Here is a 267546-nt window from a genome sequence, read left to right as displayed (position 1 = left end):
CTTACCATTCTCATCTGCCAATCTTTCTCTCCATTCACAAGATTCCGCCCGGCCGTGCCCCCACCACCACATACCTCCACTGAACAACTAAGGCCAGAGAGCCATCTGGCCTGCCCAGTACTCCCACCCATTTCTGGAGAGGAAGTCCACAATAGCCATCTGTGCCCCAGGCCTGTGGACCACCGCTAACTTAAATAGCTGAAGAGCCAGATACCAATGGGTGATCTGCTCGATGGTATCCTTCATGTGATGATCCACTGGAACGGGGCATGATCTGAACAGAGGGTGAAAGTCCATCCCAGGAGGTAGTACCGAATGGTGAGGCTCGCCCACTTGATGGCCAGACACTCCTTCTCAATGGTGCTGTACCTCGTCTCTCTCGCTGAAAGCTTCCGGCTGATGTATAGCACCAGGTGCTCCTCCCCCTCGAACACCTGGGACAACACGGCTCCCAAACGGGTCCAACGAGTCTGTCTGGAAAACAAAAGGGAGAGAAAAATCCGGAGCATGTAACAACGGTCTGCCGCAAAGCACTGCTTTCACCTGCAAAAAAGCCTGTTGGCACAGCTCTGACCACTGGACCAGGTCTGGGGCTCCCTTTTTAGTGAGATCAGTCAGCAGGCTGGTGATGTCCGAATAATTAGGCACAAACCTTTTATAATAGCAGCCCTCCATATTGGTCTCGGAATTGCAATCGCTGTGGTCTTATCAATTTGGGGTCGCTCTTGCCCACAATTGGAACACAAGAAACTGCCCCTCCATCTGTCCAATAGCTCACTTCTTGGGGTTTGCCGTGAGTGCCGTACAGTGGTCTCAGAACTGCCCTCAGATGCTGCAAATGCCGCTGCCAATCATTACTGTATAGAATGATGTCATCCAGACAGGCAGCAGCATACACAGAGGGCAGTTTGAGGACTCGGTCCATAAGGTTGTAGGGCCTTGACCCAATCAAAATGGCAGTGGAAACCGAATGGTCCTTTGTTCTATAATCAAAGGAGAGACATTGAACTCAGTTTCCTTCGCAGGGTCCTTCACAGTTTTACAGCTGGATGTGAAGTCCAACCATGGACCAAGTCTCAAACGCCATTGGTCGAAAGCGGCCTATGACAGATGACGTCATCTTGTCAATAAAACCAGCAGACAGATGTAGCTCACTCTCTCTCTGCTAACCTCCAGCTGGCTGTTAAAGAGACATCTGTATTTGTGCACATTCTGAAGGAGTTTTCCCTCCTTTTTGGACAAAGAACAAAGTTTTTCTAACTTCACTATTTGGCCACGGTAGAGTAAGAATAACTTTGTTCCAGTCTAGTATAATTAGAATAACCGGTTCATTCATTTTTCACTCGAAGACAACAGTAAAAGGTGACCAGCATCCCTTCTCCCTAATTTTCTTTCAACTTTGACTAACTCTCCATCACCAGACCCGAGAAATAAAGCAGAGATGCATCTTTTCGCTAATGAGCATAAGACAAAGGACCAATCCAGAAATTTCTCCTGACCACTCAACACTACAGGAATTTGAAAGGACAATCCTGCAGAAATCACACAGGATTTCCCAAGTAAGGATTGATATCTGGCCAGATTTAGTTTAGAAACTGTGACTTTTCTTGCGCAACTAAATCTTATATTTGATTCTAAATGCTGATGTTTGAGTATAATTTGCATGTTTAACTCTGATCACTGTTTGCGGTTTTGATTTATGAGATCGTAATTTTTGGGTGAAATGTTGTTTTGTTGAGTGATCTGAACTGTTAATTCAGTTCCGCTGTTACGAGTTTTGTTTGCTCTGTTTTGTTCACGCTCACTCTCTCTCACTCTCTGATATTCACAGAGTGAGTGGTGCCGTGGTTTATGTTAGACTCAGGCTGGTGTTTAATATTCTCCCACCTGTTTCGTCAGTTCCTTTGTGTGTCCGCTCAATCACATCCTCACGTGGTATTAGCTCCACTGCTCTGGAACTGATCTAACCATCTTTCCTTTCTCCTTCCCTCCCACACTTAAATGAACTTTGGCTCTACCATTTTGGATATAGTCTGCCATTTTGTTTCCTTTGTTACCATATCTAGACAACCAGTAGCACCTAAAAGATGCTGAAACGTAGCCGGGGCCCCAAACAACAGAACAGAATGGTAACGAATTGGTGTAAAACAATGTGAAGAAGACCGTTTTCTCACGGGACATTGGTGTTAAGGGGATCTGCCAATATCCCTTTGTCAAATCCAGTGTCAAGTAAAAGTGTGCCGCGCCCAACTGATCGAGCAGTTCATCTATACGAGGCATTGGATATGCATCAAATTTAGACACCATGTTGACCTTTCTATATTTCACACAGAACCGGACAGACCCGTAACTTTTTGGAATCAGCACAACCAGGCTGGACCAGTCACTGTGGGATTCTTCTATTACCCCTATATCGAGCATGGCCTTTAATTCTTCATGAACCATTTTTTTGTGCTTGGGCAATAGGTAGGGACGACTGCATACCACTAACCCTGGGTTTGTTTCAATATGGTGTTCTAAGTTGTTTGTATGACTGGGAAGGTGTGAGAAAATGTTGGAGAATTCTCTTTGCAGCCGGGCCATTTCCATGACTTACGATGGTGAGAGGTGGTCTCCGCAAGTGACCGGGATGCCTCGGTTTGCTTTTAAGGTCACCTCTGGCCTGAGCTCCTCCCTCTCCGGAATCACCATTGCCAAAGACATGGGGACCACCTCCCTCCATGGTTTTAAGGGTTTGAGGAGGTAGATTTGCCGTGCCCCACCCCATCCCTTCATTTAACCTCATAATCGACTTCCCTGACCACGTTGTGACCTCAAAGGGCCCTTGCAACGTAGTAATACAAGGACTTTATCTCCCTGTGTAAATTCCTGTAGCCGAGCTCCCGTTATACAGCTGGGACTGACGTTCTTGAGCCTGTAGCAAATTCTCCTGCTATAGCTGCCCCAATGTGTGGAGTTTTGCTCTCAGGTCAAGAACGTATTGAATTTAGTTTTTGCTGTTTGAAGGTCCCTCCTCCCGATTTTCCCTCACAACATCTAAGACACCATGAGGCTTACAGCAATACAATAATTCAAATGGGGATAACCCTGTTGAGGCTTGTGGGACTTCTTGAACTACGAATAACAGGGGTTCAAGCCACTTATCCCAATTCTGAGTATCTTTGTGCACAAACTTATGAATTATGTTTTTTAGGATTTGACTAAACCGTTCGACCAAGCCATCCGTTTGCGTATGTACATACTTGTCTGCATCAATTTAATGCTCAATAATTTGTACAGCTCACATAGTGTACATGACATAAAAGTAGTGCCTTCATCAGTGAGGATTACTGGGCTACCTCCATCACTGGGCATTGGTCCTGGAAATGCCCCAGCTCCCCGCAGCTCCAGCAAACTGGCCCAGTCTTCATGCCCGTGGCAGCAGATTTACCTACCTGGGAGTGACAGCGGAGAGGGACAGGGGAAACTGGGGCGTGGTGCAGCCCATAAGCCAGGGAGCTGGTTTGGGAAGGGGAACCCCCCGTTTCCGGGAAGATGGAACAGAATGGGAGGAAGGGGAGGGAAGAAAAGAAGGGGAGACATGAGAGAGAGAGAGAGAGAGAGAGAGAGAGAGAGAGAGAATGTCCAAGTGTCGTGGTCCTCTGCCAGCTGGATGGCCATATGGAGCAACGCCGGGTGATGGCACTGGACCCAATCCGCCATCCCTCTTGGAAGCCCAGCAATAAACTTCTCCAGTAACACCAGGTCGTTACCATCACCATCACCATCACAGCCCCGATGTTGTGTTGCTCAGCCAACAACCAACTACGGCAGGCATCCCGTAGCTACTGGGAGAAGGCAAACAGGTGGCTGTGCTGGCCAATTGTCAGCGAGTGGAAGCATTGGCGTTGTTGCTTGGGTGTCTGGCTTACACTTTGCTGGATGGATTTCAAGTCAGCATATACCAGGAGGTTCTCGGTTAGTAACTGCTGCGCCACGAGTTGGGCTTCCCTGGACAACAGTGGTATTAAACGGATCGCCCACTGGATGCTTGGCCATCTGCAGGTCCCTGCCGTCCACTCAAAGAGCTCCAGGATCCATCCGGATTGTCTTTGGGGTCCATCATGACGACGGAACATGGGGTAGGGCTGGGTAGCAGCGGCAGCCCTCTCCTGGGCCAGCAAACTCAGCAAACGCTTGGGTCTGGAGGAGCGCAATGAACCGCTGCTCCTGTTCTGCGTGCAGTTCGAGGAGGTTGTGCTAAGCACACACCCCTGGGCACTTCAGCAGCAGAAAAAAGTTCACGGAGTGAATAACTTCATTTATATATATTTTTATATTTATATATAGGTAGGTATATATATATATATATATACCTACCTATATACATATGTATATATAAAACACACAAAAAGAGTAATATTTCTCTAAAGGAGTGGCATAAACTCTTGTGGTCTTTTTCAAGATGTCTTTCTGTTTGTGTTTATTTCCTGGTTATGGTAGATGTCTCTCCCCGTCTGATGGCCACGATCACTGCCTTTCATGTCTGGGTGCCACCCATGCGGAGTCAGCATTCGTGGATGGTTCATATCCTCACTACGAGGACATGACCATGACTCGGTCCATCTACCTACGAGTATGAGGCAGGGTCGGTTAGCACTGGGGGCGATTTGGGGACCTCAGTGGGAGCCTCTCAGCCAGGTATTCCCCCACGGACCTCCCACTCCCAGTCACCAACTTCACCCTCCGGGCAACGAAGGTCACGGCGCAGGCTCTCGGGCAGGCAATGTCCACCCTGGTGGTCCAGGAACGCCACCACTGGCTCAACGTGGTCGAGTTGCGAGAGGCTGACAAGGTGCGTTTCCTTGATGCCCCCATCTCCCAGGTTGGGCTGTTTGGCGACAGCGTTGGAGACTTCGCCCAGCAGTTCTCAGCGGTGAGGAAGCACACGGAGGCCATACAGCACATCCTGCCCAGGTGGAGCCACAGACCCTGCACTCCGTCTGCTCGTCGCCCAGGGCATCCCTCTACAGTGCCAACACCGACACCAGCCCAGCCACAGCCCGCCCCTCGGGGCTGGCCCCGGCGCGGAGCTACTCGCAGGATTGCGATGTAGAACCCCAAGAAGGCTTCAAAGTGCCCCTGAGACGGGCAGCTCCAGGACTCAGGAAACTGCACTACGGGAGCTGGTAAGCATACCACTCCCTCCCCGCCGGAGGGTCGAGTGGAGAATCCTTATTTCTAGGATCTCTGCCAGCTTATGCAGGACCTGATCATGTCGCCACCTGTTCCGCCCTTGTTCTAAGGCTACAAATTTTAAATATTCAAATTAGGCACAGTCTGATTAAAAATTTACATATTTACATATTAAATAAAAAGTGGCAGATTGTACCAAAAATATGATCTATTTTTGTTTAAATCTGATCAACTAACTGGTTGGAAAAGGACAAGAACTTTTTTCCCCCTAAAGGTTTTTTTATTGAACATAAACTAAATGCAAATAAGGACTTTTTTTGCCATTTTTATACATAAAATGGCCAGTAAGAAAAAAAAAGGAGAAAGATAATAAAAACAAAATTCCCTCAGACAATAACCAGCAATATCATTTAAAGGGGCCATGACACGAGGAATGAAATATATAAGAGTTCAATGTACTATAAAAACCAATGCTGAAAGTATTATGTGTGCAGCATGTTTCACCATTGATTGTAATATACTGTATGTGTTCAGCACATTTCAGCATGGCGGCATCAGTCTTGCTGTTAAAATAAGGCCACCATTTAAATATATAGGCCTCTTGTTTTGGATGTTTTTTTAATGTTTCAAATATTGTCAAAGCTCAAATTTGTTAAAATGAACCAAAATCACCAGGTACGTATGTTTGTAATACCTTTGCTTAAATGACACAAATGCATTTAAAATGTCATTTGTTTCCGCAATAATACAGTGAATTTTTTCAACAGAAACCAAACTGCAAAATTATTTTTTATAATATATGTACTTTATTTCAGTAACAGTTCTCTAGGTGGAATGTTGCACTACACACGTGGCAGACTGTCAACAATAATTCAGGGAATGCCTCTCATTAAAAAAGAAAGAAAACACAACTATAAGACAGTGTAACCTCTCAAACATCAATGACAGCAGTACAAAAGAGAGAGGACAATAAACCACCAGTTGATTAATTGTTGAATGTACACTCTATAAATTAAATAAGGCATCTTCATAAATGAAGAAAAAATCAAAAAAACGACAGCAATTAACAGTGGCAGGACACACTATCACCTTGCTCTGTCCCATTGTTATGAACGGAATGTAGTATGTCACAGTAATGACATTCTGAAAAATAATCTACATAATTTCTTAAAGTTTAACTTTAACACACTGAAAACAATGTGTTTGTGTCAGATCTTTTTGAGTACCACCTCTCCATTAAATCAAAGCTAAAAAAAAATGGCTTTAATCCAACAAAATCAACAACAACATTAGGGCAATCAGTCAAAAACATAATTCTTTCAGGTCTCAACAGGAATATCTGGACTGGCAATTTGGTATTTCTGACTGAAATTGCAAATAAAGAAGGTACACATTTAATGCCAAGTACTGGCTATTTAAAGGCTTTCAAATGGTTCAACTTGAAGTATTTTAAAGTCAATATATGTACATCTTATTTTATACTGTAGGTCTATACCTTCAGTAATTAAGGCCAAAACCAAACCTCTCTTCTAAAAACGAAATCCGTATCGAAAACTGCCCCACAATCTCCATGGAGCCCATCAAAGTTAACATCGCAAAATCTTTATGGTATAGGATAATCATACGGTATTAAGATAAAAACCAAAGAATCATTCAGTCAAATGCACATAATTCAAGCAATTCTAAAACAAAGTATAACACAATATGAACTTGACATGAAGTTAAACTGAGTTTTGAACTTCCGTATGTTATTGGAGAAGCTGCAAACAAACTAACCACTCTTTCCACGTGCAATGTTCTTTAAGACTGAGGGGGAAAATCTAAAAGAAATAGTTCACAAAAAATAAAATTATGATTTATTCACCCTCATGTCATTCAAAACCTCAGTTTTATTTTCATCCGTTGAAATACAAAACGAGATTTTTTTGAAGAATGTTCAAGCTGCTCTTTTCCATACAAGTAAGGTAGACAGTGACCAGGAGTGTTTCAAAAAGTGTTTAAAAGAATTATAATAGTGAATTGTGCACAGTATTCCAAGTCTCGTGAAGACATACAATCACTTTGTGTGATGAACAGACTGAAATTTAAGTCCTTATTCAGTGAAAATCCCCTTCAGCGTAGCTCTCAAATCACATCAACACTTGTGCATATGCAAACCTGGAGATTTAAAACACATTGCACCATAATCACACAGCATATGTTCTAATGAGTGTTGTGACTAATTGTGACATACTTACATTTGAATACGTGCAAGCTCTAATGAAATTTGAGAGCTACTGTGGAGTGGAAGATTTAAAGGGACAGTTCACCCAAAAATTAACATTCTTTCATCCCAGATGTATATGACTTTCTTTCTTTTGCAGAACACAAACGGGTTTATAGAAGAATATCTCGCTCTGTAGGTGCTTGCAATCCAAGTGAATGATGACCAGATCTTTGAAGCTCCAAAAATCACTTGAAGGCCACACAAAAGTAATCCATAAGACACCCCAGTGGTGAAATCCATATGTTCACAAGCGATACGATAGGTGTGGGTGAGAAACAGAGCAATATTTTAGTCCTTTTTACTATAAATCTACACTTTCACATTCTTTCACATTTCAAATGTTCAGGTGGAGATTTATGGTAAAAAAGGACTTAAATATTAATTGATTTCTTGCCCACACCTATTATTTTAATATTTGAAATTACATTTTTGGGTGAACTATTCTTTAAAATTTCTGTACCTCACACAAAGCTGTAACACGGCTTAAAAAAACTTGGAATATAGCACACAAGTCAAATAGCACACGAGTTGCCGCTTATATACTTATGGTGATTTCTGTCCTTTCTAGAGCTTGACAGCATAAATCACCACCCACCTTTCATAACATATTTTTTTGGGATCCAAAGAAAAAATGAACATTATGAGGCTGAGTAAATGATGACAGAATTTTCACTTTTAGATGAACTATTCCTTTGTTGAAGAGTTGTATACATAAGATAACAAGCACACTGGGAGCTTTACCTTTGCAAATGGTGAAATTCAACTCTGATCTAAGATCATAAAAAGTCAGCCGCATTCAAATGACACAATACAATAAAGTCTGTCTGCTTTAGCAATGGAAAGTGGAAATCAGATTAAAACATTCAGGATCAAATTAGAGCTAGTAAAAATGCTGAGAAAGGAATTACATACAGCAGCAATCTAAACCTAAAATGGGTTATTTGATCTCTCTAAAGTTATACTACCACCTCTGATGCAACTCCCTGAAACACTTTTAGGGGGTGCTGAGAAGTTTAGCATAAGATAAAGGTTATATATTTTTAGTGGTTTTCAGGGCGTTATGTGATATAACACTTCAGCAGACTTGATCAAATTTAGCACAATATGGCAAATAATGTGTGACACAGACATGAAAATGCATCATTCACATACAGCAAGTAAACGTCTTTAGACAAACACACCATATGAAATTACAGTGAAAGCAAAGCAGTATGGATTTCCACTTTCACTAGGAACAAAACTAAAATTGTTCTTTGGCAAAAAGCAGTTTAAAATCAACTTTGTCTAGACAAAAATATGCCTATGATACCATAATACACAGGTCAGATGAGCAAACAGGGGCTATCACTGTCATAACTGCTGTTTAATAGCATTTAAATTAAATCACAATTGGGAAATATACTTTCATCCTTTCTGAAAGCACGTTCTTCCTGTGGGGGGTCACAGATGTAGCTCGGCACTTCCTGTGAGGTCACTATGAGAACGTGGATCTTCCTTTGTAGTCATCACAGATGGAGCCAAAACTTTTCTGTGAGGTCACAAAGAGGTGCTCCCAGTGGCAACACAGTGGTCAAATCTTCCATCCCAGAAGATGAGGAATCAGGCTTGTTGTAAACAGGGTATAAAGCACAGAAACACGAATAAGCATTGGATGGAGCCCTGATTGGCCCCTCGTCCCCTCAAGTTCAGCAAACAAATAAATAAAATGAGCCCGCATGGGCTGGTGTGGTGGTAGAGGAAAATAGATATCAGTTGGCCCAATCATTGGAGAACATAACCATTGGAGGACACTCTTAATGTTCTCCAACGTTCAGCCCAACTCTTCGTATAAATTTGAGCACATAAATAAAAAAAACAGTGCTTGAGAGCCCAAATTGTCATCGTTTTTGGCCAGGCTGATTTGTGCAAGAAAACTGGTGGCTGTGGATGTCTTCTGGCCGACGGTTCTACCACACTTCACAGCGGTGGCCTGAGTTCATGGGAGAGCCCAGCGGACACTGGAAGTGCTCTGCGAAGTCGGGCGAGTTGGACAGAGTGCCGATAACACGGTATTTGGGCGGGCTGTGAGGGTCTGTCATCAAGCCCTCGTGAGCGCTTTCTGGTGTTCGTACAGAACACCACACCTAAGAAGAAGAGCAAAAAGGAATGTGTGTCTAAGAGCAAATGTTTTCAGAATCATAGGACTGTTTTTTTGTTGTTGGAAGTGCAATGAGGTGCCTTGTCGTAAGTCATTACCTGTGCAAAGCCCACAAAGAAGAGCTGGTCGTTTGTCAGGTTCACAGCTGGGAGTCTTTTCTCTACTCCATTCTTTTTCACCCATGACTTATATGACTGTAAAACAAACAAATATCAAAATTTCTCATTTGCCTCTATGAAATAAAAAGTGTCTAGAGATAGTCCTTTGTAGAGTGGATCTCTCAAGACAACATAAGTGGTCTTAGACTTTATACCAAGAGTCTTGGTCTGGAATTGGGCCTTAAGGTGTTTAGACTTGGTCTGGAAAATGTGCAATTACCTGCAGCATCGTGCCTATGGCCGAATCACAGCCGTGCTGATATCCGGCCATAACATAATCTTGCTGTTATTATATTGCTTTAATTTATAAATAGTATGGGCCAAATTCTGTTCTATTTCTAAGACCCCATTTCCATCTGGAATTAAGATGCATTTTAGGTGATCCAATCACATGTGGCCAGATGTGGTCAAAAACATCCAAATGTGGTCAAAAACATATTGCATCTGAGGTGTAAACGCTCATCCGTCCTGAATACATGCCGGCAGCAGTGAAGCGCCACCCCTCAGCAACCGCTGTGCTAAAACAAGAGTTTAAACTTTGCAGTTTAAGAGCGGCTATAAAGGGAAATAACTGTCCAATTGGAAACATCTTTAAAAGTGGACACAATCATGAGAGCATCACGGATCTTCTTTAGTGTGTCTGATATCAACACAGATGATAAGCATGATCGCCAAGCTCCTTTAATACAGGTAATACACTAAACGGAAAAAAGTGCTTGACATGTTGTGTTTGTGTTTAGATTAAATTTCAACAGCATCAGGGAGAAACAGTGTGCTGTTTTTTTTTACTTTGTTGTGCTTAAAAAAACCTCTGAAGTCGACGGAGGCGTGATCTCTTGCCCTGTTGCCAACTTCTTTCAATGCAAAGTAGCTAAAGCCTGTTTGGAAAGTCGATAAATTTCGCTAATGTAACCGGTCCTACATGACCCACTCCGAGCAGGATTCAAATCGGGGTCTCCGGCATGCTTATACCTTTTCCGATTTTTCCAACAATCAACAACACTTGGCTCACCTGCTCCCAAACACACTTGTTCCAGCTCCAGTACAGGATACATTTTAAAATGAATATTATCTTTTATTGTTCCTTGATGTGAATTCAGACGTTATAAGTTATATAGTCTTCAAATGAGAGTGCAATAAACATTCTCTCTGAGTGATCATTTTACATGTAAATATAGCCGAAATCACAGATGTGTATGGTGATTTTGTCAGATGTCATTGCTGTTATAAAATCAGGATTTTAGCAGTGCAGAGCAGCATCTTGGATATGGTTTGGAAGTGACTGCTGGTTAATATGTTGTCTTAATGGGCCATGTTTCAGGCACTATGTCATACTCATATTTCATCCATTGTCTGACAACATAAACAGAAAATATGTAAATGACAACAGCTTTACTGGGAATTCGGCTGTGTTAAAATTCAGTATGTGAGCAAAGAGAGTAAGCAAACAGATGTAAAGGGCTGACACTAGGCAGAATGCAAATATGATGCAATGACATCATGAACATGCTAATTAGTGCATGTTGTCATCTAATGATGAAGATAGCCAGCTGGTAGGTAGCTGTGAAATGTGTAAACCTCACTCCCCTGGCATCAAGTGGCACACTAGCAACTGACGCTAGGGGATTTACCTTTTAGCCTCCTCATTAGCGTATATATCCTATTGACACAATGAAGCTGAATATATAAATAACCATATTAAAATAAATGCTTTTGTGAAACATCTTATGTGCCTAAGACTTTCGCACAGGTCCAGACAGCATTCCGGGCCGCATCATCAGAGCGTGCGCGAACCAACTGGCTATTGTTTTTACGGACATTTTCAACATTTCCCTCTCCTTGACTGTGGTCCCCACATGGTTTAAAACATCCACCATTGTGCCTGTACCAAAGCAACTCAAAATCACTTGCTTAAATGACTGTCGTCCAGTTTCTCTGACCACCATTATCAGCAAATGCTTTGAGAGGCTAATCTGAGATTACATCTGCTCTGTGTTGCCTGCCTCACTGGACTCACGGCAGTTTGCTTAATGCTCAACAACCACTCCACTGATGACGCTATTGCATATACACTACACACTGCTCTCTCCCACCTGGAAAATAGGAACACATATATGAGAATGCTGTTTGTAGACTACAGCTCAGCATTCAACACCATAGTGCCCTCCAAGCTTGATGTGAAACTCCGGGCTCTAGGCTTAAACAGCTCACTGTGCAGCTGGATCCTGGATTTCCTGTCAAGCAGATGCCAGGTAGTTAGAATAGGCAGCAACATCGCCTCATCACTGACCCACAACACTGGAGCCTCACAGAGCTGTGTTCTCAGCCCACTCCTGCATTCCTTGTACACACACTGTGTGGCAACACATAGCTCCATTGCCATCTTTATGTTTGCTGATGATACGATGGTGGTAGGTCTGATCACTGACAATGATGAAACAGCCTACAGAGAGGAGGTGCACACTCTGACATGCTGGTGTCAGGAGCACAACCTCTCCCTCAACGTAAGTAAGACCAAGGAGCTTTGTGGTGGAAAGATAGAGAACACAGCCCCATCATCATCAATGGAGCACTGGTGGAGAGAGCCAGCAGCTTCAAGTTCCTCAGTGTCCACATCACTGAGGAACTCACATGGTCCATCCACACTGAGGCCATTGTGAAGGTTCACCAGCGCCTCTTCTTCCTGAAATGGCTGAGGAAGTTTGGAATGAACCACCACATCCTCACACGGTTCTACAACAGCACTGTAGAGAGCATCCTGACTGGCTGCATCACTGCCTGGTATGGCAACAGCACCGCCATCAACCTCAAAGCCCTGTAAAGTGTGGTGCAAACTGCCAGACACATCATCATCACATGTATACCAGGCGGTGTGTGAAAAAAGCTTGGAGGATCAGGCAGGCGGTATCAGTGAGAGCATCAGGACCCGCACCAGCCGACTTCATGACAGCTTCTTCCCCCAAGCAATCAGACTTTTGAACTCTTGATTGCTCATGATACATACATCAGCACTGCACTTTATTAGCCTCAGACTGGACTCACATTTTATACTTCTCAAAATAACACACTGCCAACTGACTATCAACTGACAGCTGAATGTCAACACAACACTTCATATTTATTTCCACTGATTACATGAAGAAATGTTTAGTATGTGTTTTATGGCTTTACAACATTGTCCTTAACTTTTTATTAACTTTAAACTTGATTTTCTCAAAAGTACAAATGTGTACATACATGTTGCTCACAAATTATTGTAGCACAATTTGTGCTGAATACAGTGCAATGAGACTTTTGCAATGAATATGCTGTATGTAGCTGAAAGAAGCACAAATGTCAGGGCATGTCAGGATCCAAAAAAAACTCCAGAGGGTTAATATCATGCAGTAACACACTGACATAGTGATTAATGTATGTTGTCATGAAACAGAGACCCTACACTCCAAATCCGAACACAAGTGATCACAGGAGGCACATTTAAGTGACCAGGTGTAAACAGCCACATGTCTCAACTGACCACATGTGATCGAATCACCAGAAATGCATCTTAATACCAGGTGAAAACGGCCTAAAATTTCTCATGGGCCACATCAAGTCAAGTCAACAGTCAAGTGGCTTTTATTGTCATTTCAACCATATACAGCTAGTATAGTACACAGTGAAACAAAACAACGTTCCTCCAGGACCATGGTGCTAAATAAAACAACATAAAAACAAACACAGAACCATGTGAGACTACACAGAACTAAATAAGACCTACATATTACTACATAAAGTGCATTTGTGCAAACCGTGCAAGATGGTACAGAGCAGAGCAGAGAAGAGCAGAACAGTCGACGGGCCGCAGATAGTTTGGAAACCCCTGTCTTAGTGGGTCTGCTATTTGTCTGGGTCTTTGGAAATCTGGTTTGGTTAGAGATTGGTCTGGGTATTAGAGTTTGTGGTATTTGTGCATTGGTCTGGTTCTGAGGTGGTCCAGTATTTGGTCTGGGTCTTAATGGAGTAGTTCACCCAAAAAAAAAAATTCTCTCATCATTTACTTACCCTCATGCCAACCTAGATGTGCATGACTTTATTTTTTCTCTTTTTTTACAAATTAAGATTTTTAGAGGAATATCTCTACACTGAACATCCATACAATGCAAGAGAATGGTGACCAAAATTTTGGATATCTAATCAGTTTCGGGTGTGACCACACTAAAATATAACTCCTTTTTCCCTATAAATTTTGACATCAGCAGTTTCCTTGGCGATCATGTAACAAGTTTGATGACACTTCCAAGATGCATCTATCGCTCTGCACATGTGTCAAGTGTTAGGAAGAGTAATCAAGCTTGAAATCATGATTGTACCTAGAGACTGCCGTAGCAAGATGTAGAGTGAAATATGAGTTACATTTTGGTCTGTTTATACCCAAAACCGATTGGATCACTTCAGAAGTCATGGATTAAACCACTTGAGTCATATGAATTACTTTTATGCTGCCTTTTTGGAGCTTCAACATTTCACCATTCACTTGCATTGTTTAGACCAACAGAGCTGAGATATTCTTTTAAACATCTTCATTTGCATTCTGCAGAAGAAAGAAAGTCACACATCTGAGATGGCATGAGGGTGAGTAATTGATGAGAGAATTTGAATTTTTTCAGTGAACTGTTCCGTTAAGCAATCAGGAATTGGCATGGGTCTTGAAGAATCTGTATTTGTCTCCAACTCTTGACAATTCATTGGAGGATCTTCTTGTAACACTTTCTAAAAACTGTGGTTAGAGTTATTTATGAGACTTTACAACATATCGTTGTAAAGGTGGATTATGAGACATTATGAATGCCCTATAATGGGCTTTATCATGATAAAAATGTATCATGATTTCAAGATAAAAAAATGTTTTAAATTTTTCATATAGAGTGTTACCTATTTGTTTTAATAAGTAAAAGTACCTACAGTAATGTATATCCATCACCACAAGGTGGAGCCTTATCAAAAACATAGATCAAACCTAGCCTTAAAGTATGTGTTTGGGATGTGGTGAATGGTGTTATATTTATACAATGAATTACCAGCACTGCTACATCAGCATGCAGAGCTATGTGTATATGCTACAACATATTTAAGAAGCAATTTCCTCAGCGAAGTAACTTACATTATAGGCAGCCTTTAAACCGCCATTGTCAGCTATGTTTTCTCCCAGCGTCTGTTTTCCATTTATGTGTTCTCCGTTGATAGTGTATTGAGTGTACTGATCGACCATACACTCTGTGCGATTCTTAAATGCGTCCACCGAGGAGTTCTGCCACCATGGTCGAAGGTTCCCATCTTTGTCATACTCTCTTCCTGTGAAATTACATTAATGACAGTGTTAAAGGGATAGTTCACCCAAAATGAAAATTCTGTCATCATTTAATCACCCTCAAAACCTGTATGACTTTCTTTTTTTCATGGAATACAAAAGGAGATGTTAGGCAGAATATTAGCCTCAGTAACTTTCAGTGTATCCTTTTTACCATATATTGAAAGTAGGCCAACACTCTGCCTAAAATCTCCTTAGCATCACTCTCATCTCATTTTCATTTTAAAGTGAACAACATTGACAGCTAGTGTCTGTACTTGTGTGTGCTAACCTTGGTCATCAAAAGCGTGTGTTAACTCATGTCCCATGACCACGCCAATGCCACCGAAGTTTAAAGCTCTGTGAGAAGCATAAACATGTACACTCTGTCTTTAAGATGAAAATAGAAACATTTACAGGTACACAATAAAGATATTTTGTTCATTTCTAATGAACAATTAAAGGTATACTAAGCATTTTTTTTCCTCATTAAAAAAGTTTAACTTCTAAAGACATGAACTGTAATTTTGCAATATATGTAGGGTATCATGACCACTCACATTAAAATGAAGACTCCAGTCATATAATTCACCTTATAAAAGCTTTTTTATTCTACATGGAGAGGTTCCACCCATGGGGGCTGCCATATTAGAATCACATGACCAGCCGAATACTACTCACTTAATCTCAGTAACCACACTGTTATTTGACACTTTCACTCATTGATTAAAATAATCATGGCTACCTGTGAATACTACATTTCTACAATGGCATCTGAAACTGAAATCTATTGATTTTAAATGATGCTGCATCCAAGCTGTTAATTATCAGTGTAAGTCCAAGATGACACAAAGACAAAAGTTACTGACTGCACCTTCAAATTAGAAATCCTCTGTAGTGTACCTTTAAATTTGATGTATTTAAACATTTTTTTTACTTCAGCTAACTATTTCAGCCATTATTACTTACTTAGGGTGATCCTGGGCGTAGAATGGTGCCTGTAAGATTCCAGCGGGGAAGACAATTCCATTCTTGGTTGGCATGTAGTATGCATTCACCGTGGGTGGAGTCATACTCCATCTATAGATGCAAAGAGACCGTAATCAGGCGTTGGCAACTGTCTTACATTGATACAGTGCATCCGGAAAGTATTCACAGCGCTTCACTTTTTCCACATTTTGTTATGTTACAGCCTTATTCCAAAATGTATTAAATTTATTATTTTCCTCAAAATTCTACAAACAATACCCCATAATGACAAATCTTTGCAAATGTATTAAAAATAAAAAAATCACATGTACATAAGTATTCACAGCCTTTGCCATGACACGCATAATTGAGCTCAGGTGCATCCTGTTTCCACTGATCATCCTTGAGATGTTTCTACATCTGATTGGTGTCCACCTGTGGTAAATTCAGTTGATTGGAGATGATTTGGAAAGGCACAAACACCTGTATATATAAGGTCCCACAGTTAACAGTGTATGTCAGAGCACAAACCAAGCCATGAAGTCCGAGGAATTGTCTGTGGACCTCTGAGACAGGATTGTGTCGAGGCACAGATCTGGGGAAGGGAACAGAAAAATGTCTGCAGCATTGAAGGTCCCAATGAGCACAGTGGCCTCCATCATCTGTAAATGGAAGGAGTTTGGAACCATCAAAACTCTTCCTAGACCTGAGCGAAAACTGAGTCGATCGGGGGAGAAGGGCCTTAGTCAGGGAGGTGACCAAGAACCCTGACAGATGACAGAGCTCCAGCGATTCTCTGGGGACAGAGGAGAACCTTCCAGAAGAACAACCATCTCTGCAGCACTCAACCAATCAGGCCTGTATGGTAAAGTGGCCAGACGGAAGCCACTCCTTAGTAAAAGGCACATGACTGCCCACCTGGAGTTTGCCAAAAGGCACCTGAAGGACTCCCAGACCATAAGAAACAAAATTTAAACAAAGATTGAACACTTTGTCCTGAATGGCAAATGTCATGTCTGGAGGAAACCAGGCACCGCTCATCACCTGGCCAATACCATCCCTACAGTGAAGCATGGTGGTGGCAGCATCCAAGATAACAAAGGAGTGGCTACAGGACAACTCTGTGAATGTTCTTGAGTGGCCAAGCCAGAGCCCAGACTTGAACCTGATTGAACATCTCTGGAGAGATCTGAAAATGGCTGTGCACCGACGCTCCCCATCCAACCTGATGGAGCTTGAGAGGTCCTGCAAAGAAGAATGGGAGAAACTGCCCAAAAATAGGTGTGCCAAACTTGGTAGCATCATACACAAAAAGACTTGAGGCTGTAATTGGTGCCAAAGATGCTTCAACAAAGTATTGAGCAAAGGCTGTGAATACTTATGTACATGTGATTTCTTTTTTCTTTTTAATAAATTTGCAAAGATTTCAAACAAACTTATTTCACATTGTCATTATGGGGTTTTGTTTGTAGAATTTTGGGGAAAATAATGAATTTAATCCATTTTGGAATAAGGCTGTAACATAACAAAATGTGGAAAAAGAGAAGTGCTGTGAATACTTTCCGGATGCACTGTATGTCAAATCAAAATGGCAAATTCTTCTCTAGCACACAAACACTTAAACTCACTGGTCTCTGTTTGGTGGCTTGCGGAGCTGATCGGCCATCACTCGCGCTGAGAAGTTATAGAAGTTGATCATATTCTGGAAGAAGTTGTCCTCTGTGACCTCATACTAAAAACACAACACACTGAATGTGAACCCAAATATTTTAATCTATTGATACATTTAATACAATTGTAATACCATATAGTATTTCTGAAATGTTTAAAAAAACAAACATAATATATATTAAATTATCATAAATTCCTAATGTAATAAATATTTGAAATATTTATGCTGGCTCCACAATCAATATTAACCCTGCATCTTTGTTACTTTTAAAAGAAAGCACAACTTTACTGCTATTCTTGATATACAGTTGCCCCAAAAAGTATTTGGAAATACTTAAAGGGATAGTTCACACAAAAATTTTAATTCTCTTCATTTACTCACCCTCATGCCATCCCAGATGTGTATGACTTCACAAAGATTTTTAGAAGAATATTTCAGCTTTGCAGGTCCTCACAATGCAAGTGAATGGGTACCAACATTTTGAAGCTCCAAAAGCACATGAAGGCAGCATAAAAGTAATCCATCAAAGTCTAGTGGTTAAATACACATCTTCGGAAGCGATATAATAGGTGTGGGTGGTAAACAGATCAATATTTAAGTCTTTTTTTAGCCATAAATCTCCAACTATACTTTCACATTCTTCTTTTGTTCTTTTCTTCATGCGCATACTGGTCAGGGAAAATAATTTATGGTGAAAACAGAATTAAATATTGATCTGTTACTCACCCACACCTATTATATCGCTTCCGAAGATGTGTATTTAACCACTAGACTTTGATGGATTACTTTTATGCTGCCTTCATGTGCTTTTGGAGCTTCAAAATGTTGGTACCCATTCACTTGCATTGTGAGGACCTGCAAAGCTGAAATATTCTTCTAAAAATCTTTGTGAAGTCATACACATCTGGGATGGCATGAGGGTGAGTAAATGAAGAGAATTTAAATATATAAAACATTATAGATTGGTGTTTTATGGATTACTATTATGCTGCCTTTATGTGCAATTTGGAGCATAAAAAGTTTGGTCCCCTTTTGCTTCTAAAAATCTTTGTTTGTGTTCAGTAGAAGAAAGAAAGTCATACAAATCTGGGATGGCATTAGGGTGAGTACAAAATGAAGGAATTATCTGAACTATCCCTATAAAAATGAAAACAAGTCACCTTTAAAATTGTCTGAATGATGTTACATTAAATACAAAACAAAAAACATGAAAAGAAAAAAACATGTAGCATCTGTAAACAAATTATTATTATTATTATGCCAGACATTTTCCTCAGATATAACTTGTAGTGTATGTTCCCAATGGACTTTTTACACTAATCTTTGACAACCAGAAAGGTTGCCCATACTTTCTGTACTCTTTTTAAACAGTATGTCTATTGTATAAATGTTCAAAAATGTTTTAGGGCCCACGGAATCAGTGAAATATAAAAAAAAAGGAAACATTATTTAATGTATTTGCTGACTCACCCCATCGTACACATCATCAAGCTCTTTCGAGTCCAGAATGAAGTCTGGGAATCCAATCATGTCGTAAATGGCATCCGCCTAGAGCCAGAAAAGACACTTTATCCTGATTTTCTGGCAACCAACACAAACTGTTTACAGTTAAGTGGTTCTTACAATTTGAATCCCAGACAAATTCTCAAGTTTGGTTACCCAGTAATGCAGCTGACTCAATAATTCTCATCTGTTCTAACCTTGTCCTTGGCAGCTTGTCGGGTCTGTTCATCCATCCAGTTCAAATCGTCCAGAGCATCTTTGAAAGCTGTTCGGATTTCATTGATCATCCCCTCTGCCTGCATTATGGGAAAAAAAGAGACAGGGTTATATTCTCAAGATGCAATGAACACTGCTGCCACATGGTGGCAAACTCACACCATCACTGAGCTTCTAAATCTAACGTGCAGAACTAAACTTGGGTCTCATATTCAAAAACACAACATTTATAATTTTTTTAATACTTATACAGTTGAAATTATAACATTTGGATATTACATAAACATTTCATAGTGGTTTTTATTTTAGTCTTAAAAATGTAGTTTGCCATTTTTTTAATCATAAACTACTGAGCGCCTTTGGCAGACTAAGGAAGCATAATTTCTGCAATTTTGGTGCTGTAAGAGGTGCAGAAATTACACAATTCTCCTTTAATATGACTCACAGTGGCTTTGAGTGACTTACTATTTCTTTGCTTTGTTTGTCGAAGGTGGCTTTGACGAAAAGAGCACCCAACGCAAAACCAAGAGTGTCGTCTGCGTTCCCAATGCACGTCTGCCACCGTGGGGTACAGGACTGCATATAAAACACACAAATGTCCAAATTACACTCAAATGATCTAATCTGGTAACCTGAAACAAGTATTCATAAAAACACAAAATGGGACCATAATATTATATAATATTTGGTTTTCAGCATTAGTTGGTCATAAAACGTGATCTCATCTTCATCAAAGTCACAAGTAAAGACAAAGCACAATGTGCTTAAGCTGATAACACACAAACAATTATTATAATATTTCATGTCTTTCTTGAACACATTCCATTAAACATTTATGGTACTGTGGAAACGTAAGTGAACCCCCAGGCTAAAGACGTCAACAAAAGCTAATTAAAGTCAGGAGCTGGCAAACCTGGCATCCTGTGGGTTAGAGCTACTTTTCCTTATAAAAAGCACTCACAGTTTTGAGTTTGCTATTGTCATGATCCACTTTTTTGTTGCCTTGTATTTATCCTCAGTCTTCGGTTTTCCCCTGGCTACACTTCCCAACATGCACTGCCCTCATCTCTGTCAGCTGTTCCTGATTGTTCTCACCTGTGTTCCATTCTCTCGTTAGCCCTTGTTTATATAATGCCCTGATTTCTGCTCAGCCTTAGTCAGTTGTTGTTTCCTCCAGTTCATGTACCGGTGGTTATCTTGGATGTAACAGGTTTTTTTTTCCCCTAGTCTTACTCCGTTCCAGTGTTTACCTGTTTTTGTAATTTGATTTATTTTGTATTTAATTTAAGCTGCATCTAGATCCTGCTCTTGTGACTTCCTTAAAACGTTACAGCTATTCACAAGAAGCATCTGCTGACGTGGACCACGCCTGGTAAAAAAGAGATCTCAGAAGATCTACAATCAATAATTCTTTGCATAAAGATGGAAAGGGTTACAAAGTTGTCTGGAAGAGCTTAGATAGTCACCTAACCAGAGTAAGACAAATTGTCTATAAATGAAGATGATTTATTACTGTGGCTACGCTCCCTAGAAGTGGCCATCCAGCCAAGATGACTCAAAGGACACACCGCAGAATAGGTAAAAAAGAACCCTAGAGTGACAGGTAAAGACGAAGGAATCATTGGAACTCTTTAACATCTCTGTTCATGAGTTTACTACATGGAAAACATTAAACAGGCATATGAAGGAAGCCACTGCTTTCCAACAAAACCATTGCCGTGTGCCTGAAGCTTGCCAAAGACCACCTTGACAGTCCACTATGTTACTGGGAAAATGTTTTGTGGACTGATGAATCTAAGGTTGAAATTTTTGGGAAGAACAGGCAACACTACGTATGGCGTAAAAAGTACACTGCATACCAACATGAAAATATCATCCCAGCGGTGAAGTATGGTAGAGGAAGTTTTATGATTTGGGGCTGCTTTGCTTTATGCCTGAACCACTTGTCATCATTGATGGAAAAATTAATTCCCAAGTTTATCAAGATATCCTACAATATAATGTCAGGGTGGCACCAGCTGAAGCGCAGTAGAATTTCGGTGATGCAGCAGGACAATGACCCTAAATATCTAAGTAAATCCACTGTAGAAGTGGCCCAGTCAGAGGTCTGGCTCAGACCTTAACCCAATAGAGATGCTGTGGAATGACCTCAAGAGAGCCATTCACACCGGACATTCTAAAAATATGGCTGCACTGAAGCAGTTCAGAGGAAGAATGGTCCAAAATTCCTTCTGAACATTGTGCAGGTCTAATCCGCAGCTACCAGACATTTTTGGTTGAGGTTATTTCTGCCAAAAGAGGATCGATGAGTTATTAAATCCAAGGGTTCACTTACTTTTTCCACAGCACACTGAATGTTAAATGGGATGTGTTCAATAAAGACATGAAAGTTTATAATAATTGTTTTTGTGTTATTAGCTTAAGCACATTGTGTTTGTCTCTACTTGTTACTTGAAGATTACATTATATGACCAATGTATGCTGAAAACCAAAGGTTCACATACTATTTATCACCACTGCAATTGTTATACAAGCACATTAGCATTGTATAATATTTCAAAAAGTAGAGTAGAATCTCTCTTAAAAGAAATAATGGGGACCAGATTTTCTATTTGATTTGTGCCTCAATATTACAAATAATCAGATTGCACAATAAAAATACATGTGCAAAGTAGTTCACCATAACATTTACATTCTGTCATTGTTTACCCATCCTTGGGTTGTTCAGCAGGATGTTGAGATCCAAAAAAGAAAAAAAGAAAATGCATCATAGATGTAGTCCATACTACTCAAGCAACAAGATAGCTTTGTAAGAGGAACATATTGAAAGATAAGTTATTTACTGAAAAACTTGCCCTCAGACACAGAGCACATTCAAACTGGGCATCAGAAGACTTAAAATATAGTGCATGAGTTAAATGGACTTTTATGATAATTTAATTAACAATTATTTGTCATTTTGTCATCAACATCTTTACTCCCCCTAGATTTTATTGTATGACATTTTATTGTATAACCTTTCCTTTTGTGTTCCACAGAATGACTTTAGGGTGAGTAAATGCTCACTAAACTATCCCTTCAACTCACACATATACTCTACACACACCTTCTTGGTGCCATAAAGGCTCTCTAGTAGCTTATCCTGAGCATTTTCAAACCGCTGGTCTAGACTGGAGGCTCCTTTCTGCACCAGGTTCCAGATCATGTAATTATTCAAAAGACTGGAGAAGAGAGAGAGAGAATGTGTCAGAATATTTAAAAGAGGGACCATTCATGCTTGTCCTGTATATTCATTTATTTATCCATGTAGAGAGAGAGACAGTGTTACAGAAGTTGTAAGAGGAATAAAATCTATATTTTTGAACAGGAGGATAGACAGATAGAAAGAGAGTGAAAGAAAGAGAGACTGTTATTAGTACTGAACGTTCTGATCCACTATCTAAAGAAGCATTCTCAGAGGGGGGTTGCATTGTTTTCCTGAAATAACTATCGAGATGGTTGTACCTGCGGTCGGTCTTGTTGATGAGCTCTGAAACCTGTTGCAAGTATTCCTTTGCATAGACCACCACAGGCTCAGTGTCATTCAACTCCAGCGGTGAGAGGGCAGAGTTCAGATAATCCAGCCAATCAACTGCTGGAGCTAACATCTATAACCGAAACATAACATCAACATTAGCAGGATTAAACAGCAGAATATTCCTTAATACATTTCTTTCTAATACACTGTAATGTGTTCTTGCATTCCAAAACAACTAGATGGAGCACAACAGAAAGGAAGACTAAATATAAGAATGTGACCTGTATGAACGGCTGCTGTTAAGTGGCTGTTCACACAGGAGTCATTCTTGCATTCAGAAAGAGCAAGATAGCACACAATGGAAAGCAATGGTTTACTTGACACAGAATCTTGACATGTCATGTCAGTCATGGCACCAGGCACTGAAAAAAGTGAGATGCAACAACTTCCATTTGACACATGTACAGGCCAACAATTACAAACAAGCACAGACTGAACACAAGAACATATACTGAATGAATGACCCTTGTCACTGTTAAAAAGGATTTTTAGGATTATTTAGGAGATTTAGTTTCAGGCTTTTTACATTTACACAATTTTTTTAAATTCATACATCAAACACAGAAAAGCAAAACATATATACACAGAATCAAAATTTAACTCCCACTACCACCCCTTCCCCTCCCCATCCCCAATCCAACCCTCAACAAACACCCCTGTGGTCACACATGAAGGTGCTATATAAGTGCAGACCATTTAAAGTCTCCTCCCAATATTATTGCAACATCCCTTCAAGATCTATAAAAAGCCCTGATCATCAGCGTTAGGTACGTCAATATTAGCCAAAATCAACATTTGCCCCAGAATTTCTGCTAAAACAATAATGACTTTTCCTAATTTATCTTTAACCTGTTTGAAACATTTTAATTGTAGATACTTACTTATCAATGTAATTACCTCCCTGCTCTGAAGAAAATATATCCCCCCCCCATATCTTCCCAAATTGTTCAGCTTCATGCAGGGAAAGATGCGTTTCTTGAAGAAACACTATATCTTATTTCTTACATTTAAGAAAAGAAATAATAGGGGTGATATTCCACAAAGCAAACTCCAGCTGCCAGACAGAACCAGCACAAAAAGAAACAAAAAAGGTTCTCAGTTTCCTCGGACAGTCAAGTGAATATACAGTGAGTTAGGCCCACTCGGCTGCAAAGTCAGTATCACACAATGACTTACTCTATTGACTTTATGAAGGACATTGCTTGCCTTCATGCTTGCATGTAAATATTTTGCAGCCATCAAAATATTATCTATTCTCAATTTGGCCTGGAAATTGGTAAGTGTTTCTTTTATTCCTTGAATCGATCATGTTTCTCTCTTGTTGAATTCACAAAGTCTGGTAACAAGAAAATTCTGTGGTTCTTAATCCTTGCCTCGCGTAACAAAAGATATTTATCAGATGATCTCAGAAATTTGTCCAGAATTGATCGGGGCCTGTCTTGTTCCGTGGATCTTGGGCCAGAACCCTGTTATGTTGAGCAGACTTGGGAAGAACCTGTCTAGGATTTTCAACATATCTCTGCCTTCTTCGTCCTCATGAATTCCAACAATTCGGATGTTGTTTCACCGGTTTCGATTCTCCAAGTCTTCCAACTTTTCTCAGACAAGTCTGTCTTGGACACTAGTGGGTTAGCAGCTAATTCCCTCTCCGATGACTCCAGATAATCCATCCGTTTCTCTACATCCGCCACTCTTGTAACCATCGAATTTTGAACATCGTGGAGAGAGACAATCTGCTCATATTAACATTTGATATTTTGACATATTAGAAAAAAATGTATTGTGTGTAAAAAATTTAATTATAACGACCACATTCCAACATTAGTGCAACAATCAAACCCTGAACATCCCCACAAAAAAAAAGAAAAAAAAATCTCCCCACAGCGCCAACTGGCGTCCATTTATCTAAATTCAACTTTGCTGTCAGATTGCTCAAGTCCGGTGCTTCTATACAAATTTTGTGAGAGAAAACAGAAACAGAAAATAATCTATAAAACAAACTCCAGCCAATAGGAGGCATAAGCACAAAGAGCATGTATATGAATGTACATAAAAAAGAAGTGTTCTCCACAAAACAAGCTCCAGCTGCTAAAAAAACAAAAAACGTTCAGTTTCCTTGGGCAGTCAAACGAATGTTCAGTGAGCCGAAATACTCGGCAGCCACATGAGTACAACAGATGACCTAATCACTCCAATGACCTGCAAGAAATATTTCACAAAACAAAGTCCAGCCAATAGAAGGCATAAGCAAAAAGAATGTGCAGATTCATCAACACACTGTCCCGAAGAGGTGTTATTCCACAAAACTTCCAACTTTTTTTCAGACACGCTCCAAGTCTGTCTTTGTCGCTAGTGGGTTAGCAGCATATTGTCATCCTAGAATCAGGGTGTATTGAATTTCAACGGTTTATGACACAAAAAGTATTAAAACTAGCTGGGGGGGTTCTACACACCGGCCCCTTATCAGGCTAAGCCTCCGAGAGGGATAAAGGCCAACTGCGGATGGTGGTGTGAGAGAGAGTTTACGGGCAGCTGTCTGTCATATGTGTTTTTGCGTCTTTTGGTTTAAGTTTTTAATTAAATATAACTTATATTGTCAAGCCGGTTCTCACCTCCGCCTTTCCATTAATCCCTTTATACTGGTGCCGAAAACCGGGATGGAGGAGGGATATGCCGTAGTGGAGTTCTCGCTGCTTCCATCCACCCCAACGGAGCAGCTGCAGCCATCTGCCGCGGGACGGAGGAGCCCGGCCGTCTGGAAGCAGAGTTACGTCTGCTGACTGCAAGGAGAGAAGGGGCTCCTAGCCAACCGCCTGGAGCGGTCAGGGCCTCTGCCAGAGGCGGGGAAAGACCCCTACCAGCTGCTAAACACGGTGAGGTGTTCCATCCGCCAGGGGATGGAGGACTGCCTCCAATCCACCCGGGGAGGCGCGGCTGTCATCCGTTAGAGGGTGGAGGACCAAGCTATGGCGTATTGGAGAACCGGCGAGATCTCTCTCCTCTCTCTCTCTCACTGCCGCTCTGCATTGGCCTTTTCCCTCTCTATTAAATTTGACAGTGTTTTTGTTGTTGGGGGTACTACACTGTTACACGAAGTACCCACTATTTGAATCATTATTGTTTCCATTACTGTCCCTTCCCCAGGGAAAGAGGGGGGGGGGGTGTACATCATGCCGGGGGCTCCCCGGCCTGAGAGAATGAGGGAGGAATGTGACAGGGCGCAGGGCGGGGCTGGGTCGTGATTCTACACACATTTTAACATTTTCAACTACTGCCAAAAAAACAAGAATTGTAAATAGAAATTTTTGATGCAATGAGAATTGGCTGAAACTGAATGATGTAATTGACACTTTTTACTATTAATAAGTTCAATTGTAATCTTGATTATTTATTAGCTTACTTGTGCAACCAATACAGAATCATGCAAAAGCAAATGTTTTCCGTTAACGATGACATTATATGTATATTTGTGATTCCTTTATTTTGCAACCAAATGTGTCCAATAACAGGAGGGTTACCGAGATAAAATGAGTAGTATTTGTCTGGTCATCTGATATCAATATGGCAGCCACCACGAAGGGAAGCCCTCTAATCATTATAAACATATTGTCAAAAGTGTTATGCTTTAGGGGTAAAACGTTTTAGTGGAAAAGTTACATAGACTCTTTAAATGAATAGTTCACCCAAAAAAATAATAAATCTTTCATCATTTACTCACCCTTATGTCATTTCAAACATGTATGACTTTCTTTCCTCCGCAGAACACAAACAAAGATATTTTGATGAAGATATGATGTCTATATGTCCATACATGCAAGTGAATATTGAGTGAGCAAACGTTCAAGCACCAAAAAAGACATAAAAAGGCAGCATAAAGGTAATCCATAAGACTCCAGTGGTTTAATCCATGTCTTCTGAAGCGATCCGATCGATTTTGAGTAAGAGCAGATCAAAATATAACAAAATATAACTTATTCACTGTAACATCTTTCCATTGCAGTCCCTAGGCACAATAATGATTTTCAAGCTCGATTACACTTCCTAGTGCTTGACACATACACAGAGCTTAATTACACTAGGAAGTGTAATCAAGCCTAAAATAATGATTGCCAAGGAGACTGCAGATGTCAAGATCTATTGTGAAAAAGGAGTTATATTTTAAGAAAAGAAAGCATTATGAGTTGAGGATGGCATAATGGTGAGTAAATAATAGGAGAATTATCATTTTGGGTGATCTATAATATGTACATACAGTACATACAAAAAATGCTTGAGCATTTGATGCATTGTACTTATTGTGAACATATGTGTTAGGGGTGGGCGATATGACCAAAATCTTATATCACAATAACAAAATATACACTCACTGAGCACTTTTTCTATATATGCCCTCACTTTAACACCTTTACACCTACTTATTCATGCAATTATCTAATCAACCAATCGTGTGGCAGCAGTGCAATGCATAAAATCATGCAGATACGGGTCAGGAGCTTCAGTTAATGTTCACATAAAAAAATCAGAATGGGGAAAAAATTTGATCTCAGTAATTTGGACCGTGGCATGATTGTTGGTGCCAGATGGGCTGTTTGAATATTTGTGTAACTGCTGATCTCCTGGGATTTTCACACACAACAGATTCTAGAGTTTACTCAGAATGGTGCCAAAAACAAAAAACATCCAGTGAGTGGCAGTTCTGCGGACGGAAATGCCTTGTTGATGAGAGAAGCCAGACTGATTTGAGCTGACAGAAAGGCTACGATAACTCAGATATCCCATCTGTACAGCTGTAATGAGCAGAATAGCATCTCAGAACGCACAACACGTCAAACCTTAAAGCAGATGGGCTACAACAGCAGAAGACCACGTCGTGCACTTTATTAGGACCATAGTGTTCCTTATAAAGTGCTCGAAGAGTGTATATCATGATATAGTAAAAATGTTTCTGGAAAATGTATAAAGAAATATTTTTATTTGAAATAACCATATTGTAATGTCTGTTTTGGATAATCCAGTCAGTGAAAAAAATTCTTCATTGTATAATTATTGTTGTCAAATGCAAAATAGTAAATAATAGTAAATAATAAATAAATACAAATAAACCAATCAATTTGGTTTTAAATCAACCATACCAAAATGCTACATTTCACATTTCAGTTGTTCGCTGTCCTTTTCTGCATATCACGGCGCTGTCTTGTTGTCCATTCTGCATAACGTGATGGCTCATTTTAGCTTATCGCGGCCCTTTCAGCACATTCAGTGGCAGACCACCCGGCCCGCTTGGTTTTCCCCATGGCCATTCTGCCCCTGATTGGCCCCAAAGTGCATCGGCCCACCGGGAAAATGCCAGTATGACAGATTACCAGTCCAGCCATGCTTCAATCTGATATATTGTTGACCCATATTATTTTTATTATTATTATTATAAACTTTACTCAAGAAACTCAAGATATTCTTAAAGCAATGCAACAAAGAAAATAGGCTAACACATAAGCAGTACTGGGTAGTAACGTATTACATGTAATCTGGATTATGTAATCAGACAAATACAATTTTTAATTACATAAAATAACATTTTAAAATACTCTTAATCAGATAACTCTTAATGTTTTATTCTAATTCAGTCTGCAGCTACTTTACATTCTATAAATCTTCAAGTGTTTTCGAATTTTGGGGGTTACTTACCGTAAACACTTTTTTGACCAAATTAATGCACATCAAAAAGCATGTTTTCCTTTCATAATATTATTTTTGCTTGCTTCATTTTGAGGTGGTAAAACAGATTGCTTGTAAAACAAGTGAATATTGATGCGTAAAACTGTTTGCAAATTAAATATTTCTGCTCTGTGTCGGCTTTGGTGAAACAGTACCACCGATGTCGTACCTCTTTTAATAACAAGCTCTTCTTCATTTTCTTGACTTGTTTCATGGTCATCCCATTCTGTGTGTTCTCTGGAGATGTCTTTCTCCATGTTTCTTCAATTCTCTCAGTCTCATGTGAAGCCCTACCTCCTGTTAGACATGCTCATGCCATGCACGTGGATATTAACATATTGCCATATTTAACGATACAGCAAAATCTATTGATTTACACTTTATATAGTCACCACAATACATATCGTCCAGCCCTAATATGTGTTGTACATTTAAAGTACATAATTGTAATTACATAAGTAATTACACTGTAGACCCTACCCCTAAACCTACAGTACCCTTAAACCCAACCCAACCCTACCTATCCCAAACCCTACCAGTACCATAACCTTTGTAGCAGCAAATTAGTATCTTGCAAATGTTTCGCAGAACAACACATACGTGCATAATAGGCACATTGTATTAAATGCTTAATTTTCTAAAGTAATTAGTAATCCCAAAAATATAGTATTGTATTGTATCATATGATACAATGCTCATGATTCAATACCATATGTATCGTACGATACACAAACAAACAAATTATAGTGTAATTAAAACCAAGCAATGCAACACTGAAAGCTGCGAAACAATCTCCTCCCCAAAAAGGCGGTGCTGAGCGCTCAAAAGAAAACAGTACACACATAGGCGAGAAGATCGATGGCATAATGGCAAGTAGATTTTAGTTTTAAATCTTGTCAAATTTGCCAATCAACGGTATCATGTCCTGGCTCTACAGTACATCAAACACGTAATTTTATCTACTCCGACATCACCATGCAAATCGGTGGATTTGTGATGCAGAAACACAGCAACAGCAAAGTTGCATTATCAGCCAGCCTTTCCAGATGACATGGAGCATGACACTGAGCAAGATGACCATAAGTAACAAAAACAAGCTTATTAAAAAATCTGACAATATAAAAAACAGCAATTACACAATATTTATTAATCTCTGGTTTTAACATTGAAACGTAAACAGGTATGAGTACAACACTTGTGCACAATTTATAAGAGAGTAATAAAGCTGGTAAAGTTTATATGCAACGTGAAACCGAGGAAGAGGCCAAAACAATTATGTGTGCCAATTGGTTTTTGCTCAAGCCGTGAAATAATATTGGATTATGTACATATGTTGTAAAACCAGAGGTCAGGTTCCTCTCAAGCTTTTTTCACCACTAAAATAACATTGAAATGAGTTTTTCCTTGCTACATTCACTTTAGCTTGATCAAAGGGGGCTAATTTTAATCAGACAACAAGGTCTAATTTTCTTTAAAGCTGCTTTGAAACAACGTGTATTGTGAAAAGTGGTATACAAATATAATTACTTGAGTGTAGATAAACTAATGAAAATTGTTTCTTAAGAATTGAGTTCTTGATAGTTTTTCTCATTGCAATCAAACAAAATAAATGCAGTTCTATTGTTTAAGTTACTTTATTATAGAGCTCTACATTTTGTTGCCAATGTCAGACATTTATGATTTAAAAGACATTTATGTTGAATCCTTAAAATCATATCGTATCATGAGGCTTTGCATCATATCGTTTGTGTATCATTACATGCCTAAAGAGGGACCAATGTTACTTAGTTAAATACATCCTTAATAATGACCAGCATTCATTCTCTTCTGTTTTTTTCTATAACTGATGTTTGTTCTTTCACATTTTTGGATTTGCTGTTGCACAAAATCTTCAACTATGCAGCAGGATAGTGATAATAATCCACACATCTGCATTTCTGAATCCCAGATGCAATTTTATCCGCTCTGCCCTTGGGTCTAATACAGCAAAGACAACCATCATAAACACAGTTGAAAGCCCCCCCATCTACCAGAGCCTTCATCTTTACTGTGGGCATATGGAGAAAGAAAACAGATTAAATGACTAAAATGTACTATTTTCTCTCTCTTATGGTTTTGAGTTTCATAAGGATGCAGTGGAGCTGGGTTTTTTAAAAAAAAATAAACTCAAAAAGCAAGTAGACTCTTGTGGATGCTCTGCAAATAAACATTTTACTGTGAAGTGACTATTACATGCCTAGCATAATAGGAGGTAAGACATGAAAGACAGAAGACAAAACAAGAGAGAAATATCGTTCTAATTCAGGCAGACAAATGCCATGAAGCTAAAGTATGCAATTTTTTCATTATTATAAAGTTTCATCTGCAGAGATAACTACAAGTAAGCATTTGGTAGGTTGACTTAATATCTTAAAAAGTTAACCGCTTACTCATAGCTGGCTATGCACATCACAGTAAACTGGGATATGAGAAAAGTCATTTAAAAGTAAATTGCTAGTGCAATTGTATCTCTTTTATAAAAATATAAGGTATATATATTTTTAAAAGATGCACCCAAGCCTCCGTTACAAATTAGAAAACCTCACTTTAGAACTAGTAGTGACAGCTTGGGTTCTCTCCTCCACCATGTCTTTGCCCAACTCAGAAACTTGTCTCAGATAGGCGCCCTGAGCGTGTTTGATTACTTTGCCTGTCACGACTCACAGCTATGATCGGCAGTAGTGCTGAAGCTATTAGTTTGACTCTGACTAAGTTTTCAAGGACACCAGTAAGTGGCTTATTGCGAGAAAGTGGGTTATTGCGGGAAAGCAGCGTTCCCGTTTACATGCACTGTATAAGCGGTGTACTCTTTACTCCCTAAACATGAGGTCAGTAAGCAGCTTTCTCCACAGCAACTGAATTTTCCCACGACGCTTGTTTAAATAACAAACATAGTATCTGAGGAAGACTTCACTATTTTATTCCCAGGTGCTTTGCTTTATTTCAAGATATTCCAGAGTTGTTGCTGTGTTTGTTTCCTTAACTTTCCATCACAATATGCAGTGGAATTGCACTCTTACAATATATAAATGACTATAGAGCTTATATGTGCTTTTCCCACTGTAGTCTAAAAAATTATGAAATCTTTCTGCTGTGTTGACTTGTTGTTGTTTGTTATCCAGTCTGTTAATTCACATGCGCATTATTCAAAAACCTGTAACAACGGCGCTTATGTGTTTACATGGCCAAAGTAAGCCCCGCTCTCCGGGAGAAACCTAGGTGAGTTAAACAGCTTTCTCTTAATTCCTTAAATGACAAAAGGAAATTTACATGACATTTCAGAAATCTGCTTTCTGCAAAAAAAGTGCATGTATACGTGGTCTCTATTTCTCAGCTATAATGTAGTAGTAATCCGAGCAATTCTAAAGAGACAAGCCGATAACATCAATGAAACTCGCATACTGACTAACAATAACTTACTCATTAACACATAAAAGATGGTCTTTTGTCGATACCTGCTGGTTCAAATCTTTAATTTTACAGGGTTCTCTGTACCTCACTGTACAAAGGAGGAAATATATATTTTTAAATGATATTGCTGATACTCAGCAACTCTTTTCACAGAAATCACAGGTAACGTCACAAAAAAAAAGTCCCCTGAATGCAGGTGCATAAAGACTAAAATCTCTCAATAACTGAATGATGAAAACAAGCCACATGATACAAAAATAATTGAATATCAGTAAGCAGAGAAAGATGAACAGAGAAATAAGGCAAAAGAGAGGATGTGCTGTTGTATTCTATTACTTAATCAAGAGCCAGACAGACAGACAGACAGACAGACAGACAGACAGACAGACAGACAGACAGACAGATAGATAGATAGATAGATAGATAGATAGATAGATAGATAGATAGATAGATAGATAGATAGATAGATAGATAGATAGATAGATAGATAGATGGTAAACGCAAAAAGATGTTCGGAGAAATGGTTATTCTCGTCCTATTTTCTAATTCTACCCTCGTAAAGCATGTGCATACCCACTCACTCACGTATCTCAAAACACACTCACCACAAACACCTTTAATAAGCATTATGCTGAAACACAAACTCGGAACTGAACTCATCTTGCATCTACTTATTTGCACTTTCATCTATTTAACACACAACTATGCAAAACCATCCCGACTTTTATATAATTTTGTATAATTAAAACCTGAGCACACACCTGGAGCTCTGCTATCGTTATCTTGTGGTAGATCTTCTCCTCGTCTCTGCGTTCGTCCTGAGGCACGGTGATGTTGGCTAGCGCAGTCTCGAAATCCAAAATTTGCTGCATCTGACCCCGGGTGGAATTCTTGTCTCCTCCCAAAAACAAACCCAATTCCACCATGTAGTCCAGATATGCCTTCAACACCTAAACACACACAAATGATCACATTTCCAAATGCATTATGTTATATCATAAAAGCAATCATGAAAAATCACTCATGTTATTTTCATGTTGACTTTTAGCTCTGCCAAACCTTACCTTCTCATTTGTTTTATTGAGGTAATAATCTCGAGAAGGCAAGAAGAGTCCTGATTGGTCAACCTGAAGAAACAGGAAGTTTACATTGATGAACAAACACCAGAGACATTCTGTACGGTGGTAAAAACAGTAAATATAAAACAACAGGCAAATATCTTTGGAAATAAAAGAGCTCCTAACAGCAGAAACCTGACACAGTGACACCTATATGGGAGCATGGGAGCAGGCCGCGCCAGCCGTGCCTTTTCTCTCTCTATGTTTCTCGCATAGAGTTAAAGAGGCTGGGGCCATCTTAGCACTATCACACACATCGGGGAAGGAGTTCTTTTCCTACTCCTATTCTTTTAGGGGAAAAAAAAGAGGAGACCACCACCTGCCCAGGCTGCGGGGAGGTAAAGAGTGGCGAAATACATCACATGTGTTTTCAGGCCACATGTAGGAATGGCGCGGTGGTAGATCCTACCTGCTGCGAGGGAGGAGTTGCTACAAACACGGCGACCGGGGGGCAGCAGGGACTGCCGAAGGGAGAAAAACACACAGGGGGATTAATCCACACAAGGGCCCATCCTGTGGAGCACCTATTCCAATATAGAGTAATTTTAGCACCCGTAGTGGGTCTGATCAGGGAATTCCTCCGCGGACTAGAGGACTAGGAAGGAAGAACAGCCAGGGAGCGCAAATCTAGTGGACTCTCCTGGGGAAAGAGCACACGTGATCACCTCAGTGGAGGGGAAAGGTGCAATGTGCAAGCGGAACACCCGGTCAGACGTTCCCCATTCCCGAGTTCTACAGGCTCGGACCTGAGAGAACACAGGACGAGCCGACTCAAACCTGAGATTGTAATATCTCGTAAAGGTATTGGGTGTTGCCCAGCCCGCTGCTCTGCATATGTCTGCTAGGAAGGTGCCGTTGGCCAGGGCCCACGGGGATGCCACACTTCTTGTCAAGTGTGCTCGAACCCGCAAGGGGGCAGGCACAGCCTGGGTGTGATAGGCCAATGCGATGGCATCAACAACCCAGTGGGAAAGCCTTTGTTTTGAGACAGCGTTCCCTTTCCGCTGTCCACCAAAGCAGACAAAGAGCTGCTCAGAACATCTAAAGCTCTGCGTGCGGTCCACATAGGTACGCAAAGCAAGTACCGGACACAGCAACGAAAAGGCTGGGTCTGCCTCCTCCAGGGGCAGCGCTTGCAGGTTCACTACTTGGTCCCTATAGTGGGTCGTAGGAACCTTGGGCACATAACCCAGTCGTGGTCTTAGGACGACATAGGTGTCTGCCGGACCGAACTCCAGGTCAAGTAGTTTTTATTGTCATTCAACCATATACAGTTAGTACAGTACACAGTGAAATGAGACAACGTTCCTCCAGGACCATTAGGGGCTCTGAGCTCAACTGATTCTAGCGGCTCAAAGTGGGGTCTCTGAAGGCCTGAAAGGACCATGGAGAGATCCCAAGAGGGGAACAGGCATGGCCTGCGAGGGTTCAACCGGGCGCCTCTAAGGAAACTGATAATCAGATTGTGCTTCCCTAGGGACTTACCGTCCACTGCATTGTGGTGAGCTGATATGGCGGCTACATAAACCTTCAAGGTGGAGGGAGACAGCCTCCCCTCCATCCTCTCCTGCAGAAATGAGAGCACTGAACCAACTGTGCATATCAGCAGGTCTTCAGATTGGGAAGAACACCAATTCACAAACAAGCGCCACTTTAGGGCGTAAAGTTGCCTGGTAGAGGGAGCTCTGGCTTGGTTGATCATGTCTATGACAACAGGTGGTAGGTCACTTAGATCTTCCACATCACATCCAAGGGCCAGACGTGGAGGTTCCAGAGATCTGGGCGTGGATGCCAGAGGGTGCCCCGTCCATGAGAAAAAAGGTCCTTCCCCAGTGGAATTCGCCAGGGAGGGGCTGTTGCGATGAGCGTGATATCCGAGAACCAAGTCCGTGGGCCAGTAGGGGGCCACCAGAGTGACTTGTTCATCGTCCTCCCTGACCATGCACAGCACCCGTGCAAGTAGACTCACTGGGGGAAATGCATACTTGCGCAGCCTCCGGGGCCAGCTGTGTGCCAGCACGTCTGTCCCGAGGGGAGCCTCTGCTAGGGAGTACCAGAGCGTGCAATGGGAGGTCTCTTGGGAAGCGAACAGGTCTATCTGTGCTTTGCCGAACCGCTCCCAAATCAGCTGGACTGCCTGGGGGATGAGCCTCCACTCTCCACTGAGCGTACCTTGTCATGACAGTGCGTCCGCTACCGTATTGAGGTTGCACGGGATGTGAGTGGTGCGCAACGACTTGAGTCATCGATGGCTCCAAAGGAGGAGATGGCAGGCGAGTTATGACATATGACGAGAGCGCATGCCACCTTGGCGATTTATGTACGCTATCGTAGCAGTGCTGTCTGATCGAATCAAGATGTGTTTTCCCCGTATTAGCGGGAGAGACCTCCTCAGGGCAAGTAATACAGCCAGCAACTCTAGGCAGTTGATATGCCAACCCAGCCGGGGCCCCGCCCAGGAGCCAGCGGCTGCATGCTCGTTGCATACGGCGCCCCAACCCTGTTTTTGAGGCGTCTGTAATGACCAGAACGCATTGGGACACCTGCTGTATGGGGACTCCTGTCCACAGAAAACAGAGGTCTGTCCAGGTGTTTAAAGTCTGGCGGCAGACGGGGGTGATGAACACACGGTGCATGCCATTAATCGTATTTTAACTGAGTTCCCTCCACCGGGGGAAGGAGTGGTCTGCTTACCAGCTCTGGAGAAAACGTTTCATTTCCTGGGTCGTCCATCTCAGGAATGCTTGGGAGCCTTCTGGGTCCTCGAGGACGTTCGGGAGACAGGGGCGTGCGCTTCCTGCGGGGCACTAGGCGCTGAGAGCTGAGCCTAGGTTGAGGCGGAACTGCCTGTCATTTGGAAGCCACTCTCACCTCAAGCTTGGACGGAAGACAACGAGAGCGCCAGGGGGCGAGTGGTTCGTGGGGATCTACACGCGAAACCGGGCCCGCTGCCATCCCCAAATCGCCTCCATCGCCAGACGCGTCGTCCTCAATTCCGTGGGAAGAAGGAGCGAAGTGGGGGATGGCTGGAGTGGCGTTCCTTCTTAAGATGGAAAGCCGCAACCGCAATGTTGCCACGATAAGGTTCTCGCAGTGAGAACACGAACCATCCACAAACCCTGCCTTGGTGTGATCGCTACCCAGACACACGAGGCAGCGTCTGTGACCGTCAGGAGCGGAGAGAAATCGACCGCATCCAGGAACTACACAGGGGCGGAAGGGCAACTTTATGAAGACGCATCCTGAAAAGGATGTTCAACGCTCTACAGAGGTGAGTGGAACAGTAAGTTATCTCAGCTCGCTGATCGCACAACCACTCGGCTCCAAAGAAGAAATGTGAATGGACAGATGCATGATCCTTTTATACCCGTATGTCCGGGGGAGGGACATGCAAATTCTGTCTGCCAATCTCTCATTGGCCTTTTCTCAAGTTCAGAGGTAACCGAGGCCTTCAAGGAAGTCCCCTAGTGTCACTTAATTCGACACAACGTCGAAGTGAGCGACAGACGAGGAACAAGAGTTTAAACTTTGCCGGTTATAAGTGGCTTTAAAATAAATACATACTATAATGTAAAAGCACAAGAACTTCACAGACCTTCTTTAGTGTGTCTGATATCAACATGCATTGACACAGATGAGAAGCACACACATCTGATACTCAGGTTAATATAGGTTCTCCACTAAAGCAAGGGATAATTCTGCTCAAAATGTTGTGTTTGTGCTTAGATTAAATTTCTGGCAGAAACAGTGAGTCTGTTTTATAAGAGTGTTCTTTTTCTTTTATGGCAGTTTATAATCATGTGGTAACACACTGACATGGTGATTGACACTCCCTTCAAAATCTGAACTCAAGTGGTCACATGAGACACCAGGTGTAACAGCAATGTGACTCGCCTGACCTCATGTGATCAGATGACCAGAGATGCATCTTAATACCAGGTGTAAACTGAATCTAGAGTATATGTACCTGAATGATATTACTGTTGGAGTTTTTTGGGTCCACACTAACACCAACAGTGAAGAAGGGCTGAGCTCTGTAAGGTCCAGACACAGTCTTCAAAACATCCATAAAGTTATCTTTATCCCAGGACTCTGTGATGTTCCAACCCCCTGTCTGAACACACACACCATCAGTTTTTTAGTAACAAGATTGTTTGCACACACTGAAGACCTGCCAAACCTTGTTTAAGTCCTACAGGTTTTTTTTAACAAGCTCAAGTTTTACAGGCTTATCTAACCTGTTTAAGTCCTACAGGTTTAACTGGTCTACATAAAGTCAAAGTTGATTTAGTAGATATTTTAGACTTGATACCACCTAACAACCATGACCCTACATAGGACTAGTGGCTATAGTAGTTGGATGAATGGATGGACAACCTTGCAAATAGTACATGGAGTAATTCAGTTCAAAACGAAGCGTTACCATTTAGATAGGCAAGATGCTATTGTGGGTGAACTTGACTTTTACCCTCTGTCTTAGTTACTATCTTTGTTACCAGCTGGTGGAGGCTTAAATAAATAAAGGCAAAAGACAGAATTTCATCCTCTCCAAAATTGACAGCAAACTTACATTGAGGTCTTGCTCCATTCTGGTATGGAATCTAGCCCTGCGTTTTTTTTTCCCCATTGAATATTCTGTTTCACTCAAAAATACATCAAATCATGGAAGTAAAATGAGATGTGAATGCTATTTTGTGCTGACTTTTAGATCGAAGGTATTTCTCTGAGAGTGTGTGAAAAAAAGTCCTGAATATACTTCAGTTGTCCGTGATGCTGATCACCTGCCGTCGACTGTGCTAAAAGAGTATCACAAAACAGTCGTAGTGGGCATGCATCAAAAGGGTATACTTTGAAAGGCAACGTGGTCGAACGGGCGTGATCCGATCCAGAACACAGAAAAAAACAAAGTGGTACTTCCATTTGTTAACACTATTTAACAACATAAGTAACATGAATTAACAATGAACAATAATTTTACAGCATTTATTCATCTTGGTTAATGTTAATTATAACATACTGTATAGTAAAACATTTCTAAAATCAAAAGTTGTATATGTTAACATTAGCTAATGCACTATGAACTAACATAAACTAACAATTAACAATTTTATTCTTATTAACTAACAATAACAAAGATTAATGAATGCATAAAAAAATACAATGTTCACAGTTACTTCATGATACCCAATGCATTAACAAATGGAACCTCACTGTAAAGTGTTAGCAACAAGTTATACCAGGGCCTTAAAGCAGAAAGCAGTGATATCTTGCTCTCAGAGCTAAAGGAGCAAAGCTCAGACACCTAAGACACCTAATATCAAAGCAAATTAAATCTGTCTCAGTCTTCTCAGACATGTGAGAGAGAGAGAGCGGCAGATTGCAAGAGAGACAAATGGGAATCATCACATTTTTGTCTTACCCTCCAGTGAACAGCTGCATGTGGGCTTTAAATTAAGAAGACGAAGTGCTGTTTGACATCCCTGTTTTCTCTCTGGGATGGAATCATCTTCCAGCCTACGTACATTTAAAATTTCTTAGACATGCTCTTAAGAATAGTCTTAAACTTTGACTTAAAGGGATTAACCCAAAAATTAAAAACAAAATTCTGTCATTTACTCACCCTCATGCCATCCTAGATGTGTATGACTTTCCTTCTTCTGTTGAACACAAACAAAGATTTTTTGAAGAATATCTCAGTTCTGTAGATTCTCACAATGCAAGTCAATGGTACCCAAAATTTGAAGCTCCAAAAAACACATGAGGCAGTGTAAAAGTAATCCATAAGACTCTAGTGTTTAAATCCATGTCTTCAGAAGCTATACGATAAGTGTGGGTGAGAAACCTAAGTCATTTTTTCCTATAAATTCTGCTCCCTGCCCAGAAGGTGGCGATAATAATATTAATTTGCAAAAACAAATGAAAAATGTGTAAAGGAAAGTGGAGATTGATTGTAAAAAAGGACTGATATCTTTCTCACCCACACTTACCATATCATTTCTGAACATATGGTTTTAACCACTGGAGTCTTATGTATTACTTTTACGCTGCCTTTATATGCTTTTTGGGCCTTTAAAGTTCCAGCCACCATTCACTGGTATTGTATGGACCTACAGAGCTGAGATATTCTTCTAAAAATCTTAATTTGTATTCAGCAGAAGAAAATCATACACATCTGGGATGGCATGAGGGTGAGAAAATTATGAGAGAATGTTTTTTTGGGGGGGTGAACTATCCTTTTAAGTGTAAAAAAGTCAAATCCTTGGCAAAAAGTAGGACTTATGTAAAAGTAGGTGCTTTTTATAAACACGCTATAGCTACAAATTGAAGGCTACAAAAAAATCTACATTTATAAGTGTACACTATGCATTGTGCGCAAACAAATGTTACAATATAAATTGAATATGCTTTTCACATTATCAAAACAAAATAACAAGCGATTGTCCACAGTATTAATTCAAAAGGACAATTCAAATTACTAAAATAAATTATATTAAAACAAACTCTTTGTCTCATTACAGCTACTCTTCTTAATTTATTACTTGCACTACATGTAAGATTTCAGTTAAACATAGTTCAATTCAGAGGTAAATTTGACGTTCAACATATCAGGAATATTTTATCATATACATTTTGTTTTTTTGTCAAAATGGAAATACTCGTACTGACTTTGAGTTTATAATATTTACAAATAAGAATTAATACAGTAGGTAAAATGTCAAATAGAGTTGAGGTTAAACATCTCTCAAGCACATTAAACAGCAGAAGGAATCTGTCAAATCACCCCACATGAAACGATGAGCTAACCCTGCCAAGTGCCAAGGGTTTGTTTTGTAGATCTCATATTCAAAATGCCTGATTCAGACAGACAAAAGTGCATGACAATGTTCTCATTATTTGGAGATATCTGGGCTAAAATTAGATTGATGATTTTTAGGTGCAGAGAACTTGGCATTCAGATTAGCTCTTGAAATCATCCATAAACAGAAAATAATTAATTCTTTCAAATTCGATAATTTCAAGAGTTGCTGGTTTTAAATAGAGAACTGAATTGATATTATCATAGCCATTTTCAAGCCTATTTAATGCAAATAAAGGAAATTAGAATCATACTTTGAGGAGATACACAGCAAAACCAATCAATAAATTAAATGAGACATCAAATTAATTTAGGTTTCCATCACCTTCCTTTTCTGCACACTGTGATCCTCCACACCAGAGGGGGCACGGAAGAAACACCCACCTTTGCAATCAGGTCGATGAGTGGTTGGGCTCCGAGCTCTTCTATTCGCTGTTCATTCAGACAGGAGAGATAGTATGACTGCGTCTTCCTCTCTGCCTCACTGCTTGAGTTAAAGGTGCCGTTCTCTACAGAAAATAAAAACAAGAATCTTGAGTTGCATGTGAGTTGCATCACAATAGTGTTAAGTTTGAGTTCACCATAGTCAAGTCTGAGTATTTAACTAATCGAGAGGCCAAAGGGGGCTGAGTTGGACTCAAGATCGAGTTCATTGCACTCAAAATAACTCTGAACTTGATTCAATTATGAACAGTGTTAACTCATATGTTTGAAATTAGTTTTCTTACATTAAAATTAACATGTAATTTAAATTTATACACTGCAACTAGAGGGAACCTACCTGAATCAAGTAAACCCAACCAAATTTAACATGTCAAAATAACAAATGAAACTCTTTAAGCGATATGCTTGTTAGGACAGGGAATGTTAGCATGCTAAACAAATACTGGTGTGAAGCACTATTGAGCGCAACTTGGTCACTAAGCTATGGTTAGCACAGTAATGTGTAGAAAACTCAATATGTATCTGTCCTCTAAGTAGTCTCAAGCACTCTTCACCACAATGGAAACCCCCAAAACTACAACATAACAAATTCTTCTACAGCTCAACATAACAAAACATTAAACACTGATGAGTCTCCCCTTTATACTCATCTCGCACAATGACACATACATTTTATTTATTTATTTCACTTCATTTTAACATTTAATCTCTCTCTCTGTTGAGTCCCATGCAAAACATTCTGGGAACTAGAAATCCTCTGCTTAGTTTCAGTTAACCAAACAAAAAATATTTATGTTGTCCCAAAGCACATGGATTAAATAAAGCTGACAAGATGCTTTTTTAGTTAAATCAAATCAGTTAATTGAAGTACTCATGGTTACATACATTTTTGAGTAATATTAACATGGGAGGATTGAGTAAAACTGATGATAGGGAATTTTAGGGAAAAACAATGTTTCAATACAAATGTAACACATACTTACCTTTGTTGCATTTCGTATCAATATCTTATATAGAGGTCAACCAATATTGGATTTCGCCAATACTGATAACTAAGGTAGTCGGAAAAGGCCGAAAACTGATTAATCTACCAATAATTTTTAAAATTGATTAATAGAAATGAGATAATAAATTTTTTTAGTCCTTCCTTATTATGACAGGCACAGACATAGATGCTATAAGAGTATAAAATTAATAAAATCCCAGATGCAGTTTATAATAAGATTTGTTTCATAATGCGGGACTTTTAACTATTAAAAAAACCCATAACACTCTCAGGTAATTTTAAAATTACCGAGATATAGCTCCGTTACAATTACAATTTCAAAATGCGCATTGACGTAAGGATAAACATATGGATGAATGTGGGCAATGATGAAAGATTTAAATATAGCAAACACCCATATGATTGCTTTTATTTAACCTCTAGAGGCTGCTGTTAAATTGTAGAATCAAGCCGTTCTAATTGTAGAATCCTCTAGTGTCAGCCAAAGAGGAACACAAGGAATAATAATAATTAAAAAAAACTATCTGGAACTATCGGCACAGATTTTTGCAGATAACCAATAGTTCCAAATAGTTCCAAAAAAGAACTATTGCCACTGTTTAATTGGTAAAACCGATACATCGGCTACCTCTAATCTCACAATAAGTATCATGCTGTATCATGATACATAATCATACTTAATGAACAACTCTTTTTTTATATAGTTATGTTCTTCAACACACTTCTTATTGCATTCTTTTGCCATTTCAATAATTTGTTCCTTTTACCCCCTCCACTAAAAAATAGAATAAAGAAAGTGGAATTATATAGAAAAGAGAACAGCTGTGTCCTTATTAATTGAGTTATGTTTTATCTAAAATTATCCCTATCCAAAACAAATTGGCTATGCTAAGATTGGTTTTATGTCTCTATCTGCCGAGGTTTGGGAAAATACATTTAAATGATTAAAAATAATAATTAGCAGTCGCTGAGATGTTACATCTCACGATTTGACTGTAAATGCTACATCCAAAACACTGGAAAAGCCCACTGCTAACATTATTAGGGGATGCAGGAAATGGACAGCCTGGTGCGGAGCTGGAGCAGAGTGTTATAAAATGCTTTGAGCGAGGAGGAATGTTTTTTAAATTGAAAATATTAACAAAACATTTTGCTGTCCCTAAAGGACTAGTTCACCAAGCAAAGGTTTTTCTAGTTTCAAAGGGGGGCCTAACAAAAAAAATAATTAAAACCACTGCTTAAACGCTTTATATTAAAATGAAATTGCCCTTGACTGAGGTAAATAGACAGCGAGAAAGAAAGCAAACAACAATGAGGACATGAAGCATGAGAGAAAAGTAACAAAAACGTCACGTAGCAAGGGGGGGGCTCATATGGAGCAACATCGTAAAGGTAAACAAACATGACAGGGAGGGAGAATGACTTGCAGAGTGTCAAAACACAGGTCATGAAACAGCCAGCTGAGTTTCTCCAGCTGCCTGACAAACTGACATCACACTGCCCTCTGATTGGCCATGTTGCTTGGAATGCTGGGATGCAAGGAGAGGCAATGCAGTGGAGATGAACTGAGAAAGGCCCTGCCATCCATCTTTCTAATGTCATCTCTATGGCAGCTGCCCTCGTGCGACAAAACGTGACAAAATGCAGATGCCGTGCGCAAGCAGAATGAGCAGGGGTGGTTTTCATCCTCAATCACCTCTACCATCAGTCGCAGTCAAACACTGTGTGACGCAGCTGCCAGCGGCAAGACAAATGTGGAGGGGGAACGCATTGCCACTGTCATTGCTAACTTCATTCATATGAGAAATGGTGCACTTGAGCGGAAAGAACCGGAAGAGGTAACTGGCAGTGCAGAGTGCAACTGGACTCAAAAGAGAAACAAACAATCCATATGTATCCTGTGTGCATTCTAACTTTTTCTATGGTTTTTAAACCTCAGAGACCCAGCATAGCAGATTTGCAACGTTTGTTTAAAGTGATTAAATATTATCTAATAATCATGAAATACAGGTAAAAACTACACATAACAACAGCTGACACTGAACTGTATCACAATAACAGCTTTGGAGGGAAAGAATTTTTAATTAAAGCGAGCTTGCTAATGTCACACAAAAAATTCAAAGCTAGTTGACACAATCACTAACACTTACACAATTGTCCAAGTAAGTGTCTGACATTTAATATTTTTGTAATATTTTCTAAATTCCCCAACATGTTTCCAGAGTGAAATATTATTATATTATGGGGCTACAAAATTATTTAGGTAAAAGTACAAAAGATTAAAGGTAAAATAGGTGTTGATGTGTTGTTGCGGAGGTGGTCAGATGCAAATGTCTTCCACAGTGTGACATCACAATGTGGAGAAGGCAATGTGGAATGAGTCATTTTGGCAGCTTAGTTACATCAAATGGTCTTTTTGCAGTAAGGAGAATGTTTTGTTCTGAAACTTACAGAATGTTTTTATATTACAATGACCTCTTTATATGTCAAAATATTGAAGTCCATGTCTGTTATGGTGCGTACACTCTGCCAGTGACATCGCGCGCGACAGCGACTCCATACCATTCATTTTCAATGAGAGCACAGCGACTTCAAGCGACACGAGCTGTCGCGACCGTTGGCGCTAGATGTGGGCGTGTCCAGCGGCGCGACAAAGTTGAGACAAGTTCAACTTTATTCAAATGAAGAGCGACTAACGGAAGCGACAGCCAACAGGAGAGAAGATGGGAGAGCTCACGTGATCCTTCTCTCTATCTCTCTCAGCTCCTGCAGTAACGGAAAGATGGATGAAAGGATAATTCTTGCTATTTTCCAGTGCTCTATGATATGTCTCTTCCACGTACAAGGACATTTTTAAGAAAAATACTGCGTGGAAAGCTGTATCTGACATCGCGGGTATTTTATGGACCCAGACAGACCGGCATTTGCATTTTCGCCGCAGATAAACAGCCGCTATGGCAAACAGCACGCCTTGTTTCTCATTCATCTTTGATATAAAGCATTTTATGTACTGATTCCATTTATATTTAGTCTTTTCCATCCAAAAGGTTGTTTTTAGTGGCAAGAAAAGAGATTCGCTGTCAACAGCAATGGAATGACATCCGTGAATGTCATTTATAAACGTTACTAGGTAACCAGTAGTGGGAACGCCCACTAGCGACTTCAACGCCAGCCACTGGCGACCTGCAGCGACAAAGTCGCTGGCAGTGTGTACGCACCTTTAGCCTTGAGGTCTAGTGTATTTCTCAAAGATGACAAAATTAACTTTTAGCAGATACATGCATTTAAAACTTACAGGGGGGAATTCACTAAGAGCCGGTAATTTGTGTGTGCTGTCTGCGCTTGTTTAGCGCTCGATTCACTTAAGGAATTATGCAGATCAGGCAAAAACCAGGCCACAGCATTGACAACACCGCACGTCAAGAAATATGCTAGGTTATCACTCTTCTCCATCATTTGATCATTATTTGATGATTTACTTCTGATATGATCTATAGAAAATGTACAAAAAATATCTTTAAAAAAATTATAATTTTACCATCTGCTTTCATCTGAAGAAAACTGTGCAATGTAAATTGGGCTGTGCAATTTTTGTGAATGAAGAGCAATCTATAATGAGCTTAATTTACATTGAAAGGAGGTGTGTTTGCGCAGAAAGGAATGACAATGACTTCATATAAATACTCAAGGTGCAGCGCAATTTCTGCGCAGATTGCGCCTGCTTATACTAGATTGTGGGTGGTTAGTGAATAAGATGCAGGCTTTTTGAGAAGGGTCAGTCTGCTTCCTATAAGACTAGTACAAGACACGCCCACTACAAGTTATGCCCCCCCTTCAAATAACAAGTAAAATGCTTGAGTCTTGCAACAGTTGGATGTCACAATCACAAAGTGATTTTTGTGTTTATTTGAGCCCCTAATAACCCTACACCTACCCCTAAACTTAACCCGAACCACAAAGATAAAAAATACAAAAGTTTGTAAAAATGTTTAATATACTGCAACTAAAAAGTTTTATTAAATACAATATACCACCATATCATTAGGTCGCGACCATGAGGAGAAATGTGATGAAAATTAAGAGGAGAAGAAGCCATCAGAATGCTAAGCTAATAGGCTAACCAATTAGCTTGTGAGCTAATTGGAGAAAACAGAACAGACACATTTTTATTTCACCATTTATTTAGCAATTGCATAGGATTGTTATAGTTATTTTTATCTTTATGATCTAAGGGGGGCTTTACTTGAAGTGCACATGTAGTGAAGTGGGTTTTCCTTGTTGTCTTGCAGGATGCAAGGATACACCTGGGTATTTCTGCTGAAATACCACACGCAAAAGTGGTACTTTGAAAATGAATCGTTTAGTGAATTTGCCCCACAGACCTTCTCTTCCAAAAATATGGACCAAAAATATTGTTGACTCATCTTCCACTAACTCACTTTGTTCAAATCAAAATGCTCTCTAGAATGAGAATGTCCCTCCTCTAATGCCACCTTCTTCTGACTAGCATTAGCAAGTAGCAAATCATCGTAATGCCTGTGACGTAAACAAAAGAAAGAAAGAAATCTGTGCTTGTCAAGCCATTTCATGGTGTGAAGTGTGTACATTTTTATGTTTATGTTAAAATTAGCCATCCACTAATTTACTTCCTGAAGGGTGTAAACACCATGGCTATGTGGCGTTATCAAAACATTACCCTTAAAAATCGAGAATTCATTGCAAATTTGCCGCAAATTCGCCAATGATTATTTTCACATGCAAAAGCTTACAAGCAAACTACCAATGAAGAGCTGCAAACTTCTGTCAAACATTTGCATTCAATCAAAAGCTCATTTGCATGTGAATATAATGATTGGCAAATTTGCAGCTAGTTCGCTAGAATTCTATTTGTAGTTATTTTTTTATGCATTTGGCAGACACTTTTATCCAAAGCGACTGAGAGTGCACTTATTACAGGGACAATCCCCCCGGAGCAAACTGGAGTTAAGTGCCTTGCTCAAGGACACAATGGTGGTGGCCGTGGGGATCGAACCAGCAACCTTCTGATTAACAGTTATGTGCTTTAGCCCACTACGCCACCACTACTTACTTTATTTATTTGAGCTTCATGTCATTTATTGAACTTCTGGCTCAACCAATGGTGTGAGTAAGAGGGTTGACTACCAGTTTGTCAATAGTATAATAGAACAGTAGTTAATGGTAAATAGTAGATTTTTGTAACCACCCAGAACTCCCTAGCAACCACATAGCAACACCCTATCAACCATTCACAACATCATGACAGCAAGTTTTGGGCAAGCACCATTCACATATTCTGCCATAAATGCAAAAATCAAGAACATTTTGCACAGATATTGCACTTTTCTGTAAACATCTAAACCAAAAAAGGAGGGAAGAGTTCAAACAAACAGATAAAGGCGCACAAATGATAAATCGCAAATATAAATGCAGCCACACACTCTTAGACACACAATTAAACTAGTTCATGACCTTTGATTGGTGCTCTTAACTGTTGTCATGGCAATGCACCTGACACTTCTTTGAAGGAAGCAGGAATAATTTACTCTACACTATCTCTTTTCGTATGCACCTCTTTGTCGTGAGAAAGACAGATGCCTAATGAATAACCTACAATATAATTGTAGATCTGCCATCTGCAAATCCCTAGGCCACTTCTTCATTTAATGCACTCCCTTTATTTACCTGTTGGGTTGTCACGAAAACCAAATTTGTAGTTTTCTTTACCAATCTCAGTAAAATTTCACGATTATCTATATATCAATTGTTAGCTTTTGTTACTTGTCAGAAGTGGCTGTCATTCTGCCTACTATCACCTTTTGTATTCCACATTAGAAAAAGTCGTATGGGTTTTGAACAATTTAAGACGTTTTAGTTTGAAGTAACGAAGTAACAGAATCGAAGAACCAGTATTTTTGCAACCATATTTGCCTGCTTTACTTTACCATAGACTATCCTCCTCCTAACAGTGCCATCACATTAAGAGACAGGAGGTAGGAATATTCAGGTAATAAATTCTCAGGGGCCCCGAGGCAGTCCAATTACAGGTCAGCAGGTCTGGTCTTGATAGAGGGCACACGGTGAGAGAGGAATGAGCTTTGGCACGACTCGCTGCCTGTCGAGTGGAATACAACACTGATCTTTCCCCATTTCCAGCACTACTTGTGTTTATTTGTGTTTGCAGGGCAAAAGGTGACAATTGAGCGGTGCATTGGCACAAAGCAGTCATTTGTATTTTTCAGTGTCTCTCTGTCTGTAATAAAAATACATTGGATTATTTTTCTCTTAAAAACACATTAGATGTACTTTATGCTTCTTTTTTTTTGTTTAAACAAATATTTCAATTTCTAGCATTCTCAATCTGCTGTATCTTGTATGTATGTCCTTTATTTCATTTTCATTATTTTCCTTGTTCCATTTCTTTCTTTTGTATCATCTATCCTTTCGTTTTCTTCATTTCAAGTCAGTGGCTCTGTTTCAAAACCTAATGAGATGCATTAGTAGGCAGTATTTTAAGGTATCATAGGCATTTTTCCAACACGAAGGCTGTTTCAAAGGGTAGGCAGAATATGTATGACTTCTATATGCAAGTGTGCTCTTTAAAGTTGACAAAATAAACTTTTTGTAGACTTAGACTTATCTTACGGAGATCCTTAGAGGACAGGGAGGGAATTTATTTTCTTAAAAAGCTTTGCAATATGGTGGCTGCATTGATAATATTAGATCTAGATGGTTTGTAACCAAACATCATGACATCCTGTCACAACCTCATTAAAAAGGCACTGCAATAGAACAAACGTTAAAATGCATATTGTTACAAATGTACAGGGTTAGGCTGTAATGGAATACATGTAACAGGCATTGCGTATTTAGAATACATAAATTAATATTCTAATGAACTGTATTCAGAATACAGTTACTTTATAAAATTGTGTTAGAATACTTTTAGAATACTTCTTTCTTAATGACCACAATATTTAGCAAAAAGAAAAACAATTCTTGACAATCAAGTGAGGAACTTGTTGTTTAACTTATTGCCAAATTGGGCTAATTTGAAACACAATCACGGGTCAAAATAATAGGTTGTGGTTTTTGGTATAGTAAAAAAATATTCAGGGACTAAATATCTGGCAACTGCACAGGAATCTTGTTTTCTTAATCAGTGTTGCAGACACGCTGAGACAGCGTTCGTGGATGGTTCATGCCCGCACTATGAGAGCATGACCATGGCCACGTTGCAATCATGGCTTTTCTTCCTCAGAGGGAAAGCCACTCCTGCCGCTCCCCACCACCATGACGGTTAGGGCTGGGAGCGATTGGGGGACTTCAGTGGAAGTACTTAGATGCACCAGGAGGTTGAATCCTCCTAGGCCGCACCTCGATACCTCATGAGATCACTGTGTGGTCCTGCTGGGCCTACAGAGAGACCTTTCCGAACCCTTAGAGTCAGTTGAGCTGAAAACCCTCTCTTTGAAGACGTCCCTACTGACTGCGCTCACCTCCATCAACAGGGTTAGGGACCTGCAAGTATTCTCTGTCAGTGATACGTGCCTAGAGTTCGGCCCGGCGTACTCTCACGTGATCCTAAGACCCCGGCCGGGCTATGTGCCAAAGTTTCCCACTACCCCCTTTAAAGATCAGGTGGTGAACCTGCCAGCGCTGCCGCAGGAGGAGGCATTCTCAGCCTTGTTGTTGCTGTGTCCGGTATGCGCTTTTAATATCTATTTGGACCACACGGAGTAGATGCTTCGAGCAGCTCTTTGTCTGTTTCGGAGGACAGCAGAATGGGAACGCTGTCTCCAAACAGAGGATTGCCCACTGGATTGTGGATGCCATTTCATTGGCATACCAGGCCCAGGGTGCGCTGTCCCCTTTGGGACTATGAGTGCACTCTACCAGGAATGTAGTTGTACCCAATACATTTGCAAGATTTTATAATCTCCGTGTTGAGCCAGTTTTGTCGGCAGTGCGGCGACTGCGAAGGTGATGAGCTCTCGAGCGCAGCATCGGAGAGACTATCCTGCCCAGAAAGCGATGTGGTTCAAGACACCGCACCCTGTCTGCTCATCACCATGGGCGTCTCCCTGTGGTGGCTGCACCGGCTCCGCCTCGGCCCGCCCCGGCGTCGAGCCCCCTGCAGGAAGCAGATGCCACCCGTCTCAAAGCCAGCCGCCAAGAAGAAGGCTTCGAAATGCCCCGGAGACGGACGGCCCAGGGACCAGGAGACCGGCTGTTCCGGAGCTGGTGAACATACCTCTATGAGGTATGTTCATATGAGACCGCTTCAGCACAGGCTCCGGACTCGAGTCCCGAGATGGGCATGGCGCCACTGGACACATCGCTGTCCCTCCTGCCACAACACTCAACTATCTGCTGTGATCGGCGGAACCCTGTTTCGGCTCCTCAGCATAAACCTGAATGAGTGGTTGCACACCAGCTCCTTTTATACCCGTATGTCCGGGGGAGTGGCATGCAAATTCCACTCGCCAATTTTCATTGTCCTTTTCTAAAACATCAGAGGTATTTGTGCTCCCAAGGGTGACCCCTAATGTCACTACGTCGACACAATATCTTGTTCCCTCCATCAGGGAACGGGAGTTACAACAGTAACCTAGACATTATTTTTGTGTTCTCTCTCAATAGTTTTATCCATCCCTAGCAAATATTTACCATAGTTTTACTACACTAACTGTAGTTAAACAATGGTATTTGTAGTAACGAAGTAACCACAAAATGTATCATGGGTTTACTACAGTAACTATAGTTCAATTAAGGTATTTAAAATAACTCGGTTACCACATAATTTACCATGGTTTTACAACAGTAACCATATTTTAACCAAGACATTCATGATTAAAACCTTAAATTAAAATATAAAATCATAATCATTCAGCCAAAAAAAAAAACATTGTTAGTTTAATTATAGTAACACCATTATAATTTTTTTTGTGGTACATATGCCATGGTGTTTAAAATAGTTACATGGTAACTGCAGGTTTACGATAGTGAAACCATGGTTATTGTTCATAAGGACACTTTTTATTTTATTTTATTTTATTTAAAACACGGTTTAAAAAAAAAATACAATTGTGTTATAATAGTAAAACTGTAGCAGCCATGTTTTGATTTTGCAATAGTTTCAGTTTTCCTGTATTAATGCTATGGTTTTATTACGAATATGGTTCAAATATAATTACCATGGTAGTAAAACCATGGTAAATTTTTGAAGGGATTGATAAAGGTATTGTAATGGAACCCAAAATGATAAATAAAAAATAATGCAAGCTTACGTAAAACTAGTAAAATACATTTCCTCTGTGTCCTTCCCTGGGCTCTTCACGCACCTTTCGGAAAATTGACCAAAAATAGTGAAGACATATCTTGCACTCGCAGGTATATAAAAAAAAATTCTAGAGTGAGAATGTCTATTTCAATAGAAAACACTTCAACACAGTACAAGAAAATGACGCTCGTCGAGCCATTTCATGTTTTCTCTGTAGTCAACATAAACGTTTTCTGACAGGTATATTAGAGGAGATATTATAAAAATAATAACAATAAAGGGATTGTGATGTCAGCTGAAAAGAGAAGTAATTTTAGAGACAGAGCAAGTTATTACATTTTGATAAAAGATTACAAAGAAATAACAAGCACAATGCATGTTATATAAGACCAGGAACATGAAAGTAAATAGTGTCAAGTTTTGAATTCATGTTTACAGTTACACTGTAAAACAGTGTAACTCCCTTTTTCATCAACTTTCTTTTCTCCTCTTTTCTCTCTCGCTCTCTCTCTCTGTGAAGGTTTGCGTAGTTTTCTGTCACAGATCATTAGGGAATCCTTTTTATTTACTGTTCGCTCGAACATTGTGTTCACACACACACACACACACACACACACACACACACACGTGTTTGGGTTTCCATGTTTTATGGGGACTTTCCATAGACATAAATGATTTTTATACTGTACAAACTATATATTCTATCCCCTAACCCTACCCCTAAACCTAACCCTCACAGAAAACATTGGTCCACACAAAGTGATAAATACACACACACACACACACACCCTTCCCTAATCAAATTCTTGAACAAATAAAAACCTGAACCACAATCCACAAATGTAGTATTAAATACCCTATAGAATTAGATAAGATACTGTATACACTGTGTTCATGTTAGGCGAGAGTAATTAAATGTGCAGAGTGGTGCAAGCAGTGAGAGAACAGTGTCATGTGATTAGCTGTAGCTGGCTGAGGGGGTGATGCAGCACACAGAGTCAATTTAATTGACTGTCATTGGGGCATTACGCCCGCAGGGGCCCCAGTGTGAGAACGCACACATTAGACAGAGAGGGAACTTGTGATCAAAGCCACTGTTTTATTAAATGAACAGTCAGAGCCAAATAGGCCAACAATTAGAGGAGAGAATGGAGAAATGTGTTGAAAAACTAAATAAAATATACTTTTTTTGGATATCTGATTCTTATAAAATCTACATTTGATGGAGAGATTGACAGACTCTCAAATTACGGTTTACTTTTCGTTAAACTTTTGAATACAAGTCAAAACAAAAAGCTCTATGCTGTCAATTACTACAGAACATACTTTTGTAAAAACAAACAAAAATCGTGTTTACAGTAATGCACTTACAATGGAAAAGTGGCTTGTATTTTTGTTAAAATGCTTCTATTTATTGTTCCAAAAAAATTATGTTATTTTGAGCTGCAAAGTTGTCTAAATTGTCCTTTTTAGCATGTTCTAGGAGGAAAGACTGAGCTTTACACAGTTATGACAGGAGTTGAAAAATATTGCCAAAACAAGGTCAGTAAGTGATTGCATTAGTTTCATTTGAACACGTATAATATTTGAGTCTTGTGGCTCTACATTCGTAGGGTTGGGAAAAATACTTAAAGTAGTCTGGGCTGATTACTATGGTACCTGAGATGGGACGGGTTCGGTTCACTTAGTTTTGTCATGGCCACGTCATATTAACACATGGGAACATGATAATATGTTGTGGCCACTAAATAATATATTGCCAAGACTTCGTATGCCGAGGATTTCACCTCAGCATGCTGCACATCTACTGATCCGTTCACACACACACACACACACACACACACACACACACACACACACACACACACACACACACACACACACACACACGCACTAAATTGTCTAAATTGTCCTTTTTAGCATGTTCTAGGAGGAAAGACAGAAACCTTTCTAGTGTCCTTGTGCATGTTGTCTGAAGGTTACAAGGTTTATCAGCTTTACACATTTCTCGTGGCCACGAGAAAAGGATCTCATTCCCTCGACATAATATTTGGTGGCCATGAGAAAATAATCTTAACAGAATATTTTGCCACGACTTTTTTTACATTGATGTAAAGGGCTAAATAAAGACCTATATGACCGCAGCATGGACAAAAAGCAAAACTGGAGATGATAAATGAAATAACATTTTAGTCTGAATTATGAATTCCATACAAAGACTTGTGGTCGCTGGCATTTATGATTAAGTAAAAGCCATCTAAAACACATTCTGAATGTTATGGAATATGTGAATGAGACGGATTTGTCCCGGACACCTCCACATATAGAATACCGCTGGATCCCTACAAAATGTTTGGAAATGTCTGGGTCAAACTCTTTTAAAATTAATCGAACATCTTCTTTTCTTGCTTGTATTACATTTTCCAAACATTTTGTGTATCCAGCATTATCCGTAGGCATCCATTTAAATGATACATGATCAATTTGATAGTTTCATTCAAACTTGCAAATTTTCATCAGCAAAGCCCATAACTTTAAGAATGAGTTTTAGATGGCTTTCACTTAAGCATGTCTTAATTCCAGAGGCCACACTATTTAATTTATAATTCAAAATAAAATGTTATTTCATTAATCATTTCCATTTTTGCTGTTTGTCCACAACACGGTCATAGGTCAGTGTAAAAAAAGTTGTTCCCTCGACATGCAAAGTCGTGAGAAAAGGATTTTGTTCCCTCAACATAATATCTAGTGGCCACAACATATCACGTTCCTACGAGTTAATATGACGTTGCCACGACAAAACTAAGTGACCTGAATCCGTCCCTTCCTGGGCACCGTAGAATACAAAATACTCTCTCTTAAATGTATTCAGTAATTTATTCAGAATACAAAAATACTTTTAGGTAGAAATATTGGAAGAATTATATTTGATATGACATTATTATCTTATCTGGACTGCTACATATCCATTGTTTACATCTAAGTGAATCTAAACAGCCAGTTAGCTATTTGTCAGCAGAAAATCTATGTATTTCCCCAAAGTACATTTTTGACATAGATAATGTTTTCAGTGAACACTGAGATTTACTGAAAAAAATCCCACTTATCCCAAAAGGATAAGTGTGCGTGTGTGTGTGAGCGTGTGTTTCCAGCTCTTACCCAGCAGGTGTTTGAGCACAGCCTGGTTCTGGTCCCAGATGCTGTTAAATGTGCTCCAGCGGGACCTGCCATCTGGCAGGGGGTTTTTACGGACCCAGCCCCCACATGCATACTGGTAGAAATCCTGACAAGGGTCGGCGGAGCGGTCCAGAGCCTCCACAATCTTACTAGCCACGGTCACACATGCCTCTGTTAGACAGATACTACGGGCTGGATCTGCGAGGTAAAAAAAAGAAATTGCATTCACAAAACATTTAACTTCCATGTGGCGTATATCCAAGTAAAAAAGAATAAACAGTGGGAAACAATGTAGGGCAAGACTTGGTTTTATCTATCAGGAATTTATTGGACACAGCTGGATAGAGTGCAACTTGAAAGGTCACGAAAAGTGTACGTATGCATGTGTACGTAAATGCATCTTATAATAAGTCTACTTTGAAAAGATTGACGAATTCAATTGCAAAATTGATTTTTGTGGACCAATGTTAGGCTAGCTTATTTTTAATGATATAGAAAATGAACACTATATTGCCTTCTAAAGCCACTTTTTGTATTGCCTAATCAATGCTTAACTCATCTGGTACAATAATGTTTATTTTGGGCTTTTCCTGGCAAATATTGATATATGCAATTAATTAGATTATTTAATTGGCATATCATGTAATTATTAGAATATAAATGGCCAACCCTATTAATAATGCAACACAAGTATGCATTGCCTTCTCTGTGTTGCAACAAGGGGCACTAGAGCAGTATTACTCTAATCTTTTGAGTCTTCTCATACAGTCAGTTTTCTCTTTCAGGTCAACTACTGTCATGGCTGAGCAAAAGTCTGTTAAAGTTAGCAAGTTAATTAAGTTATAGCTACCTGAATAAAAACATCCTGTAATGGCAAAGGATATTTGAAGGTAACTCTAATACCTTGCGTTTGTTACCAACACAGTAATGCAAGAATGCACTTTAAAGGAATAGTTCATGCAAATATTATAATTAAATGATAATAAAACTCAATTGGTTTAACCCATGTGTTCTGAAGCTATACAATTGCTTTTGTGTGAGAAACGACCAAAATGTTACTCCATTTTCACTATAAATATTGACATCTGCAGTCTCCTTGGCACGATCATGATTTGAAGCTCAATTACACTGCATTGTGCGGGACGCATGCGCAGAGCCACTTGAAAGAAAGTCATATGAGTTTGACATGGTATAAGGGTGAGTAAATGATGAGAGAGTTCTATTTTTTGGGTGAACCATTTCTGTAAGTATATATAACGGACCACACACTTGCATCATGGACAATAAGTCTTGGGATATTAATTAAGAAGTTACTGTACATGATACACATATTTTACTGGATGTATATGTGTGTTTTACCTCTATTATAGCGAACTCCCAGTGTGATAGCACAGCCGAACAGTGCTAGAAGTGAACCGAGAAGCAAACCAGCCAAAACCACCTCCAGCTGAGTCCTTCTTCCCAGTGGACCAAATAACTGAATACCACCCTTACGGAAACCCACCTAAAAACAGGCAAACAATCATTATTGAATATTTTTTTATCCTTCGAAATTCAATATTACGTATTGCTAGTTAACATGCCAAACTTGCAACTGTATGTACACAAAAAATCAATCAATCAATCAATCAATCAATCAATCATATTAGCATTCAAATAAACTGTCTAATACCAAATGTCTGCCTCTATAGAGACAGCAGGAACACAGAGTAAGGTTTTGCCCAAAACATACTACATTCAGCACCCAAAGAATAAAGAATGTGTTGCCTGGGGATACTGTATCAAATGCATTCTTCATATCTGCTTGCATACCAAAACAACAGAAGAGGTGTCACAAGGTGAGCTGCAAATAAATTAGACCACATGAATCAATATGTTCCTATATCAAATGTCACTAACTATTCACTGCAGTAAAATCCCTTGAAATCCAACCTGCTATTTTAGTTAAAAGGCATCTCTAAAACAAATGTCAATATCAGAAATAATGCTGGAATAAATGATACAGGACACTTTTAGGAAACCCCCACTGTTACTGGGACTCTCTTTCCAATTGTATCTTATAACAGAACCTGCACTAAAAGGTAAAGCAGTATAGGGCCCATTTCCTAAAGCCTGTCCATAATTCACAACTTTAAAAGTTGGTCGATTTAAGTAGGTACACAATTTCCCAGGTTAAGACTATTCATTCATGGACTTTTGCACTTTTGGGATTGCTCAAATCCATCCTGCATTTCCACATATAATCTAAGATGCTTGCCAGTCTAGTCACCAAACATAACAAAATTAACACTTTTAAACAGAGAATATACAATAGGATCTAAACATTCAGACTATAATTACAATTTTATAATTGGACTAACCTATGTGTACCAGCATACTTCAAATTGTAATCTGAATAGGCATTAATAAGAAAATGTGGGCAGATAAATAGTAATGTGCTCATGATCATTGTGTCATAATCATCTGAATGTTTTTTTAAAAAAGCAATTTTTTGCAGTTTAATTTCCATAAATACTTAGTACATCAAACTCAAGCAGAAAGGAGCTCTTAAAAGAGTAAAATAGTAAATAAGTAAGTAAAGCTTTATTTAGCACCTTTTAAAAACAGTGTTTACAAAGGGCATTACAGACTAGATATACTGTACATGCACATACGTCTAGGAAAGAAAATAAATAGGAAAATAAAATCCTCAAGGAAAAATCCTTGTGAACAATTGTGTTTTTAAAGTGAGTCAACTGCACATAGGTTGTCAGGAGAGAGTTCCAAAGCTTGGGACCGTAATGACTGAATGCTGACACACCACTTTTTAACCATATTGTTGGTACAAGCAACAAGTTGCTGTTGGTTATTCTGAGTGGTCTTGCTGGAGTATATTTAGTAACCATATTACAAAGGTATGTACCATGAAGACATTTAAAAAATATTAAGAGGATCATGAACTTAATTCTGAAGGATACAGGCAGCCAATGATGGGATCTGTGTAGGAGTAATGTGATTTCTCATTACAGTGCAAGTCAGCATTCGTGCAGCTGCATTTGGAACTCTTTGTAAGTTTTTGATAGAGCTCTTTGTTAACCCAGCCAAAATATTATTGCAGTAGTCAAGTCTAGACATAACAAATGCATGAATGAGTTTCTCACTATCAGTGGGGGAGAGAATATCACATACTTTGGAAAGGTTTCTGAGGTGATAATATGTCATTTTACAATTATTGCTAATATGCTTTTTAAAACTGAGACAGCTGTCAAACGTGATTCCTAAATTCTTGACGTGATTACTGGCCTTAAGAGAAAATGAGTCAAGATATGATACAATAGATGTTCTCTATGCATCATTTCCGATAACAAGTACTTCTGTCTTATCTTTATTTAGCTGTAGAAAGTTCTGTGACATCAATATGCAATATGTTCTGCCAAATACATAAATGTAGGTTTTCTATGCAGTCCAGCAGGGTGTAAATTGAATTGTGGGCATTTGTTGCAAGTGAAAGATAAAGTTGCATGTCATCTGCATACTGGTGAAAGGTTATGTTGTACTGATTAATTACACCAGCTGAAGGAATCATGTATGCGTTAAGTAATAGAGAACCCAAAATTGAGCCTTAAGGGACACCACACGATATCGCTTGACGTCTGGAGGTGTGAGTACCCAGTGCAACATAGTAGTAAATGGACTGCCTTTGATGTCACAGCTCAGAATAGTCACAAGTAAAAAGCTTGAATCTGCGCATGATCCTGTAGTGGCATTAACCAATCAGATTTGTCATTAAGGGTTTGAGGAGTAACTGAAAACATGAAACAGAATTATGTATTTAAAATGACAAAATATTAGTAACTCTATTCCACTACAGTTTCAATTTAAATTGTTGCTAATCAGAATACAGTTACATTACAGTATTTTGATTACTCAAGAGATACATTTGCATTTTGTTGTCATTTGTTTCATTTAATATTTAGTCTTTTCTGTTGGGAAACATTTATCTATACAAACTATAAGATCCGAGGAGCGTTTGAACAGCGGTGAAACATAAAAGTTACTTAAATTGCGATGATTGAGTAAGGAATAATTGAATTGTTGAAATATAATTTTGGGTGTGCATTATTTTTAAACAATTTAATGGGTATGTCGGCCTAAGAGTGGGGCTTAACCGGTTCATAAATTATTGACCGATCAGCCGATCCTGGTGTCTGTTGAAAGATCTTGAGTTTATCACTAGCAACAACCTTTTCGTTGGAGTAGTAAAAAATCTTTGCCGAGAAGGACGTGACAAAACATCCCACCATCCTGCGTTAACGGAGGCAGACTTTCAGAAAATCAAGCAGCCTGCAGCACTGAATCCAAATACACCTGAGGGTCTAGTCAACAAAGTCTGGTTTGATGTACAGCTGCATATGGGATGCAGAGCTACAGAGGGCAATCGCCAACTGAGAACAGTCAGAAGTATGTAACACTGTCATTCAACGAATGCACAAAAAACCACAAAGACGGCAACGAAAGAAACAAAGAAAGCCTAAGGGGATTTATGTTTGAGCAGTTAGGGAATCCTCTGTGTCCTGTCGCCTCTTGTGTGTGTGCGAGCGTATGTGTGTGCGAGCGTATGCATGTATGTGTGAGCGTATGTATGTGTGTGTGTGCGAGCATGTGTGTGTGTGTGGCGCATGTGTGTGAGCGCATGTGTGTGAGCACATGTGTGTGAGCGTGATCGTGTGTGTGTGCGAGAATGTGTGTGTGTGCGAGCATGTGTATGTGTGCGAGCGTATGTGTGAGTGTATATGGGTGCGAGCGTATGTGTGTGAGTGCAAGCATGTGTGTGTGAGGGCGAGTGCGCAGAACAGTGATCATTAACAAAATTGCATAATTCAAATTGCGAACGTACAAGGCTGTATGCGCCAGCCAACTGCCTTTGAGATTAATGTAAATGATAATGTACAGATTTTGCCTGGTATTAAGACCTTGAAACACACCCACCTCCACACAGTCAGGAGAGATGGCTCCATCGTCAGGGACGTCTGTCCCGTCCTCCTCAAATGTTGCACGCTTGTAGTTAGACATCTGAAAACCAAGAGAGAGAGAGAGAGAGAGAGAGAGAGAGAGAGAGAGAGAGAGAGAGAGAGAGAGTAATGTTATAATGTGTGAATCAACGTTAACATAGTATTGGGTTTTTAATTTAGTTTCAATTTTTATTTTAGTTTCAATTTTTTTTTTGTTTAAATTTCAAATTATTATTAAGTTTAGTTTCAGTTATTTTATCAACAGTGTTTGTTAGTTTTAGTTTTTCAGTTCATTTTCATTTTCGTTTACGGTAGTTTTTGGCTTGGCAGGGAACAAATTTGTGTAATATTCTTTAAATTAAACAATTGTGGAATCCACAGTGTGGTGAGCAGGGCGGAGCTGAGCAGCATCTTGGCAGAGCGAGGCCGGGAAGATAAGTGCCGATTCCAGCGAGGGGAGGCGGGAGTATTTAAGGAGAAGAGACATCAGCAGATGGCAGAGGGTTGTACGAAGCTTATCCGCGTGTTTATGATTTGACGTAGCTGGCTGAAAAGCAGTGCATGTTTTTGCTTCTTTATATGCTTAAAAGTGTCATTAAATGTATGTGTTTGTCAAGCCAGTCCCAGCTTCATAATTCATACATACTTATTTTTATACTTAAGTAAAAGTACTGTAACTGAAGAAATAATTCACTTACAAGTACAAGTAGAATTACTGGATATATTATTACTCAAGTATGAGTAAATAAGTAGTTTACCGAAAAACTACTCAAGTAATTACGTTACAAGTTACTTTATGAAAATTATATTATATAAAGTGTATACGCTTCCAATTTTCGAACACAAAGACATTTTGACCAAGAAAATCTATTAAAAATTTAACTAAATCAATTTAATCAAAAATACTGCCAAAATAATTTATTGCAAATTATTATTACAGTTTGAAATAATTGTTTTATTTTGTATTTCTTACATTTTTTATTTACCCGTGAGGGAAAACATATACTGTTTCACCAATTCCTTACAAAAGCATTCTAAAGAAATAATTTAGTACTCAAGAAAATGTTCTTATTATTAGAACAATTGGAAATGGTTGTGCTACCATGTGGAAATCACAATACAGAGGGTTTTCCCCATTTGCTGAGGTATTGAGTTCTTACAAGTTGCTTTACACTTGCAAGTCAAATTCTGGGTTTAAAAATAGGCAAACAGAAACACAGTTCTCCTGAAATTCTATTTTCTCCTAAAGTTTATTTTTCTAGAGAGATCAAGGCTATTCAACATTAATGTTTTGAAAAATGAATATCTAATCAGCATAGAGAGTGAAGAGGACAGCCAGAAAAAAAAAAAAAAGGAAATCACAGGCTCTAGTTTGAGAAACAGACTCCTCACAGGTCCTAAACTAGCAGCTTCTAAATGCCAAAGGCCATTTGAAACATTCTAAATCATCTCAAAACTACATAATGTGCATTGTGACTAAAACACATTCCTATTTCAGGTTTATTCACATACACATATGTCAAAGTATTTTGGCTATAAAGTTAACATACTGTACACTACTAATATAATGCAATGTCATAGAAGAGGACATTTATCTTATATGATATTGCAGCTGTCACGATCCCTTGTTGTCTGCCCCGTGTTTTCTGTTTCACTTATCACATTCCATGTCACGTTTTCCTTGTTGTCCGCCCTGTGTTTTTCACTAGTCCTTGTCAAAGAAACTACACTTCCCATGTTTCCCGGCCCTCATCACTGCCTGCACTGTGTTTTGTCCACACCTGTTTGTTATTTTGTCATCATCGTGTCTGTCTATTTAAACCCTGTTGTTCCTCCTCTCGTTTGTCGATCGTTGTCGTTTAATGTTTCCTGATGTTCATTCATGTTTGCCCTTGATGTTTATTCGTGTTTGCCCTTGATGTTTATTCGTGTTCGTTCGCGGTAACCTTGCCCTTCGTGGATGTTTCCCAACCTGTGTACTCCTGGACTTTATTTTGTGTTTAGTTTGATTTTCCCATCGTGGACTTTTCATTTGTTCCTGTGTCTGTTTATCTGTTGTTGCAAAATAAACCGCACGTAGATCCAAACCTCCCGTCTGCCTTCTCCTGCATTTCCTACACTCATAACAGAACGATCGAACCACAAATGGATCTAGCGGTGCAACGTACGAATTACCAGCTGCTCTGCCTGAAGCAAGAGAACCGTCCGGTGGAAGACCACATCCGCGACTGCCTGAACCTGGCGAGTATCTCGAATTTCCCGGACTACTCTCTGGTGGTCTTCTTCAGGGACAACCTGCATAGTTCGCTGAAGGAGCGGTTGCCACCGGCGACACGCGGCTGGACTCTCCGTGACTTCATGGAGGCGGCGTTACTGGTCTGCGGCTCGCCGTTCGCTGTGGGCGTTGTTGAGGAGGACCCAACCTCACCTTCCACAGTGGTGACTCTCCAGTCGTCCATGGCTCTTCCTGTCACGCCAGCCCCACCTGTCAGCGAGCCAACCCCCACGCCTGTCGCCGTCAACAAGCCAGCACGGCCAACTTCGTCCGCCCGGAGGAGGAAGAGAAGAAGGGCTTCCGCCTCCCAGCCAACATCTGCAACGGTCAGCGAGCCTGAGCCCACGCCAGCCACGGTCAGCGAGCCTGAGCCCACGCCAGCCACGGTCAGTGAGCCTGAGCCCACGCCAGCCACGGCCAGCGAGCCTGAGGCCACGCCAACCACGAACAGTGTTCCAGCGTTGTCAGCCTCATCCGCCCGGAGGAAGAGGAGAAAGGGAAGGGTCTCTGCTCTCCAGCCTCCGTCTACCGCAGCTCCGTCCCCAGAACCCCCGTGGCTCTGCCCTCAGCGTCCAGCGAACCCAAGCTAGCGCACACCATGGTCTACCAGCCAATGCCCACAGGCTCAAACGTCAGTGAGCCAGAGTCTATAGCCCCAGACGCCAGTGAGCCAGTGCCTGTTGCTCCAGATGTCAGTGAGCCAGTGTCTGTAGCCTCGGACGTCAGAGAGCCAGTGTCTGTAGCCTCAGACATCGGAGAGCCATGGCCTGTAGCCTCGACCGTCCCTGAGCCAGCGCCTGTAGCCTCGACAGTCCCTGAGCCAGTGCCAGTGGCCTCGACCGTCCAAGAGCCAGCTCCTCCCCAGCCCTCCAGGGCTCCGCCCCCCCCGAGCCATCCAGGGCTCCTCCTCTCGAGCCACCCAGGCCACCCAGGGCTCCGCCTCTCGAGTCTCCCGAGCCTCCCAGGGCTCTGCCTCTCAAGTCTCTCGAGCCTCCCAGGGCTCCGCCTCTTGAGCCTTCCAGGGCTCCGCCTCTTGAGCCTTCCAGGGCTCCGCCTCCCGAGCATCCTATGGCTCTGCCTCCGGAGCCTCCCCCAGCTCCGCCTCCCGAGCCTCCCTCGGCTCTGCCTACGCCTTCCACAGCGCCTCCTCCCAAGCTTTCTACGGCTCCACCTCCGAAGTCCTCATTGACTCCGCCTACCACGGCTCCGTCTCTTGAGCCACCTTCGTACCCGTCTCCAGAGCCCACCACGGTTCCACCTCCTGACCCACCCAAGGCCTTCCCACCTGAGTCTGCCACGGCTCTGCCTGCCTCTGCTCTGCCCTCAGAGTCTCCCACGGCTCTGCCTGCCTCTGTGCTGCCCTCAGAGTCCGCCACGGCTCAGCCTGCCTCTGCTCCGCCCACAGTGTCTCCCACGGCTCTGCCTGCCTCTGCTCGGCCCCCAGGGTCTCCTGCGGCCCTGCCTACGCCTCCTTCGGCGCCGCCACCCAAGTCTTTGACTGCTCCGCCTCAGAAGTCCTCCTTGGCTCCGCCTCATACAGCTCCGCCAGCTCCCCCAGTGGCCACTCCTCCTCCCAGGTCCCCTGAACCGGCCCTTGCCCTGTGGCCAGCTCCCGGGCCACCTAAACCAGCCTCTGTCCTGTGGCCACCTCCCAGGTCCCCTGAACCGGCCCTTGCCCTGTGGCCAGCTCCTGGGCCATCTAAACCGGCCTCTGTTCTGTCACATTACAGAAGTAAAATGGCTTGCAAATGTGGTTGCCGTTTGACTGGAAACAGAGATAGAGAGAGATCAAAGGTTTCATTCACTAAATTCCATTTTCAAACAGTTTGATGCTAAGACTTAATAGGATCAATTTACTGAGAACAGAATACACCTTAAAAGTTGAGCTTGCTCAACTGAGCACACATATTCAGCCAAGAGATGTTGCAGTAGCATGTGAAATTGAGATGAATTTTGTGTGGGGGGATTCCTTGTTTCCTAGCCCCCTCTCAGTCATCAGAGAAACTTATACAAACACACATTCATAGTTGAAGAGGTAGCTAATCTACACCTCAAGACAGAATCACCATGTATTACAAGTAACAAACGTCCATTAAAAACTCAGAAACACTTTAAATATTAAATTTTCCCATTCACACCTAAAGAAATTCAAGAGAAAGAACAATTCCTCCATCATTCATTATTTTTTAACGCACACGCACACTCACACACTTATACAATGCAAATGCTGTTTTACGCAAAGTCCTTCACATACCTTTGTTTGCTAAAAGCCCTTGTCTAAAAGACAGATGACTCTATTGAAGGTTAAATGCACTAAGATTGTTTAGCGAAAGTGAGATACAACAAAGCCACAAGTGCCCTACGGAAGATGTTTTAAAGTACAAAAGAACGCTACTCTCAATCACCTCGACCAGATGAAAAATATAGATAGACATGAAATTGTTCTTTTAATTCTTTCAAATAAATAATATAAAATCAAATAAATTATTCTTGAACTGGCCAAAGAATTTAAGGGGGCTGCATTAAATTAGAAAACATACATTTTTAATATTAGACAATTGTTTTGATTTTAAATTCACTATTGTTTTAATTGTTCTATAGTCTATAAAGTATTTAACATAATTATATCAGAAGTAACTATAAATAAATTACTGAAAATTAAGAATAATTCCTTACTTCACTTTTTTCAATGACAAATTAATTTAATTACAGTAATTAATTACTTAGTAATGCATTAAACCCAACACTGACACATACATACAAAAAAAAAAAAAAAAAAAACAGTATTGTCAGTGGTCTGTTTTTATCTGTCTTTGACATATGGTCTATTTTATTTATTTATTTATTTGTTTTTATTTACCTGAAAATTGTATAAATCTATGCTATTCCATTTGTGTATGTAGCCTACACTAGATATCTTGATATATTTAAAAACATTTAAATAATTAAAAATGTGTTTTCATTGAAGTTACCCTTATAACCTGGGGTTGGGGAACATGTCCTTCTTACTTCTAGAAATATTTATAGGAAATTAAACATTATATTTATATATTTTTTAGGAAATTCTAAATGATTAGCCTATATTTTAAGTTTCAGCTGCCTGCAAGGAAATAGTAGGCGGCTGCCTAATTGATACCTTTAAGACCCAACAGAAGCCTCCGCCAACCGGTTGGTTCGGCAGTGAACATAACCAGCACACAAGCGGTTAACAGTACAGGCAAGTTGGTACAGCCATTGCCTATTGATTTTCTGGACTAGAGGGAAAACAATGTCTGGTTAGTGCAAGTTTTTTACTTTTAAAAATTATTGTGTTACTGAAAGGGCTGGACTGGTAATCTGGCATACCATGCATTTTCCCGGTGGGCTGACACACTTTGGGGCCGATCAGGGGAGGACTGGCCATCGGGAGAACCGAGTGGGCCGGTGGGTTGGCCGCGAAATGGGCTGAATGGGCCGCGATAAGCTAAAATGATTATGCATTATACAAAATGGACCACAAAACGGCGTCGCATTATGCAGAAAAGGACAGCGAACACCCCCAACTTTTGGGCCAGTTGCTATATAACATCCTGGGGCGATTTCTCTTCCCAGTCAAGCCCTGGTTACTGATAATGAATGCTACATCATAACTTTGTACGGCGAGTAGCGCATAATTTACTTTTGTATTAAAAATTACAATTTCTCACCACCAGTCCATTGCACGAGAGTGCGCACTCTCACTCTCTTTCTCTCACAGACACATATGCAGGGCGCAGAGAGAGAGAGAGAGAGAGAGAGAGAGAGAGAGAGAGAGAGAGAGAGAGAATGAGAGTGCGCTCTCCTAATTGATGGAAGAAAACTGCACTGAAGCCATAGACACAAGTTTGGTTTAAAGGAAAATTGACGCACTTGGTTTAAGATGTGTTCTTGTTTTTTATATTTGTTAAATGCTGGATAATGTTTGGAATCATCAGTTTTTAAAAATCAGTAAATGACGGACATATTTTCATACACAATCTCTACTCTTACAAACCCCCTGGAGTTCCCTCACGAACCCCCAAGGATTTGCGAACCCCCCTTTGGGAAACCCTGATCTAGGCTGTTTGTCTTCGTTAATAAATGTTGTGTCTCCACTGCGAGATTTGGAGTTTCAGTACATTGTTCCTTAATGGGCTTTTACAGGAAACCATAAATTAGATTACAAAGACAAATCTCTGACTCATTGTGATCTGAAACAAATGCAATGCACTTGCAACTCCCACACAATCACATACACAAACACAAGTCTCAAGAACTGCTAATCACTGGCTTGACATTTTCCCTTCATTCACTTGTTTTCCAGAGTCTGATGTTTCCTCATAATTGACATTTCAGTTGTTTGTCTTAATTTTCCATACTCCATTGCAATGCAATGACCATGACTGAGAGGGGGGATGTTGTTTTAGGAGGTTACACCCAAAAGAATTCCCTCCAGAGGTTTGGACAAGATTCACAAGATTCCTGGGTGGCTGGTCATGGAAGTTTTTTTAGAAAAGGAAAAACAATGTAGGACACCTTGACGTGAAAACCACCCACACATACTTGCAGCAAACTTCCTCATTCATTTCTACGTGACACATCTCTGAAGTGTTGTCATGTGAAATTCAGTTCTTTTAGTCTCTAAGGCTATGTTTGGAATGGCACACAACAGACCAATCACTACTGCTCTTATTGATGTTGTGTGATTTCTCGCCAAAACTCTGTCACCCTTGAAAAGAAGCTGGGATGCATTTGATGACATGGTAGAGGGAAGCAGTCGCCTTTTTCTCTCTATTAAATTATAACATCAAGAAAGACCCTTAGTTGGCTGAAACAATAAAACATATTCTCCGTAATGCAAGCTACACTATTCCGGACATGCAAAATTAACTGATCTGCATTATGAGTAAAGTCTGGACTGATGCCATTGTACCAGAGGTCGTGATATATTATTAAAGTGGATAGGACATGGAGCGGCTCTGGATGTGAGGGTACATATCTTCATTTGCTTCTTGTCTGCATTCAGTTAAACAACAGATCATCTTCTTACAATAGCCAGTACAGATACCAGTGATGCCAACATGCTGGCAGACAAAATAATAGAAGAGCTGACAAAAGCCGGGCTGAACACTTCAAAGGTTTTCATGACAAAGCTTTGATTACGGCTGGGAAGCACAGTAGTGTGCAGAAGCTACTGCAACAGAAACTGGGTTGAGATATCACACATGTTGATTGCTTGAACCTACAACTGCACCTGGTGGTTTTGAACACTTTGGCAGCAGAGAAAGCAGCCACTGATTTTTTTTTATTTTTATTTTTTATGTAGGTTACAACCTGTACAAATTATTTCTGAAGCCCAGTACAAAGTTTCAGCGCAGTACAAAGGCGAGCGATTAAAGCAACTACTTGAGCAAAGATGAACAAGAAATGTATCGTCCTTGTCAGCGATCATTAGGTCTTATAAGGATATTACATCCTTGCTTTCAGAGAGCAACGCAGAGCGGACATATGGTGCAGAGGTAAGGATGGAGGCCATTGGGCTTTTGAGGGAAACCTGCTCTCAACGCAACACACGTCTTGCTCAGTCGCTGATTGCTTTGAATCCAGAGAGCGACATGTTTTTGGATCCAAAGATACTCCAGCATATCATGACATGAACAAAATTGACCATCGTTGAGACAGAATTTGTTGTTGCCAAACAGTTTATTTTTTATAACAGTTTAAGGCAATAAATGAAATAAAAAGAGGCAAATGAGAAATGGACAACACAAAAACTCCTCTTAAAGTATCACAAAATATTGCAGGCAATGGCAAATGTACTGATTATGTGGAGACCGGATGAACACTAGACACTTCAACTGCCATGTGTGACCACGACGTTCTAAGCGGCACGCACTTAAGGCCTCTGAGAAAGACCTCACACGCAAGTGCCTACATGAGTGAAAAGATAAAGTTCTCAGGAGAATCCAATTGTACCAATTAATGTAATATAAATAATGTATTAATAATAAATATATTTCAAATATCATCCTATTAACTATCTATAATATTAGCCTATCTATTTTCCATAAATATTACTGATTTAACCGCAATTATTTAATGGGACTGCAAAATGTACAACATTAAAAAAAAACCTGGACTAAAATGCAAAACAACTGATTTTATTTCTGAGATGATAACTGGACGCAGAATTAAACATGCACATAATGAGGTAATATGGTCATGTGACAATGTAGCATACTAACTTTTTCAAATATTTATCATTGAATAGTTCATAATATTTCAGATGCTATTTTTAAAAACAATAGGGAGTATTCTGTATGCACAGCAAGAAGACATTTACGCAGTATTAAGTACAGTATTTGACAAATGTAATAAGGTCATGTGACAATGTATCAAACTACTGTTTGAAATGTTTATCGTTACATAGGTGGTACAGTTCCACATGCAGTTTTACAGTCAGTATGCTAGTATTCCATTCTGAACATAGCCAATGTCTTATATACTAAAAGATATAGTCATAACAGACTATAAATAAAGAGAACCCAAGTCAAAGCGGCACAAAAAACCATAGATGGATCTCTCGAGACTTACCGTGCATCAACATTCACTTTACGTAGAAAGACACCAATGATCCAAAAAGCAGAAGTGGACTGGTGCCACTGCTGTGGTGTAACTGGTAAAAACAATCCATTGAAGAACAGGTGGCAGAAAGCCAATGTTTTAGTAGCATAACCCAGAAAGGGCAGGTCGCTACCGAGGGAGTTAGGAACAGATAAACCTCACTTCCTAAAAGGAGACTCCTACCTCTGTTACATGGTAACAGTGAAACATGTGCATTTGGGGAAGATGTAAAAATTTTAATTTGTGGGGACAGTGATTTGGGATGCAATCCATGGGAAGCCAGAAACAGAATCTACCTACCAATGCAGACTGATTTCTTGTCATCGTGTCAGAATGATTTACGTGATGATGGAAATATTTACAGTACAAGATGAGCCCACATGAACTGCATCGTATTGTTTTTCTCAATTACCATTGAGAAACTGGATTTTATTTGAGCCAGACTTTTTTATAAAGAAGAATCATGAAGAAAAGAATCATTGTTAAAAACACAATTATTTGTCATAAAAAAAAATTATTTAAAGTTTTCATTGTGAATGTCGACTGTACAATAGTTTGTTTCTCTAAACATTATTATATACCTCGGGTCTTTTGTGACCCAGCACATAATCACAACGGGATCTACAAAAGACCATTAGAAAGTAATAGAGTTTAATATATTCTGTTATATTTTTCCATTTTAGATTTTAAATATCAAAGAGATGATAGAAATGGATTCAATACATTCTTGCTGAAATTATAAGAAATGAAATGAAAACACCTACTGAGGTTCATATAACACATAATCTACACGTGTATTTTCTCAGGAAGCCATTATTATTGAGTCTTAGATGTACAAGAATTTCCGTAGTATACCCAAATGTTAAAAGCCATATCATACTGTTCACGTGTTGTACTTGTTATTGTTTACTTCCATGCTGTTTCTTCATAAATGTCAAATATAAATAATTTGCCACCTTAAGTAATAATAAGCATCTATAATATGTATGTGTGCATGCATTTCACATATCGACATGAAATAGTAGGCTATACATATGTATGAATATAGTGCTCATTTGCCTATTAATAAACAAACAATATATATCCTGTTATAATAAACCTAAATAGATATGAAATAATCATAAAATATGATTTAGGAAGCATAAATATATATTGCAACACTATCACCAATGTCGGGTCACTAACGACCCTATACACTTTTGGTAATTAGGCAATTAGATTTCTTTTTATTTATTTATTTTTGCTATTTTGGCTTTTTTTGTTGTTTGAAGAATACTGAAGTGTTGGTGACGTAACTCCAAACAATAAATAAGGTAAAGGGGTAGAAAAGGTGCGGTGTTACTTAAGACATGAGATTAAAAGGTTAAATGAGATGGCAAAACCTTGCAAAAAAAACTACATTTCCCATCGTTCTCTATGGCAGCACGAGAATGATAAAATACATAAAGCATTATTATACACCTAGTGCAGATCCTTTGTTCTACACTTTATTGAGTTGGTGCTTCCAATCTTTGTGTAGCAAGTTTAGTTTCTGTCAGCAATTATAAAAAAAGAAAGAAATATGAAATTGCCCAATTAGTCCTTTTTTCTGACTAAAGTAAAATGCACAACACGATTATGTACTCCAAGCTGGAAATTCCCTAGAGGACTAGAAGGCAGCATATCACACAATCATAAATTGTGTGCAGCCATGACAACTCTCTGAAAGATTTAGCATGTTTATGTGGATGTGATACATACTGAGTTAAACATGTGGACATGCTGCTGCTGCTGCACAATTATACCAAATGCAAGACTTGCCGCATCGAGCATATAGGATATGCTGCTACACAAATAGACATACAAACAATCCCCCAACAATGCAGAGAAGCTGCACAAATGCATAACATAAAAACACAAAACACAACTCCACCTACCAAGCAGATCTATCGCCAAGACTTGTGTACTACTGCTGCTCCGAAAAGCCATGTGCACCAAGTGTTTGCTAGAAATTTCAAATGGCATAAAGCTAAATTTTAACTAAATGAACAAAATTTCTATGTGTGCCTGGGCCTGTTGACTGAATGGCTTAATTGGCTAATGACCTGACAAATAATGTGTACCTGGACCAGGAAAGCCCAGAGCTTTCTTTACTAGTGACTTAGACTAGCTATATGAATATATTATTTAATTTATTAACCTATGATAGCAATGTGTGCCAAGCCAGATTATTGAAGATGTGCTTTTATGTGCCAACACCTACTGTCTTTTTACAGTCTGTTAACCTTGCAAGTTGATAGAAGAAAAGCCCCAGCAACCACCCGAACAAATAGCATTTTCAATTGACTTATCATGTCACATGTGAACTAGCTAATTGGCTAACAGATAACAAGTTTAAAGAATCAAAGAGTATAATGGCTGAACCTTTTTCATTTTGACAATTAAGTGCTAAACTCAAGCTGTCTTCCAAGCTGTCTTGAAAGAATTGTATCTGTTTATCTTACTTTTATCTCTGTAAATCATCCTCATTCTAGCCCAACACCCTTCCTCTTATGAAACAGTCAGTGTGGCTCATTAATATGATCTTGTTTAGTAAATATTTCTCTTATACATTTATTTGGAGACACCACTGCATAGCTCATGAATATGCTTATAAAGGTTTATAAGCCACTGAAGTCACAAGTTTACCAGCAAATGTATTGTAAAGATGCTAAGGCAAGCATAAACATATCTAAAATGTAGGGTTGAGGAGAGGTGTGCTTTTACTTTTCTAAGCAATCAGACGCACAATTTTTGCATGGCAGATGATAAAACAGCTGTAAAATCCCATAGACTTACATTGAATGAGGGATCCAAACCATATCTAGAGACCACAATATCATACAGACTTGGTGCTTGGATCTTTTCGATTAGCTAGTCTAGGATTGTCATAGCAATGCCTGGCAATCACCCACCTTAGCATTGCGGCAGCAAGTTTTGAACAGGCAAGCACAACACACATTTTCTTCAGAAAGTGTAAAAATCTAGTTGGTGTTATGTTGTTTATGCTTTTGTTATGTGGCCTTTGTGAAGTTATGACATATTTTATGTGAAGTACCAGTCTGAGCACTTTTAAGTGCAAACTTATGAGAAACAAATACATACCTCTCTGTCACAGCCTTCTACTCTGCAGAGATTGAAAAAAGTATACTTCAGACAGAAACAATGTAATCCTGCCCTGAGGCTGCAGGACTGTTTAGTAGTCGCTGTGTGTTTGTGTGTGTTGTTTGGGCATTTGATATGTGCATGTGTGTGTGTGTACTTAGCTATAGTTTGGGGACAATTTTGTATCCCAGAAGTAAATCGGACAAAACATCCCTTTGTGGACAATTTTGGATGTCCTCATTTGAAAAACAATCCATACATAAATTAAATAATGTTGTTTTATTTTAATAATGCTAAAATGTTTCTGTTAAGGTTAGGTTTAGGATGTTGTTTAGGGTTAGTGTATAGTAATTATAGTTAGTTTATATAAAAACAATAGTCTATGGTATGTCCATTTAGATAGTTGAGCAAAAATGTGTGTGTGTGTGTGTGTGTGTGTGTGTGTGTGTGTGTGTGTTACAGCAATCACTAAAAGTCAAAACTCTGCTGTATGGCCTTCATACGCTCAATGCTGCTATTGACCTGTTTCAGTTACATTTTTCCCACAGCTGCCATATTTGTGACCATCGGCTGTACGAAACAATGGCGGTGAATGGAAAAACAGTCAAAAACAATATCAAGAAAACCCTAAAAAAACACTTTTGATCCATGCCATGTCCCAGGGAAGGTGTATTCAGGTGTGATGTCTGCACAAATATTTCTGACACTGAAATTTGATTTACGATTCATCTCTGAATCGCGAGTCTGATGTGTGACTGCCGAGTACACTCGCCTACCGGTGAACATCTCTCATTCAGAAGTTACAAATGTCTTTGCATTGTTTTCTGCTCTGATTTTACTACTATACTATCTATTACAAAACACAAACTATTACAAAACATCTGTGATGATCCCATCTGTATGAATGTAAGAGCTGCTTTTAACTCCCACAGAAAGAGGCATATTAGTGAATAAGTTTACATTGTGGTCTGGTGGTGTGAATAAAATCTGTGGTTTAAAATCCTAGAATATGGTTATTTTGGACTAACATTACTATATACACATTTTATATATATATATATATATATATATATATATATATATATATATATATATATACATACATATACACACACACACACACACTACCGGTCAAAAGTTTTGAATCACATGACTGAGATGTTTCTCATGATCTTAAAAACTTTTGATCTGAAGGCGTATGCTTAAATGTTTAAATGACAAAAATATAACTGTGCCACCATATTAATTATTTCATTATAAAACAAAAATTGTATTAAAACAATTATTTTTTTACGTTTTTCAAATTGATGACTTGGTCCAAATAATAAAGAAAAGAAGCCAGTAAGTGCTCAAAATAGATGGGAACTCCTTCAATACTGTTTAAAACGCATCCCAGGGTGATACCTCAAGAAGTTGGTTCAGAAAATATCAAGAGTACATGTCTGCAAATTCTAGACACAGTTTTGATTTATTTTGGATTTTGTTTAGTCACAGCATAATTCCCATAGTTCCATTTATGTTATTCCATAGTTTTTATATTTGTACTATTATTCTAAAATGTGAAAAAAAATATATAATAAAGAATGAGTGTGTTTCAAAACTTTTGACCGGTAGTCTATACATTCACATTATAGTGCTGTTTCATTCATGTGTTACAATTATCACATACCTTTACACTATCTGGATGTTAGTGCGCATTTCCATCCCACAGTGCAGCACATTGAAGAAATTTTGGTCACAAACATTGTGGCGCAGTCATACAGACAAGTCAAATGAAATAGGTCAATAGATTCTTGCTGTCCATCCTATCGCCATGGAAACAAGGCCCCCTTCACTCAGACTATCACTAATTCAATCAATGTTTTCCTGGATCCTTTTATGGGTCGATTAATTGGCTAAGGAACCACCCAATCAGAAGCCATTGGTGGGGAACAGCTGTGAGGTTATGTATTAATAGTATTAATGAATATTTATTAATTTGTATTAATTAATATTGAAACTGATGAATGAATAATGAATCTGAAAACAGATTTTGCAGCATTTTGGAGTTAATAGAGAGATAGCGAGGGAGAGATAAAAGACTTCTGGAGGAAAAGTGAAGGCCTCTTTAAATCAGCCAGGGTACTTTTAAAGGAGATACTTCATGATATATTATGTACTATTCTGTCTAGATATGAAGTCAATAAAAAAGTAAATATTAGGGCTGTCAAACGATTAAAATATGTAATCGCGATTAATCGCATAATGTTTTGTAGTTAATCGCGATTAATCACAATATCTTAATAAACATGAGTGGACAAAATATGCTTCATCAAGATTTATTGTTCAGTCATCCACACAAAACCTACCCCACCAACAGAGTTGAACAAGTTATATGTTATTCAAGGGCCCGGTAGCAGTCACAGAACACAGACGATCACCTCGCTCACACTTTCATTTTGCGCTCGCACCGCACCTCACAGTGCAAGGCTGGTGTTCAAATGGCAACTGTCTTGCTGCTGCAATGATGTCACAATGTTAGGAGCTCTATCTGTGCTTTGCGGGCATGTTCTAATGCTGTGCTACATTGATAAAATGCTTTGTGCGGGTCTCAGCATAATGTCTCCCACCATCTGTTTCCCGACGGTCAATGCATGTGACATTAGTGCCATTTTTGTGAACTGACTCGACTCGCTTCTCATGACCTACGGTTTATTCAAAGGGTCATATTAATTAAAGGGCATTAATAATTCCTTACATTTATATAGCACTTTTCTAGGCACTCAAAGCACAGGGATGATGATGCAACGGAAGACATATTGCACCAGAACACCCACCAGCTGGGGGTGAGAGTAGAGTGATGTAGCTGGGATGAAGGGATGGAGATTAATACAAGGAAATGGTAGATAGGGGCCAATGGGGGAAATTTGGGATTTTTAATGAGCACAGAGAGTCAGGACAGTGCCTTTTTTACAGTATAGTGTCCCTATCACTATACAGGGGCATTAGGACCCACACAGACCATAGGGTGAGCACCCCTTGCTGGCCTCCCTAATACCACTTCCAGTGGAACCTTGGTTTTCCCCAGGAGGTCTCCCATCCAGGTACTGGCCAAGCTCAACCCTGCTTAGCTTTAGTGGGCAACCAGGCAAGAGCTGCAGGGAGATATGGCTGCCGGTCATTAATAGAATAAAAATAAATTAGTGCCATTAAACATATTTTTTTACTCCGACAGCACTAGTAAATATACTAAATGCTGAATACAAAAAAAAATGCCCATTTATAATGCTTCCCAATAATGCATTTAACCCGTTAATTCAGTGTGATTACTCAAAAAAATCGATTAAATTAATTAAACATTTAAATGTTATTTAATTCATTTATTTTCATTTAAATTATTTTAATATACAATTATTTAATTTATTATGTAATTAACACAATTAATAATGTGCCCTGAACATATGTAAACATATATACACAGGTACATGATAAAAAGAGGTTGTTTATTCATCAAGTCAGAGTCAGAGAGAGAGTGGCAAATGTAAAATTATATTTTAACTAGGGCTGTCAATTTAACGTGTTAATTATGTGCGATTAATTATATACAATTTAAGATGCTAAAAAAATTATTAATTAATTAACACAATTAATCATGTCCCCAGACCATAATAAGGAAGATTGCTGAGCAATTCAAGCTTGAACAAGCTTTACCAGCTGTATTCTCCAGGGGGCAGTAAACAAAACTGCAGCTGTATAGGCAACATGCACCTTATACAGAGAACAGTGTTGCCATGTCTGCTTATTATAATGACTTTGGGCCTTTTTTTTCCATGAGTCGCTTATAAATATAGGAAGTTGAGGGATGCAGTTTTTTGGGCTTGTTTCCAGAGTACAGTTGCGTTTTTGAGCTTGCTAATGCTTAGGCGCTTAAAGAAAAATAAACTACAATCCACCACTAATAATAGCAGCTGCCAAATAACCCCATATACTGTTAGAGCCACACTCTACATCAGTGGTGTCAAACACACTGGAGTCATCTGACCTGCAAATCTCAACGCAATTTCAAGCTAAAAATATATTGAACAGAGAAAAACTACATATATATTCATTATAGACTTGTAATATTCCCTAATATTTTCAGGTTTTCCATGACAGTGGGAACCCTATAATGGGGGTTGCTTATTTTAGCTTGTTTTGGTGAGGCAAATCGCTTAATTTGTGCTTGTTTTTGCAGACCAGGTCGCTTGTTTTTCTTTCAAGATCTGGTGACACTGACAGAGAACAAACCAACCCTTCAGCAGATACAATATGAAGATACATTCTTGTGTTCAAAACACAGATTGAAGGAACTTGAATCCGTACTAAACTATATTTAACTTGTAACTTAACAGTAACCTAAACATTTGCCCCATTCTAGGAGACTCATTACAGATGTAAACAAAGTTGGACGTATGGGAGCGCTGCCATTAATGTTGCTGCTTCTCTGTTCCGAGTCTCAAAAGAAAGCGCATTTAGGTGCAGTCATGTGTGGAAAGACGGAGACTGTGACGCGAGTTGGAGGTGGCGTTTATTGTTTTCTCCACTCCGCTTGTTCGCCATCTTCAATTCTTCGTTGTCCAGTGTTGACCATCAATTTCCATTGGCTGCTCACCATATGACTTCAGTTTTGAGTCGTGGAGCATCATACACTATAAGTTTTCCTGAAAAAGGCTGTATGTGTGAAAGTGACAAGTGACTAACATTATAAGTGCACTCCATGTAGGGAAAAATTATAGTAAAGGGTAGAATATAGACCCCAGTTAGCCATTATGCTCCTTTCCTTCAGATTAAACAAGACTCAATAAACAGTTAGATGACAATGACTATATTTGATTGACTAAATGAGCAAGCAAATGTGTGTGTGTGTGTGTGTGTGTGTGTGTGTGTGTGTGTGTGTGTGTGTGTGTGTGTGTGTATTAATTGACAGCAAATGTGACAGAAACAGCAGTGAGAGATGAAGATTCGCTCATGAGAGCGAGATGGAGAAAAGGAGTAGCCTTGCGAAGGGAAGGGAGAGGTTTTCCCAAGTTCCAGGAGTGGTGTGGGCCTTTCTCTGCACAGAATGTGATTGTTTGAAGTGGTTTCCTGAGGAGTGTTTTCGAAAGGAAACAGCTCAGTGTGGGTAGGCTGGTATAACCCAACCTCTGCCCCTGACAGCTAGAAATACCCTCACACTCCTGCTCTGAGAAACCCACCCAAGCCAACCCAAAGCCACCTTGAAAGGAGTGAAGGCCAGCAACAGTGGTGCGATACACCCAAACAAACACACATACACACTCTGGGTGGTTATGAGGAGACTAGCGGGTGATGCACAGGGCCACACACGTTTGTGTTGGCCTTAAGAGACCATCCAGGGAAAAGATGAGGTAACAATGCCTGCTATAACGACAGCATTGCCATTACTTGATCTAAGAGAGAAAACAGAAAGATCAAAGAATGGGCTATCCTCACACTGCAGCCCCCAAATTAAGGTGCTCAGACATTCTGTTACTGGAGCTGTGGGTGAGGTCCAAGTCACCAAGTATAAATAATTACATACGCACATACACATACTTTATCACTCACACACATGCTCTGTTCCAAAACCTATTGGGCTGCCTACAAAGGCAATATTTTCAGGCATCATAGACATGCTACCAACATAAAGGTGGTCTAAAACGTAGGAATCATAACATAGGTATGCTGCCTCTTAAGATACCCTGTTTTGACCAAATTCTAAGTGAGCATTGCATGTATCCTTCAAAGAGAATACACTGCACTAAGCTCAGTGAAAAAATAAATATGGTTGAAAAAGCGAGAAATATTATTATATTTCATTCAATACTAAAAAGCACTGATAAAAATAGTTATGTGCAATTAAATATAACGATGCACCAATGTATTGGCCAATCATCTGTATTCGCACTCATCAAACATCACCCGATTGTTAAAAGCTAGCCAATGATCAGGGCTGAATACTTTCTGTCACTCAAACAGGGCCAGAAAAACACGTCAGGCAAGATAAGTGTGAAAGAAAATGTCTCTTGTGTGGAATTACTTTTAACTGGGTAACAATGAAAGCAGAGTTTTAATTTGTTATCTTTGCACAGCTAGAATTTCACAAGGTGGAACCACCGTTAAAACTTTAAAACAACTAATTTGATTACCCACCTTAAAACTCACAGCATGTGGAGTTTGTAAAAGCTAAAGCAGAGGCTACATCAGCTAAAAAGGGACAAGCTTCATCTATCAGAATTCAGTTAATGTGAGATAAGTTAAGAACATTCTATCTTTTCGGAAAAACAGAAATCATTAGAAATTAAGAAATCTTACCAGTTATATGTGAGTCTGACACAAGGCTATTCAGAATTCAGTTAATGTGATTAAAGAATGTTAATTATTAATAATGTAAACCACCTAAATAATGCTACCGGTATAGGCCGATTTTGTTCTGAATGATCGGATATCTGTATGCATCCCTATTCTAATAAATAATAATTGTACTTAGTATTTGTGTGTGCTATGTATTTTTATGCTTATCAGACTATTATCATATTAGCTTAGCAACATGCTAACGTCAAAGTCTATTAAAATCAATTACGAGTCAAGCCTCCAGGGTGGAGTGCTATTTGAATCCAAATCTGTCACTTACTGATGGCCAAGATGCTACCAAAGCAGCTGCCTATGTGCGCGCTCTGTGGGTAGCGAGATAGGTAGCTCACTTCTTGTCGGAACAGAGCTACAGTCTACATTGTTTGACTTGCTAAAATATGCTAAAATAGTATAAATTTGAATAAACTGACAGACAAAACTTTGCTAGAAATAATTTTAACACGTAGCACAGGACATGATTATTTTAGCGCACTAACCACACTTTTGTTGAGGAAGTAAGTGGCATTTTGAAAGAGACTGTTTGAGATGCAATGTCCCACACGCAATATGTAATATCTTAACAGTAAATGTCAGAACCTAAGTGGCCTTCCCTAATCATTGGAAAAAGTGGAATTCCTCTCAGGGTGTGGATTATACAAACACACTAACGTTCAGAAAAACATTGGCTTGCTGAAAGTGCATGGTGACCAGCTGGGAATGCTCTGATATATTGGCTGACACTAAATATGTAATTAGGCCAACACTCTCAAGAGTAGTGAGCTCACAGAAATGATCGACAAAGTGCCTTTTGAGAGAGAATGGTAGATAGCATATTATACCATGTTAATAGACATTATACGCTTCTGTTCTGTAAGAACTCAATACAATTTTATGTTTAAATTTATGTGACAATAGCTCAAAGCGACCTCAAATCAAAAGAGAGCCTACCCCAAAGTCTTTAGGATATTCTAGTCCTTATTTATGGCTTGGGTCCCTAAATCAATGTAAGTCTATAGGATTTTATCACCCAGTCCTTATTAAGCCTTCCAGCCCACCTATAAACAGTTAGTCCCACCTCAAACTCACGCCATTAATTGAGCCATAAGTTGACATTTTTAAAAAACAATACAATGTTTGAAAGCTCCACAAAACCCCATTGTTTACACTCTTCAGGAAGTCAACCTATGGATGACTTACTTATAGTCTCTGCACAAGATCCTTGCCATTTTTGGGGATTTCCGCCTGGATTTGGCCTACCCATTCCCACATACTTTGGCCTAAATACACAGTTTTGGTGTCATTTTACAGGAAACCCTTTGAAGTAGCATAAAACACTGCTAAAAATAAAAAAATAAATAAATATATGTTGTCTGAACAGTAATAACCCTCCTAAAAAAAGAAGCTTTTTGATTTTTTTATATAAATTCATTTTTGAAAGTGTATAACTCAAGCCCTGTAACCCTAGCAGCAAGCAGACAGTTTTGGCTGTTTCCACTAGATGTCAGCAAATACCTGAAAAAGGAATTTTGTCTGTATCATGTTCTATTTAATATCTATTTCAATTTATTTGAAGGGAGGAATATTACCTTTTTTTTGGTGTACTTTCCGCCTACCCAAATCTAAAGTCTCCCCATACCCATATACAGTGCTATAAATGCAAAATCCCAGTGTAATTTTACAGAAAACCCTTTGTCATTACATAAAACACTGTTGAAAGTGGTAAATATGCGGTCTGGTGTCTGGTGAGGCAGCGTCTGTGTGTTTTATGCACGTAACCTACCCAGTGATCACTTCACAGTCTGGATGCAATATCACAGCCCCTGATTGGTCTATTTGATCTTGAGAGACATTGCCGGAAAGCGGAGGGTCTAAGCTTTACGGCAATATATGCTTTATCCGGATCGGATGTTTACATATTTTCCTGGATTGTTGAATATCATATAACATTAGTTTGTGGTGTTTCTGCACTCGTGTGACATATCGAGGGATTACTTGGGCACACAACCACAGAAAACACTGAAAAATGGCTAATTTTGCAGAGAATAACCTAAGGTAAAGGATTATGTAGCATTTGTGGCTAACTGTGCTGTCTAGTGCGAGTAGCACGGCAAATATTCAATAATTTCACTTGTATGTTTACAAATGTTGATTGTATACTTCATGATTCATTCGAAGTGTATTAGATATGTGATTATACCTCAATAAAAAGACTTATTGGAACTTCTTACTGGCAATGAGAGCTTTCATTTGATACATGGTTTGTACATGTGCGTCATATTTGAGCGATATGAGACATATGTATTCAAAAACGCACATAATTATGACAGGACTTTTGATGGGTGGAACTATGTAATTTATTGTAAATAAGTTACTTAGTGTAAAACAAATGCCAAAGTGATGCATATCTCAAGAAAGTAGACATTCTAAGCTTTCAAATGGTACCAGATATGAGCTCATAACTCCTCCGCATACATTTAAAATTGGAAGTACATTATTACTGACGTAATTTTAAATCCCGGAACCGGGATCATGGATTTTAAGATGTTTAAACTGGGATAGAAGAGTGTTTTAACATTAGTCTTTCTCTAGATTAGTTATTAACTTATTGTAAAGTAATTGTTAGTAAATTCTACAGTTCTCATAAAGCAAAAGAAAAAGGGTGAAAGAGTGAATGAGGGGAGTGAGAGAGAGTCTGCTGGCCCGAGCTCTCAGTGGTGACACAAAACGGAAGTCAGGGTTCAGCAATCTCCTTTTCCTCTTTTCTTCAATTCATGACCTTTCTCCACACTCCAACAGCGAGACCCGCTAAATAACTCACACATTCACACACAAACACACACACACACATCTGTTCATGCTAACAGAGCAAACAACTAATTATCTCTGATTCATTCTCAGGGGGCACATGTCCTTAAGCTGTCACAGAAATAAAAACTAACAAAAGTACATATGAACATATTTCGTTATCTAAATTGAATATGAATAATCTATTAAAAATATGTGTAATCCAAAAGTAATTCACTTAATTGAAACTGCAACTGTAAAACTGATTACAAGTATTTCAAATGTAATGTGTCACACTACTTCTGACTTAAAAGTAATTAGATTACAGTAACAAACTATTTTTTAATCTGATTACTCCCAGCACTGCTTACAGGGGACCCAGTCGGATGGGTGAAATGTCCCGTATTGAAGGCTTTGTGTCTCTAACTGAACCAGCTAAATGCTTAAGGGGGGAACTGTTTAAAGATCAAATTACACTTATGCAGTGTTCCATTTTAACTCTGAAACCAACCTCCTGCTTAGAAAAGTGCAATGGAATGCCACTTGAAGTCCTATAGACAATCTAGAATTCTGTTTTTGCCAAGATGTAGGTGCATGACGTCATGCAACCATGTCGGCACACAAAAAGATGTACAAAGCCAAAGTAAAGGCATAAAGGCCATAAAAAGGCTTATGAATACCTGATGTTCTAACCGGCTCATTCAATGTGCAGACGTTTTGAGCGCATGCCTCTTCATGGTTTGACGTCAGAGAATTACCCGATTATTTCAAATGTCATGTAAACGTGGATTTCTTGCATTGTCAGATTAAAAAAAGCAAATTTTAGAGCGTAATCAGCATATTGTTGTGCATATCAATGGGCTCAATGATAAACATTCACTTTTTAAGACTTTAAAACACAAAGTGAGTCAAAGTTTCTACATTACATGATAATAAAACAAAAAAATCTAATTGCTATTATTTTAAACAAAAATTGCGATTTGAACTGTGATATGATACACATAAAACAAAAAACATGAATGATTCCTTTAACCAAATTAAACCATGCTTTGCCCATGCTTTACTGCCGACCAGAAGTACTGTTCTAGAAAGGTTGTTTACACTTGAGTCCTCTAAAAAGATCCAAACTAAATAAATACATTTAAAAAATGCAAAAATAATTTTGTCTGCTTTGTTAAAAACTATTTGTCCAGTTTGTGAAAGGGTCAGTTCACTTTTCATCATAATTTTTTTTTAAACCCAGAATACTTGAATATCATATTATTGCAATAATAATAATGCTCAGAAATTATTATAGAAATATATTATTGTATAATAATAATTATAATTATTACTATTATAATTTATTTTTTATTATTATTATCATTATTATTATTTAATAGTAATTTATTTATTTAATAATTTCTTAACTTACTATGCTGTCTCGGAAAAGCCTCAAATCTTTTTTCAAACCAAAATTGTAGTGGCCAAAAATAGACGTATGTGAAATTACACAAATGTGCAATTAAAGTAAATCTGGGGCGTTTTAAATAATGTGCTCAGATCATTATAGCACACCTAACCGAACTCAGAGCACAACTGTCACTCAGAGTTTTGTGTATGAAGCACAGAACAACTCTGAAACCACATGTGTCATACAGTGATCCCGTTGTATTTAAGAAAGCTCTACACAGGGAGCCTGGGAAGCTCAACGAGTATTGACGCTGACTACCACCCCGAATCCAGGGTGTGCTGAGTGACTCCAGCTAGGTCTCCTAAGCAACCAAAATGGCCCGGTTGCTAGGGAGGGTAGAGTCACATGGGGTAAACTCCTCATGGTCGTGATTAGGGGTTCTCGCTCTCAATGGGGTGTGTGGTAAGTTGTGCGTGGATCGTGGAGAGTAGAATGAGCCTCCCATGCAGTGAGTCTCCGCGGTGTTATGCAGAGCGAGCCACATGATAAGATACGCGGATTGACATCTCAGAAGTGGAGGCATCTGAGACTTGTCCTCCACCCCCCGGATTGAGGCGAGTAACCGCGTCACCACGAGAATCTACCAAGTAGTGGGAATTGTGCATTCCAAATTGGGAGAAAAAATAAAAGAAAGAAAGCACTACACAATTCACAAAGGGGCAGCACAGCAGACACCGCGTTGAGACTATTTATTTATTTATTTAATTAAATTGCAGCCCTCAAGGTTTGAGTCATTTAGTGATTTCGATTTTATTTTGGTTATCATTCAACCCCACAGGTGAGTAAAATAAGGTAAACTATATTCGTGTAATTGTTCACCTGTGGAACAAATGCTAGCATTGCACATTACATGGTTTGGAAACAGATGAGCTGTCATGCTAATGAAAAATGTAGTATGCAGTAGTAGCATTGTTACATTACACATAGACTATTCCTATTCCTATTCCATCATTCCTATTAAGTAAAGTCCCTATTAAGTCAACCAGCAACAGCTGTCAACAGTTTTGCACAACAGGTAAACAAAACGATAAAGCACGGCTTCGTTCAACACGCCACATCAAACAGAACAAGGAACAAGCATTTTACGTACCTCAAATGCTGCAAGTACACGAAAGACACTGCCTTCCCCCTCTCATTTCCTTTTCTCTCTCCCTTACTCTCTCTCTCTCTGGTGGCCTTGTCAGAAAGACCATAAACAGCTTACAGAATGCTCTCAGAGAGGGAGGGAAGAATGCAAGGGAAGACGGACAAAAAGACAAACATCAAGCAGGGTGGTAACACATTTCGGAACACATTTGTGAGAGTCTGTGAGGGAAGGAGGGGGTTTGGAACATGAAGAAAAGGGGGGATGAGAAAGAATTAACACAGGAGTTCTCAGATGGGGTGATGATAGTGAGAAAATAAACAAGCCTTCGAGAAGCATTTGGGGTGGGGGTGGGGAGGCTGCTTACTTCATGCAACATGACATAATAGAGGAGAGTTCCAAATAAACTAAAGTAACACCCAGAGAGAGAAAGACTGAGAGAGGCAAAGAGCCATGAGTCTGTGCCATTGCCCAGTGGTTAGCATATTTGACACACTGGGCATCTGCTTCCCCTTAATTTCAAGCCTTTTCGCTTTACATGGAAAATGCCTTAAAAATAACAAATAATTCACCCAAAAAATCATTTTGCACTGCTAGAATTTCACGAGGTGGAACTATCGTTAAAACTTTAAAACAACTAATCCTACGTGTTAAAATATAACCATTTTTTTATTATTATTAATTCATTTATTTAATTATTTTGTGGTGAGAAAAATGGTTTTAAAATGATGGCACATGTACCACAAATTAACCATGGTATTACTATAGTAAAAAATATCCATGTTTTGGGTAGAATTATTTTTATCACCATCGTTTTGGTTTAGTGTATTATTACTATGGTTACTGTAGTAAAACAATGGTTAATGTTGTGGTTATGGCTTTACTACAAATACCATAGTTATACCATACTTAGTGTAAAGGAAGTCAAAAGTACCAGCACCAAGTGGATACTAAAATTAAAAAAAAGATGTCACAATACCAGTGTGTACCATACCGAGCACTGACTCAATTCAAAAGTCACACACTGTCTGACTAGCACAAGACTCCTTTCAAATGCTCACACATTTTTGAGAAAAATGTCTGCACAATTAATATAAATAAAATCTTGATAGTGCTAGTGTGTCTATTAAACCGAAAAAATATGCGATTTAATGAAATAAAAATACTTTCCATATTTGCTGCACGCTTTACAGTCAATGTGTAAAACGACTCAAATGTTAAAATCGCTGCATTAAGAGTATGGATGACAGAACAGATGGCTTATATTTGGAATCCATTGTTAACATACAAAAGCTCGTTCGGAACGGACATTCATACCGAAAAATTAAAAAGGCCTTAAGGGGCTCTATACAACTTGGATTCATGAGAGAAGCACAACATCAATATTGTCATTGTTATATCTACTTTTGTGTTCCATGGAAAAAAGAAAATAATACAGTTTTATGAGCAAAATGAGGGTGAGTAAACAATGACAGAATTTGTATTTTTTGGCAATCCCAAAGAAAATGAAACTACAAAAAGAGAAAGCTTTTGCAATCTGAAGAAAACTCTAACTTTCAAACTCAACCATCTCACCACATTTAACCATACATTTAAGTCTTCATCAGGACACCCATATAAAAACAAACTGCAACCCTTTCTTTCCTGGGTACATATCTCCTTCACAGTAACTGCCATTCACAATCACCCCACCACCTCCCATTCCCACAGTCTCCTGTCCACTCATTCTTAAGGACTTTATTCAGGCTGCCTACTCAGAGTGTGCTAGCACTCTTGTACCAATAGAGGGGGCTTCCATTGAGGCCGGGCGAAGGGAGCCATACTGTTGTTGTACAAAACACCATTCTGTTCCATGCCGGCAGCCCAACATGCCCTGATGCAGTTAGACACTTGAGTGCATTTCACACAAGCTCGTCCCACGCTCTCTGTAAACAAGTAAGCACAACCTAAAGACCCGCTGAGGGCTGCTTTATAGGGATAGTTCACCCAAAGATTTTAATTCTGTCATTGTTTACTCAACTTAACGTCATTCCAAATCCATATGACTTTTGTTCTTCCATGAAACACAACAGGAGATGTTAGGCAGAATGTTATCAAAGGGTTGGAGTTAAAGGGCACAATGTTTTTTGATGTACATTCTCTTTTACATTTGCTATGCCAACCTTAGTTTCAGCATGTCATTGATTAAACAGAACAACACTGTGTGTGAGAGAAAAAGAGAAGTGTCTTCCCTAGGGAGGCTGAATGACGTCACTGATCTGCGCATCAAGGTTACCTCACTCTCTGCACGCAGACCGTCAAAGGAAAATTAGAGGAATGGAGGAAAGACAGAGGGAAGGAAGGAAAAGAAAAAGACTGTGGAAGGAGTGCATAGAGTTTTTGCAGGGCATTTCATTTCTTTTCTTTAAAATTCTTTAAAATTGTGCGTAAGAGAAACACAGTTTCTCTTACGCACACAAAGCTGTTGACACACATTTGAATGGAAAAGGTTGGACTCCAAGCATATAATAAGCAAATTATGCAATTACATACAGTTTTGCTCAGAGCTACACTGGAAGTGCACCAGAAGAGTCATGGGAGGGAGCCATCCTAACGTCATACTCTTCTTTGGAGCTGTTCCTCACAGCCTGTCGTCATCTGTTAACTGCTTACGTCCTGTCTTCCTTTGTATTTCAGATTGTGCAATCCTGACAGACTTCAAATAGCTTCCCTCCTGTTGTTTAAAGGTTCCACACAGGGGTGTGTGTGTGTGTGTGTGTGTGTGTGTGTGTGTGTGTGTGTGTGTGTGAGAGCGTGTATTTATCACTTTGTGGGGACCAAATGTCCCCATAAGGATAGTAAAACCCGAAATTTGTGACCTTGTGGGGACATTTTGTCAGTCCCCATGAGGAAAACAGCTTATAAATCATACTAAATTATGTTTTTTGAAAATGTAAAAATGCAGAAAGTTTTCTGTGAGGGTTAGGTTTAGGGGTAGGGTGGTTTAGGGGATAGAATATAACGTTTGTACAGTATAAAAACCATTATGTCTATGGAAAGTCCCCATAAAACATGGAAACACAACAAGTGTGTGTGTGTGTGTGTGTGTGTATGTGTGTGTGTGTGTGTGTGTGTGTGTGTGTGTGTGTATCCAGAAATCTTACAGTGCAAGAAAATATTTTCAAGTTGCACTCAGTAATTTTTTCCTCATTAAAAAAGTTTACCTCCTAAAGACATGAATTGTAACTTTGCAATATATGTAGGAAATCAGGACTGTAGTCATATCGGTAACCTTATAAAAGCTACATGGAGAGGGTCCGCACGTGGGGGCTGCCATTTCAGAATCACATGACCATCCGAATACAACTCGCTTAATTTTAGTAACTTATTTGACATTTTCACTCATTGATTAAAGTAATCATGGCTGACTGTGAATACTACATTTCTACAATGGCATCTGAAATGGAAAACTATTGATTTTAAATGATGCTGCATCCAAGTTGCTAGGTGTCAGTGTAAGTCCAAGATGACACAAAGACAAAAGTTACTAAGTGCACCTTTAAGTAAAAAACAATTTAAACTTTAAAAACGATTAATTTACTTAAGAATTGGAATTACTTAAAATTATAAGACATTTCAGAGAATAATATAAATAATTGTATTAAAACACTTCTTGTACTGCACTTCCATACATCAAATGCAACTCAAAGTGGTTCACATATGTCTTGAATTAATATGTCTTGAATTAAGTTTTATTTTCCTCGACACATTGGCATTTTATTTATTTAATTTTTTTATCTGGTTTAAGCATACACCTCACTACCTTTTGTTAGACTACTGCTTTAAACAATACAAATTGCCACTGGAGTGAAGAAGAAAAACAAGGTACATTCTTTGAAAACAATCATAACATTTTAAGCAATTCAGCTTTTTTAGGTAAATTTATTCCAACTGCAGTTACTCTCTCTCTCTCTCTCTCTCTCTCTCTCTCTCTCTCTCTCTCTCTCTCTCTCTCTTTCTCTCTCATGTTTTTCCAAACCTGTATAACTTATATTATTCCATGCAACACAAAAAAAGACATTTTGAAGACTGTGCTGGTTACGCTTTTCCATGCAATTATTGTGAATTGAAGCTTTCAAGCTTAAAACATTATCCAAATGCCATATAAATATGATGCATGTTCATAAATGAATCATTCAGACAGGTTTTGTGAACCGGATCAACCAGGCACGCCACTAGCTTACCGGGCTTCAGCCCCGGATGATTCAGAAAAAGTCCAGAATGTTTTTATAACCATGTAGTAATCGCAGAGTTTTCTTGCGTGCAGTAAATAAAATCCTTTAGAACTACTATTCTGCTCACTGCACATTAAATAGTGTCTCCTTTTACATTAATTCACTCTTGACAAGATCCGCCTGCTCAGACAAGAAGTTTTGACTGTCATGTAAACTGGCCAATCGTCTATAAGAATTTACATTTGATCCAGCCAATAATATTTGAACTTTTGGATGTAATTACCTTGATTCCGGACATATGGTTCGTGCATTGGTCTTGGTGAGGATATTTCTTAGAATACTGATATAACTAGAGGCCGACCGATATATCGGTTTTGCTGATTAATAGGCACCGATAAAAGATTTCTGGAACAAGTGGTTATCAACAAAAATCCACACCGATAGTTTTTCCACGTTGCGTCCAGTGCTGGAGCAGCTGGGAAGAGTCCACTGGTCATACAGTTATACAGTATGAGAGCGGCCTCTAGAGGCGAAATAAAAATTATCGCTTCACTGATGCGTCTTGCTCTCTTATTAGGTGTAATGATTTGTTTAAATGTTTTGTCAGGAAAGATGTTTAAATTGGAAATGTGTCTCGAGATCCTCGTGTTCGGTTCCAGTCTGTTGTGTTCCATCTGATTGAACAGCCCCTTGCCTGGGCTCATAGTCTGAGACGCTTCACCACCGAGTTCAGCCGAATACCACTGCTATCTTTGTATAGTTTTACTCTACATACAACTGTACTGAATAAAGAAACAATGTGGAATTTCGCTGTTATTATGAAGCTTGAGTTGAGTAGTAGGACTCAGTGCAAGTGTAACACCATGTGAACTGTCTATTGAAGCATTTTCCTCCCTTATTTTACTTTTGACTTAACATTTGAGAATATGAACCGACTAAAACTTTTACATTTATTTATTTTATGCACAGTAGATGCAATAATATAACGGTGCTGAATGGTTTATGTATTTATTCCGCCCTCTTGTGGACTATGGAAAAAACGTCAATTTAAAATTTTAATATTAGTTCAAATATATTAATATTTATATATTTATTTCATTTAAAAAATGAAATAAATATATGGTTCAGTCAGTACTGTTTATTTTTTAATAAAATTCATTCATACTTTTTTTAAGCAAGGCTTACTTTTTGTCGCTTAACAGCCCTGTAACTGTTAAGTATCAACTGTAGATTTTATCATTACATTATTTTCATTTTTGTGTAATGTTTTAATTATAATTTTATATATTACCGCTCCATTTCTGTTTCCGTGATAACCGCGTATGGTTTGCATAACAGGCCTTCACTTGATCTGATCTGAATACAATGTTATTTGTGCAAGAATTTTCTCTGTGTTTAATTATAATTGGCTTCAATTCGTGTGTGTGTGTGTGTGTGTGTGTGTGTGTGTGTGTGTGTGTGTGTGTGTGTGTGAGAGCGTGTATTTATCACTTTTTGTCCCCATAAGGATAGTAAAACCCGAAATGTTTGACCTTGTGTGGACATTTTGTTGGTCCCCATGAGGAAAACAGCTTATAAATCATACTAAATTATGTTTTTTGAAAATGTAAAAATGCAGAAAGTTTTCTGTGAGGGTTAGGTTTAGGGGTAGGGTTAGGTTTAGGGGATAGAATATAAAGTTTGTACAGAATAAAAACCATTATGTCTATGGAAAGTCCCCATAAAACATGGAAACACTACAAGTGTGTGTGTGTGTGTTCTATCTACATGTTTGTTTTGGAATAAAGCAGATGGTAGATCTGAAAAGATTTAAATCCAACAAATGTTTTGTTTAACAAACTATATTGAAAGATTTACTTAATTTAAAAATGGACTCTTTGTCGATGTATCTTATAAACTTATTTTAAAGAGTATTCCGTGCATTATGCATACATGGATGTCTCTCAGCTAAGCCCCGGATGTCCATTGACCCTAGAAATGCCCCTGGGATCAACTGGGATTCATTAAAAAGATCCAGCACTACTGAATGAATCAGACATTACTACTTCTCTCTTGAACACCACAAACAGCTACAAACTATGATGATTATTTTTAGCAGACTAAATCTAGCAAATATATATATATATATATATATATATATATATATATATATATATATATATATATATATATATATATATATATATATACTGTATATTCATTTTTTTAGTACTTAGTGTAATTTAATACAAATATAATGTGTTTTATATTACCCTGCCATTAATTACAAAAACAATCAGTGGGAGGGAGTGACAGCAAATTTGGCACCTTTCTCTCTTCGGACTGTCGTAATCCAGCTATCTCTATTTTTCCTTCATTTTAAAAGTCATTGAAATATAATATTGGATTCTTTCTTTAGCTGTTGGACCAAATGGGAGCACAACATTTATATTTGTTATTGTCCTGAACCCGGAAATGTAAAAAAGGTCATTTCAAATGTCAAGTTTGTTTTTAAAGTTTCATTCTATGTTCATTGTAATTACATGGAAAAGAGTGACCAGTATTCCAATTTTATTTATATATTCTCCTTTTGTGTTCCAATAAAAAAAAATATATATATATATATATATATATATATATATATATATATATATATATATATATATATAAATCTTTTTTTTTTTTTAATGAACTACTCATTTAAGGATATGTTTTTAGTGGAAAACACAACAAAATACTGAAGAAGAAAATGCCAGGTATGCAAATAAAAAAAGGGGGTAAAGATCAAAGCAATTTTGTTAAAATCTAATAAGAGTGATCAAACAATCCCTTACTTTACTGGGGGAGGATGTGATTAAAAGGATGAGGAATTGAAAGCTTCACAGTTGAGATGCTGCTAACAAACAAAAGAAGCAAACACAGCATGTAAATCTAAACCAAATCTCTCTCTCTCTCTCTCTCTCTCTCTCTCCTCTCTCTCTCTCTCTCTCTCTCTCTCTCTCTCTCTCTCTCTCTCCTCTGTTATTTTCATGCCAGCTCACAGGTACTGCAGTGCAGAGCTGGCAGAATGTTAAGCATCCAAACGATGGGAACAGATTATAATAAAGGAGACACGAAGAGATAAAAAAGAGATCGTAGAGAGGGTAAACAGAGGGTAAACATAACAAAAGGCAATGTTAAAAGAAGAAGAATATGGATGCATGAAAAGATGGGATGATAGTTGATCTTTATGGTCCTACACTAAAAGCCTCTATTCCCAGGAGATGTCATTCACAAAAGACCATCCTTAAGGAGCATCAGATGGTGACTGAGATTGTTGACTATTGCTGACCTTATCTTGGACCCTGAACACACTAGCACACATACAGCTGGAGTCTTGGCGTGGACAGGAAAGTGTGGCCATCTCCCTTCTCTAACACACCCAATGGCAGGATGTACCAGTGCTCTCAAGCCCTGAGCAGTGCTTCAGGGGTCACGCAGGGTTTGAGGAGAGTGCACTCCACCTCCAGAAATCTTTACAACCGGCTTTTCCCACAGCAAACTACACCCTGGAGTCTCCCTATCCTTCTGATCCAGAGCCAGTGTTGCGTTCGCTCCAATGATGGTTGTGGTTTGGATTTGGATTTGAGAAGTTGTTCCGAGAGTAGACCGAAACAGAAACTGCTACTGAGAAAATAATGTTTCTACTACTCCCACAAATGGCTTGAAAATGTATTATATATTCATAAAATATATCCGCAATCATTTCGGCGACAATGAGAATAATGCATTGATTATAATGACAGTAAGACATTAAATAAATTCCTGAAGTTTGATCCCATTGAAGTATAAGAGTGTTAAAGGAATAATACGCCCAAAAATAATAGTTCTCTCATCATTTACTTTGTCTCAAACTCTTAAGACTTTTCTTCTTCTGCAGAACACAAAGAGAGATTTTTTGATGGAGACACTGCACGAGATGTTTTTGTGCATATAATGCAAGTCAATGTGGTTCAAAATCTTAAAGCTCCAAAAAGGATATAAAAGCACCATAATGGTAATCCATATGACTCGAGTGGTTTAATCCATGTCTTCTAAAGTGATATGTTTCCGTTTTGGATGAGAAACAGACAAAAATGAACTTTTTATTCATTATACGGTCAAGCACAAGGAAGTGTAATGGAGCTAATCATATTGCTTCAGGAGACATGGATTAAACCGTTGAGTTGGAGGGATTATCTTTTATGCTGCATTTATGTCCTTTTTGGAGTTCATTTGTAGCTTTTGAAATATCTTCACTTGTTGTCCTGCAGAAAAAAGAAAGTCAAATTTGAATTTGAGATGGCATACAGGTGAGTAATCCGTGTATCCTCCGTTCATTCCATTTCCGTTTTGAAACGGAAAAATGGATAACCAAAAAACAGGCGTTTTCCTTTTTTTTTTTTCTGCACAAGTAAAAAAATTATATACACAAATTGATTCATTTTCAAAAAAGTAGAATTCTAGCCTTTTTCTATTTCTCTGTCTGTTTCTCATTATCCCTTCTCAAAACTAAAACTGAAGAGAAGAAAAACATAAATCTAAAAACTCCTATTTTTAATTTACATAACTCTTCTCATTAGCACTTACAAAAGTCACCAGCAGGGGAAGTAAAGATAATAGACCAAATCTACATTTTACGTGGGGTAAGAGGATGTGACTATTCAGATTATAGATAATAGGCAAAATATAACAGAATTGGTGATATTAGCAAGCCTGAAATCCTATATTACACTCTTGAATAAAAAATATGGACAATCCGTTCACATTATATTTGTCCCTGCAAAATATGCAAAATATGTTCAGAAACACACACACACACACACATATATATATATATATATATATATATATATATATATATATATATATATATATATATATGTGGCAGGGCGGAGGATGGGGCGGGTCGTGATCCTACGCACCCGGTCCCGTATTAGGCTAATTATGCCTCTGTGAGGGTTAAAGGGATAATTAGCCTAATACGGGACCGGGTGCGTAGGATCACAACCCGGCCCCGCCCTCCGCCCTTTTTTTTATACGCTTGAGAAAAACATGCATCAGTCCAAATGCAACAGCCAGCATTATCTGCAGTTGTTCTAGAGTGAAGTGCGTTTTATAGTTTCTGGTGTCTTCTCTTGGCCAACACCCACTTCAGACACGAAAGTTAAAGGGTTCACAGGTTCCACAGTGCAGATTCAGTGGCTTTTTACCAGCATGTCAGTTTACACGGTATTATAACAAGGGTTATTTTTACCAGGCGTTTTATAGAATGTAAAATAGTCTACGGGATAATCTTTATTTGCGCGTGAACGTACATTCCATAAAAATGATTGGCATGAAAGATTCGCACCGGATTAAAATCAGGGAGAAACTCTGGTAATTATTACCTTTTCCCACACCCCATATTAAACTAAGTTCCAGCATCTATGATCCTAACAGGAACAGCAGAATATAAAGTAGCTTATAAGTGTCAATCCTTGTTAGCTTTTACACAACCTTCTATGGACATTTCGGGAAATAACAGCCAACAGATTAGTTGCAGAAAATTGGAAAATCTAAATTTCAAAATCAGCATTAAGGTCATTTTTCCTCAAACATACTTTTCCGAATGCATAATGCATTTTTTAAAAAGGGAAAAAACCTGTTTTAATTAATCATTCTACCAAAGCAAATAATTACTAAATCAAAAGTTTTTATTTTCCCTTTTTGGATTTCAAAATTGATTTGGAATGAACGGAAGACACACTGATAAGATAATTATAATTTTTTGGTAACTATTCCTTAAGTTCTATTCCGAAACTTCAGTAGAAAAAAACAGCATACCAAAATAGAGTTGGTTTCATAAATATTCGTGAATCGGGTCCAAATGTCCTGTTTCAATTAATTGATTCAAAATTCGGACTCAACGATTTGTATGAATCCGCACTATATGTAGGATTATATGTATTAAACCAAAAAATGCAACAACAAAAAAAAAATTACTGTGTTACGGTAATGACAATCACTATTGAAAACAAAGGTAATAGCAAAAGTACAAAACTGGAATATGTTACGGTAATGAGAATTAAGGAGTCAAATGTGCTCAAGTGTCCTGAAAATAGCGCTACAAAATACTTTTTTTGGGGGGTGGGGGGTTTATTTAATTATGACCAGGACATTTTCTTGCCAGGGTTTGTGGCAATCACTCCAAAAGGCTGAAAAATATTGACTTTTTCTATATATTTCACCCAGTGCTACTACCACACCGCAATATGCACTTCTAAGCCTAAAATGGTATTAATTATGGTAAAGAGAACACTGTCTGAGACTGGTATGGGTAAATATTGCCCTCAATAAGTGTAAATGTGCATGCTAGTTGTGTAAAATCTTTATCTGCATAGCTACAATCTAATAACTGTCAGCATAATTCAGTACGTCTCCGGCCACATCAAACATCAGCAAAGCTCTGCAGAAAGTTCATGGTAAATTCCACGAAATGACTAAACAAAACAGCACTGTTATCTAAATGTGTGAAAACCCCAGGCAAATTGCATTGCTAGCTGCTTCTGCAAAATGTTAATGATTCCCAAAGTGCACATCTCTCAGCATCCTTACACAGTACATGTTTTGAGAACACTCAGATCAGGTAGAGGGTAAAAGCATATCAGTGGTTGCAATCCACTTTAATGGTTGCAGATCTGTTCAGCTATGTTTGCACCAAGGATACAACCTAATATTCAAGAGTTGGGTGACCAAGTGTAAAAGTTTTAGAATCATCATTAAAAGAACACATACTGGTCATCCACTCCACTCAAAGCTTCACTAAATATCTCTTGTGGTTAAAGGGATAGGTTACTCAAAAATGAAAATTCTGTCAATATTTACTCAGCCTCATGCCATCCTAGATGTGTATGACTTTCTTTCTTCAGCGCTGGCACTGACAATGACGAAGACGATGAATTGAAGAACCCAAGTGCAATTTTATTAACTAAAGTGAGAACCAATAAACCCTAACTATAAACATTAATGAAGCATAAACATGAACTTGACTTAAATTTGACATAAACTTGACTTAACATGAACACGTTACCAAACACAATAACTGACCAAGGACAATGGTAAACATGAGGGCTTAAACACATGACATGGGAGAACACATGACAAAGATAACCAATAAACACAAAGAACAAGATAACAAGACAATCATCCAATGAAAACTAGACACATGAACATGGAGGGAAACAAGAAATCACATGACAAGGGAATCACATGACATGAAACAGGAACTAAACTTTTCAAAATGTGTGTGTGTGTGTGTGTGTGTGTGTGTGTGTGTGTGTGTGTGTGTGTGTGTGTGTGTGTGTGTGTGTGTGTAAACTATCCCCTATAATTTTATCAATTCATAAACTCTATTGAAAATGGCGAAACATTCACTAAAATGCCTTTTCAGCGTAGCGCTGGAGCAGGTGCAGGTTTACAATTTCTGAGACCCCAAGCAACCGACCAAGCTTTGGCCACATTTTTATTTATTTATTTTTTTTGCTTAAATGACATAAAATGTAATTTAAATCATAATTTTAATTTCATCCTATCAACCATTTTAGTACAAGAACATTCAAAAATATTCAAAAATCTATTTAAAGATAATTAATGCATATTTTCCTGTTTTTCCACAATACACAATACAATAAAATAAAGCTATATTTACCAACATAAATTTATATAAAAAAAACAATAATAATTTTAAGAGGGTGTGCGAAACCCACTACTTCACCCAGTAACATTTTGGAATTCAGTTGTTACTTATTAATTTTATAACCCAACAATTATTTATTGTTGTCCAATTTGCCATTATAATATGATACAATATTATTATTATTATTACTTAGAGGATTTGTTGTATGCAGTAGTATATATATATATATATATATATATATATATATATATATATATATATATATATATATATATATATATATATATATATATATATATATCCTGTCTTATTTACTTTCACTTGGAGCTTATATTCTGATGCTGAGGCTGTATTTTATGTATGCATTTTGAAATTTGCTTGTTGCAGAACAATCTGGAATAATTGTAACAGTCCCCTCTTTGCAACCTGAACTTGTTCAGAACGTTAAATCTTTGTGACACCTGTGCTAAAAAAAAATCTATACATAGTTCAACGACTGATACAGAACACAGGTGTCTCTGCATGCATTTTTTAAACCTGAAGCTCTTATTATCTTGACACAGTGTCTAAAAGTGTGCCAGTCCTCTGTGAGACACTGAAGAAACAGCGAGACGCGGTGCAGCAGGTATGGACGTTCGTCCAGCATGTGTTTACATAGGAAAACAATGGCAAAACAGAGCAGACACAGGCAAAAACACATTCGGTGTGAACAGCCCCTAACTCATCCGTTCGCGCATATCACATATCTGTGAGTGAGAGAACATGCGCGAAACAATTTCAGATGGCCTATATATTTTTTCATAAATTACAAATCCTACTTAAAAAAAAAACTGTGCCAACCCCAGCTGCTTCCTCAAGCATTTTTTGCTGAGCTTTCCTACTGGGGCCCCCCGACATCTGGGGCCCCACACAATTGCATGGTTTGCATGGTGGTTAAAACCGCTAATGTCGTGGAGCAATTGCTTCCCTTCACAAGGACTACAGTATGGTGATGTAATTTTATGGTGAACATATACCATTAATACACCGACTTGGAACACAGTGTTTGAAATGCTTCAGTCGGTACATAAATTATCTTGCCAATGCAGATAACGAAATTGGGGAAATGGCCCTTGCTCTGCAAGCAGTAATTGATTTACAGCACATTGAACTGTGGCTAATTAGTGCAGCTCTATATCATGAACTCTGAGCACTACTTGCAAATGAGTGAAACAAAGTACAAGTTCACATGAGTGTGATCACAGCTGCTCTGAGCAAATTAAATATGCAAAAAAATAATTACTGTTATGAGTGGTGTTTGCTAAGGCAAGAATACCATAGAAACAAAATATCATTGAGACTTGGGGGTGGGCACTTCTGACTTACTTACTAGCTTAGCCCTAGTAACCACAAAGAACACCTTAGAAACCGGATAGCAGCTCCCTGGCAACTACCCAACACCCCAGTATTGTGTCACGAATTATTTGCAGTCAGACATTACATGGAAATTTCATTTTCTTCAGAAAAATGCAAACATTTTGTTAATTTTATGTAGTGGCTTGTCTCAAACCTCGTTAAAAAACGTAACTGAAGTTTAATCAAATAAAACATCAAATGAATATAAAAAATGTAAGCTTTATTAAAGACAAATTTTATTGTAGACATATTAGGCCTAATAGTTGTGATATGTAGCCTACTCGTGAAAAACCCAAATAAATAAATGTTTTAAAGATGCGCTTGCTGGAGGATGATTAACAGTGAACTCTCCTCGCGTGAACCCCCATTGCCATGGAAACGTACGCCAGTATATAAAGCGTTGTGCAAATCAAGATGCTCTCGTAGCCACTCCCTGTAAACAATCGTGCGAAACGTCGCGAATAAATTGTGAAATGAATAAAAACCAGTAACTAAAAACAGGACTGCCGAACGTTTCTACAGAAAGCAATCTGAGTGATTCCTCGAAAGAAACGGATTCTGTATGTGATGTTTCAACCTACGCATGTTTAAAGCAGAATAAACAGTTTGTTTGAGGAAAAGACAGCGATAAGGACTCGTGTTCGCTCGAGCGCAATGGCACATTTAAGCTCAGCGCACAATTTGATGATAGACTGATTATTTTCCTAATAGAGCTCGTCTAAAAAGCCTCTTAGTGCTCACATAAACGACTAGAAACCAGCAAACTAAACAGCTGGTAAAATAACAACAGCAGCTAAACATGTAAGTAAACAAATATTTGTCATGAGTGTTGCATCAATCCCCGCGAAACACGAGACTGACGCGCAACCGTAGAGTAGGTTAAACAGGAAAAACAAGCGCGCAGTTAACGTTGGTGTGGTTTATCCTGAAATCTGCAGAATGATTTCCTTACAAGCCTTTGACTTGCTTTTTGACGTGCCAAGAATTCATTTGAAGCAGATCACGCAGTCTCATACAGATCACAATATGTTCGCCCATTGAAATGAGTTGCAGATGTTTTTGATGTAATAAAAAAGCATCACTGCGACTCACGTTGTTTCGTAAATCTTGCAGCGCTACACTCATCGTGCAGCATCGGCGCTCCGCATGGGACTAAGCCATTCCTCGCGCCTGAAACAAACATGAGCAATTATAGTTAAAAGCATCGATCCATTTGCAGACGCATTTTGAGATGTACAAATGCTGAAAAGAAACACTGACAGGCGATTACCCGATCGCTGAACGTTTTCAGAATACGGCGCGCATGATGGTTTATGGCACTGCCAATGACCAGTACGTCCTCTGCTCTGAGTTTTGCTACATAGATGTCTGTAGGAGATAGATAGAGATCAGCCTGCACTCACTCTCTCTCTCTCTCTCTCTCTCTCTCTCTCTCTCTCTCTCTCTTGCTCCTGTATTCCCCGCCCCTTCGCTCTTGTGCGCGCTACCGCGCAGTCGGCTCCGTGATTTAATGCGCGCTCCTGCACGCCCTCTCCAACTCTTGACGCATCTGTGTGTGAGGTACATTGCTGAGGCTGTCATAACATATGCATCAAGTGGGATAAGCGCAAATATCCTCTTCATTTACGCTTAAAAGTGTTAGGGTTCTTGAGCTGGTATGGTTCTTTGGAGATTACAAAAGTTCTTGACGTTAGGTTCTTCAGATCAGCCATAAGATGCGTTCACACTGCCAGCTACTTTGTCGCTGCATGTCGCCAGTGGCTGGCGGTTAGGTCACTAGTGGTGTGTTTGGAGAGTCTAGACAGCAATGTTTCTTTACAATTAATATTATTATTAAAATATTAGGATTACGTGAGCTCTACCATCTTCTCTCATATTGGCTGTCGCTCCCTAAAGTCGCTCTTCATTTGCATAAAGTAAAACATTTCTCAACTTTGTCATGTCGCTGGACACACCCACATTCGGTCGCTGTCGCTCATGTTGCTGGAAGCCGCCAACTCTCATTGAAAATGAAAGAGATGAGGTTGTTTTGTCACTGTGTGTCGCTGGCAGTTTGAACGCAGCTATAGGTGTATTATGGACCAGGCCAAATTTGAAAACAAATGTTTAATATATACTTGAATATGTGGGCCCTCCTCAATAGGGCCCTGTGACTATGAGGGCCCCCAGTCCTGTTATAGGACCCTTTTGCCTTCCTGTTTCGAATGATATTTTTTGAGCCACTCTTTATTATGCCGTGTATATCATATTTGATACATGATTTTCGAAATCCAACAACTTCATCATCAACTTGCTGAAAAACCTGTTGTATGCAATGTTCTAGATTTCTACTGCCTCCTTGTGAAAGTTTCCATGCTCTTCTTGAAGTTGAAGACCTTGAAATATAATTTCAAAATGTCTACCTTCATATTGTGATTTAAAAAAATCTAACTATTATTTCATATGTTAGGCTTATAGGGTTAAGAAAAGTGCTGTTGAACAAAAACATTTATTATACTATTCATTGCTATAACTGCATGATACCCCAAATTACAAAAAGTACACTTAGATGTAAACTTAGGTGGTTAGGAACAAGATTATATTGATATTTTATTTTGTGTGGTACAAAAGTACTAAATAAACTAGATACAGTATGTCAAATTTGTTGAGCCAAACTGTAATGTTAGACATTTGTACAGAACTTATAGTAAGACAAAGAAAGAAAGAAAGAAAGATTTAAACCAGATTAAAGGGATTGTGTGCACGTTTTGACAGTTGAGGTTTGAATCACGAACATTCAAAGACAGACTTGAAGCTCATTTGAACATTCTGTCAATGTAATGCAGTCTGTTTGGGATAAATAATGACTTCACAGGGCTTTTGTAATAATGGTAGTAATTAATGGCTAAAAGACAATTGGCCCCAGGGCCTTTGCTAATCATAATCCCCCACTGAGATCAGTATACTGGTTTCTGAGTTCTTTAAAGCAGTGGTTCGGCACTGTTTTGACTGCAAGGCCCCCCATCAGGGCTGTTTCTAGCAATAAGAGGTACAAGTGGCTGCTAAGGGCCCACAAACCACCATATGCTTAGAAACAGCCCTGACCCCCATTGTCCAAGACAAAATCCGAAGCGCCCATTCTTCTATAACAGAGGTGCCCAAATTAGGGCCCGTGGGCCAAAGTTGGCCCATGATTACCTTTGATTTGGCCCGCCTTGCCATAGATGACAAGAGGGGAAAAAAAGATGGCATCGATGTAGCTCTAGAAATAAAAACATCAATGTTTTTAATTAATCTTTTTGTTTTAACATTTTGAACATATTTTTGCATAACAAAAAATATGGCTTATTTGAAAAGTATTATTATTTATTATTTATTTATTTATTTTAAATGTATATGCGTACTTCAATGACCTTTAAATAAGTGCTGTCTGATTGTTCTCTCCATTGGCCATCTCAGGTGCCACCCCAAAATCTTCACTATGATTGGCCAGCTCCAAAGTCGGAGGTGTGCCTTCAATACCACCAGACAGAACATATTTGGTTTAAAATGGATCGGGAACTGAAGCAGTGTCCAGAAATGGCAGGTGTGACAGGGAGGAGGGCGTGGCCTCATCTCTGTGCATCATAGTGTAATTCGTTAGTCAAACGTGAGGATATCTTGTTTACTTGCAACTATCTGCCTAAAACAGATTGCTGCTAGTTTTTTATTAACCATAACATACAATGCCATATTTTGGCAGGTTCTTAATCATAATCATATTTTGGAGTCAACTAAATGAATAGGCCTCTCAGTTTTTTCATTGGCAGAAATGTGCTTCATAGGTTTTATTTCCTTTCATAATGTAATGCATTCAGCCTTAATCCATCTCCTAGTCCGTCAAAAGTACAATTCAAGTTTTTGATATCACAATAGGAAAACAGTTTTAATGTCAAATAAAAGCAGGCAAAATACATTAACTATGCAAAAACATATTACAGCATTGCTTAATTAAATAATCATATTACATTTGGCAGTCACAATAAATTGTAATACTGAGTGAATGTGAATGTCCAGGACAATTTGTAGCCTAGGTCTATGATAAGAAATATCTTTAAAATCTTCTTTGCCGCAAAACAAAACAATATCCTACTTGATAGTATTACATCATGCCATTGTATCTTCATCTCTACAAAACTGCACATAACTACCATGTGTTCAATGTGAGACGTGCTGTTTTTAAAGAGACAGTAACCATATTTTAAGATATGCTTACAATTTGTCCTTTAGCAGACATTTTATCCAAAGTGACTTACAAATGAGAAAGACACACAACATACATAAAAAATGATATTGAAATCAGTTATGTGCATTGTGCATAGGACACTTGATTATTTTAATTTTAGAGATCTGTGTGTTTTGTAGCATAAATATTTATTTTTTAAATAATACAGTTTGATCAGTGGTGATTTCTCAGGGCCAGCAAAGCCTTCTCTGCTGGCGTAACATGCCTAATCATTCTCATTAATATTTTTGTCTATGTATTTTCCACTCCTAATTCATCTACAAACGAATAGCAAAAAACATAGTTTATCCAATCAGAGTTTATTCCTCGATGATTACAAGCAAAGTATGACAACTTTTTCACAAATCTCATGCCCAACGCCATGCTCCTTAGCCTAAGCAGCACGTTAGTTTGAGCTCCACCCCGTCAGGCCTTCAGAATTTCCACAGAATCCCTCAACGCTGCAATGAATAGGCATCTAAAGTGAAATTGTCATATTCATCAGCCAATCAGATTGATTTATTTGTTCTTGGTGGGTGTGGTCTTTAGGATATGTCCCAGTACAGGCCTTCAATCTGGCCTTGAGTGACGCAATCACGCTTTATGTGATGTGTATAATTTGAAAGCGAAGAGTGTGAGATCTTGCTGACGAGACGGCTGTTATCACTGCTGTTATTGTCGTTGAGAAAGAGATCCGTTTGGATTTAAAAACCATGAGATGTTCTGTATGATTGTGCGATTGATTAATTAAACAGGAAAGGAGTACTGATTTTCACTTCAAGCAAATTGGTAAGTGCTTTTTGCATTGTTATTGCAACATCAGTAGTTTTCTAAGTGTAAATTAGGCTGCTGGAGCGTTCAGTGTCAGATCAAATTTGGAAAGTAACCGTGTTACCCTCACAAAACAACATTTATTGCAAGCAAAATTAAATTGCAAATATTTGACCTCCTTGGTTCTAGCTTTCATGCGTGGACGTGTTTTAAAATATCAATTGGTATTATTTGTTGACTGCCACGTAATGTATGATCTTATGTGTGTCTTATTCATTGTGAATCTGTGTTTTCTTAATGGCATGAATCGCACTGAAGGCCAAGACTTAAAATGCATGGGCCACGGCTGAGTTTGATATATGTAACATTTACTTTTGGGGCACTACCCGCAATCAAGCCTGATTTTTGGCCCTGAATAGGAAAAAGTTTGGGCACCGCTGTTCTATAAGAATAGTTGTTGAAGGAAAATAAGAACTATGTCAATTTAAATATTGCATCTTGATTTTTAGCACTCCTAGATTTAGGATAGCCTGTTAGATGATTATATAATAATTTATTAATTTATTTCACATAATATTAAATCATCTTCAGGCCCCCTTGGAAGGTTGCTGAGGCCCCTATAATGAGACCTTGACCCCAGTTTGAGATCCATTGCTTTAAAGCACAGGCACTTGGATGCTTTTACAATGAACCTTGAGAAACAAGGACAAAACTATACAAGATAAAAAGAAATACAATCAAGACATAAAATATGGGTTCCAGATAAACATGGTTTGTGCAGACCAAAAAGAGGATTAAATTATTTAAATTCAAGAGACATTTAAAACCAAAATGTTTAATTTTCTTATTCATAATTGTTCATATTTTTGGCACTATACAGTTCGTGATAAAATTAATACATATTAAAGTTGAATTTTTAAGGGCATTTTTGTCTGGCACTGTGGCACTTGATGACTAATCTCACAGTGTGTCTCCATTATGTTTCCAAGGACTGTTGTCTGCCCTCTATTTTCCATGAACTACATTTCCCATGGTGCACTGCCTTCATCACAGCTATCTGTTCCCCATCATCCTCACCCATTCTCCATTCCCTCATTTATTCCTTTTTGGATAAATACCCTCTAGTTTTGTTCCCTCTTGGTCAGTTCTTGTTTGTTGCTATTTGAGTTCACGTTTGTTTGTTACACTTTCATCATCTTTATTAAAAGCCTGCAATTAGATCCAGCGTCTCCTTTTTCTACTCGTAACTACTCGTTACAGCAAATATAAAATCTGAGTTCTGAAGCAAAACCAGTTGAGAAGCACTTTATCCTACGCTTTAACCCTCAGCATAGCAGAATTGCACAATTTGTTTACAACAATTAAACAATACCTTGTTTTTATGAATAATTATGGGAAAAAATAACAGTATCTGAAAATCTGGACTGTATCACAACAACAGTTTTGGTCAGAAAAAAAAAACGTCACAGCTTGCTAATGTCACACAATAGTCTAACACAATCAAACAGGAATATGACCTATTGCTTTCGAATGTTCTAGTACCCTGACATCAACCCCACTATGCAGACAAGTACTATCTTCCATCTGCAGTGCTGGGGAGATGACTTCTGACTTTTAATGTGGTACTGATTACAAATGGCATTAATTCAATTGTAGCCAGAAACCTAATCTCTTGGATTACATTTTAAAGATGCACTCAGTGTTTTTTTTTTCTCCTAAAGACATGAATTATAATTTTGCAATATAAACAGAAGAACCAAAACTTTATGATAATGCCTAATATGATTTTGGTCTAAAAACAGCACCAATCCGCTGAGGCATGGACTCAACAAGACCCCTGAAAGTGTCCTGTGGTATCTGGCACCAAGACAATAGCAGCAGATCCTGTAAATTGCAAAGTTGAGCTGCCATGGATCGGACTTGTTGGTCTAGCACATCCCACAGATTCACAATCTGATTGAGATCTGGGGAATTTGGAGGTCAGGGCAACACCTTGATGTTCTTCAAACCATTCCCGAACAATGTGTGCAGTGAGGCAGGGTGCATTATCCCGCTAAAAGAGGTCACAGCTATCAGGAATACCTTGAAATGAAGGGGTGTACCTGGTCTGCAATGATGTTTAGGTAGGTGGCACATGTCAAATCGATGTCCACATGAATAGACGGAGCCAGGATTTCCCAGTAGAATATTGCCCAGAGCATCACACTCCCTCCTGTCGTCTTCCCACAGAGCATCCTGGTGCCATCACTTCCCCAGGTAAACGGTGCCAATGTACATTGCCGTCCAAGTGAGATAAAAGAAAATGGGACTAATCAGACCAGGCTACCTTCTTCCACTGCTCCAACGTCCAGTTCTGACGCTCATGTGTCCATTGAAGGCACTTTAGACTGTGTGTGTGTTGTAACATATTCCTCCTGTAAACATCATAAAATTTTCTGTGACTTGTTCCACAGTAGACCTTCTGTTAGTTCAGACCAGACGGGATAGCCTTCGTTGCCCTCACGCTTTGATGAGCCTTGGCTGCCCAACATCCTTTGTGGTTTGTCCCTCCTCAGACCACTGTTGGTAGGTACTCGCCACTGCTGACCTGGAGCGCCCCACAAGCCTTGTCGTTTCTGAGATTTTCTGACCCTGTCATTTGGCCATAACAATTTGGCCCTTGTCAAAGTCACTCAGGTCTTTATCCTGCACATTTCTCCTGCATTCAGCACATTCACTATGAGAACTGATTGTTCGCTTACCATCTAATCTACCCATACCTTGACATGTGGCCTTGTTAGGAGATGATCAATGTTATTCGCTTCATCTGTGAGTGGTCGTAATGATTTAGCTCATCAATGTATGTAGGAAGTCATGACCACTCAGATTTTGCATTGGTTCAGATGTGTTTACCTTCTCCTGTGGAGAAACTGGAAGTGTGTTTCATCAATGTGGGGAAACCTAGGTTCTTGTCCTTTGTTAAAATCAGGAAGTAATCACATTCACATAATCAGTGACAAGATTTGTCCTCTCAGATTACATGGTTGTGGTTTGGGGGTAGAGTTAATAAAATTCCTCTTCACTGCATCACATTCTTTACAGCTAAAACAACTTTCTATAATCTCACACATGCCATTAGTTTCAAAAACACTTCCCGCTTCGGCCACTGGTGTTAATGCTTCTAATTTCAGTAAGCACAGTCCGAAATTAGCTCAGTCAACCTACTTTTTCTGAATTCACTGTGAGACCAGAAAGAATAGTCACCTCAAAGCAAAATGTGTTTAAAAACAGACTATACTTCCCATAGACCACCATTGTTTTTGAAGTTACACAAAATGTAAGGCAAAACAAAATATGCTTAAAAAATTATAATTAGTAGAAAATCACATTAAAGGAGTGAAAAAGATAATACATCATTTGTCGGATTTCTGAGGGTTAAAGCACCAGTGCATAGCTGTATTTTTAATTAAACAATTACAAGGTCCATATTAAATTTTATTAGGTTCTCCTGTGGCATCAGGCAAACCATTTTTTATTCTAATTTGAACCTTGATTTTGAAGCATGTAATAAAAAATATATTACGGGATCAGCAGGTTCCCACATGAAGGAACTGACTCAACTAAACATTGGATCTCACGGCTTATTGAAAACATATGTTTTACATGATTTAAGCTCAAATCTCTTACATAACCCTACCCAAGCTTCTCTCTCTCTCTCTCTCTCTCTTTCTCTCTTTGTGTTTCGGAATGAATATAAAAACCGGGCCAGGTGTGGCACCAGCGAATTTTGATTGCTGGTGTTGAAGAGGTGCTAAATCATTGATGGGGGTGCTGAGCTTTGATCACTAAATATCTTTGCTGAAAGACTTATTCACACAGCACATCCACCACTATTTAAAGTTTCTCAAAATAAACTACCTTTAAAAACAATAGCCTGCTATGGCAGAATCATGTTAAAGTGATGGTATTAGATGGTAATACTGCAGTACATTGATGTACACCATGGTATTTACATAGGAGTAATATGTACATGTGAAAAAAAAACATGCAATAATACTTTTTGATACCTGTTTTGTTTGGAAAATGGCTTTATCTTGAGTCATTCAAAAGATGCAGACGCAGGTGTTGAACTTGTGGTGTGTTCTAGTCATGTTGGAATTACTGTAATTACGAGATGGCAACTCAGGCTTCTACTTGGAGCCGTTCATGTCCTCAGACCTCATATGTTATTCATGTCTATGGCATCACTTCTAATGCCAAAATGGCTTTGTTGTTGATAACAGTAAATTGTATCACTTCATTAATTCACCTCTATGTGTTTTTGCTAAATGTTTAAGAACAAAAATAAATTATCCAGGCATTAATGGCATAATATAATAGCACATTAAACAGGTATATTTAGCCTCTTGACACATCTCTTTCATGAACACCTAACCCATTCATACTAGCACAAAAAAAAATTATATCGTTGCCCCTTTTGTTGGATGAATCGCTTCTATTGTTCTCCTCATTTGTAAGTTCCTTTGGATAAAAGCATCTGCTAAATGAATAAATGTAAAATATATGTTCACTTCCTTCAACTGTTGAGGCCGCTCTGACGTCACGACAGTCAATTCGGAGCTTTCATAGAATTCAGAGTTTACAACTTGTAATTATGAGCTCTATGAAGCCGTGAACGCTTTTTACAAGTCTGAATCTTAGAATTATGGTAATTCCGACATGAGGTGAATGCATCATTAATAAAGATATTATTCATCGCTGTCAAACAAAGAATGCACTTACTAGTTTTGATAAAAAATATCACAAGGTGCGTCTCAGTCAGCTCACTAGTTTAGTAGTCAGGGCACTGATCAGTGAGTCGAACATTTCTTGGGCTGTTCCAGTGCACTGAAATGGTCGCTCCATAAAAAGTCCCACAATGCACTGTAAAAACCAGGGAGCATCGTTGCTCACTATGTTTCCTTACCGGAAATGTTGTCATGTCTTCAGAAGTCTCGTAGGTCATTAGAAGATGAGCATAAGTGAAAATATATGACTTCAAAGCCTTATTTTCTCTTTAAAAGAGATGTTGTTTGTAATGTCTTTCATCCATAATTACAATGAAAGGGAAACAATCTTTTTTTTATAGAGTTGTTAAAAGAAGGTTTAAAATGCATGCATTTATAGTTTTATTTCTTTATTTACATAATTTATCTGTTATAATAACAATGTACTTTTGAATATCTTCAACAAAATGAATGACTGTGTCTTTTATACAGCAATGGTGCTGATTAATAACAGATATGCTTGAATGTGCAAGCTCGTTATGGTGTCGCAGGTGATTGAGTCTTAAGTGTCCAAATGATCAGTGGATGAACACCCTTGCCAGTGCCCGAATTCGTGTCCACGATATACTGATTCACGACATAGGGAGCTAATTGAGACGCACCCTAAATAACTTTTTAATAAACTTTCAAAGTTTTGCTAACTTTGTAGGCTCATCTAGTTAGCGGAGTGTGGGCTGCTATGTTACGGGGCTTCTCCATCATTACTGAGAGAGAGTTGTAATGAGACATCCAGTTGGAGTGCGCATAAAGTTTCAACGGTTAAGTTTACCTCCTCATCTGCTCTGTGTATCATGACAATAAATAATCCACTACATTGTTTTCTCTTCTAGTAATTCAATTTCTGTTTTACGGAGTGAGAGACGCTCTGAACGATACAGCGCATGACCTGTCTGAACGATTCAGACCATCTTGTTAAACCGTTTGACTTATTCTTGGAAAGAATGTACTCAAATGAGTAATTCATTTGTAAATCAGGCATCTCTAGTTCTGATGCTTAACAGGCAACATGAATCTAATATGATTGTTAAAATATTGTCATGGAAAGTAATTCTTCACACAATCATCATACAGATTATAATCTGCTGGGTGCTGTTACAGACATTTACAGGGAGTGCTGCGGATGTGTTATGGACTTTCTTGGGAAGGCTGAAGCATACGCTAGCCCCTCTCCTAGTGCCACTGGGCTAATATATCTGCATCTTGGAACCCACCCAGACCCTGCATCATTTAAATGAAAAGGTAGCTGCAGTAAAGTGCTGGCCCAACATCAGAAACAAAATTCCACTGATTGGCTTGTATCAAAGGCAAAGAAACACTGATTGGACTTGATATTTCTCAAATGTATCAACCAACTGACTCGGTTGAAAAAGGTCTTCCTTGTCAGGATGTTCAGAATTCAATACTAGCGTAGTGCTTACTACATACTGCACAGTATATGTTGATTATTGCCTAATATTTTTTGACAGTAGTAGGCCTAAATGAAATAGTATTATGCACTATGAAACAATAAGTTTCTTCCTGCAAGACTTGCCAAATATTTGGGATTTTAGCTTGCATGTTATAAATGCTTTATAAATACACCTTTAATAAACGTAAAATGCACTAATTCATGATTTATCTCACAATGCAGCAAAAATAGATTATTATAGTGATTTTAAAAGAAGGCAGACTGTCATTGGGCTACAGTCCAATTGTGATAATATTAATTTCTGTAATGTCTTGATGTGTTTTCATGGTTCTTGTCAAGAGGATGTCAAAAGAATTGTGTCTCTCCAAGCATTGTCCCAACTTACCTAATTTTAGTTACCTGAAACATTTTTAGGGCTTCAAGCTTATTTATAGCATATATGGAGAAGCAATCTATCAGTAGGAGTCTGCAGTAGAGTGTAAGTGTGTGTTTATTGCGTTTCATTTTATTTTAGTATTATTCATTGCTAATTTAGTGTTGCGTTTCATTTTATTTTAGTATTATTCATTGCTAATTTAGTGTTGTTCGTTTACTGTGTGCTGAACTTGTGTTGTTTAAGTGTGTGTTTCAGTATATTCACTTGTTTTAGGGTATTACTCACTGCTAGGTTAAAGTTTTTTTTTACTGTGTACTGAACTTTTATTTGTTCCTGTGTTGTTATATCGCATAATCATCAGTATAAGTTATCCACATGCAGTAGCATCGTTGTGCTATACAGTAAGGTGTGGCCAGCATTTTTCACTCAACAACGCGATAGCAGCATATTTGATGTTGACGCTGACACGGAAGCGGCAGCAGAAGTGGCAGCCCTTGCTTGAAGCCCTCCTCGTGTGAAGACCTACTTATGTAAAAACCATCAAGTCTACCTGTGCACCAGTCCACCGTGCAAGGACATTGACAAGGCGCCACTCACCGATAGCTGTTAAGCATCTGTTCCTTTTGTTTTACATTTACATTTCCTTTTACATTCCCCTATGTCTACTTCTTGCATATCATGTGCCCTCAAGCACATCCCTGTTATCTGTTAAAGACAGTTACAATGCAGACACAGAATGCATCACAACCCACAAGTCACATGTCATGTCTAGACTGGTTTACTGTAATGCTCTTTTAGCCAACCTTCCTGCATGCACAATTAAGCCTCTGCAAATGATCCAGAATGCAGTAGCACATCAGGTCTTCAACAAACTCAAGAGAGCACATGTTTCACCCCTCATTGTCTCTATACAGTGGATGCCGTTTCCTGCACATAACAAGTTCAAGGCTCTTATGCTGGCACTCAGAACAGTAACTGGGTGAGCGCCAGCTTACCTAAAATCCTTTCTGCAGAGTAACTTTCCCACCAGAAGACTACAGTCAGCAAATGAGTGGCACCCTGTCGTACCACTAAAATCACTTTCAAAGACTTTTGACCATACACTCAGCCCAATTATGATCATTCAGACCAATTTTATCATCGCTACATTGGCTACCTGTTAAATGTTATATTCATTTTTAAATTCTGTTAATTACTTACAAAGCTTTGAAGGGTCTAGTTCCACAGAACTTAAAGCGGCCCTCTATCATGCTATACTCCACAACGTTCACTACGATTGTAAATGTCTGGCCTGTTAATAATACCTAGAATATCAAAATCCACAAAAGGAGGTAGATCCTTTTCCTTTTTGGCTCCTAAATTATGGAATAGTCTTCCTATCATTGTTCGGGACTCAGACACACTCTCTCAGTTTAAGTCTAGACTAAAGACTCATCTATTCAGCCAGGCATACACCTAATTTATCTATCAATTCATAGTTATGTGGCAGGTCTATCAGGCCTGCCAGAACCTGAAACACTTCTCATAGTCTATAATTCTGATATAAAGTCAGTGGCATCTATGCTTCTATTTGTTTCCCTGTCTCAGCCTTGGGAAATATATTCTGACGTTACCAAAGCCTGCCAGATCCAGCTTTGGTACTGCCTGATGTCCAACTCCCACTGCTATGCGTTGCTGAGTGATGATGACTAACTGCAGCCTGTGCTGGCAAGATATAACTTCAGTCTACTACAATGGACTTCACAGAGGATGTACTGATGCCAACTACAACCGTAAGACATGCAATACTTCACTGGTCACTACCTGAACCTTGGACTTAGGATGGACTTCACCGAAATGAACAGCCACAAGCTGCCAGTTGAACTTCCTGACTCACTGACCTCTCCCTGCATAACCTTGGTCAAAGTATGAACTACACTCTTGAAATGGAATACAAAGACAATGAATTGCCAACTAAAGCCTTCATCATCCAAATAACAAAGGGCAATGCATCTGTGCATGCGCAGTTAATTTAGAATGGACTTCGAAGACTTTAGTCATAAATTTTAGAGTTTATACACATTTTTTTGTTTAATCATTGACGTTTAACACTTATTGGTTTAATAACATTAAACCATGACTTGTACTACAAATAAATAAATAACTAATATTGGTATTATATTCATGCTGTTTAGCCAGAGGGGAACTGGCCCCCACAGTGAGACTTTAGGCTATTTTCTCCATTAACCAGCATCATATGGAGTTTTATGTTCCTTGCCACAGTCACCTTTAGCTTGCTCAATGAGGGTCTATACAAATATTTAACCTATTTATTTATTTAAAGGCACAATTTATAATCACATTTTTATCAAACCGCACAATGATGACTAAGATGTTAGAGCTTTATTTTCTTTTAAAGCATGTCAATTTAAGCTGGTTTGAAACGATGTGTGTTGTGAAAAGCACTATACAAATAAAAATTACTTGACTAATGAACCTATTTATAAACCCATAACAAAGGGAATGTTAATGTAAAATGTTACCATTACAAATAATAGGCATATGCTACGTAGATGTCACATGACCTCACCATGTTGTATGTTTAATTTAGCAAATGGAGTTTAGTTGTCATCTATAAAAAATATATAAATTTTGTTTGTTTGTTTTTTTTATCCATTTTATTATGTTTTGTGTAAAAATGTTTTTACTGAAGTTGGGTTGTCCAATCAAATAATGTCTCAAGAAATAAGAGATGTATAAAATTGTGGTTGATATTACTTTTTCATTCATCCCTCTTCAAATGGAAGGTGAAGTCAAGTGAATTGTGGAGTACAGTACCCATTTAGTAAGTCATCCAGGTATACTACGCATACTGAACTTGTGCATAACATGCAAAGAGCATACCATTTACTGCAGAAACAGTAAGAGTATTATGGTAGTACGTTTTTCCAGTCTGTAGCAGGGAGGAGGTTGGGGTTGGGTTGCCATGCTGCACACCAGGCCCCTAATCAGGCTAATCAAGCCCTCGAGAGGGATAAAGGTGACCGGAGGTGGAAGTTCCAGAGAGAGAGACTTACGGGCAGCTGCCCGGCATGTGTTTGTCTTTTTGTTTAAGTTAATCATTAAATGATTATTTATGTTGTTAAGCTGGTTCTCGCCTCCTCCTTTCCCTTTTACCTTATTATTTCCTTGTTTACCAAGGCATAATACCAAGGTCATTATCAGGGGTAACAACAAGAAACATAGTTCTGGGAGCTGTGATGATGGGGGACTATTAGGTCTGCTATGGTTTAGAACAGTGGTTCTCAACCCTCAACCACACATTTTGCATATCTCCCTAATCAAACACTCCTGATTCAACTCATCAGCTCGTTAGTGGAGACTCGGGTGTGTCAGAAAAGGGAGATATACAAAATGTGCTGTGTTGGGGGGCCTCCAGGAACAGGGTTTAGCATCACTGGTATAGAATACTCTTTAGGCCCAAGGTAAAGGGGGCCTGGGCCCCCTAAATGTTTTTGACACTCTATCTAATACCTCATTGTTTGATGTTGATCATTATTTACTGTGGGGTCCAAAAGTGAACCACTACTAAATATTGAATACTGCATTTCTATTGCAAATTATATTACCAGCATAAAAAATGTAGCGGAAAATAAACATTATTTTCAGATTTTCTTAGCATTTAGTATGACCCCTGTTAGCTGTAGTGACAGCATGTACTCAAGCTTGCATGGACTCCACAAGTTTGCATAAAACCTGATGATCCATGTTATCCCAGCTTGATTTAATGTCACAAATTTGCTTTTTTCGTGACCTAAAACATTTTTTAATAAATAAATATTGTAGAAATATATAGAAAAAATATATTAATATATATTTTCAATGTATAGTTTTATATATGTAAAAACGTATTTACCTTCAGAGAAACTAGGTGGTTTGCTCCAATTAAAGAGAAGCAGCGAAACCAAGTCTTTTTTTTTTATTTTAAACACTCTGAGTTCAATTTAAATGCACTCTATGATCAATATCTGAAAGCTTTAACTCTTGGGAGTTTGTCAAAAAACCCTCCATGCATAACTTACCCCTTATTCACTCTCCCTCTTTCCAGATGGGAAAGCAAGGTCACTGCAAAGATATGCCTGCTGATAGCCCTGTCTGCTGCCATCCTCATCTCTCACCTTGAGAACAATCAAGGCCTGCCAGGAGCCCTGATTGATCTAATGCAACTGCACACACTTACATTCCATCTCTCTCTTTCAGTGCCTGTGCAGTTTGTTTGTTCCTTGCTAATTCATTTCTTATTAGTGCAAAGGTGATTTAATCTCAGTTACACAATGTATCATTTAATCATTTCAGTTTCCAAAGAAACACTGCTGTTCACAGTTTCTCCATCTAGCCAACTCAATTTTGGTAGGAGTTGTCACACATACCAACTGTTTTTGCTAAAAACCTCGCCCTCTTCTGTTAGAGGTCTGTCACACTCACCGATTAAGAATACAGTAGGGGTGACAGTAAATGACACTAAATGACTGCCTCCAACAATTCTCCCTAATTCCCTAGTACAGATGGTCAAAATAAGAACAGGGCACCATGTAAATAAAAGACTGAATTAAGCTTACTTTAAAATGTTTATATGCAGCTTCAATGAGTTCTTCTGCTTTCTTTATTTATCAGTCATTAAAATGTAAGGGAACCACAGAAAACTGTGGATAACCAACCCAGTCTCATAGACTGGCTAGTTGTATGTATAACTGCAATTTCCTGGTGAAATAAACACAAGAGGTATATACATTTTAAAGATTCATTTGAATGTTTACATTACATAACCAACTGCATTTAAACGCTTGTTCTGCACAATCAAATTGCATGGTAGGTCATCTGATAAAGCATTGCACTTGCGAATATGATAACAAATGCAATGCCAAGGACAAGTTTTGAAGAGCAAACGATTCAATGTATTTTCTGGGGCTGTTAACACCCAGCTGCTGAGAGATGCACATGAGATGAAGAGGGTTTCATGAGAGTCGGAATGTCAATGTTTTGTGTATGCAGAGTGAAGAGCTGAGTAATATGATTTTACCTGCAAAGATGAGGTTATTTTATCAGAGCATCAGTATTCTCTCTCATTCCAGCATCATTCAGACATGCTTTTCTCCAAGAATTTCTCTCACAAGTGAGCAAGGAGTGGGACATGGAAATCCCAGAGTGACGCTGAAGTTGTGTGATTGCAGTGGACGAATTGGGAGAGAGTGAGGAGGAGGAAGATCAGCTGGAAGATGAAATCATGTAGGATCATTTTCCTTATTTGTTCAACCTATGTAACCGAGTACTCAAAGGCCTGGCTTCAACTCTCAAAACTAATAGGTCAGCCATTAAGGCCATCATAGACCATCAAAGCAAAAACTGCATAGTACTTTTGTATGAGAAGGGGAAAATAAACAGAAGTCCCCCCCCAAAACCTTTGTTGGACAGCTGGAAAGAGCCTGGGACTGGAAAATGCTGGTGGACGTGGGCTGTCAGCTATCAGTTCCATCAGAGATAGCCATTACCAACTTGATGCCAGATCTGGTGTTGTGGTCAAACTCGGCACTCACTGTTTACATTGTGGAACTTATAGTACAATTTGAGCTCATCATTTGAGCTTTGGATGGAAGGAGAGATGAAGACAGGAGTTAGAGTCAACCCAAGTGCAGTGCCTTTAATGACAAAAACAATATAAAAAACTACAGAGAAAACACTGAGCACTATTAAAGGTAAAACAAAGAAGAATAACATAGGGATAAATGAAAAAGAATAACAACAATTGATAGCATATAGGGGATATTAGCAGTGCAATAAGCGATAGTGATCTGAGACATGACTCGATCCAGACTGGGTGAATGAGGTGAGATTATATAGAGTTCTTGATGACTGAAGGCGTGTCAGAGAGTGTGGGTTATGGCTCAATATGGGGAGACCAGAGAGGGCGTGACAATGTGGATGAAGTATTTGGAAGTAAGAAGTCTTGATACATGGAACCAGCAGCAGAAGCGGTTGAAGTTGGGTATTGGGGCTTTGTGGCATAAGGCTGTTTAAGGACCTGGGAATTAGGGGGAAGGTGCTACAACAGACCATCAAGAAAACAGCACAGGCCGCAGAACAGGGTAGCCAGTGGATCTGGCTGAAAAGAAACAACCTCAGCTGGGCCCTAAGGAAATAGCCTGAGCAGATGGAAGTGGTTTCTGGGACACAAGAACTCACAGCTGAACCTACTGGAGACGTCATGGTACAATTAACAAACTGTTAATTATGGTAGGAGCCCACTTGATAACCCCAATGACATATCTGTCCAGTCTCTGCCATCCTCTCCACATCAGGACAAAAAGAGCAAGAACAGTTTAGTGCTCTTAAGGGCTGAAAAGATTAGTCAACGTTATTGACGATGTAGAAAATAAAACAAATTATCTACAAAAATATTAGTTGTCGATTATAGTCGTTTGATCTCATTTAATGCAACACGAGATCATATTAAACCTCTAATGATGACGCTCGAGAGGAGGACTAAAGCTTGAATGCATGTTTAGTGGAGAGGAAGAAGACAAAGCTCACAGTCCAAATGCACTATAAACTTTCCAAACAGCTAAAGGTGTGTAGATCGCTAAGTATGAGGGAATTATAAAAAATACGAAATAATGCGAAAAATACGCATTGTCGTTGTGAAATAAAGCAGAGCTGGCTATTCACTGGAGAAAAAAATGTTAGAGCATCTAAAAAGGAAACACCTCTGCAAAATATTTTTAATGCATCCTTAAGTGATGTTCAAATATTAAGGAAGCATGTCATGTAAATAAGCACTAACTGCGAAACTAGCATTTATCTGTGTTGTTCCGATTCTATGAGTTGTGTGAAAAACAGCGCAAGAGTTTGAAAACTGATGTACTTTCATTTGCGGGGACACTAGCCTACTTGTGGTAATGTGACGCCGCACGATGTATATTATAATATAAACTCAGCAAAAAAAGAAACATCCCTTATTCAGGACACTGTATTTAAAGATAATTTTGTACAAATCCAAATAACTTTACAGATCTTTAGTCCTTTAGTCCTTTAAGCCCTTTACATCTTCAGTGTAAAGGGCTTAAACAATGTTTTCCAAGCTTGTTCAATGAACCATAAACAATGAATGAACATGCACCTGTGGAACGGTGGTTAAGACACTAGCAGCTTACAGATGGTAGGCTATTAAGGTCACAGTTATAAAAACTTAGGACACTAAAGGGACCTTTCTACTGACTCTGAAAAACACCAAAAGAAAGATGCCCAGGGTCCCTTCTCGTCTGCGTGAATGTGCCTTAGGCATGCTGCATGGAGGCATGAGGACTGCAGATGTGGCCAGGGCAATAAATTGCAATGTACTGTGAGACAGAGCTACAGGGAGAGAGGAAGGATAGTTGATCATCCTCGCAGTGGCAGACCACGTGTAACAACACCTGCACAGGATCGGTACATCCAAATATCACACCTGCGGGACAGGTATAGGATGGCAACAACAACAGCCCGAGTTACACCAGGAACGCACAATCCCTCTGTCAGGGCTCAGACTGTCCGCAATAGGCTGAGAGAGGCTGGACTGAGGGCTTGTAGGCCTGTTGTAAGGCAGGTCCTTACCAGACATCACCGGCAACAATGCCACCTGTGGGCACAAAACCACCTTCACTGGACCAGAGAGGACTGGCAAAAAGTGCTCTTCACTGACGAGTCACAGTTTTGTCTCACCAGGGGTGATGGTTGGACTCGCATTTGTTGTTGAAGGAATGAGCGTTACACCGAAGCATGTATTCTGGAGCGGGATCGATTTGGAGGTGGAGGGTCCATCATGGTCTGGAGTGGTGTGTCACAGCATCAACGGACTGAGATTGTTGCCATTGCAGGCAATCTCAAAGCTGTGCGTTACAGGGAAAACAACCTCTTGTCTCATGTGGTCATCCTGACATGACCCTCCAGCATGACAATGCCACCAACCGTACTGCTCATTCTGTGCATGATTTCCTGCAAGACAGGAATGTCAGTGTTCCACCATGGCCAGCGAAGAGCCTGGATCTCGATACCATTGAGCATGTGTTGGATCAGAGGGTGAGGGCTAGGGTCATTCCCCCCATAAATGTCCTTGCACTCTCGATTTTTGTAAGGTAGTCATAGGACATTATACAATGCAACATAATACATTTTTAATTAGTCTTTTTTGGCTTAATTTACAATATAAATATCTAATACTATTTCAAAACACGGTACATTTAAATCTGTCGGTTTTGTCTTTAATGCACTTGCAGAAGTATAAATTAGTGTAAAAATAGTGAAGGTCATTTAGTGGTATTTTTTAAAGATGATTTCATCCTATTTTCTTTAGTTTTAAGTACATATTTAAGTACATATTTTATTCAACCTCTTAAATTAAGGCACAAACTGAATTGTTGGTTAAGAGCTAATGATTATTTGTTGCAAAAATTGCTGGAATAGTCAAATAATCATTCTAACAGTCATTAGATTAGTCGATTATCACAATAATCATTAGTTCCAGCCATAGTGCTCTTCCATTTTCTTTGGCACTTAAGGACTAGTAACATCATGTCCAGTGTACTTTGAAACAAACATTGCTTATTCCAAAGTTTACAAATCATCTGTTTGTGTATGTGTGTGTGTGTGTGTGTGTGTGTTTGCATCAAGTCATTATTTTGCCTTAAGTTATCCTTCTTTCATATATATAATGCATGTAACATTAGTATTGTGACACCCCAATTATAAGTTCATCACAATTGGAATATGTAGTGGTGGTGGCGTAGTGGCTAAAGCACAGGGCTGTTAATCAGAAGGTCACAGGTTCTAACCCCATGGCCACCACCATTGTGTCCTTGAGCAAGGCACTTAACTCCAGGTTGTTCCGGGGGATTGTCCCTGTAATAATTGCACTGTAAGTCGCTTTGGATAAAAGCGTCTGCCAAATGCATAAATGTAAATATTTCTACATTAATTTCTTAAATACAAATGTTATCATTTATCGCTACTATTAGTAACAAGAGTGATATTCTAAAAGTGTTTTTTGCACTGTTTTTTTTTTTCTTTCTTCTTTTCTACTTTGTTCTCTAGGCACTTTTTGAGTTGTGATGTTTCTGCTGCATTGCCAGTAAGACCAGAGCTGACCGCACATGAACATTGCCTTTATTCCACCATTTCACAGACTGCTGGGATTAAACTGATAGTCAGGCACTGAGGCCTAGTCTGCTACAATTTTATTTTTCTGTTTGTATATGCAGCCACACATAAGCCAAACCTCCTTGGTCCTAAATGCATCTGTAACTCAAGTCTGGTGCATGTCTGTGCTGTCTAAATTAAGGATGTTCGGTAAAAACTTTATATATTATTTATATTATATTTATAATTATTATAAATAATTGAATCAAATCAAGACCAAATATCACAATGCATGGCAAATCATTGTCAGTGCAAATATTTAAACCCCTTGTAAACACTTGAAATTATGCAAAAGATTATAATGAGATGCCGCTTGTCAGTAACTTAATAAAGCAGAACGGGGTCGATATCAGGGTACTGGAAAATTCAGTAGCAAAATATTGACTTCTCAACATGGAAAGGAAAGTATATTGCAGTTGCAATAGTTTTGTCTTTCTTTTTGTTCCCCTTAAAAATGTTTCAGACACCTACTTATTTCTGTGTCTCTCTTGGTCCCCTGTTCAATGATGTTTTTGTCTCTGCCTCCAACAGAATTTTGTTACCCTCCTCCCTCCCCCTTTATTTCAGAAGGTCAGATTTTTCTATTGGTTGAAGTGTGCAATGTCAGCATGTGGCCTTGTTAGACATGTATTTGGATTTGACAGACAGGCACAAGTTTCATTACATTGCACTCTTGGTTCCATTCCTCATTCCTTACCGTACCACAAGATATCTCGCCTCTTTGAAACAGCTCTTTAATATATTGAAGGGTTTACTGCACAAGGTCTATAAGTGGATGAATAAATTGATCCTGGTCTGTTATTTGAATTCTACATTCCCATCCTTTGTCCTGTAGGAAATGTATTATTTGTAGTTTCAGGGCTTGCGGTATGTATGCCTTTATAGGGAAAGCCGCCAAGAGCAACATGGTGTTAAGTGCCTTCTGCATAAGCATAATGGTGCGTGTTAATGTAGTTATTATTATTTACATTACACTATAATTGTAGCTGTATTACGGACCAGGCCAATGACGTCAGTGGCCAGTGATATAGGAACCGTTTGTCTTCCTATTTCTAATTATGTTTTTGAGCCACTCTTGTCAGCCATGCTGTGCATATCATATTTAAAACATTACATTCTAAAGCCTCTACATCATAAACGTGATCAGAACCTGTTGTATGCAATGTATGAGATTTGTACTGCCTCCTGGTGAAAGTTTCCGTGCTCTTCTGGAAGTAGAAGATCTTGTAATATAATTTTCAAAATGGCTCCCTTTTTATTGTGATGCACTCGTCTTTTTGATGTGAAGTCTTTGCTGATTTTGAAAAAGCAAAATTAAAAATAATGTTTATATTGTTACTGATATTTCAAAATTTTTATTTATTGAATTGAAGTAATGTGCTTACAATAGGCCTATATATTATAATGTTGTCAAAAAAAACACATATTATACTATTGATTGCTATAACTGCATGTTTGCCCTACATTACAAAATATAACTGGGCTTAGGTGGTTGGGAAAAAGATTATATTGATATTTTATTTTATATGGTACAAAAGTACTGATTAAACTAGATATGTAAAGTTTGTTGAGACAAACTCAATTTTGCTGTGCCGCTATGAAGAAGCACCAGACAAAAGGAGAGCAGCATGTGTGGCCGCTGGATCCTGCCCCATTATACCTAAACCTTACCCTATCTTCACTGCCTGACCTTCACATAGCCTCATTGCACTGTGAGGACACCAGACTCCTCTTTATTTTGGACCATAATTCCCAATGGGCATATTATTTCCTTTTTCTGTTGTTTATCGTTAAACATAAATGCCTCTCCAAGGCCTGACACCACAGCCACGGTGTCTGTCTCTTGCTTACCCCACCACAACACCATAAAAGAATTCCAAACGTCCCATGTCAGAGTGAAACTGAAGCTTTTAACCACTGAAAATGTATTGGTCTCATGACCAAATGCCATTTGTGGGGGGGACTTTCTGCCTGCACCACTAAAATGTCACCCTTGGTCTATATATTTAAGGGGTCATGACATAAGGAATCACATTTCCTTGAAATTTTGACATGTATTAAGTCATTGTACTATAAAAACAAACTGTATGTTTCAGAACTCAAAACTTCTCCAGCCCCCCACAAAAGAGAATTTATTGTTTCAATGATTCGCTTTGAAAGTGATCACACAGAAGATCCATAGTACAGTGCACTTAAACATATGGACCAAGGGCAACATTGTTTTGGTCAGGCAGAAACACTCCATATTGAGAAAACAACAGAAATGAGAATCTCTAAACAGACAAACATTAACAAACATGAACAAACACAAGACCCACCAAGGAATGACTGAAATAACTTGAGACTGACATGGTGGTAAAAGGCACAATAAATAGGGATGATAACACATAAGGAACAGGTGAAACCAATTAACATAACGAGTACTAAACAAGGACTAGATGAGGTGGTGTGGATGAGGGAAACAAGCAGGTGGAGTCCAGAGAGCACATGGCAAACACAAACAAAGACCAAACCATGTGCTCAGACACCATTCAAACAAAAACAAAACAGACAGAAATGGAAGTGTAGCTGTTGTTCTGTCAGGAAGACTTGTAGTAGCATTCACCATTCATTAAATTCAGGCATATCGTCCAATCATAATCCAGCATCTTCTTTAAACTTTGCAGCTGTCGGTTATCACTCGCCATGCGTGTTGATCGCACTTGAGCAAAATACACAATCAGAAAATTAATCATATGCCTTTGCTTTTCAAGCAAACAATCACTTCATATTATGATTATACATCGCTGATTTACTCACCTCGACATTCACGCTCCTTCGCGCAGCTGGTCTCATCAAGTCCTATGTTTATTCTTCTCTTGTTTTCTCTACTCTATTGTCAAATACATCTAACTGGTGTTTAATGGGTTCTTTTAATTTAGGTTTTGTTTTCAATTATCTCTTCATAATACATACTTACTGTATCAGTATGGCTATTCTAGCTGCAATGTTTCATTACAAGAGCACTCTATGCGTGCCGATATTCGTGGGTGAGACTTGTTCACATTGCTCATATGTTTACAACAGAGTTAGCAGGTCCGAATACACTCCTGCATTGGGGAATCAGTTTTATATTTATATTCAAGTTGATTATGCACTGTACTTAAGTGTACGTGGTCTGATTATTTCCATTAAGTTACGACGATGCTCCTATCACATGTTAAATCACAAAATTGACTTCATATGTCTACATTTGCTGTTCTCTAAAAGGGGAAGTACCATATGTTGCTGTGTGCCTTCTGACACCTTGTGGTAGGCTTTTGTGGAACAACATTTCTAAATTCAGTCAAATAACTGAGCATTATACCTGGGTCATTATCTAATATGGTGACAAACATGTCCCTTGACTTTCAGTCATGGTAAAGATTAAAATAGTCATGAACCCCATTTAAAGACATCTTTCTATACTTCTCCTAATTAAATAATTTACATGTTTTGATTTTATTGTTTGCACATTTTAGATTATATACTTACATTGTCAATTGCCTGATAAACCCTTGTCCCCTTTCATCTGGTAAACCACTTTATGACATTTACATTTATTTATGTGTTTTATTTTCTCAGGTAAGTGGTGATAGTGCTATGTTTGTGTTCCTTGCCACAGTCGCTTTCGGCTTGCTCACTGGGGTTCTAAATACTATTATGATTTAATTATTTATTTTTATATACAATTTACAATCAGCTTTAATCAAACTACACAATGATGGATCTTAAGACTTTATAGATATTACAGTTTTCATTTTCTGTTAATGCATGATCTTCTGTAAAACTGATTTGAAACGTGTTGTGAAAAGTACTATACAAATAAATGACTTGAATGTAGAAAACAAATTGCACAATTATCATTATTGTTATTGATTAAATGTTTCTTTATAAATGCTTGTGCTCAGTCTTTTGTTTTCATGTATAAAACAGAAGCAAGTGCTTCATACAAGACTTTTATTTTGGCAGCTATTTATGCAAAATTGTGCAGTTAATTTGCTATACTTGAACCATCAAAATAGTTTTTAGCTTATTCTTTCTTTATATATATATATATATATCCCACTATAATATGCTAGTGGGCCTGTGATCGTCTCACCTTTTTGCCCTTCATGAGTTTGCATCCCTGTGTTTTCATTTAAATGATTATTATGTTTAAGTTTAAAAAATATATGTTTCAACAGTTCAAAATAAAAGTAGATTTTTTTAAATTTGTGATGATTTTCAAAGTAAGCTTTCCATGTTTCTTTTTTTTTTTGTCAACTGACTTATTCAACTTTGTCCGATAAATACAGTAAGTATTAACACTGTACTGTGTGTGTTGAGTCAGTGATGCCTGACAGCTGTGTCCCCCTCACTTTTAAATGGCTGCTATGCTACTGAGCAAACAGATGTCTATTTAAACCTATGGTGGACTATTTAGTTCAGTTATTTAATTTGGCTTCATAAAAGCCTGTAATGCTAAATTTTATGTTGATAGGTTAACAAAACAATTATCTGTATCTTCTGTTGCAGTTGTATATGTGCAATGTGCTAAATGCAGAAAAACTAGGATCAGCGCTGAAACTCGTACCGTGCTGCTTATGCGGGCAATACTCTAGACTGTTAATATGTTTTCCATAATAAATATGCGTTACTTACCCTTGCCCACACTGACATCTCATTGGCCCAATTTCCCGCTCCACATAACTGTATTTTAAACATTAACATGTTTTGATTGTCTGTGATTGTGCCATGTAATTCAGCATTTTTGCATTCAATGAAGATAGACAAATTAATGTAGCAGAAACCTTGTTGCATCATACCTGCTTATTGACACGGTGTAATATGTTCATGTTATGAAGCTTTGTAATATAGAGAATTTTATAAAGAGTCATCTCTTGCATTGATTTCTGTATGCAACACTTTAGCCATATAATTATAGGCACTGACAAACAAAACAAAAATCTTGTAGGTGCTAATGTGCAGGTGAAATATGTTGACAAATTACAGGGCAGCTCTTTAAGACAATAAAATAAAGGCAAGTTTACAGACATATGAGAAGTAAATTGTATAGGCCTATGTTGTATCTAAGCTAAGTAACTAAGACATTAAATAAAATTGTGACATTTGCATGGCTGGACATGCACAGACTGCAGATACATTATTTCTTGGCAGGATATCATTCTGCTATAAGAGTGTCATGTTTTGCTGTGGTCATAGCATCACTAATGAAATGGACTAAGGCATTGTCATAGTATTGCCATGGCAACTGTTTCCAGCCATTTGGAGGCCAGCAAGTCTTTTTTTTTCCATGGCGAGAATGATTGTGGTGTGGGAGGATGGTGAGTGGATTCAGAATAAAAAAAATGTGTGTTTTCTCAACTTACTGACTTATTTTTATGAATCAATTGTTTCATTTTATCTAGAGTTCTCCATCAGCTATAACAGTTTGTATCAACCTGCATCAACATTTCTATCTATCAATCATATTTTAGATATAGAAAAAGGGTTATTATATGCTTATGGTTGGTGTAGAGTGCATAAACAAAAGTCTCTAATTTTCCCCTAATTTTGAGCATAGTTCATTGTTAGCATTAAGTTACTAAACAGTAGGTCCTCATCAACAGATCAGCACTGCCAATGTTTGTGGTTCTTCTCTATAGTATCTGTATTGGGATTCAGAATTTGGATTAGGAAAGTTGAGTTTTCACCTAAAAAAAATTCAATTCTGTAATCATTTACTCACCCTCATGTCATTCCCAGACTGATCACTCTGTGAATTCAGCTAAAATAGGTAGAACGCTTTCATGTTGAATTAGGTGTGTAATTACCAAAAAATCGAATCAATGGCTGAAGCTGGAAATGTTGTTCAACGTTAGGGTACGTGTGAGCTCCAGTTTCCTGGTAAAATGATATGCAAGTTGTATTTTTAGTTGTATGGGATGCAATGAAGTCATTTCATTAACTGTGCCCCTAACCTAAACCCTAAAACTAAGGGTCTGATGAGTCCTGTTTTCTTTTACATCACGTGGACAGCCATGTACATGTGCACCATTTACTTGAGGAAGTGATGGCAAAAGGATGCACTGTGGGAAAACGACAAGCTGGTGGAGGGAGTTTGATACTCTGGGCAATGTTCTGCTGGGAATCCCTGGGTCCGGCCATTCTTGTGGATGCAAATTTCACATGTGCCAATTACCTAAACATCTTTGCAGACCAGATACACCCCTTCATAGCAATGGTATTCCCTGATGGCAGTGGCCTATTTCATTAGGATAATGCACCCTGCCAAGGAAAATGAAGAGTTCAAGGTGTTGCTCTGGCCTGCAAATTCCCCAGATCTCAATCTGATTGAGCATCTATGGGATGTGCTGGACCAACATGTCCGATCCATTGTGGCTCCACCTCGCAACTTACAGGATCTGCTGCTTATGTTTTGGTGCCATATACTGTACCATGGGACACCTTCAGAGGACTTGCAGAGTCCATGCCTCACCGGGTCAGCACTATTTTGGCAGCATGTAGAGGACCAATGGCATATTAGACACGTGGTCATTATGTTTTGGCTCATCTGTGTATTTGTGGAAAGAGTTGGGTTTAAGAGCTGATGGTTAGGTTAGGGTGGAGATTATGTTTATATAGTTCTTTGAGAACACAATAAAATATTTGAGGCAACTTAATTTTAAATTGAGGACCTGCCGTAGATCACAACTGGATTTGAATACTTTGGCAGTCTTAGAAGAGATTTCATGTTTGAGTATACAGGTATGTAGACCTTTCTAGGTTCCCAGATAGCACATGTACATCTCCAAGACTTTCATCTGGACAGCATCACAATCTAATTAACATCTGATTCACATCTTCTTAAGATCAGATTTACAGACATTATTATAAATGTCTCAAAGATATTTGCTGAAAGTCGTATTGACATGCGAGACATACATCTTCTAGACGTATTGCATTTCAGTAAACAACATATAAAATATGTCTTGCAGATGTAAACACACACAATGAATAATTGTCTGGGGATGTACATGTGCTATTAGGGTTGTTGCTAAGGTGTTCTGAGTGTTTTGGGTGAATGAATGATGGTTGCACAGCCTGTGCACAGCCCTGCCGACAAAAACACTTGAACATGACAATCGTTATTGCAGCTTCAGAAGTGGGAAGTTCATATTCTTCTTTTTGAGAGCATATTTATTAAACAATCTGAACAATTTATATTCAAGTTCCCCCATTTCTGTCCAATGGACAGGTTACAATTAGAAAAAGACAGTTTGTCAAGACAAGATTTGATTGTTGACCTGCATGGCAGATCTTGATCTGTGGCATAAGTTGTTCCACACTCTAGTGGGATGCTTCATGTTTTTTTCTTAACTACTTGTTTACTTTTCTGTTGTACTATTGTATAGATTTGTTCTTCAACACAGTCATTTTTAAAGGACAATGTTCTGGGTGTTTTTTTAGGGCATTGCTAAGGTGTTCTGGCTGGTTGTTAGGGAGAACGGTATTGCTAGTTTCAGATGATAGCTAGTTAGCAAGCTAGCTAGAAAGACAGACAAACACATACAAATAGACAGAAAGATATATAGAGTTCTTATTGGAGACTTTAAAGCAGAAAGATCTTTAGCTCTGAGTAAGCGGTTGTGGCAGAGAGAGGGGCAGCTTGTTGGCACCACACTAGTGCCAGCACACATCACACAGCGGGTACACAGCTGCAGCTCAGCTTGATACTAGTAGATAAATTCAAACTCATTCTGGCGGTCTGCATTACAGGAAGAGGTTTGCCCTCTCTCGTACACCAGAAAGACTCTTAACTGCTATGGGTGGGTGGTGAGGAGCAGCACTGCCTGTAAGCTGGTGAAAGAGTCAGTCTTCTCTGAACCTGATCAGCCACATGTCACTCTCTGGGTTGTTTTAAGATCTTACCTTGCATGAAGTAGTTTATTTGATCAATCTGACCCGCCATTTGGGTTTGGTGTCTATGACATGTACCGAGGTGAAATGTCCACTGGGTAGCGCTAAAAGTTTGGGATATTTTTCATAGTGGACAAACTATTTTCATATTGGACTAACAATAAAACATTATTGTATAGACTTATACTGAAAGAGGGATCCCGAGGCATATCTTGGAAACAGAATATTGTAAAGACTTAGGCCAATAAAATAACACTGAACAACTACTAAAAACACCCTAGCAACTGCATTGCATAGCTAAAGTGTACCTAACATGATTATTACAATGTAGTTATAACATTCTTGTAATAAGAACGGTCTTGCAAGCTCTCGGACTACTCAGTGGATTGACAAATGGTTTGTCCACCTCAACTCATTGCAATAATGTTACCTTTTTACTCAATCTTATTCTGTATACCTAAACAATCCTTGCTACAAAGCTAGTTTACAAAGTACTTCGATGTGCATTCTTGTCTTTTAATCAATGCAATGTATTGATTTTTTGAACATTTTTAAAGTAATACATTGGATATAAAACAAACAGCTTGTATTTATAATTTTATATAGTATATGTCCATTTGCCAGTGTCATTCTCTTGTTACATTATATATATATCCAGGATATGATGTAGAATTCCCTGCCAGTGAAACAAAACCCTATCATAGTTAGATTTTGTATTAGAGTTCTCTACAAGCAAAGCTTTGTTGGAAGCACATCTAGACTATCATTCAGATTGTATCTAATGCTTCCAACAGAAGTAGCTGTCACAACAGCATATAGTTTTTCTGCAAACAAATGATGCTAGACATTTTCTTAGAAATATGACTTCACTTTTCTTCATTTTCGTCGAAACCCATAAACACAGTAACTATGCCAACACTGTTTTTTATTATTATTATTGTCCAGCCAAATGGTGGTTATAAAATTGTCTCATCCTGTTTTATCTGCATCTGAGCATAGTTGAGCCAACCCCCTCTGTCACAGGACAGATCATAGGCTAAGAGACCAAATTTCAATCACAACTACATTTTGACAAAATATGTGGTTACTGAATTTTGCCTTTGCAGGACAGTTTATATGTTATGATCTTATCATTATGTAAACTTTACCAAGCAGAACTCCCCTGTCTCCTCCACACATATTTAAATTTCATTGTGGCTGAATCTAGGATTGAATTGGATGGAGTTGCAGATTCTCTCTTCTCTCCGCTCCCCCTACTGGCTCAGTCTGAATTTTGACAAAACAGAAACAGCTTGGCCAGATGTTGGCTCATGTGCTCAGCTTGGGCCTGTATGGAGGAGATAAGTGTGAATGCAGTGCTTTCCACCTTCCTCATGCCAGCTCTAAACAGTACCAGAGCTCTCCAAACTCAGAGCAAAGGTTTGTAAAATCGTAACTTTATCCTATCTTTTGTTTCATTAAATCTGCGTTTAGATCTTCATTCCTTGACTGCCTCGTTACACTTTGGCTCTGACAGTGTACTGCCCGGTAACGGCTTTTCAGCCAGGCACATTCCACTGGCCCAAACAGGGCATTAAGTATTAAGTTAATTTTGACCCTTTAATAAAGTTTTTCAAGTGATGTGGGCAGATGATTGGGAAAGTTAATGTTATTAAAATTAATTGTACTCCAAAATTCAACAACCTGCTACAATCTCTCCGTATAGATGTCCCCCTCTCTTATTTCAAGCAATTTGATAGCATAGCGAATCCTTCATTTGGAATGGAAAACATCCCAGATTACATTTCAGGAAATTACATAGGCCGATTGACAATGGTGGACTAGGCCTACCCAAGATTTTGTTTTATTATTATGCATTCGGTCTCAGACATTTGTCTCATTGGACTCTTCCACCTGAGAGAGCCCCTCCCTGGTTTTGTATTGAAGTTCTTGCCCCTATTTCATCATTGCAAAGCCTTTCTATAAAGCTAATCGGAGAAGTTACACCCTGTTATCTCGCATTTGCACTCAGTATGGACAAAAGTGTCCAGAGTGTTTAATTCAGACATTTATTTAAAAGTTGCCTTGAGCATATGTATTAATAAGTCCCCTTTCTGCTGGACAGAGTGGATTAAGAGGGAGGTTAATACGCTTGGTGACCTATATGAGAGTGGAGTGTTGAGTTCCTTTGAAAATATAGTTCAACATTTTGGGATTCCCAGATCTCAGTTCTTTAGGTATTTACAGCTGTGCCACCTGCTCTGTACTATTTTTGAGAGTAGTATAAACCATCCTAAAGTGGCAGATACTCTGGGAGGGGTGATTAATGCTTTTGAAAAAGGTCATGAGGCATCAGTGTATTACTCCATGCTAATTCTACATCTAGAGACACAAAGGTGCGTCTTATGCAATTTAAGATTTTACATCCTCAATTCTATTGGACATCCTCTAGATTGTATAGGCTTGGTCTGAAAGACACACCCACCTGCTGGCGATGCCAATCAGAAGATGGAGAAACAACCCATGTTTTTTGGTGGTGTGAAAAGATCCAAGAATTTTGCATAATGGTTCAGAGATTTATGTTTCAAATATCAGGCACTTAAATTTCATTTTGCCCCAGACTCTGTATTTTAGGCAATGGGGCGGTCATTAATATAGGGGATAAACACATAAAAATTGGGTCCTAGCCAGTGTTATGATTGGCAGACAGATTATTCTAAGGGGATGGAAGTCTGCTGGAGTGCCCTCATTTCAAGAGTGGTGCACAGTGATGGGGAGAGTATTGGCATTAGAGGAAATGTCATAGAAGTCTGGGAAACTTAGATTTATTTGATAGGAAATGGGGCAGCTATTTGGCATTCTTGGAGGGCTCTCGGGGAGGGGCAGTGGAGAGAGAAGTATAGTTTTAAAAGTGTGTGATTCTTCTTCTTATTATTATTTATATATATATATTTTCCTTTTTTTGTGTGTGTGTATACTCGTGTGAATACAAGGATGTTTGTTGAGGGTCAGGGTAGGGTTGGTGATTGGGAGGGGTAATAGTGGGGGTTAAATTTTGATTCTGTGAATATATGTTTTGCTTTGCCAATTTTGTGAATCAACAAAAAGTGTTAATCAGAAAGGAATCAATCAATCAATCAATTGCAGCATAAAAGCAAAACATGGTTTAATCTATGTCTTCTGAAGTGATACAATCATTTTGGTTGAGAAACAGGCCATAATTTAAGTCCTTGTATATTATAATTCTTTTAAAATGTACCACAGCTGCCAAAAGGTAAATGGTAAACACTAGAAAATGAAAATGCAATGTCTTATTGATGTATAAAGATAACAAGTTTGAGTACCTGGCAACCACATACAGCATCAACAAATCAGTCTTCAAGCCTGAACAGGGTTCCAATTGGCCCTGTTGGTCTGTAAATTGTGGTCTGTTTTGTCACCCAAAATGATTGTATTGCTTCAGAAGAAAGAGTCTTACTCATTCAGAACATCTCCATTGTCTCTCATGCTACTTTCACGTGCAATCAGAATAATCATACAGTTTTACTCAAAGACTGCTTCCATTTTGGGCTAAATTAGCCAATTTCCGCTTTAATGCCTGACGGTAGGATTTCGATGGCCTTGCTCAGTATATCGACCTTGCCCTGGTTCACCAGGTTTATGAGCCAGCACCCACGCCTGCCACAGCCAACGAGCCATGTCTCAGCCAAGCCCCAGACTGCTCCATACCATGTCACAAGCAAGCCTCTGCTCCACAACTTTACATTGTGCAAAAGTTGTTCAAAATGTTCCCACAACTTCAAAAAGTTTGGGTTTTACTGTCCTTATGGGGACATTTGGTCCCCACAAAGTTATAAATACACGCTAACGCACACACACACACACACACACACACAGAGGAATAAATAGGTGAGACTATGTCAGAGCATTTTTTGTAGAATTTGTCAAATAAAATCTGCTACAATGCAGAACACACTCAGAAATGAAGGGGTGAGACCATAACACATTCACAATTAAGAACACACACAAACACACACACACATACAGAAATTAAAAGGGTGAGACAGTAATACATGCACACACACACACACACACACACACACACACACACACACACACACACACAGAGATCAAAGGCTGAGATTGAGACAGTTGACCTTTTCCACTGTGAGTTTAGTTTACGCTTATGGGTGGGAGCTGCACCTTCTCTGTTCATATCTGTATATTGCTGTTGGTTTTATTAATTTACTACATTGAGTTATTGAATTAGGCTGTTTGAAATGAATGATAGGTAAAAAAAAATCTTTAAGTCTTCTCTTTGTAACTCCATGGTCAGAAATCACCGTTTTGTGGTCCGTTCTGCATAATGCGGCGGCTCATTTTAGCTTATTTAGCGTTGCCGACCCACTGGACCGCTCGGTTCTCCCGATGGCCAGTCCGCCCCTGATCGGCCCCAAAGTGTGTTGGCCCACTGGGAAAATGCCCTGCAACCAATTAAATAATCCATTGTTCCTAGAGTGTATCTTAACTGGCTACAGGCTTCTAAGCTAGAATTTGGTGATGTACTGGGGAAAAAAACCAGCAGTGAAGGTGTCTGATACATGCTCAAGATAAATGTCTATCACACATTTCTCTGGTTCAACTCTGAAACGTCACATAATAGTTCTACATCTGTGCTGAGTTAGGACCAGCTTTTCCATAACCAAAACAACCACATTTATTAATAGTGACCTAATAGCAGATCTCAGATCAGAGTTGTCCGAGGTCACCTTCAGTGGAAAAGCTTGTATATGAACACTCTCTCACAGGCCACTTCTTCCTCTCTCAACCCCAAGTGCTAGTGGTTCTGTTATCTGGAGCTGAGATTACAGACTTGAAAGCAAATTAAATATATCTAAGAAACAAAGTCTCTGATAAAGCACGTTTTCTTTGTGCTCTGTGAGTGTAATCATACAGCAGCATTCACATGGTTCTTTGCACCTTACAGAGATTGACAGACGTGCCACTGAATTATTCTCCCCTCACAGACAGGACACAAAACCATTACAGATGGAGTATTACCAATGAAACACAATCTAAGAATTGGCTAAATAAATTTGGTTTCTATTTTATGGACCTTTCTGTGTGATTTTATTAATATCACAGTTGTCTTTATTGATCATTAAATATGGTCATTCTACTTTGAATCTTTTAAATGAGGCTTTGTCTTGTGGTCTTGGAATGGATCTCAAAACTTAAGTCTTGGTCTTGGTCTAACTTATGGTTTCAAACAAGACGGCAAGGTATAACCAGGGTATTTCAGTGTACATTAAACAAAGTTTAATGTTTAAATGGTAACATGATAAATGGAATTCTATACTAGTTCATCAAAAAATAAAATAATGTGTTTTGGATGACAAGTCTTTGTCTGGGTCGTGCTATTGCTATTATAGCCACAAGAGGGAAGCATTGGAACGTGTTTCTTTCACTATCATTTTCTAAACCAGTGATGGTACAGTCATTTATACACAACCATTGAATCTAGTCAGGACCCACTTTTTATTAGGTAGCCTTAACTACTATGTACTTAACCATTTGATACAATGTACATATTATGTACATACATGTTGTTGCATTTTAATTACATTTAAAATACTTGCATTTAATTTCATTTGTAGTTACACCGTTTACATTACCCCTAACCCAACCCTTACCCCAAACTCTAACACCTTATCCTACCCTTACTCCTAAACCAACCCGTACTTCAACCTCAGTAGCAGCAAATGTGGGAATTTTGCAGAACAACATGTTACAGTAAATACATAGTCTTGTATGTATTTAAATGTTAGTACATAGTCATTAATGCCACCTAATATAAAGTATGACCGAACTACCTTGCTTCAAAGGGATAATGATATTTATTTTAAAAGTGTGATTATTAAACTAATTTTACACTAAATCCATCTAAGCCACAAAGATTGTACTTAATAAAAAACAGCTATTTAACATTTAGTATAATAATGAATTACCATCCAAAACTTTGAATACACTCAATATTCCTTTAATAATATTTTCCACATTTTAGAACAATAGTAAGTTCATCAAAACTATGCAATATTAAATGGAAGCATTGGAATTATGTAGTGACCAAAAACATTCAAACAAATCAAAACTATAATTTATTTAGCTTTTTCAATATAGCTACCCTTTTTCTAGATCACAGCTTGGCATCCTCACACTATGCGGTCCAACACATACATTTAAAAAGATAATAAATAAATAATAACAATGACTATATTTAATAATAAAATATTATTATTATTATTACAAACATTTAAAAAACCTCAGTGACTCATGTTATATTAAAAGATAGTAAAAATATTTATTATTATTATTATTTATATTAATTATAAATTAGAAACATTTAAAACATATTTTAAGAAATTCATATGAAGGCACAAATATTTGTCTAGAAACTAATTTCAACCATTTAAGAATAAGCCTTTAGATAAAAAGGTTAATATGTGCCGTTATGAATAATAATTTAATTTGTTTTTGGTTAGCTTGAAGTCAATTAGACAACTGCAGCTTTATATTTTGTTGCAAAACTTTATTTTCTGAAAACTAAATTCAACATGATGTTGAGCAAAGTGGGATCTAGCATTCCATCAATGCTCTTTAGATTTTTGTTATACACAATTTATTTTTGCCAAGCCATTCAACACATAAAATTGGTTTAAAATCACTTTTATTTCAAGATTTTTAAACTCATACAGACCGTAAGGCATCTGCACAAAGAACAGTTTCTGCAGAGGTTTAAAAAAAATCACTTCCCTCAGATGGTGGAGGGGTTTCAAAATTTGCTAGATGTTTTTTTGGTGTCCCCCTTAATATTTTTTATTTCTCAATAATCTTAAATTACAGCTATTATATAACTTCATACTCTTGATTTCTTACAGCAGTCAGACGTAGTGAGAACGATGACATAAAAAGAGTGTTTAAAATCCATTATGTATGTACATAGAGGCTTCACGTCACACACACACACAAACACACATGGCAGGCTAAACAGTTACAATGGGAGGGAGCAGACCACATTCGACATGATATGTTGATGCATCTATTTACAGGTCCCTAAACTTACTACACGATGTCACTAAGTTCGCTCTTAAGGGAGGCATCAGAGAACGAATGTGCATTGTTTTTTCCTTTTGGTTTTTATTTCCAGTGAGTGTGTGATGATAATCTGGTGGGTAGTGTGTGAGATCAATGAATTTAAATGAAAAAAAAAAAATAATAATAAATTACAAATCTAAACTAAAACCTTGATTAACCATCACACACTATTCGGACCCCATCCATAATACAGGGCAAATTAACGTTAGCATGCATCAAACATCTAGGAAATCCAGGACAAGTTTCTGTTTTGACGTATTGTGTTTGATTCATAAAGGCCCTGATCAAACTTCTAGGACACCGCTTAGGGTACGGGTTGTATGCGATTAGGTACAGAGCGGTGAGAGATAAACGTCATTGGAACAGGCAGGGCTTGAGTAAGAGGAACTGACATCGTGCGTCTCTATGAATGATCCAGTCTACTTGGACACCTTCACCCGGAAGGTAACACGGCCCAAGAACTTGTCACGATCATTGTTGTTAATCAGGTCTGAGCCCTCCACCTTGCACTCGATGGCCAGCTCAGAATCATAGTCCTCCTCGGCCAGCAGCAGCTTAACGGCTACAACTGGCTGGACGTAATTTTGCTACAGAAAGAGAAGAAAAAACAAACAAAACAGAAATGGTAAAAATTAGATCAGTAATAATAAGTAGAGATGTAATGATTTTGACATTTTGGTCAATGCCGATAACTGACAATTATCTTCTTGCTATCGCTCAATATGATGACAGAAAATCAAAAATCAAAATTACTGCTAGTGTTAAGCCCTGATATTTTCTGCTTCCAATATCAGCCAAAAAATTAATATTGATTACATATACTTACTTGCATCCCTATAATTAAAGGTACTTACTATTATTAATATAAGAATGCCTACCCATGACCAAATCATGATAATGGTCACGATATATTGTTTATCCCTGTAACTGAAGATACATACGTAAACTTGCATTTTTAAAACACACTACCGATAACAGTCACAGATATGCCAAAGATCTCATTTGGACTGCTTTTAAACCAAAATTTGAGCTGTCAAAATTAACATGTTAAGTGTTAAAGTTTAACACGTAAATTTTTCTTAATTCACGATTAATGCATATACCATTAATCCAGCATAAATAAGCATAAACACTGGTTGGAAGGGGGGAACCTCTGTAATGTATATGTTTGCCAGGAGTCAATATACTGACGCACACACCACAAAAACACAGCAGTGATTACGTGATGGGGCAAGTAGTTCTTAATGCTATTTGTTGTACAAAACAAGCCTAGATGGAACTCGTGACAGAAATCAAGTATTTTTCAATCCAAGTAATGTAAATTTTAATTACCGTAGAAGCATGTCAAGTCTTAACTAACACGAAAACGGAAATGAGACATTTTTGTCTGCAAGCTCTTTTCATGTGGAGTTCGAAGCAGTGCTTGATGCTGGCGCCCTAACACAAATCATAAACGCAGCTTCTTGCTGTTACAAAGTGAATAGCCAGTCTGCTGGCTGATTAATATTGTGGAGGATCAGAGTTTGAGATTGAATGCCCATTGCAATGAATATGCAACTTATGTGTGGACTAGCTCTTTCAATTAGTCAAACTCCCACTTAGACTTTGGGAAACGTTTAATGTTACTTAAAGGTGCACTCAGTAATTTTTTCCTCATTTAAAAAAGTTTTACTTCTAAAGAAATTGTAAATATGAAACATAGTATAATATAATGAGAGCCCACATGAGATGAAGACTCCAATCATATCAGTAACCTTATAAAAGCGATTTTATTCTACGTGGAGTGGGTCTCCTCACGGGGGCTGCCATTTTAGATTCACTTGACCAGCTGACTATGACTCGCTTAATCTCAGTAACTGCCCTGTTAATAGACACTTTCACTCAGGGATAAAATTAATCCTGGCTGACTGTGAATTGCAAATTTCTACAATGGCATCAAACACTGAAAACTATTGCGTTTGAATAATGCTGGATACAAGACGCGAGGTGTCAGTGTAAGACTGAGTGCACCTTTAATTGGTGTTATATTAGTGCATTTCTATCTTCATACTGTGGAAGGCTTTGTTTAAAAAAATGTTAATAAATCATATTGTTACATACAGGTTTTTTTTCCTGAGGAGGAACTAAATTTTCCTGTAGTTTGACAGGAAAATTATTATATTTAAGAGAAAAATGCCAGCACTTTCCAGATCTGCGATTAATTGCGATTACAAATTTTATCGAATGACAGCACTAACAAAAATACGTTTCGTACTTTTGAAACCTGTAATAGAAAAAAAGAATCTAAAATAGCCTAACCAGAAAAATAGATGATTGAAATAATATTTAAAAAAAAAGCTGATATCGATAAAGGTCACCAATATATTGTGCTTCTCTATAATTAAAGATTCTTGCATAACGATACTTGTTGCATTCTTAAAAGAATGTTCAATAAAAGTTATACGCAATCAACAGCATTTGTGGCACAACACTGATTACCATAAAAACATTATTTCTTTAAAAATGCAAAAGTCAAGGTTACATTATGGCACTTAGAATGGAAGTGAATGAGACCAATTTTGAGGGTTTAAAAGGCATAAATGTGAAGCATATCATTTTATAAAAGCAATCAAAAAATTCATTTTGCTGTTAAAACTCATGTATTATTTGAGCTGTAAAGGTTTTTAAAATTGTGATTTTTAGGGTTTGTTGACTTTACATGGTCATGACAATGAAGTTGGATATAATACATACACAGAAAAGGATAGTAAGTGATTTTTTCACAATAAAATCATGTTAAAAACACATATGTCTTGTGGCTATACTTTTGAAATATTGAGCATTTTAACATTTACAGATTGGCCCCCATTCACTTACATTGTAAAATGCTTTACTGGAATCCAGATATTTGCCTTTTCTTTTTTTAAAAAAAAGGAGTGGCAAGTCAAAATACATTTTTGTCAAACTTATGACACCGGAATAGTCCTTTAAATTGCATGTGGCCGATTCCGATAATGGTCTCCGATTTGAACAATTATCTCATTTTTAAAACAAAAATACATGCACTACTTCTAGCCAAATTTCAGCCAAATACGGATAATTAAAACAAATTACTTATGGCCAATGCGGACAATAGTCGCCAACATTTCCACAATCCATATCATTATAGATACTTGTTACAGTTTAAAATGAACTACTTAAGACTGACATCAATAATGTTAATCAATTTATTGTACATCACTAGAATTAAAAGTACTGACATCATACATGCTGCATTTTCAAAACAAACTACCTATGGCCTATACCGATAACGGTCACCGATATACTGTGCACCCCTACAATTAAACATACTTAATGATACTTGTGCATCTCTATAATTGAGAATAAATAATGCTACAGTACTTGTTACATTTTTTAAGTAATCTACTTATGGCCAATACCAATAATTGCCCCCAATTTATCATGCACCCCTATAATTTAAGAAACTTCTATAATGATACATGTTCCATTTTATTAAATGTAGAACTATATTGTACTCACATGTAATTTCTTGCCATAATAGGGGAAGTAGCTCTTGTCAAGCCTGCCCTCAATTGGGAAATACTGCATCTGCAGTGGATTTTCTCTCTGTATCAGGCGAGACGGCGAAAACAGGTGAGATCACACTCATGCACTTTATGGACAATGTGTGTCATGTGACTCATGTTCAGTTGCCACTGACAACAGACTGCCCTCACATCACTCGAATAGACTCAAAATTTCCAACACACAAAAACATCAAAACATTTAATACATCATGTCATAGACCCAAATCCATACTAAAATTTTTGCAAACTAAATTATGTCCTCCACAGGTGCTATTTTGCATCATGTAATTGCATCGAAATTTTACACAGGACTGTTTTCATGAGAAATGTATAAAGAAATATCTGTTTTATGTTAAATTCAGTGTAACAATTTTCATAATAGCACAGACTGCTGTACCTTGTGTGAATAAAAGATGTACATTTAATGAAAAACAAGTGACAATTGAATTGGTTTCATGTGTGAAAACTGCCATTGAAGCATTGCAATATCACCATTAGTGGATGTTTGTTTAGTAAGAAATGGCAAGATTAAAACAGCAAAAGAAATTCAGCATTAAAGAGCGTTAAAGTTCAGAGGACCGCAGATGGGTGAGCGGTCTCATGAGCTTTGAGATGTCATAAGGTAAAAAATGGCAAAATAAGGGCAGTTAAGTGCTACTGGGACAGGTTATAAACGGGGTAGGTCTGATAGGAACATCTCGCATCTGCAGTGTAGAGCTACTTGAAGCAAGCAAACAAAGTGTTTGAAATTGGTTCAACATTGCACAATTCGTCCCTCATATCAGTTTGATTTTTGTACACACGTTAAAGGAATTCTTGTCTTTTTGACCTCACAAACTCCGTGTTATGCAAGGATGAATGCTACTACGTCAACACAATAAATTGGCCAACCTTAACCAGCATTTATTTGAACCACAACCAAAACATTTCCCCTATTTACGTGTGATAATCATTAGCTTCTCAGGAGATCAGATCACAAATGGACAACACTACGCATACTCTGCTTGCTGCGGAGACCAGGCCTCCAGTCCTCGGCGTCGCCTGATGCCGGTGGCCGGGGGAGAGGACGTCGTAAGTGGTGTGCGAGAAAGCGGAAGCGCGGCAAGAGGGCGGGGGTTCATGCTAGGCTAAAAACAAACCCTAGCCGGCCGGCTCTCCCGTCTATCCTGCTCTCAAATGTTTGTTCCCTGGACAATAAACTGGACTATATCCGACTCCAGCAGGCTACGCAGCGTGAGTTTAGAGATTGCTGCGTCTTTGTTTTCACGGAGACGTGGCTCAGCGACAGAGTTCCGGATGCTGCCATTCAGCTAGACGGGCTCACCTCGTTTCGTGCCGACAGAAATACAGCTCTCTGCGGTAAGACTCGCGGTGGTGGCTTGTGTGTTTACATGAACACGGAATGGTGCAAGAACTCTATGCTAGTCTCTAGTTCATCGCTGTTGGAGCTTGTGACTGTTAGATGCAGACCTTTTTATCTACAACGGGAATTCACCACTGTTTACATAACCGGAGTTTACATTCCCCCTAGCGCTAACGCTAAGGAAGCGCTCTGTGAACTGTATGGGGCTATGAGCAAACTGCAGAACGCTCACCCCGACGGACTGTTTATTGTCGTCGGAGATTTCAACCATGCGAATCTCAAGACAGTGCTCCCTAAATTCCATCAGTATGTGGACTTTGCAACGAGAGGGGCGAATGCGCTTGATCTTGTTTACACAAACATCCCAGGCGCGTACCGGGGCGGAGCCCCGCCCCCACCTCGGCTACTCAGACCACATCTCTGTTATGTTAATTCCAGCATACAGACCGCTCGTCACACGCACAAAACCGCTTCAGAAGCAGGTGAAAACCTGGCCAGCAGGAGCCATCTCTGCTCTTCAGGACTGTTTTGAGTGTACTGACTGGCAAATGTTCAGGGACGCTGCAACATATGGCGATTCTACCAACTTGGAGGAATACACAGCATCAGTGACCAGCTACATCAGCACGTGCATTGATGTCACTTTCTCCAAGACCATCACCACACGCTCCAACCAGAAGCCGTGGATGACTGCGGAGGTGCGCATGCTGCTGAGGTCCCGAGACTCCGCTTTCAGAGCAGGCGATAAGGCAGCCCTAAGAACAGCTAGGGCCAACTGTCACGGGCAATCAGAGAGGCAAAGCGTGCACACGCCCAGAGAATCCACAGTCACTTCCAGGAAAGCGGTGACACGTAGAGTCAACCCACGGAAGGCTGCTGGACCAGACAACATTCCTGGCAGAGTGCTCAGAGGATGTGCAGACCAGCTAGCAGATGTTCTTACCGACATCTTCGATGACACAGTTCGCCGATGACACGACCGTGGTGGGTCTCATCAGCAAGAACGACGAGTCAGCATACAGAGAGGAGGTGCAGCGGCTGACGAACTGGTGTAGAGCCAACAACCTGTCCCTGAATGTCGACAAAACAAAAGAGATGGTTGTTGACTTTAGGAGAGCACAAGGTGAATACACTCTGCTGAACGTCGACGGCTCCTCTGTGGAGATCGTCAAGAGCACCAAATTCCTTGGTGTTCACCTGGCGGAGAACCTCACCTGATCCCTCAACACCAGCTCTATCACCAAGAAAGCCCAGCAGCGTCTCTACTTTCTTCAAAGGCTGAGGAAAGCACATCTCCCACCCCCCATCCTCACTACATTCTATAGAGGGACTATTGAGAGCATCCTGAGCAGCTGCATCACTGCCTGGTTTGGGACTTGCACCGTTTCGGACCGCAAAGCCCTGCAGAGGATAGTGAGGACAGCTGAGAAGATCATTGGGGTCTCTCTTCCCTCCATCAAAGACATTTACAAAAAACACTGTATCCGCAAAGCAACCAGCATTGTGGACGACCCCACACACCCCTCACACAAACTCTTTACCCTCCTGCCGTCTGGCAAGAGGTACCGAAGCAGCCAGACTGTGTAACAGCTTCTTCCCCCAAGCCATCAGACTCCTCAATACTCAGGACTGGTTTGACACACACTCACATGTCCTGAGTTGCACTTTAATTTTGTCACTTTATAACTGACTGCTACCTCAATAACTGCTATGTGCATAGAACACTATCTCATAGTATGTTATGTGTAAGTTTTTAGAAACTGTCATCTTTTTGCACTACTGAGTACTGGTCGGCGCTGCACTGTGTCTATTGTCCTGTTCATTGTCAGTAATTTGTTGTACTGTCCCGTACTTTGCACATGTTTGCGCGTGCACTTTATATAGGTGTATATATATATATATATATATATATATATATATATATATATATATATATATAGGTATTTTATTTCATTGTGTTGTCTCATGTGGTCCTGTGTTGGTCCTTTGTTGTTTTTATGTAGCACCATGGTCCTGGAGGAACGTTGTCTCGTTTTGCTGTGTACTATACTAACTGTATATGGTTGAAACGACAATAAAAACCACTTGACTTGACTTTTAATTTTAACTGATTTGTACTGTACACAATGACTGAACTTGTACAATGGTGCACTTAATATACAACCTGGCAAGTTCGGCAAAACTCGGCCTTTGACATTGGCCCTGCCTCACTCCCCAGTTGGCCTCGTTAGGCCCAAGGGTAATCATCGGTCCAAAGGCCATTGGCCAAGAGGAAGCCCAGAGGAGGCACGATGAAGCCCTGGAAGTGACAGTGGGAACACGACTGGCCCTGGCATGCACTAGCAAGCCCTCATTTGACCCGATAGTGGAAACGCAGCCAATGAGCCAAAAGAAGGTTTACAATTTTGCAGGATAGACCTGGCTTTAAAAGAACCTGATAGCACTTAACGTTCCGCTCGCATTTAAGGCTTACATTAATACCAGATGCAAATTAATACCAGGTGACTGACCTCTTGTGATCGGATCACCCAAAACACAAGTTAAAATGCAGTATTATATTATGTCTAGAATGAGGGTAGTTTTAAGCACCAATGATGAAGCAGAACAGGAGTGAGGCAGCAGCGAGATGGAAAAGGCCTTGGGCAAGAACCCTTTGGGAACAATGGGGGGGCTGGGGCCCGATGTCTTACCCACCATTAAAACTGCTGGCCCTATAGGCAGCGTGGAGAAAGACCAGATACAAACAAGATGTTTGAAAAAGCAAATTGGATGCACATTCATTCTAAATCACACCAGCACACCCAAATACATAAAATGTACACATTGAAGCTATGGTATACTTTGTATGAGGTAGGCATTACCTTGGCTGCACAGTTTATATGTGGGTCTCCTCGTGGCCTCAGCCCAATAACCTGCAAAAAATATGGAATGTATGCATTGAACAAACATTCTTATATAATGATGTGAATTCCACAGAGTCTCAAAAACAAATCGATCTCTAGGTGAACTGCTTCAAATAGCAATCCACTGAAAGTCTGCAGAAATCTATAATTTAGAATGACCTCAAACTAAATTTTCCTTGCTAAAATACTTCCTCCTATCTTAGATTGTTTTGCAGAGCAAACTATAAGACACTCATAGGTTGAATTTCTGAAGAGTGCAAACACATTGCCATTAATTTGAATGTCAACTTCTGGCTCAACCAATGGCGTGAGTTTGGGGCAGGCACACTTCTTTTGGCTACTCGTTTAGAGGGCGATGGTAGGAGTTTTGGTGAAATCTGTTTCGAAACAATTTTCACAATTCCATTTAATGCAGAAATTACACTTCACACTCAGGACAAAGTTTGTCAATTATTTTGATGATCTTCCAGTTCTTTGATACTTTTTACTGATATATACACAGTACAAGTAGAAAGTGAACAGAACATTTTGGGTGTAAAAGAGGGGAGGAATGGGATCAGGACAGGTTGCTGGCCAGGATACTGCATGGAGCCCCTGTCTTTGTTAACCACCAGTCTCCAACAAGAGGTGCCTTTCACTAAGTGGAGTAAAAACATGCAACTCACTCGATTCATCTTGACCAGGATGCATGGCTTGCCCTCGGAATAACCAAAAGTACTATCAGCAAGTCCAGAGCACTGTCGTAGCAGACTTCTCTTGAACTGGCACACCTTCTTCTCCTCAACATTGTCCTGCTCAAAGTACTCGTCCCTAGGACAGAGCTCATTGGCCTCCTGCATAGAGTCATTGTACTCTGAAGTAACAAAAGAAAGAATGTAGATGAGTCACAGGTCTTGAGCTGGAAACATTAAGCAGTAATTTGAAGTTGTTAATAGAGGTTGCGAGATGTTTTCCTTGTCCTCTGTGTGGTGAGTTTGAAAGTCTACATCTGTCTTACAAGAACATTAATATACCCAATATGAAAGCCTAAAGACCCCATTAAATGGCTAGACGAGCACAATTTCTGTCTTGTGTTGAAATGTTTACTATTGAAACATGAAGTTGGGGACATTTTTTTTTGAAATTCCTCGTAGTACTAGGCGATGACGCCATCAATATTCCTGGTCCATTTTCCCAGAAGACTGTAAAGACCGTCAACACTATAAGACATGAACTAAAGGCACACAACTTTGAACTCACTGGGTATTTTCATACTCCCAATCAATTCGCACCTCATTTTAGATCCTGTTTTACTCTGAAATATGTTACATTGCAGAATTAAAATGGGGCATAAACATGTTATTTTTATTTTAAATGTCATCCATGATTGCTGTAGCTGACCATTTGAGAGCCATTCAAGAAAGGCTTTAACTTCTATCTTTAGAGTGAATTTTTAAGGTGGGGTGGTGATAATATACAGCTGATAACAATTTGCACTGCTAGCAACCAGGCAATTTCAAGAGCAGTTCACTACCAGAAGTGAGACTGAGAGGATTAATCTCAAAACACCTTACCCAAAGGTTACACAAAGGGAAGGTTTTATAAATTAGTGTTTTGCGAGTGGCTTAAATTGTAATTTTCTTTTAAATACATTTTTAAATGTACTTAAAAGCAAACAGCTTAGCATTTCTGCCACATTCATAGTGCTTTCAGAAAGCCCTCCTCTTGTAGCCTTGCAATATAGCCGTCTACAACACCACTTCTACTGATTTCTTAAGTGCAGTAGTTACTTGCTAATATTGCCCAATATGTGACCTGAATGAGCAATAATTGTAAAATCGTTATTTATGTAAAAAAACTTGAAGAATGTCCTCCAAATAAAAATTGTCTCGATTGAATTTTGATCTTATGGTCTTGAGACCTGTGATCAATTTGTCAGGTTGCTGTCTGGATCTCAAAGCTCAGTCTTCAGGATCTGGATCCTATGGTCTCAGACAAGGCCATAGTCATTTTCCAGTTCTATTGCTTCAAACAGTGGTCGGAAAGGTATCCGTCACCAATAAAGAGAATTCCATTACTCTGTTTTTCTAGTTCATTGAAATAAACAGCCTCATTATTAGGACAATCTTGGGTATGGTTACCCTGCTGAAAAGCCCAGCATTGCTGGTCACCAGCTTATGTTATGTTTAGGGTGCTGGTCCCCCAACATAGAATGCTGGTATTCCAATGCCAGCTTTTAAACAAGCTTAACCAGCTTCATCACAAAGATCATGCTGGTCAACCAGCTTCACCAGCTAGGTGTTGCTGGTGAAAAGAATGGCTATGGTGGCTCACCAGCTAGACCAGCACCAAACCAGTATCAACCAGTATAAACCAGCCAATACCAGCATGGGAATTGCATGCTGTTTCAGCTGGTCTTTTCAGCATGTATTGGACCAACAGATCATGATCTGGTTATTGGACCAACATATCTGGGTCTGGGCCTCAAAAGTTATACTCTTGGTCTGGGTTTTAGGAGGTCTAGTCTTGGTCTTTATATTAGCTGTATTAGTATTGGTTTGGGTCTTAGTGGGTGCAGTCTTTGTTTGGGTCTTAAGGGGTCTGATATTAGTCTGGGTGTTAAGGCTCGGGCGTCCTTCATTCTTCCACGTTCCGAGTCATCTTGTTCACAGTCAAGTGCTCAGCCTTTCAAAGCCAACAATTTTGACCATGATAGATTCAAAAGAGTTTGACGCATGTGCACTATGACTGCTTTGTGATACTCTTTAGTACAATCAACGGCGGGTGCATGCACTGATGATGCACACAGACAAGGACTGATAGTGTGCTGAGAAAATCTGGGACACACGCATACGGTTCGCTGTCTGATCAGCAACACGGTCAACCCGAGTATACGTTGGCCTTAAGGGGGTCTAGTCTTAGTTTTGTATTTATGTTTCTAGTATTTCTAGTAAGGGGTTCTAGACTTGGTATGGGTATTTAGTGGTCTGATATTGGTCTGGGTCTTAGGGGGTCTGAGCAGACTGAAGATCAAGGGACCTCAGATAATCCTGTTTAAAAAGGCATTTTATCAGAAGAAGATCAGGCAAGTTATCAGAAGAAGATCAGGTGGTGTTACAGTATCATCAGTTTGTACTTTTGTAGGGCAAATATTTAGAGAGTGGTACTCACTCTGTAGAAAGGACTCCAGGTGCTGCACATACATGTTGTATTGCTGGGGAATGGAGCGGTTAAATGCAATTTCCATGGACTTGGGCCTGATCACCAGCCCTAAGGATGCAACACTCAGTTACACATGATACACATCAAATGCAGATTCTGTCCATCTGTTAGCACATGTACATCACCAAGACATCCATATGATGTATGCATTTTAATTTAGAGAATTTGCTAAATTGCAGTATTTTGCCACAACATTTGTGCTGTTAGAACAATGATCCATGATGTTTATCATTAAGACCAGTGATTCTCAACTGGTTTTGTTTCAGGACATTGCACATCAAGTGGAGACCCAACATGGCAACACATTTTTATAGTACAGTTTAATTTGACCCATGGTCTTTGAGGTCAACAACAGAAGATATGGTGTTTTCTCTTCCCTTTTAAACATGTATAAGCCTAATTACCTTGCTATAGTACTAAATATGATTATACAGCTAATTGCATTTAGTTTTGTTTTTCTGTGCTGTCAAAGACCCTATCAGAACAGACCTGTAACCTATCACTGATTTACAGTGAATGTGAATATGCTCTTTTTAACATGTTTATCAGATGTTTATACACAAATATGATGCTTAAAATCCAATGAGATGCTTTCAAATGGTGCACTCTATCGAAGACTTCTCAGCGAAATACATGTGCTTTCTGGTCATGTTTCATTTAATTAGAAAAGATTATTCAGCTTGAAATGATCAATATGCACCAACATTTCTGCTCATTAACACCTGCCTTAAAAAAAAAGCTTGGAACTTTCAATGCACTGATTATTGGAGACACTTAAACCGCAACTTGCCTGAAATGATGTCCAACTGTTCTGTACTGAGAAGAACATTATGTTACTAAAAGATCTATGGAAATGGGGGGTTGAGCTGGTAAAGGAAAAGAGATTAGTGGGAGGAATAAATTGACACTAAAGGAAGTATGGACGATAACTAGAAAGAAATCTCAAATTCCCACCTTCAACAGCACGAAAGGATGGAACTGGAGCGATCTCATCGCAACCACCATTCACAAGTGTGTGGGCTGAGTGCGATGGAATGTGTGGGTGTGTGGGAGGTTAATGGATGATGTGTAACACTGTTGCAATCAGAACACACAACAGCAATCATAGCAGAGGTAAATGGTAAAAATAGTGCAGAATAAAATGACATCAGCTAAATAGCACCTTTAATGCGAGTTCTTTTCCATTACCATCATAACATAGAATTTATTCATGTACATATGCTAATTTTCTGGGTGTCAGCAGTGTATGTACAAGTGTCAGTTAGTCTATCTGAGAAATCATCTGTACTCAAGACACTGACAATTGCTTTTATTTGTGGGTGTTGCCACTTAAAAAAAACTTTCCATAGTATTTCAATGCTTTTTTTGTATTTTTTATTGGACAATGGTAACTTCATGGTTCTTTAAAAAACCTTGGAGAACAAATGTAAAAATATGGCAGTTATTCAGTGCCATGGTATTACAGTCTAAAATCTTTACTGTACCATTGTACTGACACAGTACTTTGTTGTAAGGATCATGTGGAATTGTGTAAACAATGATGGGTAGCACTTTATTTTACAGTACTGTTCTAAAGGTACGTATAATATAATTACAAAAACTATAGTAATTACTAGGTACTAACCCTAAATCAGTGGCAAAGCCATCTGGCCCCGGAGCCTTGCCTGTAGGCAAGTCCTTAATTACCTCACCAAACTTCTCCAAGTTTAAATCAGAATCAAGAGATTTTTTTGATCAGTCATCAGATTAGGAAGTTCTAATGGTTTCACAAAGTTATAATATCATCAGTAGACGAAGATGTGAACTATAGAGATCAAGACAGAATTCTTTAAAAGAGGTAAATATTTCACCACCAGCAGATTTCACTGAGGGAATGTTAGAAAAAGACTCTCTCTCAATTATACATCTAGCCAAAAGCTTCCCTGCTTTGTCCCCCGACTAAAAGTAATACTGTCATGCCCTGAATAGCCAAAACTCCACCTTCCATGACAAAATAGTACTATATCTGTATTTCAATAGGATTAATTCTCTAAGACAACATTTGGTGCTTCAGCTCTGCCTCTGCATTTTAATATTCCCTTCCAATTCCACTATTTCTTGTGCTTTGGCTTTTTTGGTGAATGAGGCATACGGTATGATCTGGCCCCTAAAAAACGCCTTAAGTTCATCCCAAGCCACGCCCACAGAGGATACGGAGAACCAGCTGGTCTCCATATAGACACTGATTTTAGCCTTTAGCATTTATTGGAATTCAGGATTTTGCAAAAGGGATGCAATTAAAGCACCAACTATATGATTTCTTTTTCTCTGTATGTGGAAACATCTCTGAACTCACCAGGGTGTGAACTGAGCCTAAAATGTTTCAAATTGAGCAATCAACAACAGATGAAATGAGGGACTATTAAAAACTATTCAAGATTATATCTTAAGGACTGAAGAAAAGGTCCCTACCAGATGGGTTCAAAAGTCTCCAAATATCTGTAAGACCAAGGTTTTTACACATTCTATGAAGCATCACTGTTGCTCTAGGGGGCTTGCACACTTTTGCTTCCTAATTTGTCTTTACTCTGTTTGAGACATTTGAATTGTAGATGTTTACTTATCAGTATAATGACTTCCTTGCACTTACCCGAGCCAGCATTATAAAAAAAAAAAAATGCCCACCCCATATCTTTCTAAAATGTTCAGCTTCCTATGGGAAAAGGTGCATTTCTTGAAGAAACAAGATATCACATTTCTTACGCTTAAGACGACAAACAACCTTCCTCACGTGACCTATTCTGTATCATTTAATTTCTTTGTTAATTTCTTTCTGTTTTCGTTAAATGGCTCAAAATCCACATGCTTTCTTTATTTCCCAGTTGTTGTTTATTAGTTTTTTTTATTAGATGTTGGTCTCAGACTTTTGGACCCATGAGAAAAATTTAGAAAATTCGAAGATTTGCAGAAATACCCATTGCAAAATGTTTCAGAACAAAGGCTTGTTGTGAAAAAAGATGTTCTGCCTAAACAGATTGAAATTAAAGTGTGTTGTATGTCCAAGTAGACTTATCTTTTTGGCTGGAATTAGCGAAATGAGTCTGGCATTTTACATCTTCCAATTATAAACTTCTTTATAACAATTACAAAAAAGTCACTGCACAGCACTGCACAAATACTGCATAGCATCATACTCTAAATAAAAATCTTGAAAGTTCATGAAAAATTGTTTAAAGGTGCACTAAATTCTATGTTCGTAATAGTACACTACCATAAAAATCATCAACTGAATCCGATGAATCGACAAATCCACCACTTTAGGTTGTCTTAAGTCTCCAGTGCATCAAAATTTTACGTCATGCTTTGTGACAAAGTGTTGGAGTCTGGGACTGTTACCTGGATTGGCCACTCGGTCCCTGTATTTGGGGGTGTGATCATCCAGCGTCTGTAGCATCACCCACATGGTGAGAGTGAACATTCCAGCCAGGAAACCATAGAACACCAGATAGAAGAGGAATATAAGAGCTGCAGAAAGAGAGAGAAAAAAAAAGATATCCAGGCTGAATGGACCAAATTGCTTAACGAGCACAGATTTCCTTCCTGTGTTGATATTTTTCCTATTGAAACAGGAAGCTGAATGGGATACATCGACGCACATGCTTTCATTTGTCACATCCATAAACCATAATTTGCTACTTGCTATTGCTAGTTGGTTCAGTGTTTCCCCTATATGCATTCAGGAGCGGCACTGTGCCACCGCTGAAATACTGCATTCAGTTAAATGGGACACCTGTATGAAGCGAAAGGGACCCCACCATATACACGCACGTATTCACAGTAATGTCATCATATAGCAGCCTATCAAAGGTTTTACCAGTGACTACCTGCAATCTAGTTACAATATCACTTAAAACTATGGACACTAATGGAGGAACTTTGGCAACTTTTCATAATTATTATGGACCAAGAAATCAGTTTTTCTTTGGTGTAAAATGTGTTCTAGAACAAGTAACTGGCTTTCAGAAATTCAAAGAGATGACTTAATCAGTAGGATCACATGCAGAATATTTAAACTTAGCCCTAAAATAAATTAGGTAGGCCTATATATAAATAAACTTTACAGATGTTACTGTTACATCAAGTCAAAATCAATGCTATACTGTCTTAATGTATGTGCATTTCAGCAACAAAATTATATAAAGTATAATAAATGGCACTATTTTTATTAGTTTGTATCATTTTTTATTTTATTTTTTTAAATTAAGGACAAAAAAATATTTATTTTTCCACTGTTGCTACCAAATCAGGTGCTGTCGCCACCATCTGTAGAGCCTGGTGGCACCCATATGTTAGTCTGGAGCCCTGTGGTGATGTAGGTTCTGTTAAATAGGTTTAAATTTTCTATTTGTGTTTATGTTTATTAAAAATAGTGAAAGTGATTTTCTGAGCACTTCAAGTGTCAAACGCACTCAGTAATAATAATAAACACACACATGACAAGGCGAACATGAATAACCCATCTATAATGATTCTAAGGTCATTTTAAGCCATTACTCCACCGACATGCGTAAATACGGGTCCGGTCTTGCAGGCTCGTGGACACAATGTGTGTAGTGCCAGATGACTAAAGGTTTTTTGGTAAATTTTCTGCAAGAGAACGTTAATTTTAAATGATAATTTATCACAACAAAACCAGATTGTGATATGTGATATACACACACATATACATACATACATACATACACATACACATATACAGTACTAAGCAAAAGTCTTAAGCACATAAGATGTTTCACAAAAGCATTTGTCTTAAGATGGTTATTTATAGCTTCAACTTTAGTGTGTTAATAGTAGGGCTGGGACGACGCGTCGACGTAATCGATGACGTCGACGCAAAAAATACGTCGACGCAAAATATGCGCGTCGATTCGTCAGACCAAAACAAAGATGGCGGCGCCGGAGAGTAGAAGCAAAACGAGTGGCTCCTCAGACTATCAGAAGTGCAAGGCGGCATGCACTCGTTCCACTAAAGTATGGGAATTCTTTAATTTAAAAGGAAAAAATTATGTGATATGTCGTCTTTGCAAAATGGAGATGGCTTTCCATTCTAGCACCACGGCAATGCACCAGCACTAGGGCTGGGATGACTTTGACGCAAAAAATACGTCGTCGACGCAAAATATGCGCATCGAATTGTCAGACCCAAAACAAAGATGGCGGCGCCAGCGCCAACACGAGTGGCTCCTCAGACTATCAGAAGTGCAAGGCGGCATGCACTCGTTCCTCTAAAAGTATGGGAATTATTTAATTTAAAAGGAAACAATTCCGTGATATGTCGTCTTTGCAAAATGGAGATGGCCTTCCATTCTAGCGCCACCCGGGAGCAGCCGCAGATGACAGAGCACCGTAAGTTTTTTTTCAACTCCCCACTTTTCACTCGATGTTGGAATAGGCTATAATACGTTGTCGACACCTAAAGTTTTCGCTTATAGCTATTAATAATGTGCTTATAGCTATGAATGTCGTGAAAAATACATAGAGGACACTGACAACGCGATGACAGACAGGACCAAGCAGGTAACATTTAATAAAGTCTCAACTTTCAAATTTGGACATTCAAAGAAAATTAAACCATAAATAGGCCTACTATTTTGTGGCTCTTTAATGTGTCGTGACAGATTGCCTCAGTTAAAGCTGCTCGTGAACCGATCATCTTTTCCTTGGTTAATTTATAGCATCAAATAGGCTAAACATGAATGTAGCCTACATCAGAAGGACTGTTGTTTTAACCGCGGAAAGATGTCAGTACGGTAGCCTACAATCCATTATTCAAATTCAAATCCATCGACGTTAATCTTCTCTCTCCTGATTACTTTGTCGGACAAAAATGGTGTATTATGATTGATTGATCAGATTGCCAGTCAATCAAACTCCCAGCAAATGTTTTTTTTTTTTTTTTACATTTTATACACCCCCACCCCCGATGAAACCGGTATTACCGGTGTTGTCACAAGTCGATGAATCGAAATCGAATCGGACTGAAAAAATGAATCGTTAGATTAATCGATGCATTGAAAAAATAATCGCTAGATTAATCGTTTAAAAAATAATCGTTTATCCCAGCCCTAGTTAATAGACTCCCAAACATTACTTTTGCAAATAGAAAAGATTAGAATAGAAGAACAGGGAGCCCTGCAACAGATGTTATGGCCCCCACAAAGCCCCCACTAAACATTTTGTCAGTCTGAGATTTCATGAAGAGACAGAAGCATCCATCCATCCATCCATCGTCAACCGCTTATCCTGTGTACAGGGTCGTGGGGGGCTGGAGCCTATCCCAGCTAACATTGGGCGAAAGGCGGGGGACACCCTGGACAGGTCGCCAGTCCATCGCAGGGCAGAGACAGAAGCAATTGAGACTAAATAGATCTGTGGTGAATTCTCCAAGAAGCTTGGAACATCCTATCTGTCAACAACCAAGAAAAACTGTCCAGGTGTACCAAGGAGAATTGGTGCTGTTTTAAAGGCAAAGGTGGTCACACCGAATATTGATTTAGCTTTTTTATGTTTACTGGACTTTGTATGACATTAAGCGATAAATGAAAACTATTTATTTCATTATTTTTGACATCCTCACTATGCAAAATTTTTCACAAGTGCCAAAACTTTTCCACAGTACTGTATGTACAGTGCATCCAGAAAGTATTCACAGCGTTCACTTTTTCCACATTTTGTTATGTTACAGCCTTATTCCAAAATGGATTAAATTAATTATTTTCCTAAAAATTCTACAAACAATACCCCATAATGACAACATGAAAGGTGTTTGGTTGAAATCTTTGCAAATCTATAAAAAAAAAAAATTCACATGTACATAAGTATTCACAGCCTTTGCCATGACACTCAAAATTGAGCTCAGATGCATCCTGTTTCCACTGATCATCCTTGAGATGTTTCTACAACTTGATTGGAGTCCACCTGTGATAAATTCAGTTGATTGGACATGATTTGGAAAGTCGCACACACCTGTCTATATAAGGTCCCACAGTTAACAGTGCATTTCAGAGCACAAACCAAGCCATGAAGTCCAAGGAAATGTCTGTAGACCTCAGAGCTAGGATTACATCAAGGCACAGATCTGGGGAAAGGTACAGAAAGAGTTCTGCATTTTTGAAGGTCCCAATGAGCACAGTGGCCTCCATAATCTGTAAATGGAAGTTTGGAGCCACCAGGACTCTTCCTAGAGCTGGCCGCCTGGCCAAACTGAGCGATCGGGGGAGAAGGCCCTTAGTCAGGGAGGTGACCAAGAACCCTATGGTCACTCTGACAGAGCTCCAGCGTTTCTCTGTGGAGAGAGGAGAACCTTCCAAAAGATCATGCCTGTATGGTAGAGTGGCCAGAGTGAGTGAGCCACTCCTCAGTAAAAGGCACATGACAGCCCGCCTGGAGTTTGCCAAAAGGCACCTGAAGGACTCTCAGACCATGAGAAACAAAATTCTCTGGTCTGATGAAACAAAGATTAAACACTTTGGCCTGAATGGCAAGCATCATGTATGGAGGAAACCAGGCACCGCTCATCACCTGGCCATACCATCCCTACAGTGAAGCATGGTGGTGGCAGCATCATGCTGTGGGGATGTTTTTCAGCGGCAGGAACTGGGAGACTAGCCAGGATCGAGGGAAAGATGAATGCAGCAATGTACAGAGACATCCTTGATGAAAACCTGCTCCAGAGCGCTCTGGACCTCAGACTGGGGCGAAGGTTCATCTTCCAACAGGACAATAACCCTAAGCACACAGCCAAGATAACAAAGGAGTGTCTACGGGACAACTCAGTGAATGTCCTTGAGTGGCCCAGCCAGAGCCCAGACTTGAACCTGATTGAACATCTCTGGAGAGATCTGAAAATGGCTGTGCACCGACACTCCCCATCCAACCTGATGGAGCTTGAGTGGTCCTGCAAAGAAGAATGGGAGAAACTGCCCAAAAATAGGTATGCCAAGCTTGTAGCATCATACACAAAAAGACTTGAGGCTGTAATTGGTGCCAAAGATGCTTCAACAAAGTATTGAGCAAAGGCTGTGAATACTTATGTACATGTGATTTCTTTTATTTTTAATACATTTGCAAAGATTTCAAACAAACTTCTTTCACGTTGTCATTATGGGGTTTTGAAATTAGCCAAATATGTGAACCAATGAATCAACATAAAATTGAAAAAAAATTTTTTTATGTTGATTCAGTGGTTCACATATTTGGCTAATTTCATAAAACTAGCAATAGAACCAATCAACAGAAGGGAGAATGAGGGGGGAGGTGGAATAGTAAAATTAGGAATGTAAAACTGAATGTTTTGGATAAAGGCCAACCATTTCTACTCGCTCCCAACAGGTGGATTTAAAAATACAAAATAAAAACAAGGGGCGGCAACATTTAGGTAGATCATACAGATTTTTAAATGTATAAGGCTAACTGGATTGTTGACATACCCAAGATACCCCCAAAGGCTAACACTGTGAGAAATTAAGTGCAACAATTGTAAGGACATGACAACTCAATCCTTTCAAAATCCATTCTCACATTCAGAGGAGAACAGAGTTAGAGATGCATCGATCCGATACTCTGGATCGGTATCGGCGCCGATCCAAGCTTTTTTAATGGATCGGATATCGGTGATGCAAGACCGATCCAAATTCGATACCGTGTTACCAGTGATTGATGAATGAATGGCAATAAACGATGGCCTACTGTATAATAATTCTTATAAGAAATAAATTATTTATTTTTAAACATTGCCTTAAATTAAATACATTTAAAATACGTTGTGCTGCTTAGCGCAATCACACGTGAGTGTGACAGGCAAGTTGAGGCGAACCTTTACATTCAAAGTACCTCAGCGCGTTAAACATGTCCCTGATTTGGAATTATTTTACCCTTGATACATCAACGAGTAGCGCTGCAAATTGTAATATTTGCAAAGCCAACGTTTCAAGAGGTGGAAGTAGTGTTTCGAATTACAATACGACAAATATAATCAAGCATCTTCAGAAGCATCACGCAAAAGAACACGAGGAGTTCGCGCAAATCAAACGGAAAAAGAATGAGTCAAAGCAGCTGACCTTGACAGATGCGTTTCAGAGGCAAGAAAAACTTCCACATCAGAATCGTAAAGCTGTAAAAATAACAGAAAAGGTACTTGAATTCATTGTTCTAGATGATCAGCCCCTCTCTGTTGTCGAAAACACGGGTTTCCGTCAGCCTCATGGAACATCTGGAACCACGATATAGTTTGCCATCTAGAACATACATTTCTGAGACCGCTTTGCCTGAGCTGTATTCCAGAGTTTCCTCGCACGTTGCAGACCAATTAAAAGATGTGCAGGCCTTCAGCTTCACTACAGATATTTGGAGCTCCGACGTGTGCCCCATGTCCCTTCTTAGTTTAACGGCACATTGGTTGAATGATAGTTATGATTTGCAGAGCGCTGTGCTACACGTAAAGGAAATGAGAGGGTCACACACCAGCAGGGTGATTTCAGATTCAATCAAAGAAATGCTTGATGGGTGGAAAATCCCTATATCCAAAGTGCATGTGATTTTGAGGGACAATGCCAGCAATATGAAGAAAGCGATGGATGATTTGGGAGTCCCTAGTTTGGGCTGTGTCGCGCACTCATTACAGCTTGCTGTTAACGAGGGACTTTTGTCCCAACGAAGCTTGATTGACGCAATTGCAAGTGCCAGAAAAATTGTGGGGCACTTCAAACATTCTCCATTAGCATACTCGCGATTGGGGGACATTCAGCGTGAATTTCAAATGCCCCTGAAACGTCTTCAGCAAGACGTTAAAACTAGATGGAACAGTACATATTATATGATTCAGAGCATCCTTGAACAGAAGCGAACCTTATGCGCCTTTGCTGCCGACCACGAGCTGCCTGCAGTGCTGACTGTAAACCACTGGGCATTATCAAATCAAATCAAATCACTTTATTGTCACACTACCATGTACACAAGTGCAACAGTAGGTGAAATTCTTGTGTGCAGTTCCGAGCAACATAGCAGTCATGACAGTGACGAGACATATACCAATTACAATAAACAACATACTTACACAAAACAATTTACATATCAAATGTACACATACTTACACAAAACAATTTACAAATCAGATGTACACATACTTACACAACACAATAATTATATACAATGCAGAATATAGAACAGAATATACAATACAATACAATAAGTGGGAGTATATGAAATATATATGTGTATATATATATATATATATAGCAGTTGTATTGAGGAGAATATGTTGACAGTCCAGTGTGAGATTATAGCTGAATAAAGTGCAGTGCTAATTATTGATCCTGATAGATCAAGAGTTCAACAGTCTGATTGCTTGGGGAAAAAGCTATCATGTAGTCGGCTGGTGCGGGTCCTGATGCTGCGATACCGCCTGCCTGATGGTAGCAGTGAGAACAGCCCATGACTTGGGTGACTGGAGTCTCTGATGATCCTCCGAGCTTTTTTCACACACCGCCTGGTGTATATGTCCTGGAGGGAGGGAAGCTCACCTCCGATGATGTTCCTGGCAGTTCGCACCACCCTTTGCAGGGCTTTGCAGTTGTGCGCGGTGCTATTGCCGTACCAGGCGGTGATGCAGCCAGTCAAGAAGCTTTCTACAGTGCTGGTGTAGAACCGTGTGAGGATGTGGTGGTTCATTCCAAACTTCCTCAGCCGTCTCAGGAAGAAGAGGCGCTGGTGAGCCTTCTTCACAACGGCCTCAGTGTGGACGGACCATGTGAGTTCCTCAGTAATGTGGACACCGAGGAACTTGAAGCTGCTGACTCTCTCCACCGGTGCTCCATTGATGGTGATGGGGCTGTGTTCTCCGTCTTTCTTCCTGAAGTCCACAACAAGCTCCTTGGTTTTACTGATGTTGAGGGAGAGGTTGTGCTCCTGACACCAGCGTGTCAGAGTGTGCACCTCCTCTCTGTAGGCTCTTTCATCATTGTCAGTGATCAGACCTACCACCGTCGTGATCGTCAGCAAACTTAATGATGGCATTGGAGCTATGTGTTGCCACACAGTCATGTGTGTACAGGGAATACAGGAGTGGGCTGAGAACACAGCCCTGCGGGGCTCCAGTGTTGAGGGTCAGTGATGAGGAGGTGTTGCTGCCCATTCTAACCACCTGACGTCTGCCTGACAGGAAATCCAGGATCCAGCTGCACAGCGAGCTGTTTAAGCCCAGAGCCCGGAGTTTCTCATCAAGCTTGGAGGGCACTATGGTGTTGAATGCTGAGCTGTAGTCTACAAACAGCATTCTCACATATGTGTTCCTTTTTTCCAGGTGGGAGAGAGCAGTGTGTATTGTAGATGCAATGGCATCATCAGTGGAGCGGTTGTTGCGGTAGGCAAACTGCAATGGGTCCAAAGAGGGGGGCAGAACAGAGCAGATGTGATCTCTGATTAACCTCTCGAAGCATTTGCTGATGATGGGGGTCAGAGCAACAGGACGCCAGTCATTTAAGCATGTGATTATAGCTTGCTTCGGTACTGGAAATTACTGTACCACTGTACCATTACTGGAAAAAACAATGATCGTACTGTCACCATTTGAAGAACTGACGCGAACCATAAGCTCATCCAGTTCAACCACAGCGGATGTCATTCCAACAATTTCAGTTCTGAAACGTTTGCTGTCTCAGGAGAGAGACACAGACACAGGGATTAAAACAATGAAAAGTACACTACTACAAGCAGTCAACACACGATTTGGTAACATCGAGAATGAACGACTTTACTCCGTTGCCACTTTACTTGACCCACGATACAAAGACAGGTAAGCTAAAAGTCTATGCACACACATAAAATGTCACTTGCACGATAAAATATATTTTCCATTATACAGTTTTGACGATGACAACGTTCTTCATTTATTGTAAATAAGATTCATATTATTAGGCTATTATAACTATTATTAAAAAACATTTTCAAGTTTCTATCAGTTTCGTTTAATTAATTAAAAAGTTTTAGTCATTAACTCTGTCATTAAACTTTTATGCTAAAATAACGGCTAGGAATGCTTTCCATATTCTGCAGATACAAATAGTAAGTGTTGAAATTACTGTTAATTTTGCTACTGCATCATTCAGTTTTCTTAATAAATTTTCAGCCATACATTTTGTCCCCTTTTTCATCAAGTAATGTGCAGTCAGATTTGGTATACATTTCTTTACCTAATATAAATAAATCTTAATGACCAAGTGAATTGTATACATTCTTTAGTTTTGAAGGTAAAAAAAAACACCCCTGATATCGGATTGGTATCGGCCGATACTCAGAATTTTGGTATCGGATCGGATTTGAAAAAACGGTATGGTTGCATCCCTAAACAGAGTAATGACTAAACTAAACAGTTCTGAGGGGTGTCTAGTGCCATCCAGACTCATTACATGGGTCTCTAATCTGGAATACTTGATTCTGATTGGTCAATTGCAGCATGTTTTATAATGACTGCTACATAAATAACCTCAGTTATTTTCTAGTAAAAAAAAAAATACTAATAATCTAATAATATAATTAATCTAATAAATTTTTTCTTTGGCATGAAATAATTATATGCCAAAGAAAAAAAAAGTGCTAAAGGTGTAAGACAAATGTGAAAAGGAAAACGTTTGTTTTCCCTTTTGAATTAAATTATGTTTTATATAAATAGTTTGTTTGTTTGTGTTCGTCATTTTGCATGTCAATTAATTGTATCTTATTATAAGGATGTTTTTACTGAAAAAAAAAATACTTTGTGAAGAGGAGGAGGGAATGGTCATGCCGTGATGGTGCATGGCCGGTGCCGAATCAGGTGATCAGCAGGAGAGCGAGATAAATGGGAGCCGGAGACCCCAGTTCGAGCATGTGTGTCTGTTTTATGTTTTATATTGTATTAAGTTTATATTACATTTATATCACATAAACCTTTATGTTGACTGTTCAGCCGGTTCCCACCTCCTCCTCGTCCATCCTTGTCCTGTTAAATTGGTGCCGAAACCCGGGAGGGAGGGAGCACTGTCACTGAGTCCTCGCCGCCAGGGACCGTAGGAGTAGCTGCTGTCCGCCGGGGAAGGAGAAAGCTGTCGTCCAACAGAGGGCGGAGGAGCGATTAAGGACCTGGCGGCAGCGTGTCCGTGAACCGGCGAGCAAGTTTTCCTCTCTCGCCCATTGCCTCTCCCCACTCCTCCCCTCATCTCTCCCCCAGGTTCCCAGGAGGTGGGGTGGATCACCGGCTGACAGAATGGCCAGAGGGGCATCATCTCCACTCCGGGGGAGAGTAGGTCAGTCTGGTGGCGCCCCAGCCTGAATCGGGTGGGGGAGGAGTGTGACGAGGAGGGCTTGGCCAGTTGGTGATGACGCACGGCCGGTGCTGAATCAGGTGATCAGCAGGAGAGTGAGATAAAGGGGAGCCGGAGATGCCAGTTAGAGAGGGAGATAGACGCACGTGGCTGCACTCCCTTTTGTCTTGCATAATGAAATTATTTAAAACTCAAATAAATGAACATGACATTTTGATTTAATATAAAGCTAATTCCACCATTCATTATATGGGGAAAAGGTGAGCGAAAATGTGGATACATCTTTAAACACTTTTATGCATTTTGTATGACATTACATGTGTCCCAAAAAAAGGGAAAAAGCACTGTCAAAATCTTCTCTGATCGTTTAGACTGAATGCACTGAATGCACAAAAATTCAAACCATATTAGAATTAAGTTTGAATAAGGTTTGGAAAAATCAGATTGCTTATTTTTTTCTGATTTTCAGACTACAGCCAACTAAACAGATATTACATAATTTTGTTTCATGCCTGTACAAAGCCTTAGAAGCTTTTACAAAAAAATACTGTGCCAAAACCATGATTCTGTGATAGTATCAAATGCCAAAATGTAAATATTTAAATATCATGGAACAGCTTTTACATGGTACAGTAAAGTACTTCACTCAATTCCATAGTATTCCAAGAATGTCCCATGGTATTCCCATCATGAGAGTTTAAATCTATTTTATGGTAATTCTGAGGTACATTTTTATAAAGGTTCAAAGTAAAGGATAATACAAAATTACACTGAAGCATTGATTCCAAAAGTTAGAAATAGGAAGGAAAATAGCAAACGGGAAAATGGAAGTGTTTTAGATTTAAAAAAATATATACATCTATCTATCTATCTATCTATCTATCTATCTATCGAGAGAACCCAAAAAACCTTCTGTAGACACAAACAATTACAAAAAGTGCTGTGGCAGTACCATGTAACCATGGTAACACCATCATGGCATATATATTCCATGGTATTTACATGGTATCCAAAGTATTTCAAGGAATATCATGTTATCAGCATAGTACATATCCAAACATCTTGTAGTACCATGCTCAAAAAATATGTCCATACAGTAAGTGGGTCAAAGACAAAAATCAAGACAAGGTCTGCAGTAAGGGAAAATGGAAATACATTTGCAGAAACGCAGAAGCTATTTAAATAGCAAAAGAAAAAGGTAAAAGGGGAATGGAAAGGACTGTGTATAAAAGCATGAGAGAGGCTTGGTTTGATTACGGATATATTTTTTCTTTGCCAACATCTCTGAGGTGGACTACTATAAATAGCATCTGGCGGAGGACAATTTAGTGATGGCACAGCACTGGCCTTGGAAGATGAGAGTGCACGCGCACGACACACACACACACACACACACACGTGTGTGTGTGTGTGTGTCGGGTTTGGGTGGTTTGAGGAAATGTTTTTGGTTACAAACTGGTAATTACAAGGGTTTAATGCAAATGTGTTTTAGGAGGACATTTCTGGTGTTCCTATAATTCAAATTGCTTAAAAAAACAAACATGAGGGTTGGGTTTAGGGGTAGGGTTAGGGGATAGAATCTATAGTTTGTAAAGTATAATAATCATTATGTCCATATAAAGTCCTTTATTACTGAGGAACTCACATGGTCCATCCACACGGAGGCCATTGTGAAGAAGGCTCACCAGCCCCTCTTCTTTCGAAGACGGCTGAGGAAGTTTGGAATGAACCACCACATCCTCACATGGTTCTACACCAGCACTGTAGAGCATCCTGACTGGCTGCATCACCGCCTGGTATTGCAATAGCACCGCCCACAAAAGCAAAGCCCTGCAAAGGGTGGTGCGAACAGCCAGACACATCATCGGAGGTGAGCTTCCCTTCCTCCAGGACATATATAACAGGCGGCGTGTGAAAAAAGCTCGGAGGATCATCAGAGACTCCAGCCACCCGAGTCATGGACTGCTCTCACTGCTACCATCAGGCAGGCGGTATCAAGCATCAGGACCCGCACCAGCCGACTACATGACAGCAATCAGACTTTTGAACACTTGATCTCTCACGATCAATATACCAGCACTGCACTTTATTAATCTTATATCTCACACTTGACTGTCATAATTATATTCTCCACAATGCATCTACTGTATATATATTTTTTTATATGCTCTTTTTAATTTTTATTGTATATTCTATATTGTGTGTATTGTTTACTGTACATTGTATATTATTATTCCATTGTGTAAGTATGTGTACATTTGATATGTAAATTGTGTGTGTGTAAATATGTTGTTTATTGTAATTGGTATATGTCTCGTCACTGTCATGACTGCTATGTTGCTCGGAACTGCACACAGGACTTTCACCTACTGTTGCACTTGTGTACATGGTAGTGTGACAAAAGTGATTTGATTTTTAATTGATTTGAACTACTTTCTTACACGACCGATCAGAATCTGGCATTGCTGGTTCAAAACAAATGATGCATCCAAGCCTCCATTAATAATTCAAAAAGTTCACTTCAGAAATAGTGTCATGGCTTGTGCTGTTTCTAACAAGTTATTGGATAAACAAGGATAGATGGCTGGATGTGTATATGTGAGAGAGAGAGAGAGAGAGAGAGAGAGAGAGAGAGAGAGAGAGAGAGAGAATCATTCAATCACCTGTTGCCACACCCAATCAGAGATGCGGTCAGCTTTAACAGTGGACATTTTTGTGGTAGCCGGTTCCCAAGAGTCATTCACTACAGAAACAGCGATGTCCTCCGCCATTTTAAACAGTATGTATCCAATGTGGAAACTCCGATAAAAGGTAAGCACTTGAGTTCTTTAATAAATCATCCTGAAATTGTCAGTTTAAAGCCGTTTACAACCATTTCCTAGTTTTGGTAATGTTTTACTTATACGAGCGATCACGGAGCGCAGTTCTATGTAAACAATGACTAACATATTCACTTTACGTCACCAACTGTCTCATATTACAAACAAAAATTATCTTTTGCCACCACCTGCTGGCTAACATATGTCATTTCAAAAATAAAGCGAGTAACTCCAAACAGATACACTTTAGTTTAGAACAGCATGAAGAAAACACTTCAGTAGGCAGTACAGTGCAAACATACGTAACATTCTTGCTTTCAAAACACTTGTAGGAGAGCAAAGTGATACACACACACAGTGAAGCGGCAGAGTGCTGATGGTGTCACACCATCGGTGCTCATGGAACATCTCTCGTCCAATCAGATTCGAGGACCGGAACTAACTGTGACAGGCATGCATGCATGCATGTGTATATATATATATATATATATATATATACACATACATATACATACACACACACACACACACACACACACACACACACACACACACACACACACGTATGTATAATATATATATATTTATATATTTATATTAGGGCTGTCGATTTAACGCGTTAATTCAGTGCGATTCATTTGACCAAAAATAACGTGCAAAAAAAATTACGCAATTAATCGCATCATAATAAGGAAGATTCCTGAGAAATGCAAGCTTGTAGTACCATCTGTTTACTCCAGAGGGCAGTAAGTTAAATTTCAGCTGTATGAGCAACGCACAGTTTATATAGTGAAGAAAACACTTCAGTAGGCAGAACAACGCAAAAATACGTTACATTCTTGCGTTCAAACCACTTGAAGGAGCGCAAATGCGAACTAAGGGATCTCAAGAGGTGTTTAAAGATTGAGTGAACTAAACATTTTATGTTTATGATGCAACGCACCAGATACGCTACAGAAGCATGTCTGAGGCAGGTGTAGATTGACGGGCTCTTAAACAAGCCCTCATAATAAATCTCCAACTGATTGACAAATTAACTTGTTAAATGGATTGCTATGAACTGTGTGACACTGACTGACTTATGATCAATAATATGGTAGTAAACAATCTCTGTGAGAGTCCTATGTTTTACAATATGATTTCTCGTAATTAATTTTTTTTAATAAAGTCGCAACTCTGAGCACATCAACATATGACTGCCCATGCTTGCATATCAACCTGTGTTAACATGCACATTTATTATCAAGCTACAGCAGGTTTTTGCATAGTTGAGCTACAGTCTTCATCAGTCTGAACAAGCATAATTGACACAATGCATCCAGTAATTTTCAAATATGGATTTCAAATATGGTGGGTAAATACATGTTGGCTGTCACCTCTGTCGAAACCTACAGCAACATTTAGGTAAATTGTGGTCTGATTAATGTGGAGCAATATCAAGGCCAATTGTGGTCCGATTAACATGCACTTTATATATGCTGGACAAAGCAGAGCTACAATCCAGGTATAACACATTGTCAAGAGCAATAGCTATAGTGATGTGTGCATTAGCAAACACCATTACTCATATTTCCTGTGAGACATTTGTACACTACTATGATATAAAGAGTCTTTGGCAACTTTCAAAGGTTATGACAGTTATTAATTGAACCATTTGGCAGATGTTATCCCAACAGGCAGCTAGGATGCAATGTACTATTAAAGGAGACCTATTATGCCCCTTTTTACAAGATGTAATATAAGTCTCAGGTGTCCCCAGAATGTGTCTGTGAAGATTCAGCTCAAAACACCCAATGGATCGTTTATTATACCATATTATAAACGGCTCTTTTTGGGTAGAATGAAAAACATGCTGATTCCGTGTGTCTCTTTAAATGCAAATGAGCTGCTGCTCCCCGCCCATTTTCTGGAAGAGGGATATGCCTTTACAGCTGCTTCGGATACTACAGCAACAACAAATCAGAACCAATATGACTGACAGCATAAATACCGGAGTTCAGCCATAGATGTATGTATGCAGATGTGTAAAATATATACATATACACATATATATATATATATATATATATAAACACACATACACACACACACATACACACACACACACACACACACACACACACACACACACACACACACACACACACACATACATACATATATATATATATATATACACACACACACACACACACACATTTATATCTGGTCTCCATGAATACAATCAGAGACAATGGTAACTTTAGCTGCATTAGCAGTGGAATCAGCTAACAAGCACATTCGGAAATGCAATTTGCAAACATTCACAAAATATAAAGTGCGATACTTACATATTCAGGACATAAAGCCAGAACACGAACAGTTGGTACTGGTCCATGCTTGAGAATCAAATTTTTTGAAAATCCTGATTTATATTTACACTCATTCACAAAGCTGGCTGGTGCAGGTCCTGATGCTGCGATACCACCTGCCTGATGGTAGCAGTGAGAGCAGCCCATGATTCGGGTGGCTGGAGTCTCTGATGATCCTCCGAGCTTTTTTCACACACCGCCTGTTATATATGTCCTGGAGGGAGGGAAGCTCCCCTCCTATGATGTGTCTGGCAGTTCGCACAACCCTTTGCAGGGCTTTGCGGTTGTGGCCGGTGCCATTGCCATACCAGGCGGTGATGCAGCCAGTCAGGATGCTCTACAGTGCTGGTGTAGAACCGTGTGAGGATGTGGTGGTTCATTCCAAACTTCCTCAGCCGTCTCAGGAAGAAGAGGCGCTGTTAAGCATTCTTCACAATGGCCTCAGTGTGGACAGACCATGCGAGTTCCTCAGTAATGTGGACACAGAGGAACTTGAAGCTGCTGACTCTCTCCACCGGTGCTCCATTAATGGTGATGGGGCTGTGCACTCTGCCTTTCCTCCTGAAGCCCACTACAAGCTCCTTAGTTTTACTGACATTGTGGGAGAGGTTGTGCTCCTGACACCAGCGTGTCAGTGTGTGCACCTCCTCTCTGTAGGCAGTTTCATCATTGTCAGTGATCAGACCTACTACCGTTGTATCGTCAGCAAACTTAATGATGGCACTGGAGCTATGTGTTGCCACACAGTCATGTGTGTACAGGGAATACAGGAGTGGGCTGAGAACGCAGCCCTGCGGGGCTCCAGAGTTGAGGGTCAGTGATGATGAGATGTTGCTGCCCATTCTAACCACCTGATGTCTGCCTGACAGGAAGTCCAGGATCCAGCTGCACAGCAAGCTGTTTAAGCCCAGAGCCCGGAGTTTCACATCAATTTTGATTGCTTTTGTACAGGCACAATAGTGGACGTTTTGAAGCATGTGGGGACTACAGACAGGGAGAGGGACAGGTTGAAAATGTCCGTAAAAACATCAGCCAGTTGGATCGCACAACCCAAGCTCTGATGTTGTGGCCAGGAAGCTTTACGGATGTTCACCCATCGGAAGGATCGGATTACATCCGCAACAGAGACGGAGAGTGAGCCAAGGACACTGGTTTGAACCCCACAGCCAACACCATTGTGTCCTTGAACAAGGCACTTAACTCCAGGTTGCTCCGGGGGGATTGTCCCTGTAATAAGTGCACTGTAAGTCGCTTTGGATAAAAGCATCTGCCAAATGCATAAATGTAAATGTGTAATATATATATATATATATATACACACATACATATACATACATATACACACACACACACACAGAGAGTTGAAGTCAGAAATTTACATACACTTAGGTTAAAATCATTAAAGCAAATTTTTCAACTATAGTTTTAGCAAGTAATTTAGGACATCTACTTTGCACATGAAACTATTATCGATGATCAAAATAATCGTTCGTTGCAGCCCTAATACCCAGTCCTACTGAACACTTGAAAAATAATCATGCAAACTGTACAGAACACGCATATAGTATAACTGGTTCAACAGTTCTGCAACTATATTCTTCCCACATTGTAAAAAAAAAAAAAAAAAAAGCAAGAGAGTGAATGGCACATAGCCACAACTACAGACATGAAAAAATAAAATGGCACAAGAAAGGTCTTAATCAGCATCTTGTGCTCCTCTCGTCCACATCCACACTAAAAACTTTTCATTTGAAAATGCATCTCTCTCTACGTTTTGGCATTTGGCATTCCATCCACACTGAGATTTGAAAATGCCATCTTTGCGTTGCAGTGTGTACACTCTATGCACTTACAAAATATACTATGCACACAGCCATGTATTAATTTTCAAAGTGTAGTATCGTTCCAAATGTTTTTACTAAATGAAGCGTTCAGTGTTTAACAGCTAACGGAAGTGATGTTTCAAATGCACATGTGTTGCCACTAGATTTAGCTTGTTAGCCAACCTCAGTTCAACACTTGTATCTCAAACAATGTATATACACACTGCGTGGGGTTATCGTAAAGCATTTAACTCAAATTTTTAAGGTTCTGTATCCACTAGCTGCTATATTCTTCATTATTGTTTTGTTAGACCAGCAGCACAGCAAGGTTACTCCACCCCTTCCACTATCTACTGCAAGAAACATGCGCAAAGTGCATGAAGTGTCTTGTTTTGACGGTTGAAAAAGTGCATCATCTGGGTACTTAAAGTACACTTCTTTTTGCAGTATTTTCAGTGTAAACATACTATTTGCACTAAATGCCATAGAATAGTGCAAAAGTGTGCGGTTTAGGATGCACAGAGATATCTGAAAATTATGTATTTTTTGTCATATGATGCAGTCATGTGATCTATTCAACCCATTCAACATTTTTAAAGGGATCATGTCATGAGGAATCAAACTTTCCTTGATATTTTGACATAAGGTCATTCTACTATAAAACATACTGTACATTTCAGAACTCAAAACTTAATTCCCAGTGAAATAAAAGTATATATTGAAATCAAGCTGCCAAAACACCCCATTCTTTCTTCAGCAACTTCCCTACTTCACTTGGGGCACTCATTAATCAAGACAGTATTTACAGCAACAACATTAACGCCTATTTTAAATCATCACACCCATGGCCCCGCCCACTGGGCTCATAATGAGAGACAGAGAGAAGGACAAAAGGTCTACTATCGGTGACCTAACTACTCCTAAACATGAAAGGGGACCCATCTGGACTATTTTGAATTATATATACAAACTTACTACACATACGTCTTTGACTGTTGTCATCTCTCTGGCATGCTTTTAAAAGATGCTGTGTCAAGTTTCAACTCTGAAGTGAAGATGCATTTCATCAGCTGCTGTGGCTCCTGTTGTTCTGTTGCATAAACTGCTCAACAAACAGTTTGCTCGCCAATCATTTCTATTTTTAATTGTTGGTGCATGTAAACACGCACTAGATGGACATCTTTGAGCTTTTTGATTTGTTTCCAGCGATTTGCACCTCAGTGGAGGATGATTAACTGGATGTGTGCGTCTTGTGAAGCAGTCATAAAATGAAGGAATACACTGAAGGATATTGGGCAGTTAAAAAAACACTATTGGACCCGATCAAAAACATAAGTAAACTGTTCCATTAATTCATATTTCAAATGTCATGATCGTTTTATAATGCTGGCACGCTACATTGGGCACGTCAGTTGACGTGACACAATGGCTTAATGCTGTCTACACCTGGCGCGTCGACATGAACTTTCTGAAACATTTCTTTGTGTTGTTGGCAGTAGTAGCGTCAGCGCAAAATGGAACGGGACACCTGCTTGTTTACCGTTTGAGTGACACGCTGCAAAAGACGCTTCCATGGTAGACAGCGTCTGGTGTAGACAGTGTGAGCGTTAACAGTTGTTCTTGAGATGAATAGTGCAATGTATTCAGATGCAATGTGTTGGATGTGCGTTATGTGGAAACCGTGAATTTCTAATTGTCTAATTAGAAACAGTCTAATTCAATTTCTAAATATTTTGGTGCTAGAATATTCTCTTCCGATTGAGTTGAATTTGAGGGACTGGATGCTGTTAACCAATCATAACGGAGGGCATTTATTGAAGTTGAAAAGGAGGAGCTGAGGCAAAAACATCGAGTTGCTTTTCAAAATTATGGTCAGAGACAGGGTGGAAAATTATCACATATTACAAAATTATGACCATTTTGGTGGTAAAAAAAATAAATTAATAAAAAAAATGTGTTTTACTTTACTAACGTTATCAGTAGACCTCTGAGATATATATATATAAATAAAAAGAGCCTTTAAACCTTTACATTGCATTTCTTCAAAGGTAATGCAAAGTTTATTTGGAATTGCTGTCCAGTGACAGAAGAAAAGGACAATTGTGTTTCAGACCTTACATGGAAAATATATATATATATTTTTTTTATGGGCAGGAAGGGGATTTAGGATTTTTCATATGTTTCAGTGTGGACGAGAAATTTTTGGAAAACACTTCAAAAGGGCAGAGCATTTTAAAAAACGAAAACAGTTTTCAAATGTTTCCGGATTAATGTGGACGTACCCTCAGCTGTTGAGAAACCCCCCTCCCCCAACCAAAAAAACAAGATACTTGTCCTTCTCCTGTGCACAGGCATGCTGAGATAAAAATACTTATTTGCAGGGAGTCAGAGGGGTGAGGGTGTGTACCGTCACACAAGGGTGCAATCAGGGGGTGTTGTGGGAGTAATTTAGGGTACCATAGCAAGAGTTTAGCCCAAAATGTGTGAGCACCTCCCTCAAGTGTGTGTTTTTCTGTAAGCAGATAGGCTTGAGCTTAATATTGCACCATTCAAAACAGCACAAGCAAATACTTACACACAGGCACATGTAACTGTATGGAAAAGACAGACTCTACCCTCTAACATTTGATTTATTGCAGGACAGAATAGCGTCTAGATGACTTGCACTAGATTTGTATGATTATTTCATGTAGAACTTGGGCCATCAGTTTCATCACCAATTTACAACAGTACTAAAACCTTCTTGCTTTATGAAGTACCTATAACATCAAAAACCTAACATATTTCAACCCAAAAGCAAAAGAAAGATATGATGCAAACAAATTTGCTCCACTTCGGTTTCATTAATAAAAACATCCCTTAAGTTGTCGTGACTTCTTGATTAAATCAAACCATTTAAAACACCAAATTTATCCAACAATAAAACATTGCTGTTAAAGCTGAAGTGTGTCACCTTTTGTGGAGTGAAAATATTTCCTTCTATCCCAGCTTAATATGCAAAGACTTCATAGGTTAATTTTCTTGAAAATGGTAAACACTTTCAATTTTTTAATTCCAATGTTTTGAGTGACCCGTCTAATGAGACACAACAACATTGACTTGACCAATGGCGCAGGACAATCTGTTTGTTTGATCAACGGCAGATGGGGAGCATATTCAGAAAGCTGTTTTAAAAAAACTGTTTATTTTTGCAATTCCGTTTAGTGGTGCTATTGGTGCAGAAATTTCACACTGCTTTAACAGACCGAATGAAATCATAATAGGAGATTTGTAACATTCATATTTATTAGCTTTCCTGGGCTGTGACAAACTAAAGGATATTGTATATTTAAAAAATAAGAGACAAGCCCTTCTATATTTTGGACCTTCGAATATGTCAACATCATGCCAAGTCCCTTTAAGTCAAGTCAGTAGACTCTGCGGCCATCTTGGTAACTACACAAAATGTTCTCTATGTAAGCAATAGAGCTGAGCATGTTGTGGAACAAAAACCTAGAAGATAATTAGCATTTTTGAGCCATGGGTTTACTCAGGAATTTCCTATGGGTTTTCATAATTGCAGGTTACATTTCTGAGTAAAATAAGGCATGTGGTGTAAATTACTTGAGACTTGAATGTTTTGTTCTAGAACATAAAATACACACAGTGATACATCAAATGTTAATTCTGAAGCTAATGTGTTTTTTTAAAAAGCATGTTGCTATCACAATGCTTATAAAGGACTGCAACTAATGGCTTCTACACACTACATGACTTTCAAAGACATAGATCGTGGTACCGTTCATATTACAAAACTGTCTGTCTTGTCACTGAAGTCGTAGCGTTTTCAAATTACACGACGAATCCACGACAGGGGTGAACACATTACAAGATATTTCACTATTGACGTATCCCCAACGACTCTGCCAGGACTCCAAATTACATTTCACAACAGAGTACACGCGAGAAGTGATACGAGATACGAAAACAAATGCATGATCATAGGTTATTCATTTCAGAATATGATGTGTAAATGTTTTAATTGCCTCAAGTTATCATATATTTTATTTGGTTACAATAGTAGGTTTTGAAAAAGTAGCTCCAACTGAAATAAATCTACCCATTTGCTTACCTGACGGTCCAAGAGAATTGGCAATATCTCTCCAACACTTCTCTTTCTCCACCCGGTTGTGGTACAGCTCAGATTAAACATCAAATAGGCACTGGTGCTCCTGCCAATGTTCCACAAATTTTTCCTCCATTTCTTCGATCCAATTAGAGTTTCTTGATATCACAATCATGCTAGTTGATATTCTGTTGCAGGTACATCAGGACTCCTACCACCGAAACTTCCCATGCCCTGTTTCTTGCTCTCTCATTGGCTGTAGGTCAACGCTGCTGTTGTATTCAGTCAAAACATATTTCACACTTCACGATTTGGAGTCGCAGACAGGTCCAGATATTTAACATTCAAGATATCTCGCTGACATCGGAGACGCGTCGGCAATTCTCTCAAATCGCGTCTTTGATAGTTCATACATTGTGATCGTTGCTCACGGGAGCGAGCTCCGATTTGCCCATGATTTCAGGCTATTGTCGGCGATCTCCACAAAACTGTCGGCGAGTGAAAATCAGTTTTAAAATAGTGTAGTTTAAACTCGGTATAACACGATCATGGGAGACGTGCTTTACAAGATGGATGACTGCTGTAGTTCTCATTTAGCAACAAGCAATTTTAAAAAGACACAACGGCTTCAAAATCCACAACTGATGTATGACTGTGTGTAAATTATGTTCAAGAGCAAAACATGAAAGTCTCTTCCACAGATTTTATCTTACTCATAATTTGAATATCCATATTCTAAAAACCCACAGCATGGGTTCTGGTCCCATGGAAACCAGGAAGTAATTGTGTTCATAAACAGTGTTGAGCACAATTTGGAGGTTGCATTTTCCCACTAAGATTACAATTTTACTCCACTGTCATTTGGGGTATAGTAAAAAAAATTCATTCCTGCATTACATCATTTACAACTAAAAACATCTCTCGTTACAACTTGCTTTGGGCTCCACTCTGTGGACAGTGGTTCGAACTTCAGTAACCATGGGCCAATTTTTGCTGAAGAACTTTCGACCTACCATCCCTGAATTTTCAGTGCAATCAGTTTGTACAAGTAGAGTTTCTATCTGCTTTAATGGGGATCTCCAAAAGTGTTCAATAAAGGCTTCAATAACATCTTTCGAATCAAATAAAATCTGACAACAGTGATATACATTTTGCTTTAACTCAAATCATGCTTGAAGTTTATTTTCCAGGCTAGTCCAGCTAATGTGCAAGCTCATTAAAAATTTTGCCAGTACATAAAAAATCTGTTTAAAACTCACGACAGCAAGCCTACACCAAATACTTTTTATTCAGAGCTGTCGGGTTTGATTAGGCGGGAAAATTTAGACTTTACATCATGTCCGTGAACTAAAAAAAAAAAACAAGATCCGGTGACTGATATGCTTCTTGCTCAAAAGGACAGATTTTTCTGATGCATGTCTTGTAAAACTTTCTTCTTTTGATGACTTTTGGTGCAGCTAGTTAAATGCGCTCTATTATGGTGATCACAGGCAATCATGGGATACCTCAAACCATGAGATTTATCCATGCAGAAGCGCAGTTTTGAAGCACAACTGACATAAAAAAAAAAAACATAACAATGTTCCTCCACAAGTAACTTGCAGCTTTCTCTTTCAACCACAGATGGCGATAGAGAGACCTGAATACCATTCCTACAGCAGCCACATTGAGTGCTGCAATTTCTCCCATTAATTTTATCTCTGAGTGGTCCGTCTCCTCCACTTTATACTATCTAAGCTTTAACGGTAGTATCCAGATACCCACCAAACATCATAATCAAATAAATGTAATAATTAAAATATAAATGGCACACTTTAATCCAGTGTGCGACCATCATGTTACAAGTATTTTTTATGATAAAGATATACATCACAATATAGTCATTTTTTTCAGGAAAACCAATACAAAAAAAGTTAACATAATAAATAACAATATTGTAATGCCTGTTTTTGGAAAATCTATTCATTGAAATAAATACTTCTTAAATTAAAATTTACTCCTTATTTAGAACTTGACAAACTGTCAAAGTAAAAAATAAAACAAACACTCAGTTTTAAAATCAACCTTACCATATAACTCAATTTCACATTATGCCACGTTTCTGTCTGGTATGTGGTTAACAAATATTATTGCAAACTTTCCTCTAGAAATCTCTTCAAAAGCAAAGTTACAAAGAAAATATTAAAATTTTAGTAAAAATGCTTGCAGAAAATACATTTAAAAAAATACTGCAAATAAAACAAAATGAAAAAGGATGGAATTAATGCAGAGCTCATCTTTTGGCTTTCATAACATTCTTTAGCATGCATCAATTTGAGGTGGTAAAAAAGATTGTTTATATTACCACAAGTGATTATCGTCGAGTGACACTGTTTGCAGATTAGAATGGCAAAGAAACAGTAACGAGTTAATGGCGTGTTTGCGTCACTGCCTGATCTGCATAATTCTTTTAGTGAATCTGGTGCTAAACAAGCGCATGCAAATTTTATCAGCCACAACTCATTCACTGCTCAAGCCTGATTCAGTCTAATGTGAAGCGTGCCCACTAGTAGATGCGCATGCGCATCACACATGGATATTTACATATCGCGATGCACACTTTATATCGTCACCACCATATATGTAGTCATATCGCACAGCCTTAGGCATGAACAGCTTGGCTCTACAGAACAGGGGGAATAACACTGATGGAACACCCAGTGATGGTGAGAGGAAGAAGAGCTTGAGAACAGCTGAGACTCCCAGTATGACTTTCCTCACTGCCAGAATCCCTCCTCCAGGCAAAATACAGAGAGCTCCATTCCCTCAGGCTAATGTTAATTCATTTACATGCTTGTGGTAACACCATCAGATACACTTTCTCTCTTCTCATTAGGAGCTCTGTAAATACTGTATATTAGTCTTGGCATTAAAGATTATATTTTTTAAGAAAATGTGAGGGGTGCTTGCCCAGTGCTAGGGTATTGATATGCGGTTGGTTTTCTGAGTGGTTGGTTGGGTGTTACTTGTGTGTGCTGGGTGGCTGCTTACTAAGCAAGTCTTTATGATATTCAGGCCTCTAGATATGGCTCAGGTCCTTCAATGTAAGTCTATGGAATTACTTCACCCGTTTTTATTTTTATACCTTTGAAAATTATTGGCACACCTCTACTCAACAAGCTACACAATTTGAGGTAACATTCATGTATATGGCATAAAAGGTGCGGGACGAGTTATGCGCCAAAGTTTAATAATTAATGTAAATTAAGGGACAGGGCTCGACAATAAGGACTGCCCAATGGCCCGGGGCCAGTGTGAGAGAGCTTCGGGCCAGTTGCTAGAACTGTCACTTGCCTGATCGTGCCAGTGCTGCATTTATAACATTAGTGCAAGCAAACAGCAAGCGAGAGAGCACAACAATTACACAGAGCAAACAAATTCTTCTAACCGAGGAGCGAGCGTGAGTATATTTAGCTCACATAATATACTGGACACACCATGAAGGCACAGTCGTGTGCATGCACAAGATCGTGCAGACACAGAGTGCACTCTTCAGCACTGTCCTCACTCTTTTCCATGTGTCTTAGCAGCTGCTATTACCAATGTGTAGAAAATAGCAAGAAAAAACCCACTTAATGAATTTCATAGCGGGACTGCATGTCTTACGCAACATTTTAAGTATCCCTGCACATTCAGTGTTCACAGTGCACATTTTTACATGTTGGTGAAAAGCTAGGGTGACCATATGTCCCCTTTATCCCTTACATGTCCTCTTTTTCAGACCTTAAAAAAGCATCCTGTGCTACAATTTACAGAAGATTTGCATAAAAAATTCCAATGCTTTCATCCAGATCGAGATCCGTGGGAAGCAGGATGTATGACATATAAAGCTGGCACTTATGTGTTGTTTTCTAATAGTGGTGCAAGTGATTTAGAAGCACACATTAGCTCTGCAAAGCATAAAGGGTCAGCAAAAGGTGAAAGTTCATCAGGTAAATTAACGGGCTACTTTTTAGGTAAATTAACGGACAGATAAAATTGTTATCTCATTTTCCATGGCCATTCAAAATAATAGTAATAATGAAGGTAAACTAATGGCATCAAATATTTTATTTTAGTACATGGACATTCAAAAGTATGTTGGAAATGTATATTTATTTATGTTATGCTAATGGTGTCATTTCCACTGTATTAAAGTTTGCATTCATAGCAACACGGTTTTGAAACATCCCCACCGGGCGATACACATTCTTAATTCACAGGCCTAAAATCTCCCTAATATTTATATTACACATCACTTCCAATTTTGTAGCAAGTCTCTTCTCAGGGATTCATATGTTTATTAAATTCAGCCAATAATCACAAAAGTTGCACGACAGCATGACTAAATGGGTGACCAAAAACCCATCATCTGCACATCAGACCTCTTTGCTTAAAAACACATACATGTGCAATGTATGTAAACACACGTGTAAATGGCAGGACAGCTGAGGTTAATATGATGTATTTATTAATTTATATCTGTAAGCGCTTAAATGGGATTACATAAGGCATAAATCATGTCTTGTGAATTATAAGTGTGATTCAGTTTGGGGTGACATTGTCTTAACTTTATATATGTAAAAAATAATTATCTTCGGACACATTTAAGCCATGATGGTAAAAATAGCTATTTATAATTTTGGTGTTGGGCCAGTGAAATATTGGCAGGGTCAGTAAAAATCTGAAGCACTGGCCCGACCGGGATGTTGAAATTTCTGTAATCCCAACTCTAGGCAATAGTGATAATGATGCTTGCCTTTGCAAACATGACTAATGACAATGATGGTCCAATTGAACTAAACTTTAATGCATTTATCACTCTTGAATTTAAAGATTGAGTTTTAAAGATTTGAAATCAAATACTCAAGTTATTCTAACATACTACAATGTGAAAAGCATACCATAGAAAAATAGACATCCCTCTGATGGGTTTCAGACATCATTTATTCAAACAAGAAAAGCAAAAAAAGCTAATTCCTAATGGATTCAAAAGGAGGAAAGTGGATCCATGCCAGTTGTTCGGGATAAGTTCGATAAATCGAGACTTTGTAACAGTAACAACTACCCCCACCAAAAAATTAAAATAAAAATCTATGATTATTTACTTAACCTCATGTTGTTCCAAATCTGTATGCTGTTATTTTTACAGACAACGTATCAAACATGACCTGCACAGCTTGTTGGTTTGCTACTCTCCCACTCAGGGAATTACCTATCTGGGCGTTGTATGGAATTCGATCACGATGTGGGCACAATTGTCTCCCGCTCGAATCATGTCCATTCAGAACACCCTGAGCAAAGTCAGGCTAGGCCAAGGTTGCATGGTTCGTCAGTACCAACGAATACTAGGTCTCATGGCATCTGCGTCTTCACATGAGACCGTTTCAGTTTTGGCTCAAAGCCAGGGTGTTTCATCCAAGGCCTATCCCCTAGGCTGATAAGGGTTACGCGCCGTGTGCCATATACCCTTTCTATGTGGTTCAGACCCCGGTTCCTCACTTTGGGTCCCACTCTAGGTGCGTCTTGCCGTCGCAGGTTGCTAATGACGGACGCCTCCCTGATGGGCTGGGTAGCGGTCTTAAGTGGTCGTCCAGCTCAAGAGGAATGGCAGGGTCGTCAGCTCGATTGTCACATTAACTGTCTTGAGTTGATGGCTGTATTTCTGGCCCTGAAATACTTCCTCCAGAGGCTGCCATTTCACACCAGCTGAACAGACTGGCACAGCAGATTCTCCTTTGGGCCCAGGGCAAGCTCCTGTTAATCAGAGCAGCGTATATCCCTGGATGCCTGAATGGGAGCAGATTTACTGTCCAGAGAGAAAATACCGACGGGGGAGTGGAACAAATCTGGTTGAGATTTTACAAGAGCATAAGTGGACCTCTTCGCCTCCCAACAGACAGCGCAATGTCCCCTCTACTTCTCTCTAAGTCACCCAGCCCCCCTGGGTCTGGACATGATGGCACATACATGGCCCAGAATGGGCCTGTATGCTTTTCCCCGGTTTCTCTGCTCCCGGGAGTCTTGGCCAGGGTACGGTTCTCGGAGATAATACGGTAAACGGTCCTCGACGGCTCCCCTTGGGCGATTCTGGACAGGAGGGACCTTCTGTCTCATGCACAGGGGACAATATTTCATCCCCGGCCCGAGCTGTGGAACCTTCATGTTTGGCCCCTGAAGGGTACCAACTGAGGAACACTGGGCTTTCACCTGAAGTTATCGAGACCATTCTAAGTGCTAGGGCTCCCTCTACAAGAAGTTACACCAATAAATGGGGTGTCTTTGAAAGATGGGGCAGTACACATAATGCAGGAAAAATTGTCAGCAGGCACATGCCCCGCCACTCTCAGAGTTTACGTGGCCGCTCTATCAGCTTGCCACGCCTTGATTGATGGGGTGCCGTTGGGGAGACATCCTCTGCTCGCTCGCTTCGTTCATGGAGCCATGCGACTGAGACCTCCTGCTAGGACCAGGATCCCTTCATGGGACTTGGCAATAGTCCTTGAGGGTCTGAGTGAGACCCCTTAGAACCTCTAGAGTCAGCGTCTGATAAACTTCTTACTCTTCAAGATGTTTTTTCTTATGGCGATTACCTCTCTAAAGAGAATTGGGGATCTACAGGCTCTGTCTGTCTTGCCAGCCTGCTTAGATTTTGTCCCAGGAATGGCTAAAGCAATTTTGCAACCTTATCCTGACTACCTGCCTAAGGTTCCTTTCTCGACTGTACATCCGGTCACTCTCGAATCCTTCTCCCCACCATTTACAATGCCGGAGCAGGAAAGACTTCACAGACTTTGTCCAGTCCGTGCCCTTCAGACTTATGTCCACAGCACTAGCCAGTGGCGTAAGTCAGGGCAACTATTCGTTTGCCCTATGGACTGCAACAGGGGGACGGCCGCCACCAAGCAGACTATGTCGCATTGGTGAGGGACGCTATTGCCCTGGCCTATGAGGCTCGCGGTCAAGCTTCGCCAGTAAGTATCAGGGCTCACTCTACCAGAGGGGTCGCCTCCTCTAAAGCCATGACTAGAGGTGTCCTTCTGCAGCATGTTTGTGATGCGGCAGGCTGGTCCTCTCCGCACACATTCATAAAACGTTATAGTTTGGATGTTCATGACACTCCAGGCTCTTATGTCCTTGAGTCAACATAACACGCTCATGTCTGAGAACTCTCATGCTCTTGTGAGCACACTACACAACCGTAAGGTGTCCGGACATCCATAGTGCAGCGGCGTGGGTATTCTTGTTCCCAAAACGCTAACCGTGCGTTCAGACCACAGGTGGCGAGAGCATCAAAATTCGCTCTGGCTTCCCTGCCAACAACGCTATCGAAAATTCGTGGATGCTCTGATGTATTTGAAATAGGTGGCAACGTTCATTGAGAATGCTTGGTTTTGTAAACTATATTTAAAGGGGCCACAAAACATCCAGATTTGACGACATATCACAAGTAGCGTATATCCTCATGAAATATTTTTATATATTATAATATAATATTATATAAACCATAATATCCACTTCAACTCACCTGGCACACCAACAATTTCAGACATCTTTGTCCACGCATCTTTTTTTTTTTATTTATATCCCTGTAAGCAAACAGGGATAGATCAAATATTACGGGAAAACCCGCCACGACAATAATCAGTTTCTCCTCGGAACTAATGTTTGGTGGGAACCAAAGTTTACACGGTTGTGTTCTCTAGACTTCGCTAGTGCGGAGCACTTTTATATTCCAATAGGTTGCTGCCAAACCGCATCAAAGCTCATTACATAATGTTGGCTGCACTTGAACTTTCCTCTGACGCCCACACCGCCCAAGACTCGCCGCTTCTCGCCGCCGATAGACGCTGGCTGTTATAGAAAATGAATGACTTCCGGTCGATTTGACGCTCTTGCCACCTCTGGACTGAACGCACGGTAAGTCAGTGCAGCATCAAAGTGTAGCTTTTTGACAGGGAACGTCTCGGGTTACTTAACTGTAACCCCTGTTCCATGATAAAAGCGGAGCGAGATGCTGTGCTTCATTGCCGCACTGGGATGCCCCAGGTCTGCCCTCCAGACAAAATACCTGATGATGCACCTGTGAAGCATCTATTTATAGTCCTGTTACAGGTGCATCCAATGATGTCACCAGCAGAGGCTATAAATTCTGGTCAATTTCATTGACGTGTTGCACACTTATTCACAGCTGGTCACACCTAAAGTTGTTCCCAAAGCGCTAAGTCAGCGCAGCATCTCGTTCCGCTTTTATCAGGGAACAGGGGTTACAGTTAAGTAACCAGAGACGTTTTCCAAGCTAGTTCAATGGACCACAAACAATGAATGAAAATACACCTGTTGAATGGCCGTTAAGACACTAACAGTTTACAGACGGAAGGCAATTAAGGTCACAGTTATAAAAACTGGACACTAAAGAGACTTTTCTACTGACACCGAAAAAACACCAAAAAGAAAGATGCTCAGGGTCCCTGCTCATCTGCGTGAAAGTGCCTTAGACATGCTGCATGGAGGCATGAGGACTGCAGATGTGGCCAGGGCAAAAAATTGCAATGTACTGTGAGACGTCTAAGACAGAGCTACAGGGAAAGAGGAAGGACAGCTGATCATTCTCGCAGTGGCAGACCACGTGTAACAGCACCTGCACAGGATCGGTACATCCGAATATCACACCTGTGTTACAGGTACAGGCTGGCAACAAGAACTGCCCGAGTTACACCAGGAATGCACAATCCCTCCATAAGTGCCCAGACTGACCGCATTTGGCTGAGAGAGGCTGGACTGAGGGTTTGTAGGCCTGTTGTAAGGCAGGTTCTTACCAGACATCACTGTCAATAACATCGCCAATGTGCACAAACCCACCTTGCTGGACCAGACAGGACTGGCAAAAAGTGCTCTTCACTGACCAGTCGCGGTTTTGTCTCACCAGGATTGATGGTCGGACTCACGTTTATCGTCAAAGGAATGAGCGTTACACCGAGGCCTGTACTCTGGAGCGGGATGTATTTGGAGGTGGAGGGTCTGTCATGGTCTAGGGCGGTGTGTCACAGCATCATCAGACTGAGCTTGTTGCCATTGCAGGCAATCTCAATGCTGTGCATTACAGGGAAGACATTCCCCTCATGAGGTAACCCTCCTGCAGGCTCATCCTGACAATACCCTCCAGCATGACAATGCCACCAGTCATTCTGCTTGTTCTGTGCATGATTTCCTGCAAAACAGGAATGTCAGTGTTCTGCCATGGCCAGCGAAGAGCCCGTATCTCAATCCCATTGAGCACGTCTGGGACCTGTTGGATCGGAGGGTGAGGGCTAGGGCCATTCCCCCAGAAATGTCCAGGAACTTGCAAGTGCCTTGGTGGAAGAGTGGGGTAAAATCTCACAGGAAGAACTGGCAAATCTGGTGCAGTCCATGAGGAGGAGGTGCATTGAAGCCCTTAATACAGCTGGTGGCCACACCAGATACTGACTTTTACTTTTGATTTTGAACAGCCTTTGTTCAGGGACACATTATTCCATTTCTGTTAGTCACATGTCTGTGAAACGTGTTAAGTTTATGTCTTAGTTGTACAAATATCTATACATGTTAAGTTTGCTGAAAATAAAAGCAGTTGAAAGTGAGAGGACATTTCTTTTTTGCTGAGTTTAAATAGTGGAATGTAATATTCAATGTAGAAGTAGAAATAATAATAATAATAAATTAATACTAATCTGATTACATTTAAGCAAGATCTCACAAGCAAGAGTGCTTTTGTACTGTATAAATCTTTTTCAATGATTTCATTAATACGTTGATGCTCTGCAGCTCTATATTTGACAAAATAAATCCAATGATGTGTTTTGGATTCTGCTTTGAGGATCTGTATAAAAACACTTCATTTGATAAAAAAAATAATGCAATGGTATGTGGAAAAGTAATAGTTCTGTTTTCATTTAATATAAGTTCTAAAAGTTCATTTGATTATAAAAGTTCAAATTTAATTTTAAAACATGCAATTCAGAAAGAAAGAAAATGGAGAATACAGAAACTTGGGAAAACATTTTAAGGAATTTGCATTTCTTTTTTATCAAATGGATTTCATAGGACCCTATATATTACACAGGTCGTTTAGACTACTTTGATGCTCTTTAGTGCTTTTTGGATCTTGACAGATGTGTGAAGTGGTCTATGAACTGTCGTTGAATGGAAATAAGCAGCAGAAAATGTCTTCATTTGTGTTCGACAAAATAAACTAATAGCAGGGTCAGTAAATAATTACAGGATATAATTTTGTTTGGGTGAACTACTCCTATAAGAACTTAGTACAGGAGGTGCTTATGGGATGGCAAGTCTTCCATTTTAAAAAATGTGTATGAAAGTAACTGTTCCACTATTGTACTTCTACCATGTTGTGAACCTCAAGCCAAACATGCTTGAATACACACACTCAAATCCCATTTCAAGGCTGTGTAAATGGGGCACACATGAGCGGGAAGTTTCATTGAAGAAACACAGAAAATAGGTCATTGTTGCGCATATGAAAGCATCACTGCCACATGGTTGGGCTCCTATCAGAGAACAACAATCCTTTTCATCCATTTAAATTGCCTGTGTGTGGATCCTACTAGCCATATGAGGAACATGGCTCAGGGTAGAGCTGTGCTTATGAAAACGTGTAAACCAGTAAAGATTTTGGAACCGTTTAATACGTCCACAATGCCTTCGAATGCGTCTCATCCTATTAAAATTAGAAATAGTCAGTTTTACAGTCTAGTGTTTTTCATCCAAGTTTTTGATTGTGTGAAACTGTTTTTGCATCAATGCCAGACGTTCCATTCTTTGTTTATGAATGGTCTTATCTTTTGGTTGGAGTCCATTAAGTTCCAAACAATGAGCAAAAATAACCAAATGAAGAGTAAATTCCATTAGAATAGAATTGAATTGCATTGTATTACCACATTATCCATAAATAGGCATTGCCACATGGTAAACCTTCCATTGTATTTCCAGCAAAAATTACTATTAGGGTTCTCACAGCCAAGAAAAACCTAATGGAAAAAATTCATGGAAATGAATACAATCTTAGAAGTCATGGACATTCCTGTAGTGAATATAATTTAGTCTAGTTAAGCTCAGCTCTATAATATTTCATTGATTAGAAGTTGTGGGATTCTAACAAAACCGGTCAAGGAAATGTCCTGGTCATATTTTCACATGTTTGTTCACATTACATCCATAATTTTCTTTAAAAATAAATAAGAAAAAAAATAATGCAAAAATCGAGGTTACAGTGAGGAACTTACATCGGAAGTGTACAGGGACAATTTTTGGAGGATTTAACAAATGTTTTGAAGCTTTTACTTTTAAAAAAGCACTTAAATGAATTCTTCTCTTAAAACTTGTGTATAATTTGAGCTGTAAAGTTGTTTAAATCATAATTCTTTAGCCATTTTAGGGTTTGTTGACATTAAATTGACATTTTCTATCCTGGACAGACATAAAAGACTGGAAAATAAATGCTAAAGTAATAGAAATGAATTGGTCAAAAGATGTGGGAGCCCTGGACTATATTGTGATATATTCTTTGATAAATACCTTGATCTAGAATTACTAACACCATCACAACACCCACCCCTAGGTCGGGGATCATCGTAACAAATAGTAACACGTTAATCTGGGCTAATCCAAACAGACAAATATCCGAAAGATCTTGAGCTGGACCTGTCCATTAATTCAGCCTGATCCTTTTATCTCTTCACTCCCCATCCTTCCCTCCATCAGTATCAACCTCCTTCCTGCACCCACGGGAGAAGTAAGAGCAGCCCGGGAGCCATGCAGTTATGACCGTTTCTCTTAAGTGCACATTTTTTTCTATTACTCAGTCAAGGGCAAGGCTCTCTAGGATCCGATGTTGCAAACACATTGCAATCATCAGAGAAAACATAAGCCTAATGGTTAAATCATTATTTTACATCATCAGCTATGTTAATGCATTCGTGAAAGGGTTTCTGACATCATTACAGCTGTTTTTTGCAACATACTATGAGAAAATCTAATGTAAGTTAACATTGCATTGACCAAATTGAAAAAAATTTAATTGAAAAGCGCACACACACAGTTTAAATAGGTTTTCTTGATCAAGTTTGTCTAAATCTTCATTTGAGCGATCCCGATATAGATTCTCCCTTATGTCGAAACAGATAATAAACTATTTCTATTACAATTTCTTAGTAAATTTTGAGCTGTCACTAAAATTCCCAGGGCCCAGGACAAAATTTTCATGAGTGGGCCCGTCTCCCCTGGGCCCAGTGAGAAGGCTATACAACAGAGGACCTTAGTGCCCCCTAGAACCGTTCTGTACAATTGTGGTGAGAAGAAAAGCATCTGAGAATGCTATTCTGAGATGCGAGTTGGCGCTATTTAGGCGGCACGAGGGGGACCTTCACAATATTAGGCAGGTGGTTTTAATGTTGTGGCTGATTGGTGTATCTGCATTATATTGGCCATCAGCATCCTGCTCTCTAGATGTATCGGCTATTGAAAAACCCAATACAGGCAATGCTTGTGAAAATATGAACAGGCTTAGAAGAAAAACCCAAGGTTTAGCAGAATACCTAGGCCTCATTTTGCAAAGAAATCTCCAAGCACCAATAGGAATAAAAAGGGTCCTATTAATACATCATATTCCTAAAGGTTGGAGACTGTTTTCATGTTAATTTCATTAGCTTTCTTTCAAGAGGCATCTTGCTACTGTAGCTTGCAGGGAACCGCTTTGACCTTGAAAGGAAAGGGAGGAAGAAAGGGAGGGTGGGGGTGGGATAGGGCAGCAGCTCATGCATCACACATCGAGGAACACCCATCCCAGTGAAGAAGAGGTGCTGCAGAGTTTAGCATTGCATTCGTTTGACTGAGGCACACAACTACAAGAAAATAGTTTAATGCAAAGCCGGTTACGAAGCAACTAGGTGTTTAAGAAATTACTCCCAACCACAGGCAATAATTATGGATACTTATATGGATACTAATATTCACACATATTGCATTGCAAAACAAGGCCATATAGTCCTGGATACTGTATGAAATATACTACAGTACAGTTCAGAAGTATAAATTATCTCAAGTCAGAGGATAAAAAGGATCACAGGTGTGTGTGTGTGTGTGTGTGTGTGTGGGTGTGGGGGGATCGAATGAATACTGAGGCTACATCACTTCGGCCGAGAATGATTGACATCTCAAACAAACTAATAACATTTTCGCACTAACAGACTATTCCAAAAGCTAGTCCGAATTTTAGCTTTTATGCAATTTTTTTGGGCAAATATATTCAATTTTTCGCTGTATTAATGAGGCAGGAACCACTAAAAAATACGGAAATCTAAAACTAGACGCTAAATGAATGTGTACGAGATGGTGCGCGAGGGCAGGTGCGAATTCGCAACAGCGATTTAACGCGTTACGAAAACCCGCCGTTTATTAGATTTAGCTTACAAATTAATTAGCCCCACGCATTTTACATCTAATGTGATAGGCCTACTGTAGAGAGCGTAGTAATGACATTTAGGAAAGGCTATTCATAGACCTCAAGCCTCCTGTGAAACTGCTTGATATGTACGCGAATATCGCAGCCACGCTGTTAAATTAAAACCCGATTAATAGCTGAAATCCTTCGATGTTTTTAGGTCGCGTGACAGGTTTCATAATTAAGTAACTGTACTAATGGTCATTTGTCGACTACTGCAATATATGGATGAATCAGATAAAAGATTCATTTAGGCAAAGGCTGGCTATCCAGTGCTTTTACATAGGGCGTCTGGGTTACTTATAGCCTGTGGACATTGGTATAAATTTGTTTATTTTCTGGCATTGATACAACACCGGGAAACCAAGGAGATTAATGGTACATGCCACATAATAACGGATTGTAATCGACAGCACAGGCATTCAAGCCCATGGCATGTCTGTTAATATAAAACCTTGTCAATGCAACAGAGCTTTTAAAGAATTGGGGCAATTCTTGTATGAATTCCATTTGGCACTGCAAATATGCACCAGTGTATTTAATAACGCGTTTCTGTATGCTGCAAAGCACGAGCTAAATCATAGATAGTTTAATTAATATCGTTTCGAAATCTGAACATCAGTTTTTAAGGTGGGCACTTCAACACTTGTCAAATAGCATTTACTCACCCCAACTACTCGCAGTGCGCCCGATGAATTCCCCCGTTCGTGGGTTGTAGATAAAATCTTTCCAACTCGTCTGTTTCTCGTCAGCTTTCTCCTCTATGTTGGCCATGGCGTGAATAGGATGAATAAACCAGTTTGAGGACGACGAATGAGGACGAATCAAAAAAGCGTTGGTTCAGGCTTGCCACATTTGCGTTATGAAATAAACGAGGTGTACAGTCTTTCCACGCGGGTCGAGACTGCAGCAGTGATTGGCACGCTCGGGATCTCCGCTATCGGCGTTTGAAGCGCTAAGACGCATGCGCAGCCGCACGCGATTCCAAGAGCCGGATCCAAACGAAGAGCATCGATTGATTCAACATAATTTCTGCAAGATTTACTGTGAAGTTTTGGTGATACCTCTATATGGGAGACTGGGGCTAGTTGTCACACCTTATTTTATTTCAGTCGAATTTCTGTAAACACTTAGGCTACCTTGAAGTTTTGACTTCAAAAACCTATTGTACATTTCCATCATTAATCTACCTATAGCGGGTTAAGTTGTAACAATGGGAACTTGCTATTTAATGACACGGATTTGAGAAGAATATCTTTGAGTATGAATTACTATCTACTATCTGTATTTTAAAAGTATTACAGCCGATTTAAAGGATTTCCAGCTAAATGTAATCAGTAAGACTATTCTGAAACGCAATTCATAGACCAGCAAAAATGGAAAATATAACTAAAATATAAAGTGATTGTATTTGTCAACAGAAATCACAATAATGAATTGTATAAAATTGCAGCACAAAATAAATGTGATAAATTGCCCCAATCTAACACACGCACAGTTTATCCCTTAGGTTAAATCTACATTATAGTTTACTTTTCCCTTAAGCTTAATGCACCATAATGTATGTATTTGGTTTCATTGTGCTCTCTTTTTTACTCAAGTGCTATTACAAAAATTATATTGGATTTTTTATTTTGATGATAAAACTCACAACAAAACGTGCATTTATACAACCAGTCTTTTAACTTAAAACCTTATAGTTATTGATATATACACGTATCGACCACTTTATTTGGTAAACCTGTACACCTACTTATTCATGTGATTAACTAATCAGCCAATCATTTGGCAGCAATGCAATGCATAAAATCATTCAGATACGGGTCAGGAGCTTCTGTTAATGTTCACATCAACCATCCGAAAGGTGAAGGTTTTTTTATCTTAAGTGATTTGGACTGTGGGATAACCCCTCTGTACAACTGTAGTGAGCAGAAGAGCATGTCAGAATGCACAACAAGTCAAACCTTGAAGAGAATGTGCTACAACAGTAGAAGACCTCAGTTATCAGAGTTAACATAGCCTTTCTGTCAGCTCAAACCAGTCTGGCCATTCTCCGTTCACCTCTCTCTTCAATAAGACGTGTCCGTCCATAGAACTGTCACACACTAGATGTTTTTGGCACCATTTTAAGTAACCTCTAGTTTGTTTTGCATGAAAATCCCAGGAGATCAGCAGTTACAGAAATATTCAAACCAGCCCATCTGGCACCAACAATCATGCCATGGTCAAAATCACCAAGATCGCATTTGTTCCCCATTCGGATGGTTGATGTGAACATTAACTGAATCTCCTGACCCTGTATCTGCATGATTTTGTGCATTGCACTGCTGCCACACAATTGGCTGATTAGATAATTGCATAAGTAGGGGTATAGCCATTTCTAATAAAGTGGTCAGTGAGTGTACCTCTTGTGACATCTTCCCCATGTGATAACTAGTCCGGCTCTCCTCTATAGGTTTAAAGTAATGCGTATTATTATTATTTACAGCATTATTCCTTAAATCACACACAACTTAAGTTGCACAAATCCTTTGATTCATGTTTGTTTCTAGACTGCATATTTTCAGAATCATGTCTGATCTCACTTCAAACCTCTGTGGTCCATATCGTATGATCACTGGAATATTTTTCATACTTTTTGAATATTTGGCAAATATTGCCATATCAACTCTTAACCACAAAGGAAAATGGTAAAAAATAAATAAAGAATAAATTCAGAAAAAGTAAACCATTATAATTCATCTTTGAATATTATTCTTAATAGCGAGGATGAGCTAAGTTGTGCACTACTCTTTTTGCTCTTTCCACAGAATATGTTCATTTAGGCTGAACAGAAGAAACAAATTCATAAATGTATCCACCCCTCTACTAATACAGAAAGAATAAAGGTTTTTGTACAACCGCAAAGATTATTACACAATGAGTATCAAGGTTTAACTTTGATATTTAAAAATGTGTATACCACTATGCAACATTTTTAGTACATTTCTACTTTAAATACCTTTAAAATAATAATAAAAAAAAATTGTAGACCAGACCACACCAGAGATAACCAAAATTATATGTTTATATACTGTATGCATACATGTACATAGTAACAATTGCAAACCAAAAAGTCATATTATTTATCCTGTAAGTTTGAGTGTGTTTAAAATGGCAACTTGAGCGGATCAGGGAGGTTTCCCTTGTATCGGCCACTCTAAATTGTAACAAAAATGTTTTGTTTTTTAAATCGCACGCACGCACACATGCACACACACGCACACACGCACACACACACACACAGAGAGAGAGACAGCGAGAGAGACAACATTTCCCAACATGCACTGTTCAAACAGCTTGTCGCAACATGTGGACTATCAATATTTCCCTTCAACTATTGCAGTAAATGACAAGAAGTAAACTATGCAATACAACAAAATGACATTAAATCAATCTATAAAAAAAGAAAATGTTTATTTTTTTTCAGCAAGGATGTAAATTCCTTCCAATCAAAGAACATAGAAACAGGTAAGAGCAGGACAATACTTTCCAATCCCCAGAGAGAAGAAAATAAAGTGGCCCTAGCCCACTGGACTCTGCTGTTATATCATATTTAAATACCATACCGAAATAAATAGATTTTCAGAAATAATTTGAAAGTCCTCTGGAAAGGAAGCAGAGAAAGTAAGCATACTGAGATGACTTGAGAGTTTAACGGAGGATCTTTCATGAAACATCTGCTAACCTTCATTTATTCGCTCTCCTTTACGGCCCGACCTGCGGCTCGTTAATCTGATAGCATACTGTAGAAAAGAACCACAGAAATAAAGCAAATTGTCTCTCTCTGAGGCAAAAACTCCACAAAAATAGTGGCAAACTGTGAGAGGAAGAGAGAAATTGTGAGGAAAGTTAAAATGATCGTAATATAGCGAGGAGTGGCAGCTTATTTCCTGTGTAGCGTTCCTCCCTAGCACTGCTCTGGAATCCTGTCCCAGTGTAGAGAGAGAGCCGACGTCCCGCAGAGATGAGCTTCACTCTGGGGACGAGGGATTTCCATCATCATCGTCCTCTTCCTCATTAAAGGAGCTGGGCGTTTGACCGCGAGACTCTGAGGTGTGTGAAGGGGCAGTGCTGCTGTGACTGTGGAGAGAGGTAGGGTTATTAAAACGTTGACCCAAATACTTGAGCTGTTGATAATTATAGAAAGAGAGTGTCTTGGTATTTTGGGAGGGGGTTGGCAGTGAGGGCTGGCCTGTCTTCCCAACTCAGCATGTCCTGCATGTATTTATATTCCAAGGAAATATGGAAGGAGATCATGTTATCTCAATCATCTCCTACTATGATTACAAGTAATATAGTTCTGCTACTTTGTAACATCCACGCAAGATTCTGGTAAACATACCTTCTGTGACTGAGAGGTGTTCTGTTGGTGTTTCTGGCCATGCCTGTTGAGAAAGAACATTGTGATGTTTATATAAACATAAATCACAAAAAAAAACTTTAATTGAGAAAATATCTCAACCAGTGTCAGAAAGTAAGTTTTACATTACAGTTTGCAATTTAAAACATAAATTTAAAACAATTTAAAACATAAAACCTATGCAAATCATGGGTGAAGCATTGGTTTCTGTACAGGCTGATATTTAATTTCCAAATTAACTTAAGCCACACCTCCTAAAGAAAATTCTTTAAATTCAAATATTTTACCAGACATGGCACTGCATTTTGTGTGATTAAAAATATATTTAAAAATAATATTTTGACTATGGAATTATCTATCTTTTAGCTAAGCCACTGAGACCCATCTAGATTTTGTTTCTTTGATTTTTGTTTTGTAGCTTAATGTGTTCAACAATATTCAACGGATTCAACAATAATAAAAAAATTAATTAAACAATAATAATTTTTGGCTTCCTAGCTAAACGTCTGATCGTAAAATTGTTAGAAAATGCATTACAGCCTTTAAGATTTTATTTTGTAGTGTTTTAGTTTTTGTATTTCTTTGAATCGATACACTTACATCAGCAAGGGTCAGACTACAATGTTAATCTCATCAACAAATATGTTTGTTTCATCTCTCTCTCTATATATATATATGTGTCATTTGACTGATTACAATGTATAGTCAGGACATTAATAATGTGAAAAATTACTATTACAATAAAAAAAAAAAAAAGTTTTTGAGGCTGAAAATTTCAGAACTTCTTAAACTACTTCATAGAGTTCTCAAAAATCCTCCACGTGCAGCAATGACAGCTTTGCAGAGCCTTGGCATTCTAGCTGTCAGTTTGTCCAGATACTCAGATGACATTTCACCCCGAACTTCCTGTAGCACTTAAAATGTAAATACGTGACGAAGGTTGCATGATCAAAATGTTGTATCAAGAAATTGTATACGGTTTGCAAGCAGTAGCAGCAGTGTGCCGGATTTATATAGAGTGGTTATCTGAGTTACTGTAGCCTTTGTCAGCTTGAACCAGTCTGGCCATTCTCCCTTGACCTCTCTCATCAACAAGGCATTTCCGTCCACAGAACTGCCACTCAATGGATATTTTTTGTTTTTGGCCCCATTCTGAGTAAATTCTAGAGACTGTGTGTGAAAATCCCAGGAGATCAGCAGTTACACAAATACTCGATCTAATAATTTATTAATAATTTCTATCATGCAACCTTTGTCAGGTATTTAACTTTTTTGTTTTCTATCATTTAAAAAAACACCTCTCCTAGGCCTGACTTAACACCCACTGTGTCCATCTCTTCATCACCCCGCTACAAAATATACAGTATATACATAAAAGGAATTGTTATTCATGAAAACACCTAACTGACCAGTAATTATATTTGCTCACAAAAGCCAAGTTTTACTAGCATTTGGCACTTTGGTGTGTGTTAATTTTGGACCCTGCTGATATGTGAATTGCAGATTTTGTAGCAGACAGGGGGGATCTTGAATTAAGATATTAGTGGAGGTATTATGCTCTCCCCACACAGCTGGACTGATTCGAGTGTCTTGTTACCATCCATGTGAGAGATGTGGTTGTACCAGTGGAGGAGACCAAACCGCAGTACAGAACAGTGTAAATAATTGAATTGTAGTTTTAGACACATGCTCTACCATATTATGCTTTAGGGCTAGAAAGTAATGAGTAGAAAAATCCTGTATATTGAGATGGCTGCAGTGAAGTAATGTAATTTATTTTTGCTGAGACAAAGAAGCTATTTTACAATGCAGGTCTGCTGCATCAGTCAAATTATTCAAAGTGACATGCAGTGCCTCTTCTGTGAGAGCTTCAAGACAGAGAGAGTTTTCGCCTGTCATGTAACTGCCAAAAGATGATAAAATAGCCTGGAAGTTGTAATCGATATTCGTAAAGAGACATGCCAATATTGGGTCCAGACAGAGAAATGCAGAAAGAAAAAAATGAATCTTGCAGATACATACTGGTGACATAATTTTCCAGTGACTTGGGCACTAGAGATCTGGACATGATGAGGTTCTCCGAAGAGCATGTGCCGTTCTCAAGCCCCAAAGTCATGCCCATTCGCTTCAGGATCTCAATGTCATCATGGATCTCAAATGTGTTGTCAAAGTTAAAGAGGTATTCACACCTGTTTGGAGGAATAAATTTGAGTTTAGCTGCCGGCAAATTCCTTTAAAGTCATTGGCATAAAAAACTAAATGAATTAATTTTTTCCCACCAGTAAGACATGACAACTGAGCTTGTTTTATTGCAAACATTGCCGAGGATATAAAAAGGGGTCATATCATGAAAAATCTAATTTTCTTTTATTGTTTTAAAATGAAAGAGTTCTATGTACTAGGGGTCTGTTCTAAAACCAATTGAGCTTCCTCCGGAGGCAGCATTTTAAGGCATCATTGGCACACTCCAGACACAAAGGCAGGTATATTAATTGCTGCCTCATAAGATATCCTGTTTTGCCCAAATACTAAGGTAGCGATCCCAGAATGCACTGTGATAAGCTCGGTGGAAAAATTATTCCAAGCTGGCAGACGAAGCAAGATCATATTTTTATTATAATTATACTTATAACTAGTGTTGTCAGTCTATAACATTTTTAATCTCGATTTTTTTCTAGTTACTAACGATTAATCGCAGATTTTGAAAGCGCTTAAGTTTGACACTATATATACTTCTGCGTATGCTAAGATTGTAGGCTCTCCTTGGTAGAAGTGCTCTGGCGCTGTGTATGTACAGTATATACACTGACTGATCAGCCACAACATTAAAACCAACTTTCGGAGTAAATTCTAGTGAGCTGGTGTGTTTGAAATTAGATCAGCAATTACAGAAATACTCAAATCAGCCCAAACAGTCTCTAGAATTTACTCCAAATGGTGCCAAAACATCCAGTGAGCAGCAGTTCTGTGGACGGAAATGCCTAGTGAATAAAGAGGTCAACAGAGAATGGCCAGACTGGTTTGAACTGACAAAGTCTATGGTATGCTATTCTAAGATGCGTGTTGGTGCTGATTTGGCGACATGAGGGGGGACCTACACAATATTAGGTAGGTGGTTTTAATGTTGTGGCTGATCGGTGTATATGCTCATTACAGTATCAAGTCATTCCTGTCACCTATGTTGAAATCAGTCACGAGTTGAGTCTCCCGGGCACTGTGTGTGAACAGCACTTTTTTGAATAACGCACCTTTGTAAAGCGTGCCAAATCGCTCTTATGAGGCTTCGTTTCAGTTAGGATGCTGCCATAGAAGACAGCTGCCAATGTTGGTAGGAGACAGTGAGGTAGCTCACTATGTTTTGGAACAGACCCTCTTTATGCATACTGTAACTTTACAGAAACCTGTCAAGAAACTGTCCTGGTTCTTATTTACTCCAAAATTAAAAGAAACCAAAAAAATATATATATTTTGCATATAAAAATTAAGCCTATTTTATAGGGCCAATAATTTTTTTTATATTGTGATATTACTGTGTTTTCATGAAAGATATACATATTTTACCCTACAATTCTTACTGCAATACAAAAAATATGGTTATTACGATATTCTCATTACTACAATGTGAAAAAAATGACATATCTAAATTGTAAATTATTTACACATCACAGCAATACACACTTGAAAATGCCTTTCATTTTTGCTGATTTTAAAGGTTAAATCAATGTACAATTTAATGCATTTCATTACTGTAATGCAGTAAAAAAAAAAAACTGTTATGGTAATGTGACCTGTCCAGGGTGTCCCCCGCCTTACGCCCAATGTTAGCTGGGATAGGCTCCAGCCCCCCGCGACCCTGTACACAGGATAAGCGGTTGACGATGGATGGATGGATGTTATGGTAATGTGAATCATCAATGAAAACAATGGGAATAGTAAAAGTAAAATGTCTGGACATAATGCAGTAATGTGAATTAAGTGGAAAAATATACTCAAGTGTCCTGAAAATAATGTCATAACTACAGTAGTGATGCACTGATATGGAATTTCTAGGCTGATAACCGGTAAATTACAGGGATGCACCGAAATTACAACTGCCGAAATTTGTTTTACTTTATAATCAAGTAACAGTGACACGGACATGAAGAAAATGCAGCGTTTTATGCTAAAATATGTAAACATTAGCTAATTCTTAAATATATACTGATGGTAACAAGATTGTGCTTATAATTGTGATGCGCATATGTACACAGAGAGCAACAACACAAAAACACTCAAAGGAGTTTATGAAAAAACACTGTGGTGAAATGAAAAAGCAAATGCACATTCTGTTGGTATTTGCGATTCCTAGTTGCCTATTAAAAAATCTACATTCCCAAAAGTAGCCTTATGAAGCGATAGCTCTCTTGAATTTCAGCGCATTAATACAGAGTTTTTTTTACATGCATATTCAGAGGCTGTTAGCTTGAGCACCATCGCATATATTGTTAAAATATCCCCACCTAGTGCTTGAGCCGAGCTGCTAAATCAGGGGTGTCAAACACGAGTCCAATTCAACCCAATTTGCATCCACTGCTCATGCTCAAATTTGCTCTTTTCGTCTGAAATTAGACAACTGACACTGACACAGATAAACTCAGTTTCTTGTTCCCCACTCACAACTATATTGACAATATGGATGATGGACAGATCCAAGAAAAACATTGAATAGGAAGGTATGCTTTTGTCATTTGTTTTGTATTCATATGTACTTTATTAGCACTTTGTAAGATAATTATTTGCTTATGTTAGGCAAAAGTCATCGTAAAGGCTGATACCGATAACCAATCATTTTCTGAAGTTTTCATTTTTTTATCTTTTAACCTAGAACTGCTAATTAATTAAAAGCTACTCATTTGAAAAATAGGTGTCAATTAAAAGTTTGGAATCTGGAATTGACAATATGACCAATTCTTAACTGCAGCTATTTAAAATTTAGCAGATGTAAAAACAACCAGAAATATGCCTATATTACAGATGTGTGCTGATTTGAATAAGAAATAATTGACAAGACAACTGCATAAATTGTATGGTACCATTTATATGAGTGTTTTACGGTAATCCTAATGAATGCTAACAGAGAGATAATAACAAACTTCTACCAGATGTAATAAAGCATTAAACCAAAACGAGGCAATAAATTAACAGGCATGTTACAACAAACATTTCACAACAAAACGCACAATACAAACATTAATCTATTTATACATGGTGCAATATTATTCCAGCAGCCAGACTGTGTGCAGCGGTGGTTTGTGTGTGTAATGTTTGTGTGTGCACTTACATAATTGGCAGACGCTAATGCAGCACTCATCTGTAACAGTTCCGTTTTATAACTTTTTAAATGGGATCACAATAATCATAATGGGAACAGGCAAAAATACCATACAGATCTAAGTCATCACACACACAAACTAGTGGTTTTTTTTGGTTGTTTTTGTTTATCTATTTTTCTCCCCAATTTGTAATGCCCAATTCCCAATGTGCTCAAGGTCCTCGTGGTGGCGTAGTGCCTCAATACGGGTGGCGGAGGAAGAATCTCAGTTGCGTCCGCTTCTGAGACATCAATCCGTGCATCTTATCACGTGGCATGTTGAGCACGTTACAGCAGAGACGTAGCGTGTGTAGAGGCTTCACGCCCCACTGAGAGCGAGAACCACATTATATCGATTATGAGGAGGTTACCCCATGTGACTCTATGCAACCGGGCCAATTTGGTTGCTTTGGAGACCTGGCTGGAGTCACTCAGCACGTCCTGGATTCAAACTCACGGCTCCAGGGGTGGTTGTCAGCATCTTTACTCACTGAGCTACCCAGGCCCCCACAAACTAGTGTTTTTAGCCATCTCAAGTAGCTTTGTGAGGATTATTTTAAGGTCTACGCACTGTTACACTCCTTTAAATCTTGATCCTTTGCTTTTAGTAACAATGTACTATTTCCCATATTCTGCTTATGTTTCATTAATTAATAAGCTAAAATTATTGCCCTCAAGTACATTCTGTACATACATATTGTTGTGAACTTTTTGTTTATTGCTTCATGAACATAAACAGAATATGGATAATGGCATGTCGTTATTTACAGCATATGATCCCAATTAAATTCAGCCCCAAAACAAAGTAACAGCATGCAGAGATGTTGAAATAGTCCACACGGAGCGACATGAGCTCGGTTTGCAATACTAGCCAGGCTCTCAATGTCAGACATGCACTGTCGCTTGAGGATGCCCGAGTGCCTGCCTGAAGGAGAGAGCTGGCAGTCAGAGATTCTCATCTGCAAGCAAAACAACCGGAACAAATTATCTGCAAAATATCGGCGGCAATTCCACTATCAGCACCGTTTATTGGTCAATAATTTAGTGGCTGCAGTTATCTTGATGGCCCAAAATGGCTTTGTTTTCTTTATGCCAAACATTTTTTTGTATTTAATTTTGACTTAAATATGAACAGGACATTTTCTTGACAGGCTTATAAGTAAGTGTTACTTGAAGGTTAGCCGATGAGGTTAGTCTCTGTTAATCAACAGAGGGTGTTTCTATTGAAATCTTAAAGGTACAGCAACTAAAACAGTCTTGTTTAATATTAAAGGTCAGAGGCAGGGTGGAAAATGGTCATGAAAAAGTAATGATTGTTTTAGAAAGCATGACAAACTATTAGAGGACCTTCAGGGGGAAAAAAAAAAGCAAATTATTAAATAAAATCTATATAATGACCCCTTTAAGTTAAGCAGATTTTACTCTGCCATTTATCTGCACTGTCTGTTCTGTTTATTTAAACATTTAACTAGGCTCATGGAATCAGCAGAGGACATTCCTGCAGCACGGTTAAAAAGACACACAAGATAACATAGAAAACGAAACAAAAAGGCAGAGAGAGAAATCTCGTACTTATCACTAGAGATGGAGCAGTCGATGACGGTTCGGACGTCTGTGTTGAGAATGATAAATGGAAGCTGGATAACGGATCCTGGAGGTGGTGTTGACTGAAATGACGCTTCATTGGCCCGGTTCCTCTGTACCAGATTCTTAAACGCGATCTGCTGCTCAGCACCAAGAAAAGACGCACAAATCACTTCATGTATGCACAAACCATTTCAGCAGCACATGACCCATTCAAGGCCAACTCATTACAATAAATCAGTCACCATGTTGATAAATAAACAGGTTAGCGTAGTCGTACCATAACCTCATTTCAATCTCAGGATGTGTGGGAGGGCTGGCCAATGACTAGAAGTAAGCCAATGTATTTAATTTAGTCCTCCAGCAGCACTCCAAGAGTCCTGATCGATATCCCAGCAGGACCAAGGCCTCTTTTGATCTCTCCAAACATCTATGACTTCATTGCTCTGATCGGTTGCAGTGCAATATGCATCACTTATGCTTGTCTCTAAAACAGACTTTGAGTGCTAATGTGCTAAAATGAAACACAGCGAGGGCTGGATGCTTTGCAGTGATTTTCTGCGACTGTGCTTGTGTGCTGGGATTTTCTGCTTCTCTACAGCTGGCCACAGTTAATATGACTCTTTCCTCTCATCTGCTGTGTTTTTAGTTGTTCATTCTTCTCTTTCTCTTAGACGATGGACTGAGGCTGATTTGTGTGTCAATGACGCTAACTGGACAAAGAATATTTTGGTGGATTTTCAGTTGTGATCTGTTGTTGTTGGTGACGCAACCTTACTAATTAAAAATAATAATAATTTCACAATGTCTCTTTCTCATTAATTAACTTATTTGTTTTTTATTAGCTCTTCAATACACATTCATGAGAGTATATTTCAGATCTTCACACGTGATGCAAGGGCGTTGGCATGTTCAAACAAAAGCAAAACCAATTAAGCTTGTGAACAGTGTTCTGTTGTAAATAAACCGAGCATTTCCGTTTGTATTGCGTCAGTTCTCACTTGAACATGCCAACATGCTTTTACTCAAATGAGAGGCTGCGTTAACTCTGTCCTCTCATATATTAATATTATAGAATATATAAGAATATATATACTTTAGATATTTTTCTAAAAAAACTTTGTGTTCTGCAGAAGAAAGTCTGAGATGGCATGAGGGTGACCAAATGAGAGAATTAAAATTTTTGGGTGAACTATTTAAAACCCTATAAAATGACGAGTCTTCTGATTGAAAAGCAAGTATTGTTATTTTTTTGGCTATATGACCCAGCCCTAAAACACAAAAACACACAGAAACTAACAGGTGTTGTACAAACCTGTAATATCAGCTCCTCTAGCTGGGCTCTTTTCTGTCGGATTCTTTCCAGACGTTTCTGTTTTTCCAGCTGTAATACAACGACACACACACACACAAATTAATGTCACTAAAACAGTCTATGTATACCTAGATGACACCAATCGTACCCGTTTTACACTACAGTTTAACATTTAGAGAGGTATTTGAGTTCAGCAATACGCAAACAACAGCTCTAGATGGCTTAAAGCATTGATTTGAGTTGTATATGTGGGCTTCTGTTCACCCTCAACCCTTCCTCTACATTATCCTCCTCCATTCACCCTCTGCTTCAGTCTGTCAAGCTGCCACAGATGTGACACTAACAGATGGTGTCAGAGGGCTCCACACACACACACACACACACACACACACACACACACACACACACACACACACACACACACACACACACACACACACACACACACACACACACACACAAACACACACACACACCTCTGTTTTCCTTTTACACAGTCATACATGCACACATTCAATAAGCTGGAGGTAATTTTATTTAATCAAGATGTGGCAATCAGGTTTTACTTAAACAATTTTATGACCTTTCTCTGATAAAAGAACACTGTTTCAGGTACTAACATGATCTTATATATGGTCATCTTGAAATTTCAATAATCCTGTATTAATAAAACATTTATCAGAATATACACCGTAATAGAATAAGCCTTTAAATCTACAAGTATATTTTACTATTCAAATAAAAGTAATTATTTGATTCTATGCAGTTATGAACAGACAACCTGTTAAATGTGTCATTTTTTAAAAACAATAATCCGAATAAAGGCTTCATCCTAATATGAACTTAAATTAGAAAATGAAGTGCATGTAAACATATTTATTGGGATGAATGTCAAAGTAAATTGTGTATTTGTCTCTCGCAAACACACACCTCCAGATTTCGGCACTCTTGAGCCGAGTTTGTGGGCAAGCCAATCCAGCGAATCTCCTTCTTCTCTTTGGAAATGATGTTCATGGCCATCAACACATTAAGCGCGTCGTACACACGCCGGCGGATGTTCTTCTGGTCATACACCTGCTGTGTGAACAAACACACCCTCTATTAATGTCACAAAGCACATGGAAGTGTGAAATCATCTCTTATGGTCTTTCTCTCAATGTCCAGTCGAGCCCCCAAGCCCCTGCATCTGCAGTAAAGTCTTTTTTTAATTACATCTTTTAGCATTCCACCAGGGTCAAGAGATTAAAGCTCCAGCCAAGGAAATAAAAACTGTCAGAATGAATACCGGAAAGCACTACCGGCCTTCCTCACTCCAGGTAGAAACAGTCCTTATGCACTGATCTAAGACCAGTAGTACAAGCTGCATTTGTAAGAGAGATATCTGAGGTCAATGTTGAGTATCTGTTTCAGCTCAGATTTTGGGCTATGGCCAGACAAGAGAAGTGCAGAGATTGTGAGGTTGTGCAGTAACACAGGAAGTGTTCATAACTTTTCATAAATCACAGCTCATATTAACATGAGGCTGCAGAAAGAACCTGGAGTGGGTTGTTTTTAATCAGCATAGCTCCATTTATTCGGCTGTATAAACTGAGTAACTGATAGTCATTAAGGTGAGGTGTAATGGAACTGCATGCATTTTTAATACCTGAAAGACTGGCCCGAGATAACTAAGCATTTTGAAATAAAAAGTCAATGATGTTTATAGTACAATAAAGAATTAAACTCAAAGCTTTAAGACATTTAAAAGCTCAGTGACTGGAGGCTCTGTAGCATAACGTCTTAGAATTGTTGTCTGACAATTTGTCTGAGCCGTGGCCCGGATGTTAGAACATGTGTTGCATATGCTGAGCTATGGTGCTCAAGTAGGGGAGGCAGGTTCAAGTCAAATATGCAATATTCCGTTCAGAAAAAACTAGCTGCACAAAAAAAACGATTCGATTAAGGATGGCCACTTCCATGACATGAAGATGGAGCCACTCACCGAGTCGGCAGGCATCAGGCTGCTTGCATGGGTGAACTCAGCCACCAACTCATCGGCCACCTCATTGTAGGATGTGGTGCCTTTCTTTTGTACCTTCTCACACACCTTCATGGAGAAGTGTCTCAGGCCTTTACCATTCTTATCTGCCCTCTTCATTCTTTTACTGGAGAGAAAGAGGAAGAAAATGTCAGAACAGACACATGGAGTTTCCATATTTTTTTTATGGACACTAAACGTAAAAGGGTGAATATTAGGAGTGTAACGATTCACTCGTTTTCTCGATGCATCGATTTCTTGTTCTGCCAATCTATTTTTGAATCGAGAATCAATAGAGTTGATCAATAGTCGATTTAAAATGGTAAAAATCGAATGAATTGTGATTCGACAAAAAAGTGTACAGTATTATAAAATATATAAAAATGTCACAGACACGCGCTGCACGTTTCTGTCACCCTTCAAGGCATCCCTCCAGCTCTCAGTACCATCTGTAACTCTCATTAAATCTTTTTCTAAACAGCTTTCAAGCACCTCGTGTCTGATCTCTCCTCAAGATGGCCACTGACTATCAGATGAAACAATTGACAGCTTGGTTTTCGGGTGCAGCCTTTGTGTGGCCACTACAGAAATTAAATGCTGTCATTGCCGTGAACCTAATCTGTATTTTTTTCATGAGATAAAAATTGCCATTTTACTAGCATCATTGTTTAGTTGGGGACTTGGCCTGCAGTAAACATGGTTGAAGTCACCAGTCGGTATTGCAATTCTCTTTTAGGCCTTAAGGAAACTGAATGTTGTCAAATTATGTTATTTCAATGCTGTAATATTTGGATTGTTTAACAGATTCAGGGTTCCTATGGTCATGGAAATCCTGGAAATATCAGGTAGTTTTAAAAATATGTATTCCAGGCCTGGAAACGTCATGCAAATTAATAAAATCATGACATTTTTATAATAAAATATATAATATGGAATACATTATTAGTAATGCTTGACACTAAAATATTAATATCGGCACACTGCACTCTGTTGTATTCCAAGAAGCCCGTTTTCTTTCAAACTACTTTTGGTTCCATAGCCTAAACTATCTCAAGTATTGTGACAGACACATGCATTTAAAAAATGCAGAATCAAATAGAATTTCATTGTAATCGAATTTCATTGTTCTGAATTTGCAAAAATTATTTATCGAATCTAATCGAAAACCAATCAATTGTGAATCAAAGTGATTCGCTTTTAAACCAAAGATTCTCACCCCTAGTGAATATTGTGAAATCTGTCGAAAAAAATGAGATTACCCCCACCCCCACAATAAGGTCATATTTGTTATACTGCCATTATTTATGCTAACTTAAATACAAACTGTAGTAATACAGTAATTGCTGCATTATAGTAATGAGAACAACACTAAGAACCTCCCCCATTCTTATTACACAATGAAAAAAATAAAAAATCGAATTCTCATTACCGCTACGCTACTGTAATTATATTAATATTAAGACTTTAAAATGTTAATGGGTTAATGACGTGACATGTGAATGATTTTTGTTTTTGGTCCACATCTATTAAATTATTCAAAAAAACATAAAAAATGTGATCCACACAAAACATATTTACACCTGAATAAACCTCTTCTATTATGAACACGTTTTTATTTACTAAAACGTCTTGTGGTCTTGTCAGTGACAGTAAAAAATAAAAATTATAATAATCTATTCAAAAAGCTGAAAAGATTTAATGTTGGCACGAGTAGAGCAGAAAAATCTTTCTTTAAAAAAATAAGCAGTGAAACAAATTTGTGATAAAATATGATTACTCTGATTCTTGAGATACGGGACAAAACATGTCAACCATATTTTATCACTTAACTCCTTTACTGAAAACCATTATTAGATAATGAAAGACTTTACACTCTTGTTGTATCAACTTAAAATAGCATGCTTTTAGTGTGTCTGATGGAGTTGCCAGATATTATACCAAGATGCAAGTTAAAAAGTGAATAAATGTAAATTTTCAGAAAAAATGAATTTTTTATAAAAACCTGATTCTTACATGGTTTGTTAGTTGAGACCTTTGTTTACAAATATAGCAATTTCAAATAAATGTATATTTAAAAAATAAAAACTCAAAACAAAATGTTGTCCTTTTTCTTAAGAATCAGTGATTATTGTTTGAAACATTTTGTGCACCAAAGTAAAGAAAAAAAAAATTATTAAAAAAGGCCCTCGTGACTATGTAGTAAAAAAAAAAAAACTATATTCATAATATTTGTACAAAATATTTTTTTACTTGAATAATGTTTTAAAACTTCTTAAAAATTAATGGTTTAGTTCTCTCATATATTCAAGGTGCAAGTACGTTCATAGTATTTTACTTGATAGTTGCACCACATAACATTTTTAAGTCATTAAATCTTTTACCTATTTTATTTTTTTTTATTTTTTTATGAGAAAATGCTACAAATGATTTCAAAAATGTGTGAAACAAACATGGACACCAAGATAACATTTTTATGAACTTGACATGTTTTAAACTAGATTTTCAAAAGATCTAAAACATTTTATCACCCCGGACAACCTTATTTGTCAATGACCCTTATATATCATGGTAATATTTGTTGTACTGCCTTTAATTTATGATAATTTAAATAGAAATCTTTGTAATACAGCAATTACTATATTAAAGTAATGATAATCTAATGAACCATTGAGAATGCACATCCAGATGCATTATGAGAATGAGTAACAAGAGCATATGTGAAAAAAATGGGCTTAATTGGTATGAAAATGTAACAATGCAAAAAAATCGCAACGGTCCTAAAAATAAGCTTAATTTTCAATAAGTAAAATACACCGTTCAGCCATAACATTAGAACCACCTGCCTAATATTGTGTAGGTCCCCCTCGTGTCAACAAAACAGCGCCAACCCGCATCTCAGAATAGCATTCTAAGATGTTATTCTTCTCACATCAATTGTACCGTGGCATGTGATTTGGAGCGTGGCATGATTGTTGGTGCCAGATGGGCTGGTTTGAGAATTTCTGTAACTGTTGATCTCCTGGGATTTTCACACTCAACAGTCAACAGAATTTACTCCGAATGGTGCCAAAAACAAAAAAAACATCCAGTGAGCAGCAGTTCTGCGGACGGAAATGCCTAGTTGATGAGAGAGGTCAACAGAGAATAGCCAGACTACAGAGACAATAATAACCGACAAAGTCTACGGTAACTCAGATAACCACTCTACAATTTCAGTGAGAAGAATATCATCTCAGAATGCTACTGAGATGTTGGTTGGCGCTGTTTTGGTAGCATGAGGGGGACCTACACAATATTAGGCACGAGCAGAGATATTACTTGCTTCTCCAAACAGCAGACGTGTTGCACACTCAATCACTTTTCATCCAATATTTTAAGTTTACATCTGTCACTCTTACCGTTTCTAGCTTGTCACATACACACTCTGGTGAAAAGACATGGCATGTCCAGGTTGGGACACATGTGGGTAGTCTGAATGTTTGTGTTCCCGACATGCATGTTTGTGTGCTTGCTTACATATGCATCTTTGGCATTTTACTGGATCTTTGGCCCAGGGTCATGTCATAGTGGCTCAATGTAGGATGTGTCACGTTCACCCGACAGAGGTGGGAAAACAATTACACACATGATGTGTGAAAGAGTAAGTGAGTGACTCACTCTATATGACTATGCCACTACCACATGGATACAATCACACCAACTAGATTCTTTCACTCATTTCACATGACTGTATTCAAATACATCTTGTACAAATGTTCAACCTGACCTGAGCCCAACTGAAAACCTGTTATCAACCTTACTGTGCTGCTTTCGTAGGAAGTCCTCACTATTGGTAATATCTGCCGCAGGGAGACTAAGGTGCGTGTGAATGTTTGTAAATGGTAAAGCGAAGGGACTGCCAAGTATTCAAATGTGAATGATCTTAGGGAAAATTCATTTATTTTCTGTTCTCTCTCACACACACACACACACACAGTATAAATAAAGCGACTGTGCTGTGGGGGGTTAATTATGTAACCACTGCTCAATGGAGGAGAGAGGTGTGGAGAAACAGGAGGAACACAGGGGAGGGGAGAGTGCCGTAGCGGCTGATTGGGGTTCCAGTCGTCAGATCAAATTAGTTCCAGAACCCCAGCTCACCAAAATTTGCCTCTAATTGAGTGAAAACAGTAACTTGCTGTAAAAGGGACACTACTCTCGGTGTACGGGTGACTTAATAGATGACATACATACATGTCGTTTTCTGCATAGCAACAGTGCTGAGGCGTGCTCCCCTCCTATAAAGAATGTTTCGGCATCAGAGAAATGCTGTCTAAGGATAGTGAAAAGAGAGAGAGAGAGAGAGGGGGGGTGGAGGGATGCAGAAGAGTGCACGATACGCACGATACGCAAAAGAGATGGTTGTTGACTTTAGGAGAGCACAAGGTGAACACACTCCGCTGAACATCGTCGGCTCCTCTGTGGAGATCGTCAAAAGCACCAAATTCCTTGGTGTTCACCTTCGGAGAACCTCACCTGGTCCCTCAACACCAGCTCTATCACCAAGAAAGCCCAGCAGCGTCTCTACTTTCTTCAAAGGCTGAGGAAAGCACATCTCCCAACCCCCATCCTCACTACATTCTATAGAGGGACTATTGAGAGCATCCTGAGCAGCTGCATCACTGCCTGGTTTGGGACTTGCACCGTTTCGGACCGCAAAGCCCTGCAGAGGATAGTGAGGACAGCTGAGAAGATCATTGGGGTCTCTCTTCCCTCCATCAAAGACATTTACAAAAAACACTGTATCCGCAAAGCAACCAGCATTGTGGACGACCCCACACACCCCTCTGTGCACTGTGTCTATTGTCCTGTTCATTGTCAGTAATTTGTTGTACTGTCCTGTACTTTTTGCACATGTTTGCACGTGCACTTTATATAGGTATATATAGGTAGTTTATATAGGTATTTTATTTCGTTGTGTAGTCTCATGTGGTCCTATGTTGGTCCTTTGTTGTTTTTATGTAGCACCATGGTCCTGGAGGAACGTTGTCTTGTTTTGCTGTGTACTGTACTAACTGTATATGGTTGAAACGACAATAAAAACCACTTGACTTGAGATGGTGGGGAAAGAGAGGGGGAGGGAGACTAAACTGACCTTTCGCAGCAAAAAGGAGAGGCTCAGGAGAAAATCAGAAGGACAAAGATGTGTGGGGTGTGTTGTGTGTGTGTGTGTGTGTTGGATGTGTGAGAAATTGCTATTTATAATTTAAGGGGACCAAACAGGAAATATTCATATAAAATATCTAATTTACAATACAGGTTCAATACAGCTAAAGTGTGCAACTGGCCAAGTGTAATAAACTATCATTATGTGTATATTCTTCCATTACTAAAATTAGCATTAAGATCATAAACTAGTATGGGAAGACACTGACATAACCATTTGGATTATATTTTATAAACAATGCAAATGTCAAATTATCTAAAATTGTCACACTCTAACTCTATTCAGCTTATAATTATTATAAATCTGAATATTTAATAAAACTACATAATAATATAATAATAAATTACATTATATTTTATAGGGAGTCAAACAGGATTGAATAATATAAAATCTGAATATAATATTAAGTGTGTAAATGAAATTGCATATAATAATAATTTCAGAAACTGCAATCTTCTCCGCCATTTTGAACAGTACTTTTTCTACAATGTGGAAACTCTGGTACAACGCAAGCATGTTCAGTTCTGTAATTAATCAGTCTGTTGTCTCTCAGCTGTGATGAGCCTTAATGCTTAAGTTGTTTGTTTAAAGTGGTTTAAACCTATTTTCTAGCTTTAGTCGTGTAGTAATAATAGGAGTGATCACGAAGAGCTGTTGTGTGTAAACAATGACTGATTCACTTCACGTCACCTAACTGGTTCATATTACACACAAAAACGATCTTTGCCACCACCTGCTGGCTAACATATGTAATGTAAAAAAAATACATGTAAGAGATACTTATACATGAACTCTTAACACATATGCACTGCTCTTACACTTTAGTTTAGAATAGCACAAACACAAGTGGAGTGATACACACAGTGCTGATGGTGTGACACTATCAGTACACATGGAACGTCTCTTGTCCAATCGGATTCAAAATAACTAACACACACACACACACACACACACACACTACTGTGCAAAAGTTTTAGGTATTTGTGAAAAATGTTGCATAGTGTGGATGTCTTCAAAAAATAATGACATAAATATTTTTCATTTATCACATAATGTCATTCAAAGTCCAGTATACATAAAAAAGCTAAATCAATATTCGGTGTGTCCACCTTTGCCTTTAAAACAGCACCAATTCTCCTAAGTACACCTGGACACAGTTTTTCTTGGTTGTTGAAAGATAGGATGTTCCAAGCTTCTTGGAGAATTCACCACAGTTCTATTTATTTAGGCTGTCTCAATTTTATCTGTCTCTTTAAGTAATCTCAGATATATTTATATCACACATTTAATATAGTAAATAGCATAAACATATAATTGCAAAAAAATTATAAAACTCTTATTTAGCACTATATTTACTCAATTTCACACAAAACTAATAATAATATAATATAATAAAATAAAAATAAAATTGTATTTTAAATGGTAGATAGCAGTTTCTTCTAATTTCTATTTAGTTGTCAAATTTGAATAATTTATTTGCACGAAGAAATTGTTAATATATTAGGAAGGAAATAACAGTACACACTGTTATACTGAAAAAATACTGAATCAAATCAATTGTACATACAGCGCATAGTGAATAAGACATTTACTTATAGCACACGTGAAGCGCTTTTACCTTGAAGTTGCACCGGAGACTAATTAGCAGAGATGGGCCACTTCTATTAAAATGAATGGGAGACACTGGAACACTCAACCAAAAAGCTCTAGTGCCCAATGGTCAATGAATGTAGATAGGAAGTCCTGCCTCACAGGTAAAGGAGCCAATCACCTTTTAGATACAGACATCGCCTGTTAATAAACCCTAAAACGCGCATGCGAATTAGCTATAAAGATAGGGAATTTTTTTATTTTTTGCGTAATCGGAGGTAAAGAAGCACCATTTATGACACCTGTCAGATTTGACTGATTTGAAATATTTATTTATTTATTTTTCTCTCTCCAATTTGGAATGCCCAATTCCCAATGTGCTCTAAGTTCTCATGGTGGCGTAGCGCCTCAATCCGGATGGCAGAGGATGAATCTCAGTTGCCTCCGCGTCTGAGACGAGCAACCCGTGGCTTGTTGAGCGTTACCGTGGACACATAGCACATTTGGAGGCTTCACGCCATCCACCGCGGCATCCATGCACAACTCAACACGCGCCCCACAAAGATCGAACCACATTATAGTGATGGAAATGCCTTGTTGATTAGAGAGATCAACAGAAAATTTCCAGACTGGTTCAAACTGACAAAGTCTAGGGTACATATAAAATACATAAACTCTAATATTTAGATAATCAATTTGTAAAGCGTTTGTGCATATGACAGGAATGGAGACAGCTTATTCATTCAATACACAATCTAACTATCAATCTGTAACTGATGAACAAACATCAACAAACTGAACAGACAAATACTGTATGACACTCACACATTCTGCAATGGAGGGAACGTTTGAGAATTGTCAGGATTGTCAACTAGTCGTCCAACAAAATGCTAGTCGATTAGTAAGGTCGACTACTGAGTTTATCACAGATTTTCACTGGTAGAGCTTTAAAGAGATGACTTTAGAGATGCAAATTTTAGAGCAGGTTTTAGTGTGCGGTCTTAGCATGCATTAACTGTAACAGTAAGTGTCTAAGAAGTTGCATCTCAAAATTCACCCCTTTAAAGAAAATTCACAACAAATTTACCACCTTCAACAATACATTTAAACACAAGACTTTCTGTTAGACTTCAAATCACCTGCTAGAAGCAATGTTCTCGTTATTACCTATAATCTGTACATTTAAGTACTTTTGCTTGTAATGATAGGTTACAGTTATTTAGCCTATTTACTTGATGAGTATCTGTCGGTTACAGCATTAAAGGGCTGAACTGAGCATCCAAATATCGGTAAGAAATGCAGTTTATTGGTGTCTGATGGACATGACACTAAACCAAACTATACAGAGCTTCCCTTAAGTGTTCGTCCGACAACTAATCGATCAGATGACTTTGAAATAAGTAGTTTTTTGCACATCCCAAGACGCAACACAAAAATGCACGCAATATGTACGCATAATATGTACACCAGCGTTCTCTCTGAAATGCAGCATTTACTTTGTCTCTCTGCACAATATGAGGTGACTGACATAAGTGTTTATCAGTGATGATGACTCCTGTTTCATTAATAACATACTAGTGACAGCGCCTTCACAAAGCCACAGCCTTAACATTCATTATGTTTAATAAGCACTGCTCACAGAGAACAAAGGTGAAAGAGAGGGTGTGTGTGTGTGATATCCAGAGAAACTCATTAAAGACACAGGTGGGCTCAGAAACAACTGAGTCTGCAGCTGTGATACTCTACTGTTCTGCGCAATATCTGAGCCTCGTAAATTCGAGTCATGAGCTAACACACACACACACACACGTCCATTTAAAGACATGTGTTGCTATTGATCAGTGTCGCTCAGCTCAGCTTTTTACCTGGATGAAGAGTCACTCGAACACAGGCCATCCCTGCAACACACACACACACATTAATATTTTTGCATGCTTTGATAAAATTTAACAACCCCTTCTTGAACTATTAGTGATTCTTTTTTTGTTATCATCATGCTTTTAGATATTTTCTTGAAGATTTTATCCTTTTTTTTAAGGATTTCCATTTGGAAACAGATCCCCACCTATCTGAGTAATATGAATCCATGTAGTCATGTGTCCTCTTTTTGTTTCTGTAAAAAAAAAAAAAGGATACAATGTGTCAACAAACATGCTTATATGACAAGTGTTTTTTAAAACCCAAGCAGAACAATTTCCACCACCTTATAGCAGTAAAGTGAGAGTACAAACAGTAGGGAGCGCTCTGAGCATCAAGTGTTAAAATGTGTAGCACAAAGCTCACCCCGGGGTCCACTCGTTGCCCTCGGGAGGGTGTGTCTGAGTAACCATGGCAACCGGTGGTGTGTGCGGTGTGAACGGGCTGCCGATGAGGATACCTCCAGGGTGAGGCACTCTCTGTGGAGTACTTAAAATCTAGTGAGAAAGAAAAAGAGAGAAGTTGAACCAGGTTATGCAAATTCTATATGAAGATGGTTTGGTGACAGGTTAAGACAGGTAGAGTTTAGTGAGTGTTACTTACAGACACCAGCACACATACTGTATGTTAGAATTCTAGTTATAATACAAATGTAAATCAACTTGTTTATGAAAAAGGGGCATTCTTCACTGTCATTACTTGTTACTCATTTCACACTTCCTCTCTGATGACCCTGCATTTCTCCATCCATGTTACTGTGCTGCAAGACATTGGGAGAGCAAACAGGCCTCCTACAGACAACCACAACAAAGACATCCTCATCCATCAACACTATAACAAGAAACATCCTGCTCCCTTCTCTTTATTTTTGGAATAGCATTCTACTATTCTACACCTGCAGTTTGTAATAATAATTCATAATAATGCATTTTATTTATATAATCGCCTTTCTTAGACTCAAGGTCACTTTACAAAAAATTAAGATGTCAAAACAAGGGTCAGACAACAAAACAAATGATGAAATACAGGAAAACCCAATAAAGAAGTATTTGTCAAACAGCACATAACTAGTAACAGTCAAATAGCCCTGGGGAAAAGAGATTTCAAAGATGAGAAAGGGGGTGAAGCCTCGAAGTAGTGTTACAGATTTTCAGAAATAGGACAATCGTTAACAGTAATGAATGGAAATCGCTTAATCAATAACAATAATAAACTGTAAGTGGCGAAGAGCTTGAAACGCAAACAAATCTAAATCAAAGCTTTCTTTTAAACAATGTTTGATTTTTGACTGACCAACCATTCTAATGGAAACTAGAAAACGTCAATATCGCAGAAAACATGAAACAGACACCAAAGTACAGTATGTGCATGTAGCCTGCTGTTTACATTTCATTTTAATAATTAAAAAGCACCATAACGGTTTCTGCAGTAAACGTAATGTTCATCTATAGAAAAACACTCCATGTTTACATTGAGCCTGCTTCCTCTTTACAAGCTTTTTTTTTTCCTGTGTTGCTGACAGGACATGTTAGACAGCCTTCATGCAGCTGTGCACCCTCTAGTGGCGGATGACTGTATAGACATTATATTCTCTATCTGCTGGGATGATTATTAAACGCTTTTGAGCTGAAATTAATTAATCGAAAATCACCTTAATCAATCAAATTATTAATGGAACATCCCTATCTAGGAGTGGACGAGGAATTCCAAAGTTATACATAAATGACATGCCACCCACAGAGGACAATCTATCTACACTTTGCAAATGTATGCAGTTGTGGAATTGCAGTTGTGACTTTTAACATCTCAGTCTTGGCTCATTATTTGATAAGATGGCCAAGAGTTCAGACATTACACATAATTGTATTAAAAATGCAAAATAATATTTTTTTGAGATTATAATTGGATGCCACTTGAATAAATAGGGAATTATTTAAATTTTACAAAGTTACATGGGGGGGACTAGGTAGCTCAGCAAGTATTGATGCTGACTATTACACCTGGAGTCGCCAGTTCGAATTCAGGGCGTTCAGAGTGACTCCAGCCAGGCTTCCTAAGCAACTCATTGGCCCGGTTGCAAGGGTGGGTAGAGTCACGTTGGGTTAACCTCCTCATGGTCACTATAATGTGGTTCTCGCTCTCGGTAGGGCCCGTGGTGAGGTGTGCGTAGATGCTGCAGGTACAGTAATAGCGTGAGCCTCCACATGCGCAACATCTCCGTGGTAACGTGCTCAACAAGCCATGTGATAAAATGTGCGGATTGACCTCTCGGACACGGAGACAACTAAGATTCGTCCTCCACTGCCTGGATTGAGGCGAGTCACTATGCCACCACAGGGACTTAGAGCGCACTGAATCATTAAATGCGATAAAAGCCAAAAATTCCATAATTTTTGGTTTTAAAAGATACTTTATTTTTAAGTTCTCACAGTATATGACAGCTAGCAATTGTTCCAGTCATCTTTTCTTTCTTTGTTGTGCTGGCTCAAAGAACAGACAAATATATTTGAATTTCTTTTCATCATTGATGTATCTGTAAAATGAAATGACTGTGTCAGCTGGCTAGCAAAAAGAAAATACACAAAATGATTTACTGCCCCTCAAGTTGTCCCTCATTGAGTTTTTTCTCCCAGTAGACTCTTAACACAAACTCTGATAGCCCAAATGCTGGTCTTCATTATCTTAAACAACATCAAGTGAATGTTCTAAAAAGCTACTTCAAAAGCCTGTCAGATTACCACATTCATTCAATTCCTTTACAATATACACACATTCGCTCTTTGTCTTAAGCCTGATACACTGAAAACTGCTCCAGTAATGCTTTCACATTCACAATTATAAATGGCATTCGAATCAAGTACTGTACATGACATACTTTCCATTCAAAATGCAGAATTTCACCAAATGGTCAATAGTTTGCACCCTTGGAAATTAATGTTAGTCGGTACAACATTCCAATCATAAAACAGTGGCCAAATTTAGCCTGTTTAGTTAGATACTTACATCTCACATAACACAAACACCCTTAACCTGAAATGCTTGCTGATGCGCGGCGCTGGAATAATCCACAAGGTTCCTGCTTAGCTTCTTAAACATGAGTTCCCCCATCATCGATTTGATTGGCTATCTCAAATTACACTGACTAGCGGTGCAGTAGAACAGCAGCAAGGATATCAATTGTATATTGTGGTTACGGCCCTGACCGAATATATGATGTAATAACAACAACCGTGAAAATTATTGATTCTGGTTTAATTTAACTAGTACAATTTAATCACAAGCAACAACTTTCTTGGTTTGTGTATATATATATATATATATATATATATATATATATATATATATATATATATATATATATATATATATATAGACTTGGGAGTTTAAAAAAGCTGCACTGTTTGAAGTTCTCTGCCGGGTTGTTTTTAAATATGACAGCTCTTCAGTTTCCATGGCAATAAAGGACAGTAAAGTAAAGCACACTTCAGAATCTCACCAGGTGTAGAAGGTCAAAGTAATTCTCACCTACTGTTTTATGAATAATGAGAATTTAATTGATTTAATGTTTTTGGCATACTTTATAGTAGGGAAGTATGCATTTTCGAACAAGAGGATTGACTGATTAGGCAAAGAGGTATGAAGGCAGCTGCCTTCCTTTTCAAACACAGCCCTTACCTCTCTCATCCATCCTTTTCTGCATCATTGTGGCCTCCATCTCACACTGTTAACTGATATGAAGGTGACTGAGTGAGTGTGGAGGGTGTGATTGCATGTATGTGTGTGAACTCTATTCAGTTGGAAAGGAATCCAAGTGTGTATGTCTAAATAACAAGTCACACATCTATCTAACAAGCAAATGAGGACCTCTCATGCCATCCACTCATAAATAAGCTCATTAGCAGAGGTGCTGGCACAGAGCACAGTTCTGTTCTCCTCTAACTAAGCTGAAGAGGGCCTCTCCTTTCATGCCCGGCCCTTCCGCTCTCCAGTTCCCTAGAATGACCAACTATCACTGGACTTGGTGAAGAGTGGTTCGTTTCTATGCCATCTAGCCAATAGCGGCACCTAGGGCTGGGCGGTATGACAGTATATAGGCGTTTGTTTCTTCAACTTCGGGCACTTTTAGCAATGGGGATTTGTTTTATTAAAATGTTTTCACACTCTAACTAATTTTCTACTGACAATGTCCCACAGTGAATGTACACATGCGTCACAGGAAATGTATGTAATTCTGTCATTTTCATGCAAATTCCCACCACATCTCAAATTCTGCATTGTGCTAAGTTGTGGAAATGACAATCATTGAAAATAAATTTTTAACGTTTCTTTTAAATGAAGAGGCTAACACCTTTGTCTTGCTAAGGTAAATTTTTAGTCACAACATAATTCCCATTTCTGTTTTTCAATAGTTTTGAGGACTTAACTGTTATCCTAAAATGTGAAAAAAAAAAATTTAAACATTAAGTGACCCCAAACTTTTGAACGGCAGTTTTAATACAAAAACCGTGTTGGTTAATTTACTTAAAAATAGTAATTCACTACAAATAACCAATTATTTCTCAAAATGTTTTATCAGATTACTTTACTAATTTCTTAATTGAAAAGTAGTCACATTACCAATTGCTTTAATTTTAAGTTACTTTCTAAAACACATTTTTGCTCAATACATTCAAAATAATGTCTATTGTTTTCTGTTCATTGTTACACACAAGTCAAACACAGCACCTTCAGCACATTTCTCCTTCAATGACTCGATATGGGGCCATATTTCATAATTATCATAACCCTACAATTTACTTAAAAATAATTAAATTAAAAGTCAGTAATTGTAATCTTATAACAAGAATTTTAAATGTATTGCATTACACTACTTTTTAACTGAAAAGTAATTACATTACAGTAACTGATTATTTGGAAATTGGATTACACTCTAAACTGCACACAACTAAAAAATATTTTTCCTTTTTTATTTGTATAATTTGTCAAAATTACACCTTGATTGGAAATTACATCCAATTAAATTATTCTGCTCACAAGTGATATTTAAGTTGAATTTTCTTAATTTTTTTTCAAACATCACTTGCCTCTTTCTCAAGCATGCCCTTTACTGACACATTGATGTTGACTTGGTAAACAAGTGCACTAACTTAGTGTCGAACCAACAGACTTGAACCCGATTGTATAAAAAAAAAAAAAAAAAGAAATTTGTATGGTGAAAATAATGTTGTATTTTAATATATATATATTTTTTTTATAGAAATCATTTTCACACAATAAATATTGAAATGGTTTATGTTTATATATATATATATCTTAGTTTAAAATTATCATAGCTTTAAACATGTAATTTTTACAATAGATTTTCATAGTTTAATATTTAAAATCTGGGTCTAGGACCAGACTAAAACAATACAAATCTATCCATAAAAGGCCTTTAAAAAGTGCCAAAAATAAATGGAGGCCTAGTAAAATGTTTAGACCTTCATTTACAAAAAGTAAAAATAAAAAAAAAAAGTTAAATCTGTTCAATTCATAAAAATAGTTCTCTGGGGCATAAGAAGTGCCTGAAGTTGAAGAAAGATTCCTCTTAAATATGAGAGCAATGAAGAAACATAAAGGAATGTGAAAACACTGAGCGAAATATGTCCCAAACATGTTATAGTATGACAACTTTAATACAGAATTGTATCTGACCAGAAGGTCAGGGGTTCAAGCCCCAAAACCACCAAGATGCCACTGCTGGGCCCTTGAGCAAGGCCCTTGACCCTATCTGCTTCAGGGGCGCCGTATCATGGCATATCATCCGATCTTAGCTTGGATATGTGAAATAGAAATTTCACTGTATATATGAAAATATATAATGTGTGACAATAATAATAAAGGGTTCTTCTATTTTACAACAGCTTTGAACGAGGCTCATTCAAGCAGATTTTATAGTCAGAGCTATACTATCTAGGAATGCACTGATTTTAAAATTTTGGCTGGTAGAGATACCGATTTTAACAAAATCTATTGGCCGATACTGATGCCAATATTTTGCCACTTATCATTTTTCATCATCAGATCACTGTTTTGCTCAGGAATTATGTTTTAGAAATGTACAAAGAGGTACAAAAGCTAAATAATTTGCATTGAACATGGATTGGATCTGTTGAACACACGACAGGCCAACATTTTAAAGGGAGCCACAACAAAAGATAATTCAATATTCTTTTTTAAAATACAGTATATACTGTATTTAAAAATAAATAAACATCATAGCATGATAACTGATGTGAAAAATATATTATTTTGTACTTCTAAAACATTTTTGCACATCTGTTTTGCAGTTCAAAACAACAGAAATCACATTTTACATGTTTGTACTGTATATAATAAAATATCACAAATACATATTATGCATATGTTGGGCAATTCCACAGAAATCTCAACCACATCATGAAACATTTTAACTAAAGGAACAAAACAAACACCCTTTTAAATTCTCTAGTGATGTGATGGATAATTAAAAATGCTGTCCAGAACACTAGAGGGCGCCACTTGCTTACACAATTCTGGCTGAAGCGCTGACTGAAGCATTGATTGCAGTCTATTTTTAAATGCAGCCTTTCAAGCTTTAGTAATCGCACAAGACCATATTGCGATTTCAATCTTAACTCAATCAATCATGCAGCCTTAATGGACACTTTTCACATATCCGGGTTGGAGAGTGGAAGTAAAAGCATAACAGGGTAAACTTGAATGGCATTTTAATGGGAGACCACAGGAATTACATATTTGTTTTGCTTCCCTGTTTCTCCAACAGCTAAAGAAAAAGAAAAAACAATGATTACGCTTTCACAACTTTGCAAAAACAGATAAAAATGTAGAGCGCCGGATAACAGTACGAGAGAAAAAGGCCAAAATTGGAAAGAAATTGGAAAAATAAAGTTTGCTACATATACGGTGTCAAAGAAGGCAGAAACCCGCCATAGCAGGTCTGTGAAAAGGGTCCATTGGTTACCACACCAATGTCTCAGAAGTCAAAGTTTTACCTCTTCATGTAGCCTATATGTAAGTGCTACTTTCACATATGTCACATCTGTAACAAAGTGTTTTCCCATTAATGTGAGAACAAGAATGATTAAAAATTAAATATTACATTTTCTTGACCAACCCTTCTACATTCTGTGGTTATTATTATTTCTGAGCTGTGCATTTGAATTCAGAGTTTTAACAAAGTGTGTTGATCAATTATTATAAATGAACCATTGTTTTTCATCAGTATTTTCATGCTTAAAACCGATTTGCCAATTTTATTTGATCAATAACAGGCGACAATCTTTAGAAGTATCCTTATTTTATTAACGGAGAAGCAAAATAGTGATTGTTTCCAAACCCCTTTACCAAACAGTCCTACTGTTCTCCAACAGCCATTGTTCAGAAAAACAGGGAGTCCCACTACAAACTCGGGACACTGGTTGAGCCAGAAATTGGCATGTCGGATCACTCAAACAAGAACAGCAACGTTTTAAAAGTGCTACAGAGCCAATGTTTACACTCTTCAGGAAGTCAACCTACGAATGGCTTACTTAAACTTATCTCTGCATATTAAACTGGCATAGGATCAAATATTTTTTCATCTAAACAATTACACAAGTCACCTATTATGCTTTTATCTATTGATGTGGAAGATCCTTCTGAGCCAGAGAGAAACCTGCTGCTAAAGAGTTCTATAAGTTCTTTGAACTCCTTAGAGTTCGTTTTTCTTTTCAGCATCTCTCTTTTGTTCATCTCAAGCAGTACAGCTGTACTAACCCACAAACAGCCTATTTCCATCCCCCTTCCTGTCATCTCTTGGTTATCTATTGTATATGTACAGCGAACACTAACACATGCTGTCCTGGTGTGAATATACAGATCCTGTCTGTAAATTACCTAAGAATATGACTGCCCCTTTCTGACCAAAACATGAACTGCAGGACATATTGCCCCAACTCTAATCGCCATGATCAATTTGCACAAGAAACTTGTGTTTAAAAGTTTATATAAGGAAGAAAATGTGATAAAAAAAAAGTCAATAAAAACATTTTGTATTTTGTGAACAGGTGTGTTGCAATCTGTGTGTGGGTAAAGTTATAAAGTGCTTCATATGTTTAAAGTGCATATGTTTGCTTATTTGCATGTATTTAGGGACACTTTACAAACTGAGCTTGTGTGTTGGTGTTGGTAAAACACTAACCATTTGTGCTCCCACATTTGAATTAACCGTTCCTAGTGTAATCTTGGTGGCTGGGCTGTAGCTGGAAGGCGTAACCAGGGAAATGTTGCCTGCAAACACATAAACACAGTCAGGCTGATGTGCACAAATAGAGCTGTGAGTCTAATTGGACTAAAACATTTTACTTGCAGAAGCTCTTATGGATTGTGTGCACTGACTGAATAGAATAGATTACTAGTTTATAAATGAGTGCTTTCAAGCAAATTAAGTTCTTCTTAATAACATCCTGTTATAAAAATAGCTTTAAAGTTTTAATGCAATAAAACATTTAATACAATAAAAACTCTAAGTTTGTTTTGTCTCTAAAGTCCTTTTCCTTAAAATATCTCACAGCAAAATGAAACAGCAATGGCCAGAAGAGTATTTGGACACTTAAAGGTGCACTCAGTAATTCATAATTACTCCAAAAAAAAAAGTTTTACCCCTAAAGAAATTAAGAATCATTTTGAAACATATGTATAAAACAATAACCACTCACATGTGATGAGGCCTCTAGTCATATCAGTAACCTTATAAAAGCTGTTTTATTCTACATTCGGAGGGTCTTGGATAAATTAACCATGGCTGACAGTGAATAGACAATTCCATGAAAATTTCAATCATACCATGGAAAAATGGTGATTTCAATCTTATTTTAATTCATCATGCAGCCTTGATGGGTATTATAAAGTAATACAATTTGTCTCAGAGGTCAAAGGATTTTGAATGGTTTCCCCTCATGATGTAAGTGCTACTTTCACAACTGTCACATCAGTAATGCCGGGTTTTCCCCATTTATGTGAAAAAACAAACATTGCATGCTCTTAGAAGTGCCAACCCTTCTACATTTTGTGGCTATTATAATAGTTTTTATAAAAGTGTGTGGTCACCCAAAAACATGTTCATTTTTGTCACATCTGTAACGTAAGCTCATTTCCCAAATTAAACTGGAAAAAAAAACTTGTCTGACTGAAACGTTTCAGATTTTTCATATAAAATGATTGATATACTGGTAATGCGTACTTTATATATGAAGTTAATTTTTACTGCAAAAGTCACTATCCATAATGCTGGAATTGCCTGAATAATACATTTCTACAATGGCATCTGTAACTGAAAACTACTGATTTTGAATGATGCTGCATCCAAACCGCAAGGTGTCACTGCAAGTCCAAGATGACAAAAAAATATACTAAGTGCACCTTTAAGTCACTTAACATATGAATCTCATTGCATTTGATAGCAAAGTTTAAGACACATAACACAAGAAAAACATTTGAAGAAAAATTGAATGATCAATAGATACAAATGAATGAAGGCAAAAAACATTTGGGCACTTTCTTGTTGTCAAATATTGACAAAGTGGAAAATGTCCAAAGTAAATGTGATGAACTTCACTTGTGGTTACTCTGCTAGGACACCTGAATGAACTTAAGGACTAGTCAGTTCTTTAAAAAGGTCTAGAAACATATGTTTGCAGATGCCACTTGGTTTGATATTTAATATCTAGTACAATTAATCTTTTGACATTGTATTAGAAATGAAAATGATATTTAAGGCGTCCAAATACTTTTGAGACCACTGTATAAAAGTGCTTTTCATTCATTTTCACCCATGAATATCTCCTTTTAGACACCAGTCAGTGACTGTTGTGTAGTTGTAGTATATGTGCGAAGTAAGGGTTACTGTATAGTGACAGAAGGCAAAGATCCTGAAACGCTCACAAGCGTTCCTTTCTTTGAATTCTATGTCTTTTGAATGGAGATGCAAATCATGTACAGATTGTGGCATATCAAATGCAATGCAATGCAAATGGGCCTTGCAATCACGCACAAACGCACATTCACGCAAGAGGGTGAACACACCCTGTACTGTCTGAATGAGATGAGACATGCCAAAACTCCCACTCAATGCATGCCTGCTTACCACATACACAAATGCGAACACTCCAAAATGCTCTGTCCTAAAATGGGTAAAAAGTTGAGAAAGTGTACTTTACGATGATTGTAAAGGTGCTATTATGAAAAAATATGGTCAAAAAGATATAATCACACCAGGGCTTATGATATGAATAAATAATAAAAAAAGAAAATGTAAACATCCAATCTACGCCTGTGTCCCGCGACTCCACAAACCAAGCAGCTTCACTTTTTCACTGGAGCTTGTCTTGATGAAAGGCCTTGGAAATGATAAATTCCTCCATGTTTAGCCGAGTTTTCTGCCAAGGGGTCAGTCAGCCTGTGACGTTAAGATCCTCTATTGGTCAACTGTCTTTTTGAAATTCAGTTCAAATTCCCAAATTCGCAAGTCAGAGTTCCTGAAACTTCAACTTTTGCATGCAACATCACACAAAAATTCTATGCATATGGGTGTGAACGTAGTGAATGGAACAAAGTCTAGTGTGACCTCCCCATAAGACATTCCATTAACTTCCTTTACCATTATGCTTTAACTATAAAAATGTGTTTTCTTATTATTTGACAGATTACAATAAGGTAAGCAGTTTTTGGCCATGACTCATTAAGTAAAAAGCCATCACAAAGCCATCACAAAATGAGCCATTCTTGCCTCTCTGAGATAGAACAAACTAGTAAAAATGACCAATCACAAGCTAGCTTAAGACATTACTAGTAGTTTTAAAGGAATAGTTCACCTCTCATCATTTACTCACCCTCATGCCATCCCAGATGTCTATGACTTTCTTCAGTAGAACACAAACGAAGATTTCTGGAAGAATAAAATAAAATGATCCATAAAATAAAAAGGTGAATGGGTGCCAAATTTTTGAAGCTCCAAAAAGCACATATAGCCATCATAAGAGTAATCCATATGACTCCAGTGGAGTAATTAATGTCTTCTGAAGTGAAATGCTAGGTGGGTGTAATAAATAGGTAAATGTAAAAATAAATAAATAAAAAAATGTGCTTCCAGCCAGCTGTGGTTTGCACAATGACGAGGGTGGAGTTCAAACTGCCTCTCATGTGACATAAGTGCGTATGCCTCCTCTGCATAGATATTCATATATTGATACCTTTTTAGCAGCTGTTTCTATGGACAGTTTATGCAATGATCTGAGCAAGCAGCTCAGTCTGAGTCATACCCTCCATTCATTTAAATTCAAACAGCTCTCCTTGTTGACAGTTCCAAGATTGTGCCACAGTTGACATTTCCAAACCAGCCAAATGAGGCATCTATGTATGAATATCTTTGCTCCTCTATTGTAAGCAACACTGCACCTTTGTATTTTTTTCTTAATATTTTTTACAAGTTCTCGAGTGAACTTGCCAACACGCTTACTTCACGCAAGAGGCTGTGAACTTGACCCTTATGAAATGTTTCAATATTGATCTATTTCTTATATACACCTAGCGTTCTGCTTCAGAAGACATTAATTACACCACTGGAGTTGTATGGATTACTTTTATGATGGCTATATGTGCTTTTTGGAGCTTAAAAAATTTGGAACCCATTCACTTGCATTTTATGGACCAACAGAGCAGAAATATTCTTCTAAAATTCTTCGTTTGTGTTCTGCTGTAAAACCAAATACTACACATCTGGGATGGCATGAGGGTGAGTAAATGATGAGAGAACATTCATTTTTGGGTGAACTATTCCTTTAAGGCCCATATGTGGTCTTGATATGACCGGCAAGCAGGGATGGAATCATAAGGAGTTTAACGATTCTGGTTCCAATTACGATTCCTCCTTAAGATTCCCATACAGGGATGCGATGCCAAAGGTATACAGTGTAAAACAATGTTTTGTTTGAATGTTTTATTAAGTAGATTAGCAACACACAACGAATCATATAATGCCTCACAGCTTACCACATTTAATATTTGTGCACTTTGTACTGTCGCGGAAACTTTCCCAAACTTTCATGCACTGTTTAGGGTCTCTGTATGAGGGAAATCAGCTAGTGTCAAACAGATGTCAGAGACAGTATTCTGTGATTTCGTGGCATATTCCAGAAGACAAAAGACAAACAGGACTGATTTGCTTGCGGACATTTCCACAGAAGAACAGTTCCATTTACAAGTTGCATGTCCATCACGACCAGTATTTGTCCAATCATTGTTATTGACACCGCAAATAAATATGCAAATAAGAACGTTAACCCGGGGTTAACGAATTTACAGTGTGAAACATTGGAATATTAATACCCAGGATTAATTATTAACCCAGGGTAAAGTATGGACAGTGTGAAACAGGATAACCCAGGATTCTCTTTCCCGGGAAAAAACCCGGGAAAAACCCAGGATTAATGATTTTACCCCTCTGGGGTCGATGGACGTGCCGAAGCGTCCTGCTGGATGTTTTTGTCATTACAGCGGAAACAACATAAAATTCTCCATCATTTTGGGGCATACAGACAAGTGTAATACATCTATAGAGACTATAAAGGGTTTACTTTTATTTGTGTACACTCACATTTATTACAAAACCATGTGCTTTTGAAAAATAAAGAAAATAAAAAGGGTGAGCTGTAAGTAGTCTCTGGGTTCGCGAGTATATACCTGAAACACATCACAAACATGAACTGAAACTTTGCGAATACTTATCACACAAACATGAAACATATGTCTAAAGAAAGCTTAAGATTTCTACTTTTAAATAAAACAATTCAAATTTAAAACAAATATTCTCCTGCAATGTAATCTGTATGAAACAAAGCAATGTACAGTTTCTCCCGGCTCAGCTAATTATCTCTAATGTGATCACACCAACCAGCAGAGCATGCCATTCATACAGTAATGTGCGGAGACGATCAAATCAAATTGTAAACGCCCCTGACTGTGTCTTAAAAACAAAGTCATTCACTTTTCTGTGCGTTTGAAATACAGCACGATACACAAGTGAGAAAGCTCCTGGATAGTGACGAAGAGTTACAATTTTCCTCAGAAGAAGAGCGGGACTCCGATGAACGTTTGTATTTTGAAGAGAGACTTGATCCAGCAGAGGATACAATTTCGGATGAGTAAGTCATTTAGTTTTCATTAGTTGACATGCTATTTTATATAAAAATGTACATATTTTACTAGTGGGACTGTTTCCAGACTTGCCAGCCAAGATTCAGAGTATTGACATTTGAAATCTGCCCTAATAGGCAAGTTTTAGTTACATGTAAATGTTGTTTTGGCTAAAGCATGTATTTAAATTTTATGCTGTATGATATAAATATGATCAAAGCTTGTGCTTGAAAATATGTGTTCAGGTTAAATGAGTAAAATGCACTTTAAATATGCCCATATTAGAAAATCAGCATATTATAATGATTTCTGAAGGACCATGTGACACTGAAGACTGCAGTAATGATGCTGAAAATTCAAAAACTGTTCTTTTAAATGGTAAACATAGTTCAAAATATAACTATTTTTACTGTATTCTGGATCAAATAAATGCAGCCTTGGTGAGCAGAAGAGACTTCTTTTAAACGGTAGTGTAGGCCTAAAATAAATTAAAGTCTTTATGTGAAGAAAATATATAATCAGATTGATTACTTTTAACTTAAAACCTTATTTTGATCATTAAGTCTCCTCACATTCATTTTCTTTCTGTCACATTCCTCACTGATAGGCCCAGTGGAGGGTCTTTTGTCTCCTCGGGTGTGAATTACAATCAATATTCATTATAGTTCACGGCTCTTCGCATATGACCTTTCTATCACTAAAAGTGTCTTACAAAAGTTCAATTACTATATTGTTTTGTATGAATGAGTGATCAGGATGGTTTTCACATCATTTTGTAGCAAAAACTCTAGGCTACAAGATCCAGTTTTCAAAAGGCTTGTGAACAAATGTTTAGTATGTGTTATATGGCCTTATTTCAATTACTTAAAAATTTTGTTTTTTCAAAAACCATGCATAAACGTTATTTTCTCAAAAATACAAACATGTACACACATGTTGCTCACATATTATTTTAGCCAAGTATGTGCTGAATACAGTGTAATCAGACTTTAGCCATTAATGTGTTTTTAAGCAACTGAAAAAAGCACAAATGTTAAGGCATGTCAAAACTCTTCCAGGGCCCAACACACCCTCAGACACCAGAGGGTTAAGTGAGAAAAGCCCTAATGTGTATCTTTATTTGTATTTTTTTTTATAAAAATAGGTAATTTTTTATTATACTTCTTCATCTTTTTTTCTGCCAAATCTTTTGTTGTGTATTTTATATTTGGCACCAAATGTAATGTTTTTTGTGATTCCATTTTTTTTAATTGATTCATATTTTAAACCAAGCAAAACATATACCCCGCTATTTACCCCTTCCCATCCCAAACCCCACCCAACACCCAACAACACCGCAGTGGTCATATGATTATAGAAACACAAACAACAAAACAAAAAAAATATATATATATTAAAATCACACACATTAACCACTACACCTCTCTCTCCAATGTCCCTCCCCAAGAGCCTTCCAAAAACACCAGATCTTTGCCCCATTTCCCCACAAACAAGTCCAAATTCCCCAGTTTTCTGGATGATCCCTCTTTAAAAGCTGCCACCCACCCCATCTCCAAGCACCACACCTGCTGGTGATATCAATTTTCTGATTGATATCACCAGCAGGTGAGTGTATCTTTAAGACCAAGCCTATACAATCTAGAGGAGGTCCAATAGAATTTATGTAAAATCTTGTATTGCATCTCTAGATGCAGACTTCCTAGATCCTAGCCCACACTCCCTCCTCCAATACCAAGTTTTAATGTTTCTCCTATAATCACTTGATAGAAGTTAAGGCTCCGTCCCCCAGACTCTGAATTAGCAGGGAGTAATACAGTGATGCCTCATGAGCTTTTCCAAAAGCAGTAATCACCTCGCCCAGAGTATATGCCGCTTTAGGGGGTGTAAACTACTCCCAAAAACAGTACAGAGCAGGTGGCTCAGCTGTAAATACCTATAGAACTGAGATCTGGGAATCCCAAAATGTTGAACCAAATTTTCAAAGGATATCCACACTCCACTCTCATGTAGGACACAGAGTGTAGTAACCGCCCTCACTATCCACTCTGACCAGCAAAAAGGGGGCTTATTAATACATATTTTGGGGTTCAGCCATATGCTCAAGGCAACAATTAAATAAATGTCCAAATTAAACACTCCGGACACATTTGTCCATACTGAGTGCAAATGTGAGATAATGGGGTGTAACTTAACTTCTCTTAATAGTTTGATAGAAAGGATTACAATGGAGAAACAGGGGCAAAAATGTCCTGTTCGATACAAAAGCAGGGAGGGGCTCTTTCAGGTGGAAGCGACCAATGAGCCAAATGCCTGAGACTGAACGCATATTAATTAAACAAAATCTTGGGTAGGCCTAGCCCACCTTTGTCAATCGGCCTATGCAGCTTACTGCCATTCCAAATGAAGGACTTCACTATGCTATCAAATTGCTTGGAAATTAGAGAGGGGGACATCTACAGGGAGAGATTTTAGCAGCTAGATACATTTTGGAATACAATAAATTTTAATTACATTAACCTTCCCAATCATCTGCCCACATCACTCAAAAACCTTTTTATTAAGGGGTCAAAATTAAATCAGACAAATTTGCTGAACTTTGGATTTAGACCAGTTTACTCCGTATCCTGAGAACTTAAAAAAGGAATTAATAATTTTGTGGTGGCATGACATAGATCTCGTAGTTTCAGAAACAAATAATAAAATATCATCAACGTAAAGCAAAAGCTTATGCGCCATACCTCCCACCACCACTCCAGGAAAATCATATTCTCTTCTTATCGCAGCTGCTAATGGTTCCAGGGCAAGACAGAACAATAATGGGGGTAAGAGGGCAACCCTATCAAGAGTAAAATATTCTTAAATTAATTCATTTGTTTGTACTGCCACTACCAGGTGTCTATAAAAGTAAATTAATCCATCCAATAAAAGTATTTCCGAACCCAAATATTTCCAAAATCTTAAAAAGATTATACCATTCTACCATAACAAACGCCTTTTTGGCGTCAAGTGAGATGGCAGCAACCGGAGTCTGATCATTCGCCACTGACCACATGATATTGATGAAACGCCTAATGTTGTCAGAAGAGCTGTTGCCCCGAATAAATCCTACCTAATCTATATTTCTAAGAGATGTCATAACTTTACTTAATCGGTTAGCCAGAATTTTTGACAATATTTTTATGTCTAATTGGATCAGGGAAATTGGACGGTAACTCTTACACTCGCTTAGATCTTTGTCCTTTTTAAGAATCAGACTGATTCAGGCTTGTGTCATGGTTGGCGAAAGCTTTCCATTCTTTAATGTTTCCGTATAAACTTCTAACAAAAGTGGAACCAGTTCTGTAGCATAAGATCAAAAAAATTCGCCGGCAAAAGCCATCTGGCCCCGGAGCCTTGCCTGCATGCAAGGCCTTATTTTACCTCGCCAAACTCCTCCAAGGTTATCTCAGAATCAAAGAGAATTTTTTTGCTCAACAATCAGTTTAGGGAGTTCTAATGGTGCCACAAAATGTCTAATGTTATAGAGCTCAAGACAGCATTATTAATATCAATGGCCGAGGTAAATATTTCACCACCAGCAGATTTCACTAAGGGAATAGTAAAAAAGACTCTCTCTGCTTTATACATCTTGCCAGAAGTTTTCCTGCTTTGTCCTCTGACTGTCTTGCCCTGAATAGCCAAATCTCCACCTTCCACGGAAAAATTGTGTTATATCTGTATTTCAATCAGGTCAATCAGACCCAATTCAAAGAGGCCATCAGATGACATTTGCCACTTCTGCTCTGCCTCGGCACTTTTAATATATCATTTCCAAATCCACGAATTCTTGTGCTTGGATTTTTTGATGAATGAGGCATACAGTATGATCCGACCCCTAAGGACCGTTTAAGTGCCTCCCAAGCCACGCCCACAAAGGATACTTAGGACCAGTTGATCTCCATATAAACATTGATTTCAGCCTTGAACATTTTTTGGAATTCAGGATTTTGCAAAAGGGATACATTAAAGCACCAAGTATATGATTTATTTTTCTCCGTATGTGGCAACACCTCTAAACTCACCAGGGTGTGAACTGAAACAACAGATGAAATGAGGGAAAAATAAATCTATTCTAGAATAAATCTTATGGACTGATAAAAAAAAAAATTATATTCCCTTGGTTTCAAAAGTCTCAAAATATCTGTAAGACCAAGATTTTTACACATCCTGTGAAGCGTCAATGTTGCTCTAGGGGGCTTGCACACTTTTGCTTCACTATGATCAAGGACTGAGTCTATCTAAAAATTAAAGTCCCCTCCTTATATTACATCATGAGGAATGCCAGTGGCTTGCAACATCCCTTCGAAATCCACAAAAAAGCCCTGATCATCAGCATTAGGTGCGTAAATATTAGAGCTGTTGGAAAAAAATTGGAGCGATGCATCGCGATTCATACTCAAACGATTCTGGATCGATTCTCAAAAGAATCTGGTTTCAGTTTAAATCACGGCAGAGCAGTGCTGCGCGGCAAAGACAGATGTAGAAACAAAGGCGTGAGTTAAGTGCATACACTAAAGTCAAGCGCACAAACACTACTGTTTGCAGACCAGCTGTATCAAACACATGGCAATTTCTGCCCGAATTAAACTACAATCCCGCCACTCTTTCACAAACCCACGCAAATAGCAATGGGAGAGTTTATTCGTGATAAGAAGCCAACAAACAACATGAAAGACGAGCTCGCACCCATAATTGCACTGATTTGCGCACAACAGGGGAAAGCACAGAAGAAAATAATGAAGAGGCAGCAGTTCGGGAGATGTTAAATGTTATCATTTAATATTTTTTTTCGTCAACAAATGGTGAAGTGGGTTCTGAAGCAGAAAAGGGCCATCACAGAGGTACTCTCAAAAGACAAGAAGACCAGGTCGCTGGTTCCTACCTGGCAAGATGAGGACATTTTAGAGTCTACACATGCAGCTCCAAGCCCACTCCTCGAATTCACTGATGCCTTGTCCGATGAGTCCTATGTCAGTGTGTCATTCCTAAAAACCAGTGATCCATCTCATCAATACCTCAGTCTTTAAGGAAGCAGAGGATGACACAGAGCTCACCAGGACCATAAAGAAAACCGTGATGGGATACCTCAATGAATAATATGATGACCTAGCCATAGAGGATCTAATTGACATGGCATGCCTCGTTGACTCAAGCTTCAGTTCACTCAGGAGGAGAAGAGAGAATACATCTGTGGAGCGGAGGGGGGCGGGGCCGGGTCGGAATATCGCGCGCCCGGTCCCCAATCGGCCTGATGAGGCGCGAGGGATAAAGGCGGCCGGTGACGATTGTTCGAGAGAGAGAGAATTACGGACATGTCCGTCATGTGTGTTTGTTTATGTGTTTTGAGTTTTCATTAAATTAAGTAGCCCGACCGCCCGGATGCGGGGTACGGCCGTTGTCCGCGGGGCAAGTGGGGACTGGATACCCCGACCGCCTGGAGCGAGGCAGCCGCTGCCGGGGGCGGAGGAGTGCCCTGCCATCCCCAGAGACGCGGAGGGGTCGAGGGAAGACTGCCGTCCGCGAGGGGAGGAGGGAAGAAACTCTCCGACCGCCCGAGCGGTAGAGCCGCTGCCAGAGGCGGAGGAGTGTCCTCATTTGCCGGCAGAAAAGCGAGGCGCGTTCTGCCCGCTGGGGGTCGACGGTTTCACTCCGGTTCAGCCCGGGGTGGAGCGGCTGTCGTCCGCCTGAGTGTGGAGGAGTGTTCGAGGACCACGCGACGGTACATCAGAGAACCGGTGAGTGAGCTTTTTCTCTCTCTCCTCTCTCTCTCCCTTTCGCACCGTGTTGGCCTTTTCCCTCACCTATTTTGTTGTTGTTTTTCCCCTCCTGTCTCCTCCCAGGGCGAGGAAGGCGGGGATGACCACGCGGGACGCGAGATACACCCCAGGGATAGGGGGGGGTGTACGTCATGCCGGTGGCACCCCGGCCTGAGATAACGCCGGGAGGAATGTGGAGCGGAGGGGGGTGGGGCCGGGTCGGAATATGGCGTGCCCGGTCCCCAATCGGCCTGATGAGGCGCGCGAGGGATAAAGGCGGCCGGTGACGATTGTTCGAGAGAGAGAGAATTACGGACATGTCCGTCATGTGTGTTTGTTTATGTGTTTTGAGTTTTCATTAAATTATTATTTATATTGACAAGCCGGTTCTCGCCTCCTCCTTGCCCATCCTTTAACTGTTTTACAACATCAAAGAGAGAGCAGGGTTCATGATGCTGAAGGGAGAGAGAGCTGGTGTGGTAAGGAAAGAGGTGTCCAGAGAAGAAACCATGGGAGATTAGGGGTGTGTGATATGATGACATTTGATCGCGAACGATTAAAATGTCTCCACGATTCACTTTTTCGGAAATATCGTTGTATCGTGCTACAGTGCACGTTCTATCAGATGCAGTTCTATGGCTTTTCAACTACTTAACAACATGCGATGCGAGGCGCGCTAGATGTCGGCGTGTTAACAGGATCATAAACTTGCTCGTGAGATTTAGCAACGCAGGGACGATGGATGAAAACACAGAGGAGTTGATTCCTAAAAAAAATTCAACATCGGTAATATGGAAATGGTTTGGATTTTCCATAACAGACACGGCGCAAACGACAGTTATTTGCAAATGTTGCAATGATAAGATTCGCACGTCGGATGGTAACACAACAAATCTTTATAACCACCTCAAAAGAAAACACCCTAAAGAATATGCTGATAGTCAAATTGTGAGGGGACCCCGTGCGAGTGCATCAGGTACATCCACGGAGCAGCCAGATGCTAACGTTACAAGGCTTAAACAAACAACTCTAACGAAGGAGGTATTTGAGACGGGAACTCCGTATGACAGGACAAGTAAGCGCTGGAAAGATGTAACTGATGCAGTGACATTTTACCTGGCCAAGGATATGATCCCCATAAAAACTGTGGAAAACGAGGGTTTCAAAAGACTGCTCAATGTCGTTGATCCGCGTTACGAGATTCCCAGCCACAAATATTGTTCTGCGACGGCCATTCCACGGCTGTATTCCAAATGCCGCAACAAGATGGAACACAAAGTTCAAAACGTTAATTTTTTTGCCACAACAGCTAACTTATGGTCTAGCCGCACTTCAGAACCCTATTTAAGTCTGACAATTCATTTACTTGATGACTGGAAGTTGTGCAGTGCATGTCTAGAAACGACCACACGGGAGAGCTCATAGGACAAGGCCTTAGGGAAGCGCTTGAATGTTGGGGACTGAAAGAAGCGAAAATGACCTGCATGACAGTGGGGCTAACATGGTGAGAGCCTTTAATTAGTAAATATTTTTTTTATTTAAACATTTTTATTTAACCTTTTTAAAATAAGCTTACATTTTTTAACTTGTTTTTGCTGCATCTTTATTTATCTATATTTTTCATGCTAGATGTTACCTCAAAAAAATAGAAATAGAAAAAAATGCTGACATGGGTTTTGCTCAGGGTCTGTTACAGCTGTTGCCAATGTTAGATTTGTTTTTAAAACAATGTTCATTTTGTGATGAGAAGTCTTTGATTGTAATGCAAGTCCTGTTGAATATTCTTACTTTGCACAATTGCACTTCCATTAAATATTTTTGTTACCTTGTAGGGCTATGTTTTTTTAAATGGGGATATAATTTTTCCTGTGTTGCGGCTCAGTAATTTGCAAAATAGTCTTAAAAAGCAACATTAAATAGAATCGTGATAAAATCGTAAATCGTGATTTTTCCTGATAAAATCGTGATATGATATTTTTTCCATATCGCCCACCCCTATGGGAGATGCAGCTGCAGTAGTGTCCCCACCCAAGAAAACAAAGCGGTCTCTGGTTAGGTTTTTTTCAAACAGGCTCGCCACTAACACAGAAGGCGTAAGTGCAAAGGAGGCAGTTGAAAGGGAGCTCGGCAACTACCTTCTGTCTCCAGATGCTGACAATGACTAAAATCCTCTGGATTGGTGGAAAGTCTATCAAAAGAACTTCCCAAGAGTAAGCCAACTGGCAAAGCATTACATGTGCATTCAGAATCAGAATCAGCTTTATTGCCAAGTATGCTTACACATACAAGGAATTTATCCTGGTGACAGGAGCTTCCAGTCTACAACAATACAAACAATACCAAAAACAGCAGCAAGACATAGGTAATTAAAACAAAAAAGAATAAAAAATAAATAATTATACAAATACGTACTTACACTCACCTTCATACATACCCACATACGAACACACAGGGTGCAAATCTATTACAATCTGTTATATAAAGAAGAAAAATACAGTATTCAATGGAAAGGAGGAAGCGAGCACCGGCTTGACGATATAAATAATAGTTTTAATGATAAACTTAAAATACAACATAAACACACAAATGACGGACACGTCCGTAAACGATCTCTCTCTCCCGCACGATCCTCTGCAGTCGACCTTTATCTCTCACGGAGGCATAATTAGCCTAATACGGGACCGGGTGTGTAGATCACGACCCGGCCCCGCCCTCCGCCCTGCCACAAGTATATTATGTACAGAGCAATTTAAGTAAGTAATGGCAGAAGTGGATAAGTTGGATAATATAAATAGACTTAAACTGTGTATTGCACATAATTATTGCTCAATGAGGTGATTTAATTGTTCATTAGATGGATAGCCTGAGGGTAAAAACTGTTCCTGTGTCTGACGGTTCTGGTGTTCAGAGCTCTATTGCCGGCCAAAAGGCAACAGATCAAAAAGGGAGTGGGCAGGGTGAGTGGTGTCCAGAGTGATTTTTACAGCCTTTTTCTTCACTCTGGAAGTGTATAGTTCTTGAAGGGGGGGCAGGGGGCAACCAATAATCCTCTCAGCAGGTCGAACTGTCCTTTGTAGTCTTCTGATGTCTGATTTCATAGCTGCACCAAACCAGACAGTTATTGAAGTGCAGAGGACAGACTCAATGACTGCTGAGTAGAACGGTTTCAGCAGCACCTGTGGCAGGCTGAACTTCCTCAGCTGGCGAAGGAAGTATAACCTCTGCTGGGCCTTTTTCACAATGGAGTCGATGTGTATCCCCCACTTCAGGTCCTGTGAGATGGTAGTGCCCAGGAACCTGAATGACTCCACTGCGCCACAGTGCTGTTTAGAATGGTGAGGGGGGACAATGTTGGGGTGTTCCTCCTAAAGTCCACAATCATCTCCACCATTTTGAGCGTGTTAAGCTCCAGGTTGTTTTGAATGCACCAGACAGCCAGCCGTTCAACCTCCTTTCTATATGCAGACTCATCATCATCATCTCGGATGAGGCCGATGACAGTGATGTCGTCTGCAAACTTCAGGAGCTTGACAGAGGGGTCCTTGGTGGTGCAGTCATTTGTGTAGAGCGAGAAGAGTAGTGGGGAGAGCACACATCCCTGGGGGGCACCAGTGCTGATGGTACAGGTGGTGGAAGTGAATTTTCCCTGCCTCACAAGCTGTTGCCTGTCCGTCAGAAAGCTGGTAATCCACTGGCAGGCAGAGGTGGGAAAAGGGAGTTGGTTTAACTTAGTCCGGAGTATAGCTGGGATGATTGTGTTGAAAGCCGAGCTGAAGTCCACAAAAAGTATCCTTGCGTATATCCCCGGTCTGTCCAGATGTTGCAGGACGTGATGCAATCCCATGTTGACTGCATCATCCACAGACCTGTTTGCTCGATAAGCAAATTGAAGGGGATCCAGAAAGGGTCCAGTGATGTCATTCAGGTGGGCCAAGACCAGCCCCTCAAATGACTTCATGACCACAGATGTCAGGGCGACAGGTCTGTAGTCATTAAGTCCTGTGATTTTAGGTTTCTTAGGGACAGGGATAATAACTGAGCGTTTGAAGCAGCATGGGACTTCACACTGCTCCAGTGAACTATTGAAGAACTGAGTGAAGATGGGGGCCAGTTGGTTAGCACAGGAACGAAGGCATGCTGGTGAGATGCCATCTGGGCCTGGAGTCTTCCTTGACCTTTGCTTCCGAAAGACACGGCACACATCGTCTTCACAGATCTTGAGTGCAGGTTGTGTAGCAGGAGGGGGGAGGAGCGGGGTTGCAGGAGGTGTTAATGTTTGTGTGAAATGAACGTCCGAGTGCGTGTGGGGTGTGAAATTGGGCCTTTCGAATCTGCAATAGAACACATTCAGGTCGTCAGCCAGTCGTTGGTCCACCACAGGGTTGGGGGTAGGAGTCCTGTAATTAGTAAGTTGTTTCAGGCCACTCTACATGGATGCAGGGTCGTTAGCTGAAAACTTGTTTTTCAGCTTCTCAGAGTAGCTTCTTTTAGCCACTCTGATTTCCCTATTCAGTGTGTTCCTGGCCACAAGCTCCCCACCGGAGAGGGTTTTTAGTACAGGTGGCAACAATGTCACATGTAAAAGGGCATCTTTGAAGCCAGATAATGTAGTCCAGCTTGTATTTCTTGCCAGAAACCACTAGAGCATGTCATAGGGTGTCATCAACCCTCAACAATGTCCCTGCCCCAGCAAATTTTTGTTGTTAATTACTCATTTTTCTGTTTTCTGCAGCAACTCTGAGCACTTTAATATTCTTTATCCTAGCTGAAGAACCTTTGTTTCAATCTATAAATATAATCAGCCTATGTTGTAGTTTCAAATAAAAAATATTAATATTGACAAAGGTGAGAGTTTTATGTTTATTTGACATTTCATGTTTGTATGAAGGCTAAGTGAAAATAAAAGGTGAACATTAATTTATTTGTAGTTTTTATTTCTTAAATATTATACAGTTTTATAGGAGGAGGGTTCATAGACTTGCCAAATTCTTTTTTCAGAAGTTTGTTGGTACAGACATCTGTTGTAGGCATTCTTGGCAGTTTTTCTGAGGCTTTTATATTGTTCATATCATTATCGGAATTATATTTTATCGACCGAAATTAAGAAATATATCGTGATATAAATTTTGGCCATATCGTCCAGCCCTACCCAAAAAAAAAAAGACATATTTTTTTAAAGAAAAAACATGCACATTAACCCCATCCACGGCAGTTACAACCGGCATCCATCCCTCTAAACTCAAACAGTCCATGTATGCCTACATTTTGGCCAGAATTGATCAGGGCCTGTCTCCCTCAGCGGATCTCCGAGATGGAAGTCTGTGAGCTCACTCGATTTCCAGCTTATGGCCTGTTATGTCGAGCAGACTCAGGAAGAGCTTGTTAAGGAATTTCACAATATCTTGGCCTTCTTTCGTTCTCAGGAATTCCAACAATTGTTGAAACTGTTTACGATTCTCAAGGTCTTAGAAGTCTACCTTGGTCGCTAGCAGCTAATTCCCTCTCCGATAACTCCAGATAATCGATCCGTTACTCAACATCCGCCACTCTTGTAACCAACTTAGTGAATTTCATCTCCATGGCAGTAATCGATCGACATATTACAGCATGATCCACCAAGTCAGCAACGACCTAAGTCAGCATTGCCGACATGTTTGACAGTTGATGCTGAAGCTCTTTCACCTCACTGGCCAAATTGAATCCCGGGCCTTCAGTCTGCTGCTCAGGGGATTCAGCTTGAAAACACAAGTGTATTTTAACGTCTCCAGAGCCCAAGGATTGTGAATCCTTTGACATACTGTCTTCATAGAACAGTTATGGAACAGGGTGTATCAAGTCTCACAGGTTTTTGACACAAGAAGTATTAAAACTATCAAAGTGCACAGAGCTCGCCTTTCACATGTCCAAACCTTCCACGGTGCCACGTGACACTCCATAATGTGCATCTTTAACTACAAACCTTCATATGAACAATTCTCTTTAGGTTTGCTGTTGCTCTTTAGATGGTGTTGCGGCATGCTGAATAGCAATGCAGGAAACATTGACAGAATATTTTATTAAGGTGTCCCATTCGCATAGAAGAATGCTCATTCAAGAACCATTAAAGGGACCAAAGTTCATTTAGTATATAAAAAAAAACAGTTCTCGGTTGCCAACCCTACCGGCTAATATTTTGATCTTTATTCAAACTATGTAGAGAGATCTAAACGTTGGAAAGAAAACATTTTTTCCATTTCAAACACCCAAAAGTAACCATCAAATTCTAGTTAAAGGACCAAAACAAAATAGTTGGCCAGGTGATATTTAGTCTACAGCTGCAGGACTGGCTGCAGTGTGTGAAGGGGTTTTGTGCTGGGCCTCAGCGCAGGAATGCGTCAGTGCCACAAGCTCTTCACAGCAACAATGAGCAAAGCCACATTAGAATACAGCTGAGCTGTGTCCCAGCACACACAAGAGCAAACGCGCGCAAATGCGCACGCACACGCGCACACACAAATACTGAGCAGACGGTTACATTAAAATTATACAAGCGCACACACACACACACACACACACACAATGTGCTCAGTGTTTGTCACATTACAATCATACATGCATATTGCTGTACAAGAAATTCTAGACATACACGAAAACACACACAGATCATGTGTCAAAAAGATTAAAAAAGAAAACACTTCTATACACACATGAAAACAAAACAAGGAGACTTACAGTTTTCCTGGAGAGGAAAACTCAGTTACTTCCTGGTGCTACCCAAACAGACTACATGACTCCAGCATGCTTGAGCAGACTTCAATACGACTCAAACCACATCAGTATCTGAGAAACATCAGACTACCAAACATGACAACCCTGGTCTACAGCTCCCAAACTCAAATAAATGCATATATGCTCTCTGACAGCCATGTTAGAAAGAAAAAGAACAAGCCCCTTTCTGTCAAAAGCCTCTATATCCAAACTTGAGTTATTGCCTGCCATGTGCAACATCCTCCAAATTCTCCAGTTATTTACCTGTTTGTTTCTGAAGTTGATAGACAAGCACTTCCATACTTCTAACCTTTAACTATTCCTCTCCTAATTACAAGTGCAAGTTCTAGTCCCACACAAGCAGTGGGACGCCCGCTCTACCCCTCCCCCAAAATATAGCAGTGGAGGAACTTCCATAGTGACCCAAAGAGATAGAGAAAAGATAGAGAGAGAGTCAGACAAAGTCTTCTTCTCCACGTACCATCCCGACACACGTGTAACCTTCCCAGCAGCTCCAACACAATTTCTCAATGCAATGAAACAAAGAGTGAGATAGAGAGAGGGATGTAGCATTTACCTGAAGAGGAGTGAAAAGCATGTTTCGAAGCCTCCTTGCAGGCTGGGACCTGGTTTTCCCTCTTTCTCTCTCTCTCTATCCCTTTTGTTACCATTCAGTAGAAACTTGAGTGGCTCGCCAGGCATTGCCGAGCAAGCGCAGAGGGAGTCAACCCGCCCCCACATGGACTTTCACCCATGCCGAGAGGGAAACGTGCTCAGAGCAGCTGCATTCACTGCGAGTGTGTCTCAGCCTGCTGCAGGACTTTCTCCCTACGTTCACACACAGCCGCTCACATTCTCACAGAGCGAGCAGGTGATCATGTCAGCTTGCTCAAGCCTGGACTGATCTGAGAGCAGTGGAAAGCCCCAGAGAGCAGGTGAGCTGAATAGATGAGTGGCTGCACAATGGAGCGGCCTCAACACATGTTCTCACACCAAAGGACCAGCCTGAGCCACATGACAGCAGCTGTAGCAAAGAGCCATGAAGGAAGGACGACTGTAGATGTCCATGTGGTGAAGCTTTACTTAAAATGACTACAGGTTAAGTTCAAACAGTGGCAGAATATGGTGTCAGTACTAAATACTGTTCTGTTCACAGAAAAGTTCAGTTATGAATGAGAGTAGGGATATGAATCATGCTAAATTTTACGATTCCGTTTCTGATTCCTCTTCCAATGATTCGATTAGTACTTTTGAGGAATAATTATTTACCAGATTATTAGATGATTTCATATATTTTTTTAAATCCTTCACAAGAAGCATCTGCTGACGTGGACCATACCTTGGCGAAAAAGACATCTCAGAAGACTCACGATCAAGAATTGTTGCCCTGCATTAAACTGGAAAGGGTTACAAAGTTATCTTGAAGTGCTTAGATATTCATCTGTACACAGTTAGACAAATTGTCTATAAATGGAGACTTATAGCCATGTTATAGCTATTTAGCCTATTTATTTGTTGAACGTCTTTTAGATACCATGTTTAAGTACTGTTTAAGTACTGTATTGTCCCTACTTACAATAGTTCCTACACCGATCAGCCATAGCATTAAAACCACCTGCCTAATATTATGTAGTTCCCCCTTGTGCCGCCAAAACAGCGCCAACCCACATCTCAGACTTGCACTCTGAGATGTTATTCTTCTCACCGCAATTGTACAGAGTGGTTATCTGAGTTACTGTAGACTTTGTCAGAAATGCCTTGTTGTCATCAACAAGGCATTTCCGTCCACAGAACTGCCACACACTGGATGTTTTATGTTTTTGGCACCATTCTGAATAAATTCTATACTGTTGTGTGTGAAAACCCCAGGCAGTTACACAAATACTCAAGCCAGTCCGTCTGGCACCAACAATCATCCATGCGATTATCTAATCAGCCAATTGTGTGGCAGCAGTGCAGTGCATAAAATCATACAGATACCGGTCAGGAGTTTTAGTTAATTTTCACAACCATAAGAATGGGGAAAATATTTTATCTCAGTGATTTGGACCTGGGCATGATTGTTGGTGCCAGACAGGCTGATTTGAGTATTTCTGTAACTGCTGATCTCCTGAGATTTTCACACACAACAGTCTTTATAATTTACTCCGATTGGTGCCAAAAACAAAAAACATCCAGTGAGTGGCAGTTCTGTGGATGGAAATGCCCTGTTGATGAGAGAGGTCAACAGAGAATGGCCAGCCTGGTTAGAACGGACAAAGTCAACGGTAACAAAGATAACCGCTCTTTAAAATTGCGGTGAGAATAATAACACCTCAGAATGCTATTCTGAGAAGTGGGTTGGCGCTGTTTTGGCAGCACGAAGGGGACCTACACAATATTAGGTATTAGGCAAGTGGATTAATGTTGTGGCTGATCGGTGTATATCTGTGTAAAGGGATCAATGGAAAGGAGGAGGCGAGAACCGGCTTTTCAATATAAATAATAGTTTAATGAGAAACTTAAAAGACAACATAAACACACACATGACGGACATGTCCGCTAACGATCTCTCTCTCCCGCACGATACTCTGCAGTTGGCCTTTAAACCTAAGAGACTTGATTAGCCTAATATGGGACCGGGTGCGTAGGATCACGACCCGACCCCGCCCCCCCCCGCCCTGCCACAATCTGGTAACCATTTATTTTAAGTTTTCCCCATGTCACATTTGTGCCTTCACTAATTCATTTTAATTAGTGAAGGCACAAATGTGACATGTGAGAAATTAATATGTAAAAGTACAAATATTTAATGTAGTCTCAATTAATAGGTCATAAAAGCTGCATGCATAGAAATTGGCAAATAATTAGCAAAATGCTGTTTCAAATAGTTTTGGATGCATTATATACAGTTACACACAACAGGACATGTCAACAACTCATTTACACATTTATTTGAGGGGAGTTTGGAGGTTTGAAACATATTTCAGAGTAACAGATTGTCACTTTTACCTTTGGAAAGGTTTTGGCTTAGAAAGGCCTTGAGATCACCACACAAAGCTGCTGTGCTAGCCTGGATGGGGAAGAAATTAGGAAGAGTACAAATTAATTGCAATATTAGTTTGGCATATATTATATTTAAAATTACAATAAAATGACTCTCCTTTCAACCTGTGACCATGTGACAATTTGTCCCACGGTTGATAATTCACATTATTAAAATATTTGACTTCTTTGACAAAATATTTTATTTGTATTCCGCATTAGAAAGTAAGTCAAATGAGTGTGAGGTAAATGATGAGAGAAGTTTCATTTTCATGTGAACCTATCAATGTGTTCCTCACACAAAGCGTATAGCTTCAGACGGCTTGTTAAATCGCACATGAGTTGTAGCAACTACTTTAAAAGTGTTTTATGGTGCTTTTTGACCTGGGTGCGACACATCGTAAAATATTGATTTAGCAAACACTTGCATCTTCATCTAAAAAGAAATTGAGGAAGTTACGGTCATCACATGCTTTTGATGTCAGAGGTTCTTTTGTGTATTAAACAGTCCAAGACAATAAAAATGGTTTGACATGAAACTTTAGTGTAAAAAAAAATCAGTTCATGCAGACAGGAGGATGGTCACCGCCAGCATTATTGGAGAATCTTCAGAGAAATAAATAGAATGCTTGAAGAAGGTATTTCAACATTCATATTTACCATACAATATCAACTAAGATATATAGCGATGCACAATCCACAAACGTTTTAATAAAATTTATGAAGCAGAGGCAGGAATAAACTTTACTTTAATAAACAATTGCAAGCACCAAAGAAACACTTAAAATTAAGTATATGGTTTAAAAAATTTTTTATCTTTTATGTTAATTTAACTAATTACATTTGTATTTAATTTTACGCCTATCAAAATTTGTTCTGCTCGTGTTTCATGAATCAGGCCCAGTGAATTGAATGATTTGTTTTGCATGTTGCAACTAAACTGATGTTCTAAGTATTCAAAACAATGTGTACTCATGCCTTCTCTATTATGCACATTCTTTTCAGAACTGTCAGTAAATGTATCCTACAGTGCTCATATTATTGTCTCTAGAATGCAGCAGACTGTAGTGGGACAGAGGTCTGTCTCTCGACTGATAGCATGATATCTCAAAGCAGCAGAGTATCACCAGAACCGGCTGCTTCTGCTGTAACTTTAAAAACTACAGTGTTTAGGCCTAGTGCTCATCAAAGTATGATGGCAATTTTTGAACTGACTAAGAGCAAAATGCACAAGCAAATGTCAGTTTAGTCAAATGATTTCCTAACCATGTTGGTGCTTGTTAAAATGACCATAAAATACTCAATCAGACGGCTAAATCAAATCTGTAATGTTAGCTAGTGAAAGACTGTGAAAATCTATAGAAATTAGGGCTTTAAACAGACGAGTAAACAGATGTCGGTCGAGTTTTCAGATACATTCATTCACAGGGGTCAGAGGTCACAAAGCATGTCACACTGATTTAATTAACATGACATCACAGAGGCACATTTAAAAAATTTTAAAGAAATGTGGGCTCTCTGATGAGGTTCTCAGCGAGCACTAGACAAAACCTATTTACTTTTACAAGCTTTACTTTCATACAAGGTGTTATAGTTTTATGTGCTTCAAAAAATATTCATATACACATATATGCAAGGAGTAAAAGCGAGGTATGTAAAGGAAACCTTATACAAACCAGACAGATAAGACATTTGATAAACTGGTTTCATTTCTCATATATCCATCACATACATTACTTTTTTTATTAAAGCAGGATTGTTTTTAGCATTGTTAAGTTGTTAAGAGCAAAACTTTAACAGCAGAAGACATCAAAAGACTTTTACACCACACAAACATGCAAACATTATAACTCACTGTGTTGGCCATCGTAATAAAGATGATGGGGAGATCTTTCTGCTGGTTAGATCCTTTTACTCGTAGTGTTGCAGAGTCCCCTGTAGACACACACATATAAAAGTGAGCAGGGGTGTGTGTCATACCCAAATTATCACACTCTGAATCACACAGCTTGTCCTCATAACCACATGGAAGATTGTTAGAGGAGAGGGAGATCATCATCGAGATGACACCAATGACCAGAAATGACAAAAGGGGCAGCGAGAGGAGACAGGAGGATGGAAGAGGATTCACACTCCCCACTCCTGAAAGGACCTCCTACAGCATGCCAAGTCCAAACTCTCTCCTTTTCCTGTAAAGTGTGGGAGTGAGGCAGGAATTTGGTTTCCTTTCCCAACGCACAATTACATGTACAATAACTACCGGAAGGTTCCTCCAGAATAAACTGAGGTCAAAACCATAACCAGCGATGATGTCAATGAATATCCACTTCTTGATTTGCCCCCAGAGTGGGACAAAACCTGCACCTTTTGTGATCCACAAAGCCCCAAACATACTCAATGCAAGTACATGAACGCAGACACACCTTGCTGCACAAGCTCGATTTCACACGTCATTGCATTTTGAAATGTGTCAAGTATGCACTGCATTCTCAGCGTTGCCGAAAAGAGGCGCTAGTGTAGATTTTCTTCTTTCAATCAACAACTGTCTTGGTAGACTAGAGCAGCAATTTGAGTAGAATCTTTTTGATAAATATATACGACTTTTTGTCTCCAGTCCATTTAAACGAACAGGTTTTTTCCTCTGTGTCTCTCCCCAAAACTCAACAATCGACTCATCTTCGACATCCGGGCTATGACCGAAAACATAGGCAGCTGCCTAATCAGTTAATGGTTTAACTGACATCTTTTTGAATGAATATATTTATTCAAATCATATATTGACTCTGACTACCACATGCAAATTCGATTCCAGGGGGTGCTGTGTGACTCTAGCCAGGTCTCCTAAGCAACCAAATTGGCCAGGTTACTAGGGAGGTTAGAGTCACATGGGGTAACCTACTCGTGATCGCGATTACTGGTTCTTGCTCTCAATGGAGCATGTGGTAAGTTGTGCGTGGATCGTGGAGAGTAGCATGAGCCTCCACGTGCAAAGAGTCTCCGCAGTGTCACGCACAAGGAGCCATGTGATAAGATGTACGGATTGACTTATGCCATCCTAGATGTACAGTGCATCCGGAAAGTAATCACAACGCTTCACTTTTTCACAATGTTACAGCCTTATAACAAATTTTATTAAATTCATTATTTTCCTCAACATTCTACAAACAATACCCCATAATGACAACGTGAAAGAAGTTTGTTTGAAATCTTTGCAAATGTATATAAAAAAAAAATCATAATAATTTTTTTTTTTTTTTAAATCACATGTACCCAAGTATTCACAGCCTTTGCTCAATACTTTGTTGAAGCACCTATGGCACAAATTACAGCCTCAAGTCTTCTTGTGTATGCATCTTCATGGCATACCTATTTTTAGGCAGTTTCTCCCATTCATCTTTGCAGGACCTCTCAAGCTCCATCAGGTTGGATGGGGAGTGTCGGTGCACAGCCATTTTCAGCTCTCTCCAGAGATGTTCAATCGGGTTCATGTCTGGGCTCTGGCTGGGCCACTCAAAGACATTCAATGAGTTGTCCCGTAGAAACTCCTTTGTTATCTTGGCTGTGTGCTTAGGGTCGTTGTGCTGTTGGAAGATTAACCTTCACCCCAGTCTGAGGTCCAGAGCGCTCTGGAGCAGGTTTTCATCAAGGATGTCTCTGTACATTGCTGCATTCATCTTTCCCTCGATCCTGGCCAGTCTCCCAGTTCCTGCCGCAGAAAAACATCCCCACAGCATGATGCTGCCACCACCATGCTTCACTGTAGGGATGGTATGGCCAGGTGATGAGCGGTGCCTGGTTTCCTCCATACATGATGCTTGCCATTCAGGCCAAAGTGTTTAATCTTTGTTTCATCAGACCAGAGAATTTTGTTTCTCATGGTCTGAGAGTCCTTCAGGTGCCTTTTGGCAAACTCCAGGCAGGCTGTCATGTGGCTTTTACTGGGAAGTGGCTTCCGTCTGGCCACTCTACCATACAGGACTGATTGGTGGAGTGCTGCAGAGATGGTTGTTCTTCTGGAAGGTTCTCCTCTCTCCACAGAGAAATGCTGGAGCTCTGTCAGAGTGACCATTGGGTTCTTGGTCACCTCCCTGACTAAGGCCCTTCTCCCCCGATCGCTCAGTTTGGCCAGGCGGCAAGCTCCAGGAAGAGTCCTAGTTGTTCCAAACTTCTTGCATTTACGGATGATGGAGGCCACTGTGCTCATTGGGACCTTCAATGCTGCAGAAGTTTTCTGTACCCTTATATATGACCTTCTATAGACAGGTGTGTGCCTTTCCAAATCATGTCCAATCAACTGAATTTAACACAGGTGGACTCCAATCAAATTGTAGAAACATCTCAAGGATGATCAGTGGAAACAGGATGCAACTGAGCTCAATTTTGAGTGTCATGGCAAAGGCTGTGAATACTTCTGTACATGTGAATTATTTGTTTTTTATTTTTAATAAATTTGCAAAGATTTCAAACAAAGCTCTTTCACATTGTCATTATGGGTTTTTTTTTGTAGAATTTTCAGGAAAATAATTAATTTAATCAATTTTGGAATAAGGCTGTAACATAACAAAATGTGGAAAAAGTGAAGCGCTGTGAATACTTTCCGGATGCACTGTATATGACTTTCTTTCTTTCACAGAATACATTTGAAGAAAAATAGCTCCAAAATTCACGACTCCACTTGCCACTTGAATGTGTTGGAAAAGATAAATATTTAAAATTAACTATAAATCATCACTTCCGGTCAGCAGCAGTATACGCATTCATGAGAGGGTGGAGTTCACAAAGTCTGTTGTCTGACATATTTGCGCTGGCATGTTTGGATATAATCTCATGTTTTTCTCTCAGTTGAGACATCCAGGATTAGCACAGAACACACCTTTGTGAGTAAACATACAGATACAAATACAGACATAAACCAAAACCAATGGAGCTTCTGTTCAGTGTTCCTCCTAATCAGCTGTAAACAGCACCGTTCTTACGAGCGTCATTTCTCGCATAAACATGCCAACGCGATAACATCACAATGATTTATAGTTAAAAATAACTTTCACAAAAGCAATCGTTTCACTTCAGAAGACAGAGTGAGTAACTTAAGAGAGAATTTTCATGTTTGGGTGAACTATCCCTTTAAAGCATTAACCTGTTGATACACACCCCCTTTTTGAGCACAAACCATGAAAATACCTTAACTTAAATGGTTGTATTTACTGGACCCTTTGGAGTATGGACACAGTTGTAGTATCTTTTGAAAGAAGACACTTTGGGCTTTATTTCCCAAGTTTCAGAATTAATATATGTTTTAATTTTTTTTTTAAGTTAGAGAAGCTGAAATTTATAGTAAATGGAAATATTTTGTGCTGAACATGTTTTTATAATCTAAAAAAACAAAAATAAAAGTACAAAGACAACCAAAAAATACAATGTTCTCAATACCACAAGTCTAAAGAAGTTTTTATTTTCGAATAATTTGTTCTCTCCTGCTTCCCAATGACTTTCTCTCCTCTTGCACGCTCTATTTCTTTGGCTGTTGCTCATTGCCGGTCTATTGCTCATCGGAACAATGTGTATACGAAAAGCTTGATTGATTTCTTAAGCAGCAACCCTGCTATTTGTGTCACTTCACTATCACCTGTGGTGTGGAAAAATGAAGCTGACATCTGCACTCACACAGAAGCAGATATCTCATGTAGCCAAACTGGACAAGCAACCGATAGTTGTGGTTCTAGTTATAGGCTAGGGATCGATTAATTCTAAAAAAGTATAAATTAAATACTGAGTATGTGTATTGATAAAAAACTAATTGCAGGACAAGATGCATCATGAATCATTTTGTAATACAATTTTTACCCTTTAAATCAAAATCGAATCAAATTGTGAGGCTAGTGAAGATTCACACCTCTCTTTTAAATTGTTGTCCAATGTCCAATAAGTATGCTAATGTATACTTTGTGGCCATATGATCTGCTGAGTGTGTGTCTTCAGAGGAGGCTGGGAGAGGCACAGAGCAGACAGCTGGTATGCCTGGCTGTGGTGGAGAGGGTGAGGCCAAATGGACCAAGCAGATCAATAAATGGGAGGGATCTAGCCATGCCGCCCACCACCCCTGTTCCACAAAACCCCCTAGAGCCCCCTGCCTGACCCACACATAATGGCCTTTTGTCCCATGGGGGAGAAGCCCAACACAGGAACCAGAAAGTAGCTTCAAAGTGGCTGGTGGTCTCTCCTTCTCTTTCCTTTTCTATGTCATTCACCCTCCCCCAATCTCCCTTTCCGTCTTTCCCTGGGTTAGGTAGAGGCCACCCAGTAAATGTAAGGGAACTTGGGTCTAAGTGGGTTGACACATTGCTCTGGTGACATGACACTAAAGAGACAACTTGTTGCTGAGTAAGAGTAGACACAGGGTGGACCAGGACAGCACAGCAACTAAATAATGACAAAAGATTTAATTTACACACAGTAAATCAAGCCCATCACTGTGCTTTGTAACACACTGGTAGAAGTCCTTTAAAAAGCCTCTCGAGATAAAGTGATGTGTTGAGGTCCCGTTCAACGGACTTCACTGATCTCCATTTATTGACGTACTTGTACATGTACTTGTTCTCAATCACAACAAAACGTTGGTTTGTCTTATTAGTGGATTTTAACAAACTCAGAACCGCAAGTATTAAACAAGAATGATACCTCAAATAGTGTGTTTTAAGGAAAGTGGTGCTATACATTTTCTAAGCTATCAACCTCATAATTTTTTCCTGGTGGTTTTTAATAAATCCCATAGATTTACAGTGATAGTGAAAAGTCATAGAGAGATGAATGGGCTCTTATGGCTAGAGCCAATAAGCAACCAGTTAGCAACACACTAGCGACCACCAATACATTTTTAGTAGGGATGGGCATGAGTACTCAATCACTTGAGTACTGGGATGTGACAGCAATGATCGATCATGAAAATGATGATCAATAATCACACACCAGATGAGTTCTTCCTTTCAAACAGCTAGACAGAGCACAGCTGAATGGATCAGAACAAGTCTTTAAATCTATTTTCAAATTTTACAATATTTTTATAAAAACATATTGCGATATCCGATTACATAGTAAACCCCCCGGCCGAGGGATCAGTGAATATTCTATTATTCATGGGGGACTGGGTAGCTCAGCGAGAATTGAAGCTGACTTACACCACTGGAGTCGCGAGTTCGAATCCAGGATGTGCTGAGGTGAATCTAGCAAGGTCTCCTAAGCAACCAAATTGGCCAAGTTGCAGGGAGGGTAGAGTCACATGGGGTAACCCCCCCTCGTGGTTGCGATTACTGGTTCTCGCTCTCAAAGGGGTGCGTGTAAAGTTGTGCGTGGATCGTGGAGAGTAGCGTGAGCCTCCACATGCAGAGTCTCCGCGGAGTCACACACAACGAGCCACGTGATAAGATGCATGGATTGACTGTCTCAGAAACAGAGGCAACTGTTTTTGACTGCTGACAAAAGCAGCAGGATGAATTCTGAACTGTTTCGGGCAATATTATCTGCTCATATTCAGCCAAATGCTTCAGAACTCATTGGACGGCGCTTCACAGTACAGATGGACAATGAACATCTTTCGCATACTGCGAAAGCAACCAAAGAGTTTTTTAAGGGAAAGAAGTGGAATGTTATGCAATGGCCAAGTCAATCACCTGACCTGAATCCGATTGAGCATGCATTTCACTTGCTGAAGACAAAACTGAAGGGAAAATGCCCCAAGAACAAGCAGGAACTGAAGACAGTTGCCTTAGAGGCCTGGCAGAGCATCACCAGGGATGAAACCCAGCGTCTGGTGATGTCTATGCGTTCCAGACTTCAGGCTGTAATTGACTGCAAAGGATTTGCAACCAAGTATTAAAAAGTGAAAGTTTGATTTATGATTGTTAATCTGTCCAATTACTTTTGGTCCCTTAAAAAGTGGGAGGCACATATACAAACTGTTGTAATTCCTACACCGTTCACCTGATTTGGATGTAAATACCCTCAAATTAAAGCTGAAAGTCTGCAGTTAAAGCACATCTTGTTTGTTTTATTTCAAATCCATTGTGGTGGTGTATAGAGCCAAAAAGATTAGAATTGTGTCGATGTCCCAATATTTATGGACCTGACTGTACATCTCTATTTTCATGCTGTGGAAGTCTTTGTTTGGAAAATGTTAAAAAAGCATTATATTGTTACATTTTGTTTTGCTTTCATTCCTAAGATGTAAATAAAAGCATTTTGACAGGAAAAGTATATAGTGTCAAATTTCAGCTCTTTCGAAATCTGCGATTAAATCTCGATTCACTACAAAAATTAGGCAATTAATCGTGATAAAAAAAAATTACAGCACTAGTTAGTTATATACAACTGTTTTGACCACTTCCATTATTTTTATTGCTTTTTCCTTTAGTTTGAAGTGCAATGGCCATTAAATCTCTTAAACTCTCATCCTCCGCAAAATTAATCTGCCAGTAGACTGTGGCTTTCCACTTTCCTACAGTAATCGTGAAGGTGTGTTTATGATTCGCATAAGGGCGTCAACCCCAGCATTAACCATTGCTTATTTAACTCCACATGAAAAGCGCTTACAGACAAAAATGTCTCATTTTGCATTTTGGTGATAGTTAAGACTTGACGTGCTTCTGTTGTAATGAAAATGTGACCTGCATAAGCTGAAAAATACTTCATTTCCATCACAAGTCTCATCTGGGCTTGTTTTATAAATCAAATAGTGTTGTAGTTTGTATCAACTAATTTTATCACTGACACGGAAGCGCTGTTTCAGTGTAATGACTCCGGGTGGACACATTACAAAGGTTTTGCCCTTCAAATAAGTGTTTATGCTGGTTTATGCTGTTTTAACTGTAAATGTCTCAATCGCGATTATGAAAAAAAAGTGTTAAACTTTTCAAATTAAACGCATGCATTAACGCGTTAATTATGACAGCTCTAAAATCTACCCTTCCATTTGCCATCACGCAAGTATCCATCTACAACAAGTGGAAAATTATGAATACAAATTAGGATCTAAAGATAATTATAAATGTACACATAGCCAAATAATAATAATGATGATGATGATGATGATGATGATGATAACTGAAATATAAATCAATTTTAGGTTCAAGGTGAACTTGTTTAGGTAAATACACATGTATAGGCTATAAAGTGAAACTGCAGATTTGCTTTCACAATGCATGTTAAGGGCTAGCTGATCTGTGGAAATTAATTAAACTAAAGTTCTTGTATGTCTTAAGAAAGTCTGAGGACATTTGCAGCATTCTCATACAAAACACTATTCTTGCAAACAGTTTTCAGACAGTTGAAACAGAAAGAGTGAGAACTATTCATGCGCGTTCTACGAGACATGCTCCTGCTGCACGCATTTGTGATGCGCATCGACGGCTTTTCTTTCGTCTGATCTTTAAAATATAATAAAATGGGTTGCTTCAAGCACTTGTCTTTGTGTCTAACAGCATTTCTTAAAATGTGTAATTCCGAGATGTCTTACAGTTAGCCTGCCACAGTGGTGGGTAGATGAGCAAAATTACCTGCCATGTGCATAAAATTACAAAGGTTTTGTAATTTCCTGATATTGTTGATCATCATCGGTCAATGAGTGTCGCAATCGCCATCGGCATATTTGTCAGATATCGCCGATATCTTATTACATTTTCCTATTGCCCAGCCCCAGATTGAATAGCCCCTTAAGTGTAGATCTTTGCCCGTTCCGTCTCTCTTTTCAGCATTTCTCAGATCGAGCAATGGGTTTAAAATGATTTGTCAGGAAAGGAGTTTAATTTGAAAATGTGCATCTTGAAATTCTCACATTCTGTTCCATTCTGTTGTGCTGTCTGTATGAACAGTTCCTGGGCTGAGCCTGAGCCGCTTCACAACAGAGTTCAACCGAAAAACAACTGTAATGAATGAAAAACACTGTGGTATTGCCGTTATTATGAAGCTTGAGTCTAGTGATCGACCGATATGGGTTTTTTAATGGCTGCTATCCATAAAGCTAGGTGGCTGATAGGCCGATACAATGCCAATAAAGAAAATAAACATAAAATTGCTAAAAAAATGACTAACCTCTTATTTAACACTATATTTACTCAATTACACACTAAATTTTAACTTATAATAATATAAACTATAAAAATATTGCATGGCGCATGGTAAGTTGTGCGAGGATCGTGGAGAGTAGAATGAGCCTCTCATGCTGTGAGTCTCCGCGGTGTCATGCACAACGGGCCACGTGATAAGATGCGCAGATTGACTGTCTCAGAAGTGGAGGCATCTGAGACTTGTCCTCCACCACCTGGATTGAGGTGAGTGACTGCGCCACCATGAGGACTACTAAGTAGTGGGAATTGGGCATTCTAAATTGGGAGAAAAGGGGATAAAATTTAAAAATTAAAAAAGGTTACAGGGAACTGTTGAGGAGAGTCTGATAGAATACATGTTTAGAGATAAATAAATGAGCACTCCACAGGATGCTAGATCTGCTGAAGTTGTGTGAGGTTGGTTTATTACATCTGTTTAAATGAGATATACGTATATTTGTAGATGGCATCTGATATTCATTTTATAGATATTTTCCTTTTTATCATTAGACAAGATAGTTAAAATTTAGAGGGAACTTTTTGAGGAGAGAGGGAGAATGGAATATGTGAGCACATTATGAGCTCAAACGCGTCTGCCGTGGCTGTGACATGTGGACCGTATAAATAAGACTGTGTTGCACACTGGTCTATTAATGTAGTAACATGATGGCAAATAACAACAAAAGAACTGTGGCTGGTCATTTACATGTCTCAGTTGCTTCACATGCAAGCAGGCGATTCTCAGCCACTCAAGAAACAAATCGGCCAAGCTGGAAAATTTTGTCTGACGCCGATAATGAAAAAAATCAGAATTTTGGCAGATATATCGGTTGACCCCCTACTTGATTCTGTGGAACCAGTGCAACACCATGTTAACATGCAAATGATTATTGAAGCTTTTAATCCCCTCTTTATAGTTTTTATTTAACATTTAGGAATATGTACTGGCTAAATCGTTTTATTCATTTTTTATGCACAAAGTTTAAAATGAAATGTACTTTTTTTTAACTGCCAGGAATGTTCTTTGCAATATTTATAACATGTTGCTGTTTGGCTTATATTTATTTGTTGCACTCTCTTGTGGACTAAGAAAACAATTTCAATAGATAAATCTGGCAACTTTAAAATTTAAATTGTATTAAGATTATTTACTGTAATATATAGATTAAAAAAAAAAAAAAGAGTCCTACTTGCAACCACCCAAAACACCCTTGAATCACAGCAGTGAGTTTTGCACCCTGAAAAAAAGTTAAATCTAGTATGCAATGCACCCTCACAATAACCAAGCAGATGCATCATTATTTAAAAATTATTAATAATCAATCATTAATGATGTTTTGATATAAATATATTACAAGCGTTGATGGTTTAACTGCTGGGATTAGGTCTTAACTAAATCACAAGCAAAGAGACATCTTTTGTCTTGTGTAAGGTCTGCTGTGCATTTTCGTGCTCATTTATGTACAGTCATGTTGTGGTTTCAACATGCTTATATGCTCAGCAGAAAAATGGTTATGAGCAGGGCAGCATGACGCATTCAAAGAAAAACAACACTAAACAGACGAGGTGGTGTTTCAAATGTAAACATGCATATGCATCATTGCTCTGCAGTGTTGAGCTTTAGAGTGTTTGCAGGATGGTATGCAAAATCTACCACTAACAAACAGACAAAAGGGAAGTGCAAAAGTACAACTTCTTTTGGGCGATAGACCAATATATCTTGTAGTAGGACCAGCTGGATGGCAAAAATCAGTGCTAGTAGTACCTCAAAAGTAATTGGAATAAAAAAATTAACAATTGACCATGCCAAATGTGTTAAAAAGTTTTCAGTGAGGATAAGAAGGGCTCAATTCAGGCTTTACTGGCAAAGGGATACAGTGAGTATCAGGGTGCTTCCATCCTTAAATTTTCAAAGATGGCGGCAGGTTCATAAGAACAAGGTCAAGCAGCAGACATTGGGGACAACAAAGCTACAGACCGGCAGAAGGCAAAAAACGATTCTCCACTGGCTGGGACGACCGCCAACTCATGCGAATGCCTCTCAACAACCGTAGTATGACATCAAGTGACCTACAAAAAGAATGGCAAATGGCAGCTGGGGTTGTCGTAGCAGATTCTCTATTATGGCAATCGAAGCACAGTCGAGTCAAAGATTTCTTGGAGGTGCAAAGTTCTGATTAAAAAAAATTTACTTTTATTAGAGTAACAAAGCCAAGATGGTCCATGGAGCATCTAAAATTACACTTCAGAGTCATGCATTTTCTGTTCCCCTTATCTCTTTGAGTGATGGCCTCTTTATCCAATGAAATCATCTTATGCCTCCCTAGTTTTGTCTTCACCATCTCCCTTCTAGCTGGTCACACTTGACCCCAACTTGCTTCAATGATGGCAAAAGCATGACTATTTCATTTTATATGCATAAAACACACTGTAATCGCTTCATATGGTTACATATTTTATATTGACTAACTATCCTTACTTTCTCCATTAATTTGAATAGTATTTTAAATGATTTCCCTTATTCCAGTCATTGGTTATACACATTCCTAAAAATGGAGAGTTGTATGTCCACACACATTTTAAATAATTTCTAACATTAATTAATGCACATACTGTATATCATCTGCCTTTTTTGACAGCAGTCAGTTCCTGTCTCTGTTCTTATTAAAACATTAAATCATCCTTTTAGTATCCACACACATACATCTCCTTTAGAGAATACAGAGTTTAACAGAGAGGATGTAACTTCTCAACTAAAGAAGTTAAGTTGTATTTTTCCATTGATTTGCACTTTGATTATGAAACTGAGTAAATGATAATTAAATCAATAAATGAATGATTAAATATTCCATAGGGTGAAGTGCAGGGCGAGGATGGTTCAAAACAGTCTCCTAGGGGCAGGGCTGAAGTCATGCAAAGCTAGAAAAAAGCCCTTCATCAATGAGAACCAAAGAAGAGTCAGGCTGAGGTTTGCAAAAGACCATAAGGATTGTAGTAAGGTCCTCTTCTCTATTGAGTCCAATTTTCAGCTTTGCCCAACACCTGGTCATCTAATGGTTAGATGACGACCTAGAGAGGCCTACAAGACACAGCGTCTCGCACCCACTGAGAAATTTGGTGGAGGATTGGTGATGATCTGGCGGTGCATCAGCAAGGCTGGAATCGGTTTTGTGAAGGATGCATGAATTACGCCAAGGTTATCCTGGAAGAAAACTTGCTTCTTTCTACTCTGACAATGTTCCTCAACTCCGAGGATTGTTTTTTCCAGCAGGACAATGCTCCATGCCACACAGCCAGATCAATCAATGTGTGGATGGAGGACAACCAGATCAAGACCCTGTCATGGCCAGTCCAATCTCCAGATCTGAACCCCATTGAAAACCTCTGGAATGTGATCAAAAGGAAGATGGATGGCCACAAGCCATCATACAAAGCCGAGCTGCTTAAATTTTTGCACCAGGAGATGCATTAAGTCACTCAACAGCAATGTGAAAAACTGGTGGAGAGCATGCCAAGACACATGAAAGCTGTGATTGAAAATCAGGGTTTTTACACCAAATATTGATTTCTGAACACTTAAAAACATTAGTATAGTGTTGTTTAAAAATGAATATTTCTTTGCATTATTCAAGGTCTGAAAAAACTGCATCTTTTTTGCAAATAAATGCTCTAAATGACCATATTTTTATTTGGAATTTGAGAGAAATGGTGTCAGTAGTTTATAGAATAAAACTAAAGTGTTCATTTTACTCACACATACCTATAAATAGTAAATCCAGAGAAACTGATATTTTTACAGATATTTTTACTTCCGGTTCCATTAATGATTCCCAAATGTGCAATTTTTGCCGATACGGATGGCAAAACTTATTAAATACTGACAACATTTCCTGCAGCACAATTCAGTGGCAGAAATGCCCCTCTACTGAATCTTCAGTGCACCACATGAAGCACGGTCAGGATACTATGATTCCTAAATAAATTACTCTTTTAAGCTAGTTCTTTTTAGTGAATCAAAAGCATAGTGTTAACAGTGGTGCAATATCTGAATTAATGTTTCTGAGTTTTCTAAACTCTTTTTAGTGAATGAAACAATTTGGCCTATCCAGCTGTCAGAGTGGTCACTGATGGGCAAGTTATGACTTAGTTAGCATCACTTAGACTGCATTTATACCCAAAAAATCTGTGTAAACATGCCTTTGTATTACATTTCTGATTTGTTAAATCTGATCTCCACAAATATGAAATTATCTCACCATTTGGCAATAGTCTGATGAGGGCAGTAAATGCAATAAGAATTGCAGTTCTTATTTCCAAACAATTCTTCCTTAAATTTTAATTTGTTAGTGGAACCATTAAGAGGAATCAGAATCGTAAGATTTCTTGACTTTGTCAATGGATAGCGGATATTTTCTGTTTTCAGATATTTTTGAGTGAATTTTGTTTAAAATAAATGTTAGTAATAATTTGGGTGTCTTATTTGCTATTATTAAATTATATTACTTATATCAGCATTATATCATCCACCCTGGTTTCTAGATATTGGCATTGAGACTAGAGGTCGACCGATTAATCGGCCAGCCGATTAATAGGCCGATTTTTAGCATTTTTTTACATAATCGCCATCGGCCAATATCCAAGTATATCAAGCCGATTATTAGGCAGGCGCATCTGTGGGCAGCCTAGTGTTGTTGTGGAACACGTGTTCGACGCACGCTGCCCCTAGAGTCATTTTCCAGCAGAGTGAGCAGACCTCATCCAGTGCCTAAGGAAGGAGCTAAGTTCCTTGGAGAAAACAGTAAGGATTAAATTTGTATAACTTCTTTATATTTAATTAAAAACGTTTGATATTTTACTGCCAACTTCGAGAAAAAACGCGACATTACATTCGGCTACTTTGGATAGACCAAGTTCCTTGGAGAAAACAGTAAGGATTAAATTTGTATAACTTCTTTATATTTAATTAAAAACTTTTGATATGTTACTGCCAACTTCAAGAAAAAAACGTGACAAACGCGATAGTTGACATGACGTTCGGCTACTTTGGATATTGATAGCGTAGTTGAAGTTGCATTATCACAGAAGAAGGGTTGCTATCATGTCACAATAAGCAAGCAAGAATTTTGCAATTACAGACAGTGAATCTGAGACTTTTATTTGTTCTGTCTTATATTTGAGAGGGTTGTCACTCAATGCAGAGAAATAAGTAATACAAATATATCAACGCAGTATAGGCTATTGAAGGACTGGCTTTGGTAAGCTCGGATGTTATCGGTTCTGCTGTCGGTACTGGAGAAATTAAGAAAATACATCCTTTATTGCTATAAAGAGAAAGTTATTTTATCTCGCCAGCCTGGATATATATATATATATAAACAAAAAGAACCATTAAGAATACCGTTAAAGTACCGGATCGATAAGCAGTATCGGTAAGATAGTAATACCATTAAAACCTTAACGATACCCATCCCTAGTTATGCCTGTGCTTCTCTTGGATCCTCTGAATATTGGATTACGTGTCTGGATTGCCCCTTAATTAAAGCTGCATTTGGATCTCAACCTTCGTGTCTCGGAGCAGTTCGTAACACCTGCTTTGTTTATTTAATATATTTGTTATACATTATTTACACAATATGTTTTTACATTATACATTTTTAATTTAAGTGTCAAGTGTTCAATAAATGTATTTGTTGTCAAATTTTGTCTATCTTAAGTAATTATTTGTGTTACATTTTATCTTTCAAATAAAAGGTTCAAATAAGAGGTTAAAAACAAGCACATATCGGCCAAATATCGGCCAAAATAAATCGGCTGCATTAATCGGCCATCGGCCGACCCGGATTTCAAAAGATCGGCATCGGCCTGAAAAAAACAATATCGGTCGACCTCTGAGACATTGAAAAACCCATATTTTAGTTAATTTTGGCTAAACATTGTGTCAAATAATTATTTAATTATTTGTATTGAAATTTATTGAAAATTGCATTATTTATCAGCATTTTATATAGGACTGGGTAAAAATATAAATTTTCTGATGCATCGCAATCTTCATTTGAACAACCTTGATATCATTCTTAAATCCCAAGATCGACCTTTTACACTATGAGCAACCCTCCTCCACAACAGTGAGAGAAAATCACTTGTATTTGCAACCCAATTTCATGCTATTCGACTAAAAATTATTTAACAGATATGATGATTAGCCACTGGATGGTAAATGTTCAGATTTCCCTCACCAGTGATTGTGTATTTGTTGTGAAGTATTCAGCACCATGAAGTTTTCACTGTGTGTTGAGAGTAAAAGTTTGGCTTGACTTGTACCATGTGTCCAAATATGAGATCCACACAATCCATTTGTCATTGAATAATGTCTCTTTTGATGCCCTTTCTATTCTTTACAGTCAGTTGTTGATCAAAAACAACAAAACAAAAATATTTAATTCTAATCACGCATAGCACGGATGAGTTAAAGACATTCAAATCTTCTCTTGTTAATATTCTCTTGTCAATAAGAGGCAGTGCAGTGTTTTAGCACGTGTTCAACAAATCAATGTAAATACTTGTAAATAGTACAAATTATGAACTTAAACAATAAAAATTTAACAAAATACCATATGTAATTAAAAAAAAAAAAATCACATTTACTGATGGACTACATGGATTTGTTCATTTTTAAAAAGCTCAAATGTGATCAAAATGATGAAAAACTAATAAAATATAATTAGTAAAATGTCCATTTTGTCATTCTAGAGGTGTGCGATTAATTTAAAAAGCTTAAAGAGTTAATTTTACTTAATCGAGATTAACACATTTATCATTAATACAGCATAAACACAGGTTGGGAAGGGCGGAACTTTTCTAATGTGTCTGCCTGAGTCATTACACTGACGCACGCAGAGCCCTTCTACCAAGGTGAGCCTACAAACTTAGCATTTAAGATAGTAAAACGGAGCGGTCCCATAGACATTCTATGGGCTTTACTGTCACGCTACTTGACTGTTACGCTCTCTGCTATGATAGATCCACGGAATTTATCTCATTAAATAAAAAAGAATCTCTGCAAACACACAAATCAGTGCTTCCATGATAAAATTATAGAGAAATGACCTCTTAATGCTTGATGTACAAAGTACATGTTGTCTTTCCCAAGATGGAAATAAATGCATTTTGGCAAGAAAAGAAGTCTATACTGTATAGTGTCACATTTTAGCACTTTCAAAATGTGCGATTAATCACTATTAACTACAAATAATTATGCGATTAATCACAATAAAAAAAATGTGTGACTAACAGCACTAATACTTTCATACTGTACCTAGTTAAAAGGTCCACTCTATATTTCCAGCCACCTCTCGATACGATACGTATTGCAAGTTTTATGTTTTTGCTCAAATGGCTTCAGAGTCTGTGCAATGTGTGATTAGGATTAAATGTTTCTTTTGATCTTAAAGAACAGAATGGATATTTAAAAAGTAATTATGCAAAGACAAATAGACAAAATCTGTGGATCTTGTCTTTGGACACACATTACATGGTGAGAGTCACAAAAAACTTTGTCAAGATCAAATTGATTTATATAGCACATTTAAAACAACACGAGCTCTAACCAAAGTGCAGCACATCAGGCATAAAAGCAAAGTGTAACATTAATATGTTAAAATAAAAATATAACAAATAATTACACTATTAGAAAACAAACCAGATAGGACTTAGCCAGAAAATAGGCAAGTAAACATTGAGACAAAAGGCCAAAGGCCAGAGCAGATTATAGATAAGCGAGAAAGAAAAAGTAAGTTTTAAGGGATGATTTAAATTATTGTAGGTAAGAATCTGATAGAATGTGGCAAACTATTCCAAAGTCTTGGTGCCATTACTGAAAAGGCTACTTTCAGCACAGAGTAAAAAGATCTCAAACACTGGTGCATGAAATCTAAAAAATGATCAACCAGTGGCTAATCATTGTGACAATCATAGTGACACTTCTGGTCGCATATGTGAGAGATTTACTTGCATTGTAGAGATTTGTGCAGAGTAAAAGAGAAATCTTAGGATTTTAAGAATCGACATTGGGATAGTTCAAATAAAGATTGCCATTAGGCGGAAAATCTATATTTTGCCCAGCCCTAGATCCAAACATGTGAGAATCTCATGCCCACAAGCGAAATGGGCTCAGTTTCAGTTTCTTTCACTAATAGAAGCAACTCTCCCTGCACTGAGGAACACTGCTTTCAGATTTGCACTTATTTAGACAACATGGGGTGTAACGATCCATCGATCTGGATCGATGCATCAATCAAATAACCTATGCAATGTCATCGATGTATTTAAAAAAAAAAATTAAGATGCATTTATTTTGAGACTTTAATGCCAGCGACGTCCATACGCATTTCTGTCAGGCGATGCAGCAACCTTATGATGTTCATCTCAATTTATAAGCGCTAAATATGCTTCTCGTGTGGCCACACGGATGTGCATGGAGTGATTGAAGCCTGAAGTTGCGCTCTGCTCCATCCATGTTTGCCCATCAACAGGGCTGAGCTCAGGTTGCAGAAAAGTGCAGAGCAGCTAAAATACGTGATTATATTGAGCTAACTTCGATATTGTGGCGCATTTGATTTCTACATGAGAATTTTCTATTTTAAAGCGCTATGGAGCATTCCAACCTTGTCAAATGGCTAAAGAGCTGCGATATTCTGAAAAGCGCTAATGATGGGAAGAGAAATTACCTGCACTGCACCAGCATCAATTACAAGACTTTTCCCATCTTCACATCAACCTCCTTACTAACATTCATCACATTAAACTGTAACAGAATTTTTCAATAAAACTGTGGAAGTTGTAGCCTAGAAAAAAAAACACGGATAGCACATACTCTCCTGTCGTGGGTATGCAAGTATTTTGGATTGAAAGACAAAATGTCACAGTAGTGTTTACCTCATGCCAAAAGGCAAGAGCTGTCAACAAATGATTGATGATCAGATTTGTTTTATTTATTCTTCGGTATAATTTTTTGGTATGATGTGAAAACACATAGTTGAATATAAATATTGCCACATTATTTTAAAGTATTGTGAGATCACAATATATCAACATAGCCCTAATTCTTACTGAAATATACCCATTTGAATTGATATCGGAATCGAACCAAGAGCTTGTAAATCGGAAGGAAATCAGGAAATCTGTATCAAATCCCAGCCCTAATCAATCAAATCACACTGCTAAACATTGGCCATTGGAATTTCAGTCAATCACTACTTGTTTCATTACATGCAAGTTCTCTCCACACATGCAACCTTAAGACACAGTCGCCCTGCCGTAACCCTCCCCTGCTCTTCTCCATTGTCATTCTCTTCCGTCCTTCAGTTCGCCCGCCATAAATCCCCAAACTCTTCATCTGTCAGCCTGACTTGTAGTTCTCTCCCCCATCCCTCTGATTCTTTTCTCCTTCTCTGCCTCTGCTCATCACTGTCCTCCATTGCTTCTATCGGTCTCTATCATCGATGGAGTGAAGAGCACTGACCTGGAAGAAGTGATTCTACCCCAGTCTGAGACTGACAGCACAAGGGGGGTTGAAAAAACAGGCCAGCTTTGATCATTTTAGGGTAGTTGATGGGGGTGGGGGTCATTGGTCTTGACTGTGAGGTTATAAAATAACATGTTATGAAAAAGCATGTGAGCCTGTGAGAATCTGAAAGAATGTTTCCTGGCTAGGTCTTAAAATTTACAGTAATTAAGGAAAAACTATTAATATAAATATTCTCATAATGTTAACTTAATTGCATATTTCAGATGCTGTGCATCAGGGTCTACTCACTCAGAGATGAAATAAAAGAGAGCATGTTATTTATGGTTTGGTCAAAATGTTGTCAGCACTGGTCAGGTTATAGGGTCTCAATTACAGGCCTTCAAAATGAATGCTCCTCCAGACCTCTAGGGCCTTTACTGAAGTCCATACAGACTAAATATGTTGTGCTTATTGTTTAATGAGTAGTTTAGTGAACTAAATTATGCAGGGTGGTAGACTGTTTTGAGCTATAATCCATTTGCCCAAGCAGCATGTTAAAGTGATCCACTTTGCAGGACTTTCCTCTGATGTCGAGGGGGTGTCGCATCCTCCAAGGCAGACCACTCCCTCTGCTTTCTGTAACCTTCTCCATCTGTCACTTGTGTGGCTCAGTCCATCACCATGGCAACAGAGAGGTCATCAACCTTGTAGTACGGGACAGAGGCCAAGACATGCGCAGCCGTAAAGTGTGACGATATTAACGTCCAAAGCATAAAATAAGTTTGACAATGTATATCTGTGGCTTATAAAGCCTTTAGACCAGCACCCCCCCACCACCCCCGTCACTTCTCCTGTCAGAGCTGTAAGCAAACCATTAGCTCTCCAGGAGGCCTCTACAACTATAGGCAAACTGATTAGCGTGGGCTATGCAGGGGACAAGAGGAGGAGGAGGAGGGTAACATTTGGTCTTATGAAGCAGCGTATGCGTGCGTGTCTAAAATGCAAACAGCCCAACTCACGCTGTCATATTGGGTCAATGAAAATAGAAAGCACAATTAAATACGTTAGAGAAACACTCCATATTCATTACTGAAAAGTTGCAGATAGCCTCACATGGGTAGTCCATTCAACTATGGAAGTTTTAGCCACCAAAGATTGATTTCACTCATAATTTTTTAATTGCATTCAATTGTAATTCATGATGATTCTGAGCATAGCCATAATGGCCACTTCAGCGAACATTAGAATAAAATATCTATTAGGGCTGGAGAAAAAAATGAATCTGGATTAAAACCAATCTTTAAGTGAACGATCATTATTGTTAAGCCTTTAAACTGAGGGAAAAAAATATTATCAAAATGTTAATAACTACAGTCTTGTCCAACAAAAAATAGGTATTGTTTTAAAGCTTAGAAGCTCTACTTTCCAATGAATGCAGGTATTATGACCAAAACTGAACAAGTGCTTTGCAGACAAATCAGAAGTGTTTCCTTTTGATAACTTATTAAAAATTGTGCACTGCACATATTATTGTAATCGGTAAAAACATCAATCTCATCAAATAGACGTGTAATATTTTGTGTAATATAGCTTTAGTTATTGTTGTGTTTGCAAGTGTAATTATTTCTTATGTACAATTTTTATGTTTTACTTGTTTGGTGATGCTTTTGGTCACTTTATCGGAGCAACCTTATTTAATTTCAAATTTGGGATTTTATGTCCCGTGCTGTAGATTTAATAGAACGGCTCAAAGGAGTCATTTGTTTGGGAGACTGTCTACACTGGTAGCATTTTATGTCTCGTGCTGTAGATTTAAAAGAACGGCTCGAGGTGGGGGGGGGTCACATGATGCCATGCGAGGAGCAGATGTGTGAGTGACAAGCTCTGCGCACTTTGCTAGTTTTTAAATTATTTTCTTGTTATATCCGGTGACATTTTATGCACCTAGTTACATATTTGTTCTGTGAGGTAAACATGGCAAATAAGTCAAAATCCTTGGGCTCTGGAGACATTAAAAGACACTTACATGCTCATGCTGAAACTGCTGACGGGCCTGCCGACCAGGGACTTGTTTTATATGGCGCGACGGGAGAAGAAATCCAGCATCAACTGTCCAACATGTCTGTGATGCTGACGAAGATCTTGCTGTATTACGTCAATCGATTACAGCAATGGAAACTAAATTCTCTGAGTTGGTTACAAGAGCGGCAGATGTTTAGAAATTGATTATTGATTATCTGGAGTCATCGGAAAAGGATAATCGGAAATGATCCGCTAATCCGTTTGCGACCAGATCTTAAGATCTTAAAAATAGGAGCCGAAGGAAAAATGTACAGATTGTTGGAATACCTGAGCATGAAGAAGACAGAGATATGTTAGAATTCCTAGATGAGATCTTCCAGAGTCTGCTCGACATAACAGGCCGAGCCTATCAAACGAGCTCACAGAGTCCTGGTTCGCAGATCGGCTGAGGGAAACAGGCCCCAATCAATTCTGGCCAAATGCTCGAGATCATCTGATAAAGATCTCATGTTGCATGAGCAGAGGAGCAAAGGAAAGCTTTCTTGGAAGAATCACGATATTTTCTTGTTCTCAGATTTTGCGAATTTGACAAGAGAGAAATGCGATCGATTCAAGGAGTGTATGAAAATATTTCATCATAGAAGATCACTTTTGAACTGATGTTTCCGGCCAAAAAGAGAATAGATCCGAAGGATGGGTGCAAAGTAATTTCTTGTCCCAAACATGCACTTTCATTCATAAATACATTGGAGTGAGTAAGTCAAGAAACATTTGCATTGATGGAAGATAGCATTTGCAATGGGGTTCCTGATCAGATTGAGAATGGATGATGGGTATGGCCGCAAAATATCTACATGCCCACACAAAGGATGTCTTATATAAATTTGACAGACTGAGTAAGACATGGTGTATTTTTTAATGCAGCCTCTGAGTGAATTTGACTCTTGACCACCCGAGTAACTGGGACGCATGTTTTGATTCTTTGCTTATGCCTCCTGTTGGCTGGAGTTTGTTTTGTGGATTCTTTTTGCTGGACATTGGAATGATTATGTCATCTGCTGCACTTACAAACAGCCGACTCACTGGACACCTGTGTGTCTGTCTAAGGAAACTGAACGGCTTTATATCGGCTGGAATTTGTTTTTATGGAGGAACACACCTTCGAGACAGTTCTGTGAATGAATCTACATATTCTTTGTGTTTATTCTGCCTATTGGTTGTGGTTTGTTTTACAAAGTATTTTCTGTTATGTAATTGTCCCTTAAAAAGGACAAGTGAGTGTAAAAATGACAATCCAATTTCCCTGAGCCAGCTAAATGTAAAATATTGTCAAAAATGTTGGCTAACCGATTATGTTATGACATCTCTTATACATATAGATCAGGTGGGGTTAATTCAGGGCCATAGCTTTTCTGATAACATTAGGGGACTCATCAATATCATGTGGTCAGTAGTGAATGATCAGACTCTGGTCGCTGCCATCTCACTTGATGCCAAAAAGGCATTTGATATGGTAGAATGGGATTATCTTTTTAAGATTTAGGAAATGTACGGGTTCGGGAGTACATTCATTGGTTGGATTAAGTTACTTTATAGACATCCTGTAGTAGCGGTACAAACAAACTAACTGAAGTTAAGTAACACCCCATTATTTAACATTTGCACCTGATATGGGCAATAGTATCCAGAGTATTTAAGTCTGACATTTATTTAAATGTTGCCACAAGCATATGGCTGAACCCCAAATCAATAAGTGTCCTTCTTCCACTTCTGTTGGTAAGAGTGGATTGTGAGGGGGGTTACTACATTCGGCGACCAGTATGAGAGTGGAGTATTGAGAACATTTGAGAATATTTGGGTCATCATTTTGGGATTCCCAGATCTCAGTTTAATAGGTATTTACAACGGCGCCACATGCACTCTATGGTTTTTGGGAGTAGCACACTCCCCTTAAGGTGGCAGATGCTTTGGGAGAGGTGATTACTGCTTTTGGAAAAGGTCATGAGGCATCAGTGTATTACTCCCTCCTTATTCAGAGTCTGAGGGTGGAGCTTCAACTTCTATCAGGAGATTATGGGAGAAAGATAAGGCTGCACAATCAAGAACAGTTAACGAAACAGACCAAATCGTCATGACAATCATTCTGTACCCATATTATAATGCAATCATTTCCAGAGAATTTGTATGTGGTGGTGGGTTATTGAAAATTACACATCAACTGGAAATCCAAGGGTGGTCTTCCCTTCATCCCGAAAGCTTGAATGCTTCTGAACATTGCCTTCATCTTGCTTCTAGATTTACTGGTACCTGAGACTTTTGAAAAGCAGCAGCACTACATAATAAGAGCCGTTCTATGTGAACACCTTCCACCTTACTGACTGAAGGCATACAGAGCCCCCTTGAGGACAAAACTAAGCGCGTTACATTATTTTACAAGCTGACACTAACTGATAGAAAGGAATGACGTGTTACGCTGTGAAATTCACCAGCCAAATAGAAAATGTACCCGCATTTGGCACTCCGTGGGTGTTAATTTCAGACTCTGGCAATAACCCCTTCATGTTTTTAATATGCCATGTTAAGTTGAAAATAGTTTTGAAGACCTGTGTTTTGTTTTATTCAGCTAGGCTCTGTCTAGCTGTTTGAAAGGATGAACTCACCTGATGTGTGTGCGCTTCTCCAAAGTGGTTAGTGCTGTCTCTCGCCCGAAAGTCACGGTGCAGTTGAGGTTAAAGTGAGGCATTTATAATGGAATTGAATGGGGCCAATTAAAAATAAAAAAGTGTTTAAAAGCAGAAATGTGAAGCTTAGGCCTATAACTTTATAAAAGCACTTGCATTAATTCTTCTGTTAAAACGTGTGTAGCAATTATTTGCGCTGTAAAGTTGTTTAAATCCTTAAATTTATGGTTGTTTTAGGGTTGTTAGTAGGGATGTTAATGAATATTGACAAACTACTTGTCATTAATACTTTGATCGTTTCATCAATTTCAGCACAAATGCGTTCAGTATATGGCTGAAACTATTAGTCGACATTATCAACTACGGCGGTTCGTCATCATGGCAATGAGGTAGTAATATTACTTTACACAGAAAAGGTTAGTAAGAGATTATATCACCCTAAAATGTGGTTAACACACATTGTTTCAGTCCTGTGTAGGGATGAACAATGTATCTGTAGCCGATATTTATCGGCCAATTACTGACCAAATTAAAACCAAAATTACTTAAAAAAAAAAATACTAACTCAACATTTTAAATGAATACCTGTATTTTTACACTACATGCATCAACATAATGTGCATTTCAAATTCAACGTACATTTAATGTTCAGAATCTGTACGTCACTATAGAAGAATAAACTTGCTATTAAAATTAAAATGAGAATGGATGTCATAACGCGACTCGAGTATTTTAATCATACATGGACATCCCACATCTTCATCAATGGAGCAGGGCAACATAACTTTGGAAATGAACACCCCAAGCACTTTAGTTCTTGTTTCATGTCTGTCCGAACTAGCACCAAGTGCCTGTTTAAAGACGGAAGGATTGTGTCTGTGTGCAGTTTTAGGCTCACCTGCGGCTCTGTGCGCACCGCACGCTATATATTCCCAGGTGATGTCAGCGTAAATAGCTAAGCAAATATCAATGTATTACCATTGTAAACAGTGCCTATTTTGTAAATGTTTTTTGACCATCGCTGTTGTAATTGACTGCATAAAGACAAAGTTCCCAGATAGGAGACTTAAATGATGCAGGGGCATCTATCTTGCGGCTTGTTTTCTCCGTTTGCCATTTTGTCAATTAACGCATGCAGAACTGTGATGTCATCAACTGATTTAACATACTAACAGTTAATCGGACAGCTTCTCTCTGTAGAAAGTTGACATGAAACAAAGGCAGATTGTGTCCATATACAGAGCCATACAGGTGCATTAGCGGAGGTTACAACTGTGCATGTCTATTCGGCGCTTTATTTTCTTTGCCAAAGTGTATGATATGGCGAACCGTAAGGTTATTTTTTTTTACCTAGAACCGTTACAACCCTAGTATCGAACAATAATTTCCATACCGGAGTATCCCTAGTCCTGTGGCTATACTTCTGAAATAGTGAGAATTTTACCATTTCCAGATTTACTTCCATTGTAATGGCCTTACTGTAACCCAGTTTTTATAAAAATGTTTATAAGAAAATGAGAAACAAGTCAAAATACATTTTTGTGGTAATAAACTTTATGCCAAAAATGCTGTGGATTGAGTTTAACTTGTTTTAAACCCATCATATTCCTTAACTTGTAACGTTGTGTTCAAACATCTGAAGGGTGATGTCACTTGCTAAAATGCTGTAAATCAGATAACATCTTTAACCCTTTTGCGACCTTCGGGACATTTTTGTCTTTTTCATTTTAGTTTTTTCGGTCATTTAGGCTGTGTTACTACCAACAGCATAAATTTTGCCAAAGGTTTTTATTTTTGGGGGAATTTTTATATTTCAACCTCAGTTCCTATAATGCATCTATAATACACTGTATGCACAAACTAGTTACACTCAGGACCTTAAGGACAAAAATGACTTTGACCCATTTGGCTTCAGAATAAAATTTTTGTAAACTTTTCCACCAGATGGTGCCATTTTTCTCACGTTTAGCCTATGGAGCAAATACTTGCTTTTTCAGATTTTCTGTTTGTTGTATTATAGAGCACTGCAGGCCAATTGAATAAATGATGCAGCTAAAATTGTGTGGGTGTGTTGGTATGGATGTCAGGGTGTGTGTGTGTGTGTGTGTGTGTGTGTGTGTGTGTGTGTGTGCTGTGTGTGTGTGTGTGTGTAAACCAACAGTTGCATTATGTAAACAAACTGGCATTTAAAAGGGTTAAAATCCTGAAAATGAATAAATATTTAGTAGTTATGATCAGGACTGATGTTGGTTCAATTTTTTTTACTAATTTAAAGTGGAAAATAATATTAATATATAACATTATTATGGCAGTTTCTTGATACGGACATTTTTGCCCTCCAAGGAGTAACTTGAATTGATGCACAAGGGTTAAATTAATAAGTGCGTAGTTGGAGTTGTAAGTTTGCAATCTCAAGGGTTAAATAATGTATTACAGACCTTGTGAAGGTACTATGTAAGGTGCTGTATGTTTTTTAAACCTTGAGTAGTAAACTCTGACAGTGAAAAAGCAATTCGATCCAAAGTGTCCAATGTGTGTACATTTGAGCAATCATGAAATTTGACGCTAGGTCTCCTGCTTCCTAGAATGGAAAGTGCAGTGTTGCAACATGAATGGAGAAGGTTAAGTTTAGTCTCTGAGGAAACGTACACATGTGCGAGATGCACAAACATACACCTACTTTCTGTTAGCATGCGCAGACATCAGAATGGTAACAGTATGTGTCCTATGGGGCATGTTACGGTGACACAAGGATACACACCACTGAGCAAGACAGCTGGGAAATGCCGCCAAAAACAAATCATATTTTCTCTGTCCATTCACTCTCTTTTGTGCATGTGCAAATATATACACACAAAGGCAGACTGCACACTCTCATGTGACAGCCCTATAACAACAATGCAGTGTTATTAGGACAACAGATCAATACATGTGAACTATACATTCAATCAGAGTCTGAGTTTATCTATAAAACTCCAGCAAATACACAACCTCAGAGAGGAATAAACAGACAAAGGTCTCTAAGGGCCACCACAGACACAAATACACACTCAAACAGGCAGGAAAAGTTGCTTGAGGTGCTGAATAGCAGGGGGACACCTGTCACACACACTGTGGGGGTCTCATTTCCCTCCTCCTCTTCTCCAATGGAAGGATTAAACATCCAGACCGTTTGTGCAGGACTAACAGATGTCTGCTTCAAATCAGACACAGCCTGGCCTGAAATCTCAGTACACTAAGCCAACAAAAACCCCATGACCTCACACTCCAGAGCTTTCTTTCCCAACGACACTCTCAAATAAATTTTTAGCTAAGCCTTTTCGTGTTTTCTCTTGAATCTTTTCTTGAATGTTTACTTCACAACTTAATGAACAAGCATTGACACTGCCGGAGCAACAGGGCTCAGGTGCTTCCCAAAAACATACAGTCTCATGGGAATAGAAACCACAGACAAACAGAATTCATTTTAAGAGGCAAACTCGCCTGAATACATTGGCAAATCCTCTCAGATAGGCAGTGCCTGGATATCTTCACTAACAAACAGTGGTACTAACATGTTTTTTGGAAATGCACCATGATAACACCATGTTTTTGGCCGTTATTGTGGCAGTACACTGGTTTACTTTTAAGTACCTCTCGTGCTATCAAAGTACCACCACGGTATTAGCACAACATGATCACACGGGAAGTCGGCATGCAGTTTCCGAAAGTTCTGGTACCCTAGGAACCGCAACAGTATGCCGACTCACTGACATGCCCATCTCCCATCTGACATACGTAAGGACTGGAAGCAAGCTGTGTCAGTTGCATTGGAGACCACAATTCAATCCCCATTCAAACGAGGTAGTAATAATTTTTGTATAAACTATCACGAACGTAACAAGTAAAGACGCTGACTACCACCCCCCAAGTCACATTGGGATAACCTCCTCGTGGTCGCTATAATGTGGATCTCACTCTCAGTGGGGGCATGTGGTGAGTTGTGCGTGGATGCCGTGGAGAATAGCGTGAAGCCTCCACATGCGCTAGATCTCCGCTGTAATGCGCTCAACAAGCCATGTGATAAGATGCGCGGATTTTACACCCTATTCAGCTAAAAACAATATTTTTTACTACTGCTTCTGCCGATCTCTCCTGGTTATAGATGGATGTCACACTTGTTTATATGCTCTGAAACATTTACCGCTTTAGCCTCTGGGGACAGTGTTTTCAAATTCGGTCAACGTATACCGATTTCGGCTAAAGTAAAATCGGCTCTCACTTAATGATTTTTATGTGAGATCAGGCTTATTAGCATTCAACCCCATTAGAGTACTTTTGTAAGGGTTCAAGCTTGTTTGAACACCAAAGACTTTGACAGATGATGATTAATCAACGGTTGACAAATTGTGGTGATTGTTATGCTTGTTTTATACATAAAAGTAGTCAAATTTATCAACAACAAAAAAATACACTAAAGACCCCAAACTGACAGGAATACACAACAATTATGTAAACCAGCTGAGAAAAAACTGTGGAAAAAACACCTCAGAGTTGTGTGTGACATCACCTCAACTTTTACGAGTCAATCTACGACAAATTCCCAGCTATTCCCTAAATGTTTCTTTTGAAGTAAAGTGACACCAAATATGAAGGAATGTTAAGGATTTCTCACCAAAAAAGAAGTTAATTTGGTCAGAACCGCGTCCTCGGAACAGCGGAAATGTGCAAATCTGCAGAAAACCTACGAAGCAACGCCCGATATGAGCCGCTCCGCGCGCAGACACTCATTGACAGCTCGAGACTCACTGCGCGAGCTCGGCACTTCACGCACTTTAGGATGGGACAGTAAAAGCGCACCCTAAACGCTATTCTCTACATTTTATAAATGCATATATAACACAACATGTACAAATTAAGGGAGAAAAAAAACTGACGTGAGACGTCACAGAAATTATTATTCGTTTAAATTGTGCAAGTTTACGTAGTTAATCCTGCTAGCTGCATGCTATAATCAAAAGAATCAGTAGCTTTTAGATTTGCCATTTGTCAATTACGCATACTTACGTATATCGTACATGTCTTTAATTCGCCTACTTAAGAAGTGCATTTAAACAACAAACCCTGCTGTCAAAACATGGCACTTTTGTCCACAACAAACTGTTTATTCACATATTCCTATTTTAACTTTCTTAAATATGTCAAAACGCTCCTTACCTGTGGTTGCAGTCGGGATTTCGGGTCGAAATGTTCTGTCGAAACGGCAAACAAACAACTTCTTGGTGTAAATGTATGACAGTGAAAGCGGAGTAACAGCTCGGGCCCTGCACTCACTTCCTGAGTGCTGAGCTCCGCACACAAGCTTGGCGGTGGTAGAGAGGCGGTGTCTCTGATTGGTTACGCCTGTCCATGACGCCGACGCCAGATGGAAGATGATTGGCTATCCTGAGTGCAACGTAAAATAGACTGCCTCATATCGTATTTGATCAACATAAAGGACGCATACTATGCTGGGGTAATGAGACGAATAAAGTAATTAAAAAGCTTTATGGTGGTTTTAATTAGTGTATGAGGACAATAGAAAACAATGGGAGGTTGTGCGTTACTGCGATATTTTGGCGTGGTGCAATTCTAACGAACAACTGGTTGCAAAGTTGAATTGACCTTTAAATAGGCTTTTAAATGTTTGTTTTGTTAAAATCATAAGAAATACTGTTTAAATGCAACGTGAGTCCATTTATCAAATGTTTTTTTAACCATCTACATTTCATTAGATTGAAACAATACCAAGAGCAATTTCCTGTGGAAAGTTTTGCACCCAAACCAAGGCCCTGTCCCAAATGGCGCACTTCATGCGGACTTTCGGTCTCGTGGACTTAAATTGCGCGTGCTCGCTGAGTCTACGAGTCCTTAGGCCGTCCCATTTAGCATTTTAACGCTCTGAAGTGTGCTCAGCAGCGCCCCCTTTGTACCCTTGAAGATGTCTTCCGCGAAGCTATAGGCGGAAATCGCGGGGGGGTCGGGGGGTTCAGGACCCCCCCTATCTGAGGGTTGTCCCCCCCTAAAATATCATTAAAATATGTGTATTGTAAATAATATAATGATATATTCTTAAAATAATTGTTTAATAAATAAAATGATACAAATGCAAACGGGGCAACAACAAAAAAAACCTTGGTGTCCCCTTCAAAAATTGCTCTTGAGAATTGTTATGTTTATTGTCCCCCCCAACATTTTTATGAAATTTTCGCCCCTGCGCGAAGCCCGCATAGATCCAGGCTTCACGCACTTCAAGTACCTAGGAGTCCTTGCGAAAGGCCAATCAGACAACTGGTGTGAAGAGCGCTTTCGCTCACGGACACAGACAATTGATAACATGGCTGAGAAGAAAATATTTAAGTGAAAGTATCATTATGGTTTTTATGACTGTGTACATTTTACCAGTTGTTACCTACAGTTTATACAAACATTATGGTCATCGACCAGTGGTTGATGTCTCAAACATAGTAATAGCGCTGAATAATAGGCTGATCGCATAACGATTCATTATATAGAACCGAATGGCAGGGCTTTACTGAGTCATATGTAAGTGAAGTATGGATATTTAAACCTGTAAATTAAAAACGACATAAAAAAACAAGGTACCCATAAAAATATAATAATATATATATATATATATATATATATATATATATATATATATATATATATATATATATATATATGTATATAAAGAATAAAGAAAATTAAACAGTAAATCAAATAATAATCACTTAATGCATTAACAATTTTTGACAAGTTATATGTTTATCTACAAAGTCAATAACATTTACTTGCTTACCCTTTCCTCCGTGCATAACATCAGCATTTGTATGCATGAAAAATAATCTTGTCTTCTACGACGTCGGAGCGTATAAATGTGATTTCTCTGCATGGCAAGCCATCTCGCAAACACAATAGTAAAAACAACAACAATAGGCAGCATATTTCCCCGAACCGAACCTGCAGCTCCTGTCCAACAATAACCACGCTTCACAATCGAGTCTGTCCCAAAAATACTTCTCAATGCGCCCTTGTGGACTTGCGCGAGGGGCCCTATAAGTCTGCACTACATGACGTCACCGAAGTGTGGACTCTGAGGAAGTCCACAAGTCCGGAATGTGCCATTTGGGACAGGGCCCAAGACACCAACAGCTTATTATAGCAGCATACTACTCATAATATTGCTGCAGTATATAGATATGACAGGAATACCAAGGGTGCGTCTCAATCAGCTCCCTAGTTCAGTATAAGGGCACTGATCAATGAGTCAAACATTTCTAGGTCTGTCTCAATTGCAAAATCGTTCCAGTGCACTGAAACGTTTGCGCCCTAAAAAGTCCCAGAATGCACCTTAGAAACCAGGGAGCATCGCTGCTCACTATGTTCCTTTAACCGTAAATGTCGCCATGTCTTCTGAAGTATTTTAATTCATTAGAAGATGAGCACACGTGTAAAAATATTAAGTTAAAGCTGTATTTTCTCTTTAAATGAGATGTTGTTTGTAATGTCTTTCATCCATAATGAACATGAAAGGGAAACATTCTATTATCTTTTAATATTAAAGTTGTTAGAAGAAGGTTAAAAATACACTCCTTTGTATTTATAGTTCTTAATTTATGTCATTTATTGTTCATAATAACACTGTACGCTTGACTATCTACAACCCCCCAACCCAGATCGAGGCCCAACCATAAATGACGTGAGTCGCAGTTTACAGCCCTGATTTGCAAGACCCCTGGTGGCTCGGGGGCCCTAAGTGGCTGCTTATACCATTTATAGCTTGAAATGGCCCTGCTGCAGTATAAAGTATGTATACTATGCATGGTATACAAGTCTTCTGTGTGCATGAATTATCAAGATAACACAATGTAATACAATGAAACTTTACCTTCTATTTCCAATGTGGTGAAGAAATTTAAAGTAATAGTTGATGTGATATTGAACATCTCTTCCCTGAATCATTATTTGATTGGACTGACAAATAAATAAAAATAATAAAAAAAATTTGCAAAACTTAAAATGTAAAATTACCACTTTTATTTTCAAGATGCCACTCGCTGAATTTAACATGAAATATGATGTCATGTAACAACAATAGGGCATGTTAACAAATATGATCTTATACCGATAATGCTTAACAACCTGACAAGGTGTGTGGTAAATGCTTTAATCAGTTTTCTTTTATCAGGGGAATGTCATGAACTGTTTAAGCAAAATCCAATCAACCCAGGTAGATTTTTTTTCCAGTTATACTGATTTCGCACATGTAAACACATTTACCAATGTTCTTACAGACTTATCCAGTGTGCACAAGTGTTGTGCGCCAGTTTACGCTTTGACGTCAAAAACAGTGAATAATCCGATGATTTCAAATCCCAGATCCACAATTTTAGTGGACCTGGATTTGTAGCCTGACCCCATAAATATTATATTTTCAATATTAGGCACTTTAAATTAATCATATATGCCTATATAGTCAGTTCACACTCAACAACGCATCTATGACAAACAGAGAAAAAGGCACTTGATTGACTTGCATTTTGTATTATATTTGCATACAATTCAAACCTATATAAAGTATAAACCCAAATATCATAGTAAGAATAGCGGTTGCTAATTTGAATAAGCAAGAACTACAAACCTGGGGGAAGATCGGAATTTGAGAAGGAAATATGCCACGACAAGCCCGCAGCACCAGGGGAACACCTGCTCTTTGAACATTTGCGCAAGCTGTTGAAAAAATCTCTATAAATGCATGTGAGAATGTAATTTTAAAAAATCTCAAAAAGTCTCAACACTGCATGTCAACGTCAATTCAATGTAGATTTGACAACTTTACAAACTATACTTTACAGCCTTACAAACCAGGTCAAACCTTACAAATATAAGATTCCTGGTATAATGCAACACTATACAGTACAAATAAGAAACAACTTAACTATGAAATCATTTTTGCATTCAGTTAAGTAAGGGGGTTAAGTAAAGGTTTAGTTCTAGTCTGGGCTGCCTGGCTTCTCAAAAAAGTAGCACGTAAGCAGAGAAATGATAAGTGAAATCCTCACAAAAGCTAACAGCAGTACATCATCTCTCTATAGGGCTGGCACAGAATTCATTGAGCAAAGGATTTCCTGTGAAGACGATCATGACGCCAAACCCTGATCTTCACAGGGTGTGGAACCTGACATGCTGAGTTGGCTATCGAGTTGTTCATCTTGGAGTTACTGCAGCAACTTCTAAATACTTTCATTTTGTTGTCATTGTTCATTGAATGTTTTAGGAGTTTAAAGTTGAATTGTGTAATTTCTCTGCTACTAGTTTCACCAAATGTAATTATGGAATGACTGTTTACACAGCTTGTTGCCAACATGACTTTAATTGGTTGGACAAACTGCTAGGGACTCCCGCCCCAATCTTATGCTATTGGTTGAGCCAATGTGGTGCTCTTGGGCTGGACAATGCAGTCAGGAATTGGCCCAGTTAACCTCTGCTGGTAGTTGTAGTAACCATCTGGAACCAAAAAGCATCTTTCTCCATTGAATGATTCACAAGTAGTTGTTTATTCGATTTAAAAAAAAAATATATATATATATATATATATATATATATATATATATATATATATATATATATAATTTATTTATTTTTTCTTTGAAAGCAATATTTTAATTGCAAACAGACCACAGAATTAACACTTTTGGGGTAATCTATGTACATTTGGCTTATTTATATTGTATGTTATGATGGAATAGGAAAAAGTATTTTGACATCAGCTTTAAGGCATGTGATGTAAAGTGAGGTATATTGCAGTGCTGGCACGTTCATGTCCCATGGATTGATTTTGTATTAAAACAAACAGATTTATTAACAGATTTGTCCCCCTTTTTGTAATATGAATGTCTCATTAAAATTGACATGGAAACTTTTTCTCAGGCCTTTATTATTTATTTTTGGTACTTTCCAAATGCCTTGTAGTGTATGTATAGGTCTGACTGCTTTAGCCTTGAACCTGACACAACATTTTTAAAGGGATAGTTCACCCTAAAATAAAAATACTCTCATCATTTACTCACCCTCAAGTCATCCCTGATGTGTATGACTATCTTTCCTCTGCAGAACACAAACAAAGATTTTTAGAAGAATATCTTAGCTCTGTAGGTCCATAC

At 38.8% G+C, this 267546-nt stretch overlaps 3 protein-coding genes across 12 annotated transcripts; all 3 read right to left on the bottom strand.

The window, feature by feature from the left end:
- Window positions 1-5985: 5985 nt before the first annotated feature.
- Window positions 5986-97466, bottom strand: LOC127629756 (endothelin-converting enzyme 2-like). Of its 4 annotated transcripts, none has more exons than XM_052106980.1 (20): window positions 97324-97466; window positions 97146-97223; window positions 59038-59121; window positions 55429-55573; window positions 54052-54267; window positions 40526-40650; window positions 37253-37399; window positions 33232-33294; window positions 32929-33117; window positions 22930-23072; window positions 22532-22646; window positions 19891-20001; window positions 19407-19505; window positions 19177-19254; window positions 17663-17766; window positions 16035-16145; window positions 15358-15425; window positions 14880-15070; window positions 9677-9772; window positions 5986-9564 (listed from the first exon to the last, which is right to left on the bottom strand). In XM_052106980.1, exons 2-20 carry the CDS (start codon window positions 97176-97178, stop codon window positions 9388-9390), a joined length of 2295 nt encoding a protein of 764 aa, XP_051962940.1. In that variant the 5' UTR covers window positions 97179-97223; window positions 97324-97466; the 3' UTR covers window positions 5986-9387. The 4 variants fall into 4 exon arrangements, with proteins under 4 accessions (XP_051962940.1, XP_051962939.1, XP_051962941.1 ...); XM_052106979.1 differs by having other exon boundaries at window positions 97314-97456; XM_052106981.1 differs by lacking the exons at window positions 97146-97223; window positions 97324-97466 and adding an exon at window positions 82776-82900.
- Window positions 97467-131472: 34006 nt separating this feature from the next.
- LOC127629505 (sodium/potassium-transporting ATPase subunit beta-3-like) lies at window positions 131473-181838 on the bottom strand. Its single transcript, XM_052106595.1, has 7 exons — window positions 181567-181838; window positions 146326-146454; window positions 142900-142998; window positions 140415-140602; window positions 139708-139758; window positions 135437-135523; window positions 131473-132504 (listed from the first exon to the last, which is right to left on the bottom strand). Exons 1-7 carry the CDS (start codon window positions 181670-181672, stop codon window positions 132337-132339), a joined length of 828 nt encoding a protein of 275 aa, XP_051962555.1. The 5' UTR covers window positions 181673-181838; the 3' UTR covers window positions 131473-132336.
- A 2118-nt stretch (window positions 181839-183956) lies between these two features.
- Window positions 183957-262685, bottom strand: LOC127629947 (transcription factor Dp-2-like). 7 transcript variants are annotated; one of them, XM_052107272.1, is made up of 14 exons: window positions 262559-262685; window positions 234913-234992; window positions 233025-233085; window positions 212501-212589; window positions 204646-204776; window positions 204428-204475; window positions 204228-204260; window positions 195531-195693; window positions 194480-194626; window positions 193550-193618; window positions 192223-192374; window positions 187323-187489; window positions 185283-185325; window positions 183957-185020 (listed from the first exon to the last, which is right to left on the bottom strand). In XM_052107272.1, exons 2-14 carry the CDS (start codon window positions 234922-234924, stop codon window positions 184912-184914), a joined length of 1224 nt encoding a protein of 407 aa, XP_051963232.1. In that variant the 5' UTR covers window positions 234925-234992; window positions 262559-262685; the 3' UTR covers window positions 183957-184911. The 7 variants fall into 7 exon arrangements, with proteins under 7 accessions (XP_051963232.1, XP_051963234.1, XP_051963231.1 ...); XM_052107274.1 differs by lacking the exons at window positions 234913-234992; window positions 262559-262685 and adding an exon at window positions 231373-231430 and having other exon boundaries at window positions 233025-233073; XM_052107271.1 differs by lacking the exons at window positions 233025-233085; window positions 234913-234992; window positions 262559-262685 and adding an exon at window positions 230611-230829.
- Between the last annotated feature and the right edge of the window lie 4861 nt (window positions 262686-267546).

Source organism: Xyrauchen texanus, chromosome 36 (genome assembly GCF_025860055.1).
Source record: "Xyrauchen texanus isolate HMW12.3.18 chromosome 36, RBS_HiC_50CHRs, whole genome shotgun sequence".
In the NCBI taxonomy this organism is placed as follows: Eukaryota; Metazoa; Chordata; class Actinopteri; order Cypriniformes; family Catostomidae; genus Xyrauchen; species Xyrauchen texanus.
Note: the sequence above shows the minus strand (reverse complement) of the source record. Positions and strands in the feature narration are given on the sequence as shown.

Coding starts and splice junctions, on each gene's coding strand:
- LOC127629756 (XM_052106980.1), bottom strand. CDS start 97,178: ATGAGTGTAGCGCTGCAAGATTTACGAAACAAC. Junction 19,255..19,406: donor GACAAGCTGCCAAGGACAAG/GTTAGAACAGAT, acceptor TTCTGGCTCTAG/GCGGATGCCATTTACGACAT. Junction 17,767..19,176: donor TTGATGATGTGTACGATGGG/GTGAGTCAGCAA, acceptor TTGTGTTTTTAG/TATGAGGTCACAGAGGACAA.
- LOC127629505 (XM_052106595.1), bottom strand. CDS start 181,672: ATGGCCAACATAGAGGAGAAAGCTGACGAGAAACAGACGAGTTGGAAA. Junction 135,524..139,707: donor ATATAAACTGTGCAGCCAAG/GTAATGCCTACC, acceptor CGCCTGATACAG/AGAGAAAATCCACTGCAGAT. Junction 132,505..135,436: donor ATTATGGCAAGAAATTACAT/GTGAGTACAATA, acceptor CTCTTTCTGTAG/CAAAATTACGTCCAGCCAGT.
- LOC127629947 (XM_052107269.1), bottom strand. CDS start 215,334: ATGATGGCTATATGTGCTTTTTGGAGCTTCAAAAATTTGGCACCCATT. Junction 212,590..215,189: donor ACATCTGGGATGGCATGAGG/GTGAGTAAATGA, acceptor ATGTGTTTGCAG/GCAACATTTCCCTGGTTACG. Junction 185,326..187,322: donor ACTGGAAAATTATGTCACCA/GTATGTATCTGC, acceptor CTTTCTCAACAG/GCATGGCCAGAAACACCAAC.